Source organism: Megascapheus bottae, chromosome 8 (assembly GCF_031878675.1).
Source record: "Megascapheus bottae isolate mThoBot1 chromosome 8, mThoBot2.hap1, whole genome shotgun sequence".
Lineage (NCBI taxonomy): Eukaryota > Metazoa > Chordata > Mammalia > Rodentia > Geomyidae > Megascapheus > Megascapheus bottae.
The window spans coordinates 32,024,925-32,306,287 of NC_143516.1; the positions used below are offsets into that span (position 1 = coordinate 32,024,925).

The following is a 281,363-nucleotide window of genomic DNA, read 5'->3' on the forward strand; positions in this document are numbered from 1 at the left end:
CTCAAACTAGTAACTGACTCCTTCCTTCTTTCCTTCCTCCTTTCCTCCCTCCCTCTACTCCCCAACCTTCCCCCCCCCCCCCCGGCTGGCAGTCCCAGGGCTTGAACTCAGGGCCTGGGAACTCTTCCGAGCTTTTTTGCTCAAGGCTACTGTTTTACCACTTGGAAACACAGCTCTACTGCTGGTTTTGGAATAGTTAATTGGAGATAAAAGTCGCATCAACTTTTCCTGCCTGGGCTGGCTTGGAACTGCAATCATCAGATCTCATTCTCCTGAGTAGCTACAATTACAACATGAGCCATCAGTGCTTAGCTGAAGGGGTGGTTTTTTTTTTTTTTAATATATGTTTGAAAGAACTCTGTTCAAATGACCCAAGAGTTGCTTTGAGGAGAGGTGCAAGGAGACAGTTTAAGTACAAGTAAGATACCAGAGCTCATAGTCAATGAAGAATTCATAACAAAATAGAAACCCCAGGAGAGTCAACATCTTATTACTTGAGGCCCTTGCTCCATGGCAGATAAAACAAAACTGCAGAAAACCATAGGCACTATTTTCCATATAGTTCTTCCAATATCTTCTTTGAAGAGCTTGCTAAAAGTACCATGAAAGCCACAGCAAAACTCTTATCTCCTGGGTACCAGATTTTGAAGCCAAGAGCAAGGATTAACAACTAGCCATGTGTTTGTAGTTCTTTCCCCAATAACTTAAGGTAAAAGTAATAATATTTTTTAAACCACTGGACAGGACATCATCAAGTCCTATTTGATCTTTCTTAATGTCAGCTTTATAAAAACATACATGGATTGTTTCTTGGAGTGCTGTAGGTCACTGATGCAAACTGGTCATGCAGTAATCTGAGCTGTCCACCAGCAGAGGCTAGCTTTGCTTCCTAAAGGAGCTCTAGGGCCATGAAATTCTACTCACCATAAGGCTTTTTCTAGCTTCAAGCGCAGGAGGCCCTGTCTCAAGGTGGCACCTAACTGTAGCTTTCTGAGATACATAGAGTGAAAAGCTGTCTTGTCTGATGCTGGCATGTCACGCCGGAGAAGCTGCTGTCCTGCCAAATCCCTCCATTGGGGTTTAAGGCTTGCAAAAAGTATGGCTTTGCCCTACACCTTCATCAACCAGGCTGTCACAAATGCCAGGAGGCTCAGCGTGTGGTACAGGGTTCATCTTCAGCTTCTTCCTCACCCCCAGGAGCACCAGAACTGGAGTTACACATCATTTTCTAATTTTCTCTGTCTCCTTTCTGTTTCACCACTTTTCAGTGGTTGTTTTTCTCTTACGGCTCTCAGGGCTCTTCCTTCATTTTTTCTCACCTATGTATAGTCTCCATTGTTATCCAGTCTTCTGATTCAGGGAGATTGACCAAGAAAGTTTCTACTCTACCATCCTGCTACTCTCTCCAGACAGACTCTGCACTTTTCATTCTTAATGCTTAGAGAGAAGTATTGTACAAGACTAGTGTTTTGAATTTTGGAAAGAAAAACAATAGCTCCATATAAAGAACACTTCCAATCTGTCCATCAACTGACTCAGAAGCTGATTGGTTTCAAGTGGTGGTGAGGGGGTGGCAATGCTCAAACAAGAGAATATTCTGCAGGAAATTAACATAGCTTCATGGTCAGGAAATACAGAAACCATAATCAGAGATGTCCCATTTGAGCTGTCGTTAACTAATGTATTTTATAAGGTGAGCTTATATAACTTCAATCCATCATGTGATGGAAATGATATAGGTGGAATCCAACCCGAGCAAGTTCATACAGCACAGGTTAATTCTGCACCCCAGCACAACATGAGTGTTGTACCCCCAGTTCTCCAACACTCTATATCTATGGCTCATGAGATGCTCCCAGCAACCAACTGATAGAGCAGAAGAAGATATATAAGGCCTGCTGCAATTTAATATGTTGCCTCATAAGTGGTATGTAACCACACTGGAAACCATTCACAAGTAAAAGACTGTAGTGTGAAGGGGGGAGCGAAATGGGGAAAAAACATGAGAAGGGGCATTAATGTGTGAGAAGTAATACACCTACCACCTGGTGAATGTAACTGTAACTCCTCCATACATTACAATAAAAAATTTTTTTTAAAGACTGTAATGTGGAGCATGGCACAGAATGCTTGGCATGTAGAGGAAGAATTAGGCTAATGCAAGAAATATATATATATATATATAAAGTAAAATGGAAGGCTATGTATACACACACATGCATGCCATACCAACAAACCATTTTCTCATAGTTCTTCTCCCAATATCATTAGGTTTAAAAAACCTACTTGATATCATCAAATCCTATTGCTAGGATCTTTCCTAATTCAGCCTTGTAAACATATGGATTGTTTCTTATTTCAGAGCCTGGTTTCAGGAATACATACATGCACACACATATATATGTGTATGTGTGTGTATACATATATACATACACACATATATATGCATACACATATATATGTTCTTGTTTAGCTGATTTGTTAGGGAGCTAAAATAGAAAAAATGATGTGGATATGTGTTGGGGGCCTAATAGCCATCTCTGAGGCCTGTTCATCTTTAATAGTGATATCAGCCTGACACAGTTGAGCTCACCAATAGCTTGGATACCTCAAGAAAATAACTTTTATCAACTAAGTATTCATCACGGTTGAAGGAATTTGAAGGTGGAAGCCCTTGGGGGCGAAACAGTTCATGTTTGCTGTACTTTATCTTAAGTACTTTCTGGAGTCTGCAGCTGGACATCACATTAAAAATTTAGCGACAGAGTGGATTTTATAAAAATGTTCTGTCACCAGAAAAATGTTTAAGGGCTAGACTGGAAGAGACCCTTTTGGTGTTCTATGCCACTTAGTGTTTCAGCAGCACGGGTGCTGGACAGTTCCACCACCCTATAGTTTTCCTTTGCTCCAGTTGCAGTTCTGCTTTCCCAACGCACCGCTATCTCCAAAGGCCCCCCAAATTCACTGAGCCCACACTAGATGTGTGTCCTGGGAATTCATTTTCCCCGGAAGCCACCGTCCACCAAACCAGTGATGAAAGTCAGTGGGTAACTGTGCTTTCACTCCGCTCAAGGGATTGCATTCTACAGGGTTCTTCGAAGAGTGTCTCTCAGAACTGCGTTCCAGTGGACCTTAATGATGATCAACTCAGCAATATATTATTTAAGGCCATTCCTCGGTATGCCGTTCACCCGTGGGCTTGTCGAGATCATCTGCCAAATAAACTATTTGCTCCAGTCCCAAATCCATAACACAAACCAACTGGCTTCTATCCAGCTATGGCATTTATAGACAAGGTTGGTATTGTTAATAAAGGAGAAAAAATTAATAATGGTGAAGAAAAAAATAGTAAACGGGTGACTGGAAAAGAATTCTTATTGAAAATCGTTCACCAAGCCTTTAATAAAGGAAATGAATCAAACCCAAAGAAATCTACAACCATATTTAGACTTATTTTGTGCACCATGCTTTGAATGTGTTAGGAAGTGGAAGACAAGGTTGAAGAACAAGCAATATGGTGTTTATTCACACACACACCCTTTGTCCTAAAATGTAAAATAATTCCACGTGTAATACCTAAGAAATAGAAGAAAGGCTCAGGGTCACTTAGTCCCATGTCCCTGTCTCACAGATGAAGAAGAAGGCATGGCACAAGCAAGTGTAGAATATGGAGATTCTGGCACTTTCCCATTATCCTTTCTACCTACACAACCAGGTATGGAATGGGCAACAGCGGTCTAGCACCTCCATGTGCGCCCCAGACAGGAGCATGAACGTTATCTGTGAGAGAATGGAAGGAAGGATCACGACAAGGGCCACCCGTAAATCCTGCTGCACTGCTATCCCTGGGCCGGGTGGGTGTGAGCGCGTGCCACTTATCGGGGCCTCGCACGTGCGAGGAGGCCCGTGGAAGGGCACTGTGGAGCGGGAGGTGATCACCATCACTGGTCGATTTATTTTTATTTTTACTGAAACGAGGCGCACCGCACCCTGACGGTTCAGCGCTCTTCTCCGGAGAGGATGCGCAGGGCTGCGCGGCCCCCGTGCGCCCTCCGCTGGACGCACCCCGCAGCGCCGCCCCGGAGCGGCGGTAGTCGGGGGGGGGGGGGGGGGGGGTTGGAGGAGTGGGGGAGGCGGGGCAGGCGGCGCGGGGCGGAGCTTGGCTTCGGGGAAATGACGTCGCCGTCCGCGCGCGCGCGCGCGTTGCGCGCTCCTCGGACCGCGCGCCCTGGTAACGGTGTCTCCGCGCTCTCGCGTCCTCCTCCATGTCCCCGCCTTCCTCCTCTGCAGCCCGCCCCGTCTCCTCCTCCCTCCGCAGCCCCGGCGGCGGCGGCGGCAGCGGCGGCGGCCGTCTCACAGAGTCCCGGGTACCAGCTGCGAGAGGGACCCGAGGAGCCGCACTGCCCACCCCGTCCGCGTCCGGCGCGGGCTGAACAGCGGGCGGCCGTGGACCCGACCCCCAGGAGCAGCGGCCGTCAGACCCGGGGGTGCGCCCAGCGCGGGTGTCGCCCTGTGCGAGTGGCTGGGGGGGGAGGGAGAGCGGGGTGCGGGCCGCCCCGTCTCTGGAAGGAGGAAAGGGGTGGTGACCCGGGGCTGGCGAGGGGCGACGCGCGTGGGGCCGAGGCTGACGGACGCGGGGTGTCTGGTCGGAAAGCGGCCAAGCGGGCTCTAGCCTCCCAGACACCGTTGTCACACGGGCCTCCTCCCGTGCGAGGGCACAGGTGGCCCGGCTGGGGTCTGTCGGGAAGATGGCGACCCCGGGCATGAGCTGGCAGCAGCACTATTACGGCGGCGGGGCGGCCACCGGGGCGGCCAAATTCGCGCCCACGCCGGCCGCCGCGCAGCTGGCCGGACACTGCATGGACTACAGCCAGGACATGCACCTGAAGATGAGCAAGAAGATCGCGCAGCTCACCAAGGTAAGCGGGGCGCGCGGCGCGGGGCGCACCTGTGCCGGGCCCCGGGGGCGGGGGCGCCGCGGGCTCCTGGGGAAGCCGCAGCCTCGAGACGCTCCCCGCCCCCCATACACCCCCAGCCCCTCCAGACTGAGCCAGGCCCGGCGACGTGGATTCACTTTCCCTGTTGTACTGCAGTTCATCCACTTGACCATTTCCCCAGCATTTTGCCACTGCACTCCAGTACCCTAGGAAATACACAGTACAGTTTTACCTGTGCGACCCAGAATGCTTGGAATTAATCAGTCTGTTATTGGATCCACATGGTTAGTTATAGAGGGAGGATAAACTTTCTTGAGACTACGCTGAGGAATGTGGGAGGGTAAAGCATTCCTGGCGTGCAGTTTTGGGGGTGTTTAATGAGTCATTCCTGATCCACACCAATATATATATATATATAAATATAAAGTATGGCTTTGAGGATGAATCACACTGTGTGTGCATTTAGGTACCAAAAGATAATGGAAGAGCTGAAACCCTGAGGATTTATCCAACTGTAGTTGCAGGATAGTAACAGAGTTTTTTTTCTTCTTCTTCTTTTTCTTCTTCTAATTTGGTTGGTGGTGATTGTAAGGAAGATTTGGTTTCTGTAAAGCCAAAGCAGTTCCGATTGATGATACAGTTCCATTTGGCTCTTAGGCATGGTTTTGCAGTCCTCCCTAAGTGAGAAGTCATTTGTGATGTCTGGAAGGGAGAGGTGACAACCACTCTACTCTTGGTGCTGGCACCTGAGCAGAGGTGGTGGGATGTTGCAGGGGTTTAGTGCTGGGTCACCTCTGAAATTTGAACCAACTCCTGAATTGTGTGTGTGTGTGTATGTATGTGTGTGTGTTATGGTCTTTTTTGAGAGTTCCATGAAGGTACTGGAATTGGAAGAGAGAAAGGCAAGGAAATGGGAAGGAAAAGGTGGTGAGAAGAGGGTAAGAAGCAGCTTTTAGTGAAGAAGTGTTATTGGGAACCCTTAAGAGACAGACAATAACAACAAAAACAACCCTCCTGCTGGTGGCCCAGGCCTGTAATCCTAGTTACTCAGGAGGCTTAAATCTAAGAATCAACCACCATTTGAAGCTATCCTTGGCAGAAAAGTCTGTCAGACACCTATCTCCTATTTTTTTTTTTTTGTGCCAGTTCTGGGCTTGAGCTCAGAGCCTGAGCACTATCCTTGGACTTTCTCAAGGCTAGAGCTCTACCACTTGAGCCTCAGCACCGTTTCCAGCTTTTTTTTTTTTTCTATGTATGTGGTACCAGGGAATTGAACCCGAGTCTTCGTGCATGCTAGTCAAACACTCTACCACTAGGTCAAACTCCGGCCCTCATATTTTAATTTTAATCTTTTATTGTTCTTAAGTAGTTCTACAAAATGGTTTTAATTCAACGTATCACTTGGTCCAGTTAAACAGCAAAAACCTGGAAGTGCAGGTGTGGTTCAGGTATATAGAGCACCAGCTTTGAGTGAAAAAGCCAAGCAGAACACAAGGCCAAGAGTTTAAGCCCCAGTATGGACACACACACACACAAAAGCAAGAAAGAAAAGAATTTTCTAACTTGTTTTGGTTTGTTGTTTTTTAATTGTTTGTGAACACCACTTCAGAGGTTGCTAAGAGGTTCTGGTTTTTACTCTTTCATAACAGAATGTCCTCAGATTTAGAGAAAGTAATGACTGAAAGATCTGATAACTGTGTCATCAGTGTGGGTGAGGGGTGAAGCCAGGCCTCCTGCACTGGCATTTGATCTTCAGAATACTGATTGATGTCCAGCATGAAGCAAGCACATAAATATTTATTCTGGTTTTTCTTTATTCCCTCTGAGTCATCCATTGTTCTTAGATTGTAACCCTTTGAAGCCCTCTGTAAGTAATAGAAACACTCAATAAATTGGTCCTGGGACTGGATAGAGTTTAATAAAACCTATTTCTCTTCAGGAAACTTTTTTTCCTTGCCACACACTTTTAAATTTCCTGTGCTTTTATCAGAAGAAGCAAGTTAGGGTAAGGTTGTCCATTGATAGAGGCAGATAAGACTTTTTCTTTTTCCATTTTCACCACTCTCCACAAGCCTAAACACACTGGCCCTGTACCATGGCCCATCACTGCTGAATGACTGGCCCTAATCACCACTGAGTGTTACTTGGACCCCAATGAGTGTTTGTAGTTACAGTTTCTAAACACTCATTACCCCACCCACAACTGAGAATTTCAGACATGTAATCCCATCTTCTCTGGTTACTCCGTGTAGAGAATTCTCCAGTCTATAAACATCAACAGTAGAGTATCCACAATGGGCTCTCCTGCACATTATAGGGTATTTGGTAATATCTGTGCACTCCTTAGTGGTCTCCAGCTGCATGCCCTGTGTCCAGTAATCAGGAGTGTCAGTTAACCTATCTGTGGAAATTGCCAGATATTCCTGAGTCAGGGCCGGGTGAGGCAGAGGTGTTAAAATTATGCCAGGTAAGAGACAATGATTAAGATTTAATGGAACACCTAGGGCTACCTCATCCCTATCTTTTGAGTTTATATTTACTACAATGAAGCCTAAGAATGAAACACTGTAATAACAGGACTCTTTTGCAGGCAGCCCCCTTTAGTTTCTGTGAAAACATAAGAGATGACTAAATTTAACAGTCCAATACTGTATACACAGTGCCATAAGCAGGATGTCTTGAATTGAGTATGTTGAAAACTCTGTTATCTGCTATCAACCTTTTCACTCATGAAAAGTTTACTAATGGTGAATAGAGCTATAGTTGAGACTTGATAATGGCTTATATTTCAAAATTAGAGATTATAACTATCAGGATTAAACTAGGATCTTGCTTCTTTTGGACAAGTGTCAGTAGAAGCAGCATTATACAGCAGTATAATTACTGAACTGCTCTTGGGAACCTGACACAGCCTCTTGAGTTAAAATCCCACTCCAGAACTTAGTAGTAATGTGCCCTCGAACAAGTCTCCAAACTCAGCTCAGTTCTGGACTTTGGAAAGGATAATTATGGCTGTTTGAAAGATAGATTTGCAGCAGACCATAGTAGGGTCTTTGCTGAGAATACATACATAGTATAGTTACAAAGCTTAAGTAAAATGTAGGTGATATATTTTAAAATCACTCCTCTTCTTTAAATAATCATGCTCTCCTTTCCTCCTCATGGAGATGATGGTAGGGTTAAGACAACCGCTCTACCACTTGAGCCACAACCCTGTTTTTTTTCTATGCTTGTAGTTCTCTTTTCAGCTATTTCAGACATGGTCTTCAGCTTTTAGCTTAGTGTGGCCTCAGGGATTCCTCTAGCCTTCCATGTAACTAGAATAATGGGTATGCTGATACACCTGGCCAAGTGTCAAACCCTGTTCTTTATGCCTCTGTTTTCCAAATGCTGGGATTATAGCCCAGGCTTAAGTTAAAAATGAAGCTTCTCCTTTACCCTGTACTGACCCGATAGCTCTGCCTCTTGTAAGGATGGGAGCCAATAATCTGACCTAACTTATGTGTTCTTCCTCCTTTGTCTTGCCAGGCCTGGTCTCTGATCTCTGTATGGAAGGACAGGGAAAGATGACTGTATTCTAGTCTGTGTCTCTCCCAAAGGGCTCACATCTAGTCCATGGGACCCATCATTCTTCACACAAATTTTTGCAGTGGTCTCAGTTCAACCATCTCTCCTGTTCTCATAGGTATCTTCATCTAGCTTTTTGTCCTTCAGATTTTTCCAAAGTAAATCAAGTGCCAGGTCTTCAAAGTACCTCACAAATGGTCCCCTCAAAGCTTCTGTCCACTCCTCACTATATTTTCCCCCAGCCTTTACTGTGAGTAGGCCTCCTTCACCCTTCCCCAGCTAAGTCCTTGTTATCATAACTCTCCCTCAAGAAATCTCCAAAATTCATCCTGTAATCTCCTCAAACACATCGTACTAGTGTTAGAGGGGTGTGTGTGTATGTGTGTGTGTGTGTGTACTGGTACTTGGACTTGAACTCATGGCCTGAGTACTGTCTCTTCATTGTTTTTGCTCAAGGTTGGTACTCCTCCACTTGAGCCACACCTCCACTTCCCATTTTTTGCTGATTAATTGAACTAACAGCCTCTTTTAATTTGTTTTCCCTGTATGGCTTCAAACCATCATGATCCTCAGATCTCAGCTTCCTGAATAGTTAGGATTATAGGTGCCCTGCTGTTTTGAAATTTTAAAGCAGGTGCTGGTACCTTCTTTGGAATATTCTTTTTAAAAATGTTCGTTGGTTCTCAGTAGAAACTTCTTTGTTAATAACCAGCTCAAGTTAGCTTCTTATCAAATGTCTCTTCACCAGATACACTTTTCATACAGCTCAGCCCACACTCACCTTAGTTGTAACTAGGATGAGTGTCTAAAATGTAGAAAGTAGTTTTATTCTCTGTGCTTAGCATCATTAAGTCTTCTTAGTACTCAATTTATGGCCTTACTTAGATAAGTGAATTGATCAACTATATTCTTAGCAGATATTTCTAAAAGTCTTAAGGTCAATCGTGTGATACTGTCTCTCAAACCAGACTGTGTTGATGTAACACCAGAACAAATTCTGCTTTCATTCCACTAAGTAAAACTGACTCTCGGAGAATTGGCTGGTCTGCTGGCCCAGCCTCTGGTGCTCCACACTGCTCAGCTCTGCCCGCCAGGTGGGTGCCAGCTGAGGTTGGATGTAGCCTAGGGAAGCATTTGGTGGTGTTTGAGTTCAGATCTGGCACACACTGAGTACAGTGTCCTTTCCCTACTTTGCACCTTTGTCATTCTCTTGTGCAGTGGCTTGGTCATAGCTGAGTGGTTTAGATTCAGTTCTGGTATTTCACTAATGGACACAAAAGTATGATATTGGGTTAATTAATAGTCTAGGATCTCCAAAAAGGACTTCTTTTGGTGTGAACAAGGGGACAGTCGATATAACTCTTAGATTCTAACCAGCTTAATCATCTCATAAGCACAAAAGCTGAGGACTTAAAAGCTATTTCATGATTATATATAACCTGTCACTGCCAGAACCTGGACTCAAACCCAGGTCTCTGGATTTGTCAGGCAGCTATATTGGCAGGACTCTGTTCTCTGTATACCTTCTTCCAGATAACAGCTACTCACTAAGATTTCATAGAACTATTGGTTTTTCCCCTGTTTGAACCATATTTTACTGATCGGAATCACAGATTTTTGTTGTCATTGTTGTCACTTTGAAACTAATGTGCTTTCCACTTCACCATAGAAATTTTCTGCATTTAAAGATTTCACATTTTGCAGTCGACTTTCCCCCTTTTTCCCCCAATGTGTTCTTAGATAAATGTCATAATATTTCCATGTTTTTATTAGCAGCTTTAGTAGTGCCAGTTTAAATATATATATAATTATATTGATTTAGAAACTGTCATGCCTAGCTGCAGGCTGGTGGCTCACACCTGTATTCCTTGCTATTCAGGAGGCCAAGATCTGAGGCTTGTGGTTCAAAGCCAGACTGGGAGAAAAGTCTGTGAGACTTTAACCACCAGAAATCTAGAAGTGGCACTGTGGTTCAAAGTGGTAAATGCCAGCCTTGAACAAAACTGCCCAGGGACAATGCCTAGGCCCTGAATTCAGGCCTTACAAATGACCAAAAAAAAAAAAAAAAAGAAAGAAAGAAAAGCAAAAGGAAAGAAACTGCTGTGCTTGGTGTAATTTGTCTTTTTGAGTATTTGCTTTCTTGTGTTGGTTCTTAGAAGCAATTCGGGAAGGTAGCAGGTTGGAAAACTTGTCCTTTTAATTTCTCTCTCTCCCTGGCTGTCTCTTTGTCTCTCTCTCTCTGTCTGTCTCTCAGAGTTGCCAGTATCTTCTAAAATGGTATGGAGGTTAAATGTCCCACAGGAATGTGATGGGAAAACAAGGACTTAGTTGTCAAGAGCAATACACAGGATTTGGATATATTAGACTCAGCTTCTGTGTGCTACTTTATCTACTCTAAAAGAGATGGTATTCTGCTGGGCATGGTGGCTCACGCCTGTAATCCTAGCTACTCTGAGGATAGCGATTCAAAGCCAGCCTGGGCACTAAAGACCAGGAGACTCTTTTTTTCATATATTTTATTGTAATTAATAGAAGGGTTATATTATATTAAACAGATAGAAGGTGCATTACTTCTCATGTCTTGGTCCCTATTTCCCCCTCCCCACTCCCGCCCCTCATCTTGTTTTCCCCCCTTCCCGACCCAATTTCAAATAACCAAATAAGCATATATACAGTATATTAGATAAAAAGGTAAAATACTGTAACAATATGAGATAACCAAGGGACAGCAAAAGAGATGAGAAATAACAGTATATTAAGGACAACAATCACCCATTATATGGCTTTTGTTTCTATATCCTGGAGGTCCTTTCATTTAGTGTCATACTATATAAATACCAGGAGACTCATCTCCAATTAACCACTAGAAAAGGGGAAGTGGGGCTGTAGCTCAAGGGGTAGGGTGGTAACCTTGAGCTGAAGTACTCAGGGATAGTACCCAGGTCTAGAGTTCAAGCCCCATGACCTACCCCCCAAATGATATTCCTCCTGATTTTTAGAATTGCTAATCTGTACATCTCATTTATATTCACCATTTCTGTATTAAAGTCTAGAAAGATTTGAAAGTAAATATTTTGTTCATATGATACTAATATTTAAGTTATAAATACAGCTGGTAGTTTTAATAAACTATTAACATAGCTTTTCCTATTTATACTAAATTATTAGAAAATAAATTACTTTAGCAAACTGAATTAATAATTTCTCATCTTCTAGTATAATGTATTCACTTTAAACACTGTGTGTGTCTGTCAGTTTGGGCCTTGAAATTGGGAAAGACATTCAAACTGTAGCTGAGCTACTTTTGCTCAAAGCTAGTGTTCTTGAACCACAGCTCCACTGGTCCCTGGCTTAAATAAATTATTCATAAATACTTCTAGAATTCCTTTTTATCTCTGGATTATTACTGTGACCATTAGTATGTGTACATTAAATTAGGCCCAGTTTATAAGAATGTCACTGGAGGTGACAAAAGCCATTTAAGAAATGCATAAAGCTTAATTGCAGAAGCAAGAGATTGAGTCAAATGTGGTTATGTTGGGAGGGCAGATAAAGGGATCTCAAGACTGTCCTTAAGATGCTGCTTTAGCTTTAAGTGTAAGTAGAGAAAGAATTGGACAGGGGTAAGAGACAACAGAATTAGGCAGTTATGGGTCAAAATCTTGGTCCTGCTGAACATTATCTCAGGCTTGGGCAGGTGAGCCTGAGCATGATAAGAAAGTCATTGTTTGGTTAATTTCAACTTTTGTCCTAAGGTATGTACCCATCCTTCTTGTTCTTCCTGGAGTTCAACGTAACTGCAGGACAGAGTGGCACTGAAGAAAAACTATAGAGGCAGAAATAGAGCTAGAGAGGACAAAATGGAGTCAGTTAGGCCAGTGATTTAACTAACCCTGTTAAGCCAAACTTACAAATGCTGAATTATTCCTGAGTTAATTTTGTTGATTTTTTTTTATTTGCCATGCCTCCTTTTCTTATAAAATGGCATGCACAATTTGAATACGCCAATTTTAGACACTGGCCTTTTCACTAGAGCAAATTTATTCTAGTGAATGTATGTTCATGTGATCACAGGTATAAGTTGAGAATATCTGAAATGCTGGAGACCAGAAATATCTCATTCTTGTGTATTTGCATATGCATTTTGAGATAGCCATATCTGATTGGATTCATATCTGAACACAAAATTCACTTATGTTTATATGCACCCACAAACATAGTCTAAAGGAAATTTTAGACTTTTTTTTGGTGCATCTGCATATTGACCATGACCTGTCACCTGAGGTCGGGTGTGGGAGGATTTTTCCATTTGGCATCATACTCCAAGTGTCTCAGGTTTGGGAGCAGTTTGCCTTTTTGAATTAGAGATACACAACCTGTATTTGCATTTCTTATTCTGTTCTTCTTCCTTAGGCATATTCTACCGAATCTCATTTCCTTCAAAAAAATTTTCATGATCAAAATACTAGATAGTTTTATCCTTAGATGCTTTGCCTAGTGAAACATATTTTTTAATTTGTGAAGGGAATTGTGTGAGTGTGAGTATATGTGTGTTCAATCATGTGTTCTGAGAGATAAAAGAAGATAGTTGTAACGAGAAGAGAACATAGAGGTCGATGTGTTTAGAAAATCTTCAGTATTTAGAAGACGAAACACATTGTGCTAGGTACTATTGCTTTATTCCTTGTAATTTACTATTTCTATTTTTTTCTGATTTTTCAATAGATGAGAAAATGAAATGGAAATATATTAATCACATAGTATAGCATATCTATCAATGGAGTAAGTAATGAATGCTAAGTGCATGCCTATGACTAACTTACTCTATTTTGATAATTTGGGGTAAAAATTATATATCTATTTTTCTTCAGTAAATAACTATGCTAGCATAGCACTTTGTACATACTTCCCCACCCCCACCCCATGTTTGTGGTACCAAGGAATTGAACCCTGGTCTTCGTGCATGAGAGGCCAGCACTCTACCACTAGGCCAAACACTGGTCCCTTTGCACATACTTTCTAATTAGAGTTTTGATGCCTCAGTTGATATATTCTTGGTTAAAACTTTGGGAATTTATTTGGCTGGGTGGGGTAGGGGAAGGTAGAAGGGTGAAGGGAAATCTTGGTCTTCTGAAACCTGGGCGTTAGTATGTGTGTGGTGCGTACAGATGAGCAATTGAGAGCCACATTCACAAAGCTCAATGGAATGATGCAGCAGTGCCCCTCAGATGGCCAAAGGCGTTCTCCTGAGTCTCATTTTCACCACTGACTACTCTCTGACCTATGATAAACGTTTTAACCTCCGTGTACTCAACTAGGAAGAACAACAAAGCCTACCTTACAGAATAATTACAAAGGCCAAATGAAAGAGAGGCAAGTCCTTTACACCCTTAGACTTTCCACTCTTAGCCTTCTGCTGATGTATTCTCTAACATTCATGCTTAGCTTATTTTCTGTATTTTCCTTTTCTGATGGAGTTGTGTTTTTCATTGTTAGGGACTATAACAATTAAAAGTAGAGGTTTAGTAATAACTAGAGTCCATTCCCATTCACAGAAGTTCATTCCATGTTCCGGGATGCAGTCTAGGCCTACCACAACCTGTTCATCAACATGTTGTGTGCTTCTGTTTGTAATACTTCGTTTAATAATTACTACTGGATGGGCCGGGAGTTTGGCCTAGTGGTTAAAGTGCTTGCCTAGCATGCATGAAGACCCGGGTTCGATTCCTCGGTACCACATACATAGAAAAAAGCCAGAAGTGGTGCTGAGGCTCAAGTGGTAGAGCTCTAGCCTTGAGAAAGTCCAAGGACAGGGCTCAGGCCCTGAGCTCAAGCCCAGGACTGGCAAAAAAAAAAAAAAATTACTACTGGTGCATTACCACTGAAATCACAGTCAAGAGTACCATAATACCTGTCTGCCTGCTTTAGCCAACATACTTTTAGCTTTGGGGGTTATGTACACATTTTATCAAGAAGGTAAATTCATAAATATGGAGTTTTCAAATAAAGAGGATCAACTATGTAAAAACAGAAGCAGATTTTGTATCTGCTGTTTACCGAGCCCTTGCTTTAGCTTGTCAGCTGCTATCATGGACCTCTGTGACTTAAACCACCCTAAACACTGTCACATGAGGGTAACTATAATCATTTCCTTAAACACCCTTTGATGAGAGGGGTGGAAGAGTTTGTGGGGTCAGAAAGACTTGTTTAAGTGCCAACCACATACCCCACCCTACAATTATAGGTTTGAAATAAAATTGCATTAGATCTTTTCCTTCTATATTAACTGAAAATGTTCTGAATCAAATCTGTAATATTGTTGTAGGTCAGAATTGGCAATTCAATTTTAAATTACTTCAGAACATGGAGCAAAAGCTTTAAAATCCTGAGAATGTTTTAGTTAAATAGAGCCTTAATTTTTATTATCATCATTTGCTTAAAATATGTTTCTAGTTACTTTCCCAGAAGAATCTATATTACAGGTGTGAAAGCTGGTTTTGTTAAAAAAAATCTTTTACCAGATAACTAGAGATAACTAAAAATCTTATAGTCTAAGGCTACCATATGTACTTCAATATTTATGTGGTAATCTTATACAACATACAGGAAAATTTTTAAAAAAACTACTTAGATATAGAATGTGTTAGGCAGTCTTACTTTCTCTCCTGAGGTATACTGGCTTGAAGTGACTTAAAACAGTGGAGTTCTATGGTTATTGTTTGTTTTTTGCTTCTTTGTTTTATGGCCCAAAGGTGGTAAGCAGGTGTTCTACTACCAAACTTCATCCCCAGACCTTTCAGAATTTTTAAAAGGAACATATGTGTGTATCTGTTTGTGCTTTCTTGTCACAGTTACCTGGTGCTTTTCAAAAAATACTCATGAAGAAAAGATACCAGGTAAGAGTACTTAGTGTTCCTGAAGGAGTTAGGAAAGTTAGCCACCTAAAAAATAGAAAAATTTGATCTGAAGCCCAGCTCATCACTTTAATATGTAATATTGTTCTCTTTAAGAGTGTGTGTGTGTGTGTGTGTGTGTGTGTGTGTGTGTGTAACCTTCAATTCTGAATCACTTTTGTTAGTTGCTTCCTTTAGTTTCATTTTTTGCTAGTTAAGCTTTGGTAGAGAAAGTTATAGACTATGACAGATGTCTACCATCTAATGTCTGGAACCTATGTGTATGCTATCTTACATTTACAGATGTGATTAAGTTAATTAAGCATTCTGTTTTCTCTTTCTCATTTAGTTTTCTTGCTCAGCTAGCATCCTACCACTTGAGCCATGCCTCTCATCCAGATTTTGCTCTTTACTTTGGAGGTTGTGCATTTTATTGTCTGGTCTAACTTCAAACTTACAACCTTCTTGTCTTGGTCTCCTTGGTGATGAGTAATTTTGAGTCTCACACCTATAATCTTAGCTACTCAAGGGGCTGAGTGATCACAGTTGGAAGCTAGCCTGGGAAGAAAAATCCCCATGAGACTCTCATCTCCTGTTAGTCACTCAATAAACCAGAAGTGGTGTTGTGGCTCAAGTGGTAGAATGCTAGCCTTGAGCACAGAGGCTCAAGGATGGCACCCAGGCTCTGAGTTCAAGCCCTGTAACCAACAACAACAATAAAATGAGCATTCTCCTGACCTTGTGCCTGAAATAGGTCCTTTTCATGCAAAAAACCCTTGTTGGAAGGCTGTTGGAATAATATGATGAGAAATGATGAGGGCTTAAATTAGGATGATGGTGACAGAATGGTTTTTGAAACATTTGTCAGGTCTAGCAGAACCCTGCCACACAATAGGTGTGTAATATAGGTGAGGAATAGTGACAGAGAATAGATAGATATTAATATAAGTTAAGGTAATTTGAAGGAACATTTATTAGTATTTATTGCTGGGTAACTATCTCTATCCCAACATTTAGTAACTTAAAACAAAAATCACTTAGTTTCTGAGAATCAGGCATCTAGGAGTTACTTAGCTAGATGGTTCTGGCTAACAATATCATGGTTCTAATGGTATTGTTTAAGACAATAATCTCTGAAGACTTAACCATGATGGAGGTCTACTGTTGAGTTCCCTTGAATGGCTATTAATAAGAGATTTTTATTTAATTCTTCTCCATATGAGTTTCTCCACAGTAGTTGATCTTACTGGGCAGACTGTAATCTCATTAGAATGCAATCATAAATTAAATGGCATGTCATCATATTTAGTGTGTTCTGTTGGTTTCAAGACCAACAACAGTGTCACAGAATAGTCAATAACACAAATACTTGCAAAGTCCTGTGCAGTTGTAGCTCTCTAGCTTTGAGAAAGCCCAAGGACAGTGCCTGCTTCTCATCTCCATATACTGAGCAACCACTTGAGCCAAGCACCTCTTCTGGCTTTTTTTTGGTTGTTGTATATATATATATATGGTACCGAGGAATTGAACCTGGGTTTTTGTGAGTGGTAGGCAAGCACTCTACCACTAGGCTAAACTCCTGACCCAGCAGAACTGGATTTTAAGAAAGTTGAAGAGCTTTAGGAGAGAATAACTTGGTTAATGTACTATTAGTAACTGTAGGGAAGGGAGGCTAGGATGAAGCTAATAGGTTAAGAGAAGATACAGGGATCTCTGGGAAGATCATTGGTATGTAGGTAGATAATGTCTAGATATTACTGTGCTGAGGCAGGTTGGGTGACAAAGTTGCATAGTAATATGGTCATGCTTACCACGTCCTATGAGATTGAGACTTATTCATAAAGAAACTGACAATAAGAAAGGCTAAATAATGAACTATGGGCCATGTTGCCAGAGGAGTTGGGGTTTGAATCTAGTTTGTCTGATTATAATATTTGTGAGGAGACAGACCCAAATAAATCACTTGCAGGTCTCAGGAGTCATATACACAGTGAATAGATTTTGGGTCTTTGACTGAAAGCCAGACTTCAGTAAGGCATAAAGCAGAAAGAGGGCCCTGAATGTAGGGAATTTGTTTGGTCTCCCATGTTTGGTTTTTTATTTTAAAGCAGGCTAAGGATTCTGAAGACTATAATGGCAGTAGGGGGGATGGTAGTGAGTGGTGGGCAAAACCAGAGATGAAGGTGGATACTAGAATTTAACTTGTAGCCTGCTCTTCACTCATATGGGTAATATAGAATATATAGTTTGGGAATGCAAATTTCATGTACTTAAAGGTTTTTTTTCAAAGAGCATCTAGAATGCACAATAAAATTTAGAAGCAAAAATGTGATGTATTTAAGCAAATTATTTAACCACACTCCTTTTCCAAATTGACTACTAGTTTATTTGCACAAAATTTCTGCAGATTCTGTCCTATATTAAGAATAATAAAAAAAACCCGCCAGTGTTTTTCTACTTACTAGTTATATAGAAGTCTTATTTTAGGTGTGTCACTTTTTTTCATGCTTCAGCTTATATCTGAAAGTGATATTTTATCTAATCTAAATATCTTTTAGACAGCTATGTATGTTAAATATATTTTCTAGAATCATCTCTGAGTCAAGAATCTTTTCACTCAGCAAACATTTTGAGTAACTAGTAAATAGCAGGTTCTGTGGGGAATGGGGTACAAATGAGTTCAGCAGCTTGTCCTGCAGGAGATTTCAACATAACAGATGTACAAGACAGAGAACACTTGAAATTAGACACTGTTTGGCAAACATCCTCATGTTTCGTTCTATCTTGAGTGAAGTTGTTTCCTCTGACAAGCCCAGCTGTTTCTACCACAAGGTGGGCATCAGTGGAACTCACCAATCCTGTTTCTTGTCTATCTGCTTGATGTTTCTTGAGAGGAACATTGCAGCAACAGTAGAAACATCAGGCCATAGCACTGCTGAAACAAGAGAAAATAAAATAATTTTTAACAAATTAAATAGGCCAAAGTATATTATGTATTACTGTGCTAAGCACTTTACATGTATCTTTCATTTACTACCTGAACTATTTATTAGAATCAAATAAATGCTTGTGTCTGTATCTTGAAGTCTTGAAATGTTTTCTTGACATTCTTCTTAGTGGTTTCAAAGGTCTTTTGTTGTTGTTGTTGTTATTGGTTTTGTTAGTCTTGCGGCTTGGACTCCAGGATTGGGAACTGGCCCTGAACATTTTTTGCTCAAGGCAACCATAGTATCACTTCTGGTTTTCTGGTGGTTAATTGGAGATGAGAGTCTCATACACTTTCCTGCCCTTGCTGGCTTTGAACTATAGTCCTTAGATCTCAACTTCCTGAGTGTTAAGATTTATAATTATGAGCCCCTGGCACTGGTTCAAAAGTTTTTGATGTTAGGAATACGGCCAGGTGCCAGTGTCATGCCTGTACTCCTACTCGGGAGGCTGAGACGTAAGGATTGCAATTTGAAACTTACCTGGCAAGTCCATGAGTCTCTTGGTAAACCACTGTTACGTCAGAAGTGGAGCTGTGACTCAAGTAGCAGCACCTAGCCTTGAGCATAGATGCTCAGGGACAGTACCCAAGCTTTGTATTCATTCCTCAAGACCAAGAAGAAAAAAAAGGAATAAATTAAGGTCTTTGATCCATTTTTAATAGTTTGAAGGATTAAGGATCTAGTTTAAGTTTTTATATCTAATTTTGTTGGCACTATTTGCTGAAGAAGCTGTCTTTTCTCTAATTTTTTTAAACATTTTTTCTATGTTTTTGGCATTTTTATTGACAGTCTATCGGTATAGCTGTGTAGGTTTGTTTCTGTGTCCTCTGTTCTGTTCTGTCAGTGTGTCTAGTGATAGCCAGCACTGTACAGTTTTTGTTACTAAGGCTCTGTAATATGTAATGTAATTTGGAATCAGATACTCCTCCAGCATTGCTCTTTTTTAAAATCAGGATTGCTTTTGCTATTTATGGTATTTTCCCCCAGGCTTTTTTTTTTTTTTGCCAGTCCTGGGCTTGAGCTCAGGGCCTTAGCACTGTCCTTGGACTTTCTCAAGGCTAGAGCTCTACCACTTGAGCCTCAGCACCACTTCCGGCTTTTTTCTTTCTATGTATGTGGTACCAAGGAATTGAACCTGGGTCTTCGTGCATGCTAGGCAAGCACTTTACCACTAGGTCAAACTCCCGGTCCCTTTCCCAGGCTTTTATCATAAAACAGATAATGAAATCTGTGGAAGGCTTTTATTGAGATGATAATGTAATTTTTTTAAATCCATGATTCTGTGTATGGGCTTTGTTAACATTACTGATTTCTGTATGTTGAATCATCAGTGTGTCCCTAGTATAAAAGAATTTAATCATAGTGTATGAAAGTGCTGGTAATTCAGGTTGCAAGTGTTTTATTGAGGATTTATATATCTATATTAATCTAGGGCATTCATCCTTTCTTTTTTGTCCCTATGTGGTTTTGAATTCAGGGTAATACTGGCTTCATGGAATGAGTTTGAAAAGTCCGTCTCTATTTTATGGAATCATTAACATTAGATTTTTTTTTAAAGGTTTGGTAAATTTTAACAGTGAATCAAGCTGACCCTGGAATTCTTCTTGACTGGAGAAGTTTTATTACTGTTTCATTCTATGTTGGGAGCCAGAGTGGAATCAAACTGTACCTTGACTTGCATCAGACGATGGCTTTATTGTCTTATTGTTTTCTGGCCCTATTCTATGTAAATGACCTGAGAATTACCATATCAATGTAACACCTGGAGGTTCCCTGGGTCAGGAGGAGGGAAGAAGCAGGAGTGGAAAATAAATGCGGCAGTCTCGGCAGTCTTTACCTGGACTGCGGACATCCCGGACCCGGTGTGTCTGTCTCTCTTCTATTTCTTGCTAGTCCTTGCCCCCGATTTCAGGAACCCCAATCTGCGAACCCTGGTTTGCTGCCGGTTGGCCCCGGCATCTATGGCCTTTCCCAACCAGTCTTCATTTTCTCATGCATGGTATTTTCTTGAAGCAGTAATTCTTTTCATTTTTACAGGGAAAAAATGAAATATCTAAAATTGAAGAATATAGTATAATAAAATAGTAGAAATATCTAAAATAACTTTCTCAAAGCTCAACATTGAATGAACTCTTGTCATCTGACAGTTACATAATTGAAATCTTCTATAAGGGATACAGTTGACTCTGCTGAAAATGGTAAGACCAGAGTATACTTGAGAGCTTTGAGCCTGCTCATTCCATCTTGCCTCATGCGATTTCTATTGGATCCCAGTTTCAAAGCAACGGGTAAATTCTCTACCTATCCTTATCTATGTGCCTTCTTCTCCTGGATACCCACCAGACTTTTGTAATTGCTTTCTAGAACTCATTCCATCCTGAACAAACGTCTCTGCAGCCTCATCTCTTCACAAGAAACTCCATGTCCTTTCTTTTAACTGAGAAGTGGGCTCTCTCCCAGGGATCTACTTTTGTTGCAGCCTCTGCAAATACCACTGCTCATTAACACACATTTCTTCCACCACAGGTCCTGGAGGTACATGTAGCTCCTTCTGTAAATAACATTCTGCAGGTTTAGAGCAGCTTGCAGTTGTGCCTGTGTTTTCATGGCCATGGGACTGGTGTCCATGACCTGTCTGACATCCTACCCTCACAGTTCCTGCTCTCTTCAGATTCTGTGATGTTAATCTTTATAAAAGCTACTCATACACATTTTTCACTAACTCTTTTTGTGTTTTGTCTTTGGCTGGGATTGGGGATTGAACTCACAGGTACTTTACCACTCAAACTATGTCTCCAGCACTTGTGCTGTGCTTATATTTGAATAGGGTCTCATTTTTTTGCTCAGTCTGGCCTGGACTGTGGTCCTTCTGTTTTATGCTTCCTGCTATAACTGAGGTGGCAGTTATCTACCACTATGCCTAGCTTTGTACTGCTGAGATGGAGCCTCACAAACCTTTTTGTTCAGAATGTCCTTAAACCATGTTATATGTTGGTGTAAAAACAAAATCTTGCTGCCATGGCTAGGAAGGCATAGCTAAGTAAGATGAGCATAGAACAGAAATTATCAGGAGAAATTTCAGGAAGGAGCTTCTATTTGTTACTATGATGGTTATGTTTGATTTGTCCTGAATATTTATGGAGAGTCTAACCTTTAAGGAGTAACTAAATTCTTAGAAGCAAAATAATTGTTTTTCTTTGCGAAGAAGTTTTTTCTTCATTATTTTTTTATTCAAAGATTTTATTTACACTGATTTTTTACATCATATTTCAAATGTCAAATTTAACAAAACAAGTATTGAGGAATGGAATCTGTATCTGCAATCACTGGCACATAAATTTAAGAACAATGAAAATTAAGCTGAGTATATGTTATAGATATATATTATCCCTCATCTTATTTTTTCATGTATTTTTATTGTAATTAATAGAAGGGTTACATTATATTCACCAGATAGAAGGTGTATCACTTCATAAACATTGATACCCTTTCTAATGTCTTGGTCCCCATTTCCCTCCTCCCACCCCCACCCCTCATCTTGTTTACCCCCCTTCCCTATCTTATTCAAATAAACAAATATACAATATATCAGATAACAAGGTAAAATACTGTAACAATATGAGATAACCAAGGGACAGCAAAAGAGATGAGAGATAACATAGTGCATTAAGGACAACAATCACTCATTTTATGGCTTTTGTTTCTCATCTTATTTTTGCAGCCTGCTTTTGTTCCCTTTCTGACTGTGATTTCTCTTCCTTTGAGGCCTACTTTTCCCTTTACAGTATGTTTCATTTGGTCTCTGTGGATTATAATCTCAACTGCAAGGATTCAATTCAGACATTGCTGCCTGATTCCTGCTGATAACCACTGGGTTAAGAGTTTCAGACAATTTGTTTGTATCATTGAGAACCAATTACATTCTATTTTCAACATAAAACATTTCACTCATTCTTCATATGGCTTCGTATCACTCCTGATTCATGGAAGTAATTGATTTCGAAAAAATACTTTCACAGTTGCAAATGATCTTTTAAAACTAATAATAGTGGGGATTTTTTGTTTTTGTTTGCTTGCTTTTGTCAGTTGTGGGGCTTGAACTCAGGGCCTGGATGGTGTTCCTGAGCTCTTTTCTCAAGGCTACCACTTGCCACAGCACCACTTCTGGTTTTCTGGTGGTTAACTGAAGATAAGAATCTCACAGACTTTCCTGCCCAGGCTGACTTTGCACCATAATCCTCAGATCTCAGCCTCCGAATAGCTAGGATGACAGATGTGAGACACCAGTGTCCAGCTGAGTGCTGTATGTACTAGTAAGGAAAGGAATGCTGTCAGTTAAACTGTGACATGCATTTGATCATAATGTACACTCTGCTGGAGAAATCTTTCAGTATGAAAAAATGTCTTAGAATCACAGCAGCACGATGGTGGATAAACAAATAGAACAATGTATGTAGGTTCAAAATCTCTTAAAGTTACTGTGAAGACTCATTTCCCAGTTAAATTTCTGTGGCACATTACTCAGCAGAAATATATACTTTAGCTGGCTTCGCTGGTACTCACCCCTCCTCTGTGGAGGTGTGGAACCTCTGCCAGGACCCACATCATTGCTCTTGTATACTCGCCCAGATTGCTGTGCTCACAGATCTCTACACTTCCCTTTCACGTCTTTCTGATTGTTTCAGTCTCTGTCCAGTTCTTTCTACTGAAAATTCCTCAAGCTCCATATAGCATTCTGTATTCTACAGATTGCCACAACAGATATTACCTAAAATTTCTTGTAATTATTTTGTGTGTGGGTTTTTAATTTTTTTGGAGGGGGTCATTCATGGGGCTTGAACTCTCAGCCTGAGTGCTGTCCCTGAGCTTTTCAGCTCAAGGCTAGAGCCCTAGCACTTGAGCCAGAGCCTGCACCACTTCTGGCTTCCTGATGGTTAATTGGAGAAGAGAGTCTCGTAGACTGTTGTGCCTGGGCTGACTTTGAACTGTGATCTCCAGATCTCAGCCTCCTAAGTAGCTAGGATTACCAGTGTGAGCCACTGATGCTGGCTGGTTTTTGTTTTAACAATTCTTCCTATGTAAGATTATTAGTACTCATACTTTTCTAAAATGCATATAAAATACAAAGCACATAGCAAACATTCACAAAAAGTTGTAATGGTATTTTTATTTTCTTAAAATTTGGTAACATAGATCTCATTGCATGTATTCTAAATAATGGCTGTATAGAGCGCCTTGTGTTTTTTGTTTCACATTCAAGTCAAATCTGAGGAAACAGATGCGTGTTATATTACAACATGAGAAAATAAAGCACTAATAGACTTTTAAATATTTTCCAAAATATATTTCCCAACTGTAATTATAAAAGCACTTAGCAAACACGTGTATCTTTAAAATGATTTCCCAAAGCCAACTGGATATTAAAATTATTTTAAAAATCAATGTTTTCGAATGTCCTTGACTTAAATCCAAATGAGATTTTTCCCCTCATTCTTTCTCTCTTAAATTCCCTTGTAAATGTTTCATTTGGACACAGTCTATCACTGGAATTAATTTGATTACATAATGTATGAAAAACAGCTTTTTTCCCCCCTTTCTAATTTAAACCAAAAGAAATTGGACCAAGGGGAAAATAATGGAAGTAATTTATTTTCAGCCAGGGCTGAGTGTATTGTGTATGGTGCAGCATCTGTTCTCATTTACTCACCTTGAATATCGGCTCCTCGGTACAGCTCCACACCAGAGCCTGTTCTTCAGCCATTAGTAGAAAATGAAACATGTGGTTGCATCTGATGTAAGCATGTGCACTAAAAGGGTTTGCGTGTCACTCTGTAAGGAACTGTTAGGATATCTAGTGGGACAGTTGCTTTGTTCCTTCACCTTTCCTCCAGCCTTCTAGGGAGCCTCACCTTCAGCTTATACCCTACACTCAGGAAAAAAAAGGGATAGAAATCCCACAGAGATACATGTGAACACTCAGGCAAGCCCTGGAGGACCTGACCTGCCACACACGAGACCACACCTATTGCAAACAACACTGAATCTTTTTTGTTGTACTATCTACCTACTTCTTAATAGATTTAAACTGAATAGGGCATTATCAGTTTTGTATTGAGGCTGGCAGACATTATTAGTGAAACTAAGAAGGCTGGCAGTAAAGCAGCAGGAAATGGCCATGTAAGAAGGCAGTCATGGAAAATTCAATAATGTGTACATATGATAAAAAATATTCCAATGACAGAGAAAATATGCCAATTTAGAAAATAGCAGTGGCTAGGGAAATTTTTATTGATAGTATTCCTTCAAATATATTTATCTAAAAGCAACAGTCTTCTTGCTAGATACTCAGAAGCACCTACCATTTTTTTTTCAATGTAATGTGAAGTAAATAAATTACCCATCAAGAACATGGGGGAAAACCAGCCCGAATTTGAAATTGGGTGTCAGTGATGAGTGTTATAGTAAACAGATTTGAATTTGCACTCATACTGTACTATTCTAATTTTAGGGTTATTTTTCTAGTTCTGTAAAGAATGTCATTGGTACATTGGTGGCAGTTGTAATTCACTCTGCACATGACTCAATCATAGCATCAGTTCTGCTAATCCATGAATGTGGGAAAGTTTTGCATTTTCTGTGTCTTCTATTTCTGTCTTCAGTGTTTTAAATTGTCATTGTCGATGTTTTCACCTCCTTTAAATTCATCTACAGATTTGGAGGTCTCTTCAGGTTTGTGTGTGTGTGTGTGTGTGTGTGTGTGTGTGTGTGTGTGTGTGTGTGTGTGTAGGGGGAAGGTGTTGACAGGCTCTTCTAAATGGTATTTATTTTCTGATTTCTTTCTCAGCAAATGTATTTGCTGTGTAGAAAAGGTATTGATTTTTGTATGTTAATTCTGTATCCTGCTACTTTGCTGGATTTTTACATCAAGTCTAAGGGCCTTTCATGGCATCCTTATGGTATCATATCATCCACAAATAGTGATTATAGCTTCTCTTCCTCTTTGTATCCCTCTTATTTCTTTCTCTGGCCTTGATTGTCCTGTCTTAAATTGCAAAAGCAATTTAAGTTATTAAGAAGAGTTCACTGTATTGAATAAGCAGTGATAGGTGGGCACCTTAATCTCCTTGATTTCAAAGGAAATGATTGGTTTTTCCCCAGTGTGACACTGGGTATAGATTTGTTATTCCTAGTTTGTATTATAGTTGAGGTGTGATTCTTCTGAACCCAGTTTCTTCAGAACATTTGTCTTAAAAGGATGTTGCGGTATCAAAGGCTTTTTCTGTATTTTTTTGAGATGATTTGATTTTTGTCCTTTTTAATGTGCTATATATGAATTGATTTGCATCGCTAGAATGAAAGCTACTTGATCATGGTGTATGATCTTTGTAATGTATTTTTGAATATGGCTTGCAAGTATTTTATTGAGAATTTTTGTATCAGTCTTCAATATGAGTATAGTTTTTCTTTTCATGTTACGTTCCTATGAGGTTTCGGTATAAGGTTCATGGAATGGATTTGGAAGGATTGTCACCCTTTCTTTTTTTAGTTTGAAGAGTGTAAGTGCCCAGTGGTCTGATAAAGTTCATCAGTGAATTTGTCCAGCTCTAGGCTTTCCTTGTTGGAAGACTGTTACTATAGTTCGTCATTGCTTGTTAGAAACTTTACATTGCATTGCAGAGTATCTTTTTTTTTTTTTTTGTCCAGTCCTGGGGCTTGAACTTGGCATCTGGACACAGCCCCTGAGCCTCTTTGTTCTCAAGGCTAGAGCTCCTACCACTTTGAGCCATAGCACCACTTCCAGTTTTTTTCTGAGTATTTTATTGGAGGTAAGAGTCTCAGGGACTTTTCTGCCCAGGCTGGCTTCAAATCATGATCCTTATCTCTCAGACATCTAAGTAGCTCAGTTTACAGGCATGAGCCATCAGAGCCAGCTTGTACAATATTCTTAAAAGTTAAAATTGCTGGGACTGGGAGTTTGGCCTAGTGGTAGAGTGCTTGCCTAGCATGCACAAGGGTTCAATTCCTCAGTACCACATACATAGAAAAAAGCCGTAAGTGGTGCTAAGGCTCAAGTGGTAGAGCTTTAGCCTTGAGAAAGTCCAAGGACAGTGCTCAGGCCCTGAGCACTGGACTGGCAAAAGAAAGTTAAAATTGCTTACTTTTGAGATATATTTTTATTATTTCATGGTATTATGCTGTATAAATATACTACCAGTTCTTCAGTGATTCCTTTATCTTAGTAGTTATTGCTTATTGGTAGAACATGCAACAATAAAAGTTCCATTAAAGTATTAAACTAAGAAACTAACAGCATATTTTTTACTATTATTGTACCTTATTAATAATGGATTCTTGATTTTTTATTAAAGAATTTATTAACATTGATTTTTACATCATATTTCAAATGACAAACAAGTATTGTAACAAACAAGTATTGTAACAAACAAGTATTTAAGAAGAGACTCTATATACAATCACTGGTACTTAGATTTTAGAACATAATTAAAATTAGGGTGAAGGTTTGTATGTCATAGATACATATTAATCTATGTAATAAAACATTATGTCTATAGAGTCATAAATTTTTATGTCTATGTAGTTGTTTTTATATTTCCAATACCATGTCCATAGCATTGGGTACTCAAATAGAGTCCTCTTGTTGAACATTATAACCCAGGATATGATAAGGACACCTGCTCAGCTATGTTCATCTCTGCACTATTCACAATAGCCAGGCGATGGAAACAATCCAGGTGCCCAGCTGCAGATGAAGGGATACAAAAAATGTGGTACATTCTACATAGCCAACAGGCAAGATAAAATAATGGCATTTGCAGGGAAGTGGATGAATCTAGAGCGAATCATGTTGAGTGAGACAAATCAAGACCAAAGGAACAAAAGGCACATAGTATCCTTAATATGTGGCTGTTAGATCCAAACAGTACAAGAGCGTGTATTCTTGATTTTTAATAACTTTTTCAATGAGTATACTTTATTTCTAATGAGTTAGTTTGCAATGGGACATGATTATACTTGCCAGTGTAAGTATCATTTCAGTCTGCCATAACAAATTACCATAGACTGTGGCTTACCCAGGAACAATTTCTTCCTCACAGTCTAGAAGCTGGGAGAACCATGTCAAGGTTCCAGCTGCCTTTCTTTCTAGTGAGGTCTGTCTTTCTGCCTTGGTATGTCCTCACATGACAAACTCACACCTCATAAGGTGTGATCCCAGAAAGATCCTATCAGTCTCCTCTCTAGTTACCGTCAAACCAGGGCTAGGGATTTAGAATACGAATTTTGGAGGAATAAAGTTCAGTCTAGCTGCTTAGAATGAAAATTGTTTCAGAAATGACTTGATTTTTCTTTTCACATAAGTAGCAATTTAAAAAGTATAATCTATAATAGTTCCATTTTACCTGGGGGAAAGATTATTTCAAAAATCTTAAGAGAAAAGTAAAAGTAGCTTATGTTGAAGTGTGTAAATTATGCATTACTGGCATAAAAATGAAACTGAAATTGCTGAGATGATTTGTTCATATTACATGAATGTTCACAGCGCCAGAAAAATTGTAAATGTCTTATAATGTATTTTATATCTTTAGTGTCTTTTCTAGGTTCTCTATCATTTTCATACATCTTTCCAACAATGTTATCAGTATTCCCTCAACCTAATGAATCATATGTTTGCTAAATTTTAGGAAAGAATGATGATAAATGATAAAGGTACTGGATATTAAGAGCCAGTGTGGTGGTTGTGTTGTGGATAACATATTATAGCAGGCAGGGTCTGATTTGTGGAATTTTTCCATAAATCACTGGCAAGGGGAGGCTTACATGTTGCTTTCCTTCATTTTCGTTCCCCCAAATAAGGAATCTCACCATCCAGTGGCTCCTTTCAAGATAATTTTCAGATCAAAATACTAATCCTGAGACTTAGTTCACTCTTGGGAATCCCTCTAATACCTGTTTTCATACTGTGAGGCAAAGTGAGGATGGGGTGTAGTATGGTGTATACCAGTTTTGCTCTAGGAAACTTGGCTAATTAGCTTGTTTTTTCTTAGTATCTCTTGTTGCAGTGGGATAAAACATCATGTTTTTTGTTATACTTATCCTCAGTGTAATTCAATTACACTTTCCCTCTCTCCAGTCACCAAAATGTGTGTGGGTCTTCTCCTTACCAGTTATCTATTAGACATCAACTAACTACCCTATAATGTAATTCAGTTGTATGACACTTCTTGCCCAGTTATAGTATCAGATGTTCCAAAAGCTGAAAATTCAGTCCCATGAAACTGTGCTCCCTTCAGATGCCATTTGCAAGGAAGAGGTTATTCCTTGTGTTCTTCACCAACTATAATATGTCTTGAGTTCTCAACAACTTCCTCCTTGGGATCAATTCCCCTGCTAGGATGGCTTACCAAACTCAGGCAAACACATTTGCCCATTACTCTAAGAAGATATTGGAAAGAAAACGGATGATGAAGATGAAGATGAGGATAAAGATAAACATAAAGGATAAAGATGAAGAGCCAGGTGAAAGAGATGGTTAGGGCAAAGCCCATAGGAGAAGGCATGCAGAGCTTCCATGCCTTCTGTGATGTGCTGGGCACACACCTTCCATAAGTTCAATAACTAAAACTTCCTCTATTGTTGATTTACATTTTAATGAAGGGTTTATTATGCTGTTGTGACTGATTAAATTTTTGGCCATTGCTGATCAACCCAGACTTTAGCCTTTTCTCTCCTCTTTGGAGGTCAGGAAGGAAGTTGAGATATGGGTATGTCATTGTTGATTTCTTCCTCTGACAATCAGTTCCAGTCCTGAACTTATTCCACCAAAGTTACTTTATTGTAGCTAAGGTTTTTCCTGTCATCAAGAAAGTTCCAAGGGAATCAGGAGGTCTGTGTCAGATAATTAGGAGATATGTGTCTAGAACCAAGAGTAGAGACCAAGTATATATTTCCTATTATTTTATAATATGGAAATTTTGAGTCTTTCCTAGTTGTTGACTATATATTGCATGGAATAGGAATAGGACGCCACCCAGCTTGCTGGGTGGTAGGGATAAGCTACCTTTAAGCTTAAATGCATAGATGAAGAGAGTTTTCCAGGAGACCTGTGTTAAGTACACCATTTGGAATTTGGAACTAGGGTACTCGGTAGTCTGAATAAGCATTTACTCTGTGCACATATTTTCCTGTGGACTTTTCAGGAGGGAGAAAACAGGCACATGTCCAAGCCTTAGGTGACAGTCATGGATATTGCAGTGTTTTGCCATGGAGACCTGACATCCAAGGAATTAATAGGAAGAAAGAGAGTAATAGGATACTTGCTGTGTATAATCATAGGTGGAGAAATCTCAGTGGAATCAACAAAATACAAAATCTAAAATGAAAATAAAACCTGCCCTAAGAACTCTCTGGTTCTAGGAATAGAGCTCTAGGAATGGGGCTTTCTTGAAGACTGAGGGAAATATAAAGGCAGCAGGTAAAACTATAGCATTTAATATATGAACTACAAAAAGTATGAATTGGATTTTGAAAGGAGACTCATAGAAACTAAAGTAAAAAACCATAGTGTACTGAACAGTCCAAGTTAGGTCTAAATTCCTTCAGTGGAACTTGACTTTTTTTTTCTTTTACGCAGTTCCTTGGCTTGTACTAATAGTCTGAATGCTGTCCCTGAGCTTTTTGGTGCAAAGGTAGTGCCTTACCACTGAAGCACAGCTCCATTTCCAGCTCTTTAAATATATATATATATATATATATATATATATATATATATATTGTTGTTGTTGTTGTTGTTCATAGAGCTTGAACTCCGGATCTGGATGCTGTCCCTGAACACCTTTGCTCAAGGCTGGTGCTCTACCACTTTGGCCACAGCACCAGTTCTTGTTTTCTGGTGGCTAATTGGAGATCAGGGTTTTAGCAGGGTGCCTTGGAACCACAATCCTTAGATCTCAGCCTCTTGGGTAGCTAGGACTACAGGCTTGAGCCACCAGCACCCAGCTTTTTGTTGTTGTTGTTGATGTTGTTGTCAAAGATGAGAGTCTCATGGACTTTCTGTCCAGTCAACTTTCCCAGATGTCAGCCTCTCCTCAGTAGTTCTGATTATAGGAATCAATGACCAGTGCCACTTGGAACTTGACTTCTTAAAGTAGAAGAGAAATTTCCATTCCTTTCACTTAGAAATTAGCAGATTTGTTCATTAATGTAAATAAAATAGTAAAACAAAGAAAACAAGACAAACCATAGGAAGTAAGGAAAGGCAATTTCTTTTTATGATATATTTATCTTCTTTCAACCCTTCCAGATAGTATTTCTTTTTCTTATTTTTGTTCTTTCTAGGTGTACAAAGGAATTGGAAGTTAACAAAGCAGTTTATGAATACAATGCAGTGTGTCACCTCTTTCAGCATTCTCACTCATCCCTCCCCTACCTATACCTTCCCTGTCTTCTTAATTTTGTAGTCTGTTCACTGAATTCTTGACTGAATTCTCCATCTTCTCTTCCTTTGACTTTCTAAGGAAATACACTATAAGTTCTCCCTTGAATCTTCCCATATTTCACTTAATACATTTTTCTACACTTACATATCCAACTCTACACCCAATGTATTTACTTATAAGCTTATAACTACATCTGGTTTCCACACATGAAGGAATTTATGCATCTTTGTTTCTATGGGCCAAGGTACTTCACTTAATTTTTTTTATTCTTTCCATTTCTTTACAAATGGTTCAATATTATTCTTTCTGATGGATGAATAAGATTCCAATGTGTATGTATGCCACATTTTCTTGATCCATTCATCCATTGAGGGGCTTTTCAAAGCTTTTAAATATTTAAAGAGGACATTAAACAGATAAAAGAGGGGTTTTTTGTTTGTTTGTGGGAAAGACTTGGGTCTAGGGCTTCTGTTAATGTAAAAGCCTCTCTTATCTTTAAGACACAGAGCATGGAAAAGATGTTTTCTTTCTGGTCCCTTTTATTAGTCACTTAGTCTGGACTTTAGCTAAGTGGCTTCCTTTGTCCATTTTTTTCCCTGTTTCACTTGAGCCACACCATTCTTAATTTTAAATACTTTCTGTATTTTGAGACAGTCTCAAATTATCTATGTAGACTAGACTCAAACTCTCAGTCTTCTTATCCAGCCTCCTATGGGGATTGCAGGAACGTGCCATCATGTTCAGCTAATTTTGGATACTTTAGAATAAGAATTGAAAAGTTTGTGCTAAAATAGTAATTTTCTAAGCAAATGATTGAGTGTGGAATCATTTTCAGTGTTTCATACATAGTATAACCGTTACTAATAGGTATAGGGAAATAGCAACCCAAACAAAACAATTGACTTCATGTTGTAAAAGAATATGGTTTGTTCAGTTCTTCTCCCTTCTTCAAAACCAAACAGGTAATATATGCCTTGAACACCAAAAATGATGAGCATGAATCTTCAATTCAAGCCCTTAAAGACGCTCATGAAGAAGAAATCCAGCAAATTCTTGCAGAAACAAGAGAAAAAATACTACAGTATAAATGCAAAGTAACAGAGGAATCAGACCTTCAGAGAAGGATTCAGGTTCTGGAAGCATCCTTGGAAGATCACATAAAAATGAAGCAGCAAGCTCTGACAGAATTCGAAGCGTATAAGCAGAGAGTGGAGGACATGCAGCTGTGTGCAGAAGCCCAGCATGTCCAGCGCATAGTGACCATGTCCAGAGAGGTCGAGGAGATTAGGAGGAAGTTTGAAGAAAGGTTGCAGAGCTTTGGACAGCTCCAAATACAGTTTGAAAAAGATAAACGATTGGCTTTGGAGGATTTACGAACTGCTCACCGAAGAGAGATGCAAGAGCTGCTGAAATCACAGCAGGACCACAATGCCTGCCTAACCCAAGGGCAGGAGAAGGCTGAGGAGCTGCATAGACTGGAGCTGGAGGCCTTGAACAGAACTCTGGAGGACCTAAGACTTGAAAAGAAAACCATCATCGAGGATTATGAAGACAAGTTGAATAAAGCTCAGTCCTTTTATGAAAGGGAGCTTGATACTTTGAAAAGGTCACAACTTTTCACAGCTGAAAGCCTGAAGGCTAGCAAAGAGAAGGAAGCTGATCTTCGAAAAGAATTTCAGGGACAAGAAGCAATCTTGCGAAAAACCATAGGAAAATTAAAGACTGAGTTGCAGATGGTGCAGGACGAAGCCGGCAGTCTTCTTGATAAATGCCAGAAGCTGCAGATGGCGCTCGCCACGGCAGAGAGCAACATGCAGGTGAGTAAAGAGTAGAACTTTCAACTCCTGGTCTTCCTCACAGTCTCTCCCTTACCACTTTTCTTCTTCTGTGACTTCCTTGCAGCTTTCTCTTCTAAAGATTTTCTTTTTGTGTGTTGACTGCAACCTAGCTGGCTTTATTTTCACCACTTAAATTGTTTGGCTTTTTTTTTTTTGCTCTTTTTGTGAAGAAAAATCAACAAAAGGATCATTTTTATTATCCTGCACCAATTCTGTCAAAATTGCAGATATCAGGTGCCTAAAAAAATATAACTATAAAACTGTACTGATTATTTATGAGAGGATTTTAGTTAAACATCTTATCTATCTTAAACACTTTGGTAAGTGGGTTTAGGAGACTTAAAATATTAGAGCTTAATCATCCCCCCTCTTTTTCTTTTCTTTTCTTTTCTTTTCTCTAGTCTGCCCATTAGGCAATATTTAGATACTGAACAAAATTGATTGCTAAATTTAATAAATGTAAGGCAGAGTGTGGACAAAACTGAAAATCCTCTATAAGTTTTCTTCTGTGGCATGAACAGAATTATAGCTTTAGGGCCTGGAGAGTGATCTAGTAGTAGAGTGCTTGTCTAGCATGCATGAAGCCCTGGGTTTGATTCCTCAGTACCACACACAGAAAAACAGAAGAGGTGCTGTGGCTCAGGAGTGCTAGCCTTGAGAAAGCCCGAGGACAATACCCAGGCCTGTCCCAATCCCAGGACTGGCAAACACAAAACAAAATAGAATTATAGTTTTCTTTTTGGTTGTTCTTATGAGGTATTAGTTTATACTAGAGGGGGTGGGGTCATTTGACTTGTAAAACAATAGGTCATTTGACTTGTAAAACAATAGGTTTTAAGTATCTCTATCATCTACAGATTTAAAACAAATATAAGACAATAAGATTTCTCAGTGAGAGAAAGCTGAGATTTATATTTTTATCAACTTTAAACTTAGTTTAGTATCGTTCTTAATTTTGATCGTGGCTATTTACTCCTTCTTAGGTTCTTCAAAAACAGCTTGATGATGCCAAGGAAGGAGAAATGGCCTTATTAAGCCGGCACAAAGAAGTGGAAAGTGAGCTAGCTGCTGCCAGAGAACGTTTACAACAGCAAGCTTCAGATCTTGTCCTCAAAGCCAGTATGTCTGCCAAAAGTTTCACAGCATACTCAGTGTTCAAGGCAGAATTTGAATATTTAAAAATTTCTTATATTTAAATTTTCTTCCCAACTTTTAAAATTATTTGGAGAAAGAAAATTCTGTTATCTTACTAATTACTCCCAAAGGAGCAAATGATGAGATGACTTCTTTTTGTAAATTGTCAGGGTAAACTATAGAGGGGTTACAGCTACCTTCGTCAGGTAGTGGGTACATTACTTCTTGAACATTAGCACTCCTTACCATGTTTTGGAGGTGGGAAAATAGCATGATGACATATTTTTAACAATATATTTTATAGAAAAAAGTCAAGAATTAGCATGTAAAACCACCTGTACTCCATAAAAAGCAAAAGAAGCAGTCTTTCAAAGAGGCATCCTTTAAGCACACTTCAGACTATTACCATTAGTAGAATTGCATGTAACCTATAGTGTCCCATTTCACAATGCTTGTTGCTAAGGGTGTTCTGGGTTGTCCATTCTGAAGTAACTAACATGCTCGTTAGGCAGTCCTTACTAAAGGACGAAAGAAAGATGATCCGAGTAAAATCTGATGGGACATTGTGTCTGAGTGTTAAATGTGGCTCATAGAACAGCTTGAGGCCCTTGATCAATTCTCATTGGCTCATCAGTCAGTCCTTCCCACAAAGTTTTAGATAACTTGCAGCCTGTACCAGAATCACTAGGGTTGGTGAAACTACAGATGTTGAGATCCACCCTCATATTTTCTGTCTCCTGGGTCTGAGGCCATGCATCGCTGCTCCACCAGGCTTCTTTGAGCACCTCCTGCCTTAAACTATGCTTTCTATTATGAGATCCTGCCCTCCTAGTGCACTTCTGTCTCTTTCTCTGTTGCTGTCTCTCTCTCCCTACTTTTCACGTGAACATATGAGGAGTTGCTTCTACTTTAACTTACACAGCTTGCAAAGTTTAAAAAAAAAAACCAGCATCACCGCTCTGCGAAAGGATTCCCAAATTTATGAAAATTGGGCCAGAAGTGTTCCCCTCGTAAATACTTCCATTTTATAGAATCAGGAAAACACAGAAAAACTTGCATGTGCAGCAGTTTATTTTACTTAGGTATAAAGTCCAATTATGTTATTAAATAAAACTATGTTTCAGGGCAACTGAAGTATAAATTATATATTAAGAACATTTTCTTCTTTGTGGGGTAGGTCACATTGGAATGCTGCAAGCAACTCAAATGACCCAGGAGGTTACAATTAAAGATTTAGAGTCAGAAAAATCCAGGGCCAATGAGAGATTATCGCAGCTTGAAGAAGAAAGAGCTTTTTTGGAAAGCAGAACTCAAAGTATGGATAAAGAGCAAAAGCAGCAGGTTCTGGAGCTGGAAAAGGTAAAAACTAATAGGGCACCACACATCTTTTCCTCCCAAATGTGTGTATACATATATGTACACATATGTGCATATACATACAAATGTATACATACCTATATACAAATACATGTGTACATATATGTATATGTACAGATATATATGTGCATATAAGTTTATTTTTATGTATATATACACACACACATATATAGATCTTGGGGCTTGTACTCAGGGCCTAAGTACTGTCCCTGAGTTTTTTTGCTCAAGGCTAGAGCTCTACCACTTTGAGACACAGCTCTACTTCCAGTTTTCTGCTGGTTAATTGAAGATAAGTATATTAAGAAATTTTCCTGCCTGGTATGGCTTTAAATTGCAATCCTCAGATCTTAGCCTCCTGAGTAGCTGGGATTACAAGCATGAGGCTCTGGCACTCAGCTCACACAGTGAAATATATTTTAACAGGTCTCTTATTATACCTTGTTCCAGTTCATTGCTGACCTGGTGCCCTCTTCTCTTACCAACACTCCAGACTGCCTTTGCCTGAGCTCCCCTACTTGCTCTCCTGGTTGGCATACCACTGCCGGGCTGGTAGATCCCACCTTACTGTTGTACCTGTCACCCACTATCTTTCAATCTTTCCTTCTCTTGGCACTTCACAGTATCTCAGGTCCTGGGCCATGCATTCTTGCTTTGATTCTCCACCGGTCTCTGTTCTCTGAACACTTTTGTTCCAGGGCATCCATTTCATTGCACACTTGCCCAGTAATAGTGGGTGATGGTGGTGGTGGTAGTGGTGGAATCCTTAGATATAGGCCAGCTCTTTCCTTCATCTTGAGTCATATGTTGAACTTTCTACTCTCCTCCATTTAGAGTGTATACTATCACATTAAGTCAAATAATCTTGAACAGAATTGTCGCCCTTAAAAATACTGTATTGAGCTGGGTGTCGATATAATCCGAGGTACTCAGGAGGCTGAGATCTGAGAACCATGGTTTGAAGCCAGCCCAGGCAGGAAAGACTGTGAAACTTTATCTCCAATCAATAATCAGAAAAAGCCAGAAGTGGTGCTGTGGCTCTCAAGTGGTAGAACGCTAGTCTTGAGCTTAGAGAGGCTCAAGGATAGCACCCCGGCCCTGAGTTCAAGCCTCAGGACCAGCCAAAAAAAATAAAATGAAAAATAGTGTATTGATTTTACTTGCTTCAACTTGCAATCATAGTTATTCTTGTTTGTTTCAGTCTTTCTTTATTGGGAATTCTACTATAAGGATTTGCACTTATTCATTTGTTTGTGTTAGTAGAACTCATGAATATTGAGTTTATGTCTTTTATTCTCTAGACTACAATTTACTACTTTCCTGCTTAAATTGTCCTGGATTTGGCTGTTGGACCACCTCCAAACTAGTGTTCTTTTAAAGTGGTATCAACATTTTATGAGTACTTTCTCACTTTTTGACACTTGTATTTTAGGTTTATGGAAACACACGTTTGGTTTTATGGTGCTAAGGAATCAAACCTAGAACTTGGTGCATGCTAGACAAGTGACCAGTGAGTTATGTCGCCAGTCCAGGCCTGGCTAGGTTTTCAGAGTTGGGTTTTTTTTTCTTTTATTTGGGGAGATGGGGGTCCATTAGAGTTTAAACTTAGGACGTGTTAGGCTTTACCACTTGAGCCACACCCCAGTACTTTTTTTAATACTTTACTTTTTTTAGATAGGTTCCTGCACAGCCATGAACCTCAGTCTTTCTGCCTGTACTGATCGCACAGTTGGATTTATAGACATGATTTGCCATGTCCCACTTGTTTGTTGGCATGAGGTCTTACTACCTTTTGCCCACATTAGTTGGAATATTTATTCTCCTAGTAGCTTGGATGTGCACCACCTGGCTGAGCTGCTGGTTATGACTTCTCTTGGCTAGTCTATTGACATATTTTTATTCCACGCTTCCATCTTTATACCCATTAGCAACCTTAAGTTTAGCCACTTGCCGTTGCTTGCCTGGATTGCAGTTACCACCTCCTGCCGTCATTCATCTCAGTAGCCTGCTGCCAACCTGAATGGGTTTTACTTGCTTACATTTCAGTGGTTTCTCAGGTTTGTTTTTGGAATTGAAACCAAAACCTTTGGAATAATATCTTGTCACTTGACTCTTGCCTGTTTCAAGCCCTGTCCCTTGTCCCCCTTGCATCCTGTGCTCTAGTTACACTGTTCAGCTGCACAGACATTGTGTCTCCCCAAACTTCACCAGCTCCACAGTTTTGGAAGGCAGTAACAATGATTATGAATCCAGGCATTGGACAGCAGACCTATGTTTGGCATGCTTGCATTTTTGGTTGTCTTCTGGGCTTGTGAGAATGTAATGAGAGAATGCTGTCATCACCAGATCTGTATCTTCTCTTCCCTGATGGATTTGTATATTCTTTTCACCCCAACTCTTTCTATCTCCACACTTCCTCCCTTGTGCACACATACATACACATACATACATAGAAGACATCCCCTTTCACAGAACTTATGACATTGTATTATGATTGTCTAGATTAATTTCCATCACTTTACTGTGAATGCTTAAAAGGCATATAATTTACACTTAAAATTGTATTGAAAAATATCATTTGACTAGGCAACCATGTCGTATACTGTTAGAAACACAGGAAACGTTTAAGTTTTAAGGTTGCAGCTTTGCTGACCCTGTTTGGTTCTAACTTAATGACTGATAGTCCATTTTATTTCTTGCTTTAAAGTACTTTATTTTGCCTCAATCACCTTGTTACTTTTTGAGAACTCCAATGACCCATTTTTAGTTCAATTAGTTGTACTTATTTATAAGATGTTTATACAGTACTAGCAGTAATGAAAAAGTACTAATGCATGATTTTTTTTGTTTAAGAAAGTGAATGAGGCAAAGATAGCTCAGAAAGAGTATTATGAAATGGAGCTCAAGAACTTGCAGAGTCGACTGGAAGGAGAGGTCAGTCAATTAAACGAGGCCCATTCTAAGACTCTAGAAGAATTAGCCTGGAAGCACCACATGGCAATTGAGGCAGCCCACAACAATGCCATTAGAGACAAGAAGAAACTGCAGATGGTGAGTTAAAGTTGGATTTATCATTGCATTTTAAACCGGCCAGATGGCTGTATCATCCAACCTGACCTGTATTGTGGAGGAATGATTTCCTTCACTTTGATGCTTCTTATAATTATTCTTTTAACTCATAGTTTGCATAGAAACATACTTGAAAGTTCTTAGTTTAGACTGTTGCTTTTTAAGCCATAGAACCAACACTCTTTTTAATTCTGAACTTTTTCTTCTGAAAGCCACAATTTACTGAAGCTACCTGGAAAATGGTGTGTGTGTGTGTGTGTGTGTGTGTACTTCCTCAATTAAATTACTACATGGCCAAAAGTATTACATAATAGAAAAAGCAGAGTATACACAGTGTGAGGCAGATCTAGGCCTTTCACTAGCTGCAACAGCTTAGGCCCCACATGCCATGCCTCTGCCTTCTCATGGATAGAGGGGAAGACCAGATGAGATAAAAGGGCTAAGCACCCAGACATGTGCTAGTTCAGAGTGGTAGGTAGTGTTACTTGCCAGTATTTCTTGTTGATACTATGTACATGAGGTGGTAATGCTTTACATAATTTTTTCCACCTAAGCCTTATGATAGCACTTTGGATTTAATTGATATATCTCTTTTACTAATATTGAGGGGAAAAGCTCAGGCACCCAAAACTTATAATACTCAGGTCTTGAACTCAGGTTTTAAGTCCGATAAATGCAAAGGGATTTAAATACCCCATCATATAAGCATTTGTCAATAATGGATGTGATCCATATGTTTTACACAATAGTACTCTCTGGCTTCCAGAGAACTTTCTTAATGCCTACTCATGACTTGAAGGTTGACATCATTTTCATCATATAGAGGGTAAAATTTTATCCTCATAAAATGTATTTGTGATAATATATGATAAAATATTTGTCAAATGATTTAACAGAGCCAAAAACCTGATAAGTACAAAAGATGGGATGTGTGTTCCTCCTTTGTTGGCACAAATTGAAAAAAGATATTTTAAGGCCTAAAAATCAGAAATTCAGATAAGACTCCCTGCTAGAATGTTATTCTGTCTAAACTTACTATTTATTATGTGTCATGTAACAAAAATTAATGACACATCATTTCTGCGTAGGATGAGTGTAGTTTTCACCATGGCAGCTTCCATTTCCAGGCCAGTGTGTGCTGTGTGGCAAAGGGCACGCTCCTCAGTTCTGGATGTATGCCCATGTCCTCAGGGCTACCTATCAGAGGACCAACTAGTAGTGCTGCTTCTGTAGTTTCTCTCCTAGCTGTCTTTTGTTATTTTTCATTTTTATATCTGGTTTCCCTAGCCTTCTCCTTTATTGGATTATTCAATTTGTAGGTGTCTTCCCTCCATAAAAACCAGCCTCCTACCAGGATAGCTTTTTTCCAGTACCAAATTATCTTTTCCTTCCATATCATTTACCTAAAGATTATATTTTGTGTCATAAGAATATGTTCACAAGAATTGAAGAAGCAAAAAAGACTGCTATCTTTTTATTTTTGTTTTTGTTTTTCCTGTCGGTCCTGGGGCTTGAACTCAGGGCCTGGTTGCTGTCTCTGAACTTTTTCCATCAAGACTGTACTCTATCACTTTGACCCACAGCCCCACTTCCAGCTTTCTGGTAGTTAATTGAAGATCAGAGTCTCACAGACTTCCCACCCTGGACTGGATTCCAACCTGGATCTTCAGCTTTCAGCATCCTGAGTAGTTAGAATTACAGAACATGATTTGAAAAAAAAAATCAGTTAGCCAACAGATTAAGCAGTGACTTGTAGATCTGATCCACAGAGGGATAAGGGTTTAACAGATGCTACTCATGACTTCCCATAGTCTCAAGTTGTTCATTTTACTCTTTCTATTGTTGTTATTGTTGATTATATAGTGTAAACTATCCTTGAGCTCTTTTGCTCCAGGCTAGCACTCTATCATTTTGAGCCACAGCTCAATATTCAGTTTGGGTATAGTTTATTGGAGATAAGAATCTCATGGACTTTTCTGCCTGGGCTGGCTTTGAACCTAGATCCTCAGATCTCAGCCTCTGGAGCAACTAGGATTACAGGCATGAGCCATCAGTGCCCAGCTGGAACTGCTGCCTTTAAAATAGACAAATCAGCCCTTAGCTGATGTCTTGGAACTTGGATTTCAGAACAGTGCCACTTTCCCCCAGAACAAATGTCAGTGTACCTCACCCATAAAGTGAGCAATATGATTTGCACAGCGGAGCATACCTGCTTTCCTGCTGGTAGTCTGCAGGTGTGGTAGAAGCCAGGAAGAAGGTGTGTATGCAAAAGAATCCCCTTCATTAAGAAGAAGAAAAGAAGTAGAGGACAGGGGTAAGACCACCAAAAAGAATAGGACACAGAGTTTCTCTGCAGCCTTTCCAGTAGAATTACAGATATGTTTGTGGGATTTAAGAGTGGTCTGTGTGACTGGGTGCACGGAAGCTTGTGCTGGCCTGAAGATCCATATCCTGTGCCTGTTGCTTTATTGATTTTATTTTCTGTATGTACTTTTTGAATGCTTTTGCTCTAGTAAGTCACAGTATGTACTCACTATACATCATACTACGTATTCCTTGTAAGTCTTGGAGCTTGAGCTTGAGCTTGCTGTGTGGACTCTTGACACAGAGCCCCCATTTACTAATTTCTACATCTTACACTTTTTAATGTCAGTACCGTGGTTTGAATACCAGACCTCAAAAGCTGATTAAGAACTCAGCTTTTAAATCAAAGAAGAAATTCAAAACTTTATTGAATGTAATGACAATCAAGATATATCACAAGATATATCAGCAAAGGCAGTTCTAAAGGGGCAAATTTATCGCACTAGAAGCCCATATTAAAAAGACAGAAGAAGAGCATGTAAATAACCTTAAGAAGAAATTGAGACACCTAAAGGAACAAGAAAAAGTTAATTCCAAAATAACTAGAAGGACAGAAAAACAAAACAAATCAGAAATATCAGAAATTGAAATAAGATCTATTATACATAAAATTGATAAATCAAAAAGTTGGCTCTTTGAAAGAGGCAACAAAATTGACAGACCCCTGGCAAGATTAATCAAGGAAAGGGGAAACTCAAATAAACAAGATTAGAGACCCTATGGGAACAATCACGACCCATATCCAAGAAATTCAGGGCCTATATTCAAAGAATCAGGAAAATCTAGTAGAAATGGATGATTTATTAAATAAATATAGGTTACCCACATTGAACCATGAAGAGGTGAACAAATTGAACAAACCAATTTCATATAATGAAATAGCAGAAGCAATGAGGGAAATGCCAACCAAAAAGAGCCCAAGTCAAGATGGCTTCACTGAAGAATTCTACAAGACTTTTAAAGATGAAGTAATACATATACTCTTGAAACTCTTCCAAGACATAGAAACAGAAGGAGCAATACCAAACTAATTTCATGAAGCTAATATTACACTCATCCCTAAACCAGGGAAAGATCCAACAAAAAAAAGAGAACTATAAACCTCTCTCTCTAATGAACACAGACACAAAACTCCTCAACAAAATACTAGCCAACAGAATCCAGAAACAAATTTTAAAAATTATACACTATGGGCCGGGAGTTTGGCCTAGTAGTTAAAGTGCTTGCCTAGCATGCATGAAGACCCGGGTTCGATTCCTTGGTACCACATATATAGAAAAAGCCGGAAGTGGTGCTGAGGCGCAAGTGGTAGAGTTCTACCCTTGAGAAAGTCCAAGGACAGTGCTCAGGCCCTGAGCTCAAGCCCAGGACTGGCAAAAAAAAAAAAATTATACACTACAATCAAGTAGGCTTCACCCCACAGATGCAAGACTGGTTTAACATGCGCAAATCAATTAATGTAATATATCATATCAATAAAGCTAAGGATAAGAATCATATGATAATTTCTCTGGATGCGGAGAAGGCAAATGACAAAATACAACATCCATTCATGTTGAAAGCATTAGAAAAAATAGGAATAAGAAGTACATTCCTTAAAATAATTAAAGCCATATATGACAAACCTACAACCAGTAAGTTTACTAAATGGAGAAAGACTGGAACTATTTACCTTAAAATCAGGAACTAGACAGGGATGCCCACTCTCTCCATTTCTCTTCAATATAGGGCTGGAACCCTTAACCAGAGCAATAAGGCAAGAGAAGGACCTCAACGGGATCCACATAGGGAAAGAAGAAATTAAACTATCCCTGTTTGCAGATGACATGATCCTCTACCTGAGTGACCCAATAAGCTCCACTCCCAAACTCCTAGAATTAACAAACCACTTTAGCAAAGTGGCAGGATACAAAATTAACCTGCAAAAGTCAGTAGCCTTCTTGTACTCCAACAATACACAGACAGAGGCGAAATCAAGAAAATGATCCCCTTCGCAATAGTCCCCAAAAGAATAAAATACTTAGGAATTAACTTAACCAAAGATGTAAAGGAATTATTTAATGAAAACTACAAAATACCAGGAAATGGAAAGCTCATGCGTAGGGAGAACCAATATAGTGAAAATAGCCATATTGCCCAAATTGATATACAAATTCAATGCAATACCCATCCAAATCCCAAAGACATTCTTTACTGAAATAGGAGATATAATCCAAAGGTTCATATGGAACAAGAAAAGACCTAAAAAAGCCAAAACAATTCTAGGCAAAAAGAGCAATGCAGTGAGGAGGGAAATGGGGCCCATGACATGAGAAAGAGTATCAATATTTGTGAAGTAATGTACCTTCTATCTGGTGAATGTAATGTAACCCTTCTATTAATTATAATAAAAATATATGAAAAAATAAAATAAGTAAAATAAAATTAAAACTGACCAGAAAAAAAGAACAGTGCAGGTGGTATTACAATACCAGATTTCAAACTCTACTATAGAGCCATAATAACAAAAACAGCATGGTATTGGCAACAAAATAGACCAGAAGATCAATGGAACAGAATAGAAGATCCAGAAATAAAACCACATACCTATAGTCAACTTTTATTTGACAAAGGAGCCAAAGATATACAGTGGAACAAACACAGTCTATTCAATTATTGCTGCTGGCAAAACTGGGAAGCCACGAGCAGAAAGCTAAAAATTGACCCTAAGCACTAGCTCAAAATGGATCAAAGACCTCAGTGTCAGACTGGAAACCTTGAAACTGCTACACAATAGAGTTGGAGAGACACTGGAACTCATAGGCACAGGCAAAAGATTCCTGAACAGAATCCCAGGATCACAACAGATTGGAGAGACTCAATAAATGGGACTACCTAAAAATAAAAAGTTTCTGCACAGATAAAAGCATAGCTACTAAAGTAAAAAGACAGCCAACCAAATGGGAAAAGATATTTACCAATAACACATCAGACAAATGATTAATATCCAGTATCTACAGGGAACTTAAGAAACTAATCACTTAACAAACCAATCACTAAATGGGCACGGGAACTGAAGAAAGACTTATGGCAGAAAAGCAGATGAGAAAATGCTCATCATCTATGGTCACAAAGAAAATGCAAATAAAAACAACCCTAAGATACTACCTTACCCCAATAAGAATGGCCAAGATTTTTTTCCTGCTGAAAACATCCTTTTATTGACTTCATTATATTATCTGATTTTCCTCTAGAGTTATTCCTCAAATATAGTGACAAGTATAGGCCCAATTTTAATACTCCACTGTTGTAAATTTACATAAAATGCAGATTAAATTGAATAACAGTAATATGAAAAGTATAGACTATCATTTTCTTTTCTTTTTCTGTTTTTTTTTTGTGTGTTCTGGGTCTTGAACTCAGCCTAGCCACTGTCCCTGAGCTCTTTTTTTTTCAGATATTTTTTATTGTAATTAATAGAAGGGTTACATTATATTCGCCAGGTAGAAGGTGCATTACTTCACATATATTGATACCCTTTCTCATGTCTTGGTCCCCATTTCCCTCCCCTCACCCCCACCCCTCATCTTGTTTTCCCCCCTTCCCTATCTGATTTCAAATAACCAAATACGCATATATTCAATATATCAGATAACAAGGTGAAATATTGTAACAATATGAGATAACCAAGGGACAGCAAGAGATAAAATAGTGCATTAAGGACAACGATCACTCCTTATATGGCTTTTGTTTCTAAATCCTGGAGGTCCTTTCATTCAGTGTCATACTATATGGCCTTATGTATCTAGGTTTTGTTCTATTGTAAATCTCTGCTAGGAGAGTCCAAGGTTTCTACTGATTATGACAAATGAGGGAAGAATGGCCAAGATTTTGAACTCAGACAATGACAGACGCTGGCAGGGTTGTGGAGAAAAAGGAACCCTAATACACTGCTGGTGGGATTGGAAGCAAGTTCAGCCATTCTGGAAAGCAGTGTGGAGGTTTCTTAAAGAACTGAAAATAGACCTGCCCTACGATCCTGCCATGCCACTCCTGGGCATCTATCCTGAACATCATAACCCAGATTATGATAAGGACACCTCAGCTATGTTCATCTCTGTACTATTCACAATAGCCAGATGATGGAAACAATCCAGATGCCCTACTGCACATGAATGGATACAAAAAATGTGGTATATATATATATATATATATATATATATATATATATACACAATGGAATTCTACATAGCCAACAGACAAGATAAAATAATGGCATTCGTAGGGAAGTGAATGAATCTAGAGTCAGTCATGTTGAGTGAGACAAGTCAAGACCAAAGGAACAAAATGCACATAATATCCTTAATATGTAGGTATTAGATCCAAACAATACAAGAGCGAGGACTCATTATTTGTGTACCCAATGCTATGCACATGGTATTGAAAATATAAACACAACTACATGGACATAAAAATTTATGACTATAGGCATAATGTTTTATTACATAGATTAATATGTATCTATGACATACAAACTCTCAGCCTAATTTTAATTATGTTATAAAATCTAAGTACCAGTGATTGTGTATAGAGATTCCCTTCTTGAATAATTGTTTGTTAAATACATGATTTGAAATATGATGTAAAAATATGATGTTAATTATCTTAAATATATCAACAGCTCAAAAAAGTGAATCACTCCAAAACTAATCTCCAAAATAACAACCATCCCATTAAAAGATGGGCTTATAGACACATGAAGAAGTGCTTGACATCTCTGGCCATAAAAGAAATGCAAATCAAAACAACTCTAAGATTCTACCTCACTCCAGTTAGAATGGCCATGATCAAGAAATATGATAACAACAGATGCTGGAGGAGATGTGGCCAGGAGGGATCACTACTACACTGTTGGTGGGAGTGCAAATTCGTTCAACCACTATGGAAAGCATTATGGCAGTTCCTCAAAAGACTAAACATAGAGCTCCCCTATGACCCAGCAATTCCACTACTAGGCATTTACCCAATTGTCCAGAAACAAGGACATAGAAAATCCACTAGCACAACAATGTTCATTCCAGCACTATTTACCATAGCAAAGATAGGGAACCAGCCCAGATGCCCCTCAGTTGATGAGTGGATCAACAAGATGTGGTATGTATACACAATGGAATTCTATGCTGCTGTCAGAAAGAATGACATTGCCCCATTTGTAAGGAAATGGAAAGACTTAGAAAAAAATCATATTAAGCGAAGTAAGCCATACTCAAAGGAACATAGGCTCAATGGTTTCCCTCATTTGTCATAACCAGTAGAAACCTTGGGCTCTCCTAGCAGAGATTTACAATAGAGCAAAGCCTAGATACATAAGGCCATATAGTATGATGCTAAGTGAGAGGACCTCCAGGTTATAGAAACAAAAGCCATATGAGTGATTGTTGTCCTTAATGTACTATGTTATCTCTCATCTCTTTTGCTATCCCTTGGTTATCTCGTATTATTACAGTATTTCACCTTGTTATATACGCGTATATCCTATTTAGGATAGGGATGGGGGAAAACAAGATGAGGGGTAGAGGTAGGGGGAGGGAATGGGGATCAAGACATGAGAAAAGGTATCAATGTTTGTGAAGTTATACACCGTTTATCTGGTGAATATAATGTAACCCTTCAATTAATTATAATGAAAAATATATGTAAAAGATAAATATTAATAAATTCTTTACTAAAAATACAATTGAAAAAGGAATGTTAATAGAGGCAGTTGATAAGAAAATATAGATGAAATGTATAAAAATTAAGATAGGAATACCAGTAAACAAATTATGGTGATTGTTGTGTGTAATTCATCACATATTTATTAAGTGGTTGAAAACTGAAAACAAACTGTAAAAAAAAAAGAACTCAGCTTTTGTTGCTTATACCTGACTCTCTATTACTAAGCCACCTTCAATTCTTATATTTTTTTTCCTGCTAGTTAAGTGGAGGTAAAAGTTTCATGAATTTGTGTGCCAAAGATGTCTTCAAAATAAGATTCTCAGTTTTCAGTCTCTTGAGGAACTAGGATTATAGCCATGAACCTGTAAGTAGTGCCTAACTACTTTTCTGGTTTTTAATGGTCTAGACTAGTTATATAGTCTCATGATTTTAATAGGTTTTAATGGCTATATCATTGGTGATTCAGAATGATGCAATGTTAGCCAGTAGAATTAGGTAAGTTCATTCTTAACTTTGATAGAATTTAAGGACAAAGCTAATTTGATGGCCAAAATAATCAAAATATAAAAAAATACATTTCAGAAGATTATCTTCTGGTTTTTCAGGATGTACAATATGTGTAATTTTATGAAATTTCTTTTCTTTCATAAGGAATTGGAGGAACGATATAGAAAGGAAAAGCTGCATATGGAAGAGGATAAGAATCAACTTCAATTAGAGCTAGAAAGCCTAAAGGACTTACTAGAAGACAAGCTGAATATAGCTCATCAAGAGGCAAGAATCTTTGAACCTATCAGTTAGAATACGCATACAGCACACACACATGTACATACTCATGCAACATACACCATATACACACACACTAACACACATATACATACACATGTGCCATACACACATATACCATACACTACATACACATATTTATTTCTGTGTAACTTATACTGGTAACACTATCTATATAAGTGAACCTTAGTGAAGGTTACATTAAAGTAAAATTAAAGAATCTTTAAAATTAATGAACTTAAATGGTGCTGACTTTTTTGCAAGAATTTGCTTGTAACTCACTTAAGTTAAACATGTACTACCAAAAACAAAAGCAAGGGGAATGTAATTTGTTATTGTTATTGGGAAAAAGCAAAACAATATTGTCACTTTACTGGAAAGGAAACCAGGTATCTTTGCTTTTTTTGTAAAACATCACCTTAGTATTCTAACACTGTGACTCATTTTTAAAAGAAAAATTAGGTTTATGACTTCTAGATATTGGCCTCTGAAGTAAACAAATGAAATATTCTTTAGCCTGGAAAAGAAAAGGCCCAGAATAGGGTAAACACAAATGTTTTAATTTTTTAAAACCTGGAAGTAAAACAATGTGAAGGCCATTTACAATATTTGCTCCTCTTTCCCACTTCTGTCTCAGTTGAGGTTGTTTGCTGGAAGCCCTCCCCACTATCATCCTTCAGTTTCTTCAGGCGCATCCTTCATGGCTTGCAGGGTCATCTCCCTCACACTAGCTCTGGCCTTGACATGTGTCATCTTTCCAGCCCCTCCTACCTTAGCAACTATTACTTCTTATCACTCTGCTTCTGCCCGCAAAAACCAGACCAAAATGTGCACCAAAGTGTGCTAGTACCCCTAGACAGTCTGACAGTTCCCCCTCCTTATCTGAGTTATTTTTAAACCTCTGCCCAGAGAAAGTTCCCTTTGGGAACAAGGAAGCCATAAGGTTTTTATTGATCCTAGCCTAGTCTGGCTTCTGTTGCCCAAGACCCACTGCTAGTTTCATAATTGCATACCTCTTTCAGTAGAACTTGGCTTTCCTAGTTTCTTTGACCCACCTCCATCCATCACAGGCACTTCACTGACCATGTGTATGCCCCACTCCGTCCTCAGGCTTCCTCTTCCACTTCTAAGTGGGTTAAGTATTCTTCCAGCCTACACAGTGTAACTTCACTGACAGTAGTTCTAGGTAATATTGTCTACTTGCTTTTCTTCTAGCTACATCTTCAGTTATGTTTTAGAATCCTGCTAATGTCTTGGTGCCTCTTTAGAATGGCTTCCAACAATGCACGTGGCTCAGCCTTCTGCATGCTCTGCTCTCCCCTCAGTCTGGGATGTCTTTTGGGTGTCTTTTCTCTTGCCCTGCCTTGCTGAGTAGGATCTCTAGAGATGGTAAGCATTGTTATTTTGCTTCCTGATCTGAAAGGAAAGGGTATCAACATTTCCCAGTTAATTAAGATGCTTCCCCAGAGTTTCATTTTGTAAGTGCCCTTTATTATATCAGGGAAATTCCCTAGAAATGAGAGTCTCATTTACAAAAAATAAACAAACAACATGAATAGATGTAGTTTTCTATGCCTATTATGATCATGCTTTTTTTTTTTTTTGGTCAATCATGGAGCTTGAATTCTGGGCCTGGGGTCTGTCCCTGAGCTCTTTAGCTCAAGGCTACCCACCCTACCTCATGAGCCATAGCCCCACTTCCCATTTTCTAATGGTTAATTGGAGATAAGAGTCTCACAGACTTTTGTTCCTGGGCTGGCTTTGAACTGCAATCCTCAGATCTCAACCTCCTAAGAAGCTAGGATTACAAGTGTGAGCCATCAGCGCCCAGCTATAATCATGCTTTTTAAAAATTGCTACTGTGGTACCTTATACTAACCAACTTTCCCATATTCAAATCAACCTTGAATTTCTAAAGTATATTCTAGTTATTATATATATATATTATCCTTTTAATAAAATGCTAGATTCCATTTGCTAATATTTGTAGTAGAATTCTTGAGGCTGAGTTCCAGTAAGGTTGGTTTCTTTGTAGTTTTTCATACTATAATTTCATGATTTTCAAGTCAAAGTTATACTAGCTTCATAAAATCAAGCAGGACACAGGCCATCTGCTTTTTGGAAGAAGTGTATGAGGTTCAAATTATTTTTCAGTGCCAGTTGCATTGTGGTTGGAAACTGTGGTTTATATTAATACGAATTTTGGCTTGTGTTCAACTTAGGTTTGTGACCTAGAACAGGAGAGAAATTAAATTTTCTGAGCACAGTCAGTTTTTGTCATGCAATAGAGACTACATGCCTGTCCATAAAAATCAGGATTAGCCAGGTGCTGATGGCTTATACCTGTATTCCTAGCTACTCTGGAGGTTGAGATCTGAGAATAGCAGTTCAAAGCCAGTCCTGGTAAGAAAGTCCATGAGACTCTTTATAGACAGTTAACCACTAGAAAACCAAAGTGGCTGTGTGGCTCAAGTAGTAGAGTGGTAGCCTTGAACTGAAGAGCTCAGGGGACAGTGCCCAGGCCAAGAGTTCCAGCCCCACTACCAACAAAAAAAAAAAAAAAAAAAAAAAAAAAAAACCACTCAGGATTTATACTAGTTCCTTCAACATTTCTGTGTTTACTCTGACATTATCTTTTTGTCATATTATTTGCTAAAAACTGACATCATGTTGATTTTCTCATCTCCCCTTAGAGTCTGTCAATTTTTGCTTTGTTCAGTTAGTAACATTTCCATAGTTTCATGAGTTCGGAAGCACTTATTAAGTAATGATATTTTCTGGTTGGTGGCAATATTTCAACAAAACGTCACAAAACTCAGACCTGGGGCCTGGAGTTTGGCCTAGTGGGTAAGAGGCTTGCCTAGCATGCACGAAGACCTGGGTTCAATTCCTTGGTACCACATACATAGAAAAAGCCGGAAGTGGTGCTGGTAGTGTTCTAGCCTTGAGAAAGTCCAAGGATGATGCTTAAGCGCTGAGTTTAAGACCCAGGACTTGGGAAAAAAAAAAAAAAAGGAAAACTCAGACCTGTTAGTTTAAGACCACAAGAAAGAAGAAGTGGGTTTTTTTTTGTCGTATAGGTTCATAATGGCCCTGGAAAATAATATTGGAGATTTCAAAACTGTGACATGGGAGATAGTCTTTGAAAGTAGACATAAATTTACCAAATACTGAAATAATGGAAGTTAATATGAATATGAAGAACAATGTTAAGTATAGTCATTGGTAAATAGGTTTCAGTGTCTTGGCAAATGATTATTTCTCTACCTCATCATTATTAAGGTTTTATGCTTTGTTACTTGCCCACCAGTAGAGCTATCACTCCTTCTCTACTAAACATAACAACTAAAAAATGTCTCCATACATTGCCAAATGTTCTTTAGGAGCTGTTGACCCCAGTGACAACTACTATACTTAATTATAAGGTATATATGGGGCTTAACAAAGAAATATAATAGAAAGGAAGTTGAAGACTAATTGTGAGGGGATCTTGTTCAAGGCAAAGATTGTGGGCTTATGGTAATGATAAAATTATATTAAAAAGAGCCACCACGGTATCAATGGTAGTTTAGAAAAAAAAAAAAAAAAAGAATTTCGGTAGAAAGATGGGTGCAGTGGCTCACGCCTGTAATCCTAACTACTCAGGAGACTGAGATCTGAGGATGAGGCTGAAAGCCAGCCCAGGCACTAAAGTGCATGAGACTCTTCTTTCCAATTAAGCACTAGAAAACTGGAAGTGGAGGCGCTATTACTCAAGGGGTAGGGCAGTAGCCTTGAGCTGTAGAGCTCAGGGACAGCACCCAGGCCCGGAGTCCAACTCCCAGGACTAACAAACACACACACACACACACACACACACACACACAATGACTTATGAGGGAAAGGGAGATGGTGATTAGAGATCAATACGTGACTTAAGATTCTGTTACCATAGACCAGCCTTGGGATATGATTTGCAGATTGTAAATTGCATTTTGACTTGGAAGTAAAACTGGGAATGGAAATGATTATTCCAAAGGAAAATTTAAAATACTTTATAAAGTAAATGAGGTATTATTTGGACAGATAATGATGCTGCTGTCAGAAGACAGAAGTTATAGGAAGGAAAGTTTCTTAGAATGACAAGACAATGAATTGTTTGGATATGCTCATTCTGAATGCATCATGAGATAACTTAGAGGAACAGAGTGGAGAGTTGAGGGTTGGAGCTAAAGACTAGGTGGTGCTAGTGAGACTAGAAGTCTGGGTCGTGCCTTTAATTCTCTCAAGCTAATGAGTAGAGTGAGGAAGGGAAGGACAAGCACTGAGTTAACAGAACCAGGGAAAATAACTGAGAAGGAATCAGAGCATAAGAACAAATATTAGTCGATGTCAGAAAGCCGTGAAGACAGCAGATATACAAAAGAAAGTTAATGTCATACAGTGCTTAGAAGTCAAAGTATAAAGCCCCAAAAAAGTACACTAGGATTCCTGAGAATAATTCTACAACTTCAGTGAAAAGATAGATTCTAGCATTCCTAGTTTAATTTGGGTAATATCACTCTGTAGAAAATGTACAATTGATAAGCTTAGGACAAAGAAGATCTTCTAACAAGATACCAAAGTCATAAATCAAAAACACAATATTTGTACTATTAAAGCTAAAATGTTTCCATATCAGAACAACCATAATCAGAATTAAAAGAGAAAAATTGGGATGGAGTTAAGTAGTTGACAAATTGTACAGCCCACTAAGAATTTGTGTCTTTAATATTGTAAGAATGTTTACAAAGTAATAAGAAAAATATAGACACTGACTTTTATGGGGTAAAGAACATGGAAAACAATTTTAGTGTTTGCTATAATTTAAGAACTAGAAATGAAGTGAATTTGATGCCATTACCATTACCACAATGATAAAATTAAGTGAGACCATACAGAGTTGATGAGGATACAGAAATAAACACTTAGAAGTTGCTGAGAGCAACATAAAATTGTATAAATTTCCCAGGAAGAGACTCAGCAGCATGTGTGAGAGCTGTAAATAGGCACTCGGCTTTACTCAACTATTTCAATTTTATATTTTGAACTTAAGCAAATAATTAAAGACTACTGACAAAATTTCAGTACTGTTTACAGAAGAAATTTAGAAACAATTTACATTTCCCAGAACCATCTCCCTAAAAAGGGGGAGTCTTTCCTTGATTCATGTGAAGTGTTCTTTACGCCTCTCTACACTCAGGAGCTGCTTCCACACCTAGGGGAATGTCTGTCTTCTGTTTAGAGCCACAGTGTGGTCTAGCAGTGGCCCTGATAAATTATAAAACTAGAGAAACTGAAGTTATTGGAAGGGAGGGGCCTTTTAGAAGTTAAATATCAACATATTGAGATGTTAATGACATTTTATCTCTTAGTTGCTTCTATTTTTTTCAATAATTGTCTTATTCATTTATTCAGTAAGTATTGATTGGTATTCAGTAATAAAAGACTGTGGTAATGGGTTGTGCCTGTAATATTACCTACTGGGGAGGCAGAAATTAGAGTTCAAGGCCAACTTGGGTAAAAATGTGAGACCTCATGTCAATAATCACTGGATATAATAGTTTATTCCTGTCATTCAGCTATAAAGAAAGCATAAATAGAATCACACTCCATGTTAGCCCCAGCATAAACATATGACTGCATTAAAATAAATGAATAAAGCAAAAGGATTATGGGTGTGGCCCAAATGGAAGAACACTTGCCTAACAAGTAAAAGGCCCTGAGTTCAGAACTTACTAGAGAGTAAGTAAGAGAGAGAGAGAGAGAGAGAGAGAGAGAGAGAGAGAGAGAGGGGGGGGGGGGAGAGCGCTTTCATTGTAATCTCTATATTTGTAAGGAGTACCCAGGTATTATTTTTAAATGACCAAATGTAATTTTTATAGTTTTCATAAGACTTTTTAAAAACTAGTTTAATGGAGCATTTTTCTAGACAGTTTAAAGCATGGCATTCATGGATTTGATGCTCACTATTAGATGGCAGTGATCTGCCCTATAATAAATTTGCTCCTAATTTAAAGAGTATAGAAATGCAACTCTTAAAAGATTTCATGAGACAAGTTTTTTATGGAAACACAAAAATCAACTTATTCTGAAGGCTGTGTGTACCAAGTAGCCAACTGACAGAGTGCACTTGCACTCTTGTGCGCTCTCTTGTGCACTCTTTCTCTCTCCCTCCCCTCTCTCTCTCCCCTCTGTCTCCCTCTCTTTCACTCTCTCCCCCCCCCCCCATTCCTAGAGCTTGAACTCAGGGCCTGGGCATTGTCCTTGACCTTTCTCAAGGCTAGCGCTGTATCACTTGAGCCACAGGATCACTTCCAGCATTTTCTGTGTATATGGTACCAAAAAATTGAACCTAGGGCTTCATGTGTATTAGGCAAGCACTCTACCATTAGGCCACACTCCTAGCCCCAGAGTTATCTGTTTATGGTTAGCAAAAAATAAAAAAAAATAAAAGCAACAACAACCTCCCCCCAAACTGGACTTAAATAGAGAGGACTCCATTTTAGAGGATGAGTTGAGTGCTTCCTCCAAGTTCATGGAGAAAGCACCCCTTCAGTAACAAAACAACTCAGGACAACTTTTAAGAAGCTGTGAAACTGTCACCATGCGACATATGTAAAGTACCCTGTTTCCTTGCAGATTGGCCGCCTCCAAGACCTGGTAAGGAAAAGTGAACAAGGGCTTGGCTCTGCTGAAGGACTCATTGCGAGTCTTCAAGACTCCCAGGAAAGGCTGCAGACTGAGCTTGACATGACTAGAGGCAGGCTAAAGGAGACCAAGGAGGCTCTCTTAAGTGTCGAGGTAATCACATAATGTTATGTAATCTTACAGAATGAAAATATAATTTAGCTATTTTGCCCCAACTTTACTTAGATAACATTGTATATAAGGGTGTGTAAGTTTTTTGAGTTCATGGGACAAAGTACTTCAAACTAGATGGCTTAAAATGAGAGGAATTTATTCTCTTGGAGTTCTTCAACCCAGTTTAAAATCAAATATCAGCAGGGCCCCTCTCTTAACTCTTCATTACAGTTCTCCAGTAGAGTTCTCCATTGCATTTCCCAGCATTCCATAGCCCCAGGCACTCCTCTCTGTGGACCACATAATTTCTGCATTCACATTGTCATCTTGTAAGTTTACTAGTCATATTGAATTAAGTGCTTCCTTTATTGGAGTAACCTCATTTTTACTGAATATATCTTCACTGACCTTGTTTCTAACTAAAGTTACATTCTAAGATGGGGTAAGCCAGGCTGTTAATCCTTCATGAAATCTTTTTAGAGACCATGTTCAACCCCTAATATGTTCAAATACAATATGGACAAATCCTTTTACTGCTGAGACTTGGAACTTACATATATAGAAAATGTGTTTCTCTGTTTTCTACATATTTCCAAAAAGGTAGTGCCTTTCCCTTTCAGGAAACAAGGCAACGTTTTCAGCTGCTTAAATATTTGTAGAAAGATCCCAGGAATGTAGTAACCAAGGGGCCCTTCCTGACATTTTCCTGCAGAGGTGATCTGGGAGTGTTGGTCCTGTTTGAATTACATATCCAATGTTCAGTGCCACTTAGTGTAAAGCCACAGCCCCTCATCTTCACAGTGAAGGATGGGCAGGGGAATAATCAGAGCATTACTGTAATAATCAAATGTGATAGGCCTATTACAGCACAGTGCTCATCAAAATAGAAACAGTAAATGTCAAGCTTTTCAACTTTTTTTGTTTGCCAGTAGAGCTGACAACATTCCAAAGTATGTAAACAAGGACAGTTGTGGATATTTGCACGTTTATACTTTGCATATTATCTAAGGTAGAATTATGTTGATTACTGATTATATTTTTATTTTTGAAATGTGACAGCATAAGCAAGATTATTATGCTTACCTTTCTCTAGTGGCTATGTGATATGATAGTGTTCTGAAATAATAAAAGGTTAAAATTTAGAGTTATTATACTCTACAGTTTGGTAAATTTAAAGTATGTTATGCCAAACATTGTCTATAGTCTCAGTGGTAGCATTCTATATCATATAGCTTAATTGGTGACTAGACTACATTAAAAGAGATTTTCCCTTTGAATAAAAAAGAAAACGTGTGTGTGTGTGTATATTGGTCGTGGGGCTTGAACTCTGGGCCTACGCATTGTTCCTGAGCTCTTCAGCTCAAGACTACTGCCCTACTCCTTGAGCCACAGTGCCACTTCCGGTTTTCTGGTTAATTGAAGATAAGAGTCTCATGGTCTTTAGTGCCCAGGCTGGCTATCCTCAGATCTCAGCCTCCTGAGTAGCTAGGATTACAGGCTTGAGCCACCAAGCCTAGCAGGAAACTTTTTTTAAAACGAAGTGTGGGAATTTGTGTTTGCATTGTGTGAAGAAGAGGGAAGAGATGGTTCTGAGATCAAATCCCTTGCCTGTACATGCCTGGCAAATGTTCTGCCACTAAATTATGCTCCTGTAGCTGAAATACTTCCAGTGATTTTTGAGTAAGTACAGGTTGTGTTACTATAGTACATGTTTTTAGGTCTCTCTCCTTGATGTATCCAAGTTCCTGGCTAAAGGTATTTTGTTCCAGTGTTTATAAAATGTCTCAGTTACTTTATTTCCTTCCCTTCTCTGTCTTGCCATTGTCAGCTTATGGATTTAATTTCCTGAATGTTCTTATCTTAAATTCATTTCTATCAAACAGTAGAAAATATAAGCAACTGTTCATTTAGTAAAGTGCTTTGCATTGAGGAAAAGAAATAGTCTTGGCCAGGTACCAGTGGCTTACATCTGTCATTCTAGCTACTCAGGAGGCTGAGACATGAGGATCAAGGTTCAAAGCCTGCCAGTGCAGGAAAGTTCATGAGAGTATTATCTCCAATTAATCATCAAAAAGTTGAAAGTGGAGCTGTGGCTCAGGGATAGAATGCTAATTCAAGTAAAAAAGTTCAAGCTCCAGTACCAGAGCACACAAGTTATTCTACTCCATTTAATGCTAACTCTGGTAGAAAAAATATTATTCTTACAGGCAGAATATCAGAACAGAACAGTTATCTGAATTTAGTTTTCAACAGTTACTAAAGGCCAAATCATCAGTATTGAATAGAATTTCAATACTGATTTCCTTTTCTCCATTAATTGAATATGCCCCACAAACAGCCACACCATGCTGTCTAACGATCTGCATGGAGGCACTGTGGTTATAGGAAGATGGACTATCGTCTGCTCTCTTCTGCCTGGAACCTTCAGAACAGCCGCTGTGCTGCCAGCAGCCCTTAGTTGCCAGTGTCATCCAAACATGGCTCTAGGAGCAGCTTGATTTATACTAATGTAAGGAAATTTCATATATTCTATCATACTGCCACAACACTAAACACATGGACCATGGACTAAGAGTTACAATATAAGAATAATAAAGCTACATGTTTTGTGTAATCCAGTCAGTGGGATATAAAGAAAATGCTTAAGCTTTGAAGAAATAACAAGTTTTTGAATATGAATACCTGCGTGTATGTATATAGGTAATTCAGTAGTCAATCCCTTATTCAATATACATAGTAAGAAAGGTATTATTTAGATGAATAATCCTGATTTTGAATTATTTAAATAATTTGAAACAGAATAAGCAATAACTAAAGATTATTTAGGCAAGAGCATTTGCAATGAGACATGATATACATTAATGTACATATATTTACTGTCAGATAATCTTAAACAATTCTCACAGAGAACATTATCATTTATTGTGCGATGAGAATTTACAAGTCATACTAAGAGCACTCTGCTTCCTGTAACAATCATTGGTATTCTTTGCTTTTGAAGACAGGTCTTTACTGAAATGTTTTTGTTCTCCAGACTGAGCTGGAACAAGAAAGACACCTGCATGAAGAAACTCTAGCTGCTATGAAAGAAGAAGAGAAGCTCCGAGTGGACAAGGTGGCCCATGATTTAGAGATAAAGTGGACAGAAAATCTTAGGTACAGTTCTGCTCTAATCTTATCCATACAGGCAAGGAGCTTTCCTGTCATATAGCTCATGCTAGCAATATTTTATTTTTATTTTTATTTTTGCCAGTCCTGTGTCTTGAGCTCAGGGCCTGAGCACTATCCTTGGTCTTCCTCAAGGCTAGAGATCTACCACTTGAGCCTCAGCACCACTTCCAGCTTTTCTTTCTCGAGGCTAGAGCTCTACCACTTGAGCCTCAGCACCACTTCCAGCTTTTTGCTATGTATGTGGGGTACCGAGGAATTGAACCCGGGTCTTCATGCATGCTAGGCAAGCACTCTACCACTAGGCCAAACTCCCGGCCCTAACTTTAAGTTTTTTTTTTTTTTTTGCCAGTCGTGGCCTTGAGCTCAGGGCCTGAGCACTGTCCTTGGACTTTTTCAAGGTTAGAGCTCTACCACTTGAGCCTCAGCACCATTTCTGGCTTTTTTCTATGTATGTGGTACTGAGGAATTGAACCCGGGTCTTTGTGCATGCTAGGCAAGCACTCTACCACTAGGCCAAATTCCTGGCCCCACTTCCAGCTTTTCTATATGAATGTGGTACTGAGGAATCAAACCAGCGTCTTCCTGCATGCTAGGCAAGCACTCTACCACTAGGCCAAACTCCAGGCCATAGCAATATTTTTTTAGAAATTGCACATTGATTTATTTTTTCATATATTTTTATTGTAATTAATAGAAGGGTTACATTATATTGGCCAGATAGAAGATGCATTACTTCACATACATTGATACCCTTTCTCATGTCTTGGTCCCCATTTCCCTCCCCCCACTCCCACCCCTCATCTTGTTTTCCTCCCTTCCCTATCCAATTTCAAATAACCAAATATGCATATATCCAATATATCAGATAACAAAGTGAAATACTGTAACAATATGAGATAACCAAGGGACAGCAAAAGAGATGAGAGATAACATGGTACATTAAGGACAACAGTCACTCATATGGCTTTTGTTTCTTTATCCTGGAGTTCCTTACTTTTAGTGTCATACTATTTGGCCTAATGTCTCTAGATTTTGTTCTATTGTAAATCTCTGCTAGGAGAGCCCAAGGTTTCTACTGATTATGACAAATGAGGGAAACCATTGAGTCTATGTTCCTTTGAGTCTGGCTTACTTCACTTAATATGACTTTTTCTAAGTCTTTTCATTTCCTTACAAATGAGGCAATGTCATTCTTTCTGACAGCAGCATAGAATTCCATTGTGTATAAATACCACATCTTGTTGATCCACTCATCAACTGAGGGACATCTGGGTTGGTTCCATATCTTTGCTATGGTAAATAGTGCTTCAATGAACATCGTTGTGCTAGTGGATTTAGTATGTCCTTGTTTCTGGACAATTGGGTAAATGCCAAATAGTGGAATTGTTAGGTCATAGGGGAGCTCTATGTTTAGTCTTTTGAGGAACTGCCATACTGCTTTCCATAGTGGTTGAATGAGTTTGCACTCCCACCAACAGTGTAGTATTGATCCCTCCTGGCCACAGCCCCCTCCAGCATCTGTTGTTATTAGTTTTCTTGGTCCTTGCCATTCTAACTGGAGTGAGGTGGAATCTTAGAGTTGTTTTGATTTGCATTTTTTTATGACCAGAGATGTCGAGCATTTCTTCATGTGTCTATAGGCCATTTTGATTTCTTCTTCAGAGAAGACTCTCTTTAAGTCTTTGGCCCATCTTTTAATGGGATGGTTGTTATTTTGGAGATTAGTTTTGGAGTGATTCAATTTTTTGAGCTGTTGATATATTTTAGATGTGAGGCCTTTGTCTGTTGTATCATAGCAATATTTTAAATAAATGTTTCCCATGATCTGCTATGGAGAGTGTAGTCTTACTTTTTCTAATTTAAAGTCAGATTCACTTTTCTGATTTTCATTTCTTTGCCTATAAAATAGCAAGAGATCTAACCTGAAGTCAGAGGTCTTGTTCTGTTGTCTGTTCTATAATTGATAAGTTGATAAATGAGTTGTCTTGGGTAAGTTACAGTCCTTAAGTATAAATTAACCTATTCTGAGCCATGGGATTTTTAAAAAGATTTATTAATTGTTTTTTGACATCATATTTCAAATGTCAAGTTTAACAAATAAGTATTCAAGAGTAGGATCTCTATATGCAATCACTGGCACATAAATTTCAGAAAAAAAATAAAATTAAGCTGAGACTTTGTATGTCATAGATACATATCGATCTCTAGAGCATTATGTCTGTAGAGTATATATCCCATCATAGATTATATGTCTATGTAGTTATATTTATATCTCTAAGATCATGTCAATGACTTTGAGTACTTGAATATTGAGTCATCGCTCTTGTACTGTTTGGATCTAATATCCATATATCAAGGAGACCATGCACCTTTTGTTCCTTTGGTCTTGACTTATCTCACTCAACATGATTTGTTCTACTTCTCAGAAAATGCCATTATTTTATCTTGTGTGGTGGCTATATGGAATTCCATTGTATATTTGTACCACATTTTTTGTATCCATTCATCTGCAGTGGAGCATTTGGGTTGTTTCGATCGCTTGGCTATTGTGAACAGTACAGAGATGAACATGGCTGAGCAGGTGTCCTTATCATATCCTTGGTTATGACGCTCAGGGTAGATGCCCAGGAGTGGTATGGCAGGATCATAGGGAAGGTCTGTGTTTAATTTTTTTCAGGAACCTCCAAACTGCCTTCCAGAGTGGTTGTACTAGTTTACATTCCCACCAGCAGTGCAGTAGGGTTCCTCTTTTTTCACAACCCCGCTAGCATTTGTTGTCTTCTGAGTTCAGAATATTGGCCGTTCTAATTGGGGTAAGATGGTATCTTAGGGTTGTTTTTATTTGCATTTCCTTTATGACCATGGATGATGAGCATTTTCTCCTATGTTTCTTTGCCGTTTTAACCTCTTCATTTGATAAATCTCTCTTTAGTTCCCTTGCCCATTTAGTGTTTGATTTGTTGGATTTGGGGGGCTTTGGTTTCTTGAGTTTCCTGTAAATGTTGGTATTAAGCATTTGTCTAATGTATTATTGGCAAATATCTTTTCCCATTTGGTTGGCTGTCTTCCTACTTTAGTAGCTACGTCTTTGTCTATGCAGAAACTTTTTATTTTTATGTAGTCCCATTTGTGGAGTCCTTCTCCAATCTGTTGTGACCTTGGGATTCTGTTCAGGAATTTTTTGTCAGTGCCTATGAGTTCCAGTGTCTCTCCTACTGTATCAGGTAGCAGTTTCAAGTTTTCAGGTCTGATATTGAGATCTTTGATCCATTTTGAGTTAATGTTTGTGCATGGCGGCAGGCTGGGATCAATTTTTAGTTTTCTGCATGTGGCTCCCCAGCTTTCCTAGCACCAATAATTGAAGAGGCTGTGTTTATTCCACTGTATATCTCTGGCTCCTTGTTGAATATAAGTTGACTATAGATATGTGGTTTTATTTCTGGATTTTCTATTCTGTCCCATTGATCTTCTGGTCTATTTTTGTGCCAGTAACAAGCTATTTTTGTTATTATCTGAGCCATGGACTTTTTTTTTTTTGCCAGTCCTGGGCTTGGGCTCAGGGCCTGAACACTGTCCTTGGACTTTCTCAAGGCTAGCACTCTACCACTTGAGCCTCAGCACCACTTCTGGCTTTTTTCTATGTATATGGTACTGAGGAATCAAACCTGGGTCTTCGTGCATGCTAAGCAAGCACTCTATCAGTAGGCCAAACTCCCAGCCCCTGAGCCATGGACTTTTGAAGAAGAATATTTAAATGTTCACAAAAAAAAAAACCCAAAAAACCTGTGAACCACTACAGAATAGTCCTTGAGGTAAATAATTCTCTTTACAAAGTAAATGCTGTGTGTTATTGTAGACAAGAGTGTTCCAAACTTCGAGAAGAGTTGAGGATTCAACATGAAGAAGATAAAAAATCAGCAATGTCTCAACTGCTGCAGTTGAAAGAACGAGAGAAAAATATAGCCAGGGATTCATGGCAGAAGAAAGTGGAAGATCTTTTAAACCAGGTAGCTAATAGTCTGCACCTAATTCTCTAGCTTACAAGAACATTACAAAATAGTGCTTGTTAATCTTCTGTATTTTGATATTTTTCTGTAATTTTGTATTTTTGTACATTTAAAAACTGGAGGCTTAGAGACATTCAGGACATGTGGACATGTTGGTATAGAATCTTATGTGTACTCTTACATTTTGAGAATAATTTATAAACATGTAGTTTAGTTTGTGAACTGAATACATAAAAGACCAAAAGGGGAAAGCTAACAATTCTTTGAAAATGTACAATCTTTTTTAAGCTATTAATTACCATTTGAGTGCTAGTTATTAAATGTATCGCTTACTGTAAGTGAAGGTTACTTCTGTCTAAAAGACATATACTTTACCCCTTGGGACATACATAAACAAAAGGCAGTGATATTTCTAGGCCTGTCTTGTGTCACATTCTCTTATTACCAAAACATATATAATTACAATGAAAACAGTTTGCATGTTACTTGTTTGTGTAGCTTCTAAGTTTATAAATCCTTTTCATTCTTCTGCTAAACCAGTAATTAAGTAGAGTTGACTGTATGAATCACTAGTTGATGAGCATGTGCAGAACTTGAGTAAAAAGCAGCTTGTAATTTAGTGCTAGAAATCCACTATTATCTTTCTATTTTGGATCATAGTGAATTTCAAATGAATCGGGATAGGCTTTCCGTAAGATAGTCTTCCAATAATGATTGGGGCCTGACAATTTGTGTTTGATACCTTCATAATAATTTCTCATTTGCTGTTCTTGATGTAGGGTCTCACTCTATGACCAAAGCTGACCTTTAATGAGCAAGAGGCAGCCCTGGCACATATAATGACATGAGGTTTAAATGGTTACGCTTTAGTCAAAGGCAAGATGTGCCCTTAGAATAACCAGTGCATCTATTTGAAATCTTAGACGAATGACATTCCTAATCTTTAACTTATTCTAGCTCAGAAGTTAGAAAGAAAATATTTAATAGAATTACTGACCAACAGAATTGTTTTTAATTTTAATTTTATTCTCCTTGTTTTCATTTCATTTCATTCATAGAATCAAACAGAAAATAGGGAAACAGATCATGTAGGTGTACAACTGGGGAATTAAGTTTGGTTCTATTTTGCAAATGTGAACTTTGAGGCCCATTTTAGCTAATTATAGCCAAGTATATGATACCCTTTTACAAGCCACAAATTTACAGTCTCATAGTAAATATGGATGCTTATATAGTCAGTGACTTTGTATTGTTATTACCATACTCATTTCCATCAACCAATACCATCCATATTTCTGCAGTCTAACTTTCAGTATTTTTAAGTGCTATCTGAAGTAATTGTGATTTTTCTCTGATCCTATCTTATTTTCTTTTTAAGCCCTCAACAGAATCCATTCAAAGATGGATGGGATTGAGAATCCATATCAGAACCTTGTACTTGCCTGAAGCTCTGAATTATAATCCCAGTATCCTATACAAAATCTATTTAAAACTCTTCTAACCTTTACTCATTGCTCAGCTCTGGTCACTTCTGTGATTTTAGATATTTGTTTGAGCTACACCCTCACTTCCTGGTAGCAACTTTTTACCTCAGATTAAGCTACAGTAGTGGAATACTCTAAAAGAAATAATTTATAAGCATTATCTTTGTATAGTTCTTGAGGCTGGACGTGAAGTTCAAGGAGCTAGCATATTTTGTGTCAGGTAGAGTGTATTTATTTGTTCATAGAGAGCTTTCTTAAATGATAGAAGATCAGGAAGGGCTCTTTGGAGTCTCTTTATAAGGGCACTAACCAACATGAAACTTGTCCTTATGACCTAGTCACCAATCACAAGTCTCATTGCCTTGGTTGTTAGGGTGTCAACACTGGAGTTCAGGGGTAGAGGATACACACATTCAGTCCACAGCACTAGAACACCATCTAGTCTTACAGTTGAAATGACATCCACATTAATTAGCCATTTCCAAATCTAAATCTCCAGGCATAAACCCAAGTTTATATATTTTTGGATAACTAACAAGCATCTGAATGAAATATATACTGTCAGCTTCAAAGATATTCTTACTCCCTCGTTTCTCGAACCAGCTTGACCTGTTGGCTTTATTGCTTAACTGTTGCTGCTCATATTTCTGTGAATCTCATTTATTCTATTCATTCAAAATGTTTTCCAATTCTATCAATTTCCTTTGTCTTCTAGTAAACACTTATCCAATGAGCCACTATCATTATGGTCTTTCCATCTTTCCTCCCCAGTTTGGCTTTTCTCAAAGCACTCAGTGGATCTTTTAGTATATAAGGGAGCTCATGCCACCCCCTTGCCTATAATTTCCCCAGAGAATTCCACTAAATGGAGATTATTGGCTGGACTCCTTGTTCTACAAGACCCATACCCCACACTTCTCCACAGATATACTTCTTCTCTACCAACCTGCTTCCACCTCATGGTCTTTATGTTACTTCATCTGTGCTGTATATTATTCTTCCCCTGGCCTTTGCATGGACCCCGTTTAACTGTTACTTTAAATGGTCTTTCTTTACTGTCAACCCAATATTACCTCCAGGCATTTCCTATCACAGCAGCCTTTAAAAAAATCACAATATTGATTATAACCTGTTTTTATTTTTGTCATGATTGTTTTGTTGTCTTTGGTAGCTCTGTAGCTCATTTTGCACTTACAGTATTTTCTGGAATAGGGTAGCACTCTAATAAGTATTATCAAGTGAAAGATTAAACAAAATGACTCTTAATAGTAGCCTCACTACTCAGCAGCATTAACTGTGTCCTTAAGGGTATGCATGTTTGTGTTATATATGGTCTGTTAGCTTCCTTGAGGCCACGCCCTTTGGTTCAGATGTTGCTTTGGTCCACAGATACTTGCAGACAACAACAAACCATAATGTGAATTTAGATTCTAAATGCTCAAATATGTTTTTGTCATAAAGGACCTAAAACATATACTTAGGGAAATGAAACTTGACTCTGATTTGTAGTGTTGTTCTGCTTTTCCAAAAAACCAATTAAAGAACATTGCTTGTTTATTAATAACATATATATTTTTGTCTGATATAATACCTTAGAATGAAAAATAATACCTATTTTATAAGTATAGATTAACTTTTAGTATTAAGATGTTATTTCCCAGAAAATCAGGTAACACTACACCTAAAAGTACCTTACATTTTCTTAAACTCTATAAAAATGTGAAGAAGTTATACTTTTCATTATTATGTAAAGAATATAGTGATGCAAAGGAAAAAAAAATCTGGGCCAGGAGTTTGGCCTAGTGGTAGAGTGCTTGTCTAGCATGCACGAAGATCCAAGTTCGATTCCTCGGTACCACATACATAGAAAAAAGCCAGAAGTGGTGCTGTGGCTCAATTGGTAGAGCCCAGGCCTTGAGAACATCTAGGGACAGTGCTCAGGCTCTGAGCTCATGCCCAGGACTGGCAAAAAAAAAAAAATCTGTGGTGACTAACGTGTAAAATTATCATTTAGACTGAGAAGCTATGAAATGTCTGGAAAGTTTCTTTTTTCACCTAACTTTTCAGCTGTAGCAGCTGTGGCACACTTTACCCCAGAATATCAGTTAGTAAAATTTTATTTTCAAATAAAATTTACCTTTAGTTTGTAACATTCCAAGGAATAATGATACCATTTTAGGAATTCTTAAAATTCACATTAGCAACAAAAATTGAAATTGTATTTTATGAAGGTAAAAAAGTACTAAGGTGGTTAACAATGGAATTGCACTTCTCTCTGTATTTGAAGGGCAGGGATGTAGGTTCTTCCCAATAATATAGCCTGTCTGAAAAATAAACAGGTCATAAAGAATTTTGCCCTGTAAATCTTAAGGAAAGGGAATCAGAAAGCTGAAAGGCATCTCATCTCCTTTTCCCCTCAAGTACAAGACCAGATTTATTCATAAATTTTCAGTTTCAGTGCTTATCCCACATTTATTTCTAACCCAATGTTATGCTAGTCAAGTTTGTATGTGGCAGCCATTTGCTAGTTGTTTATTGGAGAAATACCAGGTGCCATGCTGTGAATTATTATAATGGAGATTTCAGGGAGGGATTTAGTACAATAATATCCTTTCTGAGTCTTTCAATAGCAATCATCACTTTATTGTTGCCATTTTTATTTTCTTTTTTTTTTTGCCAGTCCTGGGCTTGGGCTCACGGCTTGAGCACTGTCCTTGGACTTTCTCAAGGCTAGCACTCTACCACTTGAGCCTCAGCACCACTTCCGGCTTTTTGCTATGTATGTGGTACTGAGGAATCGAACCTGGGTCTTCATGCATGCTAGGCAAGCACTCTACCACTAGGCCAAACTCCCGGCCCGCCATTTTTATTTTCTTCAAGTAGTTTTACAGGGGGGTTTCAGTCAACATACCATATTATGAGTACAGTAGTGATCCTCTTTTAAACTCTGTTTTACATATTTTCTAATCCAGTATTTTGCCTTTGTACATCTGCCAACTCACAAATGTACCAGACAGTTTTACAGATAGCATAGAGAATGTCTTAAATTTCTTTCTAATTTCTTCTTTAAAGTTATTTTGGGCTTTTTCTAGAGCATATTATCATTAATGTTCTGTGTTTTGCCTTCCCCTTTTCTCTGTCTTTTCTTCATAGAGTTGATTTCTTAATGTTTCCCTTTATCCCTGTGATCTTTTTCCTCACAGAGACACTCTCTGGGTGAAGCTTTGCATAAGTCTATCAACAATGTAAGTGAATGCACTTACTGCTTCCACACAAGGGCATGGTACACTTTTGATTTTGCATAAATTTCATTGCTTTAAAGTTTTAACTTACACAAAAATGCGCTTTGGCATTCAATAAGACATGTTTCGTTTATGAGTAGTAATAGCTCCTTTCAGTCACTCATTTGTACATATGCATACATCTACCATATTGTATTCATAAATGCACATTTCATTATAAAGCTAAGCAAGATTTTACATCTTAAACATAAAATGTATTATTTTAATACTAACTTTGAAAGACAAATATTTTTAAGAACTATTTAACTACTTATAAAATATTTTTTGTAAAACTATTTATCATTTAAAAAAGTAGCATCATTTGGTTTTTTGTTTCTTGGGGTTTTTATTGTCAGTCATGGGACTTGAACTCTGGGCCTTGGCAATGTCCCTGAGCTCTTCAGCTCAAGGCTACTTCCCTACCCCTGGAGCCACAACACCACTTCTGGTTTTCTCGTGGTTAATTGGAGATAAAAATCTCAGGCACTTTAGTGCCCATGCTGGTTTTGAACCACAGTCCTCACATCTCAGCTTCTTGAGTAGGATTACAGGCATGTCCACTGCACACAGCTAGAAGTAGCATCATTTTTTATTTAAAAGGATCAGATACTCATGAGATTTAGAACATATTTTATATTTAGTATTATAATTAATAGTTGTAAGACTGGTGTCTACCCAAAGGTTTCCTTCATGTACATCATCTTTTATTTAAAAAAAATAAGTGAATATTAATATAATTCATTTGTTTTTTGGCAGTACCTAAGTTTGAACTCAGCGTTCTGAGCTTGCTACCCTAGTGCTCTACCACTTGAGCCATGCCTCTAGCTCTGCTTTATGCTAGTTATACTGAAATATGGAATATAGTGAACTATTCTGTCTGAGTTGGATTCGAACCACAAATCTCCAGATCACATCCTCCTGAGTAGCTAAGATTACAGGAATGAGGCACTGGTGCTCTTTTTTGCACCACTTCTTTATATTATGAGAGGATGATCAAAAACATAGTCTGCAATACCTCTAAGACATTTAACAAGGGTTATTATGGCTCTTAAATGATGAATTAACTTTTTTTTACTTTACAGATAAGTCAAACTTTATTTAAAACTACATTTTAAGTTAATGTTGCCAAGTATCACAATGAGAAAAATCAAGACCACAAAAGAAAAAAAAACAAATACAGTGTAAACTGATAAAATAACTTTATAGATCTTTTTACAATATGCAAGAAAATTATGTTTTCTGAATTGCCAAGGATGTTTTTCAGAATGGTCAAAATTACACAAGCTTCAGTTTATTTTGCCTAACTGTACTTTTCAGTCACATCAAGTTAGTGGTTTAGGAACCTTTCTCAGTATTTTCGTATATTATACATGAGAATTTACATGTGTCTCTGCTAGGCCTCAGATAGCAATTGTTAATGTTCTTTTATATGTTTGAAAGTTTTAGACCTGTTATTCATTTCTTAGAATTCTATTAGCATGACTTTTATATCCTAACAATAATTCACATGTTGATGGTAGGGGAAATACTTAATTTCTTTAAGAATTTTTAATCTTACAACACAAGCTAAGAGTTGAGCTAATTGGAAAGAAATGATAAGGGGATGGGTGGAGAATAGTGCCTATTATATGAAGTCTGTGCAGTCATTAAATAGAAGAGGGAGAAGAAAGCTCTGCATGGTTCTGGCATCTACAGGTGAAGTGTAAGACTAAGGCTATGCTGGCAACATACAGAGACCACAGCTCAAGTAAAATAAAAATACAAAAAATGAAGAGGGCACATCCAAATACTATGAGTACCCTTGAATGCTATTTTAAAAGAGAGGGGAAAAAATTAAGACGTAAGGGAATGAAATAAACCATTAATCTTTATTTATTAAGAAGTCCGTGGAGTACTCATTTTGAGAATGTTACACTGACTTGGCTCTGTGAACACCCTTCTGTAAACAGCTCCAGGACAAAACTTCCTTGTTACTGACATTTGAAGTAATATGAACGCTGTTGGTGCTAGCGATAGAGTATGTGTCCCCAACAGCAGCTTCATGGTCTCTGTATCAGCTACTTTGTCAAGTATTCTTCTTTTTTGAGGGTGAAGGTGCCATGTGGCCTCCAGGAAACTTTTGTACATAAGACTTGGCCCATTTTCTGTTAGATTATACAGATATATTCTCTACATTTAGAAAACAAGTCATCCACTCATTTACATATGATATACTTTTGTTGTTGTTGTTTTGGTGGGGATATGGGTCTTGAACTCTGGGATTGGGAGCTGTCCCTGAGCTCTTCAGCTCAATGCAACCACCTACCCTTGAGCCAAGCCTCACGTCCCTTTTCTAGAAGTTAATTGGAGATAAGAGTCTCAGGTCCTTTTGTGCCCAGGCTGGCCTTGAGTCTTGATCCTCAGATCTCAGCCTCCCGAGTAGCTCAGATTACAGGCTTAAGCCTTCACCGGCAATGATATGCTTTTTTAAAGCAAAAGAAAACAAATAAGCAATTATCTAAAAACAGACCTAGGTTTATAATCATGCAAAAGTGTATAGGAAGCCAGGCACAGTAGCTCATGCCTATAATCCTAGCTACTCAGGAGGCTGAGATCTCAGGATCAAGGTTCAAAGCCAGCTTAAGTACAAAAGACCATGAGGCTCATCTCCAGTTAACCACCAGAAAACCAGAAATGGCACTGTGGCTCAAAGTGGTAAAGTGCTAGACTTGAGGTGAAAAACTGAGGAACAGAATCCAGGCCCAGAATTCAAGCCCCATGACTGACAAAAAAAAAAAAAAAAAAAAAAAAAACAAATAAATAAATAAAAGTACATACCAAAACATGAACACTGCTTATCCCTTAGGAATGGAGTTTGGCAAGGAAAGTGAGTGAAGGATGTATCTGCTTCCTAGGTGTTGGAGCTGGAACCCAAGGAACCCAAGGTCTCCTGCGGGCTAGGCTAGCACTGTACAACTGTGCTGCTTACCCAGCCAACACACCCCTCTTCATTTATCAGAGCCAGTGAGATTCCTGTCTCCAGTTAGATACCAAAAAGCCAGAGTGGATCTGTGGCTCAAGTGGTAGAGCACTAGTCTTGAATGAGAAAGCTCAGGGACAATTCCCAGGACTGGCATGCACAAGCATGTGGTGTATGCATACACGCACACACATGCATGGAATAGTGTTTAGTCACTATTCCGTTCTATAGTCAGGTGTGAGAACCATGGAAAGTAATTTGCCATGTCAAGGCATGTTTAATTTATGGACAGTTTGTCCTAACTTTCAACACGCTTTCATTTCTATAATAACACTAATGAGGGTGGATAAAACATCAATATTGCATCAAACCCAATGTTTGTAGATAAATTATATAACTAGTGCAATCTCATGCAGACTTCCTATCATATTTATTTTCTTAGACTTTTTGTTTCAGTTTGTATTTGAAAAAATTTCTAAAGCATTGTTGTAGATATACATAATCCTTTGAAAATGCTGCATAGAAAGGAATAAGGCTTTTTTTAACCTTTTTAAAGTAATTTTTAATTTTAATTTTTTGAACATTTTTACAAAATCCTTTGATTGGTATTTCTTTGTTTAGAATCAAGTTACCTGATTGCCCAGTGGCTCACATTTGTAAATTTATACTCAGAAGGCTGAGACACTGAAGCTTGTGGCTCAGAATCATCTTGTGATTGAAAAGCCAAACAAGCAAGTCATCTGAGCAAACATCAGTCCAGAGTTCAAAACCCAGTATTGGTAACAGAGAAGGAAGGGAAGGAAGGGAGGGAGGGAGAGAAGAAGGGAGGGAGGGAGAGAAGAAGGGAGGAAGGGAGAGAAGAAGAGAGGGAGGGAGGGAAGGAGTGAGGGAGGGAGGGAGGAACAGGGGAAAGAAGGAAGAAAAAGAAAAGAAGGAAGGAATGGAAAGGAAATAAAAAGACATAGAAACCGAAGGAAGGAGAGAAAGGGAAGAAGAAAAGCTAATATACCAAAAATTTTTTTTCCAAAGATATTATTTTTCTTTTGGCAATATTAGAGTTTTATCTCAGGGCTTCTCAGTAACTAATCGTCTACTCTATGGCTTGAACCACACCTCCAGCCCCTTCTCCTCTGATTAAGGTAGATCCCTGTGCTGTAAGCCCAGGGGCACTCTCCCACTTTGAGCCACAGCTTTACTTCTGGTTTTCTGTAGTTAGTTGGAGATAAAAGTCCCATAGATGTTCCAGCCTGGTCTGGCTTTGAAACATGATCCTCAGATCTCAGCCTCCCAAATAACTGGGATAACAGGCATTAGCCACCAACCAGCACTCAGCCAGGATTAATGTTTTCCAAAATAAGGATTTGATTCAAAATATATAAAAATATCGAAAAACATTGCAAAATTTTAAGTTGTAACAATGGTATAGCCACTAATATGATGCAATAGTTAATATGAAATAGTATATGTAATTCAAAGCAGCAATTTTTTTTCATGCACTGTCTAACAAATGCCTTTCTAGCTATTGCATTATCCTATACAGAAAATGCTAAGCAAGGCTGCCTAGACATTTTAATGCAGTCTCCTTGTTCTTTTTTGTTGTACATTAATGAAGTTTTATATTATTTATTTTTATAACATTTAACTCAAATGCTTAAATTACAGCTATTAGCTTACTTTACATTGCTTTGCTCATTCTTGATCTTCTGAAATGCAAGGTACTTCTCATGTAGAATAAAGCCTAATTCATCTATTGCAGTTTTACTAATTTGTTTTTTTAAGAAATGAGTTTTGATGCTGTGTTGCATGACTATGGCTGTCTGCCTATAATTCACATTATTAGCTTCAGCATGAATCTGGACAATGTAGATCGCCTTAACATTATTTTGGTATGTTTCCAAAGTTAAAAGTAACTGAAATAAAAACATTTGCATACTCAGTTGCATGATATCTTTCCACATATAGTCTTTATTATTTCTTTAAGTGTATAAACAACATCCTAAGTTGGAAAATACTGTTTTGGAGTACTTTAAGGTAAAGTATATTGCATTATAAAAATATTTAAGTATATTTTATTGAAGCTGGAAAGGTTGAACACATTGTATACTTATTATATTTTTGTGGCTCTTCAGAGACATAATGTTATCATTCCTTATAATTTTATCCTTAAATAGTTAAAGTATGAATCAGCTTATACTCAAATTAATACAATCTGACACAGTTGTGGTCTAATTAACACAGTGGGCTATGGATTACTTCTGTGAAGTTTTAAAGTAGATAATACAGAAAATAAATAGGTATACTGCTGTGAAATAAATGACTTTGCTTTTTCTAACCTAAGTGCACTTAGGGAGCCTGTGTGCAAAGTCAGGAGCCTGTGTGCAAAGTCGGAGGCCACCCATGTTGATACCAGGACAGAAAGACTGGAGAAGAGCATGCTGGGTAGATTTTAGTTCCCACTTTGTTGGCTGCTAAGAAATAATTTTGAGACTATTAGTCTTTACATTTCTAGAAAGAGAATGGCTCTCTTGACCCTACATCAGTTTTCAGAAACATTTTGTTGTCTGTTATTCTTTTATGAGTTAATTCTATTTCTGGGCTGTACTTGATACTCATTTCATCCAATTTTCCTTTGCATAATATGGTAAGCAGTGCCATTGAGTAATTCTTACTTCATAAGTATGATCTTTGCTGTGGCTATGGCTTTTTCATGTAATTTCCACATCTGTGGAGCTAATTTTAACCAGTGTATCATGGTTCTGCTACCATCTAGACTTGTATTAGGGAGTTTCATATTATCTAGAGTAAGTGCCTTGCATTTTCTTCTTATCCCTAAATCTGTGAGATAACTTCTGAAACCTGGAGCTTATGTAGAAATTCATATGTCAATAGGTAGGGTCACTTCTTTGTAACTATGTGATAGTTGACTAAACACTTATGTCAGCTGTTTGATTTCTCACCAATGTTTACCTGCTATCATAAAGGTGTGAACCAGGATGTGATTCTGATCAAGGTATGCTGTGTGCATATATGGATATGTCAATATGTAACCTGGCCCAGTTAATTGGTGCTCAGAAAAGGTAAGGGAGAAAAAAGGATGAGCCAACCTTTACAATTAATCCTGGTTTAAAGACTGGACTAAGCTATTCTATACAAATGACCTGGAGCCTAGATCACTGCAGTCTGTGGCTGATTCTTAATGGTTTTTTATTTTGTTTTGTTTTGTTTTTGTGGGTCATGGGCCTTGAACTCTCCTGGAAGCTGTCCCTGGGCCCTTTAGCTCAAGGCTACCGCCCTATCCTTGAGCGAAGCCCCACTTCCCATTTTCTGGAGGTTAATTGGAGATAAGAGTCAAGAGTCTCAGGTTCTTTTGTGTGCAGGCTGGCTTTGAACCTTGATCTTCAGATCTCAGTCTTCTAAGTAGCTAGGCACCGCGCCTGGCTGATTCTTAATGTTTTAAAGGAATGGACACTTTTTTCTTTTTAAAATCATTCTTGTTTTCTTCCTTTCTTGCTTTACATGCCTGATGACGCCCTACCCATTCTCTTATGTTCCAACATATTTTCTTTGTGAGACATGGAAGATAACCATTAATGAAAAGAAAGTCTTTCCTGTGTGCAAAAACTGATTTTCATATTTCTTCTTTCATTGGCTTTCTTGGCTATAGGAATTGCTTCATTTTTATATAAATACATGAAATGGCATAAGTTGCATATATAATTTATTTTACAATTTTATTAGTTTTTTCCTCAATTTCTCTTATCTTCTGACTTATTTTAGAGTCTGAGTTATGTTACTCACTATAGTCATATAATTTCAGGATTGTGTATGAGTCTATACACAGATCAATTAAATGGATTAATCAATAGGATATATAAACATGTATAAAATATGTCTACATGAATTTTTTATTCTTAGTGAAGATTTCATTTTAATTATATTAAACTATCCAGAAAGACCAACTAAAACTGATATCTGTTTTGAAAAGCAGACATATATAAGGAAAGAAAACTATCTTACATTATTATAAGGTAGTAATTGGAAGATTGGAGAATGTTTCTGACTTTTTTTTTTTTGCCAGTCCTGGGCTTGAGCTCAGGGCCTGAGCACTGTCCTTGGACTTTCTCAAGGCTAGAGCTCTACCAGTTGAGCCTCAGCACCACTTCCAGCTTTTTTCAGTGTGTGTAGTACCAGGGAATGAAAGCCCAGTCTTTGCGCCTGTTAGGCAAGCACTCTACCACTAGGCCAAACTCCCAGCCTGTTTCTGATTTTTTAAAAGCTTAAAAGTTTGCAAGTTTGGGGAATGTGACCTAGTGGTGAAGTGCTTGCCTAGTATGCACAGTGCCCTGGGTTAGATTCCTGGGTACCATATAAACAGAAAAAGCCAGAAGTGGTGCTGTGTCTCAAGTGCTAGCCTTGAGAAAACCCAAGGACAGTGCTCGGGCTTTGAGTTCAAGCACCAGGACTGGCCAAAAAAAGAAAAGAAAAGAAAAGAAAAAATAGTTTGCTAGTTCAGCTGCACAGCAGTGACTCTTGTATATAATCCTAGCTCCTGAGGAGGCTTAGATTGGAGGATCATAGTTTGAAGACAGCTTAGGCAGAAAACACCATGAGATTACAAATAAATGACAACCAAAGCAGCAAAAACCATACTATCCGAGGAAACAAGCTGAGCAAGCACAAATCCCTGGGAGAGAGGAGTCTTCCAAGGAAGACACTGAACTAAGTCGATATTCAAAAATTTCAAAATACAAAAATGAAAATTTACACTAAAATTGTTAAAGAAGGATCCAGGTTTTAAGCTGACAGATTTTTTTAAAGAGTAAGTCTTTTTTTTTTTTTTTGGTGGGGGGTGGTCATGGGACTTGAACTCAGGCTACCACTCTACCCTTGAGCCAAGCCATACTTCCTGTTTTTTTTCTAGAAGTTAACTAGAGATAAGAGTCTCAGGTCCTTTTGTGCTGGCTTTGAACCTTGATCTTCAGATCTCAGCCTCCTGAGTAGCTAGGATTACAGGCATGAGCCACACCACCCGGCTAAAGAATAAGTCTTTTATAAAGTGTTTATTCCTTCCCAAATTTTAGAAAAATATATGGAGAACCATATATAAATAAAATTTCTGCCTTTAGACTTTCGTTGACCATGTATTGTAATGATACCCATTTGAAAAATTCATCAACTGTTTTCTTCATAAGTCCATGTATGGATCTAGGAATATGAGATTGGTCTAAATATCCATATTTACCACATAAATTTATTTTAGGTTCATTGAGTGACAATGTTTCTGATATACTTCTGTAGTAGCGCTAAATTTTAAAAACTTATTTTAAACCTACTATAGAAAGATATATAGCTCTTTATAATATGACTGTGCACCAAAACATGTATCAAACTAACCCATGCTGATGGTCTGGGAATTGAAAAATGTAAGCTATATGTATTCTGAACTTTAATCTTTTTGTTTGCCAATTGAACTGTATTTCCAGGGTTGTCTAACTCTGAATGTAGAACTAACTAGTACAGTCCTATAATAAAAATTAGGATTATAGAAAATTAAGAGAAAGTAAAGCTGTTTTACAAATATTCACTGGTGCTGTTTCTGTTGTGATAGAAAAAATATGACACAAAACTAAGTAATAAGGAGGGAAGTCCTTTACCTGATTCTTATCTTCAGGAAAAAACATTTCCAATAATCTTTTATTAGCAACAAATCAATGTATTTCCTTCATGTGAAGCCAACTGTTGTTTATTCTGAAGTCACCAAAAGAATTGCAGTTTGTTAGTGGGGTTGGTTTTGGTTTTGAGCTTTTCCCCTCATTGGCACAACTGAAATTTGGCACAAATATTTCAATATTTGTGCCAAAAAAATTGAAAGACTGAAATACTGGCACAACTGGAACCTTGATGTATTTTGTATAATCTTGTTATACAAAAAATAAAGTAGCTTCCTTTGGAGCTTTCATGTAAAAAGTACCTGCACTAGTGATGGTTATTTAGAATGTTTATACTTATAACATTGATCCCTGAAAGTATAGTCTTGTGTGCACAATTATCAATAGACTATTTGAGGTATTAGGGGAAAATCTAAGTCTTCTATTCTCAAATAATGTATTATTTACTAAATGCTTATTGCATACTAGGTAGGGAGGCCATTCTACTTGTGTATATGTATAACATACCTAATTTTCCCTCTCAAGTGATGAATTGATATTTATAGTGCCAGAGCAAGGGGTTTTTTTTCTTTTAACGCAGAACCCATAATCTTAACTCTCACTTGACAAATTAGCAGTTTTAACTTTTACCTTCTCCAAATAACTATAACCATATAAATATGTTGGCTTTTATTTTTATTTCATATTATGATTTTTTTCTTCCTTTGCAACGTATTTGTACAATGAATTTCTAAATGTAGGGTGCAAATTCCTGAGTTTACAGATAGCACAACTAAACCATTTTCAAAGAAACTAGAAAATAGAATTAGAAATGGTGATATCTCAATGTTTTATTGTAAAACACTGTAAGTGGAAACCTTCATAAGATGATTATTGTATACAGTATCCTGGAAATGCTTTTCGCCCTGAGCTTGGTTATTTGTGACCCCTGCCTTGCTTTTCCTTTTCCTTGCGTATGTTTCTATGGTGTAGATTTCCTTGCTAAAGCAGAATCTGGAGATGCAGCTTTCCCAGTCGCAGACTTCTTTGCAGCAACTTCAGGCCCAGTTCACACAAGAACGACAGCGACTTACCCAAGAGCTGGAAGACTTAGAGGAACAACACCAACAAAGACAGAAGTCCTTAAAAGAAGCACACATCCTCGCATTTCAGACCATGGAAGAAGAAAAGGAAAAAGAGCAAAGAGTGAGTTTACTATAACTTACATTCACATTTACTCCATGAGTCAAATCATAGTGAACCTTCAGGTTCCTAAGAATTTTTTTTGTTATTCCAAAACATGTTTTATTTAAATATTTTTTCTAGAACATGTCTTCCTGTAGTTGGTCACAGTAATAAAATCATAAACAGTCATTATATCTGATATACAAATTATCTTAAGGCCAACATTTCGTTTCTAATAATAATATCTATACTAATATATTCTCTGGTTGTTATGTAGGTAACTGTGATGAAATAAATTCAGTTTAATTTTTCAACACAATCGCACTGAGCTAATGTCATTGTGATCACTTAATATTGCTGTACTTATTGTCTTACATCAAATTTTAAATTTTTTTCACTTTGAGCCCACAAAGAAGAAATTTTTCCGAAGGGTGTATTTTTACATCTTGATTCATACCTTCACCTATTTTATTCTCCTTAGAGAATAAACCCATGTTTAAAATAGTGAGCATAAGGGGCTAAATATTAATTTTTGAAATAGCATTTAGGGAAAATGACTAAAGAAATACAGTCTTAGGTACAATATATGACATCTGTTTTTCTTAGGAAAATCTGATTTTATAAATTATAGCCAAAGTGAAACAAAAATTGAAAAACAGAAATGCTTTCTCATAGTTTAGAATCTAATGTGAATCACATTTCTCCTCTTCCCCTCCCCCCCACCATATATTTTTATTTTAGCCCTTGGCACAGGTAGTTTCTTCTCTCTGGATAAGCTTTCTAAGCTAATCTCATCAAAGCCTTTAGTTTATTTTTCTAGCTATCTACTCTCAGAGCTTTTCTTCTTCATACAAATTCAGAAGCAAAAAATAACTGGTGGAAATGGCCTCAAAAAATTCATCAAGGTTGAAGTTATAAAAGCCCTCAGTATACTTCTTCAAGTAAAGAGGAAATTGTGTGGAGACAGCATAACGAAGCTTACCAAATGCTGTTAGAAAGGTGGGAGGAAAAGAAGAAACATAGGGATATAATAGAGGTAGTACAGTGTACACATCTATGAAATTATCACAGTAAAGCTCTCTCATACTATTAATAAGTATTAACTAAAAATGAAAAAGATCTTGCCTTAGTAATACCTTTCTCCTCATTCCTAATTGTACACACTGAGGAATTAGTAGTTTGAGGTCTTTTATACCCTTTTAGCAGCTGTAGGAAATGATTTTATTTGAAAACAGCATTAAGCAAAGATCCATACTCAAATGCATCAAAATATCTGAGTCACGCTGATTTTTCTGATGATTCATTCTTCTGGATTAAATACCTTGCATCTAACTTTCTTAAAAATTACCTAAAAAAAAAAAAACAAAAAACACAACAAATCAGAGAAAGGCTGCATAAGTGGGACTGCATTAAACTGTAGAGCTTCTGTATGGCAAAGGACATAGCTAGGAAATTAATTAGGAAGCCTATAGAATGGGAGAAGATCTTCCCTAACCATACAACAGACAAAGGTCTCATATCTAAAATATATCAACAGCTCAAAAAATTGAATCACTCCAAAACTAATCTCCAAAGAAACAACCATCCCTTCAAAAGATGGGCCAAAGACTTAAAGAGAGTCTTCTCTGAAGAAGAAATAAAAATGGCCTATAGACACATGAAGAAATGCTCAACATCTCTGGTCATAAAAGAAATGCAAATCGAAACAACTCTAAGATTCCTCCTCACTCCAGTTAGAATGGCCAGGATCAGGAAAATGAATAATAACAGATGCTGGAGGGGATGTGGCCAGGAGGGATCACTACTACACTGCTGGTGGGAGCGCAAACTCGTCCAACCACTGTGGAAAGCAGTATGGCAGTTCCTCAAAAGACTAAACATAGAGCTTCCCTATGACCCAGCACTACTTGGCATTTACCCAATTATCCAGAGGCAAGGGCATACTAAATCCACTAGCACAATGATGTTATTGCAGCACTATTTACCATAGCAAAGATATGGAACCAACCCAGATGTCCCTCAGTTGATGAGTGGATCAACAATGGAATTCTGTGCTGCAGTCAAACATTGCCCCATTTGTAAGGAAATGGAAAGACTTAGAAAAAGTCATATTGAGTGAAGTAAGCCATACTCAAAGGAACATAGGCTCAACGGTTTCCCTCATTTGTCATAATCAGTAGAAACCTTGGGCTCTCCTAGCAGAGATTTACAATAGAACAAAATCTAGAGACATTAGGCCAAATAGTATGACACTAAGGACCTCCAGGAGAAGGAAAAAAAAACCATATAATGTGTGACTGTTTTCCTTAATGTACTGTGTTATCTTTCATCTCTTTTGCCATCCCTTAGTTATCTCATATTGTTACAATATTTCACCTTGTTATATGATACCTTTTATATGTACTTAATTCATTATTTGAAATTGGATAGTGAAGGGGGGGAACCAAGATAAGCAGGGGGAGGGTGGGAGGGAAATGGGGACCATGTCATGAGAAAGGGTATCAATGTTTGTGAAGTTATGCACCTTCTATATGATGAATATAATGTAGCCCTTCTATTAATCACAATAAAAATTAAAAAATAAATTACAAAATAAAATGTGTAAAAAATTACCTGAAAAAAGCCTTGTAGTTATTAACTGATAACTGGTAGCTTATTTTCTAATTTTTTTCCCTATCTTTGAATTTATCCTTCCATCAAGGCTCTTGAAAATCACTTACAACAAAAACATTCTGCAGAACTTCAGTCACTCAAAGACGCACACAGAGAGTCAATGGAGGGCTTCCGGGTAGAAATGGAACAGGAACTTCAGACTCTTCGGTTTGAATTAGAAGATGAAGGAAAGGCTATGCTTGGTATTTGAGAAAGATTATATTTATTTCAAATGCATTTGTACATTCTTCCATCTTAAAATTCAATATGCAATCATATGGGTTTTAACTATATTTTGAAGCATTCAAGATGAATATTAAAGTGTGCTTAAAGGTTTATTCAAAGCTACTAGAAGAGGAATGAAGGAAGGAGGGATAGGGTGGGTATAATGCAGAGTCCTCTCAGCCTTTTCTTGGACTGTCTGAGAAGCTAGTGTCCAGTCCAGCAGACCACATGGAGCCACGTGTGACCCATTTCTTCAGATTGAAGGATAACATTGGCTTTTCCACTTCAAGATGTTGTTTTCATGGCAAAATTTATATTTTAGTCTACCCTTACCTTGAAGTACATTTTACATGAATTTTGTTGTTGTTGTTGTTTTAACTTAGGAGATGACCCTTTTTATAAGTTGATAAGTAAAATTCTGAAGAAAAACTAGATACATGGTTTAAAATCTGGTTTTGTCTTTATTTGTCACATAATTGAATAATTATTGTATTCCTGCCTACCATCTTGTTTTCCTTCTGTCTGGTTTACTTACAATTCTCCTAATATATTTTTGAGGGAGTACTGGTACCAGGGCTTAAATGTAGCCTCTCAAGCTTTCACTTGGCTTTCTTGCTTATGAGTGGTTCTCTGCCATTTGAGGCACATGTTCAGGCCAGCATTTTGTTGGTTAACTGTATGGAGATGGAGAAGTGTTCTTAATATTTTAATGTATGTTTGTCATTTTTAGCATACAATAGGAACTCAGACCCAAGTGTGAGTATTTGGGCCTGAAAGGAAAAGCCACTTTACCCTGTTTACCTTCGCTATGGCCACCAGGAGTTATAGACTAAGTCTGATAGCTCTCTTGTCTTCCCCAGTAAAAAGGCACTGTGGTAGCTAGCAAGAAAATCAGTTAAGGGTGAACATTTACCAAAAATTTATAAAATACTTAATTATATCTTAGAGACTGCTAAGAAAATGGAATTAAAAATGAATGACTGCTTTGTACAGGGATGATAGTTACAGTAGAGGTGGCCTTTATAAAATGGTTGCCAAAGGGAATAAGTTCCATTGCTCTGGGGGGAAAAGAGCAGAGCATGGAGCCATTGCTATTTAGTCCATTTGAGCATGATTTAAATGCTATATTGTTAAACTAGAGGCATAGGTGGTGAACTGGTAAAGTACTTACCTAGCAAGTGAGACTGGCCACAGTCCCTTACACCACACCCCAAAACAAATAATCAAATAAATACATAAAGGAAAGAAAATACAAGAAATAAGTAAAAGAATACCATTTTGTTGATGAAAGGATTTGGGGAATTCTTTTGAAACTGTTTTGAGATCATTGTAGATTCACATGTGGTTATAGGAAATAATACCAAGAGACTCCCACTTGCCTTTCCCCATTTTTCCCATTGGTAGCTTCTTAAGCTACAGTGCAGTGTCACAACCAGCCTAATGACGTAGACACTGAGAAGATAACATTTTCATTTCATTTCATTTCATTTTATGTCCTTTATAGCCACACTAACTTCTCTCTCTTTTCTGCCTGGAACTCTTGGCAATTGTTCATTTGTTCTGTATTTCTAAAATTTTGAGAATTTACCAATTTACAGCATCTAACCTTACAAACTGATTTTTTCACTCAGCATAATTCTCTGGAGACATTTTCTTCATTGTATGTTTCAATATTTGTTCCTTTTTTGTTACCAAGTAGTGTTCCATGGTTTCAACACACCATAGTTTATTGTCCTTCACCCTAGGTCATCTGCGATTTCAGTTTGGTTATTATTTTCACTAGTTCAAACAGTCTTGAGTACATTTTGTATAAGCATAAGCTTTTACCTCTTTGGGATGAAAAGCCCAGGAGAGCAGTTCCTTGGTAGCTGTGTTTTCTTTTTGTTTTTAAACACCATGAAGCTATTTCTAGAGTGTTCATATCATTTTGCATCCTTGCTAACATTGTGTGAATGGCCCAGTTTCCTCATCAATGTTTAAAGTTGTCTGAGCAGCACTGGTGGCTCACGCTTGTAATCTTAACTACTCAGGTGACTGAGATCTGAGGATCGTGGTTCAAAGCCAGCCCAGGCACTAAAGTCTGTGAGACTCTTATCTCCAGTTAACCACCAGAAAACTGGAAGTGGTGCTCTGGCTCAAGTGATAGAGCTCTAGCCTTGAACTAAAGAGCTCAAGGAGGGGCCGGGAGTTTGGCCTAGTGGTTAAAGTGCTTGCCTAGCATGCATGAAGACCCGGGTTCGATTCCTCGGTACCACATACATAGAAAAAAGCCAGAAGTGGTGCTGAGGCTCAAGTGGTAGAGCTCTAGCCTTGAGAAAGTCCAAGGACAGTGCTCAGGCCCTGAGCTCAAGCCCAGGACTGGCAAAAAAAAGAGCTCAAGGAAAGTGCCTAGGCCCAGAGTTCAAGGCCCATGACCAACAAAAAAATAAAGTTGTCTGAGGTGTTCCGTAGCTTTCACCATTTTTGTTTAAAGTATTAATGATGATTTTGAAATTTGCTAATGTTTTTCCCTTTGCATTTAGCTTCTCTACGCTCAGAACTGAACCATCAACATGCAGCTTCAATCGATTTGTTATGGCATAGTCATCATCAAGAACTGGCAGCTGCTAAGATGGAGTTAGAAAGAAGCATAGACATCAGCAGGAGACAGGTAAGAATATTCTGTTTTGTGATATAATTCCTTGAATATGAATAGCAAGAATGCTCACAATTTTCTGAAAATCATATTCAAATAGCTACCCTTTTTACAAGTTATATTTTCATATATGTTTATTGTAATTAATAGAGTAGTTACAGTTATATTTGCCAGATATTACTTCTCACACATTGATCCCCCTTCTCATGTTTTTGTCCCCATTTCCCTCCCCCCAATCATCTTGTTTTCCCTCCTTCCCTTTCCTATTTCAAATATACAAATAAACTATATACAATATACCAGATTACAAGTTATTTTTTAAATTTATTATAGAGTTCTATTTTTTCAGGGATAAGTAAAGGTAATTTTACATTAGTTATCATAAAATTACATTTTATTTTATCACCCTCTGATGGACTTTTGTGAATTATATTGGGCCTATTGGGCAAATGAACAATGAAATACAGCCAATATTAGCCAATTGTTGGTGGCTTGCACCTGTAACTAGCTACTTGAGAGGGTGAGATATGAGGATCATGGTTTGAAGTCCATGAGACCCTTATTCCAATTCAACCAGCAAAAACAGGAAAAAGTAGAGGTGCAGCTCAAATGGTGGAGCACTAGCCTTGAACAGAGAAAAGCAGCCCTGAGTTCAATCTCCACTATTGGCACAAAGGAAAACACATACATAACTGATATGAAGAAAAAGGGCACTGCAATCTGATAGAACTGTCTACAGTGATGCTTTCAAGCCCTACACTATGGTGGTCAGTAGCAACAGGGTCAAATGTATCTAGTGCAACCATGAAAGTACATTTTTGATTTTATGTCATTTTAATGGCTTTAAACCAGCAGTCATAGCAGATGACACAATAACAGAAGGAGTAGGTTGTGTTTCCCTAGCTAGCACAGCTTCTATTTATATTTTAGATGTTACTCTTTAGCCCAATGTACATTCCTTTAATTAGTTAGTGATCTTAACTGCAGTTATGTCTGGAAGGATGAAGTTTTAGACAGTAGTTTACTTATTAGGCTTCTGATTTCTGCTTTGTTACTTTTCACCTAAGCTGAATGATCAGTCGGTCCAAACATTCTTCATTCAGCACCAAGAGGCTTTAAGTGAGTCACTTCATATCCATGAAAGGTTACTTACTCCCTTTCATGAGGCCTGCACAGGAATTCACCAGTATTAACACCTGCAGGATTTGTAGGAAACAGTGACTTAGGAGAATGGAGGGACTTTATTAGATGATTGTGGAGACACCACTGAGCAGGCAGAAACTGCTTGCTAAGCTCTGGGGTGTGTGTGTGTGTGTGTGTGTGTGTGTGTGTGTGTGTGTGTGTGTGTGTGTGTGTGTGTGAAGAGCTGCCATAGAAGCAGATCCTTTTTAGATTAAGACAGTGGTGCTAGCATTTTACTGCAAGAACATGTAAAACCAAGAAGTTTGAGTTCTAATATTAGCTCTGCCATTACTTATAAATGTCTTTGGACAAATCAGTATATAGGTATTGTTGGCCTCCTTATAAAATGGAGTTAATGTGCTGTTAGGATCCTTTGGGTTCTGTATCAATAGTCCTTAAAGATATGAAAACAGAAGGGGTCATTTTTAAGGCAATATGAAAATGATGACATTTGACATTGTTTGTAAGGCAACATGAAAATGATTTGATATTTAAGTGTGCCATTGCATTACACAAAAAGCAACTATGTAGAAAATGTTTTAGAATGACATATCTTTTCAGAGTAAGGAGCACCTGTGTAGAATCACAGATCTGCAGGAGGAGTTAAGGCACAGAGAGCATCATATCTCCGACTTGGATAAGGAGGTGCAGCACCTTCATGACAACATCAACGCCCTCACCAAAGAACTGGAATTTAAGGGGAAGGAAATCCTCAGAATACGAAGTGAATCCAACCAGCAGATGAGGTAAGCCAGCAGTGACGGGCGTGGCCGAGGGGGATGGACAGCAGATGAGGTAAGCCAGCAGTGATGGGCATGGCCGAGGGGGATGGACAGTGTTGCCTGACAACTGCTGCTGTGATGCTCAGCAAGGTGTGCCTGGTGCTCGGTGACCAGACTGTGTTCTACTAAAGGCTGAAAACCAGTTTTACTCCACTTGATGACTGTGTTATACTCCGTAACGTACAGGAGAAGTTGTATGATGACACGGATGGCTCTGTGTGTAACTTTTAACTTGGGAAGTTGTATATGATTAAAATCTTTTTTAAATGTTAGAAAAGTATTAAAGGAGACAACTGTAATGCAAGCTAGCATATTATAACAACATATGTAGCTAAATTTAGGTTCTTTAGATTGATTTTCCAAATACTATACCCAAAGAGAATCATATCAAATCTTAGTAAAATACAGAAAATTTTGAAAGCTTGACTTCGGAATAACATTTTCTTAACTAAAAATAAATCAAACAGGTTGCATGAACAAGATTTAAACAAGAAACTTGAAAAAGAACTGGATGACTTAACAGCAGACCACCTCAGAGAGAAAAATATCATGCGAGCAGATTTTAATAAGACTAATGAACTACTCAAGAATATAAATGCTGCTTTACAAGTGTCGTAAGTCATATTTCATTAAAGAAAATTCGTATTTGGATAATAAACTGAGGAGCACAGTGTCTGAACCCAGATAAATTGCTGTTTTTAATTTAATAAAAATGATACTTAAGGGGCCGGGAGTTTGGCCTAGTGGTAGAGTGCCTGCTTAGCATGCACGAAGACCCAGGTTCAATGCCTACCGCGGTACCACATACATAGAAAAAGGCAGGAAGTGGTGCTATGGCTCAAGTGGCAGAGTGCCAGCCTTGAGAAAAGCCCAAGAACAGTGCTCAGGCACTGAGCTCAAGCCCAGGACTGGCAAAAAAAAAAAAAAATGATACTTAAGAAAGCAAACGTTGGGGCCAGGAGTTTGGCCTACTAGTAGAGTGCATGCACCTAGTATGCACCAAGACCAGGTTCAATTCCTCGGTACCACATACATAAAAAAAAGCTAGAAGTGGTGCTATGGCTCAAGTGGTAGAGTGCTAGCCTTGAGAAAGCCCAAGGACAGTGCTCAGGCCCTGCGTTCAAGCCCCAGGACTAGCAAAAAAAATATTTTAAAAAAAGCAAATGTAAGTTCTGTATTGCAGATGGTAATTGCAATGTGATATGTTATTTAATTAGGCAAGGCATTTGAACCATTATGTTTTATCATTTACTGCTATACATCCACTAAGATAATTTTGATCTTAAAGAATACTTCCTGCTATAGTGACAGTTCAAATTGTGCTCAAACGTTAAGTAAAAGATCAATAGAAATATTACAATCTTGTGCACACACTAATACCATATATTTACAAACATATTAAGATAGCCTAAAAAACAAAGTGTTTAATGTTAGTAGTTCCTTTTAGGGAGTGGGATTAAGAAGTACTGAGGGTATGGGAAACAAAGACTTTATACACCTTAGGTATTATTATGATTTCTATAAGCCTGTAGTTAATTCTTTTGTGATTTTAAAAATCCATAATGAGCCAGGCATAATACTTCACCCCTATTATTGCAACTACTCACACAGAGATAGGGCGATATGGTTTGAGACTAGTCCAAACAAGACTGTTAGCAAGTTTGTATCTCACAGAACAAGCTTGGCACGTTGGTTCACATCTATCATCCCAACTATGTGAGGATCTGAGGCTTCCCCGGGCAAAAAGCAAGACCCTATTTGATCATTAAAAAATGGATAAGGGGGGCCTTGAGTTTGGCCTAGTGGTAGAGTGCTTGCCTAGCGTGCATGAAGACCTGGGTTCAATTCCTTGGTCCCACATAACATAGATAAAAGCCGGAAGTTGTTCTGAGGCTCAAGACACAGAGAGAGAGTGTGTGTGTGGGGGGAACTGATCCTCTCCTTGCTGTTTCCTTTAAGGTGAGCTACACTTTTTGATGGATTTTCAAATTAGTGGTACTCAGTGAATATGTCATGAATTAATTTTGAGGATTCCCATTCACAAAACTAGTCACTTTCCGAAGCTTTCCTTAAAGTGGTGCAGAAACTTACTGTTTACTTCCCCAATCATAGTGAGACTTTGGTTTTGCTGCTATGAGTGCCAGTGTGGACTCAGGTTTTTACCATGTACAAATTCTTTGAGATAGTCCCATTCTCTTTGCAGAAATGAAACAAAAATCAACCTCAGCTTCTTAACTCCCCCTTCTCACAGACTCCATCGTCAGTGGGTAGAGCCTGAAATCTTGGCTTCCTTCTTTATACTCCGGGAGAACAAGCTCACACAAAGAGCAGCTTCTTTTTGTCTATCTATCTCATTAGGAACATTACGAAAAGTAAAGATTGTGTCTTTTTGTCCTTTATATGATTTTGTACATTAAGAATTTTGAATAGATAGTAAACAATAATTTAGTTTTTTATATGTGTTAATTATTGAAGAATTAGTATTACTGAGAAGGAAAAGATTTTATCTGCTTTTCTAGACCTAGTATTTATCTTAAACTATACTACAAGTTTATGTTAATCATTTGCTTTGGTGGTTGGTTGTAGGGCTTGAACTCAGAGTCTGTCTCCCTGGCCTTGCTGTTTTTTGTTTCTGTGGGGGTTTTTGTTTTGTTTTATTTTTTGCTGAAGGCTAGCACTTTACCACTTTGAGCCACATTTCTGCTTCTGGTATTCTAGTGACTAATTGGAAATAAGAGTCTCACAGCCTTTCCTTCTGGGCTGGCCTCAAACTGAGATCCTCAAATCTCAGCCTCCTGTGTAGCTAGGATTAAAAGTGTGAGACACCAGCACCCAGCATTGTTTGACTTTTAACTTGTTCATTAGGTTATTTGCATAAACTTTGTGTGAGGTAGTGAAATACAACCCTGTTGTCACAAATCAGAATATGAGCTCATAACTGGAAAAGAAGCTCAACATTAAAATGTTTCATAGCTCCATTTCCTTTACTTCATACAATAGAAAAATTGGATGTGACAGTCTTCTCTCGTCTTTATAAAATGGATTATTGATAATAATAATAATAATAGTAATGCAGGTATGCTAATAATATAGTTTAGCTCTCAATGCACTGATCATCACTTATTTTCCATAAAACACATGAGTAGAACCAGAACTTGAAAATGCTTTTACACAGTTTTGTAGGCCTGTGAAGCTCATGAACTCTGGGCCAACCTGCATATCCTCAAGGGGATGAAATCAGGGCATCTGCTCCCACTGAGGATCCAGCAGCAATGTCAAGGAGTTGTTTTTTGTATTATTTTTCTTTCTGTTCAGGCTTTGCACTATTGTTAATGGGAGTCTATATTTTGAATAAAAGGCTGAATAGATTTGTGTAGTCTTTGGAAAAAAGTGTTTCCCCAACCTTAATGATTTTTCTATAATTTTCTTTTTGCCATTCCTGGGGCTTATACTCAGGGCCTGGGCACTGTCATTTGGATTTCTCAAGGCTAGAGCTCTACCACTTGAGCCAGAGCACCACTTCCAGCTTTTTCTATCTATGTGTGTTGTACTGAGGAATCAAACCCAGGTCTTCGTGCATCCTAGGCAAACACTCTACCACTAGGCCAAACTCCTGGTCTGTTATTTTTTTTTAATATAGACAGATATTCTTGATATTTTTTAAAAAGGTGATATTCAGGTTTATAGTTGTATACGTCAGATAAAGAGTGCAATTCATTTTGAACAGTTACCCCTTCCCTTGCCCTCTCCCAGTTTTTCCTCCCTTTCCCACCCACAAGTTGTATGGCTCATTTTTGGTGATTATCGCTGCTGCTTTCATTCGCCCTTTGTCCCATCATTTCTGTGCCCCCTTTATCCTCCTAAAGAACAAAAAACACATGAACAAGACAAAAGGAAAAGGAAACAACAGCAGCAAAGAAAACCCAAACTCTAGTTTCCATTTTCTGGAGCTCATTTCAAGAAATGTTATTTTATATGAGCAGAGGTACATGGCTGTGGGCTTTATGATCCTCTCCTAAGAATATCCTCATTTGGGTTTCACTCTATGGGAATTCCTGATTGACTCATTTTAACATAAAAAGTTAACAGGAAAACTTGATGTTGTAATATCAGCATAATAGAAAGCATCACTTTTAGAAGAAAAGTCACTTCCCTATTCTGGGTAGAAGTTAAAAACTATAATTGTATAAATGTAAATTCTGTGAAAATAAAACCAGATCCTAGTTTGCATTGATACACAGCATTTTCTGTAACGTTGTAAAACAGGATAAACAGCATACATTATGAAGGCCTTTTTAGATCATAGTTCCACAAGTATGACAAAAAAGATTCAAGAAAAGCAGACTTAGTAATGGATCACACTCATGATCTTGAGAAGCAGCAGAGTGTAGGGGGCTACCAGGAAACTGAAGAAAGGGAACTTGTCTAGTTGTATTACTTATTTGTTCTCTCCTTTAATGCTTTCCCATGTGCATTTATAGATGGTTTCTGGTGGGTTTTTTCTTCTCATATCCTGTTATCATTTAATATTAAAATGTGGGTGGTGTACAGGTGTGAGGAGGATGATTATGTCGTTAAAGAATGTTTAAACTAAGTTAAAAATACACACTAGAATTTGGGTTCAGGGAGGAGCCTTACTATGAGTCAGAGGGTATTCTGTACTAGAATCAGTTTACCTGCTTTCTTGTTTTCTGCAACGAAAAGAAACAGTGCTTTTTGAATGACAGTGATTTGTTAGGCAGTTACCTCCCTCTATGATAGCTTTATATATCTGCTGCAGCTGGCAACCCCAGAATTTTGGAAGGAAAAGTGCTCTAGTGACATCTTGTGGCCACTCTAGCTTGCATCCCAAATATGTTTTTCCTTGACCATATACTAAGCATCAATCTTCTTAAACCCTTGCCCATAAAATGTGTCTGAAGAAATCCTTCATATTGTAATAAAATATGCAATAACCTTAAGATGGATTCTGAGAATCCGTTATTTTTTACTCCATCTGAATTTCTACACGAAAGGGAAATAAAGATAGTAAAACTTTAATGATTAGCTTGGCAGTGAAGCTGGCATTCCAATTCCCCTGCATGCCACATTAGAACTGCCATCAAATGGCCAGGCGCACCTTTCATTGGGACTGAGTTAGCAATGGGGTTAACAGTGAAATGAACAGTGATTCTAGGACCCTTCTGGGATTTGGCAGAATCAGGGAAAGTGGGAGTGGGAGGGGAAATGAGATACCACTGATTTCTAAATGATTGTTCATCTGAAAGCTACTCAGTATTTGTCAAGTAAGTAAATGTTTCTGTGAATCTTCATTAACCACCATTTTTAAGAGCTTAATTTTGGACCTTTACATTCTAAACCCAATACAAATTTAAATGTTTCAAGTAGATAATTAGAATTATTAAAATTATCTAATAATTATGTAATAATTATTTCAGTTATTAAATTCAACTTCTAAGTCTGAAAGTATATTTTTCCATAAAAACTAAGCCAACAGTTTTATCTTGCACTCTTTTTTTTTCTTGTGGGTTATGGGGGTCTTGCATTATTTTCTATCTTCGACTGTGTATGGTACACTGTACTAAACTGCTAGACTGGGCAGGACCCACCTCTGGTCAAAAAAGTGGCTTCTGTTTTAAAGTAGCATTTTGTTGTGTTGCCATCTCTTGCTACCCAGGGAATGGTAGGCTTACAAAGAAGCTTTATTTTTCTCTTAGCTGATGAACCTTTTTCACTTTATATATGTCAGCAAAAACAATTTTTTTTTCAACTGTACTTTCCACAAACTAGGAAAGAATGTTGTCATACATGTGTGTCAAAAGACACATCTATCTGTATCTCTGTATCTTTTCCTCTGTATTTCTTTTTGTCCCCTTTACATATGTTACTAGGCCTTATACCCTCACACAATGTCGTATTTATTCTAACCACTTTGGTAGGAAGCTACATCTCTGGCATGGACCCTGGGTCATAGCATTAGTTTCGTGGCATTGAGCATACCGTTTCTTTTACAAAGCATACTTGCCCTTACCTCCAAGTAGTCTTGAATGACTTAAAATGGGCGAATTCTTCAAATCACTTAGTATCATGTAACCCCTTGCAAAGCCTTTAACATAATTCGGTAGTCTTCAGGCACTCATTTAAATGTCATGTTTTAAATTTGTGTGTGGGAGAAAGAGTATAACCAGGCTCGTCATTTATCATAAAAGAATTCTGTCTGACTCATCCCAATGAGTTGAAAGTTTTTGTGTTTTTAGCCTAGAAGAAATGGAAGAAAAGTATCTGAGGAGAGAATCAAAGCCAGAAGACGTGCAGCTGATTGCAGAGCTGAAGACCATGCTCACAGAAAGAGACCAGGTCATCAAGAAACTCATTGTAAGACATTTTGGTTTGGGTATAATTATGTAGTTATCAAGAGACTGTTGATCGGGAAAACATGGAAAATATTTTTAAGCAATACAAAAATGGAAATGGAAAGAATAGAATAGATCAGAAGTTTATTCAAATATTCATGAGAATACAAAGTATTAAAGTAATTTTTATATGGCATCAGGGTAAGAAAGTCGTGCCTCGTTGTCATCAATATCTTTAAAAAATTGTAGTCTTATTTGATACATTGAATGTTGAATTTTCCATCTCTCCTCAGCAGTTTAGAAATTGAGATGTGTACATGCAACCATACTGGTCACATGTATTTCCTCAAAGGTCAAAGAGACATCTATAGAAAACAGTTCTGTGAGTGAAAGTGTGGCTCAAGCAGTAGAGCACTAGAGGAAGCTTCAGCAATGGGATAAAAAATAACAAGATCAACAAAGAGCTCCAAAGAGAGTGAAGGAAGGATGAAAGTGTCCAAAAAGAAACATACTGTCCATAACCCTCTCCGAACATCACCTTTACAGTAACTTTTTATTTGAAAAAGAAACAAACTTCCAAGTACATTAAAGACTGACATACAAACCAGTTCAAGGTGGCCATTGCCTGTAATCCTAGCTACTCAGGAGGCTGAGATCTGAGGATCACGGTTCAAAGCCAGCCCGGGCACTAAAGACCTTAAGACTCTTATCTCCAGTTAACCACCAGAAAACGGGAAGTGGCGCTGTGGCTCCAGGGGTAGGGCTGTAGTCTTGAGCTGAAGAGCTCAGGGACATAGAATTGTTTCTTGGATATGACACCCAAAGCACAAGTAACCAAAAGAAATGCAGGCAGAGGATTTCAACATTTATGGTTCAAAGAATACTGTCACCATTTATAAGGAAACAGAAAAATTTGTGTGTTGGGGGGAGTTACATTAAGGGAAGAATGCCAGACCCAGAAAAACACAAGTTGCTTAGTTTCCCCCTCATTTACAATACCTAGAATGTGCCTATATATCAATTAAGTAAACACGTGGGCTGGTATGTGAGTGGTTACAAATGAATTAACTAAAGTACAAGAAACTCTAGGAAGAACTCAAATAGTATAATTCTTTAGAAAGACTAAGTCACGGCCCCTCACAGGAGGGGAATGTGGCTGAAAAGGGAAAGGAGTAGACAAATGAATAGTCTAGAATTCATTGTTTATTCCACAAAATAAAAGAGGGGGAAAAATTAAAAAAAACAACAACAACAAAAACAGTTCTGTGGTCTAGCCTGAGAAGCTTCATGCTGTCTCTTGAGGATTCAGTGGTGCTGATATGTTAAGGGCTCAGAAATGAAACTACAGACTTAAAAATAAACACATTGCCTTTACTAAAGCCAGTATTTCCTAAAAATGTAATTTTTTAATTCAGAAAATATTTCTATCTCTAAAATTTGTGTCTGGTGAATATTTTTAGTGTCATTTATAATAAAGAAAAAATTTTATAGTAAAGCTAGGAATACAATACTCACTCATTGAGTCCTAGCTGAAAACTCTGGATATTAGCATACAAAGAGCGAAACAGTTGACATTTATTTATAAAGTCCTTCAAAGAAACATTTCTCTTAGAATTTAGACAAGTCTGCCTGTTTTCTAAAATTGGATATTTCCACTGACAGCAAGAGAAGTCAGTGTCCAGAAGTAGACCGCAGAACAGGTTCCGCTGCCAACCTCCACCAGCTAAGTTCTCTCAAGTGTTATCCCCATGCACAGAGGCCTAATAGTGGTCAAAGTGACAGCAGTAGACTCAGAAAATTACACTCTTCCTCATACATAAGATAGCCAGGTGCCAGTGGTTCATACAGTACTCCTAGCTATTTAAGAGGCCAAGTCTTGACTCAGGTTAAAGCCAGACAAAACAAAACAAAACAAAAAAGAAAGGATTCTATTCCCATTTAATGAGCAAAAGACAAACTAGAAGGAGACATGGCTCCATGGCTCAAGTGGTGGAAAGTACCAGACATATCAAGAAAGCAAAGCAAAAGCTTAATGGCCATGAGCTCAAACCCCAGTACTGGCCAAAATAAAAGCAAGTGAATTAAATTTATAACTGTATGTATTATATCTATGGTCCATAAATGGCTACTCATACTCCAGTTCTTACTGAAGGGCTGTTTACTTATACAATTGTGTTTTATCTTTACAACATGCAGGTATTAGACTTCAGAGAAAAACTTAACTTTGCAAAGCAACACATCTACTCAGGGCAAGGAGTGTAGCAAAGGATTATTTTATACTCTTCATACAATACCCTCATTCCTGGTCCATGAGGTGCCTGTGCTGAGATTAAGGATACGATTAGTGGTTAAGAGGAGATGAATAATCTAGTTCTGCTTGACTCCACGAGCGTCTGGTTCTACTAATGCACGCCCTTGCTCTACCCAAGCTGCTCTATCTGCTATGGCCTTCCCACAGTTCAGGGTTCAGTTATTGTCATTTGTTTTTCATGAATCAACAACAAAGGTTTTATCTCTGTATGGCCAATTCACTTTTTTCTGTTGCCCTTGCTCTAATGCCTTGATAGCTCAAGGGATAAAGTAAGACCAAGTCAAATCCATCTCCAGGAACTGAAAAATAGTGATAAGTCATAGTAGTGTCATCATCTTCGTGCACAGAAACTAGCTAAAAGTGAATACAAGTTGTACCTGATCTACATCCATCCTTATCTCTGTAAGGCAGGGTAGGGCCTTAAAGGAAAAGTGTTAAAGGGTAGGTTTGAGTACCAGAGCATAGGGTTCAAAAGGTGTTGGAAATTTAGCTACCCAGCAAGCTTTGAGGCTCTGGAAATCATGTCTAGAAGTTTTTGAACTGAGTATATAAACCATCAAGTTTTCTATTAAACTGAATTAAATAGCATTTATGCAGTTAAGTTTGTAAATATTCAATAGAAAATGTTGAAAGATGTTTATAATTCTTTTGCATAGGAGGATAATAAATTTTATCAGCTGGAATTAGTCAATCGAGAAACTAACTTCAACAAAGTATTTAATTCAAGTCCTACTGTTGGTGTTATTAATCCCTTGGCTAAGGTATGTGCTCTAGACATTATAAAAGAGGAATATACTTAAAAACTTTTTTAAAAATGTGGTGAACTATTTGGAGCAGTGTAGGATAAATCTCCAAAAAGTGTTTTCTTAAATGTAATAACCTAGCATTAAAATTGATATGTTCCTTGTTTTCTTTCAAAATGATCTTTTTTTCTGTTGATTTATATTTTATAAAGCCTTTATTAATATTGTAAAATATTGGGTCTGCCTTTTCGGTTTTTATATTTCTAGAGAAAACCAGTAACTTTAGTTAATTCATAGGCATTTCCTTAAGGATGTCACAATTCCTGGTGGGATCTGGAAAATACTCCAGCCTCAGATACCTAGCAGCTACTCCCTTGCCCAGGGATTACTGTCTTGATGGAACTCATGTGAATATTAGTTTTGTTGCCTAGCCATTTCAGAAAAAAAAAAGTCTTAAGTCCCTTATGTCTGCTCTTAAAATTAGAATTGTGGCCTACCTTGATGCCCTACTGCCCTCTCAGAGCAAATAGAAGAGCCTTGAAATAGAATACTATATCTTATACATTGTTTTACCTCAGGGCTCCAATCATAGTGCTTTAGGAAGAATAGGTATATTCAGTAAATACCAAACTGTAAAATTTTCTTACATTATCTTTTTTTTTTTCATCTGTTATGGTACTTTAACTCAAGGCCTGGATGCTGTCCTTCAGCTCTTTCCCTCAACGATAGCACTCTTCCAGTTTAAGCCACAGCACCATTTCAGGTTTTCTAGCAGTTAATTGGAGATAGAGTCTCACAGCCTTTCCTCCCCAGGCTGGTTTTGAACTGCAGTACTCAGACCTCAGCCTCCTGAGTTAGCAGCTAAGATTACAGGTGTGAGCCCTCAGGTCCCAGCTATAGTCCCCGCAAGCTATTCTGTGCATATATCAAATAATGAATAAATAACAAAGCCAGTATATGTTGATTTCATTGAGATTGTAAATCTTCAGGGGAGAAAGCAATAAAATAAAGTTAGTAGTGTTCAAACCATTTTTAAATCCTGCTAATTTCTACTAGGTGCTTACCCAGACATGTTGCTTTCCAAACATACAAAACTTAGGAACACTAAAGGAAAGAGCTGTCTTTCTTAAGTGCTACAAACTTTGAATGTTTTGTTAAATAGAATATTTTGTAAACGAGAATGACTAAAGAGGTATATTGCAGTATCTTCAGAACTGCCTGGCACAGAACTGCCTGAATAAGTAATTGACTAGTGAATGAATAGAATTCATTTTGTTTTTAATTGATAATTTAGAATGAAATCAGCTTTAAACTATAAACAAGACGAGTCCCATTGAAATAAGATAAATTACAAATATTTTTCATTTATTTTGTTATAAATTCATGACTGAAACTTTATCAGTGATACTTTTGATTTCTTAAATAAGTAGGTGCCCTCTGATGATAGAATAAGAAAACTTTAAAAATGCAGTTTTGTAAGAAAAGAACTTCCCAAATATTTTTGACACCTAACAATGACTTCAGTCTTCACAACTAGTTCAGCAAAAGGTATTACTCACTATTCCTTTCTTTCTGTGGTAATGCTAAAATAGGTTCCTTTTCAGAGACCATGAGACATAGAACATGACCGAGAAGGAAATATCTAGAGCTGAGATCATTGAGCTGTTAATGAACAAAAACTTCTACACATATTTGTTCAAATTCCAGATTTAATTTTACCAGAAGAAAGTCATAAGTTTCTAGTATATGACTAATTATTGAAATGTGAGAAAATTGGCCGAGTGTGGTAGCTTACACCTGTAATCCTAGCTACTTAGGAGGTGGAGATCTGAGGATCAAGGTTCAAAGCCAGCCCAGGCACAAAAGGACCTGAGACTCTTATCTCCAATTAACCTCTAGAAAATGGGAAGTGGGGCTTGGCTCAAGGGTAAGGCAGTAACTTTGAGCTGAAGAGCTCAGGGACAAGGCCCAGGCCAAGTTCAAGCCCAGTGACCTAAAAAAAAAAGAAATGCTTTGAGACTGAATCTAGTGGTTTAAAGTTGATAGGTTTTAACAGTCTGCAAGTAATTGTATTCCTTCTTTTAAAATGTCTGTTCCTTTTTAAAGACCAATTACAATATTTTTAATATTGACTAATTTTATTTTGTTTTTTCTTAAATCAGGAGCCAATTATTCAGCCAACTTATTGATAAATTTAGACTTCATATATAGCTTTTTTTCTCTCTTCAGAAAGATACCACAGCAAATTCAAAACCACATTATTTCTTTAAATCAACTTTAGGCCTTAAAATAAGAATATGAGATTGTTCCAAACTACATTGCCAACATTGTCTCATTCCTTTTTTTTCCCTAGGCAAGAACTGCCTCCCTTTGACAGATGGTTAAAGTTCACGGACCTCTGTTTTAAAATTATGTTTAACTTTACTCCTTTTCCTAATCTCAGCCTGAGTCCATTTAACCATGTGCATCTCACAGGGTCTACTCTTCCTGTCCTCTTGCCCCATTTCCTCCCACTCTTCTCCTTTCCCTTTGGTACTCACCCACTCCTTGCCACCTGGTTGGTTTTTCTCCCGGTAGCATGTCTGTCTGTGAGGCTTCCATGTGGATACACACTTTCAAGGATCCCCAGACCACTTTGGGTAACACTGGTTCATTCTACCATCATGATTTAACACAATGCTCCTAAGATTTTTTTTTTTTGGTGCAAAATTTCTAGCTTCTATTATTCCTCCCTTCTTTGTTTGTCCTTATGCAGGGACAATCCTTACATGTATTATTTTTAATGCAGCAAAAGAAGAAGAATGATAAAGCATCAACAAACAGGTTTGTGAGTGTTCCCAATCTAAGTGCTCTGGAATCCGGTGTTGTGGGCAATGGACACCCTAACCGCCTGGACCCCATTCCTAATTCTCCAGTCCACGACATTGAGCTCAACAGCAGCAAACCTCTTCCTCAGCCAGTGCCACCCAAAGAGCCCAAGACATTTTTGAGGTGAGCCCTGTCTCACCAATAGCTTGTTCTTTTTATAACTTGAGAATTTCACCTTCTCACATTACGTAAATCCACTACTGAGAGAGAAAACCTGAGAAATATTCTTGTGAAATACTTGCATAATATCAGGCCACCTCTTTAGAGAACATCTTCTTGAGTCTGTTCAGAGATTTCCCCCCCCCCCCCAAATTTCTTATCAGTGAGTTTTCTAAGTGCAGGAACAGCTGCTTCATGATTAGCATTGTTGCCAAATTTTGTTATTGCAGAACTTTAATTTTTATTTGTTAAATACTTTTGATTTCCGTCTTTATAATATCTTTTTGGTTAAAAAAAAGTCTGGTTTACCAGGCTTATTAAATAGGCCTATTTTGTTAAGTTATAAGCTCTGGAATCTTAATGGTTTACATAAGCAAAAATAAATTTAGAAAAAAAGTAATTTTAAAATTTGTATCTCGATTTTCTATTATGTCAGCGTTGACAAAATATATTAACAAATGAATTTGGAATGAAATTCAGTGATTTAACCAACCAATCATTACAGTTAGAAAGTTGATTTATGTAAACTTTTCTACTACTGACTTTATTTTGCTGCTTTGAAGTTTCTTCTTATTTTTTACTAAATTTCAGCAATGCCACTCACACAGGTCACACCTATAGAGTTTAGTTTTGTTATTCTACTAGGTGATTGATAACAGAGTTAACAGGCTAACAGTAAAAGATAGAGTTAAAAATAGTCAAATAGATTTGTGACTGTCTCCTGCTAAAATCTTTGTGTTGCTTATTTCCCTTCACCCCATGCATGGGTTCTGTTCAGGTATCAGTAAGGTGCATGTGCATGAGCTCCAGAAACATGACTACTGGAATTTCCATTACATTGTTGCCTGCCTTGTCATTTTCCCCAGACACGGTAGGGATTCTTTTGTTTTCTTAAGTAGTCCAAAGAATCTTTAGTTAAGAGTTAAGTGTAAGTTACACAAGTTGGAAAATACAAGCCAAATTGGATTTTTAAGGTACTTTTCATGGAGTATCAATTATGGAATTATGAAATGAATGTTTAATTGTGCAAATAGTAAAAAAAAACCCACTATACTATATTTCAGGACATATAGGTGAGGAATAAAATCTTGTATCTGATTCTGAAACTTTAAGTAAAAGGGTAGAAGCATTGGAAGAGAGGAACATGGTTGCCTCTTTCACACCATTTTCCTGGGAATACTTTATTTAAAGAAAGTGACATTATTTTTCTTAGTAGCTTGCTTTCTTGGAGTGGGGGTGTTGGATTCTAATGTCTAAACGGAGAGGTGGAGGCTCCCTAGCAGACTTCAGTGAGCCGCTGGCACCACTTGTAGTAACTTACACTGACGTGTTGTGTGCCTCCCTGTTACTTTGCAAAACCACTTCCCACTAGGTCACCCATCTCTCTTTATGAATTCAGCCCTCCCCAGAATGAAGCATCCCCAGCGGCCTCTCCAGACCCCCAGCGCCAGGAGTGGTTTGCCCGGTACTTCACCTTCTGAAAGGGCGGTGCTGCAGCTCTGTGTGGACTGACTGGAGCATGACTGTACACAATCCATTCTGAGGACACGCCTTCCTGAGCAAAACACTGTGAATGAGAAAGTGTGTGTCTCTCCAATTTGATAAAGCACTGTATTTCCTGAGATTATACATATATATATATATATTCGGATCACTCTATAAGGTACTCTATAATGTGTGTAATTATAACAATTATTTTTATTTGAGATGGAAATCTTTAACCTTTTTAATTACTGCATAATAAATTTTGTTAAATGAAACAATGTCCTCTTTGTTATGACAGCTTTAATTTTTAAATTGTGTGTGTGTGTGTGTGTGTGTGTGTGTGTGTGTGTATTATTGGGATTGTCGCTGAGAGCCTTGCATCTGCCAGGATCTACCACTTGAAGTATCCCCCCATCCTTGGTGGCTTTATCTGTCTTTCCATTAGGGTCTCTCATTTTTTCATTTCACCTATCTATGACTCCCGCATGGCTGGAATTACAGGAGCATATTGTTAGCCTTACCTTATGATTGAGATGGGCTCTCACTAGCTTTTTTTGAAAATGACAATCTTGCCAAGGGCTATCTACAAATTCAATGCAATACCCATCAATATCCCAATGTCATTCTTTAAAGAAATAGAAGAGGCAATTCAGAATTTCATATGGAATAAGAAAAGATCCCATATAGCAAAAACAATTCATAGCAGAAAGAACAGTGCAGGAGGAATTTCCATACCAAACTTTAGACTCTATTACAGAGCTATAGTGACCAACACAGCTTGGTACTGGCACTAGAACAGACCTGAAGACCAATGGAATAGAACTGTAGACCCAGAAATCAACCCACAGACCTATGGCCACCTAATCTTTGACAAGGGAGCCAAAAAAATAGAATGGAAGAAAGATAGCCTCTTCAACAAGTGGTGCTGGCAGAACTGATTAAGTACCTGCAGAAAACTAAAGTTGGATCCTTTTTGTCACCCTGTACCAGGATTAACCCCAAATGGATCAAAGACTTCGAGGTAAAAGAAGATACACTGAAAACTTTACAAGAAGAAATACGAGATACACTAGGTCTCCTTGGCACCGTTCGAAACTTTCTTAATAAAGACCCAGAAACACAACAAATCAAAGACAGTTTGTGTTGCTTCTCTGGGGAGCAACTCAGGAACAGGGAGGGACACACAGGGTCAGCCTGTAGTCCCCCTGAGCCGAGCGAGATGGTAAGTATCGGTGACCCAGCCCTCCCCCAATTACCGGGGAAGAAAAAACCACCCTGAGTCAGGAGCAGTGTTAACCATGAAAGCACATCAGATCTCTCCGCTGATCTCTGCTGATCTGATCTGATGATCTGTTGATCTCTCTTTATTGTGTCAGACAATTAGTTATATACTGTTGGGGTAAGAGAAGGTGGGAACTGGGAAGCTAGCCAATAGGAAGAGGGCCACCTTGCTACCACTAAGGGTCTGGGGGTGACTTTCAGGTACTGGGCAGGACCAGTGCAGGAAAGCGTGCGAGACCTGCGCTGCTTCGAGACCCTCGAAGCTGCAGGAGGCTCAATTGAGTCACATACACAGAGATGCCTTAAGAGAGGTATGCAAGGAGTGACTGTCTGGCCAAAGCCCTTTAATTGCTGCTGAGCCAGAATCAGGCCTCAGAGATGGAGGTCAGGCCCCAACAAGTTTGTATAAGTGGGACTGCATTAAACTGCAGAGCTTCTATATGGCAAGGGATATAGCTAGCAAGCCAGATTGACTTTTAACCAAAGCCTGCCCAATCTCCACTTCTCAAGTAGTTGGGATTACAGGTGTGTACCACTATTCCAGGACCGTTTTTGGTTTTTTGTTCTTTTTTTTTTTTTTTTTTTTGGTGGATCATGGGTCTTGAACTCAGCCTGGGTGTCCGTGTCCTTCCTGAGCTCTTCAGCTCCAGGCTACCACCCTACTCGTGAACCAAGCCCCACTTCCCATTTTCTAGAGGTTAATTGAAGATAAGAGTCTCAGGTTCTTTTGTGTCCCGTCTGGCTTTGAACCTTGATCCTCAGATCTCAGCCTCCTGAGTAACTAGGATTACAGGTGTGAGCCACAGCGCCTGGCCTTATTCCAGGACCATTTTTTTTTTTTTGCCAGTCCTGGGCTTGAGCTCAGGGACCTGAACACTGTCTGTGGACTTTCTCAAGACTAGAGCTCTGCCACTTGAGCCTCAGCACCACTTCCAGCTTTTTTCTATGTATGTGGTACCGAGGAATCAAACCCGGGTCTTCATGCATGCTAGGCAAGCACTCTACCACTAAGCCAAACTCCCGGCCTATTCTAGGACTTTTTAAGTACCTTTATATGCTAGGTAAAACTTGTCTACAAATGATATCTAATCATTTGACTTTAATAATTGTAACAAGATACAGAGATAAATGTTATAATCCATTAACATCTTCTATTATCATGTATAATTTTAACAAAATAGTGTACATTTACAAAACTAGACTAAAAGAACTTATGTATATTGTGGACTTTCAGATATATAAAATGTTGCCCATTTACATGATTTTTTATTTTTTTAATCTGATGAGATCTACAATGTTGTAATACAGTTAGAATGCAGAGTTAATTTTAAGCTTTATGGCTAAAAATTATTATGTGAAAAGATACCCAAATTCTGTTTCACCACGTTTTAGAAAGGAGTTTGTTAGCTATTTAAGTGAACAGTCTAGTACTGACACTGAACATTTGCTTAACACCCCCCCCCAAAGGTCATATTGTTCAACCTTTGATTTCTTTAAGCTTTCATCTGTTTTAGCTGAAAGTTTTATTCTGGGGCCTAAAAAAATGATGCATTCATTTCTAAGAATCCTAAATGTAGGTGATTCAATAATGTAATTTTCTTTCTTCCCTTCCTCCCCTCACAAGATAGGGTCTCTATATAGCCCAAGTTGGCCTTGAACTCTCCAACTTCCTGTGTCAGTCTCTTAAGTGCTGTGATCACAGGCTAATAATGTACCCATTGTGAGGAATGTGGTGAATGGGATCAATGCCACTATAATGCATCACCTCTGAATGATTACAATAACCTTAGAGACCAGCTTTTAAAAATGGTGCCTGTGCATCAGGCCCAGTGCTAAGGAGCACTGTAGAGGTTTGCTCACTCAGTGTCACAAAATGCTCAAGGGACAAATCATCCCATATGTGTTTGCATGGTTTATAGCTTGTTTTTTTATCTCAAAAAATTTCTATGAAGTGTTTATTTTGAAATTTTTTCAAGTAAGAAATTAACATTTCTAAGGCAATGGGCCATGTTCATTTCAGAAATGGATTGTAGTTATAGCACATATCCTTGGCCCTAGTGCATACTTAACCACCTGACACACTTTGTTAACCCAGTATGAGTTATTAGTACTTGTGCCACCAGCAGCTCCTGCAGATACTGGCATACAAACGATGGATAGACAGCTGTCCTCCCTAAGCTAGCTGCAGGTGTGCTGATTCTCCACAGCCTCATGCAGGATGAGTGTCAGGAGAGCTGCAAAGGAGATCTATGCAGGAGGTGGTAGGGGTAGAGAAGGAAGTAGTTTGCTGAGATACGTTCAGGAACGCTTGACCTACAATCAGTGGTAATATACTGTCAGTAGATGATGAGGAGAAGGAAGTACCCAGAGAGACAGACCAGGGGCAGAAACCATTCCAGGCAAAGCTGAAGTAAGAGTGGATGGCTAAATCCATGGAACCACTTGCAGTCCTGTTGGCCACTGTGGAAGGAACGTGTTGGGTAAGAGAAGGCATCTTGAGGGCGGTCATCTCTTGAGCTTCTACCTTGACTGAGACACTTGTTTTTATCCCTGTGACAACTTAGATGAAACATACATTCTCCAGCTATACACAATCACAATCACAACTAACTGGCAAGGACTGAAACCTGTTTGATCTTTTATTCAACACTTCCTATTTCCTAGTGTTTAACTGGAGATAATTTCCTAGACTATGTTTGAACTTCAGTCCTCAGATCTCAGCCTCCTAAGTAGCTAGGATTACAGCCATGGGCCACCAGCATCCAGCTGCCAAATACATTTTAAGTTACAAAGAAATATATATCCCTAAAATCTTAAAAGATAGACAAAACCATTGAGACAGTCCATTTCTTGCAATCAGTCCTTGACTGAACTTGCTCCTTCAGAGGAAACTCCTTTTCTGAAGCTCCCTGGCATGGCTCTGCCACCACCAACCATTACCTTTACTACTGTGACAGAGTAATAAAACCATACTTTCTATCCTGGCTTCCTAAAAGATAATGTGAAATTGCTTATTAAAAATCAAATTCAGGGTCAGGATCTGGTGGCTCACATCTACAATCCTAGTTAACTCAGGAAACTGAGGTCAGATGATCAGATTTTGAACCCACCTGGGCTAAATAGTCTCCTGGAGGCTCTTATCTCCAATTCACCACCAGAAAACCAGAAGTGGGGTTGTGGTTCAAAGCAGTAGTACATTAGCCTTGAGCAAAGAAGCTCAAGAACAGCGCCCACGCTGAGTTCAAGTGTCAGGACTGACTCCCTCCCCCCACAAAAAAAATAATTTGGGAAAAGTTATAAATTGCTAGAGGTAAGGAAGTAGTATTCTTAGAAAACAAAGTACATATAGCTGAGAAATGTAAATGTGATTGTCAGTTAATCATGATAAATTACGTTTATATTTAAACCTGTCCACATAATTGGAGTTAATCTATCTTCAGCTTCTTAAATGCAAGGAGTAGATAGCTGGGCTTAATTAGGATTAAGGTACATAAGGGTGGGAGGGCTCAAGATGTTTTCAGAGATCAGGATTAACGTTCTTTGGAGGTTTTTGTTTGTTTGTTTGTTTGATTATGCAGGTCTCAGTCTAGCAACGTTCTAGATCTTTTTTATTTTTTATTTTTAAATAATTTATTAACGTTGATTTTTACATCATATTTTAAATGACAAGTTTAACATACAAGTGTTCAAGGAAGGACAATCACTGGGACTTAGTATTTAGAACTTAATCGCAATTAGGCTAAGGGTTTGTATGTCATAGAAACATATTAATTTATGAAATAAAACATTATGTCTATAGAGTCACAGGTTTTTATGTCTATATAGTTATGTTTGTATTTCCATTACCATGTCCATAGCTTTGGGTATGCAGTTATTGAGTCCTTGCTCTTGTACTCTTTGGATTTAATAGCCACATATTAAGGATACCATGCGCCTTTTGATCCTTAGGTCTTGACTTGTCTCACTCAACATGATTCGCTCTAGATTCTTCCACTTCCCTGCAAATGCCATTATTTTATCTTGTCTGTTGACTATGTAGAATTCCATTGTGTATATATATACCACATTTTCTGTATCCATTCATCTGCAGTAGGGCATCTGGATTGTTTCCATTGCCTGGCTATTGTGAACAGTGCAGAGATGAACATAGCTGAGCAGGTGTCCTTATAATATCTTGGGTCATGATGTTCAGGATAGATGCCCAGAAGTGGTATGGCAGGATCGTAGGGAAGGTCAATTTTCAGTTCTTTAAGAAACCTCCACACTGCTTTCCAGAGTGGCTGAACTAGTTTGCATTCCCACCAGCAGTGCAGTAGGGTTCCTTTTTCTCCACAACCCTGCCAGCAACTGTCATTGTCTGAGTTCAAAATCTTGGCCATTCTTGTTGGGGTAAGGTGGTATCTTAGGGTTGTTTTTATTTGCATTTCCTTTATGACCATAGATGATGAACATTTTCTCATATGCTTTTCTACCATTTTAATCTCTTCTTCTGATAATTCTCTCTTTAGTTCCCAAGGCTAGTACTCCAGTGTTACACCACTTTATCCACACCTCCACTTCTAGCTTTTTGGTAGTTAATTGACTGATTGTCCAGTGGCTAGATTAGAATCCCAGGCTTGAGCCACAAACACCCCTTCCTCATAGATGCACAACAGACATTCCTTGAACTGCCTTACTTTAATGTCAAGCTGATTTTTATACATATCTCTTGATGTTTTGTTCTTATTTTATTCTGTCACTTTTTATTGCTTGTTATATGTAGAATTATTGTTTCCTTTACCCTGTATCTATTCCACATCTCAAATATTAAGCTCCTTATTTGAAGCTTTCCCTAAATTCCCTAATTTTAAATCTAATTTGCACATTTTAAATCTAGAGTGAAACAGAGGCTTAGGGGAGAATGGCATCTGTGGCACTACACTGGAGCTAGAATTCGAAGATGGGGCCTTACATCATGGAGCTGCACCTGATTTGCTCTGCTGTGCTTTTCATCGTGTGGTAGAGAGTACAGTTTGCTGAGTGTAGCTATGTTTCAATGACTGTAATAATATAATTTACTTTAATTAGCAGTCAAAATCGACTTGAAATCACCAAATAACCCAGCTTAGAAATAAATTTCTACATAGATCAAATGACTTGATAAATGTATGAAGACGCTTATGCTGAATGAAGGACAATCTTTTCAACAAATGGTGCTGAGAAAACTTTGCAAAAGAATGGAGTTGACCCTTAGCCTTATACTACATATTAAAATTAGCTCATAATGGATCAAAAATTTAAATGGAACAACTACAAGTGTAAAACACTTAGAAGAAAGTATGGGATAAAACCTTTATGACTTGAACTTTGCTCCTCGTTTCTTGAACATTACTCCAAAACACAGGCAATAGGCAACAGATAAATTTGGATTCCATAAAAAGTTTAAACTCTTGGGCACCAAAGGGCACTATCAACAGGATAAAAAGACAATAAAAAAAAAAGTGGCAGAACATATTTTGCAAAGGGCTAAGCATTCAGAATAATCACGAATTCCTAAAACTTAGCAAAGAGTAAAAAGCAAATGAGTGCAGGGAATTTGGCCTAGTGGTTAAAGTGCTTGCCTAGCATGCATGAAGACCCGGGTTCGATTCCTCGGCACCACATGCATAGAAAAAAGCCAGAAATGGTGCTGAGGCTCAAGCGGTAGAGCTCTAGCCTTGAGAAAGTCCAAGGACAGTGCTCAGGCCCTGAGCTCTCAAGCCCAGGACTGGAAAAAAAAAATGAGCAAATGACTCAGACACTTCTCCAAAGATGTTAAAATGGCCAACAACAATGAAAAGATGTTTAACTTTACTAGTTAATACAGAGATGTAAGTTATAGAATGGCTGTAATATTAAAAAAATGTAAACTTATAAGTGTTGACAAGAATGCCAAATTGGAGCCATTGTGAATGTGCATGAAATAGTGAAGCCATTGTGTAAAAGTTTGTCAGTTCTTCAAAGAGCAACATAAATGACTATATGATCCAGGAAGTCCATTCTACATACATGTACAAAATTAAACTTGAAAATGGAAACTTGGGGCAAATACTTGTATACCAATGTGCTTAGTAGTGTTTTTTCATAATAGCAGTAAGGTAGAAACAACCCCAAACATCAATTGATGAATGAAGAAGCAAAATGTGAATACACACAATAGAAAATTGACCAGCATTGCTGGGAAAGTATCATTCAGGCTTGTAATTCTAGCTAGGCAAGAGGCTCAGACCAGGGGATCACTGTTCAAAGCTCAGTGAGGCAGTCTGTGACACTATCTTGAATTAATCAGAAAAATGTCAGATCCGGGCATGGCTCAAATGGTACAGCATCAACTGTGAGCAAGTTAGCCAACAGAGCATGGGTCCCTGAGTTCAAGCCCTAACACACACACACACACACACTATTCTCCTTCAGGGGAAGAAATTCTGAGATGTGTTTAAAACCCCTCACGATGTGGTTAAAACCCCTTAAAAGCACTTGCTAAATGAAATAAGCCCACAAAAAGGACAAACTGTGTGACTCTAATTATATGAAACTACCTAGAATAGAAGAGGTAAATTCAGGAAATGGAAAGTAAATGTTACTAGAAGCCAAAGAAAGGGCACAATGGAATGATTGATGGGTATAGAGTTTCTATGCAGAAAGGTTTTTATTGATTTTTTTTCTAATCCTGGAGATGACAGTGAAGTTACACAAGATGGTCAGTGAACTTAATGTTCCTGAATGGTATACTTTACAAGAGGTTAAAATGGTGCATTTCATGTACATTTTACCACACTAACAAAAGGACTAGGTAGCAGAGACCTATCTCCATGATTGCATTGTCTTCTGAGTAAACATAATACTTATATTAGAGATGACTGTATATTAATAAGGGATAATATTTTCTATTTTATTCCATTTGCTTTTTATCTTTATACAATTTTCTATAAGTATGTTTATACTTTGGTATAAGTTTAGGTCTCATGTTTAAACATTTATTACAGGTGGTAAATAATGAGGTAAGATGACCTCTCACACATGAAGAATTTCACAATCAACTAAAGTAGTCTTAAGCATTTATACTTCCCATTTCTGCTTTTTGGGACTTCTTCATTAAATGAGATTCTACTGCCACCTGCTGAGAATTCTAGTTGCTTCCACTGTGAAGTCTTTTCCATGCCCTCATGCTGAATTAAGACATCTCTTCCCAGGAGTTCTCCGTTACAAATGGTCATTCAACAAACATCTCGAGTCTCCGGCATAATTTAAAGTGGTTGGAATAATTTTTTTTTTAAATCCCAAGTGTTCCTATAGCATCATTATGAAGCACAGATGAGAAGCAGAGGAGCTAGACAATATATTGACACAATGAATGGTAGAAAAATGCTAACTCCTTGAGCAAAATGAAATGGTAGGACAGGAGTTCAGAGACTGAGAATGGTGGAGCATGATGCAGTATTGATTAGCATGGCAGCTCAGCCTCACTAAAGGATGATAAAGATTTGTTTTCTGTTTTTCCTAGTCGTGTGCAAGTAAATTACCATGTAATTATCTTTTGGCTTTTCCTTCAGGTCCAATGCTTGATTCCTACATATTACTGAAGGAATTTAGTGAAATAGGTCTAGATAGGAAGGAAACTGACACCCTATGTATGTGTTAATATCTGTGTGCACAGGTGTGAAAAAGTCTAAATGGCCAATTTATGTTTTAGTTCAAATACACCATACATATACACAGCTTCATCCCCAAAGAATTAAAAAGCAACTACAATTGAACAGAGTGAAGATATCTAATAAAAATTATAGTCTTCCTGGGTGCCTGCAGTTTCAGCTACTCAAAAGGCTGAGATCTGAGGACCACAGTTTGTGTTTTATTATTGTTGTTACTAATTCTCTAAATTCTCTATTTTTTATTATCTTTAAGTAGTTGTACAATTGAACATGTCAGTTGATATAAAATCAATCCTTTGGATAGTAAGTTTGGGAAATAGAAAAAACTGTCCTAGCCTTGAATTCTATAAGGAATTACCTGAGACATTTAGATGAAGTCATGGTCAGGATTCTTGATAATTTTTCTAACAAGAAAATTGGGTGAGATGACCTCCTCAAGGTGATTTGTGAAGTAACCATTGATAAGGGGAAATTACAACATTTAAGAATAACTCAATTGTAAGAAATTGTGTAGGAACACTAAAAAAAGCTCTCTCTAGTCTCACTTGACCCAAGAATAGAAATTAAATGAAGTTAAAGAAGTCCCTTGGACATTTTTCAGTAATACAACATAGCCTAGCTAGGCTTTTGGCTAGTAAAGCAAGTTTATAATCTAAGTCACTAATTTTTTTTTTTTTTTTGCCAGTCCTGGGCTTGAGCTCAGGGCCTGAGCACTGTCCTTGGACTTTCTCAAGGCTAGAGCTCTACCACTTGAGCCTCAGCATCACTTCCGGCTTTTTTTCTATGTATGTGGTACCGAGGAATCGAACCCTGGTATTCATGCATGCTAGGCAAGCACTTTAACCACTAGGCCAAACTCCCAGCCCTAATTTTGTTTTTTATCTGTGACACAAAATCAAATTCCTTGGAGAGGTTAGAACTAAATCAAATTATGGAATCCTAATCTATTATGACTATCTCATCACAAACAAAATGAGAGTTTCACTTAGGAAGACACCTATAACTGAATTCATTTTAGTTTCTAAATTTCACTCTTTGGTCAATTTCCAGAGCAAAGTTCCACATCATAAAATCCAGCAGACATAATTTTGATTGGGACCTTTCAGAACAGATGTTGGTCACCCACTATGGGCAAACAGCTTTAGCCATGCATTCCAAAAGCATCAGTGCAATCACCAGTTCATGATGCCTTCATGTATGATTTAATTGTAAGATGTCTCTTCAGGAAAATTAAAACTCAATTTGCTATGTGGGAAATACTATAAACCATTTTAATATTGTGGAAAAGCCACTGAGTTCCTTTTATTTAATAACTCCATTGAATATTATATATCAATTGTGGTTCCAACTATGTTTGAAGCTGATGTTAGCCATTTTTCCTCAGCTAATCATTTAACATAGGGCCGCGGCTGTTTTTAAAGATCACTATCAGATCACTGGTAGAGGATTTGCCCCGCATGTGTAAGGCATTGGCTCAATCGTAAGCAAGCTTACGATCCAAGTCACTAGTCCTGTTTTTTATCTGTGATACAAAATCAAATTCCTTGGAGAGGACAGAACTAAATCAAATTATGGAATCCTAATCTATTATGACCATCTCTGGCTATTTCATTGCAAACAAAATGAGAGTTTTACTCAGAAAGACACCTCTAACTGCACGTGGCTATCTTCTCTCACGGTCTCATGACTTCTCTTTACAGTGTATTTGTACTCAACATTGACTTTTTTTTTTAAAGATACCATCCTAATGGATGAGAGGCCACCCCAACGACCATATTTTTAACTCAATTACTTGTTATAAAGATGTTATTTAGAAGGAAGGTTCTGGGGCTTAGGAATTCTCGCTATCTTCTTCTTTTAAGGGAACACAATTCAGTCCACACACCACCTGAGCCAGGAAACAACTGATGACTGACGTCAGTGGGAAGCTGTGAGCAAAGAAAAGCGCTTTAAACAAGTGCTGATACCCATAGGCAAAACAGTGACCTAAAAAGCATAGAACTTACCTCTAATTAGATCACACAACTTATAAAACATAAAAACAAAATCTCTAGCTTTTACCAGAAAACACAGGAGGAGAGCTTTTGTGTTTTGGGGTTAGGCACAGTTCTTAAAACACAAACCCCAAGGCTGCATGCCAGCACAGCCAGCTTGGTGCCAGGCGCCCGGGCGAAGCCCCGCCCCTTCCTCTACGCCCCGCCCTCCCGTCTCCAGTCCCCGCCCCTCTTTGCATCCCGCCCAGCTCCGCCCTCCGCGGGCGACTCGCGGCGCCGAGCTGGGCGCGCGCCCGCCGGCCCGCCCGCTGGCGTCTCCACCCGGAAGAACCACCTAGGCAGGAGGAAAGTTGGGTCGATGGAGCGCGGGCCTGAGCGGGCCGGGCCGGACTTGGGCGCGAGGCAGGCCTGACGGAGGCCGCGCGCCCCCGTGCGATCGCGCGCACGCCCCGCCCCCGCCGGCTCCGCGCGTCCCCAGGCCGCGTCGGCGACCCCACCGCGAGGCCCGGGGGCCTCCCGCGCTCTCCGGTGACTTCAGACCCTGCGTGTCGGCCCGAGAGTGACAGCCGCCACCGCGTTTCCCAGGTGACGATTCTTTTTTTTTTGGCCTACTGCAGTTAGTTCCAAGTCTTGTCCACGTCCTTTTTTTTTCCAAGTTCAAAAACTACTCAGCTTCGCGATTTGCTGCGTGAAGCAGCAGCCGGAGAGCAAAGCCTTGGACGAGTCCGACCCGCGGAGGTGTTGCGGGGCGAGGCCTGTTAGCCGAGGACCGGTGGGTTAAGAAAAAAAAAGAAAGTTCGGAAGCACGCCTCCGGGAGCGCGCCGACTCCGCATTCTCCGGGAGGCCGAGCGGTGGCTGCGGCGCGAGGCGGCGCCGGGCCGCCGGGCTGGGCGCGCTCGCCCCGCCCTCGGGGGCGTGGCCGCTCGTCGTGGGGGCGTGGCTTGTGGAAGGGGCGGGGCCACCAATTCTCCCGGAGATTTGGTGTACCTACAGGAGTCAATAAAGCCAAATGATTTCATTTTGACCCCAAATTCTCCGGGAAAGGAAAGAGAAGTTGAGGTGTGTGCAAAGACCTTGCTCAAAACAGTAAGTGCCTCAAATCAGTTGCCTGCATGAACATGGATTAGCAAGAAGTTTGACTAGTAGGGGGCAGATGTGGAAAACGAAGGCTCTTTCCAAATAGCCTGAACAATATAAAAGTGCAGGTGTGACTAAGCCGAAATATCATCTGACCTTAATTTACATCTTAAATTCTGCAGCTGCCCTCTCTTCCTGGTGTCTATGGAGCCCTTTTTCCAAAATGTTCAATGAACATAAGATCTGGGAGATTCTCCCTGAGCCCCTCTCAGGAGCCCAGTGTTTTTTGTTATTTGGTTGTTTAAGCAAAACTACATTGTGGGAATCTGTGTGCTCATTATTTCCCAAATGCTGTTTCTGCTTCATATTAACAGAATTTAAATTATCTAACAATAGTTAGTAGTGATTATGATTTACTCACAGTTGTTTTTTTTTGTCCACTTCTTTTTTGGCAATATTAGGGATTTGAACTCTGAGCTTCACTCTTGAGCTCAGCCTTTTAAGTTTCAGATTGATTTTTAAGTAGGGTCTGAATTTTTCCTTGGGCCCTGCCTTGGACTGTGACCCTTCTAATTAGACTTCCTGCATTGCTGGACTAACCCGTATACACTGCTAGGCCAAGCTTATTTGTTGAACTGAGATCTTGTTAACTTTCTGCTCAGCTGCCTCCACTTGCTACCCTCCAGATCTCTACCTCCTGTGTAGTGAGCTAGCTACCTTTCAATGCCCTACTTTCCCTCGTTCTCTTTGGGCATATTACTTTTATATTCTTACTCTCATTCTGGCCTTTGAAGTTATAAGAATTCTTGGCCTAACTGTGTTATATCCTTAAATTTTTCACATATTGCAACATAATAGATTCTCAGAGCAGGCAAAATATTTCTAGTAGCATAAATTACATATACTTAGGATGCTAACCCTATGAACTTCATAAGTCTTCATATTTGTTTAAGCTTAATTTGATAAGTGCTAAGCGAAATAAGTCAAATTTAAAGACAACTTTTCCTGTGGTGCCTAATCTGTTTCCCAAGCAGGTAAGAGTTTTTACATTTGTTATTGTCCTGTGTAGTTAACTTACCATCTCTTTTGAATGTAATTCCTCTCTCCTTTGAAGGTGCTCTTTAAATTTGACTTATTTATTCAGCTTTACTGAAGCCTATAACTTTTTCTAGAGAGAAAAAAATTAGGAAACACATTAATCTTCATATATACACTGCTGAAGTGAACTATAATTCAACTTACACCTGGCTGTCATGCTAACTAACAATGGAGAATATTTGTGGATGAGGATGTGTGTAATTAAAAAGAATGATATACTATTGTCTGAATAAAACCTAGAGCTAACTTTCTTAAGAAGAACTCTACTGGGAATATGGTAAGCAAAAGAAAGACTTGTGTTTAGGATTTTATTTTTGAGCCAGGCACGGTGGCTCATGCCTTTAATCCTAGTTACTCAGGAGGTTGAGATCTGAGGATCATGGTTCAGAGCCAGCCTGGGCACTAAAGACCATGAGACTCTTACTCCAATTAACCATTAGAATACCGGAAGTGGTGTTGTGACTCAAGGGGTAGGGTAGTAGCCTTGAGCTGAAGAGCTCAGCGATAGCACCGAGCCCAGAGTTCAAGTCCCACAACCGACCAAAACAAAAAAAAATTATTTTTTTGTTTTTTTAATTGTAATTGATACAAGGGTTACAGTTATATTCACCAGATAGAAGGTGCATACTTCACAAACATTTATACCCCTTCTCATGTTTTTGTCCCCATTTCCTTCCCCCACCCCCCTCCTCTTCTCTTGTTTCCCCCCTTCCCTTTCCTATTTCAAATAAACAAATAATTGTATATACAATATACCAGATAACAAGGTAAGATACTGTAACAATAACCAAGGGACAACAAAAGAGATGAGAAAAAACATAGTACATTAAGAACAACAATCACACATTATATGGCTCTTGTTTCCATATCCCGTAGGTCCTTTCATTTAGCCTCATCCTATATATATCTAGGTTTTGAGCTATTGTAATTCTGTGCTAGCAGAGTCCACGCTTTGTACTAATTATTACAAATAAGGGAAACCATTGAGCATATGTTCCTTTGGGTCTGGCTTACTTCACTTAATATGATTTTTTTCAAGTCTATTTCCTTGCAAATGGGATGATGTTGTTCTTTGTGATGGCAGCATAGAATTCCATTGTGTTTAAATACCACATCTTGTTGATCCAATCATCTACTGAGGGGATTTTTAGTTTTGAGAGCAAGTGTGGGGGGAGGGTGGAAAGAGGCAGAGGGAATTTTTTGACTTAAATTTAACTTTTCTCATTTTTAAACTACATATTTTATATGACTAACAGATAATTCAGATGTGTAAGTTCAGATATTGCTTTATGATTATAGTGTTAACTCAAGTTCTGATGATTTATAACTAATTGGCCTTGTTAAATTTTATGTTAATCCTAAATATTAAAGGAATAATATCTTTATTTTTCTTTAGTGATCTAGATTCAAGATGAATAGCGATCAAGTTAACCTGGTGGGTCAAGTGTTCGAGTCTTACGTTTCAGAGTACCATAAGAACGATATTCTTCTGATCTTGAAGGAAAGAGATGAAGATGCTCATTATCCAGTTGTGGTTAATGCCATGACCCTTTTTGAGACCAACATGGAAATTGGAGAATACTTCAATGTATTTCCCAATGAAGTCTTAACTATTTTTAATAGTGCACTCCAGAGATCAGCCTTGACAATATTCCAGTCCCTTTCTCAAACTGAGGATGTCTCTATGAAGCCGAATCTTCATGCCAGGGTATCAGGTAAGTCTCTTAAGGATGTTGCTCTCGTGTCATTTTCTAGAACCAGTTAAAGCTCCAAGTACTGTTGAGATAGTTGATACTTACACTTAAAATATAGATACTATGTATGCCTGCATGTCTCTTTTTTGAGATTACAGTGATTATCTTTTGGGATGCTTGTCTTGTGGACAGTTGGCAGGGAGATGTGTGGAAAACAGTATTTCTGAATCTATATTTCTATGTGTATGTAAAATTGTTATTAGCTTTTGTAACTACAAAAATTAGGAAAGTGGTGGATTTTGTCCAGTGACCTTCAAAACATTCTAGGAAATTGATTAATTTATGTATTAAGATTATTATTGGGCTAGCTACCTATTAGGAACTCACTATTTTTGTTGTATGTGTGACAGATTTAGCAGGTTAGTTTTAATCTGCAGTAGAACAAATAGCAACTTGTGAAGACAAACTTGTGTCTTTGAGTTCCTACCACCAAATCTTTGGTTTTTGCCTTTTGATTTTTGTTTTCAAAATGATGATGATGATTACTTTGCCCGTACTGGGCCTTAAAATCTTGGCCTGGGCACTGTCCCTGAGCCTCTTTGTGCTCAAGGCTAGCTTTCTACCACTTGAGCCACAGCACTACTTGACAGCTCTTTTGAGTAGTTTATTGGAGATAAGAAGCTCATGGGGACTTTTCTGCCGGGGTTGGCTTCAAAGTGCAGTCCTCACATCTCAGCATCCTGAGTAGTTAGGACTATGGACATAAGCCAACAGCAGCTAGCTTTCTAAATGATTATTAACAGGTAGATGGAAATGAAGAGCCAGTTGTAAGAATTTTAAGAAAAAGAAGCCCTACAGTGTAACAGTTCATTCTAGGAAATTATTTCTTGGAAGACAGTACTGGATCATGAAAGAAAAACTGAATTTAAAAGATAACTATTTAAGCCAGTTGTGGCTCACGCCAGTAGTCCTAGCTACTAAGGAGTCTGAGATCTGCGGATCACCATTCAAAGCCAGCCTGGGCACTAAAGTCCAAGAGATCTTATCCATAGTTAACCACCAGAAAACCGGAAGTGACATTGTGACTCCAGGAGTAGGGAGGTAGCCTTGAGCTGAAGAGCTCAGAGACAGCACCCAGGCCCAGAGTTCAAGTCCCATGATCCTCCTCTTCCCCACCCCCCCAAAAAAATGGTAACTGTTTAGAGTTGCTTCTCTGGTTTGGGAAACTTAAGTACTTATTGCTTGTGTGTGCCTGCCTTCCTCTTATACTTGCTTTACATCAGAATAATAAATGATTACTTTCTTTTAAGCACACGATACTTTTGTATTCAGAGGAAAGAAGTGAGGAAAGAATGGAGGAAAGAGATTGATTACTTTATCTCACTAAACCTCAGTTTCTTCTTCACATGCAGACTCACCTCTAGACTCCCTACAAAGCCCCAAACCTACTAAAAAATACTTTAAAGGTGTCATCATTGTATAAATGAATGAAGACTGGTACATTTTCTTGTTATTTTAATTAATTAATTAATTAATTTTTGTCAGTTAGGGCTTGAATTCAGGGCTGGATGCTGTCCCTTAGCCTCTCTGTGCTCAAGGCTAGTGTTCTACCACTTGAGCCACAGTGCCACTTCTGGTCTTTTCCGTTTATGTGGCACTGAGGAATGGATGCTTCATGGATGACTAGGCAAGCTCTACCATGAAGCCATATTCCCAGCCCTTCATTTTATTTTTTTGAGAAATATTTGGTAATATGAAATGCAGTCATAATTAAATTCAAAACCATACATTTCTTTCATTAAAAAAAGGAAAGAAAAGAAAATGGAGCATTTAACCAAGCACAGTACTGTTTGCTTATAATCCCAGTTTTGTATACGTAGGAGGATTAGGGTCTAAGGCTGCTCTGGGCAAATAGCATTAGATCCAATCCAAAAAATAAATAAATAAATAAAAACCAGTGTCCAAGGACAGCTCCCAGGCCCAGAGTTCAAGCCTCAGGACTGGCAAAAAAATCATGGCATGGCTCAAGTTGTAGAGTATGTAGAGTGTGCACCATTTACCTTACAGTACATTTGAGGATAGGTGCCTGTAAGCAACAAGAATATTTACATTATTCCAAAACAGTTAAGAGTCACTAGAGTAGAACTACTTAGAAGGAACTAAATGTTTGAAAAATGGCCAGATATTTCACATAAATGAAAAAAGTAGCTTTTGTATTTATATTTCCTACTCTAAAATTTTTTGAGATCATTATGCCTACTAAGATTATCATGCTTCAGAGCACTAAATAAACTCTAGAAATAGTGAGGATTGTTAAATGAGTCTTAACTCTGAAATGGTATTTAGGGAACAGTTCTAGTTTCTCCTATGTTTAGATACCTTCCCAAGCTATTTAAATATTAAAATTATCTCCTAAATGACCCTATCCATTTCACATAAATTTAGCCTGAAAAACGAAATCGTATAATATGTTGCTGCCTTAGGAATACTCATTCTATGAACATGGTATATATAGGAAATTGCTAGACTCAGGGCAAATGAAAAACAACATGATTTTGGTCTAAAGGAGCTGAAGACTCAGGAGACAGTTCTCTGGTTAAATAGTTACCAGATGGCATCTGTATGCCCCTGGGTATATGGACTTGGACATGTTAAACAGCTGTGGAGAAGCTTGGTAGCAGACTGTGCGCATGCATCACTCAAGACACATGTTAGCCCTATTAGCTCACAGAACAGGGTGTAAATTCTCCTGGGGGTCATCACTGGACCTGTCTAGAAGGACAAGTAAGGCCAGCAAAGGATGCAAGCATACCAGTCAGTGTGAATAACATGTGAAAAAACTGAGGGCTAGAAATAGTCTGGTTTGGGTATGTTGCAACTCCCTCTTGGCCTTCTGATGAGGCAATTATTAAAACCCCAAGATAGTTCTGTTGTTCACTTTCCATATGAAAATAAAAGTTTCTGGTCTATTTTTCTAGGAAATACATTGACTTGTATTCTCTCAATTGTATTTCTGATTTTATCTTCAAGAATGTCCTCACTCTCTCTCTTCCTCTTCCTCTCTCTCTCTCTCTCTCTCTCTCTCTCTCTCTCTCTCTCTCTCTCTCTCTCTCCCCCTCTCTCCCCCTCCCTCCCTCTCTCCCTCTCTCCCTCTCTCTCTCTCCCTCCCTCTCTCTCCCTCCCTCTCTCCCTCCCCCCTCTCTCCCTCTGTCTCTCTCCTGTTGGTTCTGGGGTTTGAACTCGGCCTTGGTGCTGTCCCCAAGTTCTTTTGTTTAAGGCTAATGCTCTACCATTTTGAGCCATAGCTCTACTTCCAGTTTTCTGGTGGTTTATTGCAGATAACTCTCAGGAACTTGGCTTTAGACTGTGATCCTCAGATCTCAGCTTGCTGAGTAGCTAGGATTACAGGCGTAAGCCACCAGCACCCTGCTTTGGGGATTTTTAGTAGCTACATCTTAACTGGTTTTCTCAATGGTTCACTTGAAGAGTGTTACAAGGCACAATGAAAAAGAAAAAATAATAACACCTTCATGTTATTTATAGCAGTGATTTGCAGACATTAATGGGCATCAAAATTATCTGGAAGGATTTTAAAACTGATGACTGGGCCTACCCTAGAGTTTTTAATTGAGAAGGTCAGGCACAAGACCTAGGAATTTGCATGGTCATTGCTTTCAGATGTTGCTTATCCAGGGACTATATTCTGAAAGTCACAGACCTAAAGTTGTAGATTGGATCTATCTCTAGCACAGATACAGATGTCCCAAAAATTTATTTCTTCTTTTATATTTTTCTTTTAATATTTCTTTACCTTTTTCTTTCATAAAATTTTAAACTTCATGTTTTAATGAGTCATTCCCTCAATATTTGGGAAAAAAAGAGAAATAAATTTGTTTTCTGACATCACCAACTGTCAGGTTCATGCAGGTTATAATACCAAATCACAAAACCATTGAAATGATTCTTCAGTGTCAAAATGTGGCACAATCTGAATAATGTGAGCAACGAACAGAGCCATTGAAAAATAGGCAAAATATGTTTTCAGTGTTGAAAGCACAGAAAAAGAGATGATCAGGGAAGATGTTAGCAGTGACTTTCTGGCGTATCCACACATCATCGCTGGGTGTATGGAGAGTTTCCGCAAGCCAAAGGAAGAAATTCAGATGCGAATGTACATGGATAACCTACCATGCTAGATTAATGTAGCCCAACATCTTAGACTCTCTCCAGACTTCCCATACTACACTGTGGTAATTATTATTATTGTTAGGCTTCAGAATGGATATACTGGCAAGGAGAAAACTTGCTAACTATAGAACATTCAGGTATTTATAATACCTAATATGGTTATTTCCCATGAGTTTAGCAAATCTGACAGACCAGTCTTTAGTGTTCACTGTTGCCAGATTTTTATGCCACTAAATTCTGGGGACAATAGGCCATGGAATGTAAACCAGCAAAACAAATGCCACCTGATAAATCTGTTAGGAGGCATTCTTTAATCACAGTTAGCATCTCCCCCTTCTGGTATTGCCTCACAGGTACCTCAAAATGGCTTTGCTGCCTAAAATCTTAACTTGGGACTTTGTAGTTGCTTGCTTTTGTTATTGCATTTTTTTACTTGTTTCATTTCATTTATTTATTTATTTTTTATGGGTCATGAGTATTGAACTCAGCCTGGGCTCTCTACCTGAGCTCTTCACTCAAGGCTACCACCCTACCTTAGAGCTAAGCCCCACTTCCTGTTTTCTAGAGGTTAATTGGAGATAAGAGTCTCAGGTCCTTTTGTGCCTGAGCTGGCTTGGAACCTCAGTCCTCAGATCTCAGCCTCCTGAGTAGCTAGGATTACAGGCAAGAACCACTATGCTCACTCATTTTATTTATTTTTTGTTGATGTTTGTTGTTTTCTGATTGGGTTTTGCTAAGTACCCAACTTGGCCTTACACTCTGGATCTTCCCACCACCTCCTGAGTGCTGAGATTACAGGAGGTGCTACCGTGATTTAGCACAGCTACTTGCCTTTCTAATGCCAAAAATACCATCTTTATAAGAGGTAAAGTGATACTGTAGACAAACTTACAGATTAAGTCAAGACTTGAAAACACTATCGTATTTATGTATTCTAACTGGAACACACTAGCCTAGCACTGTGGAACTGTTTGGTCATCTTGCTACCTGCCCTTTATCACTCTGCTTTGTGATTGAATCATCAGTTGATCTTATGTGTCAAGCAGCAACATTATTTTTGTTAGATGTGATTATAATTATATCCTGTATTTATAACCTACTGAGATAATCGTCCTATAATAATCTATTTCTTTTTTTTGTTGTATCCTGGTTACTAATATTTTGTCTGTTTGCTTTCCATGAGAGAATCTTGTTTATAGTTTTATAGTCCAGGCTGACCTTGAATTCAATATTCTCAGACTGTGTGTGTGTTGTGTGTGTGTGTGTGTGTGTGTGTGTGTGTGTGTGTGTGTGTGAGTGTGTGTGTGTGTGAGAGAGAGAGAGAGAGAGAGAGAGAGAGAGAGAGAGAGAGAGAGAAACAAGAGAAAGAGAGAGACGCTGGTGCCCCTGACTCACTAACTTGGCCACCTTCTGTGTAGCCACATAATTGAATCTTTAATTCTGATTTATGGAGACACAGGAATGTGGTGCATACCTGCAATCCACCTGTTTCCTTTCCATTCCTGGCTTTAGATATGTGTTTTTAAAAGAGTCCATTGATAGTTGTTATTTATAATCTTTCATTTTTTTAAATTGGGTCAATAGCCAGATTTTTTTTAAGTAAAACACAAGAATTTTTTACAAAATTTCTTCCCACAAAAATATTCCATGGAATAAGTCAATGATGTTTTCCCATCAGGCTTGCCCATCTGTCCCGAACTAGTGAGAGAACACATCCCTAAAACCAAGGACGTGGGGCATTTCTTATCTGTCACTGGAACAGTGATTCGGACAAGTGTGGTGAAGGTCCTGGAGTTTGAGCGGGACTACATGTGCAACAAATGCAAGCACGTATTTGTGGTCAAAGCTGACTTTGAGCAGTATTACACCTTCTGCCGGCCCTCTTCATGTCCCAGCTTGGAGAACTGCAATTCCTCAAAATTCACTTGCCTCTCAGACTTGTCTTCATCTACACCAGCCAGGTGTAGAGATTACCAGGAAATAAAAATTCAAGAACAAGTAAGTGATCAGATAAATGAGAAAATAACAAATTTGAGTAGGTTGTTCTCTGTGGTCATATTGCTATATTAGGAAATATGGAGTCTGTGCATGGATACAAATGAGCTTGTGTTGTCATTTTGTAGAAAATCAAAGCTTGAAACTCCTGTGCATATACTAAAATATAGTTTATAGAAACCATAATCACTATTTTATATAGAACATTGACAAGAAGATTGCAGAATGACTTAATGATGTTAAAATTAAAATGACAAGAATTCTGTGGTAACTGTTCTTAAACTAAATGATAAAAGTAGGCTTAACTGGTTAAGCATTGTTAAAAGCACTATTTGGAATTTAGGTTCAGTTTTATTTGTTGTGCCAGATGAAGCATTTATGTAAATACTTTTTTTTTTTTTTGGTTGGTCATGGGACTTGAACTCTGATCCTGGGCATTGTTCCTGAGCTCTTCAGCTCGAGCCTACCACCCATCATATTTTATTGTATGATAATGCCAGAAATATGGGAACCGTAATTGTAAGTACTAGTAAATTTCTAGATACTTAGCCAGCCTGTTGAGTAAGTGTTTTCTTTTCCTTGCTAGGTTCAAAGGCTATCTGTTGGAAGTATTCCACGATCTATGAAAGTGATCCTAGAAGATGACTTAGTAGACAGTTGCAAATCTGGTAAGAATGGATCTTTTCTTACCCTGTGGAGATCAATCTTTCTATGATGTTCATGCTGGGCTTGAACTTCTGGGCTCAAATGACTCTCCCCGTTAGGCCTCTAGAATAGCTAGGACTGTAGTGAAAGTTACCTTGCAAGAATGAACTTCTAAAGCTGGATACTAGTGGCTTACTCATGTAATCTCAGCTACTCAGGAGGCTGAGATCTGAGAATCATGGTTCAAAGCCAGCTCGGGCAGGAAAGTCCGTGAGACTCCTATTACCAATTAATTACCAAGAAGCCAACAGCTGAACTGGCTGAAGTGGTAGAGCACAGCCTTGAACAACAACAACAACAAGAACAACAAATGCTCAGGGACAGTGCCCAGGCCATAGACACACACACTCAAACTTACGTTGGCCTGTGTAGAAAGTCCTAAGTACAGATTAGAAAAAAGCCACTTTTAATTTTTCCCCAAGATCACTAGCAAGGGAATGTAGAGGATTAATTAACTTTGTGAGTAAACTGGTATGCAGGTGGAAAATCTTAAGAGCTGGGCTAAAGCTTAGTGATTTGGCTCTGCTGGTTATTTCATAAACAGCTGGATTTGTCCATGGTCACTTAGAATTAGGTGACAGAACTAGGACAGGAATGCATATTCACTAACTTTGGATTCAGGTTCTTTTCTTTTTCTTTCTTTTTTTGGGGGGTGGGGGTGGTTTATGGGGCTTGAACTCTGGGCCTGGGCATTGTCTCTGAGCTCTTCAGCTCAAGGCTACCTCCCTATCCCTGGGCCTGGGTGTTGTCCCTGAGCTCTTCAGCTCAAGGCTACTGCCCCCTACCCCTTGAGTCACATCCCCACTTCTGTTTTCTGGTGGTTAATTGTAGATACAATTTCAGGACTTTAGTGCCCAGGCTGGATTTGAAGGGTGATTCTCAGATCTCAGCCTTCTGAGTAGCTAGGATTACAGGCATGAGCCACCATGCCCAGACTCTGGGTTCTTTTCTGTGTGCCACAGCATAACAGCAATTAATAAAAAAACAAAAAACATCAGGAGGCTGAGATCTGAGGATCAAGGTTCAAAGCCAGCCCGGGCACAAAAGAACCTGGTACTCTTATCTCTAATTAACCTCTAGAAAACGGGTAATGGGGCTGGGTTCAAGGGTAGGGCCGTAGCCTTGAGCTGAAGAGCTCAGGGACAATATCCAGGCCCTGGGAGTAGGATGGTATCCCTTGAGTTGAATTGCTTAGGGACAGCACCCAGGCCCAATGACCAAAGAAAACCAGCTATTGTAATGGCCTTATAAAAATGCCATTCAAAGAATACTTGAGTAAATGAAAGCATATGAATTAGGATTTTAAAATAAACTAGGCACTATGCAAATACAGGCAAGGAGTAGTACAACAGTAGCCGGTACTTGTTAAAAGTCAGCATTTTCTTGATATGGAATGAAGTAATTTCCATGTATTATATGACATAATTCTCATTATCTATTCCCTTTTCCTAGGAAGGTTGTGTAATTTGTTCAAGGTCACATAGCTAATGGGAATAGAATTGGGATTTAAATCTAAATTGATGAGTTATTGTTTTTAGCCACTCTTCAATGAGGTGCATTTTCCACATAATCACTATTATTTTAGCATTCTACAAATAAGTTCTATATCTAAAGTTCTTCAGTTAAATAATGTGGAAACTATCACCTATTAGAATTATACTAGACTGTTGGAAATATTTAAGTTCAAAGATGTTCTAGTCATTTGGGGGTGAACATTATCATAAATGATTTTATTCCAAATGAGTTTTGAAAAAAATCTTGGCAGCATGTGTAAAATACCTATTTAATGTGTTTGTCAGCATTTACTGTGAAGTTGCTTTCAGCTGGAAATGTGTCTTCTATGCACTGACTCTACCAGTTTCATGCATTTAGTATTTACAGAATACTTTTCTTCAGGAAATCAAAATTTCAGCAGAGAACACATTACACATTGAAATTCAGCAAACAACAGAAAATTGGCACAGTCTTGGTCATAAAGAATTTAGCAGTTAATCTTTAGACTGTTGTGCAAAGTGTAAATATCAGGATTGGGTATGAGGCCTGTCCAACAGCCTACATTCAGTATGACTGAAATATGAAAAGATTGTGTTTTGTTTTTGGCCTCCTTTGTTCCATTACTGAAGTACAGAATAGCAAACATTTACATATATTTGTTAGCTTATATATTACACTATATCTAATTAGAAGCACAGATATCATATGTGAATGTGCAGATAAATTACCCAGACTTTTTTTGGTTGTTGTTTTGTTTTGTTTTTTAGGAAAGTATACAAGTCTAATATTTCAACTGCTACTGATGGGAAATATTCTCTAGGTAGGAAGTAACCACTAAAAAGGAGCAACCTGGGTGATTCTTGTGTTTTCAGAAAGATATAGAGGAGGTATCCATTGATTTCTTAGTTTATTTCTTTAGTTCATTTAAAAAGAAAAAAAAAGGAAAAGCAGTGAAGAAAATAAAAAATGGACGTGTGAGAAACTAAAGAAGATGCCTAGCATACAAGAGTGTCTCTTTTCCTAATATCAAGTTGATTATAGATTCACCTTGGGGCTGTAATTCCCACATCTCTTCTCAAAGTGAGAGTAGTTACACTCTGAGATGATGTGAATGTCACCAACATAACAATGTGGGTGACAATCTACCAGAAAACTATTCCCAACGAAGAGCAATAATTTGATGTGTTTTACCACATCAATTACAAAAACCAAAAATATTGACTTCATCTTTAACTCTGCAGATTAGAAGTGTCTGTTTAAAAAAAAATCATTGAGAATTTGGTGTGTTCTTCTGCCCCCAGCTTGCTGGGGAATTGCTTTCTTGATGAGCACATACACTCCAAACCCTACTGTGGGAATTCTCATTTCTGGACTTGGGTTGCATGAGTCTGTGCTCAGCACACATAATCTACTATTGGACTCAAGTGGATGAATTTTCCCAGGTGATGACATCACTGTCTGTGGAGTTGTAATGCAACGCTGGAAGCCCTTTCAGCAAGATGTGCGGTGTGAGGTGGAGATAGTCCTGAAAGCCAACTATGTGCAAGTAAACAATGAGCAGTCTTCAGGTATTGTCATGGATGAGGAAGTTCAAAAGGAATTTGAAGACTTTTGGGAATACTATAAGAATGACCCTTTTGCAGGTTTGTGTTTAGGACATAAAGCTCATAATTATTAATGGCAACACAATTTAGCTAAATATGCTGTTTGTGGGGCCAGGAGTTTGACATAGTGGTTTGACCTAGCATGCATGAAGACCCAGGTTCAATTCCTTGGTACCACATATATAGAAAAAAGCCAGAAATGGTGCTGTGGCTCAAGTGGTAGAGCTCTAGCCTTGAGAAAGCCCAAGGACAGTGCTCAGGCCCTGAGTTCAAGCCCTGGGATTGGCAAACAAGAAAATATGCTGTTTGTGATTTGCAAACCATCTTATCTGCTATGTAACTCACAGCTGAGTTCAAAGCATTAGGATCTATCCATAATCTTCTTTTGAAGTTCTTTTCTGACTTGCAGACTTATTCTTAAGAAAACTTCCTGGAACTTTTTTTTTTTTCATTTCTTTTAAACATCTGTTATACTGCAAAAAAAAAAAAAAAAAGACATAGATTTCTCTTCCTTGCTTGTTCTTAAAAAAAAAAAAAGATAAAACTCATCCTATTGTGAAACCTCATCAAATCAAATGGTTTTTTTTTTTTTTGGGGGGGGGGGGTGGTTGCCAGTCATGAACTCAGGGCCTGGGCACTGTCCTTAGGCTTTTCTCAAGGCAAGCGCTCTAGCTTTTTCTATGTATGTGGTCCTGAGGAATTGAAACCAGGGCTCTGTACATGCTAGGCAAGCACTCTTCCTGTAGGCCATGCTCTTGGCCTCATGAAATATATTTTTGATAACAATTCCCTATTTTAACTGAAGACTTTAAAGCATGGTATAGAGTTTTTAACTCTCATTTCATGCATGGGGGGGCAGGAAATGTTTTTTTATTCTGCATTTCTCCCTCTTTTAACCGTTTTACTAAAATAAATCCTTACCAGAACTTAAGAAAAAAAGCAGGATGTAAATAGCAAAGAGAAGAGTGAATATACAGAGCAGCAAAGAGAAAAGTGAATATACAGAGCTTTGTCAATTTTGACTGTGTGCCTAAAGTGTAATTACAATATACCATCACTGTGTCTGGGTTCACAGAGCAGTTTTTATTATTGAAATGCCCTGTATGTATAAAACAACTGAATTGTATTCTCATTCTTCTTTGAATGCATCTCCAAGAAAAATAATATACTATTTCCATTTCAAATGTACTCTCATGCTGAATCATAAAATAAGGCTATTTGCCTAAATATGGACATTTGTTTTTATTTTGAGATGCTTTTTCACCTGTGTCTACTATGTAGATATGTGTATATGTGTGTATATACATGTTTATATATATATAAGCTGAAAGTTCTTTACACTGTAACTTTATTAACTAACCACAAGAATGCTGTACATATTGTGTGTGTGTGTGTGTGTGTGTGTGTGTGTGTGTGTGTGTCTGCCTGCCTTCCTGCCTGCCTGCGTGCGCTGGTACTAGGGCCTGAACTCAGAGCCTTAGGCTCACTTAGCTTTTTTTGGTTCATGGCTGATGCTTGATACTGTGAGTATTCAACTAGGATAAGCCAAGGGGCTTTATTCTGATCTGCACTGCCCTCAAGGATCTCTGACCTTAGAGCCTAACTTCTGGAAAGAACAACAAATATAAGAACTGGTTCTTTTGGGTCATCTGAACCTGTGTGGGGTGACTCAGTTATTGAAGAAGCTGCTTTTTTTTCCCCCTTATTTTTCTTGTCTTATATTTGTCAGTATATTACATACTATTTTCTTTAGTTTATGGTTTCTCATCTTCCTCTTCATTCATTCCTGTCCTGTAGTCAAAGAATTTAAAACACTAAGAGGGAAAAAAGTGAAAGACATATCTAATTTATTAGCTGTAAGCAAAGCTGGGTGCAATATCATATCCTTTTTGAGGGCTCCGGACATCTTTCTTTCCTTTTTTCTGGTCCTGGGGCTTTAAAACTAAGGGCCATGAGCTTTTATGCTCAAGATGAGTGCTGTACCACTTGAGCCACATCTCCACTTTGGCTTTTTTGATAGTTAATTGAAGATAGAGTCCCACGGGCTTTCCTTTCCTCAGATTTCCACCTCCTGAATAGCTAGGGTTACAGGTGAGCCAATGGCATCCAGCTTCCAGACATGTTTTTAAAGGGCAGAGAAATATGTCATACTTAATTCAAGTGACGCCCTTCCACAAAACACATTTCAAAAGAGGGCAGGTCACAAAATGTCTATTAGGTTACATGTATACAAATTCAGCAGCATTTTTCATTGAGGAAACTGAAGGCCAAGATGCAAGACCATAGGCACATTAATGACATGTAAGGAACCAGAAATTTGGAAAGGAGCCAGGATGGAGCTCACTTCAGTGCACTCTCTTCCGTGGTACAGCCACAGAAATTTGTACTGTCATGATCCAAGGACTTGCTTTTCAACTTTGACGGCATATTTACTATAGTGTCTTTCTCTTTTTCTTTTGCTTTTTTGATACAACAGTTGTCCTAACTTCATAATGTTTATTGATTAGTTGAGGAAATCTTGAGAACAGAACTAAGCACAAGTAATATAAAACAAAGCTAATTAATAAGTTCTCACTGTTCGGCAGGTAATTTGTCATGGGCCCTACAGAATCATGTCGGTGCCATTTATTTTACCATAAGGAAATGGTAGCAAACAAAGTTAAAAAACTTACCCAAGAACAGACCATAGAAAATAATGGCCTTCTGGGATTTGCCTTCAGGCATGATACCAGAATCTGTGTCCTTTGCTATTGGGATGAGTCTTGCTAGCAAGTTAATTACAGTCTACCTTTTCTCAACAAAACTGACTCTTCAGGCTTGCATGGTTTTGTTTGTTTTTTCATGTGCTAGTGGGACTTATTCCCTTAATACATAGAGCCTTGCCTGTCTAGTATCTGCTCTCAGCTCTCGTTTTCTTTCCATTCTTTCCTTAACTTTTTTTTTTTGCAAGGTTGGGTCTAAGCTTAGAGATTTAATAATGCTCAGCCTACATGAGGTTTATGTTCAATCCCTAGCATCAAAAAAGCCAATCTTGATTTATTACAAAAAAAAGTGTTTGTGTATGGAGCTAACACAATCAAGGCCTGTCAGAATCTTGTAGATTACACTACTGACTTAGTCAAATACCTGACCGATGGGATAGACAGTGCCTCAGACTTGATGCTTTGATAGTTCTGGAAACAGAACTTAAAATATTGATGTTTATTTAAAGAAGAATTCAAGATCTCCAGCTTGGATTGCAGGAGTTATATTTTGCAGTTTTTCTTTTTGAGATGCTGAGTTGAACCAAATGCCTTGTACAATGCTAGATGAGGGCTCTAGCACCAAGGGATACCCCAACTCCTTTTTGTTTTAGTCAGGGGTCCCATTGCTACCTATGTCTTCTTGCCCCTGCCTCCTGTATAGCTATATAGGCATGTCCCACCATGCTCAACTCTGCAGTGATCTTAATTCTCTCATTAGATTTCCTAACAGCTGGAATAAATGCTGAATTAGATTTTACTTTCAGGGTAGATTCTTTTTAATTAACACAAATTTATTGTTTTTATTTAGGTGTTGTACAGAGGGATTATAATTCCACAGGGTAGATTTTTTTTTTTCACTTCCTTCCCTTCTACTTTTGGAGAAAAATCATTTCCTCTCACAAGACCCTTCCTCTCTGATGATACTTAACCAGTAGGTTATTACAATCTGATTCATGTTCAAGACTGAACATTTTCCTTGTAATCAGACAGTGGGTAATTTTACTCTACATAGAAAATATGACATTATTCTAAGCAACAATGTGGCCTAATGGGTAAAGGGGAAAAGGGTATTCCTGTTTGTGTTCCCTCTGACATATGATGAATTTATAGACATATAATCAGGTGGTATCCAGGAGTAGAAAGCACTTTGCACTCATGGCATAGGACCTAAGCACAGTAAGCTGAGCATGGCGGTACACTCCTGGGATCCCAGCACTTAAGGAGCATCATGAATCCAAGGCCAGTCTGGCCACCTATCCTTTCTCAAAAAAGGCAAAATCAGAATAACAAAAATAGAGGCTAAACAAAGACATTTACTATCTTTAGCTATTTGGACCTGGGCCTCTTGATCACTTTAGAACAGTGGAAAGAATATACATATAGGAAGATGGTCAGTTAGGATAGGAAGAGAAATATTAATAAGGTTTCTTGAAAATCGTCGTCGACTTCTGACCTTTGTCTATTGCAGGAAGGAATGAAATCCTGGCCAGCTTGTGCCCACAAGTGTTTGGGATGTATCTAGTAAAGCTTGCTGTGGCTATGGTGCTGGCTGGTGGGATTCAGAGGACAGATGCTGCAGGAACAAGGGTCAGGGGTGAGTACCACTGAAAGCTTTTGAGAAGTATGAACATGCAAGGAGAAGGCTAGACATTCTCTCTCCTTACCAAAAACTGCTTGTTGAATTTTATTTTCTAAATGTAGTCATTTAAAACTGTCTCACTTAAGCCTAACACTTGTGTCTGTCAGTATCTACTTTCTCTAATTCCAGATATAATCATTAAGCTTGTCAATAGCTATATACTTCTGCTATTGCCTATAAGAAAGGCACAAAATAACGTTTTTTATTTAATTTCTGTGTTAAATTTTTAGTTGGATCTCTTGATCACTAAGAGGAAAAGGTTAGAAATAGTGTATTTCAATGACTCTAAGTCAGTCTCTCCATTTGGGATTATCAGAATATTTCTTTGTCTGATAATGCCAGTTAGCCAGTCATCTGCATGCTGGTTCCCTTCTGCTGGTGGGTACATGTGCCATCTGAATGAGATGCTGGTATAGATCACACAGTCACGTAAAGATTGCCAAAATGTAATTATATCTGGATGGCAGAAAGCTCTTTTGCAGCTTAACTAGTCTGAATGTCTTCTCTATGGTCGATATTAAGCAAAGTGTAATCCAAAAGAACTAAATGGGCATAATTTTAAATCAAGCTTAGCAAGGATCTAAAACCATGCAGTGTAATACAAAACACTATAAGATACACGTTTTTTTGATCGCCTGTTATTTGGAAGGTAATACACTAAATGTTGAACTTAATGTGGATTTCCTATAAATATATTTAGAAAATACTTGAGGAATACTTAAGAAATTTAGTCAGTTTGATAGTATCATAGAATTGTATTTCCATTCATGTTACATTTGAAAAATAAGAGTACTTAAATCATTCTAAGATACTTAACTAAGCTAATAAAATTTTAATAAAGTAAAAATGTTTTGTTACATTTTTAAATGATCTAGTAAGTATAAAAGAAGCATTTATAAAGTCTCCAGCACTTCCAAGTACCTAAATAAAAATAGAATAAAACCTTAACATGACTTGCATGGAAAGCTTTAATCACAGTAGTTTAGTATTTAAAAAATAAAAATCGAATAAAAAATAAAAATCAAATCAGAAACCTTATATGCCAAGACTTTTAAAATGTTAAACAGGGGTTAAACATCTAGAAATAGCACACAATTTATTAATAGAATATATATTTGAAATATGTCCTATTCAGTAAAGTTAAGCTTTGACAGTTAACTCCTTCTTTGAATGGCCTTACATAAAAATATACATCAAAACACTAGAAAAATGTGTTGGCAGTCCATGTGAACTATTTTCTTTTAGATTAATTATAATTATTCATAGCTCCACTCAGATTTAAAACTTCACATATTTTATTTTTCTAGGTGAATCTCATCTTTTATTGGTTGGGGATCCTGGTACAGGGAAATCTCAATTCCTCAAATATGCCGCAAAAATTACACCAAGATCTGTACTGACCACAGGAATTGGATCTACTAGTGCAGGTACTTTATATGATTTCAAGTAATTTAACATTACTATAGAAGCTAACAAATGTTTTTTTTTTCCTTATGAGAAAGCACCTATAAAAGGATTAATTCCTTGCTAAGTTTTAAAGTTACTGCCAGATAATGAAGGAAGTATACATTACTTTTGAAGCTCTAGAAATTTTTTTGAAAACTATCCTTAACTTCCTTATGTACCTTAATTTGAACAGTGCTAGGGTTTCTCTCCTTGTCTACTGATTACCTTTATATACTTACACAGTAAAATGTTATACCTCATCTGGCATTTTATGAAAACCCAAGCAAACATAATATCAACATAAATTGGAAAAAGTTCACTTTGCAAAAGTAAATAGATGGCATGGAATGTAAGGCCTTTTCATGACCCTAAATCTCACTGCAATGGTAGCCCCTACTGAAATCCCATAGACTTGAGATTGTCTGTATTTAGAAAGCACACTTTTCATATGTTAGGAGCTTCATTCAAACTTGTAAATTTTTCATAAGGAAACAGAATGTAAAAGCTTGATTACAGAACTTTGTGGCTCAAGTGGCAGAACATCACCATTTGATCATAGAACCTGAGGTGTGGCTCATGTGGCAGACTGAGTATCAAAGTTTGATTATAGAACGAGGGTCATTGCTTAAGGCAGATAGAATGTCAAGGTTTGATTACAGAACTGTGACTCAAGTGGTGTAGAGTACTTGCCCAGTAACTGTGATTTGATAAGTTGATTTAGGGAAAATATATTCGGCTGTTTTGTATTGTTTGACTGTTTTGTATTGTTAAACAGTTTCGATGCACTCTACCACTAGGCCACGCTCCTAGCCCCATATTTCTTATGTTCTTCTACAGCTAAATCTTTGGTTTGACACCTTTCATAAGTTACTTGCTGCTTAATAAGGGAGCCTCACTTCTTTGGCTTATATTCAAAATTTTTTATGAGAAGCTTGTACCTTAAAGTCTATTATACAGTAAGAAAATGTCACACTAATAGTCGTTTGTAAGTTAAAAGGCTACAAAATGTAACTAAAAAGTTAATAAATGTTGACAACAAAGAATTTGTGTATTGAGTGGGTAAAGTTAAGGATACTAGAAGTAGTAAACAACATAAATAAAGAACAAAGTGCATTTTTACAATCTTAATACCTCAATGCTCTAAGAGTTTGTATAAAATGATATAGCAACAAATGAAGATTTCCCAAGTCATTTTAACATGCAAATTTTACTAATTACAAAGAATATCAAGAAAAAGTCTAAACCATCTTATGAGCTACTAATAATTTCAGACTATTTGAGAAGCTTTATGAAGAACTGGGTGCTGACTCAGTGTAAATTGATTAATGTTAAGGACTTTTTTAAAAAATTGACAAGATCATAATCTAGAAATGAAAAAAGATTGTGTTAATGGCACTGTTAACAGAATTATGAAAAATGTATTAAGAGCATTTTGCCTTTTTTGGTGTGCAGCTCATAATCCAAATAAGAGAGAAAGACTGGGAAATACCAATTTTACAACTGTAGAAAATTTGTTGCTGCTACTCACCCACTGAGATCAGTGACCTTTTAAACTCTTAACTCATTAGGGAGGCAAACTGCATACAGTGGGATGCACAAGAGTTGGTTTTCATTATATTTCTAAATGTAAATATACATTTACATTATGCCATCAGTTTTAAAGCTTTGAAAATTGCTGCTACATTTTCTTGGTAAAGGTAGTAACTACAAATCCTAAAAGTGTGGGATAAAGCAACAAAGAAACCTAAAGTTTTGAATGGGTATATGCATGTACGTTTATTCAGATTTCTGGAAAATTTTTGGAGTTTAAATGGTACCTTGACTCTCAACCTATTCACTTATCTCTTCTGTCCATGTTTGTATTCTATACACATAGCTATTTACCATGATCAAAAGAAGACAGTTCTGGGCGGGGGTGTGGCCTAGTGGTAGAGTGCTCACCTAGCATGCAGGGAGCCCTGGGTTTGATTTCTCTGTACCACTTACACAGAAAAAGCTCAAGTGCTGCTGTGGCTGAAGTGGCAGAGCACTAGCCTTGAGCAAAAAAAAGTGTCCAAGGACAGGGCCCAGGCTCTGAGTTCAAGTCTCAGGACTAGCAAAAAAAAAAAAAGTTCTAAGCCTTGCAGGTATAATTCAGATATAATGTATATAAATGAGGCTAAATGGGAAGGAAAAAATTCTACATGTGGGGTTATTTTTGTTCTTAATCTGTTTTGATTTTTATTTTTAAATTACCTTGCAAAACAAAGTTTAAGATAATACAGTGTTATGTCCAAATTCATTTTTATAAATTGACATCAAAACCTAATTGTTTTGATATCACTACAAAATTATCTTTTACTTATAATTTAAACTCAGCAGTAAATAGCTTTATTTGGTGATTCAGCTTATGTTTTACTCCTACTAAAGCACATATATCTTGTTCCTTCTATATTAACCACTGAGCTTTTCATTGGAAAGTATTTTATTTTCATTTTAATATTTTTAACATTTTCTTTTAATTGCAACTAGACAAGATTTTTCTACATATAGTTTTAACAGTCTGAAGTATTTTATTTTTTAAACTTGAACTAGTTAACGGACAATAGTCTAATAATCTGGAGTATTAAATTTTTAAGTTTAACATTCAGCAAAACTTTGCTTCACAAAGTTTAGAATGACAGAAAATATATACACCTCAAGTATGTATTTAGACAAATGCCCTTTTATTTCCTCAAAATAAATGCATTTAAAAAGTGCAGTATAAAAGTTTTAGATATGAAGGCACTGCAAAAACTACATCATAGGCTATCTTGCTTAGTAGCAAGAGCTAAACGAAAATATGCGACCCTTAATTTAATGGAGCTTAAGAATATTTGAGGAAGAACCTAGCTCTCATCAAAGAAAAATACCTTTTGGCCCACTTAGTTATTCCTTCCCAAGACTGCTTTTCAAAAACTTATCTGGAAAAACTATCTGGAAAAACTATCTAGAATATGTCAAGTAGAAATATGCTTGGTGGTATTCTTCATGAATGTCACAAGTGTGGAGAAGAATACTACAGGTATAGGAGAGGAAAAAAAACAAAAAACCTATTTCCAAAAATGAAATTACTACAAACAGTCATGTATTATGATTGAAGCTAACTATGGCTTTCTAAAGCTACTGTTTTTAAATAAATAATGCCAATAACACATGATATACCAAAACGATTTTTGAAGTTCATAATGCTTTTACAGACTTCAAGAACAGATTAGAGCCATTATAATCTCCTGTTCTTAAATTTAGGGGATTTAGTATTTGCTCTTAACATGTTGAAATTACTGTATAATAATAATTTGTACTTCAGATGCTCTGTAATAAAAAACTGAAACAGCCAGAGGACCTTATAAACAATTAGCTACAACTGTTATTAGAAAACATCAAATTCTGTCCAGTATTATATGAACAATAACCACCACAAATGTGCCTGGCCTAGGACAAACAAATCCTTAATTTTTTGTACCATATATAGTTGGTTTAAAAGACCTATTTCTTTCATAAAAGAATGAAATTTTGCCCCTTAAAACCACATTGCATGTCTTCAAAGCATCTGTTCTTCAAAAGGCCAGTAAAATAATGGTCCAAATATTATTGTCAAAGAGGCTAAGACATCTGCATAATCTGTTCTAGTGGTTATTTTTCTGTTTATAAGAGCTTTGATTACATATAAAGGAGAAGAAAATAATATATATGCTTTAATCAGATTCTTTCAGAACAAATAAAATAACACATTAGAGAAAAACTTACTTAAAAATAGTTGTATTTATATTCCACAATTTGTTCAAATACTGGTTTTCTTATAAACTGGTTTTCATCTGAACTTTCTACAGGATGTTTTACAACAGATTCTTCACATTGTGTCTTGACTATGTACTTACGGAATTTCAGGGAAATCGTTCTGTGGTTTTAATAGCTTAATGTGTACTAAAGGGATGGCAGGTGGGGTCACATGCAGTCCATGTGGGATTCTAACATGACACTTAGTGAGTTTTCTGACGTGGACCACCCCTTAGAGGCCGAGGGTAACGCATCTGCTGACAGAAGTGACTGGAGATTTGGATTACTGCTCTCCGCATCTTCCAGTTTTTCTGTGTTATCTTCCCAATTAATGTGAAATCTTGTGACCCTGGGATTAGATGCCAAGATGTTCCTTTGAAGCTAGGCGAAGGAAAGATATAAATGGAAAAATTAGCTCATCGTATGCACATAGAAGTTTAACAAGACAGTTAAGTGATTTATTAGTTCATATACAAAAGTACATCCATGTGAAGTACTTTACACATAACTAATGAGCAAGGTCTGAAGCCTTATTTAGCAAATAAATTTTAGCAGAGTAGAGATAAAACAAGTATATCTGAAGCAAGTCCCAGATCTTTCAATATCCACTAAATATCTAACCTCCCTATTTTTGCTTCTTAAAATAGAGACAAGAAGCCTTTTCCTTTAGCATCAGGGGTTGCTTTATTTAAACTAGTATGCTATTTAGACAGATGTGCTTTCAAGGAAAATGAAGAACTTCCCCCAATTATTAGTGGCTTTATAACTTCTAAATATTATGGCTTGTTCTTAGAAGGAGCATTTTAGTTTCCTCATTTTTCTACTATACAAGGTGGCATACATGTAGCTGATACACTGGATTAATGGAAGCATGCACAAACAGGATGAAGACATTACAGCCTTACGATGGAGAGGGAGAACATTGTAATCTACTTCCACATAACTAACTGTTCCTGGACAGTAGGACAAAGTGTCATGCTCGCAACCTCATTTACTCAACACACACAAAATCACTACTACCAAACGGTTAGAAGATCACAGTGGAAAATGATAAAACACTAACATCTCAATTCTATCTTTGAGAATACTGAACTTGATTTTAGCTTCTCAGAATTTAACCTGCTCTTCATCAGAACATTTTAAGACCTTTAGTTTATCCTCTAAATAGAAAAATGCATATTAGGTATTCAGAGATAACTTCATATGAAACACAAACATAAATTAGTTCTCACAATTTTGGGAAGACCAGGAAAGATAATTTTTTTTACTTATAGAATCTTTACAATAGATTATGAAATTCCATGTCCTAAAAGTTTAGATGAAATTCTGTGATGTATGGAGAGCCATAAACAAAGCCTGACTTTTACATGAAGAACTTCCATTTCTCTAGGAGTGGGGAGTATCTGGCCCCTAGAAAGTATTAAGGTCTATGAAATCATTTGGCACATGATGGGACAAACATGTTTCTTGGTAGCTGCCTGTGTCAAGGTATCTGTCCAAAATTAATTACTTCTGACTCCTGTGGAGGTGGCATTTAAGGTCATTCATAGTAATGGAAGAATGATTAGTCTGCCCAGATGGCAAATTTGAAACAACATAGTACAAGTACTATAAAAGAAACAGTAAGAACATTACCTTAGAAAAGTCTGGCTTTACTGGTGGATTTTCCCTTAATTCTGTCTCAGTATATTCATTATTTACATAGTAGCCAACTCTAATAAATTCTTGACCTCGATAGGTGCAAGTAATTAGCACAACAGTTACACCTACTGCATCTGCATCTGGAATCAGTCCTGGATTAGGTGCATCAGCCTAAAATATTTAAAAAGAAAACAAATTTAACAAAAAAACTGTTAATGGCAGTTAACAGTTGGGAATTTCCATTATCCTGCATGTCACTGTTCATACAGCAACGAAAACTTGGAAATCATATTGGGAGGCCAAATGCTTTTATTTAGAGGTTAGCAGGTAACTAGAAAATACTGTACATTTCTCCACATTAGTCCTAAGTACATGTAATCACTTCACTTGCAGAGGGAAACTCTCCTTGTGGTATATGGCGGTTCACAAGACTGCACTGTTCGAAGCCTTTTTAAAAAAAAATGTTTAATGGGGCCGGGAGTTTGGCCTAGTGGTTAAAGTGCTTGCCTAGCATGCACAAAGACCTGGGTTCGATTCCTTGGTACCACATATATAGAAAAAGCCGGAAGTGGCTCAAGTTGTAGAGTTCTAGCCTTGAGAAAGTCCAAGGACAGTGCTCAGGCCCTGAGCTCAAGCCCAGGATTGGCAAGAAAAAAAATGTTTAATCACATCAAGTCTTACACTTTGTTGATTTTTCACACAATGTCTCAAATTTTTTTTCCCAACTTGGTCTGGAAAATAACCCTCCAACTTCTGTGTCCCACATAGGTAGAATGACTGATATTGCCCCTATACCTGGCCCCTCCCTTTCTCCTTCTCTTTTCTTTCCTTCCTTCTTGCTTTCCTTTTTTGTCAGTCCTTGGGCTTGAACTCAGGGCCTGGGTACTGTCCCTGAGCTTCTTTTGCTCAAGGCTAGCACTCGACCACTAAGCCAAATTCCCATCCGCAGCTTTTTTTTTAATTGAGATAGAATTTCATTAACTTTTTTGCCTTAGCTAGTCTTGAACCTACATCCTCCTGACCGTTTACATTCCAAATAGCTGGAATTATAGGCATGAACCACTTCTGCTAGCCCCAGAAGCAAGTATTTATTTTACTAATTCTAATCTTCTACTCAGAAGATATATACTCAACTAGTCCCCAAAGACATTCTAATACTAAAATAAATAATACAAAGCCGGCAGTGGGGATTAGGAATGTAGCTCGGTGATAGAATGTGTCCAAACACACTTTACAATAGAATGTAAAAAGGTATTCAGCAGCAGATTTTTGAAAAAGTAATTCTCTGTTGTAATCAGTTACTTTGCTAGACACTAAAATACAGTGTTTGATTCAAACTATATTAGTGGAAATTAAATGAAGGTAAGAGTCTTTCAGCATCTTAGCATTACGGTTACCCAGATACTATAACTGGTAAGCATGTTAGTCTATGTCTTAGCTTGGCTGAAAGAGGTTAAGTAATGTTTACTGTAGTAAATACTAGTGGCATACCTAGTCAACTAGGCTAAAAGTTTCATCACCTTCAATTTACTTGTTTTCCACATGCAGTATTCCTTGTTTTCCACATGTATGTAGTATTCCTTAACATATCTTGTCTCATATGAAAACACTGCAAAAACTTTCTAACGCCTCACCATCTCCCTCTAGCCAATTATTTTCACTGCCAGAGCATCAGTACCTAAACAGATCTTTTCCTATCCCTTTGCCTAGTGTTAAATCCTCAGATGTTTATTCCCACTGTGAAGGTATAAGACTGTCAGCTGATTTACTCCCACAATTTGTCTACAACCAACATTGCTGTTTGCTTATCCTAAAACTCTATACCTCTCTCATCACTGTTCAAGGGATATGAGCTACACAGTGTTCTAATGAGCTCACAATGTGCTGATAACCTTTCATACCTATGTGTTTATTACAATGACTTCTTAGCCTAAAATGTCCTTTCCTTACATTGTGAGAGTTCATCTTTTGTCCCCTAAGGATAAGGAGAGAGCATATAGTATCAAAATACTTTCATCTACATGCATTAACAATAAAACCTAGTATTTTGTATAACTGTATACTTTTTAAAAGAGAAAAATTACTGCTCAGAACAGCTGACAGAAGTAGATAAGCATGCAAAATTGGCAGCCAAGAAAATAAAGTGAATACATAAGAAGGATGGCATGGAATACTAAGAAAAGTAGTACCTGAAAAACTCAGACAGGGATTAAGCACAATAGCTTTGGGATTACCAATTATATTTTAGAAACAAAAATACTTTAAGACTTTACCCAGGGCAAGGAGCTCAGTTTAGCTCATTTTTATAATCTTATGTTTGGTGCAGCCACGAGCATGTAGTGTTTTGAAATTCACTTATTACGCAGCTTCTGTTCTGGGTGGGAGGGGGTGGTCTCTTTGGCAGGGCACCAGGATGTAGACTCTAAGCCTTTCCTGGAAATGGTGTTATTTATCCTAGAGTTCCTGCGCATCCCCTTCCAGAGGTTAGGTTACTAACTCTAGAGTTCTGAAAGGAGTTCTCAAAGTACTTAGTAGTGGGAGGCGATGGGCCACACAGATAAGACTGAGAACTCTTCCCCATACTGCTTCCCACCAACCAGGAAACTGGTTCTAATCATGTTTGTGTTTGAAAATCTGTTTGTCAAAGGTGTCAGCCTGAGGAAATTTGAGGAGGGAAGACTTGTAATCCTCAGTGAAAAGGTGCCTCCCTCCATCTCTTCCTGATCATACTCAATTATGAAAATTATGAGAAATAAAAGGCTAAACATTTAACTTAAGTTTTCCTTCTTTTCCCCATACTGTGTACATAGTAACTGTACCTATCAAAGAAATATTTTTCAATGAGATTCTTATTCCTGAAGTGAAAAAGCCTACAACAGAAATCCTAGAGCCGTTTTCTAACAAAATAAGCACAAAAGATTCCTAAGAGCTCATTTCAAAACTAAGGCATTTATCTTTAAGTGCTTATGGTACATAAAAGACCTTTCACTGCCTATCAGCCCAAGTTTCTTGCATTACATCATGAATTATCCTCAGTGTAGTATGGGTTCTCCAGGCTTATGGGTCAAAAAGCTAAAGTATCTAGTTTTAATTCCAAGTCTACAGACATAATTAGATTTGTCAGTGATGGACCAACTGCTTTATTCCTCATAGCAAACTTGTGAGGTAGGATACTGCTTGCATTTTGTGGATGAGTGGGGTGACAAAGGGAGAGTAAGGAGCTTGTCTAAAGTCACTCATAGCTAATACACAGGCATCTGGTCTGACCAGGAGCTTCCTCTAGAGGACAGGACATGCTCTTACTCCTGCCTTTCACATGTGCTGTGCTCACACAACTCAGGTTAAGATGACTTTTAACTAGTATGTGAGAGGGAGGGAGCCTTTTAATTATTTTTCTGAGTTTTTCTCCACCAGTTGTTTAAATACACTGAATTTTTTCTCCATTTTCAATTAAGCGCACTTAAAGCTACAAGACCAAAATTTTTTCAGGAAATGAGAAGGAAAAGTAACATTTTTAGAGCTGACTGAGCTTCCAAGTCTTTTGCCCATTTCTAATTGGATGAAAGACTGTAATCATCTAAAATGGATTCTGTCTGAAGTGAAAAAAGAGGTTAAAAACAGAAATAAATGAGATTTTCTTTTCTGGATTAAACTTTAGGTAGAAATACTTGTATCAAAACCTGTGGTTTAAAAAAAGAACTGTGGTTTTTTTAAATTATAGTTACTTTTACAATATATTTCCCTGGAAAAGGAATAGATAATTGAATACCAAGTTGTTTTACACATCAATTTAACATGCATTAGAAGAAGTACTACTGCCCAGAGAAAACGATGTCTGAGTTCTTGATACATAGCCAAATATCAGTGGTATCTGAGGATATAATTAACAGAATTTTCCCTCACACATAACTAATGGAGTAATTGATTAATTTAGTTCTCTGTACAGTATTTTAGATTTAAATTTAAGTCAGATCCAAGATCACACATCCATATCTACTAACATGGCTGTAAATCTAGCTCAGGGTGCTGATGATGCTGAATGAAATGGTTGCTATTATATTCCTAGTAGCTGAAATTATAAACTGAAAAATGTGTATTTCTATCTAGTGCAGTTACTTTGACTATTAATGCATATTACTAAATGGCTTATCAGTTGAATCCATGCTGTAAGCTAATGGATACATACATATTGAAAGTCTGTTCCACAGGAAAGCCCAAAATTAAACACCATGTATACCATACTATAGTTTAATGTTTCAGTGCATGCTGTACATTTCTCATGCTAACATTGCTCAGCACAGAATACTAAGAAGTGAAACATAGAAACAGATTAAAAATTAAAGTCCTTGAAGCAGACTGATTTAACACAAAATAAATAAGAACCATGGAATAATATAGTCTACTTCAGAAATTCTTTTTTACGTACAGATGACTCTTACCTGAAACACAAACATATGCCTTCCTGCAGGAACAGGGCCCACTAAAACAGAGTCTAAAACTTGATCATATTCTTCACTTTCTGCAGAGCCCACATAGATTATTTTCCATTCCAAATCTAGGGTTAAAAACCAAAACATATTTCATATCAGTAATTGCATTACCAGAGGATGAAGTCCTTTTTAATATTCACTCAACTATTTACTGGTTGCTGAATGGCCTTTCAGAGGAAAATACACACACACACACACACACACACACACACACACACACACTCAGCAAGACACTGAAATGTTCCTTATAAAATTCTTACCAGAGTTCATTGCATACCAGAATACCTCAAAATGCTCTTTTGTCACACACTTGTCACTGTACAGTGCTCCTCACAAATAAATTGTGTCCAAAATCTTAGGAAACATTATGAACTTTGCCTTGAGGATTTGTAAGCATCTGAGAACACGTACATCAGTAAAGAACACCAGGAACTTTAATCCTACACTCGGTCTATTTATTTGGCTATGCAGTCTTTCTGCCCCTTTTTGTATGACATCTGTTATAAGGGAAGAGTTGAGCTGTGAAATTCAAGTCAGTGGAGTCCAAAGTGGAAAAATCATTAGCACATCTCCACTGCAGCTCAGAAGAACTTTAGCTCTTCAACTAAAAAGTTGTTACATTATCATCACTCCTCTTGGCTGATAAGGTAAAGTGAAGCAGCATTATTATGGTTAATAAGTAGCTACTACTGATGTATATTACTAAGGACACCATCTGCAATTAAAGGACGTAGTGGGGTTTGTTTTCCTTTGCTGTCATATGTTCTTTAAACTGGAAGAGGAAACCAAAGGAGCTTCTACACTTCTTGATATGCATGCAGAATATAAACAGTGGAGATGGGCACAAGGACAAGACATACTCAAATACAACATAGGACTTTATGTGTAATTAAATCCAGCAGATTTCTTGGGCATATTTTACAGTGTATTCTGTGGAGGACCAGTAGAGTAACACCACTGATCTTTAAAGAAGTCATCTTAAGGCAAGGAAAACAACATTACAATTACAAATCATCTCTGTGACACCTCAGCCTCGTAGTATATGTATCTTGCCACTTGGAATCCTTGCACTCAGACTTCTCTGTCTCTACTCCTATCTCTCTGCAAAGCCAGGTAGTTTCACTTACGTAGAATCTGTAGTCAGTGGTATTTTAATGTAACTAGTACATATCTTTGTTACTTAAATTCATAAGTAATATAGGTGCTACTTATCCATACAATTTTATAAACTACAATTTGTTAAATTGACAACTCCTTGAAGTTTATACATTCTCTGAAAGTCAGTAGAGGGCCTATATGTTATCTCTTGGATCACTTACATTTCTAGCCTTTAGTATATTTTGGGTGCAAGATTCTGCATCTGAGCTCACAAGATCACCTATCTGTTGATGGAGGTAGGAAGCAAACAATATTAAGTATAGTGATAGAAAACAATATTAAGTATAGTGATAGGTCACAGAGATAGTTACATTGTTGGTATGTCTGAGGAAACAAGCAAGGAGGCTAGAACTGAAGTAGAATGGAAACTGGAGAAAGTAACCAACTGCAAGATATGGAATTTGAGGCATGGTCAGGTCATGTAAGTTTGTAAGGACCTTGGCTCGTTTACCCTGGGCCACATGAAAGGCCAATGAAATTTGGCTTCACGCAGTGAATTTGAGGCATGGCCAGATCATGCAAGTTTGTAAGGACCTTGGCTTTTTTACCCTGGCCACGAGAGGCCAATGAAATTTGGCTTAATGCAGTGTTGGGAATCAAACCTGGAGTGCTTTAGGCATGAAAGGCAATTGTTCCACCATTGAGCTACAGTCCCAACCTTTAAGGGTTTTGAGCAGAGAAGCAATGAATATCTAACTTCCATTTTAAAGGATCATTTTAACTGGATGGACATGGGCAAAGGAACAGAATGTTTCAATAGAGGAGACAAAAATTATAATGACTTAGGTCATGTGCTGCCATGGGGATGGGATGGGAAACAGTTGCCTTCTGGATAAACTCTAGGGATCTGGAGCAGCTTGTTTGTGACAGGGAGGTAAGAGAGGAAGACAATGCGAACTTTACATGTTCGGCTGTCTTCTAGATGTTTAAGTAGAAATACTGAATAGATTTACACAAATTTGAAATTGGCCATGGTATAGAAGGAATAGGCCTTGGGGGGTTTTTTTTTGTTTATTTTTGCCAGTCCTGGGGCTTGAACTCAGGACCTGAGCACTATCCTTGGACTTTCTCAAGGCTAGAGCTCTACCACTTGAGCCATAACACCACTTCCAGCTTTTTTTTTTCCTATGTGGTACTGAGGAATCGAACCCGGGTCTCCGTGTATGCTAGGCAAGCATTCTACCACTAGGCCAAACTCCCAGCCCCAGGCCTTAGGTGTTACAAAGTGTATGTCAGACTGAGAACTGTGACTCAAAGGTTGGCATAAAATTTAGTTCATTTTACATGTACTTGTGTATGTGTATTAAATATCGTATATATGTTTATATGCACCCATTTTAAATGTGATCTCCTAATGGTATAACTTCTAAGTTGAGATTTGTGGTTTATCACAAACATAGCCATGATCTATAAACCTATTTCTATGAAATACCTACCATGTGTCGGGCACTGCTCTTTTGACTTTATACTTTCTTTAAATCTCAAAGCTTTACTATATAGGTGTAATTATGCACACATAGTATATACTGTATATTATATACATTATATAAACAATATTCTTGGAGGTGATTTGAAACAACTTACAAAGTAAAGAATCAGCTATGCTTGGACGTGCCCTCTCTGGCTCTCAATAGTGGATAAGTAGAAGGCATGGATTAGCCCATAGGTAATGGAGAGTTAGTTAGATCAGCTAGTCTTTAAGGAATACAACAGCAACTCAAGGAACACCTGTACATTGACGCTTGTAATAGCTACTTAAATTAGCAGTTTATTTTTAATCTTGGTTTCATTCACCAACATTTTTCATTTTAAAGAAGAATAAGGTCAGCAGCCTGTGTACAGACTATTATTTGAAAAAAGTTGTCTTATTTAAAAAGTTAAGTAATTGTAATGTACCCACTACCTGATGAATTTAACTGTAATTCCACTATATGTCACCCCACAGTGACATATATGAAGCCCTGGGTTCAATTCCTTGGTGCCACATACACAGAAGAAGTCAGAAGTGGAGCTGTGGTTCAAATGGCCTTGAGCAAAAAGGACTGGCCAAAAAAAAAAAAAAAAGTTAATTGTTTCATTTAATCATGGTAATCCTAGCCCAGAGTATCTCCCTTGTGCTTGAGTGAGGGAGTTCACCAAGGAAATTTTAAGTTAGTTACACAATTGGGAAGACCTGGGGTGTAGTAGACAGCATGTAGTCTTTGGAATCAAAACAAGTTTCAAAATATAAAGCACTATCTAAATTCTGGTGCACTGTAAATACACAACCATTAGTAGCTATACTTATTAAAATATATAAACTTCAGATGCCAGGACAGTCAATCAAACTTACACACTTTTTTTTTTTTTTGCGCCAGTCCTGGGCTTGAGCTCAGGGCCTGAGCACTGTCCTTGGACTTTCTCAAGACTAGAGCTCTACCACTTGAGCCTCAGTACCACTCCTGGCTTTTTTCTATGTATGAGGTACCAAGGAATCCAACCTCCGTCTTCGTGCGTGCTAGGCAAGCACTCTACCACTAGGCCAAACTCCCGGCCCCAATCATGACCATTTTTAAGGTGTTCTATTCTCTGCAATTCACTATACATTAGAAACCTCTGAATTAATAGCAAATACTGCTTAAATCTTCTGAACCAAAGCTACAAAGCAGCTCTTAAAGACAATAAAAATATTAGGGCATATAGACACTTAATGTAGGAAAAAAGACAGTTCAGGTGTAGCTTGGTAGAAAACTTGTGTAAACACAATTATTCTATAGTTTAACTTCAAGAGCAGATTTTTTTAAAAAAACACTACAGTATGGAAGTGTGGAACCTGTAAAAGGGGATTTTTGCTAGGTAAACTCAGACTCCTCAAAGCACACAGCCTCTAGGTGGAGTGCACAGATATGGCACCTTTTTCAAAGATTCCTTTGCAGCTTTGGAATGACTCAGCTGGAATATTTTAAAAGAATGGTGCCCTAGATGTGAGGTATACCAGTGAAAGTAGGTGTATTCTTAACCTCAGTGATAGACTGAGCTGGGTTCTGAAAGGATCCCAGTTCCAGAGTTTGGCTTCCATGAATAGCGGGTTTTAAATATCCAATGTAAACAGTTCTAATCATCTCTTCCTAGTTCAGAGTTGACTCCTAAAATGGAAAGACCAATTGAGAAATACCTGTTAACTCGAAGAACTTCTAATGTCTTAAACACTATAGAATGAATTTAAATGTACTGGTCAATATTTTTTCTTAACTGGCAGTTAAGAAAACTTCCTGACCATTGATAATGGCCTGGTAGTTGATCATACAGCAGTACTATTGGTAAAGTGATCAAATGGCTTCCATGTAATATGAAAAATACCCTTAATTTTTTATTATTGGTGGCCTATTTGGAAATTACTCTATATTGAGTTATCCAAAATATGCCCCAGATACAAAATGCATGTGCATTTATCACATATATAAATAAGTATTAAAACAAAACACATTAAAGTGTAAACTGTGTTTAACAGAGTGGGGGAAGAACAGTGGACTGTTAACATCTGTACAACTTTTTGGTGAGCATACATTGGTTTATAATTAAACCTAACCTTCTTCGTGAAGCACATTGAAAATATTTTTTTCAGTAAGTACTTTTAATGCCTCTTGTCAAACACATTTGCAAGTTCAAAAGCTGTCTATTTAACTATAAAATGAACACTGAAGTTATTTTCCTCAAATGTTGAGATCGAAGTGCTGAACTATTTTAAGTAGATCTAAGAAAAGCAAAATAAAAACGGTCAAGACGTAGCTTTCTGGAGCTTAGTGTATTTCTGCACGCATTTAAAATATCATCGAACAGCAGCAGGGGAAAGAGAGAGTGTGTGTGTGTGAGGGTGAGTGTGAGTGTGAGTGTGCGTGCGTGCGTGGTATCTGGCGTTATTTTAATGAGGCATCCGCACCTTCCTGAGTTTCTTGGGGCTGTGACGGAGAAGCGGAGAGATGAAGTCGTGGAGATGTTTCAGTATCATCTCCTTTTGCCCCGGGGTTGAGCGAAACTTCCGGGCTCGGCCAGGGTTCTCGCCCCGGCGAGATTTCCGTCCCGGAGCGGGAGCCCGCGCCGCGGCGGAGCCTGCGCGCCAGCATCCCCGGGCGGGCGCCAGCATCCCCGGAGCCCCGGCGGCGGGCGGGGAGCCCCGGCGGCCCCCCGGGAGCCGCGGCCGGCGCCCAGGGGCCGAGCCTGCGCCCGCCTTCCCCGCTGGTTGGTTCGGGGCGCCAGAAACGAGCGCGAGGACGGCTCCGGCTCCACGGCACGGCCGAGCCCCGGGAGTCCCGCGCCTCCCCGCAAGCTGGGCAGGCGGGCGGGCCGGGACTCGGGGTGGGCCGGCGGGGCCCGGGCTCGACCCCTCCCCGCGGCGGGGCAGAGCCGGCGTCGTGACGCCGGGGTCGCCAGCCCAATTCTCCACCCGGGTAAGATGGCTCCGCTCCGAACTCGCCCGCGAGACCACACGCACACCCGGCCCGGCCTCCCCCGCCGGGGCCGCCGAGGGGTCGCCGAGGCCGCGGGGCGGGCGCACGGGCAGCCCGGCACGACCCCCGCCGGCGACCACGCGAGCGGCCGGTCCCGCGAACCGCCGCCCGCCCGCCCCGCCAGACAAAGCTGACAACATGGCTACCTCCGCCGAACAAGTTGCTCGCAAGTTGAGCCCCGGGCGGGCGCCGGGGACCGCGGCCGGACCCGCGCGCGCCGCGGCGGCCGGCGTCCATCAACTTCAAGTTTCCCTCCGCGGAGCCGCCCGCACCCGCCGGCGCCGCGGCCGGTCGGCCGCCCGCGCGACGCCGGGCCCGGGAAACTTTCAACGTCTGCAGCCGCAACTGACAGCCCGGGCCGGGGCGGGCGGCCGGGCGGCGGGACTCACCTTCAGACAGGTCCTCGATGCACTCGAAAGTGATCTCGAACTGGAACGGGTTGTAGAAAGGAGAAGGGTTATCCAGCACCACTACATTGTTCACCTGAACCTTTGCCATATTTTGAAAAAAACACAAACAATGGGGACGGGGGCTGGTTGCGGCACAATAAAGTCCAGCGCGCGGCCGCTCCCGGAGCGCAGACCCCCGGCCCCGGCGCCGGCCCGACGTCCTGCAGCGGCGACTTGAGAAACTTTTTTGTTTTTCCTCTTTTTATTTACACGGGAGCACTCTACAGTGTTTTGCAGCTTTCCGATTCCACTAAACTACAGCCCATTCTGCTCTGATAAACTAGCAGCGTTGCCCGCGATTGGCTGCACCCGAGCTCCGACCCTCCTCCTTCCAGCGAGGGCCGCGGCGGCGAGCAAGATGGGCTCCCGCGCCCGGAATGGACTCGGAAACTTTCACTGCGGCTCCACCTGCTGGTGTGGACCAGGACAAAGGCGGAGAACAAAGTGAGTGGAATACGGGCTGGGAGGCCCGCGCGGAGGCCGCCGGCGGCGGCGGGCGGCGGAGGGGCGGCGCAGGCCCCGCCCCCCGGCCCGGCGGCTCCCGCGCCGCACGTCGGGCGTGGCCGCGGCGGGGACGGGGAGGGGCGTGGCCTGGGGGCGTGGCCGCGGCCAGAGGAGGGAGAGAGAGAGCCCGCCCCTGCTAGGCTGGCTGTGGGATTTTTTTTTTTTTTTTTGGTTTTCATTTCCTCCCCCCACCACCACCACCTTGGACGCTCTTTTTGCATCAGTGCAACGGCTCTGTTAGCTCTGCTGAATTTAGCAGATAAGATTCGGTTGTCTGCACTCGATTAGGTTCAGCTGTCTAGTAGTATTGAGAGGAGCGAGAGAAGGGTTTGTTGCAGTGGAAATAAATTACATTTTATAGACCCGTGTCAGCTCCAAAGGCGCAAAGCCATTTTGGAAATCGAGTTCTTGGCCGGTATCTACGGTTAGGCACGATAGCGCCGCTAGTTAAGTATAAAATGAAGGGTCCACACATCTTGCTTGGGAAAAAAAAAAATCTAAATAGGCCATCTTTGGGCTGCACCTGGGTTTTCTTCCCACCCCAGATCTACAAAGTAATAGAATTAGAAAAAATAAATAAGAGATGTGATCAGTTATACCAGGTTTCTGCCATTTGGGGAACGTAGCAGGAAGATGAAAAGGAGAAAAGAGCCAGAGGATAACAAATTCAGTAGACTGGAAAAGGGGAGAACACAAAGGCATACCAAGACATTTCATCTTCAAAAGAAACGTGTAGCAAGCCAGTAGTACATAAAAATCGGTAGCCAAGCAAATTCTGAGGAACCTTTTCTTGCCTGTCACCAGTGGAAGTCTCAACTGAGGAAATGTCCACTGGTTTCAGCTGCATGACTACCATTGTTGGGGAAAGAGGAAGTTTTTTTTACTCGGGATCCTAAGAATGGTTAAAGGTTCATTTTGCTACCTGTGATTCATTTTTTTAAGTGCTTTAAATAAAGCCACTAAACTGGACTAAATATAATTCAGAATGAAAATTACTCTTCAGTGCAAGACTTGATTGAAGAATTTTCTCCTACTATAGTTGCCAGAATTGTGATTAGTCATTCTTTGGGCATTGTTAATATTTAAGTAGATTTCTTTGATGAGGTGCTGCTCATCTGATGGTCATTTGAAGTCTGGGGAAATGCTGATCTCAGGATTTCCCACATTTAAGAAAATTGTAGAAATGAGGGAGTCCTTCATTATCAGTGTATGAAACAGGCAAGGCCTGCAGGACTTCAAGCCAGTTGTTTGTGCACATTAGAGTAGTGTCATACTATGAGGAGAGAAACATTACTGTGGCTCAAAAACAATTCACATTCTTTGCTTGTATTACTGCTGGTCTTTCCATTAACTAAGATGATTGCTATAGGCTTTTAAAACATGCTAGGTATGAAAGATAGATGAACTACGCTCATTAAGAACTTTTTACCATTTGTCCATAGGTGTGTTACAATGAGTCCTATAAAACTATTGTGTCATTTGCACATATTATCTGGTGGGGCAGAAATCTTCCTCAGAATTCACTGGAAGCTGCAACAATTAGCTCATATTGCTCTAGGTTTATCTATCTTATACTGTTCCTCAAAAATGTCAAAGACTGGCTAGGAGTTTGGCCTAGTGGTAGAGTGCTTGCCTAGCATGTACTAAGACCCGGGTTCGATTCCTTGGTACCACATACATAGAAAAAGCCAGAAATGGTGCTGTGGCTCAAGTGACGGAGTGCTAGCCTTGAGGAAAAGCCAAGGACAATACTCAGGCCCTGAGTTCAAGCCCCAGGACTGGCAAAAAAAAAAAAAATGTCAAAGACTTTTGAGCACTTTTTCCAATGTCATCTCACCATGGAAAATACTTTCAAAAAGCACAAGAAAAATGAATCCTCATATGTGCCCTGATAATGCTTTCAAAATTAAAAGAGATTGTAAAAGCATATTTCTGGTTTCTAAAACAATCTATAGAGAATCAGTTGCCAAGCAGCTTTTTTGTTAAGTCCCAAACAGAAAAGCATACTGTAACAGATGTGAATGCCTTCATTTAATAGATACCCAAAGGGTCTCACTTGAAGCTTAGAGTACTATGTGAAATGAAATCTCTAAATTACTTCTCCCTGCAGTTTCCTTGAGGAAGGGTACCTGAAGATTGTTGGTCTTTGGGGGATGAGTAATGCCTAAACTAGTATCCAGGGTAAAAAATAAATGACTCTAGTTTGCTGTTGCTGTAACTCATGCCCAAAATTCATATATTGAAGCACTAACATTTAGAACCTAAGAATGTGACTGTATTTGGAAAAAGGGTCTTTAAAAATGTGATTAAGCTAAATAAGATCATGAGCTTGTATCCTAATGGTCTCACTGGTATCCTCCTGAAGAGAAAATAGAGGCATGCATAGTAACACCAGGCACACGTGCAGAGGAAAAATCCCTATGAGGACACAAAGAAGGCAGCCATTTGCAACCAAAGAGAGAGGTCTCCGAAGAAATAAACCCAATCTGTCAGTTCCTTGATCATGTACTTCTAACCTATTGTACTTTGAGAAAATAATCTTCTGTTGTTTAAGCCATTATATCTATAGTATTTTGTTATGGTAGCCCCAGCTATTTGACCTTTGTTTTCCCCGTTGATAATGAAGCTTATTTGAAGGTCTAAGTTTATTTTATACTAATATCAATCACTTATTAAGTGGTATGAAAAGCAGTGGTCCTCTGGCCAGGCCAGTGAGAGCAGAAGGTAGTACTGTGCTGTGACTGTTCTTCAGAGGAAGTATCCATTTCTGAACATACAACTTGAATGTGGAAGAGAAAAAAGATGCAGCTAGTTTTCAAGTATTCAAGACTCCCCCCTAGAGTGCTTTTAGAATCTGAAATGTGAAGTAAAATTGAGGTCACCCACAAAACAAAATAAAAAAGTAAAATATGTTGAATTAAAATGTATTGGAACTAGGAAATAATTAGTTTCCATTCCTGCCTGCTGTTCAAGTTAAATAGGAATGAAAGAGTAACTTTTTTCTCTTTTTGTTCAGATTTTCACTCAGGAAAGTTATATCAGCACTGTATTGTCTTTGAGTCATTTGTATTATTGATTTTTAATGTTAATTTTGAGCCCATGAATCAATTACATAGTTACCCTCTTTGTAGTTTTACATAAGTTATCTCCTCTCATCCCTCATGCTAGTGCCAAACATGGTTGTTGTTGTTTTTAAATATAATTTTATTATTTTTTGTTGTTGATGTGGTACTAAGGAATTGAACCCAAGCTTCATGCATGCTAGGCATGTACTCTGACACTAAGCCACATTCCCAGCCCCTGGCCGTGTCTTTTAAAAATTAAAGTATTCTCATGTAGTGCTTGGGTTTTTTTTGTTGCTATGTTTTAGTTTGTTTTTGTTTGGGGTTTCTTGTTGATGTTTTGCAGTGATTGGGATTTGACACAGAGCCTCACAGTTGATAGTCCATGCTGCCACTATTCTGTAACCCTAGGCCAGCTTTGTTCTGATGAGGTCTTTATTAGTTCTAAAGGTTTCTTTTACATTTTAGTAAAAGTATGTACAAAATTAATCATATTTTTAAATAAAAATTCCTATAAAGAAAAGAATGTAGAAATTTGCCAGAGTTTATAGGTATTTGAATAAAAATGTTAGGTGCAGTGTTAAAAGATGTTCTTTACTCTTTCTGAAGAATTTTTATGTAGCCTATACTTTGGGGCCGCTCAGTATCTTAGTATGGTGGGATGAGCTGTTATTTTTCCCTATAACAGATGGATACTGGTACCCAGAAAGCCATTTGGTTAGTTGCTGTTCTAATATCTCTCTCTGCTCACCATGTCAGGAGAAATTCAAAGTGGTCTTTTATGTGAACAAATACAGATGAGTATAATGGGTATAATGGCAGACACTGTGATAATGACTTCATTAATGAACTCTTGAGGACAAAGCTCTGTTAATAAGATTGTCTTAGGCACACACTGAGAGTGAGATGAAACCCAGCCAAGGCTGAGCTGGGGACTCCTCCCATGGAGATAGTATGGAGAGCAGCTTCCCATTGCAAAGGGGAGGATTTGAAAGGGCAGGGATCGAAATATATTTTGGAACACATCCTTATATGTTTTATAAGGTTTCCAGGTCTGCTACATAAAATGAATCCCCTCCCATTTTCTGTTCTACTTTATTAAAAAAATCATACTGCTGTGTGGTCCTTGACATCCACCATGCAGTTACAGGTTTGTTGAAGATATATGATCTGTTATCCTCAATTTGCTACTACAGCTCAACACCTGTTGGTTAGCTGCAAACTATGTCATTCAGCTTTTTGAAGCACCATAATTATGTTTATTGTCAACAATTTGTTGGGATTAATATATTGTTTTTCACTAGAAGAATATAAGTGGAAATATCTGTTACCCATTTTCTCATGTCTTCTTTGTCCTCTTAAATCAAGCTTATCAGTCTTCATTGTAGTCCATCTTCTTTTAGCTTTTACATTGTATTCATCTGTTCTCTAGCCCATTGCCTCTCCCATGCATTAGATGGCCTCCTCTTTGCTTGATACCAGCGGGAAAATAATGATCAATAGAGCACTCAATTCTGTAAAACATCTCTAGGCAAAACCACTGCTTGCATAAAGCCACTGCTCAGCAAAGCAGCTTTTTCTAGTTGGTTACTATAGAGACAAATGACATTAGATGGAGTTATGCTTAGCTAAAGCTAGGCAGGTAGGCTTTGTGAGATTGGAGGCCTTAGATGCAGTCATTAGAAAAGACCAAAAACCAGGAAGGGAAGCAAGGGAGTAGATCTCAAAAAGGAGCTAATAGGTAATTAGATGGTGAATGTTTGGTAGCATTTGTTTGCTGATCATCCCCCCCACCCAGACTAGCTTTCAAAGAATCTATCCCCAAGTACCCTCTGGCATGATGAGAAAGTAATATGTTTCAAATAACAGTTTTATTGAGATACAGTCCACATAATGTATGATTCACTTTTTTTTAAATGTCTGCATCAATCAGTTTTTAGGACAAGAGTTGTACAGTCATCATCACAATCAATTTTAGAATACTTTCATCATATCAAAAAGGTATTTGGGGCAAGATGTAGTAACACATGCCTGTAGTCAAGGAAGACTGAGGCAAGAGGGCGGAGAGTTCAAGACCAATCTTAGGTACACAGAAAGACTCTTACCATCTAGGGTTTGAGTTCATATTTTCAGCTGCTTAAAGAATGAAAGGGCAGGAAAGAAGTAAAAGCTGATTGAGCAGGTTTATTTAAAAGCAAAAGAAGTGGCGAACTGGACTCCTGTACAAGGAAAGAGTCTAGGAGGTAGGCACTGATAGTATGTCTTTGCTTCCTCTCCCTGTATCTAGCCTTGCCTCCTCCCCCTTTGGGAATGCTCCTTGTTCCATCGGTGGAAGGTTGGGCATGCGTCACAGTGAATCATTTAATTGGTTCCCCCTTCAACCCCTGAGGGGTGTGTGCTTCTTGCTCAGTCACTCCTCCCATGTGTTTTGCTGTTATTGCTGTCTGTCTGTAGAGTTACCCATGATGAATGGTTCACGGAAATCTAATGTGATTGTGACCAGCATCATTCAAACATGGCTTCTTCATTCATGTTTTAGCATTTATTGGTACTGCATTGCTTTGTTTTACTAAGCAATCATCCATTAAACATAATTTTCTTAAAATTTCTCTGACAGCAATTATTTGGGCTTTTCTACTTCATGACCGTTTTGAATAATGTTGCAGTGAACATTTGTGTACAAAATTTTGTTTTTTGCTTAGGAATGGTATTACTGGATTATGTCCTCTTGAGGGGTAACCAGACTTTTCTACTGCATTAGACATTCCTACCAGCATTAGAGGAGTGTCTTCTCCCCCCTCCTCCCACCATCAACACTTGTTCTAAGGTCCTTGAATAGCCATACTGTGTGTGTAAAGTAATATCACAGTTTGATTTGTATTTTGGTTGAAGACATTGCATATCTTCCACTTGTTTATTGGTCGTTTGTATATGTTCTGAAAAGTATTTATTTAGATTTTTTTCACCGTGTATGTATGTGTACATGTACCAGTACTAGGACTTAGAGCTTTTTTACTGAAGGCTGACACTACCATATGATCAACATTTCCACGTCTAGCTTCTTTTTGCTGGTTAACTGGCAATAAAAATGTTATAGACTTTTCTGCCTGGGCTGGATTCAATATATAATCATCGAATCTCAGCCACCTGAATAGCTAGGAGTAGCTAGATTACAGGTGTGAGACACCAACACCCACTTCCTCCATTCTTTTCATTAATTAATTAATTTATTTATTTATTTTGGTCAGTTGTGGGGCTTACACTCTGGGCCTGGCTGCTGTCCCTGAGCTCTTCAGTTTAAGGCTAGTGCTCTGCTCCTTGAACCACAGTTCCACTTCTAGTTTTCTGGTGGTTAGAGATAAGAGTCTTGGGGATTTTCATGTTGGGCTGGCTTTGAACCTCGATCCTCACAGGTTACAGGAGTGAGCCACCTGCAACCAGCTACCTCTATTATTTTAATTGATTTTTTAAATTCTGGAGTTTTACTTTTTATATCTTCTAGATCAAGTCTCTCATCAAATACATGGTTTGGAATTTTTTTTCTCTCATTCCATGAACTACCATTGAATGTTCTAAGGTAAAATCCATCTCACCACAAACCTGTTAATATTGGTGTAGCCTGCTTTATCTATTTTGGCTTGAATTTTTATGTGATTTCTGAAAACAATTGCCTGGTGCAAGATCAAAAAGGTTGACATCTGTGTTTTGTTCTAAGGATATTATGTTTGTATCATATTACATTTAGGTATTTAATCCAGTTTTAATTAGTTCTTCTATCCAATGTGAAGTAGGAGGTCCAAATGCATAATTTTGCATGGGGCGTTCCCACACAGCATCTGTTGAAAATAATTTACTCCTAGTGAATAGGCTTGGAATTCTTAGCAAAAGATTAATCTGTCCTAAGGATATAAGTGCATTCCTGAGCAATTTTTTTCATTGATCTATATTCTTAATCATTATCACACTGCTTGATTATTGTTGCTTTGTAGAAATTTTTGAAAGTGGAAATGTGAATTCTCTACATTTGTTCTTTCAAGATAGGCTATTTAGGATCCCTTATATTTGCCTGTGAGTCTTTAGATCATCTTGTTAGTTCTGTACAGAAGCCCTGAGATTTTGAATCTATAGAAACACTTGGGGGATTTCTGCCTCTTAGTCAAATGATCTTCCAGTCTGTGAACATGGGCTACCTTTTCCCTTTTGGTCCATGGAGTCAACCGTTAACTTTTTATCGGTATCGTAAATTTAACAATTTAACCCTGTCATTTTGGCTCTTGTTTAAAATTTATTTTTAGTGAAGTAATTGTGCAAAAAGATTTTTGCTAAAAAAAAAAAAGATTTTTGTTAGTCCTGTGGCTTGAACTCTGGGCCTGGGTGCTATCCTTGAGCTTTTCCACTCAACACTAGTACCAGAAACTCCACTTGTAATTTTCTGGTGGTTCTTTGGAAATAAGATTCTCATGGACTTTCCTTCCCAAACTAGCTTTGAACGGTAATTCTCAGGTCTCAGCCTCCTAAGTAGCTAACATTACAGGTGTAAGCCACCAGTGCCTAGCAACAATTTATTCTTAAGCATTTACTTTTTTTTTTTTTTTTGCTAATCCTGGGGCTTGAACTCATGGCTTAGGCACTGTCCTTGAGCTTCCTCAAGGCTAGCACTATACCACTTGAGCCACAGTACCACTTCTGGCTTTTTCTATGTATGTGGTACTGAGGAATCAAACCCAGGGATTTGTGCATACTAGGCAAGCACTCCACCACTAGGCCACACTCCCAGCCCCAAGCATTTATTTTTTGATACTATAATAGCTAGAAATGTTTCCTTAATTATATACTTGGATTTATTTGCATGTGTGTAAACATACTTTTTATTGTATTTTATTGATGGGGTGATGTATAGAGGGTTTACAGTTACATTTTTCAGGTAATGGGTACATTACTTCTTGAACATTGTTAACCCTTCCCTTGTTTTTCTCCCACTTTCCCTCCCTCCACCCTAAACATGCTTCTTATTGAACTCTTTGGTCTTACTGACTTCATTCATTAGTCTTATAAAATTGTTGCCTAGAATTTTCTTTTCTCTCTCTCTCTCTCTCTCTCTCTCTCTCTCTCTCCCTCTCCCTCTCCCTCTCCCTCTCCCTCCCTCCCTCCCTCCCTCCCTCCCTCCCTCCCTCCCTCCCTCCCTCTCTCTCTCTCTCTCTCTCTCTCTCTCTCTCTCTCTCTCTCTCTCTCTCTCTCTCTCTCTCCACAAGATGGTATCTCTCTATACACAAGATGGTATCACCTGCCAAAAAAAAAAAAGTTCTCTAGAAATAGAAATGTTTTGCTTCTTCCATTTTAAAAGTGCTCATTGTATATTTTGGGCCCAAATGCCTTGTCTAGAATCACTGAGTACCGTGTTGAATAGACACAGTGGTAGCAGACATCCCAGCCTTATTTCTGATTATAGTGGAAAGATGGTCGTAAAGGATTAAGAAAGATTAAAGAAGGATTGTGATGGCTTTGTAGATGCTCCTTTTTTTTTCCTGCTTCAATTGTTCTTATGAAGTTGTGTTAAGTTTTATCAAGTGTTTTTCCTATATCAGTTAAAATGCTCATGTACTTTTTGTCTCACAGTCTAAAAATCTGATGCTATTGCATGGACTGACTTTCAGATGTGCCTTTGGAGAAAATCATCTGATAATAATATGTAATCCTTTTGTATATGTATATATTGGTTTCTACTTCCAATATTTTGTCCAGAAATTTGGCATCTATATGCAAAAAAAGATACTAGTTTTAGTCTCCTGCATATTTAGTATTCTAGCAATGTCACATACTTAACATTCTGGTGATGTCTCTGTCTGACTTTAGTATGTACAACGCTAAAAATTCTGACCTCATGAATTTAAGAGTACAACTCCATAGAATGAATTTAGAAATGTTTTTTTTTTTCGTTTCAAGAAGTATTTATGAAGAGTTGGCATTTTATTCTTTACATGTTGGATAGAATTTATCATGAAACTGTGTGTGTCTCTTTTGATTATTATTCAACTCTTTATAACTATTCAAATTTTCTTTTGTATTTTTGTCAGTTTTAGTGGTTTGTGTCTTTCTAAGGAATTTGCTAGTTTCATAGGTTACCTAATGAATTGATATACAATGGTTCATAATATTTTCTTAAAGTCAATGATAATGTCTCATCTTTGATTCTTTTTTTTTTTTTTTTTTTTTTTGCCAGTCCTGGGCTTGAGCTCAGGGCCTGAGCACTGTCCTTGGACTTTCTCAAGGCTAGAGCTCTACCACTTGAGCCTCAGCACCACTTCCGGCTTTTTTCTATATATGTGGTACCGAGGAATCGAACCCGGGTCTTCATGCATGCTAGACAAGCACTTGAACCACTGGGCCAAACTCCCGGCCCCTCATCTTTGATTCTTAAGTCTACTAATTTTATTATTGTTTTTCACTTAATCTACCTAAAAGTTTACAAACTTTTAGGTTCCTTTATCTATTGTTTTTCTCTCTTCCAAGTTCATTAGTTTCTGTCCTTATCTTTATTTTTTAAAATTTATTTTATTGTCAGGGTGATGTACAGAAGGGTTACAGTTACATTTGTGTGGTAGAGTACATTACTCTTTTTTTTTTTTTTGGCCAGTTCTGGGCTTGAGATCAGGGCCTGAGCACTGTCCTTGGACTTTCTCAAGGCTAGAGCTCTTCCACTTGAGCCTCAGCACCACTTCTGGCTTTTTTTCTATGTATGTGGTACCGAGGAATTGAACCCAGGTCTTTGTGCATGCTAGGCAAGCACTCTACTACTAGGCCAAACTCCAGGCCCCAGTCCTTATCTTTATTATTGTTTTTCATTTGCTTACTTTGAGTTGAGTTTGCTTTTTTTCCAGTGTCTTAAAGTAGAAGCTCAGATTATTGATTTGAGATCTTCCTATTATATACACTTTGAACTATAAATTACATTCTAAGCATTGTGTAATCTGCATCCCACAAGTTATGGTATATCTTTCATCTAAAAATACTATAAATTTGTATCTGATTTATTCTTTGACCCACTGATAATTTAGAGATGTTTTGTTTCATTTCCGTTTGTGAAATATCTATACTTACTGCTCTTGGTTTATAATTTAACTTCACAGGCATTAACGAACACTTTTTTAAAAAAATTCAATGATTTTACATTTTTCCAGAGTCTCTTTATTAGCACATCTTTTGGTCTAACCTTAAAAATGCTTGGGCACTTAAGAAGCCCAAGAAAGTCTTGTGGGAAGTCTTGTGTTTTATTTGTTGATCTGCCTAGTTGTCTTTCCCTTTTTGTTTGATACTTTCATCATTATGAATTTTTTCAGCATAGACTTTTTTTCTTTGATAATGTAGATACACAACTTTCTTTTTTTTTTTTTTTTTTTGCCAGACCTGGGCTTTGAACTCAGGGCCTGAGCACTGTCCTTGGGCTTTCTCAAGGCTAGAGTTCTACCACTTGAGCCACAGCACCACTGCCAGCCCTTTTTGAGTAGTTTATTGAAGATGAGAACCTCATGGATTTTTCTGCCCAGGTTGGCTTTGAACCATGATCTTCAGATCTTAGCCTCTTGAGTAGCTAGGATTACAGGCATGAGTCACCAGTGCCCAGATACTTTAGACCTTTTAATTACATTCTCCAATCCATTCCCATTTAACATTATTGATATGATTGGATTAAATCTGTGTGTGTGTGTGTGTGTGTGTGTGTGTGTGTGTGTGTGTGTGTACGCATGCTGGTCCTGGAACTAAACAGATATTTTTAACAGAGCTTTTTAACTTCATTTCAATAAGATACAAAAGTGTTTCCCCTATATAGTTCTATAAACTTTCCCTTTTAATGTTATAATTTGATGTTGAAATTATTATACATATTCCAGAAATATATTTCAAGTGAAGCAATATGTTGTTATAGTTAATTCCTTATGTAATTATATGCTTTTTATGCATACAAGATAAGAAAGAAGTGCAAACATGTTTATGTAGAACTTCTTAGTTAATTTGTGGGAAGTGATGGATTTTAAGCACAGGGCCTTGCAAATACCATGTGCTATACTACAGTCCCAGCTCCCATTACATGAACTTTCTTATTTGCTGCATTTCTTGGTAGAGATTTACATTATCATCTAGAGCCATTACCCAGTGTAGCTTTTCCCCGTCTACCTTTTCTTTGCTGTTTTGACCAAATACAGTAGATTTATGTTTGTTTTAGACCCAACAGTACAGTTTCATGCATGTTGTTTTACATAATTGCTTTTAAATCATCCTAGAAATTAAATGTGCCCTTAAATTTTTTCCTAGTTACATAATTACCTTTGCCTATACTAGTCCTTCTTTCTTTTATATTTGAATTGCCCTCTGTGTGACTTGCTTTCAGCAAGAAGAACTTTCTTGAATATCATTTTAAAAATATTTTTATAGGGCCGGGAATGTAGCCTAGCAGTAGAGTGTTCACCTAGCATGCACAAAGCCCTGGGTTCGATTCTTTGCTACCATATACTCAGAAAAAGCTGGAAGTAGCACTGTGGCTCAAGTGAATGCTAGCCTTGAGCAAAAAGTGTTCAAGGACAATGCTCAGGTGCTGAGTTCAGTCCCCAGGACTGGCAAAATGTGTGTGTGTGTGTGAGTGTGTGTGTGTGTGAGTGTGTGTGTGTGTGTATTATTTAGTAGTTGTATAAAGGAGTTGGTATTCAACGAAACAGTTTATGAATGCAGTGCATCTTGGTCAATGTCACTCCTTCCAACATTCTCACCCACCCCTTCCTTTACTTTTTATATTCTTTTAGGATATGTATTGAATTTTTTAGGCATTTAACAAAGCAGATTATGCATAAATAATTCTTGATCTGTGTCATCCCTTCAACATTTTCACCCCTTTCAACGTACCCCTTCCCTTATTTTATTTAATTTTGTGGCATACACATTCATGACTACCTTGATTTGGGTCAGTCATAGGGCTTGAACTCAGGGCCTGAGCATTACTGTCCCTGAGCTTTTTTTTTCCTCAAGACTAGTACTCTACCACTTGAGCCATAGCATCACTTCTGGTTTTTTCAGAATAGTTTATTAGAGATGAGAGTCTCCAGGACTTTTCTGCCCCGTTGGCTTGCCGCCCCCCCCCTCCAGCACTTGGAATATAAGTGCTCCTGGCTCTTTCCCACCAGTTCTTCTGAGATATCAGTTCTTATTCCTTTATTTTTAAATTTAATTCTTATTTTCAATTAACATGTAATTTTTTTCTTAAGGTATATAATATATATTGTATTATATATTCAGTCGTATATGGTATATTGTATTTGATGAATAATGATCAAATCAGGAATATTCTATTACTTTAAGCATTTATCATTTCTTTGTTGTAGGGGCATTTAAATATACTAGTTGCTTGGAAATATATAGAAGATTATAACAATACAACATATAACACTAGATTGCTAGAATTTGTTCTCTTAAGATTTTTTTTTCCTTTCCATAGCTACAATTACTTCCTAGATATTAAGTAGAACATTTTGCTTATTCACACATGTTGGTTCTCAGGGTTGGCTGAGTATGGAGAGGTATTTTTCATCAAATTTGGCTTTTCCTTTTCCTTTCTTTCTTTTTCTTTTTTTTTGGTCATGGGGCTTGATCTCTGGGCCTGGGTCCTGAGCTCTTGGACTCAAAGTTAGCACTCTACCCCTTAAGCCACAGTGTCACTTCCTGTTTACTGGTGGTTAATTGGAGATAAGAGTCTCAGGTCCTCTTGTGCCTGGGCTGGCTTTGAACTGTGATCCTCAGATCTAGATCTCTGTCTCCTGAGTGGCTAGGATTGCAGACATAAGCCACCGGCCCCTGACTTTCGAGCATTTTTCTTATTCTCTTACTAGCCTTCTAACTCCATTATGTATGTATTGGTCTCTTGAAAGGCTACATCTCTTTAATTATCTATATATTCATTCCTTGTTCTGGCTTTGCCTTTTTTTTATTGCATAATTTTTACTGCTGTATTTTGAAGTTTGCTGACTGTGGGTTTTTTTCTACAGATAAACCATCTCATTACATTAGCTTGTTATTGTACACTTCAAATCCAGAACTTGCACTTAATTTCTAAGTCATTTTAATTCTTGGTGATATTTCCTATTTATTGAGACATTACTACCATACTTTACTTAGTGTCCTTGTTTTTTTATAATTCTGTTTTCTTTTGTTTTATTGTTTCCAGTGCTGGGGACTGAACAAACCCAAGTCCTTAAGCTTATGAACCAGTCATTCTACCACTGTACCTGTGTGCTTCTGTAGTTCTTTTTATTTTTTTTTTATTTTGCCAGTCCTGAGGCTTGAACTCAGGGCCTGGGTACTGTCCTTGGACACTTTTTGCTCAAGGCTAATGCTGTGCCACTTGAGCCATAGTGCCACTTCCAGCTTTTTTAAGTATGTGGTACCGAGGAATCGAACCTAGGGCTGCATGCATGCCAGGCGAGCACTCTACCACTAGGCCAAACTCCTGCCACCCGCTTCTGTAGTTCTTTCAGCATATTTAAAATGGCCATGTTGAAATTTTTGTCTATTAAATCTGACATTGTCTCTCAGAGAGAGTATCTGTATATCCTGTCTGGATGTGAACCACATTTTCCTGTTTCTTTGTGCATCTTATGATTCTTTTGTTATGCTTGGTATTCTAATTAGTTTATTGTTTTAGTTCTTTACAATGCACTTTCCCTTTTTAAAGGAGGTTATTTAGTTGATGTTGTTGTTTATTGGTTTAATAACATAGCTAAGCACAAAACAAAGTAAAGTCTCTATCCCTTCCCAATGAGATGCTTCTGGTATTAGAGGAAACAACCTTTTGTTATGCAAATAATAACCCTAGAATAATATTTTTCTTTTTCTTTTCTTTTTTTTAAATTTTTTATTTTTTTATTGTAATTAGTAAAAGGGTTACATGATATTTGCCAGATAGAAGGTGCATTAATTCACATACATTGATACCCTTTCACATGTCTTGGTACCCGTTTCCCTCCCCCCCCACACCCCCCACCCGTCTTGGTTTTCCCCCCTTCCCTATTAAATTTCAAATATCCAAATACAAATAAATTCAATATATCAGATAACAAAGTGAGATACTATACCAATATGAGATAACCAAGGGACAGCAAAGGAGATGAGAGACAACATAGTACATTAAGGACAACAATCATTCATTATATGGCTTTTGTTTCAGTATCCTGGAGGTCCTTTCAATTAGCTTCACATTATATGTCCTTATGTATCAAGATTTTGCTCTATTGCAAATCTCTGCTAGTAGAGCCCAAGGTTTCTACTGATTATGACGAATGAGGGAAACCATTGAGCCTAAGTTCCTTTGAGTCTGGCTTACTTCACTTAATATGATTTTTTCTAAGTCTTTCCATTTCCTAACAAATGGGTCGATGTCATTTTTTCTGACAGCAGCATAGAATTCCATTGTGTACAACTACCACAACTTGTTGATCCACTCATCAACTGAGGGACATCTAGGTTGGTTCCATGACTTTGCTATGGTGACTAATACTGCAATGAACATTGTTGTGCTAGTGGATTTAGTATGCCCTAGATTTTGGATGGTTGGGTAAATGCCAAGTAGTGGAATTGCTGGGTCATAGGGGAGTTCTATGTTTAGCCTTTTGAGGCACTGCCACACTGCTTTCCATAGTGGTTGAACGAGTTTGCACTCCCACCAACAGTGTAGTAGTGATCCCTCCTGGCCACATCCCCTCCAGCATCTGTTGTCATTTGTTTTCCTAATCCTGGCCATTCTAGCAAGACTATGTATCCCAGGCTGGCCTTGAATTCACTTTCCCTCTGCCTTAGCCTCCTGAATACTGAGATTACAAGCCTGGCGGCAAGCTTTAAATGTTTTTTTTTTTTTTCAATAAATGTTTTCTTCATTTACTGTATGCCCTTAGAAGAATTTCCAGAGACTGTAAGCAGTTGGACCATTTCAATAATTCCCATCAGTTATGCTGACTTCACTGAGGAGCTTGTTCCTCGAGCTCCCCTTGTTGCCATTACAGAAACGGAACCCCTCAGTGATTTTCTAGCCTTCCTTTCACCATTCAGTTGTTCTAAGTGCAGCTGTATACCAGGAGCTACTGGTGCCAACAGGCTTCCTTTCATGTTTTTAAGGAACTTTTGTTAGGGACTACTTTTTCCATTTCTTTTTAGAGGAAATGTAATATTTATATAGTAGTTTCAACCTATGAACTCAGTGACTTACATGACAGTATAAACAAACATCCTGTCAACAATAACAAAAGCCCTTGTTTTCCTTTGTTTGTTGAAGTCTCAGAATACTTAATTGGACGATCTCAGTTTTGTCCTATAAAGAACCAAATATTTGGGGGCTGGGAGTTTGGCCTAGTGGATAGAGTGCTTGCCTACCATGCACAAAGACCCAAATTTGATTCCTCAGTACCACATACATGCGGGAAATGGTACTGTGGCTCAAGTGGTAGAGAAAGCCCAAGGACAGTACTCAGGCCCTGAGTTCAAGACCAGAAGAAGAAGAAGAGGAAGAAGAATCAAATATTTTTCATGTATTATAGCCTTTTCTGACTATTAGATTTCTTAAAGGATTTCTATGTAATTTTCTGCCCATTGAGGGTTCTAACCAGGAAACTTAAAGAGAAATGTTAACAAGGAAGGAAATATCATTGCTATCCCTTTCAGGGAGGGACAGAATTGAAAGGAATAGAGCTCCAGAGAATTGGGAGGTATAATTAAACCCTATTCTACAACTAGATTTAATTCTTAATCAGCACAGTATTTGACACATTATTCTTTCTTCTTTAATGTATATTTGGTTATTAGTAGTAAGTAGTTGCTGAATTGCAGACTACAAGAATGCTCTACAAGTAGACCAATGAAGTGGGCTTCATCCACTGCTCCCTGGATTCTTACTTTTTTCTTTAAAAACCAAAAGTTTAAAAGTAAAGTCATCTTGCCAGGCATGGTGGCTCACACCTATAGTCCTAGCTACTCAGGAGCCTGAGATCTGAGGATCACAGTTCAAAGCCAGCTTGGGTATTAAAGTCCATGAGACTCTTATTTCCAATTAACCACTAGAAAATAGGAAGCGGTGCTATGGCTCCATGGGTAGGGTAATAGCCTTGAGCTGAAGAGCTTAGAGACAGCACCCAGGCTCAGAGTTCAAGCCCCATGACTGACAAAAAGAAAAGTAAAGTTATCTTAAATATAAACATTTAAGTTGCTAAATTTATTAATGCTGTATTTTAAACATTAGAAATAGTATTTCTTTTCTTCTTGCCTCTCACAAGGTAAGAGTTGAACTTTTCTTCCTTCATCTCCTGATTTTTTTCACTGCCTCCACAGATTCCTGTTCTTGTCAAGATGTAATATGGTTGGAATTATCCAATATATAACCATTTCGTTGCTTCTCAATTTTAACAGATGTTTTTTTTGGAATTCTGAATAAAATTTCTGTAAACATTTGTGGGCAAATTTTTATGTAAATATAATTTTTCACATCATTTAAGTAACTAAATTGGGTTAAAGGAGGTTATTTGCTTTGTAAAATATTTTTTTGCTTTTGTAAAATTTTTGTAAAATGGTGTCTTCCAAAGTGATTGTTCTAGTTTCTGCATTCATAGCAGCAAATAATGACAATTCCTTTTGCTTGCCATTTTTTAGCACTTGATATTGTCAGTAATTTAGATTTCTACCATTTTAACATTGGTGATTGTCATATTATTTTAGTTTGAAATTTGCTAGTTTTATTTAATGTTTAGCATCTTTTCCTGTTCATGCTTATTACCTGTGTGTCTTCATCAATGAGGTTTTTGCCTAGCTTAGTATTAGTATAGTAGTAGCTTCAATAAATGAGTTGGGTCATGCTCCCTATTCCATGTATTTGAAAAATTTTGTGTAGAACTGGCATTAGGGCCAGGAATTAGTCCTTGTGATAGAATACTTGCTCAGCATGCACAGTGACCCAGGTTTGATTCATTGGTACCATATACATAGAAAAAAAAGCTGGAAATGGTGTCCTTTTGAAAGCCAAAGGACAGGGCTCAGGCCCTGAGTTCATGCCCCAGAACTGGCAAAAAAAAAGAATTGGCATTAGTACTTCCTCAGATATTTGGTAGAATTCATCCTGAAGCCACCTAAGTCTGAAATGCTTTCATGTGACACAGTTTACTTGTTTCCTTAGGTCTGACTGTTACTGCTGTTAAAGACTCAGGAGAATGGAATTTAGAGGCTGGAGCCTTAGTACTTGCAGACTCAGGTCTTTGCTGTATTGATGAGTTTAATAGCCTCAAAGAGCATGATAGAACCAGTATCCATGAAGCCATGGAGCAACAAACCATAAGTGTTGCTAAAGCTGGGTAAGTGTTACTTTCCTTTAAAATCCATGGAAATACTGAAACTATTCAATTCATCATTAGAAGACCATGGCAAAAGTGTTGAACCTTTCAGAGATTGTTAGTTATCACTGCAAGATATTCATAAAAATGTTTCCTTACTAGAATGTAGAGGCATATGAGGAAATAAAAGTGAATTACTACAGAAAAGAAGAGGAAAAATAAAGTATAAATATAAATTGAATTAACTAATGGGAGGAGTTTATGAGCTTTTAATGCAGAATTCAACTTAATATATGTGGGAACTTAGAACTCATTGTTTATATTTAAGTTATTGGGTTTCTTTTTGTAATTTAGCCATAATATTGATTTTTGATGTTTTGATATGTTACCTATGTTTTGTACCATATCTACAGAAAATAATTGAAGAAGTGTTTATGTGTAATAATTTTTAAGAATGCAGATGGAGAGGATCAGGAGTTTGGCCTAATGGGAGAGTACTTGCCTAGCATGCATGAAGACCCGGGTTCGATTCCTCAGTACCACATACATAGAAAAAGCCAGTAGTGGTGCTGTGGCTCAAGTGGCAGATTGCTAGCCTTGAGCAAAAAGTGTCCAAGGACAGTGCTCAGCCTCTGAGTTCAAGCCCCCGGACTGGCAAAAAAATAAATAAAAAGAATACAGATGTAGAAATACAATTAGACTTGTTCAGCATCCTTTAATGTCAGAGAATATAATGTGGTTGGAATCAACCAGTATATTGGGCAAGGACGTGTATTTAAAATCAGTACAAGAGAGACTTTCTAGTGGCAAGAGCTGCCTACGTATCAGGTCGGTTTCCTTTGTGATTTTAAAGATCGTCAAGTCTAAAGTTGAAATATACTTATATAAGGTAACAATGGGTGCTTTAAGATAACATTTAAGGTATCTCCTGTGAGTTAAAGTAAATTAGGAACTGGACCATAAACTTAACAACAGCTAATTTAACTGCACTCTAGTCAGTTGTGGAATATGTACATAAAATATGATTTTGCAGTCTACCATGGCATTTTGGGTATGATCTATGCTAGACGTGGAACAATTTCAGGAAACAACATCAAGAGCCCGCTCCCTGCTTCTTTTAGTTCTGACAAGGATGCATTGGGCATAGACAGAATTGCCATAATAATTAAAGAGTCTAGAGCCCACTTGACTATATTGACATTTCAGCTCCAGAGCTTACTAGCTGGGCATACTATTGAATTTCTCTGTACTACTGTAACTGCTGTTTTACTGAACATGATTTGGGGAGTGGAGTGTAAGTTTGTTCACATTCACAGTGGATGTCAACAGCAGCTGTGTTACTGCATTGTCACCATAGCTTCAGAAGTTTATTCACCTCTGAACCTGCTCTCTCATTATTGTGACTCACATACTTCCTTTGTTATTGATTCTTTATTTGGGGAATCTTTTTTAGACCCAGCCTGCTTTAGTTGTTGAAGTCTCCTTCAATGACTTCAAATACTTTCGCCATTTCAAATACCTTCAAGAGAGCCCCAGTTAGGTACTATCATTCCTATTAAAAGATTTGTACAACAGCTCCTAGGCTTCTAGCCAGTCTATGTTCTTGGGTCAGGTGCCAGACTCTAGTCTAGTCAGCTGTTCCACAGAAGGGATTATGAGCTTAAGTGCTTCCTGAGCAGCACAATGTGGCCTGACCAGAACTGTAATGAAGACAAGAGTCATAAGGAATGCACCAAAAGATGGGTGTTGTGAAGTGAGGTAGATTTGTCAGTGCTTGGCAACAACAGTTCAGACACACAGAATCAGTCTTGGTACGTGTTTTGTTTTGTTCTTAAATGAGGTAAAGTCCTGATGTTTAAGTAGACTTAAGAGACAGATCAAAAAAAAAAAAAAAAGGTGGCAAGATTTTAAAGGTAGGTGAAGTCTCATGTAGCTAGTGAGTGAGACATAGACTCCTCCCCATTTGCCAATTCAGACTTTTCTTCTCCTGGGAAGTAACACAAAGGGGATATCTAAGGACAGGAATCATTCCTAAGCTACCATCACTCATATGTTCTAGGCCCTAATCTCTTGGACCATGGAAGATTTTCTTTTGTCTAATTTAATTTAATTTAATTTTAATGTGTGGAGGAATTACAGTTATATTTGCCAGATAGAAGGTACATTACTTCTCACACATTAATGTTTAGTCCCCATTTTCCTTCCCCTACCCGGAAGGTTTTCTTTTAGACATTTGTAACATCATTTCTAAAACTGTTAAAGGTACTTGCTCTCACTGTCCTTTCTTTTTCCTCTGTCATGTCTCCAGTGACTACAGATGTTGGTTTATGAAATGGTTTGATTTGAATTATAATTTCCCTAGGGATATTCGTGTGACCCCCCCCCCCACTGTGTCAGAATGGCTACTGGACTCTTAAGAGCATTTCTGAAACTTTTAAAAAAATATATCTGACTCTATAGACATAATGTTTTATTATATAGGTTAATATGTATCTATGACATACAAACCCTCAGCCTAATTTTAATTATGTTCTAAAATCTAAGTACCAATGATTTTATATAGAGATTTCCCTTCTCGAATACTTGTTTGTTAAATACATCATTTGAAATATGATGTAAAAATCAATGTTAATAAATTCTTTAATGAAAAAATCATTCTTGCCAGGTGCTGGTAGCTCACACCTGTAATCCTTAGAAGGATTAGCTATTTAGAAGGCTGAGATCTGATGATCACAGTTTGAAGCCAGCCCAGGCAAGAAAGTATGTGAGACTCTTATCTCCAACCAAAAACACCAAAAAAGCTGCAAGTAGAGATGTGTGGCTCAAGTGATAGAGTACTAGCTTTGAGCACAAATGCTCAGGGGCATGCCTAGAGTTCAAGCCCCAGGGCTAGCATACACCCACACCATTCTATATGCACTATAGAAAATGGCTTTTCTTTTTCCATGTAAGAATGTTGTACATAATTGTTCCATTTGACTGTTTATTTCTTACATTGCTTTTTCAGTTGAGATTAACTGCCATACAGTGTTTTTCCTGGTTAGTATATCGTATCCCTAGACCTACCAGTCAGTAAGTAAGCAACTAGGAGAAATCATTGTGTTTTCCTTAGTGTAAAGGCATATTATTATCAGAAGACTGAAAAAAATGAATGATATTCAGATGCCTACAGTGTACTACAATGTAAATCATGTCAGTAACCAAAATATAGGTAATATTGAGTCAATACATGTTTGAGAAGACCGATACTTTTAATTTTGTAGTCCTTTAATTATGTCATTTAATTTAATCTAGGAACTTTTTTTTCTGCTGGTCCTGGGACTTGAACTCTGAGCCTGGGCACTGTCCCTGAGCTTCTTTCACTCAAGAAGAGGCTTGAGCCACAGTACCACTTCTGGCTTTTTTGAGTAGTTTATTGGAGATAAGAGGCTCAGAGACTTTCCTGCCTCACTGGCTTCAAACCAGAATCTTCAGATCTCAGCCTCCTGAGTATAAAAATAATGGGGTAGCCTAAACTGATAATGTTTAGCTTACTCAGCATCAGTGGCATACCCTTATAATCCTGGCTACTCAGGAGGTTGAGATCAGTGAATGATGGTTTGAAGTCAGTCCAAAACTGTTAATGGCTAAAGATGTAGAATGCTAGCCAGGAGCAAAATATGCCAACTGAGGTTGTGAGGCCCTGGTACTAACTAGAACCAAAAAAGAAAAAGTTTCTCTAATCACCTTTTCCATCCACATAAATACATATCATTCTTCTTCCCTCTGCAACCCTTATGCTTATATAACTTACCATATGCTCCCTTAAACAACACCTTATAGCTCATGAATTGAAAATTCCCAAAGAAAATTATCTATGTTTATTTAATTATATATGTCTCATAGCAGTTAGCAGTAATGTGCTCATTTGTAGAAGCATGCGATTTATAGAACAATTGGTTCTATCCAATTGGTTCATTTCATTGTACCTTGTTTGAACTTATTAGTTGTAATCTCCCTATATCATGCCATGTTATATTTCCACAGGAGTCTCTCTAGATTTTCTAGGTACAGGTGCAGCCCCCTTTTTTTTTTTTTGTATTTGATCCACATAGCCAGTAAGTTTCACCATCTCTCTCTCTCCCTCTCCACAGCCTTGTATGCAAGCTGAACACAAGGACCACTATCCTGGCAGCAACTAACCCCAAGGGTCAGTATGACCCCCATGAGTCTGTGTCTGTGAACATTGCCCTCGGCAGCCCACTCTTAAGTCGATTTGACCTGATCCTGGTCTTGCTTGATACCAAGAATGAAGACTGGGATCGCATAATTTCCTCTTTTATATTGGAAAATAAAGGTACGTAAAGACAGATCATTCACGGTGGCAAGCTAAGATTAGACCTACCTAAAGGAGGTTTCCCATGAAGATAACTAAATATTAAAGATGCCTGCCTAACAAGCAATAGAGAGATTCTTAGCAGAATTGCTTACTAGGCCCTAGAATAATGGTGAGTGCCAGAATAATGAGCATAAGGGGCTTTCTCCTCTTGCCATGGTAAAGTGGTAATTGTAAGCATATCCTCTGTGATGAATCGGGTGTCCCTGTGATATCAACTGTGATGAATTGGGGTATCCTTGTGATACTAACTACTACTCAGCTCTTGTACACAAAGGAAGCTGCCCTGAAATATGAAGCACAAATCTCTTGATGTGACCTTCTGTTCAAATTATATTTACCCAAGTACTCTTTATTACTATAAATTGTGCCAGGATAATTCAGAATAATTTTAACCTCTGCTGAAGCTTACTTCCATTAAGCTTAGAAGCTAAGACAGCTTATTTTAAAACAGAGTGCTATTGGACCCTGGAAGATCATGCCTATACTTCTAGCTACTCATGGAGGCTGAGATCTGACAATCAAATTTTGAAATGAGCCTTAGCAACAGTGTCCATGAGACATATATCTCGTTAACCACCAACAAGCTGGAAGTGAAGCCGCAGTTCTGGTGGCAACATGGCAGCCTCTTGAGCAAAAAAACTGAGGCCCTAAGTTCAAACACAGACACAAAATCAAGCAAACAAAACAAAACAAAAACTGTACTATTCAGAGTAAATGTAGTCTCACACACACACACACACACACACACACACACACACAAAAGTGCAAGAACTTTCTTCAGTCCCTCATAATAGTATGTTTACCTGTTCTTTTACTGATCCAACACCTGATATATGTAGGTTACCCAAGCAAATCAGAGAACCTCTGGAGCATGGAGAAGATGAAAACCTACTTCTGCCTCATTAGGAATCTCCAGCCCACACTGTCCGATGAGGGGAACCAAGTTCTTCTCCGGTACTATCAGATGCAAAGGCAGAGTGATTCCCGGAATGCTGCCCGGACAACCATCCGCTTGTTGGAAAGCTTGATCCGATTAGCAGAAGGTTTGTTTGAATAAACGAAGGGTGCTTTTATTGAATGTCTACTGTATGCACAGCATGAGGGTCAGCACCAAGGATTATTCTTATTCATAGATAAGTGAATTAAGGTCCTGAATTCTGAGCACAGTTAGAGGGGTTGAGTCAAAAATATAACGTCCTTCCTTAGTGACATCTCTGTATCTCCCATAATTAAAGATATTATTAATTTAGAAAGCTCTCTCTGATGTTTTATTTCTCAGTACCAGCTATGTGTGCATTTTTCAGTGGGATAGTTTACTGATTTGTTGTTGTTCTTTTGCCAATCCTGGGGCGTGAACTCAAAGCCTGGGCATTGTCCCTGAGCTTCTTTCACTTAAGGCTTACACTCTACCACTTGAGTCACAGCACCACTTCTGTCTTTTTCTGTTTATGTGGCACTGAGGAATCAAAACCAGTGCCTCATGTATCCTAGGTAAGCAGACTACCACTAAGCCACATTTCCAGACTGGGATAGTTTATTATTTAGAGTTGTTTTCCATTAGCACTTGTTGTTTTTCTAAGTAATTCCCAGTTGTGATACATATTGTATATATATATATATTGTGATATAACTACCAATGTAAGTCCCATCTCTAAAACATAATGTTTACATGCACACATATAGCCAATGAGGATCTCAAACCCTTTTTGCCTAATACTTGCTTTTAACATTTGACTATTTTTACTTCTAAAAAGAATTTCACATGAGGTAAAAGCATCATATAAGCTTAATAAAAGGTACTATGAAACAAATGGAGCTCACTGTTTTTCAAGGACTTATAGTTAGTATTAGGGTAAGACACCTGCGTAATCTGGCTTGCTAGTTTAGTAGCTTTGAGACACTTACAAATCATAGATAAAAAGAAGTGACAGAGATGAGAAATGAGTTTTAATTTTGTGTATTTCAATAATAGATTAAAAAGTAATAGAAGTTGCTGAATATTAAATATGTTTATATGACCCTTCTCTGCTGAACTCCAAAACTACATTTTATATGAATATATAAAATTACATAAGCTATGTAGAAGAAACATCAGGCCTGTTATTAAGGAAACAATTGTGAAGCCAATTGAATGTAGACGTTTATGCTTGTTCTAGTGAAACTAACTTGTGATTAGTAACTAATTCATAAAATGTAATTTTGAGGGAGTAGTACATAAAAAATTACATTTATTGCCTCAAATATTCCTTTAAGAAATGTGTCTTTTCCCTTAGCTCATGCCCGCCTGATGTTTCGCAATACTGTGACCCTGGAAGACGCTATTACAGTGGTATCAGTAATGGAGTCCTCTATGCAGGTAAGGCTGTCTTCATGTCCCTTTCTCAGCCCTTAACTGGGACAGTAGCACATGCCTGTCATTCTAATTATGTAAGAGACTGAGATCAGGAGGATCATCATGGCAAGCCAGCCTAGGCAAAAAAAAAAAAAAAAAAAAACTACACAAGACTGAATCTCAACAGAAAGAAACTGTAACTATGGTGCACATCTGTCATTCCAGCTACCACAGGAGCTTAAGGTAGATTGCAGTCCAGGCAGACACCTGGACAGGAAGTAAGACCTTGTCTCAGAAATAACCAGGACCAAAAAGAGAAAGGGACTGGAAGTGTGGCTTAGCTGTAGAGTTCCTGCCAAATAAACACAATGCCCTAAATTGAAATCCCTGTACCACCACCACTGAAAGAAATCCAAGTTATTAAAATGGCCATATTCTAACCTAATGCTTCCTAAAAAAAATATCCAAAAATAATTATTTATAAGAAGAGAAGAAATGTCATAGAGATCTTTCCTCTATTATTGCCATTGCTTTTGCCCTTGGTGAAAAGGTCTCAGCCCTTTCTTTCCTCTGGTATGTCATGTTCTCTTTAGTGACAGTGTGGCTTCAAGGAGAAATGACTACCAACCGGAAGTGGTAGCGACAATTGTTGGATGTTATAAAGGGTTTCTGACTGATTCTCAGGATGAGGGTGTGTAGTGACTGGCCGTGGCTACCTCGGTTCAGGAGTCCCTACTATGTCTCACCCTAGGAAGGCTGGCCTGTTGTCTTTCCCCAGTGTTTTCTCTCCTCAGGGAGGTGCTCTGCTAGGAGGCGTGAATGCTCTCCATACTTCATTTCCTGAAAACCCACAAGCACAGTACCAGAGGCAGTGTGAACTCATTCTGGAAAAGTTGGAACTTCAGAATCTCTTAAGTGAAGAGCTTCAAAGACTTGAAAGGTGAGGAGGAAACCCAGTAAGGGAATAGATTAGAAGGGGTGACATTAACTAAGATTCATTATACTTGTAAATTGACATGTTGAATTGAAACCTCTTTTACAACTGCTTAAAAAAATAAAAAATAGAAATAAGTAAAAAAAAATCGCAAAGTAAAATAAAGTAAATGTAAACTAAGTAGAAAAATCCATCTGTCCTATCTGTGGGGCCTTGTTTCAGTTATTTGTGGCTCTATAATCAACCATTGCAAAACTCAGTGGCTTACAGACCACACACCATTATAATGCTCACTTTTCCAAGAGGCCAAAACTCAGACTGGCTCAGATATGATGGCTTGCCTTTGCTCCACATTGTGTTGGCTGCGGCAACAACTCAGGAATTACAGAACAGTGTTGGACAACTTAGCTTTGTTATGTGTTGTAAAAATGTAGATAAAAGCTGGGCACTGATAGGACATGCCTGTAATCATAGCTACTCTAGAGGCTGAGATCTGTGGGTAGTAGTTCAGAACAACCCCAGGCAGCAGAGTTAGTGAGACTCTTTCCCCAGCTAACCACCAGAAAACCAGAAGTGGAGCTATAGTTCAAAGTGGAAGAGTACTAGACTTGAACAAAAGACCTCAAGAACAGTGTTCATGCCCTGAGTTCAAGCACCACAACCAACCAGTCCCCCCCCCCCAAAAAAAGCAATGTGAATCTTAGACACAGGGAGAAATGTGTTGTATAAGTTAGTAAGAACATACTCTTTACCAAAAGAACTTTGACAACTACAACTGCTTTGCAGAGAGCTACAAGTCTCTTGTACATTTCACATGAGAGATAAACTGAGTATTTTACATTGATCTTCAGAAAAAAAATCTTAAATAAATTGAATGGACTTTGAATGAAATCTAATAATGTAGACTAACTTGCAGTTTCATTTTCTTTCTTTCTTTTTTTTTTTTTTTTTTTTTTTTGTCAATGCTAGGACTTGAACTCTGGGCCTGGGTGCTGTCCCCGAGCTCTTCAGCTCAAGGTTACTGCCCTACCCCTGGAGCCATAGCACCACTTCTGGTTTTCTGGTGGTTAATTAGAGATAAGAGTCTCACAAACTTTAGTGGCTGGGCTCGCTTTGAACCTCGATCCTCAGATCTCAGCCTCCTCAGTGGCTAGGATTATAGGCATGATCCACCATACCTGGCTCCAGTTTCATTTTCTTTGTTATTTCAGTTTTAAGTTGAATTAAAATGCTCATCCTTTTTACAAAAGGATAATTTTCTTCTGCTCTTTGAGACTGTATTGGATATTATATATATATTATATATATGTTTATTTGAATTAGGGAACGGAAGGGGAACAAGAAATGATGAGACAAAGGAAAAAGGGTATCCAATGAACACTGATAATCACAAGACAATTTGCTGGAAATGAACTTTACAACTTGGGAATGGGGTTGTGGGGGAAAGTAGGAGAAAAATGAGAGGGGTAACTTTGAGAAAAACCTTACATTTGCAAATGTAACCCCTGATAATAAAATTAAATTAAAAGAAAGATGAGAAACACTAAATGTGTAACCAGTTTACCAAACAAATAAAGAAGACTTAGAAACCCCAGAACTTGGCTGGGAGTTTGGCCTAGCATTAGAGTGCTTGCCTAGCATGCATGAAGACCTGGGTTCAATTCCTCCATACCATATACATAGAAAAAAGCTGGAAGTAGTGCTGAGGCTCAAGTGGTAGAGTTCTAGCCTTGAAAAAAATCGAAAGACAGTGCTCAGGCCCTGAACTCAAGCCCAGGACCAGCCAAAAGAAAGAAAGAAAGAAAGAAAGAAAGAAAGAAAGAAAGAAAGAAAGAAAGAAAGAAAGAAAGAAAGAAAGAAAGAAAGAAAGAAAGAAAGAAAGAAAGAAAGAAAGAAAGAAAGAGAGAGAGAGAGAGAGAGAGAGAGAAAGAAAGAAAGAGAAAGAAAGAAAGAAGGAAAGAAAGAAGGAAAGAAAGAAGGAAAGAAAGAAAGAAAGAAAGAAAGAAAGAAAGAAAGAAAGAAAGAAAGAGAGAGGAAACGAAACCCCAGAACTTGCCTCCAGAGATTCTTTTTTTTCCCCCCAGCACTGAGAACCAAACTCAGGGTCTTGCAGCTTGCCAGGCAAGGGCTCTTCCACTGAGCTTAGCTGAGCTTAATCCCCAACCCTTGCCTCTGATGTTTGAATAGAATAAAATGTTAGGGACTAATTTGGTCTTAACCTGTGAAATCTTTGGTCATTCTGAGTAGCATCCTATGGCTTTTAAATGCCCTACTCTTGTTCAGGAAGAAATGATTTGAACTCCAGTAAAACTCCATACAGTAAGTTGTGTCCAGGCCCAATAGGTATACTTGATATTAACTTGGAATTAGGTTGGACTCCACCCTTTCAAATGGCCTCTAGGAAACAAAAGGAAAGATTAAAGCAGATTCTTTCTCTTAATTACATATTTTCCTTATGTGTCTCCACCTCAGGTTACAGAATGAGAATGTGCACCAACCCCAGCCACAGGCAGTAGAGGGAGAAACTGTGCCAGGGTCCTCAGGAAATGATGCAAAGGAAGAACCAAAAACTTCAACACAGCAGGAACTAAATTGTGGTGTCCATGCCTTCCCTGCTATCAGCAGTCCTGGGGGAAACCCTTCTGCAGACCCTCTAGTCTGTACGGGGCCAAATAGATCAACAAACAGGAAACTTCCAGCCGAGCCCAGAGAGAGTAGAGGTGGTGGTTTTGACCCATTGAACTTAATGGGAACCCCCCAGATTGAACAGAAAAGCATTAGTCTTGTGCCTCCTGCTCCCAAAACACCTGAGGAGAATATGTTGTTAAAAACCTCTAGCATATCTAGAGAAAAGAGTAAGCCATTAAAAAGGAGCAAATTAGAAGCTGGGCAGCTTCTATCACCAGGAGGCACAGATACTCCACTGAGGCCATCCTGTGTCAAAGGTAAACAGGCAAAAAGAGGAACTCTAGTGTCTGAAAAGACAAGTCATACTGCCGGGCCAGAATCAGTACAGACTCTTCATGTCCCCAGCCGACTGCACAATCTTCGAAAGAAAGAGGCCCAGGGGTCATATACAAGTACTCCCAGAGCAAATTCAAAGCCCACTGTGCCTTCCCCTCTTCAAGCCATTTGCGAACTTGAACCAGAACAAACATCAGAAATGTCCCCCCAAAAGAGACCAAAATCTCTTCTTCAGGATGAAGAGTCTAAATTTGAAAGTGCTGAGACTCTAACTCCTCCACTGGCCAAACTGGCAAAATTTACTTTCAAACGGAAGTCAAAACTAATCTACTCCCCTGAAGACCACAGCCACATGTCTCCTGGCACAACTGAAACAGCAGCTCATGGTCCTGAAACTCCCCGACACAAAACAAGCAAAGAAGCAGCCTTGCCCATGAAAGGTCCAGAAAAGTTGACATCACATTCAGGAAATAGGAGCTCCAATCCGCAGAAGTATAAAACAAAGGAGCTGTCGTGGCAGCCTCCAGAGAAAGATGGATCAAGAGAAAAAAGGGAATGTGGGGCTGAAAAGAAGGTTATTCAGCCTGAATTGGAGCTTAGGAACAAGACTCCGAGTTCTCATCTTTCTTGTGAGAATAACAGAAAGGAAGAGGTTTCATGCAGTAATAAAGGCAGCAAGATTCATGCTGGCACATTAGCCAGATTGGCAAGCTTCTCCTTTACTTCACCGGAATCTAAATCAGAAAGGGAGAACTGGGCTGAAAGAGGCCCGAGCCCTCTAGCTACAACCACAGCTCTAGTGCTCGGCAGTAAAAGGAGCTCTTTTCAGCTACAGGGCCCCCCCGAGAAAATGAATGTTTCCAAAAGTTCTCTCTTCGCTCTTTCAGAACTGGATGATGATGAAGCATTAGATTTTGATTGGGATGAAGAGATGAAAAAAAAGCCATGATATGTGAAGCTTTCTGGTCAAATTTCTTCACCTCAACCAAGTGCCTTGAGAATATTGTGGCGTTTATGAACATACATACCACACTTCATACTGAGGACCATCCCAAATACCAACTCCCCATCAGCTTTTATATCTTTAGAACTGTGAAAGTATATAATGAATTTAGGTCAGTGTGATCCCATTAATGTGCTTAATTTTGCAGCTTTAGTACTTATACTCTTAAAGCTGTGTCTGTTCTTTCTGTCCATTTTTTCAATAGGGAAGGGGGTTCTTTTCTAAGTCACTTTTGTTCATCAATAAATAATGCCAAGAACATAGACCATATAAGACCAACAGGTGGATGAGTTCTTCTTGTTTTTTTTTCTTCTATTTTCCACCTGGTATGTGCTAAGTATAATATTAACTGTCATTTGGAGTGATTTGCCAAAACCATGTGATTTCCCTAATAGTACTTCTGTGTTTCTTCTCGTGTGCTAGATTAATGCTGTTCTGACTTTGAAAGGCATCTTTACAAGTTCATGATCTGGCAATGAGTCAAATAACTTTCTGGAGTTCTGATCTTTTGAATTCCCCCCCTCAACATTTTATGCTTCTGCTTCTTTCTTGCTCCTGGGGACCTTGCTTTAACACAACATAAATCATGCAATTAGGGAGAGAAAGAGCTATCATTTCAATCATGTGTCATGTGAGATCCATCCAAGTGGTTATATAGGAATTTGGTCCTGCCAACCTATGATGTATTTGATTTTAAAACTAAGCAGGTTATTTGGTAGGAATAGATAACTCAAACTCTACATGCTATTAAAATTCTTAAATTCTTAGGACTATATCATTACAAACTCAAACTTCACATGCTATTAAAATTTTTAAACTCTTAGAACTCCCATCATTACAGACTTTGTCTTTGGAATTATGTTTGTAGCATAATGCACAATTCTCAGAATTATATGTACTTTGTTTAATGTTCACTTTGTGAGTTGTATATATAGCTCAAGTGGTAAAGATAAGAAAAAACACTTTCTGAAATTCATACAGAGAAACAAAAATTTGTGAAACTACTTTGAGTATGTAAGCATTAATTCCAAAATTTACAAATTTCTGAAAAATCTTTAAGAGCAAATTTAGTATGCATAAACCTTTTAACGTCTTTAAATACCTAAAGCAGCTGACAAAACACCTACATACACAGTTATTAAAGAATATATTGTTGCATGTTCACTTAATCGTATTCTAAAACTTCAAGACTATGAGTCTAGTTTAGAACTTTCCAATGTATTTTTACTGAATTTCTAATCTTCCAGTATTTTTTTTCTTTCTTATATTTCAGGGGTGTGTGTGTGTGTGTGTGTGTGTGTGTGTGTGTGTGTGTTAAAATTAGAATTAAAGAAAAAGGGTCTAGATTCTTGGCCAGTGTTCTCTTTCTCTTGGTGTAACCATGGCGTGATCATATAGATGAGGTGGCTGACTTTTTTATGTTAGACTTTTAAGGTTCTTTCTTATATTTGGGTTCCCTGCCTATATACCTTGATTTCTTTGAAAGTGGTATTTTTTGAAGTAATAATGTATTTGTCTTTTGTGGCTGACAGTACCTATTGGCTTGTTACCAAGGTGTTTTGATTTATTGTTAGTGTCATTTAAACTTTCTATCTTTATTGAGATTCTCAGTTCTCTTTTGTGGTTACATTATCTAGTTAGGACATTATATGGTTCATATTTTGAAGTATGGTACCTAATTGTCTCTTTCTTGGTGATTGTAGCTGTCTTGTCCCTGGCTACTACATATGCCCATCATGCATCATATTATTTCTGTTATTTCAACTTTAGTACAGGAAGCACCATTTCTTTGTTCTTTGTTGCCTAAATAGAAACTGCTGTTTATTAAATATTACAAACAGATAAAATAATTTGTAGAAAAATACTCAATATAAAAACTCCCCCACTTAGTAAAAATTTAAATTTCTGTCACAGTTTGATTTTTGTGTTAGGATTACCTGTGTTTATTGTTGATGCTCAAAGTGTCAGAGCTTGGTCAATGGAAAATTCCTTCATGTGCTCTCCAGTGTTCTTTTAGCAGCTTGATTATTTCTAAAAGCCCTTGTTGTATTTGAAACACTAAAATCTTCAGACCTTTTTCATTTTTTTTTCTTTCACCAAGTCACAGAATCAAGCATCCTCAAGTAGCTCTATATTCTTATAGATCAGTGGTCTTTGAGGCTGAATTCTAGATATCAGGAAAGTGCATGAGCATCACTAGTGGACAAAGTTTCTATCTCTGCTGTTAGGTCAGAGTTTTAGAGCTGCAGAAGGCTTTAATATCTTGAGGTTATATTTTGACCTGATATCATCTTATATGATTTCACAACTAAAACTTAATCTTACATGGTCTTTGATATGTGTAACATGCATGTAGTTAAGGGAAATGTACAATCCAAAACATTTCTGTCAATAAAAGGTGTAAAGAATAACTTATTTCTTAGTTGACTTGCCAAAATATTGTATTTTAAGTCATTGGTCTCCTAAAATGATTTTACTATATAATTATTTAAATGCAATAAAAGCTAGACTTAATTTTGTCTGACAGACAATTCGATAAAATTTAAATTCCATAACTTCGTAAAACAATTTTCTGACAATAAAACAATCTTCAATGTATATGTGCTGTTCTAAAATTTATGAGGCAGGGCCGGGAGTGCTTGCCTAGCATGCACGAAGGCCCAGGTTCTATTCCTCGGTACCACATAGAAAAAAGCTGGAAGTGTTGCTGAGTCTCAAGTGGTAGAGTTCTAGCCTTGAGAAGGTCCAAGGACAGTGCTCAGACCCTGAGCTCAAGCCCAGGACTGGGAAAATAAAATAAAATTTCTGAGGGGAAGGAATTTTTGCTGGTAATATCTGTCTTACAAAAATATAGGCAATACCAAAGTATTATTCTGACATTGTTAAGTCTTTGTCTTTATTTGATTGTATTTTGCCATTTCCCAAAGGCATACTGAACTTTAATTGACACGTTTTAATTCTAACAAATTGATATACTCTTCATGGGTACTTGATTTCTTTTCCCTCTGGTGGTCTACCTGCCTAAGTGGTGGACCTGCTGGAAGGCTAATGCTTGGGCTCACTGGTACCTAGAGCTCCCCTTTAGCCAGTTCACTATTGTGGATGTTTCAGGTTCTGGAAATCAAGTCACTAGATACTGGCCAGGACTGGGTGAGTCTTTGAGGTACAGCTTATCCCACAGCCCAGTTCCAAGTTAATTGCTTTCCAGTGTGTGAAATGAGACCAATGCATGTCTCCTACGTGCTCAGACTACCATCTGCAGTGTCTGCTTTCTTTGTTGCTACCATGGCTGCTCACCATGGCATTTGGCCCAGCTAGGACGGGAGATGAGGTGTGAATGGTTACCTGGCACATAGTGGCTTGGGCCGTGGATGATAACAGTCTTCTTTCACTCTGGAGAAAAGCCAGAGTCCTCATAATAATGATACCTTAAAATGTACCTGTTTGGTCATTTTTTTTTCTTTTGCTAGTCCTGGGGCATGAACTCAGGGCCTAGCACTATCCTTGGGCTTTCCTCAAAGCTGCTGCTCTACCACTTGAGCCACAGCACTACATCCAGCTTTTCTATGTATGTGGTACTGAAGAATCGAAGGGCAATCTTCATGTATACTAGGCAAGCACTCTACAACTAGGCCAAACTCCCATTGGGGTCATTTTCTAACTCTTGAAAATCTTACATCAAGACAGACAAGACACAGCTTCAGGGCCTGTTTGCTTGCTGTTCTGTGTGGAATGCTCTTTAATAAATTATCAAGGAATCACACCCTCACATTCATTAGTACTGTAAACATCCCCTACTGGAAGCTACAAAGCATTCCTCCACTTAATGGCATTTCTGTCACCTAACTTCACATTTACTCATTTGTTTTATTGTCTGTGTCACAGGTGCTAACCAGTGGTGAAGGAAGTCTAAAGTGTCTGGTAGAGGAAAGACAAAGTCAGCTGCCAAGATGGCACTGAGACACACATAGTATTGGACAACAACAGTCACTGTCCCTGCTACGTAATGGAGTTAGGACACTCTAATGAGGTCTTCCAGGATCTACTTTATAAGATTTAGACAAATGAATTACATGGAGATTTGAAAATTACTTCTTTGGCTTCTTTAGGTCTTTAAGGGTTGAAATTAAATTTTGCCATTTACCCTGAGATGTTTATGTATTTGGTAGTCTTAACTGAAGGATGAGGTGCTTTAGAGCTTTTCCCCAGTATGAGAGCTCCTGCTCACAAGACAAGGAAGCAATGTGAGCATGTAGCTGTTCAGACAAGTACTGTCCATTTCACTTAGACATTCAAAGACAAGGGCATGACTACTAGATGGCTGCCTGAACCATGTAGACCCACTACGAGGTAGTAATTGCTCAGGAGTTCATTCTACCTGTCCTACCCATATCTGCTCTACCAGAAACCATGTGTCCCACCATGCTGGCCTTCATTATTAGCCCAGATTGGCTTCCCAAAATGCCAGCCTGTTTTCCTTCCCCAGGAAAATAGCTGCCATGTAAAATCTATTGGAGAAAGATGGGCTGGTCACTTTAATACACACTTGCCGAGGTGTTGTTGAGCAGTCTCTCTTGGTTTTTCTCTTGAGCCCAATAACTGGTTCAGTTTCAGAAGCTGGTCTTAGAATTTGGTATCTTTTCCAGAGACCATATTGATCAGAGCATCCAGCTCACCTGATTTTTTGTCCCCAGTCCAGATTTTCTGCTTCAGAAAGCCTGAGCTGGAACCTGACAGGTGGCTTTCCCAACAGCTCCCCAAGTGATGTTGAGAACCAAGCTTTAAGAATTCCTGGGATACACAGAGCAATATGTTGACCACCTCTCATTTTTTTCCTGTGAGAGTGCTGGGCATTTCTATAGCTCTCCACGAGTCAGCTTCCCTGCCTGCCACTCTGACTTGACTCCTAGTTGAGATATTTGGTCTCACTTTGTTTCTGACAACTTTGTCATCTGGTTTCTGTTATTTTGGGAGCTTGTTTTTCCACGTTAATCAATTATGGGTTTTATACTGTCCCATACCCAGAATGACTGGGGTATGATATTGGGCAAAGACTGAGGCTGAGGAAAATGCAGCTAGAACCTGTCAGCTGCCTAGACTGTCAGCAGTGGGAGGCAATGTGTGCATCCATCAATTGTAAGTGGAAAAGAGGCGCAGTGCATCTCAGCACTCACCATATACTTGACAGCATCTGAGCAGGGCCAAGATGGGTGAGAGGCACTCAAGAGGCACTGCTCTCCACACAAATCTAAGGTAAACAGAAAAAGAAAACTCAGTAATCCAGGAGTATATTTTTTGTTTGTTAGTTTTGTTTTGAGGAATTCTGGAGTTCAAACTCATCATTTTATACTTGCTAAGCATGACCTCTACTACTTATGTCACACTCCCAGCCCTTTTTGCTTTTGTTATTTTTCAAACAGGGTCTCATATTTGTGACTGGGTCAACCTGGACTCTGTTCCTTCTATCTTGTATTTATACTTTTACCATAGCTGGGATGACAGATATATAAGCTTTTTATTGGTTGAGATGGAATGTTTTGTTTAGGCTGACCTTGAACTTTGATCTCCCTATCTACCTCTAAAGTAGGTGGGCTTGAACCAGGAGGGTAGCTTAGTGGTAGAGTGCTCACCTAGCATGCATGAAGCCCTGAGTTTGATTCCTTGGTACCCCATACACAAAAAAAGCCAGAAATGGTGCTGGGCCTCAAGTGGCAGAGCAGCAGCCTTGAGCAAAAAGTGTCCAAGGACAGTGCCCATGATCACTAATGTCATGCCTGCCATTAGGGAGGGAGTGATGTGGGACTTAGGGAAAGCACCAGACCGAAACAGGAGGCATTATTTTTGTTAAGAACAATTTTGAGGTGTATGTAAAAATATTTCCTTACTTGATTTTATCAGATATGAGTGATACATGTAGTGTGTTTTATTGTACTAACCACAGCTAATTTGGTTGGGATTATAATGAAGAATTTTCAAAAATGTTCAATTCATCCATCGAAATGTGTATAGTATCCAGGCGCTGGTGGCTCATGCCTGTACTCCTAGCTACCCAGGAAGATCTAAGGATCATGATTCAAAGCCAGCCTAGGCAGGAAAGTCTGTGAGACTCATCTCCACTCTTCAATTGACCACCCAAAAACTGGAAGTGGTACTGTGACTCTTAAGTGGTAGAGTGCTATCCTTGAACAAAAGAGCTTAGAGACAATGACCAGGCCCTGAGTTAAAGCTCCTTGATCAACAGCAACCAAAAATTATCTGTTATAGATGGGTTTAGAATTCCAGAACCAAATATTGACCAGAAAACCTTGGTACAAGGGAAAACTGAGGCTGCCTACCTTGGGGATGCTGGGCTCACAGCTATTTCAGCATATGAAGGTGGTACTTTCGGGACAGCGGTTTTGTACTTGCTATGGGGAGAAGGTAGGGCTGCAGCTGCCAAGCACTAGCTCTCACCAGTCCCCATCTCACCCCATGTTTTTGCACTGATCTATAATTCTTAGATTCATTTTTTATAGTTGTTGATGGCTGTGGTTTGCTTTGGTCTTTTAGCCAGTAAAGAAAACCTGGGAATCTCAATCAGGTTAGAATCTCTGGTTAAAGGCAACTCTCGGGCCAGGAGTTTGGCCGAGTGGTAGAGTGCTTGCCTAGCATGCACAAAGACCTGTGTTCAATTCCTCAGTACCACATACATAGAAAAAATCCGGAAGTTGTGCTGAGGCTCAAGTGGTAGAGCTCTAGCCTTGAGAAAGTCCAAGGACAGTGCTCAGGCCCTGAGTTCAAGCCCAGGACTTGCAAAAAAAAAAAAAAAGACATCTCTCATGTTCTATAGGAAAATGAGGTTGAATCTCACCACAGAACAGAGAAATCTCAAGTTATCAGATCTTCAATGTGATTTCAAAGCAAAAATCTTGGCTCCAGAAACTCTTAATAGTTCATTCCAGTGAATTATGTCTGGTTGTCTCTTCACCTCTCTGCAGCAAGAACAGTTGAGTGCATGAGGAGGGGGTGATAATGGGTTGCTGCCTTGTGATGTGTAAGGGCTGCTATCCTCCAGGGCATGAAGAGTTGTGAGGAGAGTGCAGGGCTGTGAGGATGTACAGGGTAAGGAAGGGACTACAGTGAGTGCCTCCTGTGAGTTAGGCATCGTATTAGATATAGTGTGTGTGTGTGTGTGTGTGTGTGTGTGTGTGTGTGTGTGTTAGGCTTATACTATATTGAAGTAATAGTACATATCTGTCACAACTCTTTTATACCCCTGATTTATAGATGAAAACAGCGTCCAAGGGCTATGTTAATTTTTCAAGGTTATACAGAACAAACAGGTGATGGTAAAGCTAGAATTGGTTAGTCCCCCAACTAGTACTCTATGAACTATATCCCCAAAATGCCATGTCATAGTGGACATGATGGAGTGGTCAAGCCACAGGGATGCTTAGGTCATCTCCCATCCAGCCACCATTCACTTCCAGAAGAAAAATGTAGGGCAACTCTCTTCTTTTGTGTGTGTGTGTGTGTGTGTGTTTATTGTAATTAGTAAAAGGGTTACATGATATTTGCCAGATAGAAGGTGCATTAATTCACATACATTGATACCCTTTCACATGTCTTGGTCCCCATTTCTCTCCCCCCCCCACAACCCCCACCCGTCTTGGTTTTCCCCCCTTCTGGCAACTCTCTTCTTATGGTCACTAGCCAGGTATATGTAGGTCTGAGGCTGGTTCTCCATCTGCATACCACCCTTCACAGCAGCTCGTGTAGTCCAAAGAGGCAAGTCCTTTTTTGCCTTGGACTTACTTTAGAATTTAAGAAGCAATGTGACAAGAGTGCAGAACAGCGGCCCCTGGAATTGCTCGACATCCAGAGAATGGAGGGATGTTCCTGGAAAATGGCCAGGTAGGCCTTACAAAAGATTCTTTTTAAAATTTTCCATCAAATGTGTTCAAATAATGTTTTCTGAGAGAACTTTTCATCACTAAAAATATTTCAGAAGCTATGTTTTGGATCCCCAGCCCACAGAGCGTTTTATTTGTCTGTTTTCTGCCTTTGCTTGCTTTGAACAATGATGGCTTCAAGGAGAGAATGGATAGCCCTGGAAACCGAAATCTAGGTCAGCCTGTCCTTTCTGGCTTCATACCACTAGGGGGCATGAAGTCCCTGGTAGAGAAACTGGGAGGGCTGGGACACAAAGCAAGGAAGCTTGTGAGCTTCTAGTTCTCATGACATGAAATGAAAACATTACTTCTGAATGCAGTCTCATTTGGATGCTTGTGGAAGACCGTGGTTCACAGTGAAATGGGCCGGGGGAGCTGGTGGCACTTCCAGAAGCATGTTGTTTGATCAGTGTGGAAACGGTACTCTATTTTCTGAACATTTAAGTGCAAGGCTGTAAGGCCAAGTTTAGATTCACTTTGAAATCAATATATAATAATGTGACCCCTTGGGAGGGGTTTTGCATGCTGTCACATTCCAGATCATAAGGTGGAGGGATGTCTTCACTGTCAGGGTCAGGGAGATGGGGGTGGGGGTGGGGAGTAGATTTAACAAAAAAGTAATTCACATGAGTTAAGTGTCAGTGACATGCCAGGCACTGAATGGGAATACTGGATTTGTCTCCAGGGATTACACGGTCCTCACTAGAATATAATATTCAAGGGGCCATTGCATCAGTCTTGTCATAGCCCCAGACAGTGCCTGGCATGGAATGGTTACTTCTTAAATACTTTGTTTGTACTGAATAATCCCAAAGGAGATAGTAGGCAATTTTGTCCATGTTTGGAAGAAGTTCTGGCAGGCCAAAGCTAATAAGTAGCAGGTTTCATCCATTGACCAGCCCACACTCTTTCCATCTACTCTGCAGGAAGGCTCAATTATGTACCCTCAATATATGTATGTGTGTATTGCTTATGTAAGAGGCTGTGATTTTTTTTTTTACGTTTCTAATGAACTAAATCCCTCCACCTGGATGAGAGCAAAGGCCAAAACAGATCTGTTACGATGTATGGAGCACTAAGAGGTTTGGAGTTGCTGGAATCACTGTGTACCTGGTGAAGAATAAGCAGTGGTCTTGATGTCAGGGAAAAATAGGCTTTTGTACATGGTTAGAAATAGCTGCCTAGAAGAATGGGAGATGGTATGGAGCAGGGGTGATAAGAAAGAGTCAGTGGGCCCAAGAAAGGCTGGTGATCATGACTGTCTGTGTCAATCTATTACTAGAGATCTCCAGAAATTTGCTTAGGTATCTGTGTTTTCCAGTTGAGGACATTGGTTCAGAGTTAGGGTTGTTCTCTGGAAATGAGACTAGGCATTTATAAATTTGGAACTGCAAACCTGGGACAAGACTTTCTCAGGAAGAACTAGGCTCACAACGGAAAAGTGCCTTTGGGATAAGAGGTAGCAGGATGCATTGTTGACTGGTGACTGCAGTCTGTGACGTATGGCAACAGCTCACTGTACGTTATAACACAAGGATCATTTTAAAGGTTGAGTAGAAAAGAAAACTGGGACTGTAACAGAAAATTCAGAAGTGGATGTTTCAGTTCACCTCACCATGAGTTCCAAAACATTGTTCCCTTTTGTATGGTGTGTTCACACACCATTTCTCCTCAGAGAAAAATGCGCAAACCCTATTGAAGCATGTGAAATTATTATAGATGTGAATTATTATGGAGAGCTTTTTTTTTGCCAGTCCTGGGCTTGAGCTCAGAGCCTGAGCACTGTCCTTGGACTTTCTCAAGGCGAGAGCTGTACCACTTGAGTCTTAGCACCACTTCCAGCTTTTTTCTATGTATGTGGTACCAAGGAATCGAACCTGGCCTTCATGCATGCTAGGCAAGCACTCTACCAATAGGCCAAACTCCCAGCCCAAAAGCTTTTTATATAAGGATGATAGTGATGATGATGATGATCTTATTTTGATGATCTTCACAAAGGCCTTCCTTGGTAGACATCAGTTTGAACCCATCTTACAGATCTGCGGTCTCATGAATGCCGTGGAAGGAGCCGAGGTGTGATTCTATATGCTCCTTGCCATCAGACATGGTGCCCTAATTATAAATTCCACTATCCCTCCTAGGGAGTTCTCACCTTCTATTTTTTTTTTTGCTAGTTGTGCGGCTTGAACTCAGGGCCTGAGCACTGTCTTTGGACTTTTTTTTTCTTAAGGCTAGAGTTCTACCCTTGAGCCACAGCACCACTTCTAGCTTTTTTCTATATATGTGGTGCCGAGGAATCAAACCTGGGTCTTCGTGCATGCTAGGCAAGCACTTCACCAGTAGGCCAAACTCCCAGCCCCTCACCTTCTATTTCTAGACTTTTTTCTCAAAGAAAACATATGATGGGTCCCTAATCCCCAATAAGTCAAAATGTCACTATTTAAGCATCTTTACCAAGTTAATTAAGTCAAAGTGAGGTCATTAGGTGGCCTGAGATATAGTACGACTGGTACTCTTTTAAAGAAGAGGTTTGGAGACAGACACGTGCCAAGGGGACCATTTATAAACTGGAGAGAGAGGCCTGGGATCTTTCTCCCACAAAGAACCAACAATGCTGACATGCTCTCAGACTTCTAGTCTCAAAACCTGTTAGAAAATGAACTTCTGTTCTTTAAGCGTCTTCTCAGCAATATTTTACTATAGCAGCCCTGACATACTCATAGATTCAGTAGAGAAAGGATCAAGGAAAGGATGAAGTTAAAAAGACATTAGTCCCTTCAATGAATTCCTCTCACTAAAAACAGAACATGTGAGAATGTGTGCATTTCATTAGATAAGTGAGGCTTAATTTGATCACATTTTAAAATAAATCATCAGAATTCAGTTCTGCAAAGGGAGTAAAATTAATAGGAAAAGCTTCAAAGTAAATTGAAAGAGTACCCATGAAGTTGTATCACAAAGAAAGGATAGCTTAATTAAGGCCACAGTGTGTTTGTTAATTAGCTGCCTTCCTCTCCACCAAGCCTACCAAAGGAAGTCATAAACAATTATGGGGCATGGATTTATTGATGGAGAGGTGAAGTAAGCTGAGCACTAAGCACACTCTTTCCTTAGAGAGCATCAGTACTTTCATTAATAATGAATTCCGTCTTTCCTCATGTCTTCTGACTTTCTTACTAATACTGGACTTATTCATGTGAAACATGAGGCTTCTAGTAATCAATTGAAAGGCTCTTAGAAAGTGTGATAGTATATTCCAGGCCAAAGCCACTTTTTAGCATATATTTTTTCCTGAGAAATTTCAACTACCATATTTAGTATTGAGAGCAAGGTAGCATAGTGCTGGCTCTGAGGCTTCTTTTTATTTATGACTCTAGAAGTACTCATAGCCTGAGGTCATTAGAAACACATCATTTGAAATATGATGTAAAAATCAATGTTAATAAATTCTTTAATTACAAAAAGCAATCGGGGGGACCAGGAACGTGGCCTAGTGGTAGAGTGTTTGCCTACCATGCATGAAGCCGTAGGTTCAATTCCTTGGTATCCACATACATAGAAAAAACCAGAAGTGGTACTGTGGCCCAAGTGGTAGAGTGCTAAACTTGAGAAAGCTCAAGGGCAGTGCCCATACCCTGAATTCAAGCCCCACAATTGGCAAAAAATAAATGAATAAATAAATAAAGGCAAGTCACAGGCAAAGTTGAATTACTTTAAGATTTATATGACTATTGGTAAATTTAAAGGGAACTCAAATTTTGACCTGCTTGCCACATTTTCAGTTATTCTGTGCTTTACAAAACCATATGTTCCATGTTTGGAAAAGTTCAAAATCAGGAAGCTTACTTAAATGTTTCATTTTTAACAAAAAATTGTCTCATTTTTTTCGACCTGAGGGAGCTCCTGTTCTCATTTTCCCAACTTTATTTATTTTTTTTTTTTAGTTTAGTGGAGCCTACCATTCTGAATTCACTAATAAAAGGTTAACATGATGACTCACCATCTTTGTAAAACACCATCACTAGAGAAGAACACTAACAGATGAAAAATACAAGTTCATGTAAGTAACCACATGAAAAAATTGATTGATCCAGATTTGGAAAGGAAAGGAAATTAGATAACTGTTAAGAGACAATATACAGTAGTTGGCACTCATTCATAAATGAATGGGGCAAAAAGGAGGGGGAAGGCAGAAGCCAAAGAAACAAAAACACAGGCAGGAAATAAAAAGAGACAAGTAGAGAAGTAATACCAAGAAAAAAAAAAGCTGAAAAAGATGTATCCAGATCCAGAGACAGATGGCTGAAAGACAGTCTGTGGTCATACCATCCCGAGAACATCTGTTCTCAGAGCTAAAAAGCACTGGTCCTGATTAGTACTTGAATGGATGAAGGAAATACACAACGATATCAATGGCATATACATAAACCTCCATTGTTCATGACATCCCATACTTTGTCTTTAAGATACCTTTGCCTTAAAAGCTAGGTCATATTGTTCACACCAAAATCAAAATCATCAAAATTGCATGCGTCAGAAATAAATCTTGTTCTATAAGCCACTGAGCGACACAGAGTGCAAGTATTTTGGGATAATAGATGGGCTGTCCTGCCAGTGAAGCCACAGCACAGCTAGGCAAAGCCAGTCAGTGGTGAGGCTTACAATGGTGGGATTCACACTAGTCAATGCAGTGACCAGCCTCTGGCTGCAGCTGTGGCTTGACCTCCTATAGAAGTGACCAGACACTGATGGTCAGTAGATTCAAAACTACAAATCCCAGCTCTTCTCTCTCTTTAGCCTATCGGAGGATAGACTTTTGGTCTCCTTGCTGCTCTTCAGTGCACCCCCAGAAAACAGGAATGCATGATCAAATAGACAGGGACAAATGATTAAGTAGAGATAGATATAAAGAAGATGTAATAATGTAAAGCTCATAGAGTAAAGAAGGATTTACATATTTCTTGCCCTTCACTGGGCTTTTTTGTGTTACCACAGAGACTTGTATCAACCCAATTAGCCCAGGTACAAGTAAGTTTGTATTCTCTCCACTCTGGTGCCCTCTCCCTATTCCTCCCATGTTTTCTGCTCTTTATGCATCTTCACACCGTTACACATGTCTTCTCAATTGTAATTTTCATTAACTCAACACTAATGACAGGTTAAACAAACATTAAGCTATTGAACTCTGGTATATTTCAGAATATGTTTGCTCTGGGCATTTTTATGAAGGATCTAATGGATAAAAAGTTCTACTGAGAAAATAGAGTATTACTTCTGACAATGAGGGTGAATTTTTCAATGCATGTTTGTTTTCAAATCTTCTTTGCTCCAAGGCTTCCCCAGCCAAAGGTTGATGAATTCTGGGAACCCAGAAGAGCATAAAAATTTAGAGGCTGCTCTGTCATCCACTCTTGGGCCACAGAGAATTTCACAGGCATATACGCAGCAGCAGTAGGCTCCAGGCAATGGAAAATGAAAGTGAGTTATGATTTTTCTGTCTTTTCATTCGACTTTTCCTCAAAGGCTCTTCCCCTTTCAAGAATTATCGAAGTACTTTCCTTTGAAAGTTTACACTGCAAGAGATCGAAGTCTTATTTCCTAGAACTACAGGCTGGATGACAGCTATCCCTCAAATAAGCCCCCATGGAGAAGACTTGGAGACCTGAGCTCCCAACTCAGGTTTCCAGTGGATGCATATTAAACCCCACACACTGGAAGCTGAGGTCATGATTTCACTCTCAAGTGTCAGCTCATTTTCTACTTCCTGCCATTATTCTCTTACATCATGCAAAATCCAAATGCCTTTTAGCCTATTTCCTAAGACAGATCTCTAGTCATCTGTGCAAAAAAAATGCTATTAATGCATCTGCTTTTAAGATGAGATGAAAATAGCTTTGAGTGATAGTACTATTCACTTAGGGAGAGGAATTTAGGCAAACTAGTGATGTTTTCTCTATCATGATTCCAATTGGTCTTGAAATGAAATTTTAGCCCATTGGCAAGGAAACAAGTTAGGGAGACTTTTCCTAGTTAAGAAAAAGAAATAAGCAGTTTTGCTTTTGTGAGGCTAAAATGCTTTTGGAGTCCAAATTCTTCAGAAATATTATTATTAAAATGATTGCTGTTTTCTTCTGAAACCTTATTCACATAGCTGAATAGTATGAGGTGTGGTGGGTGGAACATCAAGCTTGCTGCCAGATAAATACAAGTAGGAATTCTGCCTCTCCCACCGAGCTCTATGATAATAGCCAACTTCCTTAACACCTCTGAGCTGGTTCATGTCTATGGCAAGGAACAGAAATTCAAGATCGAAGAGGGGTTAGTGAGTAGAGGTACTCATCACATGGTAGACCTGGGAGAGCCCAGTGCTCTGGCCAGATGCTTGCTCTGAAGGACACAGGAAGGCATGGTGACAACCAGGATGCTCACATGGCCTGGAAGAGAGCCACATTACTCTCACATCCTCTTGGCCTTACCAAGCCTCAGCTATGCTTCCCCCAAATCTATGTCAAATGATGACTCCAAAGAAATGACCAGAACTATGAAGGTCTGAGGGCTCCCCCCTCCCCCATCTGAAAGTTTAAAATGAGCCAGATACCATGTGTGATGCCAGAAGAAAATTGGCTATTCTTTACTCCTGTCCAGAGACAATGAACTTTATTTCCCACAGCACCACAGGTGGCATGGGTTCCTATTTGTGGGTAAGCTGCAACTTCCATATGGATGCTATGCACACGATGCATTTATGTCACAGCTGAGGAATCTTGAGCCTAGGAATAAGTGGGCTGCTACCAAAACTGTCTATCCTTTGTCCTAAAAGGAGATACTATCCTTATTATTCTTGCTTAGAAACAAATCTGCCCTCTGCCCAGAGACAGGCTCTGGCTTCCAAAGTTATTTTGTGCACAAATATGCTTGAGAAGACAATAAGGTAAGAGCTGTCACCAGACAGCTCTCATCCCCCAACAAATAAGACAGATTTCAAAAGAAGACATGTGAGTAGGTGAGATGTCTCAAAGATTTATTTATTTAATCAAAAGGTTGATAGCTTCTCATCAAATCTTCTTGCTCTCATTTCTGCCTCTAACGTTGTTTTCTTCCTGTAGTTTCCAATCAGCACAGAGATGGGTCTTTAGATTAGGAAGTTTTTCCTCTATTAGTGAAAAGGATGGACATCAAAAGCTTGGGCTTTTGTAAGATTGAAACATTACTTATCTCCACATCCAAGAAAGTTCATGAGCCCTACAGTGCTGAAGCCCAATTGAATGCAGTTGTCAGCCCAACTCTTCATTCATTCATTCATTCAGTATTCTACATATCCTGAGTTCACAAAGTGTTGTTGGTTCTCCTAAAAATGTCTCCAATCTGTACACCATCTCTTACATGTAGCTGATCCATCTGAAATTTTTTGCTTTTTGTTTTTGCTGTTGTACCCTGAGAGGTAAAAATCTAACCAGAGTGTTCTCATGTTTGGAAGAGTCAGCCATGCTGCTTTACCATGCTCTTATACTTAGTTCTCAGTTCCAACACACACACACACACACACACACACACACACACACACACACACACACACACACACCAAGAAAACTCATTCCCTGCAAATCTTCCCATTTGCCCCAAATTCAGTGTCCTTTGATCATCTGTAGGTCCTGACCAAGAGAAGCCTCTCAAATGTGGGTTTTCAGCACATGTAGGGCCTCCTACTGCGTTCATGAACTCTCAGTGACTCCTTGCCAGCTGTAGAAGCCTCAGGAGAATCAGCAGGGTATCCATCCTTGTGAGGAACAAGTCAGGGAATTGTGATCTCACTGGGATTTGTGCAGGCCCTGAACTGCTGCTGCTGCTTCTCTTCCCCTTCCCCCTCCTCCTCCCCCTCCCCCACTCCCTCCTCTTCCTCCTCTTTCTCCTCTTCCTCCTCCTTTTCCTCCTCCTCCTCCTCCTTGCAGCAGGCTGATGGTTGGGAAGCTCAACTGCTATGGAATGTCTCCCCTCAGCTCACCGATTCCCAGGAAGGAGAATTGTGCTCTGTGGCTTCTTGTGGGATCTGCCAGTTCTGGCAGCAAGAGAATAGACAATAGAGCTCTCTGTATCACAGTAGTAAAGGAGAGGGAAAGGACTGCCAGTTAAATGATCACATTTGAGATCTTCAGTAGCCTGAGGCATCCCAAGAATCACTTAATAGATGACTACAGTTTTTTTTTTCAGAGCTTAAATTAACTTTCAAATAGCTAAATGCTAAGAGAATATATCCTTTAATTAGAAAGAGACACCTAGCCTTTTCTGTTCCCATAAAGCTCTGGTAGTATATGGGATGTGTGTGTGTGTGTGTGTGTGTGTGTGTGTGTGTGTTAACATTTTTGCATACATTTTGCAATGTTGAAAACTACAGAAACTACAAGCTTTATGTCTACTATTGCACAATAGGAAAATTCTTGTTAAATATTTATTTCCTTTTGGGGGAGTGTGTCATGATTTTTTATTCTGCAAATATAACTGTGCTTAAATATTTTAATATCAGTACTCAGCACAGTGCCTCACACATATTTACTAAATTTAAAAAAAACAGATTTTATGACTCTGTATCTTCGGGAGTAGATATGAATACACAGAAAAAAAGCTTTTAGTAAATATTCCCTAAATATATATTGACAAAACAAAATTCCAATGCCACCTGCACTTCTTCAGACACAGTCTAGCAGGAATCTCACTTGTCAGCAGAACAAATATGTGCCTCTGCCCTGAAGTCCCTTATTATACAAATCTGCCTGCCTGGCACATTCACAGAAGATTGTCTTTACTAACCACAAGTAGCTATATCATAAATAACTGAAGCAGTATTATAATCATCAAAGAACAAAGTGCATTTGTGCAAGCCAGTTGTCTATAATCAGCTCAATTCCCTATATATCCAATATTTGATAAACTGTCTCAGGTCTCTGAATTGTTTAAATAAACTAATAATACTTGATACCACTCTGTGCAGCCTTCAGCTCTGCTGTGGGAATGAAAATTTTCTGTCTTTTGGCTCCACTGTTTTTCTTAAGGTGTCATACTGAGAGCACAAGCCAAAAATCGGGAGCCAATTAATTTTGGATTTCATTTGCACCTGTCTCTTTGGTGATATTAAAAAGAGGTGCCTTCTTCCCTGTTCCCACTTGTATACCACAGTGTCCTCAGCCTTCCCTCCCTGCTTCCTTTACTCAGACCCCATGATACAACTCTTACCTCTTCGTGATGCACCTCACATGGCTAATCCTGAACTGGAAGATGGCTGTAACTGATCAGGATGGAGGTGAAGTGGCACAAAATGCCAAGTAAGACACAGCAGGAGTTTTCCTCTGGGAGGCAGAGGAGGGAAAGCTATGATGTTGATGCAGTGATCATTATTTTCCTCTGTATTGTTAAAGGGATCTTAGTTGCCCCCACAGACTGGAGAGACCCAAGAAACATTTTTGTCCTCTTAAAAAATTAAATGTATCTTTTTTGTTATCTTTAAATAGCTGCCCAAAGGAGTTTTGATTCAACATGTCAATTATGCATACACAGTATCCTGGCCAATATCATCCCCTTCCATCACGCTCTGCCCATCCATCCCAACCTTACCCATCTCCTCAAGTTTCCTTAATCTGTTTACATGTACATTGAGTATTTTGACTGTATTCACCATCTTTACTTTCTCCATTTATCTGTCCTTTTCTCCTGAAATCCTCAGACAAGACAGCTTTCAGCTTCCTGATATTCATTTTGTTAATCTGTCTGCCAATTGTTCAAAAATGTTACACCCAAAGAGTCCACTCCTGCATAAAACTTACATATACTTAGTCATTTTGATTGTATATAATACATTCATATGGCCCTAAATTTGTTTTCAAAGGCAGAAATGTCCTGGATCTTTGTTTATCCACTTTGTTTTCCCCTCCAATATTTAAAAAATAATTGTTTTGATCTATAATTCACATGTTACAAGTTTCACCGATTTTCAATATACATTGCAATGATTTTTTAGGAAACTGCTGCATTTTCTAACAATCACTTCAATGCAATTTGGGAACATTTTTATCGCCTGAATATGATCCCTCATCCCTATTCTTTCTCCTAGCCGCAGAAAACCATTAATCTACTTTCTAGCTATGTAGAGTTGCCTTTTCGTGGTCATATTAAACAAATGGAACCACATACCCCAGTAGTTTTGACATTGCTTCTTATCTCCCATGAGTCATTCCAGATCTAGCCTGAGCACTGTGAAAAAAACAGATCCACCAGACCCATGTTAACACAGCTAGCAAATGAGAGCTCTGACTCAAAACCAGGTCATATGATTCCACATTCCTTCCACCCCTTTCCTGCTTTCTTTGTTTGAATACATTTTTAATGTTGTATGGAAAATGTAGTGATGACTATTTGGAAAAAGCCCCAGAGATTACTGGGCTTCTGTCACTTACAGCAAGCTAGTGCTCATCTGGACACTTGGATTCTTCAGCCACCAGAGGGTGCCCCAAAAACCTATTCCTGAATTGCTTGTCACACAGGGGAATAAAAATGTAAGTTATCACCACTATATCCTGAAGAAAAAAATTTTTTAGTAAAACCTTTCTTCTCTAGTTAATTGCAGATAACAATAGAGAATAAAAAACTGGAACTGGCTCTGTTGTACATTGAAAGTTTAATTTTAATCTTCTCAAAAATAAATTTAGGAATGATAAAATGTAGGCATAAAATGATAAGGAGTTCTTTAATTATGACACGGTAAGTGTAAATCAAAATATTAAGTTAACTGCTAGTCTTATTCTTTTTAACATGACTAAATCGCTTTTTAAAGAAAGACGAAAAGGGGACCAGGAGTTTGGCCTAGTGGTAGAGTGCTTGCCTAGCATACATGAAGACCCAGGTTCAATTCCTCGGTACCACATACATAGAGAAAAGCCAGAAATGGTGCTGAGGCTCAAATGATAGAGTTCTAACGTTGAGAAAATCCAAGGACAGTGCTCGGGCCCTGAGCTTAAGCCCAGGATTGGCAAAAAAAAAAAAAAAAAAGAAAGAAAGAAAGACAGAAAGAAAAAGAAGAAACGTTGAACTCAGAGTCTGGGTGGTGTCCCTGAGCTTTTTTGTTCAAAGTTAGTGCTTTACCACTTGAGCCACACTTGCACTTTTGGTATTTTCTGGTGTTTGATTGGCATCTCATGGACTTTCCTGTTTGGGCTGGTTTCATACTGCAGTTCTCAGATCTCAGCCTTCTGAGTAGCTAGGATTCCAGATGTGAGCAACCAGCACTCTGCTCTTTCTTTCTGTTTTTATTAGCATATATTAATAGTAAAAGGGGATTCACGTTATATTTTCATAGCTACATACAAGGTACCTTGCAGATTCTATCCCTCTATAGTATTTTCTTAGCTCTCCCTCTCATCTATTGATTCCTCTGCATTGATTCTGACACATTGTCGGAACATATTTTAAAATTAAGTTGCCCAAATACAGTATGCTTAACTAGAATTACCTGGGTAATAATTCAGTGTTATAATCCGAATCTGGATTGTCTTCAAAGGTTTATGTGTAAATGTCTGACCCTCATGTTGACGATACTGGGAGGCAGCGCTAATGGTAGATTTTAGGTCATTGGAAGAAGAGGGCTGCCCTGAGAGGGTATTGTAAGATATCAGTCTTTTCCTCACTCCTACTTTGCTTCCCAGTTTCCATGAGGTGAGCAATTTGCTCCACCATGCCCTACTCCTCCCCAAAGGCAATGACATCCAAGAGAGAGAATGGAGAGGAGAAAGAAACTGAAAGAATGGGAAGGGAAGAGAATCTCTGTCTTCCACCCTCACCCTTAGCCCCCAGTAACCACACACTGCCACTTTTTAAGCATATTCATTTAGTGTGTCCTGGTGTAGGAAAGTTCTCATACATAAGGAAAAGTGAGTCTTGTGTGGAAGCTGGTAAAACTCTCTAGACTTGTTGCAATGAAACACATAAATCTGTTTACCTTTTCCTAAGGAGATGTGGAACGCCCCTGTATGCACTAAGTGACCTCCAATCCCACGAGCATTCACCCAGCATGATGAACTCCCACGGGAAGGTCAGCACGATTGGATAAAGTGAAAAAGTCAAGGAATTCTCCAAAAGCCCAGAAGGACTTCAGGCAAAGGAAGCAGGTATGGGGCTGTGCTCATAACCAGAATCTTTATGTTCATCATCATCTAAACTCCAAACATCTTTCTACAGTTGGAAACTGAACTACTGTCTAGTAGGGAGTGAGTGTGTCCCTCCTCATTTGTATCTTGAAACTCCTTCCTCATTGTACCAGTGTTGGGATGAGAAGCCTGGCAGGGAGTGCTTGGGTCATAGAGCCAGAGCCCTCCTGACTGAGGAAGGTCTTTCTCGTGAGAATGAGTTCATTATTGTCAGGTCAGTCCCTTTTTCTGGCTTCCTCATGAGATGGCTTCCTTCCCTCTTTCTGCCATGAGTTGAAGTTATATGAGGCTATCACCAAATTTAGCTCAATCTAAGCCTTGTTACCTTCCCCAACTAGGAGTGAAAATAAACATTTTATCTTTGCAAATCACCCAGCCTCAGCTATTTTGTTAGGAAATTGAACTTTCTTTTCTTGTGGGGCTTGGGGCTTGAACTTAGAGGCCTGGGTGCTGTCTCTGAGTTCTGTTCAAGGCTAGTGTTCTACCACTTTGAGCCATAGCTCTACTTCTGGTTTTCTGGTGGTTACTTGGATATAAGAGTTTTATGGGGGCCGGGAGTTTGGCCTAGTGGTTAAAGTGCTTGCCTAGCATGCATGAAGACCCGGGTTCGATTCCTCGGTACCACATACATAGAAAAAAAAGTCAGAAGTGGTGCTGAGGCTCAAGTGGTAGAGCTCTAGCCTTGAGAAAGTCCAAGGACAGTGCTCAGGCCCTGAGCTCAAGCCCAGGACTGGCAAAAAAAAAAAAAAAAGAGTTTTATGGTATATTGTATATACATTTTTGTTCGTTTGAAATAGGAAAGGGAAGTGGGGAAAACGATGAGTGGGAGGGCGTGCAGGGAGGGAAATGGGGACAGAAACATGAGAAGGGGTATCAATGTGTGAGAAGTAAGGCACCTACTACCTGGCAAATGTAACTGTAACCCATCTATATATTACCCCGACAATAAATCATAAAAAGAAATTTTAAAAAAGAGTCTCGCAGACTTTTCTGCCCTAGCTGGCATTGACTGGGATCAATGCCTGCTGAGAAGCTAGAGTTACAGGGGTGAGCCACTAGCACCCAGCTAGCAGTTGAACTTTAAGAAAAGCTGAATCTCCAATAAGAGTCTCAGATGGCTAAATTAGGGCTAAATTCAGAGTACACTGTGCTATCCATTTGATGAGGGGGAGTCATGCAGAAATTCTATATCTTTGAAATAAACTTTGTGTTCCTTGAATGTTGTTTTGTTTTTATTTTTTATTTTTTTGCCAATCCTGGTGTTTGAACTCAGGGCCTAGGAACTGTCCTTGGACACTTTTTTGCTCAAGGCTAGCGCTCTGCCACTTGAGCCAGAGCATCACTTCCAGCTTTTTCTGTATATGTGGTTCTGAGGAATCAAACCCAGGACTTTATGCATGTGGGGCAAGCACTCTACCACTAGGCTACGCTCCTGGCCCAAGGTGAACTTTTTTTTTTAAGTACATTTTGGTTACTACAATAGAAAATGGATGAAGACGCTACCAAAATGACATTATTTTTACATTTTGAAACACCTATTTCGTTGTCCTTTGAATAAAGTTCAATCTCAATTGATAGCCCGTATTGAAAAATACATCCATGAAAGGTGTTAATGATAATAATCTATCTTTAATTTGGAGAGAATATTTCATATCTTTTAACAGTCTTAGGCACTTACCCAAACTGGCTTCTTTCCAGGACCTGGTTTTTCTAAAAAGCACATGGATTTGGTTGTGAAAAAAGTACTTCACTCACAAGCTTTCTAGGTTCCTCTCCCCCGAGGCATTTTGCTAATGTGTACCAGAACACTTCCTAAAGGAGAAAGAAAAGAAAGAAGAAGAAGAAAGAAATTCTTTGTAGAGAGGCGTCTGCCTCTGGGCACTTCCAGCGCCACTGTGTCCTGTTAATCTGCAACCTAGTTAAGAGAACAGGAAATAACTTTTACTATGTGTTCCATAATGACAGCCTGCATTCACTTGAACACTCACGGAGATAATAACTAAGCTGAATTCTTTCTGAAAGTAATCTTACTTGCTCAATAAGACTACCAGTAAGGTAAGGATCATTTTATGATTATTATTTATATTGAGGAAACTGAAGCTTAAAGGCAGTTAACCACTAGTCCTGAATCACACAGTAAATGAGTGATAAGCCAGAATCTGAATTCAGGTAGTCTGACTTGAGAGGCTATGCTAAATTAAACCATACTAATTAGATATACTAATTACATATATATATATATATATATACTTTATAGAGGATATTTCTCACCTATATTTTACAAATAAGAAAACTGGTTTTAGAATAGTTCATTGTTCCACCGTTGCAGCTATTACATGGTGAAGCTGAGCCATTAGCCCTTGTTCTTTCCATTAAACACGTGGCCTATGACGCGTTCCCTATCCCCACCACCATTTAAAACAGAACTGATGCACAATAAGTGGAGTTGAGTGGCATTTTATCACTTTCCCCAACCTTTCCTTCCAGTGGCAGATGGGTTTTTGCATATGTTTTCTGTGCACAACCCCATCCCCCTAACAAGTCTTTTGAAAAGGCATTTTACACAAATGAGATCATCAAGATTCCTTTGCTGAAAGGTATAAAACTATGTAACACACATTGCAAGATTTGCTTGCTCGCTCTCTGTTACTAATAAGACCCACCAACCAACAGATGTTCAGGGGCCTGAGGAAAGAACAGAAAATATGTGATAATAAATTACAGGAGTTCTGTGAATGCCTAAGGGCTCTTACTAGTCAGCATTTGATGTTTCTCTCAGGAAAAGCAACTTGGGTAATATGCACTCTATCATTTAGGACACAACTTTGCTTTAACATTTGATAAAATTCTTGAAAATTTAAACTTATGACTCAATCTTCTCTTCAGAGTTTTCTTTTCTTCAGATTTTAAAGTTATAACCCAACCTTCTCTCCAGAATTGGTCTTCTCTCCAATATATATGAGTATGTAATACACTGTATGGTAATTTACATATATACATATATAGAGAGTTATAAATTTATACATATATTAATGTGTGTATATATATCTCCTATATATATATTATACATTTTAGAATATTCTTGTGACTATTAAAAGAAAATGATTATGTTGATCATCTCAAAATGACAATGCTCCAATGGCTCAAGCCTATATATAATCTGAATAACTCCAGAAGCTGAGCCTTGAGGATCACAGTTTGAAGTCAGCCTGAGTAGAAAAAGTCTGTTATACATTTAACTCCAATTAACCAGCAAAAAAAAAAGTCAGAAATGAAATGAAGGTGTGGTAGTGTGGCAGCCTTGAGTGGATAAATCTAAGAGACAGTGATTAGGCCCTGAGTTTAAGTCCCAGTACCAGCACATATGCACACACAAAAAATGACAATTATCATCGGGCATGGTAGCTCATGCCTGTAATCCTAACTACTCAGGATGCTGAGATCTGAGGATCGATATTCAAAGCCACCTGGGCAATAAAAAGTCTGTGAGACTCTTATCTCCAATTAGCCATCAGATAAGCAGAAGTGGCATTGTGGCTCAAGGGGGCTCTAGGGGTGGTGGCCTTGAGCTGAAGAGCTCAGGGACAACACCCAGGCCCAGAGTTCAAGTTCCACCACTGACAAAAAAAAATGACAATTATTTCCAGAAGCTGGTCAGCTAATAAGGAAAACTGTATACTATACTACCTTTTTTTGTTTTTGGTCAGTCATGGGACTTGAACTCTGGGCCTGGGCACTGTCCCAGAGCTACCCTACCCCTTGAGCTACAGTTCCACTTCCCATTTTCTAGTGATTAATTGGAGATAAGAGTTTTATGTTCTTTAGTGTCCCGCTGGCTTTGAACCTTGATCCTCAGATCTCAGCCTCCTGAGTAGCTAGGATTACAGGTGTGAGCCACTCCACCCTGTTGTACTATCATTTTTTAAAATACCCTATCTGAATAATTTTTGTTTTGTTTTGTTTTTTTGTCAGTCCTGGGGCTTGAACTCAGAGCCTAAGTACTATCCTTGGGCTTTCTCAAGGCTAGAACTCTACCACTTGAGCCACAGCACCACTTCCAGTTTTTTCTATGTATGTGGTACCAAGAAATTGAACTCGGGTCTTTGTGCATGCTAGGCAAACACTCTACCACTAGGCCAAACTCCCAGCCTACCTGAGTAATTTTTATTGGTTTACATATTTATTTGAGACTGTATAGCTAGGCTCCTCTCAATCTCATCATCTTCCTGCCTTAGCCTCTTCAGTGCTGAGATTACATGTGTGCACTACCACTCCAGGCACTGCTGGCAGTACTCATTGAAATGAGCAACTATTTGGTAATATAAACAATTGATATTAATAAGCTTACATGTAGACTTGGAGATGCTCTTCCGGTGAGACCAGAGTTATATATCTTACATACTACTTCAAAAACTTTAAAGCACATTGATGTATGGAAGGAACTTCACAGCATTCATTTGGTATTTAAATTAGGCCAAGAAGAGGAAGTTGAGCAAGCCATTTGACCACTGGTCTAGATTGGAAAAGATAGTCATAGGCACACCGCCCAGCAAAGCCTGAAGCTCAACTTCCCTTTCTCCCTCTCCCTCTCCCTCTCCTTCTCCCTCTCCCTCTCCCTCTCTTTCTCTCTCTCTCCCCTCCCCCTCTCTTTCCATCAGGAAGATAAAGATGCCTCACTGGAAACTTAGAACTAAGTGGGGCAGAGAGGACTTTCTTTCAAGAAAGAGTAGGTAGACAGTACTAAAACCATGTTCTTATCAGAAGCTGCTGTAAGAAGATGCCTTCTTCCATCACATGTCACCTATACCAGCCATTCTCAGTTGCCATCTGAAAGTTTCCAGTGTACTCATTCAGGGACCAGGACATGGCTAGATTTGGGTGAGAAATTGCTCCCACCATCAAGCTGAAGCTTGTGTGACAATACACATGCATTGCTTCTTTGCACTGCATTTCTTTTCCTACTTTAACAGCCCTCTGTGGACCCCATAGCTCGTTTAGACTCTTGTATCTGTGCTTTAACAGCAAAGTGCCAAAGTGCACTCTCTCTCTGAAGCTGCCCTGTCCTAGCTGACCGTCTACCCTGCAGGTAGGAATACCTTCATAGTGGCTACCTGGAAATCGTCCCACATAGGAAGAGAACCAAAGGTTAACTTTCATGAGAACACAAATGGCCAGTGGTAGAAAAGCAAGCCTAGGAGGTCACGCTGCTGAAATAGATCATGGGAACACCAAGTCAAAAGTTGGAAATATCGGAGATCAAAGACTCACGAGAGACCCAGAGGGACCAGGATAAGTGAGTGCCCAAAGCTACACTGCCAGAAAGTAAAGGGGATGTTGGGCCAGCAACTGTAGGATGTGGGGGCTGAGTAGAGCGTCTGAAAGCTGGGAGCAGGGAGGGTGAGGGGCTGTGGAGCCAGGGGCCAAGGCTCGAGATCCACTAGTTCTCATCGCATTCAATGCTGCTCATCAAAATGCCTGTGTTCCTTCTGACACACCTTTTCAAAATGCCTGTGTTCCTTCTGACACACCTTTCCGGCAGAACCGCCATTTTCTTTAGCTTCTGTGTGTCACAGTGTCTTACTCCTCAGTCTATCCTAGCTTATCATTCACCTTCCACGTCTTCCTTTGATTATCTCTACATCCTAGTTTTGTCTTCACTTTTTCTTCATAGAGTTTCCTTCCTTGGCAGACTTCTTGCAGTCTTTATTTACTACTGTATGATGGCCCTGTAAGAGTTATCTCCAACTTTATGGAGCAACTATTGTGCTCCCTCAGTCTCCCTTCTTATTTGTCTAATCAACAGTGTTGTCCTATCCTGTATATACACATCTAGGATACTGTATTCCAAAGTGGACCACACATTGGTCTCATAATAATCACCAAAATTCTCTAAGTTAAAAGAAATTACATTAGATGTCAGTGTAACGTGATTCTAGCTTCTTGAGAGGGACAGGTAGGTCTGAGGTTCAAGGCCACCCTTGGGAGGAAGAAAGTTCATGAAACCTCATGATAACCAATAAGATTACTTCCAGAAGTGTAAATAGAAGAACTGTGATCCAGAGTGGCAGGGAGGAAATATAAGATCCCATTTCAATAATAACAAGAGAAAGAGTAGAGCTGTAGCTCACTCAAGTGGTAATATGTCTGTCTAGCAGAGCAAAGCTGTGAGTTCAAACTCCAGTACCACAAATCAACAATAAAGACACGTTACAGTGAATTTTGTAGCAAACCTCTCAACGTGTATACATATGTGGTTCATTGGGAAAGCAAGCACGTTCTAAAAAGTTTCATGCACACCTGTTTCAGGATATCTACCAGCCACTTAGGCAGGGAACAGTCCTTCATTCAATTCCATCTTTTATTACTGACTGGGCATGTCCTGTGTTCTGTGGTCAATTCCTTCAGATGCCCCAACCTCCCTCTCTCCCTCCCTCCCTGGGAGGTCCTGGGACTTGAACTCAGGGTCTGAGCTCTATTCTTGTTTTCTCATGGCTATGGCCCTACCATTTGAGCCACAGCACCACTTCCAGCTTTTTCTGTGTATGTGGCAACCAAGGAATCAAACCTAGGGCTTCATGCATGCTAGGCCAAACTCCCAGCCCCCAGCCTTTCTTTCTAATTTCATTCCCAATAGTGTACTCTCATCTACCTCCCACCTCACACCAAGGCACTTCAGTCAGTTCCAGTACATATTGTGTACCATTCCAAAAACTTAAGGCAATGTGGAGGTCAATGAAAGAGGACTCCAGAGCACAGTGCTTCCAACGAACTTATGTACAACCAAGGAGAGAAGGTGCAGAACCATGGCTTCTACATAGCATCCACATTTTTCCCTGAGACTGTTATTACTGTATATAACAAAATTGACTTGCAGATGTAATTCCTTTAGGACCCTTTGAGAAGGTAAGTTTACCCAAGATGAGGTGGATAGGTAGGATATAACCTTTTGGAAAAGGAAGCAGCAGGATCTGATTCAGAGGAAGAATTGTCATGATTAGATAATTTGATAAGGGGACAGAAACAAAAGAACCAGGCAGCCTCAGAAGCTGGAGAAGGCAGAGCAGCAGTTATTGGTTTTGGACTTCTGACCTTCCAACTTTTAATAAACTTGTGATTTTCTTTTTCTTTCTTTTTTTTTGTAGCTGCTAAATTGATAGTAATTTGTTACAGCTTCAATAGGAAACTAAGACATAAATAAGAAAGAGAAAAGAAATTTTACTATCTATCCTGGTCACTCACCAGCCTAATGAAATCTCTGCAAGGATATTATAAAAATTCTTCAACATTCTTCAAGGTCAACATATTGAAAGTCTGGTTTTTACCCCTGCGTCTGACCTTCTTTCAAAGTTCCCTGGAGAAATGACATCACCACTGAGCCCTCTGTATATGCCAGACACATGAACTCTCCACACACACATGAACTGGCCACTCCAGGTTCCATAAAGCCGAGATTTTTTTTTACAACAATGTCATATGGCTGCTACTCAAAACAAATTCACAGTCATCAAGTTTTCTCTCCCTGTAGTTTTAAAGCTAAAATTTTCATTAATGAAACCATCACAGATTATGTCCAAATTCCAAGTACAGTGTGTGTGTGTGTGTGTGTGTGTGTGTGTGTGTGTGTGTGTGTGCACTCAGGGCCTGTAATCAATCCTAGCTACTCAGGAGGCTGAGATCTAAGGATTGTGGTTCAAAGCCAACCTGGGCAGGAAGGTGCCTCAGACTCTTATTTCTAATTAACTCCCAGTAAACCTGAAGTGAAGCTATGGCTCAAAGTGGTGGCATGCTAGCCTAGAGCAAAAGAGCTCAGGGATAGCACTCACGCCCTGAGTTCAAGTCCCAAAACTGACAAAAACAAACAAACAAACAAGTCAGTATGTAGTTGCTATTTCTAGAAAAAGGAAGGGATCTGTGGAGGGGCGATACTAAAGATGGGGTGGGTTTTAGTGACATTAATTGCTGGAACAAACATGGTTTTAAATGTAATCAGGGGCTGGGATGTAGCTCAGTGGCAAAACGCTTGCCTACAAGAGCAACATCCTGGGTTTGATCCCTAGTATCAAAAAAGAAAGGATAAAAAAATGTAATAGCTAATAATAAAATCAAGGTTAATGGAAGACTTGGTCTTTGAGATAAAGTAGAAGAGCTTTAGTTTTTAGCAGCAGTGATGAGAAGGATACATTCAATGAAGTAAATATAAGGGAGAAAACAACAGTTCCATTAGTCACTTCAAGTGCTGTGGGGGAAGTTCTGCTCAGGGTAGGGAAAGCGTTAACTGTCAGGGCAGCTCTAGTGTCTGCAACACAGTTGTTGTCCTATAAGTTTATACTGAATAAATTGTGAATGAGGATAAAAATAATTGGAGTAAGCACTCTTGGTCATGTGCTAGGAAGTAAACAATGGAAGAATATAAGAAGAAAGAACTACTTGGATAGCCTTGTGGTTTCAAATAAGGTTAGGTAGCATGAATTCATTGCAATAAATCCAACTGGAAATTTACCAGTTCTAGAGAAGAAGAAAATGATAGATGGGAAGAAAAGGACTGTTCTAGTGGATTATTAGTAAAAACATCATTGAAATATCACAGGTCCACATTAGCTAAGGAGGGAAATGAAGTAAAGAGGGAAATGAACCTAGCCTGGGAGAAACAGAGAAGGCCTAAGAAAGTAAACTTTCTCCCTCTGGAGTTTCTCTCTACTGGCTCATTCCCATCACCATAGAAACTCACAGCAAATTCAAAACCACTTTTTTTTTTAAGTGAAAGTGATAGGAAAGTTTATTAGGAAACAAATGCACTTTCAATGGATCAAAAGCAGGCCATCTCTAGGGAGAGAATAATAAGGACTTTTCTCCCTGTACACATGTTTATTGACGAGCTTAGAGATTTAAGGTAGTACCTAGAACTAGTGCATAGACAGAAGTTGGGAGAGGTTTACTGAACTACATTTGGGGCATGCTTTACTCAGTCAGATTTGTAAATGATGTTAAAGATACATTGTTTCTGAAAGTGCTCATTGATTCTAAACCTATCATTAATCCTTAAATGGATGGAGTAACCAAAGAAAAAACAAACAAACAAAAACCCCTTAGTTGGCCTTATAGTCTGTGAGTCAAAACTCTACTCTTGGCCTCTGTTTCTATTTTTTTTTAAATCGTATTTTATTGTCTGAGTAATGTATAGATGGGTTTCAGTTACATTCATCAGGTAATAGGTGCATTACTTCTTGAACCTTGATATTCTTCTGGACTTCTGTTTCTTTGTCAGCTATTATTACCCTATTTCTCTACTTTGTCACAGATAACCTAGAAAAGTTGTTGTTGTTGTATTTACTTGTCTTCTTTAACTGCCATTCCATTCTCCCCTAAAGCCAGCCAAATAAGGCCTCTCTTGTTGGCAACTGGGCTGAAACTATTCTGATCAAGATTACCAGTAACCTCTAGTGAGTTGAATACACTGCTAAGTTCTCAGTTCTTACATTTTTCAGATCTATTAGCATTAAGTTCCTCAAACTCAATAAAATTTTGTCACTTGGAGGAATGGGGCAATAATCAGGAAAGCAACTCCTTTCACAATAGCCTCAAGGAAAATAAAGTACCTAGGAATTAGCTTAACTAAAAAATGTAAAGGACCTTTTTGATGAAAACTTTAAAACCCTAAAAAAGGAAATTAAAGCAGAACTAAGGAAATGGAAAAACCTCCCATGCTCCTGGATTGGAAGAATCAACATTGTGAAAATGACAATCTTACCAAAGGCTATATACAAATTCAACGCAATACCCATCAATATCCCAATGGCATTCTTTAAAGAAATAGAAGAGGCAATCCAAAATTTCATATGGAATAATAACAGACCCCGTATAGCAAAAACACTTCTTAGCAGAAAGAACAGCGCTGGAGGAATTTCAATTCCAAACTTTAGACTCTATTACAGGGCTATAATTATCAAAACAGCTTGGTACTGGCACAAGAACAGGCCTGAAGACCAATGGAATAGAACTGAGGACCCAGATAATAAACCACAGACCTATGGCCACCTAATCTTTGACAAGGGAGCCAAAAAAATAGAATGGAAGAAAGACAGCCTCTTCAACAAGTTGTGCTGGCAGAACTGGTTAAGCACCTGCAGAAAACTAAAGTTGGATCCTTCTTTGTCACCCTGCACTAGAATTAACTCCAAATGGATCAAAGACCTGGAGGTAAAAGCTGACACACTGAAAACTTTACAGGAAGGAATAGGAGATACACTAGGCCTCCTTGGCACAGGTCGAAATTTTCTTAATAAGAACCAAGAATCACAACAAATCAGAGAAAGGCTGGATAAGTGGGACTGCATTAAACTGCAGAGCTTTTGTATGGCAAAGGACATAGCTAGTAAATTAAATAGGAAGCCTACAGAGTGGGAGAAGATCTTCACCAACCAAACAAAGGACAAAGGCCTCATATCTAAAATATATCAACAACTCAAAAAACTGAATCACTCCAAAACTAAAAGTCACAACCATCCCATTAAAAAATGGGCCAAAGACTTAAAGAGAGTCTTCTCTGAAGAAGAAACAAAAATGGCCTATAGACACATGAAGAAATGCTCAACATCTCTGGTCATAAAAGAAACGCAAATCAAAACAACTCTAAGATTCCACCTCACTCCAGTTAGAATGGCCAGGATCAAAAAAACTAATAACAACAGATGCTGGAGGGGATGTGGCCAGGAGGGATCACTTCTACACTGTTGATGGGAGTGCAAACTCGTTCAACCACTATGGAAAGCAGTATGGCAGTGCCTCAAAAGGCTAAACATAGAACTCCCCTATGACCCAGCAATTCCACGACTTGGCATTTACCCAACCATCCAAAATCTAGGGCATACTAAATCCACTAGCACAACAATGTTCATTGCAGCACTATTCACCATAGCAAAGTCATGGAACCAACCTAGATGTCCCTCAGTTGATGAGTGGATCAACAAGATGTGGTATTTGTACACAATGGAATTCTTTGCTGCTGTCAGAAAAAATGACATTGACCCATTTGTTAGGAAATGGAAAGACTTAGAAAAAAATCATATTAAGTGAAGTAAGCCAGACTCAAAGGAACTTAGGCTCAATGGTTTCCCTCATTTGTCATAACCAGTAGAAACCTTGGGCTCTACTAGCAGAGATCTGCAATAGAGCAAAACCTTGATATATAAGGCCATATAGTATGAAGCTAATTGAAAGGACCTCCAGGATACTGAAACAAAAGCCATATAATGAATGATTGTTGTCCTTAATGTACTATGTTATCTTTCATCTCCTTTGCTGTCTCTTGGGTATCTCATATTGTTACAGTATCTCACTTTGTTATCTGATATATTGAATTTATTTGTATTTGGTTATTTGAAATTTGATAGGGAAGGGGGGAAAACCAAGACGGGGGTTGGGTGGTGGGTGGGGGGGAGGGTAATGGGTACCAAGACATGTGAAAGGGTATCAATGTATGTGAATTAATGCACCTTCTATCTGGCAAATATCATGTAACCCTTTTATTAATTACAATAAAAAAATTATAAAAAAATTTTTGTCACTTGGATTTTAGGACAACGTCGTATTTTTTTTCTCATATATCCTTGTTCTTTTCCCCTCTTTTTCTGGTTCCTCTTCTCTCTCATCTGGACAGTCCTGCGGCTAACTTTTCTCCCTTTCCATTCTTCATTATCTTACTCAGTTCTGTAGCATCTATACCCTCCAAGTACATACAGAGAGAAGAACTCTCTCCTGAGATTCAGGCTCATACATGCATCCCCAACTAACATAATTGGTATTTCAAACTCAGGTTGGTTCAGCATAGAATTTCTGATTGTTCCACCTTGTCTTTATCTCATATCTTTCTTAACCCATAGGCTTGCACTTCTGGGCAGATGGCAACTCATTCCTTCCATGTGTTCAAGGCAAATGTTAGTGTCAGTCTCTCATATTGTTCGCCTTTTTTCCTTTCTCTGACATTCCATATCCAGTCAGTTGGTGCCTTATGATGCCTTTAAAAATATGTCTAGAATTCAACCAGTCCTCACTTCATTGCCTCTGCTCTAAGCCAGCACATTTCATCTAGATCAAAAAATGGAGGAGACAGAATAATTTGGTAGCAAGTTTTCTGATTTATGCCTTTTGGTTTCCTATCAATTCCTTCAACTCAGTTTATTCCTAATATGGCAGTCCAAGTGGTTCTTTTAGAAGGAAATCATACCCTGACATTTGTCTGCCCATAAACCTCTAATAATTTCCCGTCACACTCAATCAAATTAAGTTCCTCCAATTGCCTACCAGGTTCTTCTCCACGCTGTTTCTCGAGGTTTTAGTGGAGCTCATCTTGTCCATTCTTTGGCTCAGTTTTTCCTTTGCTGTCCACTGTATGCTTTGCACTTTCCATTTATTCCCATTACTGACTTGAAGCCTTTGCAGGGTTCCTCGTGGCTGTAAATGTTCTGTTCCAAGATTCCACAAAACTGAATCTTACATGTCACTCATGTCTGTACTGGAATGTCCCTGTTCAATTTAGAAAGCATATCAATGGTATGCTACTGAATGATTATCAGCTGTCTACCGTCAGGAGGATTTTATTTTGGGGGCGGGGGTCATAGGGCTTGAACTCAGCCTGGGCACCGTCCCTGAGCTCTTCAGCTCAGGTCCTACGTTGAGCCAAGCTCCACTTCCCATTTTCTGGAGGTTAATTGGAAATAAGAGTCTTAAGTCCTTTTGTGCCAAGGCTGGCTTTGAACCTTGATCCTCAGATCTCAGCTTCCTGAGTAGCTAGGATTATGGCCATCAGGAGGATCTCTTTTTTTCATATATTTTTTATTGTAATTAATAGAAGGGTTACATTATATTCATCAGATAGAAGATGCATTACTTCACAAACATTGATACCCTTTCTCATCTTTTGGTCCCCATTTCCCTCCCCCCACCCCTGCCCCTCAACTTGTTTTCTCCCCTTCCCTATCCAATTTCAAATAACCAAAAACAGATATATATATATAATATATCAGATAACAAGGTAAAATACTGTAACACTATGAGATAACCAAGGGATCTCAAAAGAGATTAGAAATAACATAGTACATTAAGAACAATAATCACTCATTATATGGCGTTTGTTTCTATATCCTGGAGGTCCTTTCATTTAGCATCATACTTTATGGCCTTATGTATCTAGGTTTTGTCCTATTGTAAATCTCTGGTAGGAGAGCCCAAGGTTTCTACTGATTATGACAAATGAGGGAAAGCATTGAGCCTATGTTCCTTTGAGTCTGGCTTACTTCACTTAATATGATTTTTTCTAAGTCTTTCCATTTCCTTACAAAGGGGGCGATGTTTTTTCTGACAGCAGCAAAGAATTCCATTGTGTACAAATACCACATCTTGTTGATCCATTCATCAACTGAGGGACATCTGGGTTGGTTCCATATCTTTGCTATGGTGAATAATGCTGCCATGAACATTGTTGTGCTAGTAGATTTAGTATGTCCTTGTTTCTGGATGGTTGGGTAAATGCCAAGTAGTGGAATTGCTAGGTCATAGGGGAGCTCTATGTTTAGTCTTTTGAGGAACTGCCATACTGCTTTCCATAGTGGTTGAACGAGTTTGCACTCCCACCAACAGTGTAGTAGTGATCCCCACTGGTCACATCCCCTCCAGCATCTGTTGTTATTAGTTTTCTTGATCCTGGCCATTCTAACTGGAGTGAGGTGGAATCTTATTTCTTCTTCAGAGAAGACTCCATCAGGAGGATCTTAATCTATACTTTGTGACATTTGCCAAGGTCAACAGTGTCAATATTCAGCAATTTCAGGAAATATCAACAAATCAAGATTGTTGCATGTGCGGATCTGGAAGAGATAAAACAAGTAGCCCTTAGCCACTGATTGTAATACTTCCCTCTCAATTGACCAATATCTCTTTATTTTTTCTGGACACAAATCACTTTACACATAGTATCATGTGATTTGTTATTAGATCTATTTTTTATACTTACTTCTTTCCTATCATACTCCCAAAGACTTTGATCTGTTTGTAAGAACACTGGCTAGTGCAGATGTAGTCATTATATGAATGAACCAATTTCTCTTTGACAGTTATATGATATATACAGAGTAGCAATGAGTGACTAGGAGACTAAAGAGGGCTATGGTCCATTATCAAGATATAGGGAGATAAGAAAAATGTGGCTGTACTGAAGAATGCCTGAAGTGAGGTGAAGTGAGATGGCTGCCCTCAGATCAAAAAACACTGCTGCTGTGGAATTCTGAGCAGCTATTACCATGAAGCACCTGTGGGAACTAATTCTTCCCTTAATAGTAATGTTGGAGAACATGATTAGAACCTTCAGGAATTTCTGAAGTTGAATATTGGTTGTTTGTTTTGAAATCCTATTTTTAACTTAACATTATCTCAGAATACATCATTATTACCAATCTTGCTAAAAAGAATAACATGTATTGAAAGGAAAAAAAGAGAATTTATTCTCCAAAGAGAAGGAATTTTTAACAAGCTTGGGAAATTCACTGAAGTCACTTTGTGTGAATCGTCTTCCCTGAAGGCTTTCTTTTATTCAGTGTGACACATTGTTCACATCTTGATTCACGATTTGAACATCTGGATATTTTCTTCCCGTGTAAATGTCCTCTGTGTGATCTTTCGTCACTGTGACAAATACCTGATGGAAACAATAAAAAAAAGGAAGGAAGACTTTTTTGGCTCCTGATTTCAGAGGTTTCAGTCCATAGTAGCTGGACTCCATTGCTCATGGAAAGTGTCATGCTAACCTTACAACAGCTAGAAACAGGCAAACAGGAAGAGGCATACCCAAATGACCGACTTCCTCCAACAACGCTCCATCTCCTAATAGTTCTGCCACTTCCAAAATACTACCCAATTATGAGTACATCCTTAGACTCCTGATTCAATCACTTCTCCACACCCTGCCTGTAAATGCTGCTGCCTTGGGAACTAACTCTTTACTCCACGAACTTGTGGGGGGATACCTGATATCCAAACCCTTTTCACTTAAGATTTAACAATTCCATACATATTGAAACTGGTGAAAGTTTTTTTCCCCATTCTATCACAGAAGTCTGTTCCTTCTCCATTCATTACTACTGTTAGTGATTATGTTGTTCATATTATTTCAAAGCCTTCCTACTAAATGCCCTGTCTTTCTGAAATGCAATGTTGCATTGTCCTCACACTTGGATATAATCAGCTTATACTCATACTTGCCTTGATCTGAGAGTTATTTGGTATATTAGCAGCAGTCTCAAGTGTTTATAAGTACATTTGTGGTAGAAGTTATTCTCACATAATCCCATTTCTCCAAACAATGTCTTTCATAGATGTCATACATGTTACGTGCTATTTGATATTTCTGCTAACATGTTGAACTTACTGTTCAGGGAAAATAGGAAGTAATACTTACTTAATAATTACTATCCACTGTGAATTTCCAAAATCAGAAATGCAAGGAAGACCAGAAATATGTAAGTGCTGATTCCTAGTGTTTATAAATGAGGGCAAACCACTTTTTTTCCCCCCAGAAGCTCAGTGAATTCTAGATCTGGAAAATCAATCTCCATAGCTGCTTATTTTGGCAGCAATGGCACGCAGAGTGTAGGCCATGGTGGTGCAGCTGACATCAGCAGTGTGGCTCCTGAGAATTTCCTCCTCCACTCAGTTTTCCTCGCTCAGGGATGGCTCTTGGCAGGGAGTACTCTTTTCATCCATGAGGCGTTATCCATGAGGCCTGGATTATTCTCCATCCTTTACCCTGATGGAGCTTTCCTCATAGATATAGCTCTCTGTGGCTTGCTGCCCACCTCATATGTTCCTGCCCTATTGGTCTTCCTGGTATCTTAGCTGCCCAACAAGCATCTCTGAGCTGATTCCATGCTGTCCTGGCTCACCACCACCACAGAACTTGTCCCCAATAGAGGACATGCAGCACAGGCCACTGGATCAATCCAAACTAGGCCTCTCAGGCCTTTTCTTCGAAAAAGCCTTAAAGGCCTTACTTTATTCATTAAATCATTCAACAAATAGTTATTAGATGACTTCACTTGGGCCTCTGCTCTCATGAAGTTCACTACTAACAAGCCAAAAATGAAAAAGTAAGCTTTAATGAATACAGAATGTATGGCAAGGGGCGGGTTAGAGCAGAGGTGGAGGAGGTGCTCTTTCAGAGAACATGAAGGGTGGTTAGAAGCACTAGAATTGTGTCCTCACATTGAAATGCAGCCTATACTGGAAGCCAAGATCATAGCATCTTCCTGTATGAAATCCTACTGTATACGGTCATCACTTCATTCATGGAAGAAATGATGAGAGTCAAGTTGGTAAGTTCAGAGGAACCAAAAGAAGCATTCTTTTCCAAGGGGAATCCCCCAAAGCTTCAGCTGAGGTCTTCTGATGACTTTTTAGTCTCACCATTTTCATCTAGTGAGGCAAAGCTCATGAAGCTCCAGCTCTGCCATCTGTCTTTGCAGGAACAGAAGAATGTGTGTGGTGTTAGTCCTGCTCAGGGCCCCTGGCTATCCTCTCACAGACCAGACACCAGTGTGCTTTATCTCACTTGATTTTGTTCGTGCTCAGAAACAGGAGACAGGATATGCACTAGATCCAGAACAACTTGTCCAGAGTTTGACCTGTGACCCTTGAGCTTGTCCTGGGCATTAAGCTCTATACCAAGGAGGATAAGAACAAGTCAATATTATTTATTAGGTTCTCTTCCATGCTTGGAAGCAGGAGAGGAAAAAAACCCCCAGAGAGTAGAAGGGAGCCCACTTATATTAAAGCTGTGCTTGGGAGAGGCATAACAGGTCCCCTCAGTTCTGTCATCTCCACACTCCTTTGTGTTTCTGCAAGCTTTCTATAGCTCCAGCTGCCTCCTGCTGCCAGCATCTGTGTCTCTGAGCCATCTAAAGGCTTTGTTTACAGATCTCTCAGCAATCTGGAAAGCCTGGGGAATTAACACTTCTCAGGAGCAGCCCTTAGTCAATGGCTTCCAAAAACTGATAGATTAAGAGAAAAACAAAAAGTAGTTCCATTGCTCCTTGATGGTGTAAATCTGAGGTTTATTCATCTTTTCCCAAATTTTCCTGAGAGGTTAACCTTCATTTACTCACAGGGACAGTGGCTCATTCCCATATTCTGCATTACTCTGCCTTCTTCCCACCCCTGTAGAATTTCCTGTGTATCTTAAAGTTCCTACACTGAGATTCTTGGCTCTGACACTGCTTTCCTCAGAAGCCAAAAAAAAAAAAAAAAAAAAAAAAAAAGAAATGACTTAGATCCTGGAGAAACTTACATATAAAAATCAGTTTCCAAACCAATTCTGGATGGGGAGTCCAGCTATTTCCTTTCAGCAGGTATAAATCCTTATTCACAAGTATTCATGACTACTGACTAAAAGCCTAGATTCAAGAGGCAGGAAACAGGTGTTTGGGAAAGGAAGAAATTGATTTTTTTAAGAGATAGAATCATATCTTTAAGAAGTGCTTTCGGAAAGGATTTGTTTCATGTTAGGACATTCTGTGAAATCAAAATCATATTTCTGGCCACAATATTTAATTCTGGCTTGAAGATTTTCTGTCCCATGAGTGTCCTGTTATTGACTGCCCCATGATTCTTGGCAGGGCTTAGAGGTAAGACGTATCATCTCAGTATGACCTGTTCAGGACAGGGTCTAAAGAAAGATTAAATGCATGCCTCTCTCTCTCTCTCTCTCTCTCTCTCTCTCTCTCTCTCTCTCTCTCTCTCTCTCTCTCTCTCTCTCTTCCTCCCTCTCTCTCAATTCCTCTTTCTCCCCCATCCCCTCTTTTGTTGTTTGTGGGACTTGAATTCTGGATCTGGGCACTGTCCCTGAGCTCTTGAGCTCAAGGCTACCGCCCTACCCCTTGAGCCACAGTGCCATGTCTGGTTTTCTGGTGGTTTATTGGAGATAAGAGTCTCACGAACTTTTTAGTGCCAGGGCTGGCTTTGAATTGCCATCCTCATATCTCAGCCTCCTGAGTAGCTAGGATTATAGCTGAGAGCCACCATTGCCTAGCATTGGAGTACTCTTTTCTAATCTATGTCACTTAAAGAGAATGGAAGGGGGGCCAGGAATTTGTCCTAGTGGTAGAGTGCTTGCTTAGGAAGACCTGGGTTCAATTCCTCGGTACCACATAACAGAAAAAGCCAGAAATGGTGCTGTGGCTCAGGTGGCAGAGTGCTAACCTGAGGAAAAAGCCCAAGGACAGTGCTCAGGCCCTGAGTTCAGGCCCCAGGACTGGGGGGAAAAAAAGAGAATGGAAGGACCTGGTGCTTCTATTACATTTATTCTAAGGAGGAACTATTTCCTCATGGCTTGAGTTTATTCCAATTTTTTCCTGGGTGTTGATAGAAAGGATTTATAGCATGATGCATATTTGTTAAAAATGTTTATAATGCAAAGCAAAATTGAAAAAAGACATTATACTGGGCATAGATGGCTTACTCGTATTAATATGCTTCCCAATAATCTCTTTCATTGTCTTTTTTTTTTCCAGTCCTGGGCTTAAGCTCAGGGCCTGAGCACTGTCCTTGGACTTTCTCAAGGCTAGAGCTCTACCACTTGAGCCTCAGCACCACTTCTGGCTTTTTTCTATGTATGTGGTACAGAGGAATCGAACCTGGGTCTTCATGCATGCTAGGCAAGCACCCAACTACTAGGCCAAACTCCCGGCCCTTCTTTCATTGTCTTTTACTTCTAGAAAGCGGTTAATACAAATGTGAATGAACTATGTGTAGTAGAATGCAGTTGCTTAATGCTTTTCTTTTTGTGATGTGCAGGAGGGTCTTGTGCTTGCCTGTATCTGTGTGGTAGTTTTCATTCCCCGTGGAACTAGCTGTACTATCCTATGGGTGCCATTAATAATTAATGAGTTTTAAAGATCTTGTAATTATGTTCATTTCACAAGAGCACAGGAGACATCATTTTCCCTTTTATAATTGCCCTTTAACAATGGCATATTTATTATTATTATTTTTGCCAGTTCTGGGCCTTGAACTCAGGGCCTGAGCCCTTGGGCTTTCTCAAGGGTAGAGCTCTACCACTTGAGTCACAGCACCATTTCTGGCTTTTTTCTATGTATACGTGGTACCAAGGATTCAAACCTGGGTCTTTGTGGATGTTAGGCAAGCACTCTACTACAAAGCCAAACTCCCGGCCCCAACAATGGCAAAGTCAGGCATGGGTGGCTCATGACTGGAATCCTAGCTACTAGGGAAGCTGAGATCTGAGGATTGCAGTTTGAAGCCAGCTTTGGCACAAAAGTCCAGGAGACTCAGAGATTCTTATCTCCAATCACCTTTTCAGAAAAAACTGGAAATGGCGCTGTGGTTCAAGTCATAGCGTGGTAGCCTTGAGTACTACGAGGCTCAGGGATAGTGCCTCAACCCTGAGTTTAAGCCCCAGGACTGGCAAAAAAAAAAAAAAAAAAAAGCAGGAGAGAAGGAAGCAGATTGTGGAATCAAACTTGATGAGAGGAAGCATCTTATCTGTGAATGGTTAGGGAGTTCAGAGCTGGGGGACCAGCTTTAGAGCGAAGGCTGCCAGACTCTCTGGAAAAGCTGTCTGATAGAGGGTTCAGCACATAGAACTTGGAACCAAGCCGAGACAGATCCAACTTCCCACTCCACATTGTGTTAAGTTTATGGCTTTGAACTAAACTCATAATCCTAATGAGCATGCGTTTACTCACTTGTAAAGCAGCACTATTTTAAGGAAGTCAAAGAATTAAATGCATTGGTGGTGTTTTAACCATCACAGTGACTACATGTAAGTGGTAACAAGGTATAGTAACTAAATCACTGAGAATTTTTCAGAATGTGACAAGAATCAGAGTGGCTGAAAGTAACATGAAAAGACATGCTGGCCAAGAGGGTGTAGGAGAAGCTGTGGGGTCTGGTGGGGGTGCATTTGGGCAGGGTAAATAGAAGCCACCGGTTACCCGTGGAGAAGCCTTGGCTTTCCTCACTGTAGAGAAGCCAGTGCTGAGGTTTCTTTTTTTCTTTTCTTAAAGTTCTCATTGTCTTTAAGACTTTTAATTCAGGCAGAGAAGCCACGTGGAACCGAAATGTGAGAGATAAGAGTATACACACCAAACTGAAATGCTTTCTGGTTGGTCAGGAAAAGCAAAGCAATGGACCGTGTTCCTAAACCCAAGTGTACAAGGTGTGAAGTTAGGAGACTGATCAGGCTCCATTTTCATCCACCAACAAGATGTGAGACCAGCACAAGTCTTCATCTGTGTTAAACTGTAATTTCCTAAGGCTTAGAGATGAATAACACACACACACACACACACACACACACACACACACACATTCTGCACATTTCAGTAAGAGGCAGCCAAAAGGCAAATTGTATTTGCCAGGGGTAGCAGCAGCTGGATCAACAGCTGAATTCTATAGCCAGAGTCAGGCATGCAGGCTCTGCTTCTTCTCTCGTTGGGGCTTAGAGAAAGCACAGATGTCCACAACAGACAAAGTCTGAAAAGACAAGCAGAATACTGGGCAAAATGGTCTGGAGTCCCCAGAACAGCTCTGCTATTTCTCTGGTGGTTCTCATGAGTTTTTTCTTTTGCCCTTTTTCTTTTATTTATAGCACAATTGAAGTATAAAAGATACTATACTGGGAGTGGGTGGTGGGTGGGGGGAGGGTAATGGGTACCAAGACATGTAAAAGGGTATCAATGTATGTGAATTAATGCACCTTCTATCTGGCAAATATCATGTAACCCTTTTATTAATTACAATAAAAATATATTAAAAAAATAAAATAAAATATGATGTAAAAATAAAAAAAAGATACTATACTATTTAGCAGAGGCAAACCTTCCTTTTTGTGCTGTTATTCTGGGGATTGGAAAAGGTAGGTAGGTCTAACTCATCATAAAAGAGCCTAGCTGTTGGGGCCGGGAGTTTGGCCTAGTGGTAGAATGCTTGCCTAGCATGCATGAAGACCCCGGTTCGATTCCTCGGTACCACATACATAGCAAAAAGCCGGAAGTGGTGCTGAGGCTCAAGTGGTAGACTGCTAGCCTTGAGAAAGTCCAAGGACAGTGCTCAAGCCCTGAGCTCAAGCCCAGGACCGGCAAAAAAAAAAAAAGAGCCTAGCTGCTCTGGATTTAAACTGTTCCATTAGATGCAAATGCTGAACCTTTTGCATTTTGAAGAAATTTAATTTTATTGTCAAGGTGGTATGCAGAGGGGTTATATGAATATATTTCTTGTAGAAAACTGAATATTTCTGTTCTTTGCAGGGTAGTAACGTTTTTGAAAGGTAAGAGGACCTCAGAGCTTCAAGCAGAGATCTCATTGGCCTTTTCATCCCCAACAATATTACCCTTGTTCTCTTCTAGTTAGCAGGGAGCTCTGCCAGGACCCACAGCTAAAACATAGCTGGTGGGCTATGCTCCATTCTCTTGGTTAGAGTCCCAACTCTCCTTTGAGGACTAGGCTTGAATTTACTATTGCTAGTTATGTGTAACCCTCTCAATCCTCATGTTCTTCATTTGGCCTTTGGCTTAAATGGTCTAAGGCACATTTTTGCACAGAAGCCACCTCACTGTTTATACATGACCATCTGGTCAGTTACCTCTCAGTGACCTGCTGTCCACCTCAGGTGCTTGCAGTACTGTCTGGACTCTTTCCATATCACTGAGGGACTTGGGAACAGGAGTCTACTATCCACCTAGCCTCAGTGTCCTAGGCTTGCTTGAGGCCATCCTGTGTTTCTTCTTCCAGAATTCTAACCAGCCAGTGTGCCATCAGAGCCCTCTCATTCAGCTTCCTTTTCCTTAGAAGCACCCACACTTTCCTTTCTTCTTCTCTCATCTTCTCTGAGCAGTCTTTCACAGCCTGCTCAGGCTGACATAGAGTTATTGACTCCTTTTTGTGTGTTCCATGCTGTGTGTGTGTGTGTGTGTGTGTGTGTGTGTGTGTGTGTGTGTTCACCAGTCTTGGGACTTGAAGTAAATGCCTAGGTGCAGTTCCTGAGATGTTTTACATCAGCCTCTTCATCTAGGCTTTGAAGTTCAGTGAGAGCAAGTGGGAAAAAAATGTCTCCCTATCTGTCTCATGTCAGCCAGCAATGTCAGGTACTGGCTGACAGCCAAGAAATTTCCCTTCTTCCAAAAACATCCCCCCAAAAATTGGGAGTTCTGTGTGTTGAGAAGTCAGTGCATGCTTCCCCAGCTTTCCTTTTTGTACTAGGCAGGCAGAGGCAGCCTTTGACTTGTGTGTGTGTGTGTGTGTGTGTGTGTGTGTGTGTGTGTGTGTGTGTGTGTGTTTGCAGCTTCTCTTGTGTCATGTCCTTCTTCCTAGAAAAGCAAGAGATGCCACCTTATTTTCAAAGGAGCTCTACTCTCAGAGCCTGCCAGGCTGAACTGTTAACAGGGAGTCATGAGACAACCAAAAACCAGAGGATTTTTAGAACCAAACCATATTCATGAATCACACATGCATCACTGCATGCATCAACTTGGCCATCAGAATGCCTAGGTGTCTCCTCATGGCAGACACCAGGCTGTCATCTGAGACATAGAGCACAGAAGCGCTGTTCCTTGTCTTCATGAGCTCTGAGATCAATTGATCAGCGATTTCCAACTTCAGAATCTCTGAAGACAGCTTAAAAAAGTGTGTCCCCACCCTTTGGAGGATTTTCTCAGTGATATCACTATTTGGTTATGCTTCCTGGAACAGTTCTGGTTGCAGGACTGAGAGCATCAGAGTTGACATCATTGCACCGTACCAGCTCCTGCTGTCCTGAGCCAGGAGCTCCATCAACTAGAATAAAAACAGCTGGACTTGGCTAGGGATGAAGTATGAAGTCAGTAACATGGTAACAACCCAATAGTTTTCCAGCAAAATGAACTCTGAGTGCTTGCTGCCAAGCTCTCAGAAGCAAAAGGTCAAGCCCCTTTTTCTAAGTACTTGAGGAACAAAGAGCTCTGGGGCTATAGAATATTATCTACATTGGCATTTGCTTTTCTATCAGATAGGTTTCTGTTGACTGACACAAAGATGTTTATTTCAGTCTTTTTATTCTTTCACGGTTATACAAGAATCTTTCTCAGCCACCAAAGTTTACACAGGCATAAAGATTAAAAAATTATTTTAGGGCATAAAGGTAATGCTATGAATGACACACTTAGGATATAAACTTCAGTCTGTAATAATGGATGGGGAAGGCGGCTGAAAGCTTTTAAACAAAGCATCCTAATGTAGTTGGCTCTTCAGTCACAGTAGCTATGCACTGTTAATCACCACAAACACTGACTTGGGAAACACTGAATAATTGCTCCCACGTAAGGCGAGGTTCTTGCGAGTCTCTAGATCAGTCAGTCGGTGGATACTCAGTCTTCTTTTGTCTTCTGTTTCTATTCAGAGACGCCTTATTGAATATACATGTTAATTCAGTAACATGGAATCCATCATCAATGGCACTGTAAATCCTGCCCCCAAAGTAGTCCATGTAACAATACAGGTTCTCTGTGAAGCACATCACATTATTCCTGGGGATATCAGACTGCATCATAGCATTATTCTTAAGCAATGAAATTAACCAAGAGCAAAAAGCAAGACAAAACATATTAAATAGATGATGAAAAACATACTTTTTGCAGCCTGAGAAATCCTGAACCAGGACTGGGTGTTACTTTGCTTCACATCAGCTGGGAATGTGCTCTTTGGATAATTCAAAAATATTCAGAGATCCACCTGGATCTGCAACGGACCGTGAACACGCAGGGAGTGCTGCTGTTGGAGGTACGAATGAACATTAGTGTGCAGGCCCCGTTTGCCAGGGCAGCATTGATGAGTAATACAAATCAACTGCATAACCTTTCTTCTAAAGAAAATGACAAGACAACCTGAATGGATTTCTATTTTGCCAGCTGCTGCAGCTCTAAAATGCTTCCAGTACTTCCCTTCTGCATGCTCTTACTTATCTTTGCGTTCATAGGGATGAACATGGCGAAGGGGTGGACCACCAGCTTGGCGTACTAAATGTAGGAGGAATATAGAAGTTTCCTTTCTATCTTTCCACAACAGAATCTTCAAAGAATTTGACCACATGTCTGCTCAGTGTATTTTCTATTGGCATTAAAGTTCTATTTCTTCTTCATTGAAATTGGCAGCCTAGATTATTCTGTGGTTCTTTTTTCTTTTCATTGTTTTCAGAGTGATCAATGGTGCTTTTTACTTAAAATACTCATACCCTAAAACAAAAAATATATATAATATAATATATAAATAAGAAGTGGTTTATATAATATATACATAATAAATGGATTACAAATAATATATAATAGTGTATATTAATATGAAATGCTTTTCCAATTACTTCAGCCTAGATTGCTCAAGTCACTTGAAGAGAACCCTAGAGAATTTGTGTCTTTTAAGAAGAAAATGATGGAGTGAATGAATGAATGAATGAATGAGTGAGAGAAGAAACAGAATAAGAAAGAAACAAATGTAATGTCACTTGGAAGGCCATAATGACAGCCCACAGTTGGTACAGGGTACTAAGATAAAGATGAATATTAGTGATTGATTTCAAATTAGCCAGCATTTTCTCTATTGTCTGCAGCTGATGCTATAAGGGATATGGATTCTCCAGAGATTACTGGCGTTTGGGTGCTTGAAATTCATCCAAGCACCGTACAAGAGTAAAGCCCTTCTTCTGTTCAGTTTCATGAGAATGTTGTTAGCATTCTAATTGTGTTTGTTCACTCCAGTGATGATACAGATTTTTTGCCCAGACTTCTTTCCATCTGGTTGTTTTAGAATCATAAACAAACTGCTGCAGAAGTAATTTTTAAGCCCAAATTCTCATTTGCTATTCTGTTGTATGTAGGAGAACATTTGAATGGAATTTATTTTTTGAAATAATTTCTGAATGAAATTAGCTAATAATGGTGTACATTAATTATTTGGGAATGTGTGTGTGAATATAAATATCTGCATCTGTCTGTATGCATGTTCATGTATGTTTGCATTCATATAAACATATCCTCTAGCCTTTTGCCCTTGAGTTGACCCTGTCATTTCTGTTGTTGTTGCTATTGTGTCATACATTCTTTTAGACTCTCATAGACTTAGGGCTTGGCCTATGACTTTGGCGTGTGGGAAGTAGGTGATATGACAGGAAATGGGTTTGTTTTTGTAACTGTCAGGAAGGAAAGCATTGTGTAAATGTGTTCTGGAAAACTCAGTGAACTTTCATGGAGCTAGGGAACACCCATTCTACTGTCTGTCTGCCCTCTGTATGTGTGTGTGTGTGTGTGTGTGTGTATAGATATGGGTATGGGTATGTGTGTGCATGTGTGTGGGTGCATGTGTGCTGAAGGAGGTGAGTGTGTGATGGTAGGGTTGTCCAAAGTCCTAGGGTTGTCCTAGGGAATGAGTGTGAGCAAGTCAGCCAAATCCCTGCTGGGTCTGGGCTCTGTGAAGCAACTGGAGACAGTCACTTCATATCAGTTCCTGATTAGCTGAGAGTTGTGCAAGCACAACTGAACAGGCTGGGGAGGTCACTTTCAGTCCCGTTTTAGCTCCTAAAATACTACAGAGGAAGATGGAGTGGACGGTAAAAAGGAAGAGAAAGGAGGAAGATTATTCTCCCCTAGAGAAAAGTACTAAGAGAAGCATAGTCCTGAGTTTGTTTTGAATGTGGATGCTATATCAATGAGGAAAAAGATGTTTCTAAAGGCATGTGCATCAGTAGTTCTTAATTCATGAGGCTTGGAAGGGCTTATTGCCTATCTGTTCTGGAGCCTGGCTCCATCAAGTACTCTCTTTTGAAATCTTCAGCTTTAAAAAAGAAAAATTTCAGGGCTCTTTTCTCTAGAAGTCAGCACATGAATACATGCAGGAATGCACACAAAGCTTTTGGTTAAAGAAAAAACTTCCATTTCTATGTGTGCTACTTGTGTCAGATATATCATTGCGCCTTTTCAGATGAGTCACTCATAGTGAGACCGAAGGAGGAACCCTAACTTACATTTTCAGCAATCACCTCTTCCCTAACTTTTTAGCTCAAATATCTCCTGGTTACATTTTCTGGGTGTCCTATTACTATCTCAGTATCAGCATTTTGAGGCATGCACATCCTTGATCCAGCTACCCTGGAAGCAGAGGTAGGAGGATGAAGATATAAGGCTGATCTGGGGCAAAGATAGCATGGGAAAGCAAAAGGAAAAGGAGGGTGACTCAAGTGGTACAATGCTTGCAAGTGTAAGGCAAATCTTATCTACCCATCTGATATAATTTACATCCCATCACTGTTCACTGAATCACCAAACCTAGTATAATAGGGTTCCTAATGTCAGCCCCACTGGGATTTAGGCATGTCTTAAACCAAGGCAACTAGACCAGGGTCTGTTCACATAAGGATTGCAGGTACTCATGGAAAAGGCCTCCTCTCCAGGAGAAGTGGGTGTGCAGGTCAGATTGTCTTGGAACTGCTGCCTTGAAGCCTTTCCAAACTTTAAAACCTTTTCTCCCTCCCCATGGTTGGTTGCCTGCCCATTTGCCCTCAGATCTACTCCTCACCTGTTCTCTCATTCACTGTGCATCTCAGGAAAGCAGCTTTCCTTGCCAGCTGACTTTCAGATGGGCTTGGCATTAGCAAGCACTACTGGAAGCCTGGTACAGGAAGCAAGGGAGACGTCATGGATTTCTTTCTGTCTTGTTCCACATCGGATGGCATCTTCCCAAGACAGCCATCACTTGATCACCTCAGCCAGGCTTGAATCCAGGCTTTAGGTGTCTAGAGTTGGATAATGTAGAGGCACAGCTAATGTAGCACATGGTGTAGCATGGCTCTGATCCCTGTCCTTTGTTCTCATCTCTTCATTGCCAGTGCTACTTTCACATGCACTTCCTGGCTTCCTGGATTGCTTTTCTGACCCAAAATAATGTACCAAAAGCTCTAATGGTAGATTTAGTATGTCTTGTTTTATTGATCTAGTATTGATCAATTTTATATCTTTTATTGACTTAAGCATCTTAATAGGAACCATCTTGTTTTGTTCATCTTTGGTTTAGTACCCACCCATCAGAGATGATTAGCTACTACTAAGTAAATAGATGAATGGATGGATGTGGGGGGTCGGTGCAGGATACGTGTTTTTCTGAGGGTCCCCATAGTCCTTATATAATATCTTACACCGATTTTGAATTCATTAGTATTATATGATTAACTTAAAGTTTGATTCCAAGATAGTGCTCATTAGACTACTACAGAAAACCGAAATAAAAGCCAGATTGCTGGTCATGTTGCCAGCATTTTTGTATGTCAAGAGTATCCCCAATTTGGATGAAGTTTATGGATGGCTCAGAGGTAGATTCTGACAAACATGGAGAAGCCAGATTGGAAGGGTAAGTAGCTGCCAGGGTTCCAGCAGGACAAATAGCACATCAGCCAAGAATCTCTGTCTATCAGATGTCGATTTAAAATTCTCTTCATTTATGAGATCCACTACTATTATCTCACACTTAATATTGGTCCACCTAAATATGTACTGAACATTGGGCATTCAGTAAGTAGAAGGTCTGAAAATATTTGCTCTATTTTCCTGAGCAAGTCATTTACTTTCTTAGCTATTTATTCATTGGCAGACTAGGAGTGGAAATACCACACTGCCTATATCACCAGATTGTGGTGAGAGTTGAATGAAACGAGATAGGTCCAGAGCTTTGTAAACTATAAATTATTATACAAATGTGAGTTATTGTAATTACAGCTCATATTGTTTCTTACTTTCTTACTTCCTCTTGTGGTTGTGGTTGAGAAGGAAGTGAGATTATAATTTGAGAGAGACATTTGCAAATTCAGTTATATCTTTGAAGTTGCCTGTTCAAATAATTCTTTAACTTACACTAACCTCAAAAGCTATTTTTATTTAATGAAATTTCAAAATGTTTTAGTTATAAATAAATTTCTATCTATGTAGAACCGAACCTTCATTTTTGTCATTTTAGCAGTCTCAGTTAAAGGCCCTGAAATATATCTTAAGTCTTGTTTTATATTTATTTATTTACTTACTTATTTACTTATTTTGCCAGTCCTGGGGCTTGAACTCAGGGCTTGAACACTGTCCATGGGCTTTCTTAAGGCTAGAGCTTTACCACTTGAACTATAGCACCATTTCCGGCTTTTTCTATATATGTGGTACCAAGGAATCAAACCCGGGTCTTTGTGCATGCTAGGCAAGCACTCTACCACTAGGCCAAATTCCTGCCCCCCCCCACTCCCCCCTTTTTTAAGTAAGAATTTTGCCTTGTAGCCCAGGCTGGCTTTGAAGTCTGGAGTCTCTTACTTTAGTCTTCCAAATGCTGAGATTGTACGTTTACGCTACCATGTCTGTCTTGTTTTCCTTAATTACAAACAGACCCTTGGTTTATAGAGAAACTGAAGATGCAATAGGAAATACTTCAGTCTTTGTGTGTGTATAGACATACACTTATGCCTACACACGCACACACACACACACACACACATACACACACACACATACACACACGCAGATTACTCTTTATCTCATTGGAAACTGCGTTTCATTTTTAGTTTAACATTTCTCCGCGTTTAGTTTTTCCTTTTCAATTGGTATTGTATTTATCTAGCCAAATATGTGAGATGTTATTTAAATTATAACTTGGCATGGAGAGAATAATGTCCCCCAAATATATCAAGTTCTAATCCCTGGAATGTGTAAATGTTAGCTTACATGGAACAAAAGGTTTTTATAGATGTAATTAAGGATTTTTGTCCCAGCCAGAAGGTTCTACATGTAATCATTAGTTACAGAGAGAGGCAGAGGCAGAGGGCAGTTTATCTCACAGAAGTGAAGGGAACAGGACCCCAGAAGCAAATGCTCTCACTTCTTCTGGGAAAGCTTTATTTTGTGTTTGGCTAGTCTCCAAAGAAGCTCTCCTCTCAAAGCGCTGGTTGTGTGTTTCACAATTCTGGACGATACTTGTGTGCAAGGTGAAATATGGAGTCTCCCTACTCATGGTCACCTTTCACCTCTGTGATTGATCACCCTTCGCTCCTATTGACTTAGGCTTCAAGACCTCCCAATGGCACCTCCCATATAGAATCGGAACACTTCATGCCACATAGAGAGGATGCAGAGCCACAATTCTATTGTTTTTTTGTTGTTGTTTAGGTTTTTTTTTGCTGTTCCTGGGTTTGAGCTCAGGGCCTGAGCACTGTCCTCAGACTTTCTCAAGGCTAGAGCTTTACCACTTGAGCCGTAGAGCCACTTCAGCTTTTTCTGTGTATGTGATACTGAGGAATTAAACCCGGGTCTTCATGCATGTTAGGCAAGCCCTCTACCACTAGGCCAAACTCCCAGCCCCACAATTCTATTCTTAAATTAAACCACTGTGTTTGTTACACTAGATTAGCTAGATCAGAGAACAGGCAGTGTGGACCCATGGGGAAACCCTTCCTAAGCAGAGAGAAAGGCTACAGGAACTTACACTGAGAGTACAAACAGCCCAGGAAGTCAATTAAGTTGGAATGGAATGCAAGTTGAAATCAGGGACAGACAACATAAGACCCTTGTATCTCCTTTAGGACTTGAGATTCTGTTTGTAAGCTCAGTCAGTGCACTGTTTTAAGCACAGAAGTGACATTAGGTGACTTCTGTGTTAAAAAAAAAAAAAAGAACACCAACAACAAAAAACATCCTGGATGGTGTGAAGAGAGAACACAAACAAGGGTGGAGTCTAATTTAGAAGCTATCACAATATATCAGGCAAAATAACGAATAGCTCCTTAGACTAGGGTAGGAATGGTAAAAGTGCTAAGTATATTATTCTAAAATACATATTATTAGTAGTATTTGTTTATTTTTATTTTTACTTTTGCCAGTCCTGGAGCTTAAACTCCAGGTTTGGTCAAGGCTAATTCTCTACCACTTGAGCCACAGTGCCACTTCCAGCTTTTTTTTTTTTTTTTTTTTTTTTTGCTAGTCCTGGGCCTTGAATTCTGTCCTAGCCACTGTCCTTGGGCTTTTTCCTCAAGGCCAGCTCTCTGCCGCTTGAGCCATAACACCTTTTCTAACTTTCCTATGTATGTGATACTAAGGAATTGAACCCAGGTCTTTGTGCATGCTAGGCAAACCACTAGGCCAAACTCCTAGCCTAGCTTTTTCTGTTTATGTGATACTGACAAACTGAACCCAGGGCTTATGCATGCTAGGCAAGCACCTTACCACTAAGCCATATTCCCAGCCCTACTTATTGTTTTACAGTGTAGATGCTCAGGTGTGCTGATACATAGATGGGTTAGAAAAAAAAGATACTTAAGAAAGGTGATTATAAAAGGAAAGGGGATTCATATAGGAATTAGAAAATCATACATGTCAATCTGGAGGCTGCATGGGAAGTGGACTTAGATTTCCTTTGCTTCCAAGCTTCACAGGACCACCTAGTTGCATGACTGCACTAAATTTTATTTTAGCCTACACCAGATCAGGATGTACTCGGCATTTCATCTCTCCTGTGTTTTATCTGTATCATGTCCTTCTGTAGTAACAGTGCACATTACTTTGCCCTTTAGGCAGTTTGGAGAGAGATTCAGTGTCAGCAGAAGATAGTGATCTCCAAGTGACTTACTTCAATTATCTTCTCTTTCAAAAACACTCAGAAAAAGAGAACATGAGAACAGGGATGTAGAATCAATGTAGCAGACATGCATTGTAATTGGAGAAAGGATGGTGGTCACGGTCATTGGAAGGAGAAATCTCAAGTCTGGGGCTGCAAGGGCTGCAGGTAGAATGTACCAGTGACTTTCTACAGCGGAAGAACAATCAGGATGAGCTTGTTTTCCTTTCACTCTGAAATCGTCTCTTGTTTGGGAGTCCTGTGAGCTGCCAGGAGGAAATAGTTATAAAAAATATCCTCAATGAAATTGTCATAGTTTTCAAGATCTGATTACAAATTAGATCTGTGCCTGGTTGTACTTATAGAAAAATATGGAAGATGTTACGTTAATCCCTGCCCAAACCCATACAAATGATTTGCCATAGGAAACCCTTCTTCATATACAGGGGAAAATATTCATAGCCATTTCAAACTTTCTGAAGGTCACTCAATGCCAAACTCCAGGGATCTTTTGTGTTTTTACAATATTTGATGCAAGGATGTTTCCTAAATGGGCAGACATTGAAACTGGAGCAAGATGGCCAAGAAATTGCAAAATACATTGTGCTAGAGACTATAAAACATGACAAAGAAGGAAGTACACAAGGCTGAACCTGGGATTTAGTTTTAGGGAGGAGGACACACTGTTGGTCTTCCTCTGAACTCCAGTGGAAGCGGGCGAGGGGGTGGGAGATGAGCAGGTTGAAAGGGCTGACATCCATCAAGACCCACGATATTCAAAACCTGCATTGTTAAATGGCAACTCCTTTGCACAACTTTTTAAAGATAATAATAACAACTAAAGATAATAATAATAATAAATTACTTTAAAGAAAAAAGAAGGAAATGCATTTTAAACCAGGTGAACAACAGATTAAATGCATGTTCAAGCCAGCAATACTTTCTTAGTCAAGCACTCAGCTGGTGAATTGTATCTAATAGCAAATTTAAAATGAAAATTAGGATGATGAAAGGGTATCAATGTATGTGAATTAATGCACCTTCTATCTGGCAAATATCATGTAACCCTTTTACTAATTACAATAAAAAAAAAGAAAATTAGGATGATTCGAATCCCAGAATTAGATTTTGTTTAAACAGGCTTCTGAGAAAGAGAAAATACGATCAAAATATGTATACTGAGGTGGGAGCTAGTGGCTCACATCTGTAATCCTAGCTACTCAGGAGGCTGAAATGTGAGGATGAGGATCCCAATTCTGTGGCAGCCAGGGCAGGAAAGTCCAAGAGACTCTTATCCCAATAAACTACTCAGAACAAGTTGTAAGTGGCATTATGGCTCATGTGGTAGAGCACTAGCTTTGTGTACAAAGAAGCTCAGGGACAGGGCCCAGGCCCTGAGTTCAAGCCCCAGGACATGCAAAATCAACAAAGAAAAGTGTATATTTTATGTAATCAAGAATCATAAGATACTCTGTGCTTCTATCTAGGTTTGTTTTTTAACAACATTACTGAAACCAAAGTCATCGTTTCAAAATTTAAGTGCATCTGAGAGTAACCATGTTATTGTCATCATCTTTATTAACATTCATTTCTAGTATACAGCCATAGCAAGAATTTGGTGTGGAGGTTTTACTCACTTCAGACACTCAGAGGCCCAAGCTAACGGAGAACACTCACTGTCCTAGTACAGTCATCGAGGCCAGAGAAAGATCTAAAATACCCTCCAGTGCAAGGTACATTTCTGTGCAATAATCACACATGCCCCTGAACAAAACTGACAAAAATTGCCTGGCCTCCTGAAGATGACTTTCTAGTGAGGAAGTCTTGAGCTAGGTCTTAAAGTATGGCTTTACATAATTGTAGTCTCTTTCATGAAAAGAGATTGGAGTTTTTTTTCCTTTTGATCACATGAAACCAGAGAGTATCAAGATTTGTATTTTAAAAAAGGCAATATTACTTCAATAATATAATCTACTTAACTGCTATGTAGTTGAGGATTGTTTTTAAAAACCACATCACATGGCTAAAAATTGTTTGGAATATGGAATTTGTATGGGTATTTTCAATCAATAAATTAAATAATTTACAAATAATATTCTAATTACTATCTCCTACTATGTTCAGGTTTCGTGTGTGTGTGTGTGTGTGTGTGTGTGTGTGTGTCTGTGTGTCTGTGTGTGTGTATCTGTGTGTCTGTGTGTACACATGCATGTAAGTACCCTACTAGAGATCAAATCCAAGTTCTCTACCACTTAACTAAATCTCCAACTTTTGGGTGGGGCCGGGGGCAGGTTTGCCGTTACTAGGGCTTGACTTCAGGACGTTGGCTTCATGCTTTTACTTGGCTTGTTTTACTTGGCTCTATCACTAGAGCCCCTGCTTCAGCTCCTCATCCATGGTAGTTTTAAAAACAGAACTTCATTCCACTTGAAGTGCTTTTGCAAGTGAGATATTTTGAGTACTGTTTATTATGAGCAACTGTGATCTATTTCACATTACTGAGGACTTTAATATGCTGTAGAATCCTTAAAACTTTACTTTTTTTAGCCCATGTTGTTAACTTTGGAAATAATTTTTCTAAAGCAAAATAAAAATTAACTTGTAACTAGTTTTGCACAGATAAAATTATTAGGTTTGCATAGCAAAGATATGGAACCAACCCGGATGCCCCTCAGCTGATGAGTGGATCAACAAGTTGTGGTATTTATACACAATGGAATTCTATGCTGCTGTCAGAAAGAATGACATCGCCCCATTTGTTAGGAAATGGAAAGACTTAGAAAAAATCATATTAAGTGAAGTAAGCCAGACTCAAAGGAACATAGGCTCAATGGTTTCCCTTATTTGTCATAATCAGTAGAAACCTTGGGCTGTACTAGCAGAGATTTACAATAGAGCAAAACCTTGATACATAAGGCCATATAGGATGACGCTAAATGAAAGGATCTCCAGGATATAGAAACAAAAGCCATATAATGAGTGGTTGTTGTTCTTAATGTACTATGTTATTTCTCATCTCTTTTGCTGTCCCTTGGTTATCTTATATTGTTACAGTATTTTACCTTGTTATCTGATATATTGTATATATGCTTATTTGGTTATTTGGGAAGGGGAGAAAACAAGATGAGGGGTGGGGGTGGGGGGAGAGAAATGGGGACCAAGACATGAGAAAGGGTATCAATGTTTGTGAAGTAAGACATCTTCTATCTGGTGAATATAATGTAACCCTTCTATTAATTACAATAAAATATGAAAAAATTGTTAGGTTTGATATAGTTAAAATTCCTACTTAGCATATATGAGAGAAAGAAAATAAGCAAAATAAAATCAAATACTCATATTGGATAAAAAAATTGGTAATTTTTTTAACCTAATAAATGTTGATAAGGCCTTCACTTAACTTTAGACCTGAGTCCATGGAAAATTCATTGTTAAAAGTATCATCAAGCTGGATGCTCGTGGTTCACATTCGTAATCCTAGCTGTGAAGAAGTTGAAAGCTGAGGATCTATAGTCTAAGCTATCTTGGGCAGAAAAGCCCATAAGGTTCTTATTTCCATTTAATGAGCAAAAAAGACAGACATAGAGGAATGATAGAGAGCCAGCTTTCTTTCCCTTCTTTCTTTCTTTCTTTCTTTCTTTCTTTCTTTCTTTCTTTCTTTCTTTCTTTCTTTTTCGCCAGTCCTGGGTCTTGAACTCAGGGCCTGAGCACTGTCCTTGGACTTTTTCCTCAAGGCTAGCACTCTGTTAGCATCATTTGTGTTTTTTTTTTTTCTATGTATGTGGTACCGAGGAATCGAACCCAGGTCTTCATGCATGCTAGGCAAGTACTCTACCACTAGGCCAAACTCCCAGCCCTGAGAAATAGCTTTCTATGGTGGAAAAGCCAATTGAGTACTCAAGGCCCTGAGTTCAAGCCCCAGTACTTGGAGCAAAAACAAAATGAAACAAAAATCAAGCAATAATTTAGTGACTAGAGAATACAGAGAAATGCTATCATTCAGATTACATGATGTCTATTTGTGAAGAGGAGATGACATGATCTTGCAAATATTTCAAAAAAGATTTCTAGATTTATTGAAAAAAAAAGATTATATCTCAGACTAAGATAGTTACTTTAAAAATAATTTTAAAAACTGGCTGAAGGATTGGCTCTAGCCAATCCCCCAAGTGATAGAGTGCCTGAGTTCAAACCCAAGTTATTAAATAACAACAATAATAAGCTAAATATCAATTGTGCGGGAGGCTATGTAGAAATTTCATCTCTTGTGGACTGTTGATGAGAATGCACTGTTAGGGGAAATTGTATCCTATGACCTAGTCATTCACTTCTGGGTTTGGGCCAAAAAAGAACTGAAAACAGAGCCAAAATGTATTTCTTTACCTGTGTTCATAGCAGCATTATTCACAGTATCCAAATGATGGAACAAGTATCCACTAATACAGGAATAGATACAAAAGCTGTGGTATGTATGTAGACTAGAATATTATTCACCCTTAAAAAGGAAGGAAATCCTGACACGAGCTTGAATAGGAATGCTCTGAAGGACATTAAATGAAATAAACCAGATAAAAAAAAAAACAACAGAGGCAAAACTTAGGTAATTTTTGCTGAAGTTTTTGATGGATCCATTCAGTTCATTAGACCACTCTTTTCTTTCTACTATTGTATGTGCTTGTTTTTACCAATAAACTTAAATGCCTTCTGAAAATCCCCAGCACTATAAAGAAACTCAGTCAAAAAAGGGCAATTATTATTGTATTATATAGAGCACCTGGAGTAGTCAGGTTTATAAAGATGAACAGTAGAATAGTGGATATTAGGGAGTGGATGTGGAAAGAAAAGGAAAGATGATATTTTTCTGGGTAAGAGTTTCAATTTTACATGATGAGAGGAGTTCTGGAATGGCTGGCAGTTGTCCAACAATGTGAATGCATTTGATCCTACTGTATTACTTAAAATTGTTAAGATAGTAAGCTTTATGATATGTGTGTTTTTTCCACAATTAAAATACATACATATAAACACACACAGACACACAAATAAAAACATCAAAAATTTCAAACTTCCTGACTTTGTAAAGTCAGCAGCCATGCATTTTCTCTGCAAGACAAGGCATCTGATTTTATATTTTGCTCAGACAGTAATTCTTTATTGTAAATGCCTACACATTCTCTGCTGTCTAAACCTCATGTGTCTGCTGGCTGCTACATTCCAAGAATTCCTGTCCTAATTAACATTTCACTCTAATAAGATGTTCTGACTTCTAAAGTGTTGATCCATCAGTTGTTGACATATCTTGGGAGACAGCCAGGCATAACCCAGTTGGCCACTGTGAGACAGGCAACCTGAGAAAGCAGATGAGAAACAGACACTGGGAAACAGGGTTCAAGAAAACATGTGATTAGCAGAATAGCAGAGCAGACAACTTGGTAGCTCACCACTAAGCATGGAGGTTGTTCATCACAATACTTCAGGGGCTGGGTTTTGGCAGGTGATAATATCACATGATAAAACCAGAACTTGGGCAAACAGAACGCATTGTCAAGGAACGTGAGCAATTGGAGGTAAGGAGAATGTTCTCTGATGAGAGATTGACAAAAGCATCGCAGTGCTGGGAGCCTTGGTGACTGGGGAATTCTGCAGGTTGGAAAAGCAAAATTCTTAGCATTGAGAATTTCGTTACCAAGTCTTTACATGGAACTTTACAACCAAGTAACTGAGCTTGACTTGTCTCCCTTTTGATAGCCTAGGATATTCTGTCCCTTACGAGATAGCCATTTCCATCTGTAAACTTAAATCTCCCATGAGCATCTCACACAGTAATTTGAGGGGCTGGGACATGATCGCGTTCGGGGGGCACTCTTTGGCCTACCCTAAGATCTTTCTTTGGAAATGGTTGGTATTTTTGAGAAAGCTGTTAGGGGAGAAGAGAAAGGAAGGAGAACAAGCAGCACTGAGGTATGATAATGAGAAGAACCAGAGAAGCTCACAGCTGCATTGTATGCATTAGAGACCTGATAGCCCTCCTAGCCTAGTTCACCCCCCAAGAATTTAAATATCTTCTGTTTGGTGGATTTTCATTATGTGGTTTTCAAGTTACAATGGCAAGAATGAGTCCTGAGATCAATCAAAATAAAAAGACAGAAAGAGAGGGGAGTGGGGGGAAAGGAGATGGAGAGAGGATGAAGGACGAGAAAGAAGAAGAGGAAGAAGAGAAAGAGGAAAAAGGAATGAAGAGAGGAGAAGAAGGGAGAAAAACAGTATGGGGATAAAGACTCTCAGTTGCATGCTGTGCATTTTCTCTCATAAGTGTGTACTGGCTCCTGGTGCCGTCTGGGTGTCTCCAGTGAGACAGTCTGGGTTGGAAGCTCCCCCTATGGCTGCAGATGTTTGCCTGGAGAGGTTTTCCCTGCAGATGAGCTCTCATCTACATTGAGAAAGGTGAATCTGCTCACCCATGTGGAAAACTGGAAAGGAAGAAAGAGAAGGAAGCTGGAGATAAGCATCGATGAGGAAGAGATAGAGTTCAAGGAGAGGAAGAGAAAGTAAAAGGAAAGGAAGAACACTAGTCCTCTTTAACAAGAACAAGAGGATTAAATTCAAACAAGTTCAATCAGAAAGGTAAACTGGTTGATAGAATGAAGGGAAGAAAACACAAACCCCAAACAGTCATGCACTACTGTCATTGTATGCACTAAAACCAACTCAGAGTTTGTTGCAGGTGCCTGTGGCAAGAGTGTGTGCGCCCAGTGGAACACCTAGGATGTGCTGAGTCCAGAAGTTGTCGTTCCTAGCTGCTGAGTGCTGCAGTCATGATCTGAGTGCTGGGTGTGGAGGTGGATGACAGCCCCGTTGGGCTCATCAGCAATGCATGTACAATGGCCATTGAACACTGTTAACTGCAGATCAGGTTGTGACAGTAGGAATGCGGTCTCAGAAGAGTTCACAAAACAGTCCAGGATTATTAAGTGGCAGGGCTGTGACTCCATGCGGCTTCTGAGCCATCTTAGGGCTCTTCACCATGACAGAGACTTGTGTTCTTTGAAAGTAAACTTTGTGGACAGACTGACCCATCTAATCCTTCAGGGAAATTTTTTGTATCCATTTATGCCTGGGGCCTGCATGGCCCCAAGCCACACCATGTCCCTATCCTGAGGCTTAGACAAATAACACTGTCTAGCATTGATTTTTCAACATACAGAGCAAATCCATGGCCTAGGAACTCATACTTAGGTGGCCCATTAGGGTATAGAAAGGAGAGCCACCTGCAACTTGCCTTAGACTCCAGGTGATTTGCTATGTTTGTGTCTGATTGGTTAATCAGTAGGCTGAACCATCCCAGAAGAATCAGGACATGGGACCTTCAGAAAAGAGTGAGATGATGTCCTGAAAAACCAATCTCTAGGGTGATGTTAGGAGTATTTGAAATTTCATTTTAAATTAAATTAGCTAGGTATGAATGTATTACTAATTCCAGAATACCTTCTTAACATGCTGATTACATCCTACTAAGTAAGGCAATTATTATTTCTGTTATGATTTGGATGTAAAGTGTCCTTCCTAGAGGCTTATGTATTGGAAGCTTGATTCTTGGCTGTTGGCACTATTTGGTAGTGGAACCTAGCTAAAGGACTGAGCTCAGTTGGAATGAGTATCTTGCCCCTGGACTTCTGCTCCCTGAAAAACACTCTCCGTCCATCAGGAGGCGAAAAGTCTGTACCATATATTCCCGCTGTCACCAGGTTCTGCTCAAAGGTATAGGGCCAAGAACCGTGGTCCAAACACTCTGAAAACATGAAAAACAAATCTTGTTTTCCTCTTAAGTTGCTTATATAAAGTATTTTGGTTACAGTGACGAGAAAATTTCCTAGTACAATTGCCTACCATTTTTGAATACTCACAATGATACTTAATCTGTTTTGGGACAGTTGTATTAGCATACATTAATTGATTGCAACATTTCTACACATGCATACAATCTATCAACCATATTCCTTCCCACATTCTCCCTTATATCATAGTTAATCTTGACCATCAATTTGATCGGGTGGAGAAACACCTAGCCATTTATAAAGCCTACATCTGGGTGTGTCTGAGAGGGTTTTTCTTTTCCAAGAGACAATTAGCTAAGGTGGGAAGACCCACTCTAAATGTGGGGAGCACCATGCTAAGTGGAATAAAGGAGGAAGCAAGCAAAAGCTTGCTAGCACACATATTCTCCTCAGTGCTTCCTGACTGCCATGAGGTGATCACACGCCTTCCACCACCCGACCTCCCCTTCCACTCTGGTGCTCTGCCTTGCTACACGTGCAGGAACATGGAGGCAAGCTCCTGTGGACTCAGATCTCCGAAACACTCAGAAAAAAGTCTTTTCCCCTTAAGGTGTTTATATCAGGCATTTTGTCAGAACTTCAAAAATTAGCACCATGGGCACTCTACCACTTTCTTATATACATTGCTTGATTTTCTTCTCCTGGCCCTGTTTTTGGGAATATTATTTCATTTAATGAAGGATGTTTAAGCAATTCTGTAGTAACACGCAGATCACACAGTGAGATTCAACCCCAGCTCGGTCTGACTTGAAAGCCTGTGCATTTATATCTCAGAGGGTGTTGGCTAATGCTTTTAGAAGCACATAGACCACACTGAAGCCAAGTGAGGAGGATTGAGAGCTATGTAGCCTGGGCTACATATTCTAGTGTCTTTTTTATGCATACTCTTACTGGACAGCTGCACTCTTCCATGAGGAAAATATTAGTATTTAGATATCTTCCACGTGGAAGATTTTAGTTCAAAAGATACTAGTATTTCCTTCAGACTTACTTTCATTTCTAAAGGCACTTCAGGGGTTTACACATGATAGCTCTTGAAAACTAATGTGTATGTTGAGGTTTCCACTAGTGAGGTATAAGTTCAGCGGAGAAATTTTTTTTTTTAAAAATGGAGAAATGTAAGGCGTTCCGGCAGACATTGTGAAAAAACAACCGAGGACATGTCTTGACATGGAAAGGATGGGATAGGGAAGGTGAAACTATTCAAAGTCAATCCTGATGAACTGAATGAATCTAGTTATTTTCTTTTTGCCAGTCCTGGGCTTGAACTCAGGGCCTGAGCACTGTCCTTGGACTTTCTCAAGGCTAGAGCTCTACCACTTGAGCCACAGCACCACTTTTGGCTTTTTTTCTATGTATGTACTGAGGAATCGAACCCAGGTCATCGTGCATGCTAAGCATTTTTTAAAATGCAGTGTGAATAAGCTAACAGTGCTGTTTTTCTTTGGTCACATTGTGACATATTCACTGGTTTACTTCCTAGATGTACATCACGAGCAGTAATTGTTTTTTCTCTGACACGCATCTGCAAGTCCACACAGAATCTAGTAACAGCTCACGTTTTTAATGCTCAGTGTCCAAAAAATGATGATATAAAGGACATGGATTTATTTAGCAGCTGGTGAACTTTGAAGCAAGGCAGATGGTGGAGGTGATGGTGCTGCAGGAAGTGCTTCCCCCAGTTAGCAAGACTGTCAAAATGTGCTCCTTGGCTGTAGGAGGGGAGGGAGGAGACATGCTTTTTTTGTTGGTGTCTGTAATATAGCATATGCTTCATGCTTTCTTTGTAGGAGATGTAGGTCAAGGATCAACATGATTTTTCAGAAGTGCATTTTTGTGACTATTATAAATGAGGAAACAGCTTCATGATAGAAAAAGCACAACACTTTTTTCTTGCAATTAATAGAACAGTTACATTATATTCGCCAGATAGAAGGTGCATTACTTAACAATCATTGCTACCCCTTCTCATGTTTTTATCCCCATGTCCCTCCTCCCTCCCCTCATCTTGTTTTCCCCCTTCCCTATCCTATTTCAAATAAACATATATACAATATATCAGATAACAAGGTAAGATACTATAACAATATGAGACTAACCAAGGGACAACAAAAGAGATGAGAAATGACATAGTACATTAAGAACAACTGTCACACCTTATATAGCTCTTGTTTCTATATCTTGGAGGACCTTTCATTTAGCCTCATCGTATATGGCCTTATGCATCTAGGTTTTGCACTATTGTAAGCCTCTGCTAGGAGAGGCCAAGGTTTATACTGATTATAACAAATGAGGGAAACCATTGAGCCTATGTTCCTTTGAGTCTGGCTTACTTTATTTAATATGATTTTTTTTCTAAGTCTTCCCATTTCCTTACAAATGGGGCAATGTCATTCCTTCTGAAAGCAGCATAGAATTCCTTTGTGTATAAATACCACATCTTGTTGAGGTATCTTAAGGTGCATCTGGGTTGGTTCCATATCTTTGCTATGGTAAATAGTGCTGCAATGAACATTGTTGTGCTAGTGGATTTAGTATGTCCTTGTTTCTGGATCATTGGGTAAATGCCAAGTAGTGGAATTGCTGGGTCATAGGGGAGCTCTATGTTTAGTCTTTTGAGGAACTGCCATACTGCTTTCCATAGTGGTCAAACGAGTTTACACTCCCACCAACAGTGTGTAGTGATCCCTGCTGGCCACATCCCCTCCAGCATCTGTTGTTATTAGTTTTCTTGATTATGGCTAATCTAACTGGAGTGAGGCGGAATCTCAGAGTTGTTTTGATTTGCATTTTTTTTATGGCCAGAGGTGTGGAGCATTTCTTCATGTGTCTATAGGCCATTCTTATTTCTTCTTCAGAGAAGACTCTCTTTAAGTCTTTGGTCCATCTTTTAATGGGATGGTTGTTTCTTTGGAGATAAGTTTTGGAGTGATTCAATTTTTTGAGCTGTTGACATATTTTAGATATGAAGCCTTTGACCATTGTACGGTTAGTGAAGATCTTCTCCCACTCTGTGGTCTTTGTATTTAGCTTTCTAGCTATGTCCTTTGCCACACAGAAGCTCAAGCACAATACTTTTTTTTGCAACAGATTCTGCATTTATTTTATTTAACATTGTAACTCCCTCTCTAGAGGAATTTGGCCTTAAGTTTAGCTTTAGTTTGACTGATTGCCACCCACCATTAAATGTAGCCCAAATCAGGTTTCTTTTTTTTTGTCTGTCCGGCTTATAAACTCTTAACGAGATCATAGTTTCTATTGCCAATGACTCCCTTTTCTGCCAGCCTCCTCTGCTTTCATCCTTGCTAAACTTTCTATCATTCAGTTTAAAAACATGGCCAAGTTCTCTATTCCTTGCTCAGAGCCATGCATCGTCTCCACTGCATTGATTCTAAGTAGATTGAACTTAAGCATTGTATTCCGACATAGAAATAACTTGATTGGTTTCCTGTTTCTAGCTGTGGCTTTATTCAAATCATCCTGGCCATCAGGTATTTGACAAAGTTAAAGCAGGGTAATCAGGCAAATATTCTGTCCGTTTTGTTGATCTCACTGCCTGTGGTGGCCATCTAACCCCTTCCTGTTCTTTCCATTGACGGTCTTCTACTTCTGAGATAACCACAGATATCCATCTACTGTTTTCTACTCATAGATGTCACTTCCCCACTCCCACCTCTGCTCAAAGTTGTCCTTTGTTATGAAGTTTCCCTAGAGTGTCCTGACTCTCCACACCATCATTAATTCCTTAGGCACTGAATTGTGCCATACAACCAAAAGTGAAAATGAAACATTTACTTGTAATTCGGGCTGCATTGCATTTCTCTCTAGTCTATAAATTGTTCAGACTTCTTCTGTTCCAAGGTGAAGAAGTCTCCATTTTGACACAGCAGAGTCAGAGTTCTCATTATGCTATAAAAATGACATAACCTAGTTCAAAGCATATTGTGAACTCAGTTGTCTCATATCAAATTTATAGACGAAATCAAGGAAATTGATATATCAGTGGTATTTTCGAGTTTTTCTCACTGCACTGGTTTTCTTTCCCAGTTGTAACAGGTTTTGTCTCTGCTAGATTATCAAGACAAATCTTTCAAAACCACCTTAGATGGTCCTTACACAGAGAAGTTTCTTCTAGCAGTTGCACACTGCAGAGCCAACTTTGGAAAGCACTATCTCTTCCTTCCAAACTCTGCAACCAGAAGGTCTTTTCTCATGCAGTTTAACCTGGGCATTTCTGGGTGGATTTTGTCAGTTCACTCACAACGTGACATCATCTGTGAGAAGAATTCTCTGTAAGGAAACCATGATTCTAAAAGGTTGAGTTTAGTAATAGTGCTTTCCCTTTTTCTACAGTTAAGGTATCTGTTAAGCTATTCAACTGAAGTGTGTGTGTGTGTGTGTGTGTGTGTGTGTGTGTGTGTGTGTGTGTAGTCTTGGGGTTTGAACTTAGGGCATGGGTGCTGTCCCTACCACTTGAGCGTCATCTCTACTTCTGGCTTTAGATGTGTGTGGGGAATAGTTTATTGAGATGAGTCTCACAAACTCTCTTGCCTGGGCTGGTTTCAAACAGTGGTGTTCAGATCTCAGTCTCCTAAGTAGCTAGGATGACAGGCATGAGCATTAACAGGCAGGAATGTTTTTTTTTTTTTCAAAAATAGTTACTGTTTCTGCGTTAGTCATATATATGAATCTATCCTCACAATAATCTTGAGATATGTTTCATTATCTTCTTATTGCCGACAATGCAACCAAAGCTCAGCTAACGCTGGGTATTTTGTTTTAGAGGAGCTGAGAGGAGTAGCCATGTAGGAAGTTTGATTATCTTTCCATGCATGCTGCAATGACTGATTTCGTGGTTGGAGTATTAATAAGGATTACCCAGGGTTTTAGCGAAAAGAAATCACTCTAGTCATTTTTTTGTCTCTTAGTAGTCAAAGCCTTGGAATTCAAGCTTGTACAATGGTGGCTCTATAACCACACCCTGACAAATGGGGCTGCAACTTGGGCTGCCATGAACCCATGGAGAAAAGCCTGTCAATGTGTGACTTAAGTGACTAGTGAGCAATCTTCATTCTTACAAATCAGGTTATGCAGCAGCCAGGTGCTAATTCACTTTAGTTCTGAAGTGTTTCCTGACTGGCTGCACATGCACTGTGGTTTGACACAGAGGCACTCAGGTTGCCGCTGATGAATATGCATGATGGGCTGGTGTTCTTGCCATTTGAGCCTAACTCCCCCACACATGCCCATTTCCTGCCTACCACTTGAAGACGCTTCTTGAGGAGAATTGAAAAAAGTGAGTTGTTTCTCCAATTCTGGAGCCTTTTAATTGTTTCCCCACCCCTACACTGAAAAGATGATGACAAATGGCACCCTGATTTATTTTTACTCACCGTGAGTCATTTTGCTAGTCTTATTTTATAAATAATATTTTCTACATCTTCCTTAAAAGCAGATGGGAAAGTTCATGGAAACTCACCCTCTGGGACAGAGGAAAAGTATGTGGATCTGGTTTGGTAGGATGAAGTCTTGATAAGCAGCCCTGCCAAAGGAAATGAACAGATGGCAAATGGTACTCACAAAACAGCATTTAAAGCCGGGTTTTCTTTGTTTCCAGAGTGGTTGTTTGTTATTCTGCTCTTACTGTGAACTCTGTGTACTCCTGAGAAGGCAAGAACAAGTGGGAAACGCTTTCCTAGTATTCATAAAGCAAACCAGTGGATCTGGAGGCCTTGTATAGTTGGGAGCTTACACCCATGTTCTTGGTAATTGTTGTTACATGTGGTCTTTGAGAGAGGAAGTGGGGGAGGGGAATGGAGCCCTGAGTCTTGTGTAAGCCAAGAGGCAGAGAGAGCTCCAGAAACCCACGTGGTAAACAGCCTGCACTGGGAAATGCCAGCATGTGTTTCTCCCCAATTTGGCATATAGACACAACTCTTGTTTGACATACTTTATGCAGCAGACAGGGAGTTGCAGGGGTGTTTTCTCTGTTCAAACAGTAATGAATGAGGGAACAGGCAAATGGAGGTTGCTATGCAGTTGTTTTGTTGTTGATACATGAGCAATGCCAGGCTGAGGAAATTTCATTATTCTGTGGAAGTCCTGTCTTTCCATAAAAGAATCTACACACAAAAAAGTGTTTTTCTTACAGAGTTACAGAGAAAGAGTAACTTGTAGGTAGGCTTCTCTTGTTTCTCTATGGCTGGGATTCCCTCTGAGATGTTACTCATAGAGTCTAGCTTATCATAAATCATTGAATCCTTTCTTCCTTTTTTCCTTCTTTCCTTCGTTCCTTCGTTCCTTCCTTCCTTCCCTCCCTCCCTCCTTCCCTCCCTCCCCCCTCCCCTTCCTCCACTCCCCCCATCCCCCGCACCTCCTTCCTTCTCTTCTTTCTTCTTTTGGTGGTACTGAGGTTTTAAAGCCAGGCCATTGCATTCATTTGACTGATTTTCTACTGCTGAGCCATGGCTCCAGCCCTCTTTTTTTTAGGATAGGTTCTCACTTTCTGTCAGGCACACTTGGACTTGGACTTGCCTATTTTAGGTTTCTTGTAGTTGCTGGGAGCATGAGTGGGCTACCACATCCTCCACCTTTTCTCTTGACACAGAGTCTTAAGGAATTCTCAGCTCTTGCTTGCCTGGAATAGATTTTTCCAATGCCAGCCTCTCGCGCAGCTTAGCAGGCATCACTGTGCCCAGATAAAGGTTGAGAGGGATGGTATGAATTTTCCTGCCTCGTCTGGCCTAGAATCAAGATCCTCCCATTCTCAGCCTCCCAAAGGAGGGTCACAAGAGGGAGCCAGCCATAAAGTGCCAGCTTCTAGTGAGCTGTCTCTTTTGTTTCTAATGTTAATCATACTTTTTTTTCCTATGAAGCATTCATACTTTTGAAATTGCCCAGAACTATTATTTTTGGCATTTGAAGACCATTATTTAAGATGTGATGGTTTGACTTCATCATTAAATACTGAAATAATGGGGTCAATGTGAGGTATCACGATTTGTCTTCTACTTCAAAGTGATGGAGGGAAGGAAGCAAAGGAAGGAGGAAAGAGGAGGCAGAGGAAGAAAAAGGGAAATGCAAGGAAAAAAGATGGGAAGAAAAAGTTATTCATGAGAGGCTTAACTAGGTGGGATCACAGACTAAAATCATTTATCTGAGCTAAACTTAAAAAAAATTAAGTTCTGATTTTGTTGATTCAACAAATGCCATTCAAGAGTGCTTAATTCCTTAGTAAGAGATGAACAAAACAGCACCTGGCTACCACTGATTAACGAATACTCACTTCCGTTGTCAGATGATTTTGCATCTCCTATCCTGCCCCTAGTGCCGTTTAAAACTTGAGTGCCTATGCTTTTAGGAGCACGCGTTTGTTTCCTGACTAATTTATGGGATATGTTTACCCATGTGCCTTTACTATCCAGCTTTCCTGGGTGACACCCATTAATGCAAGATTTTAGAAGCCTGCTTTGTTACGGTCATAGAACTCACAGCTCCTCCCAACCATAGCATCATGAGCCACAATTTTTGTTCTTTTATCTGTCTCCTCAGCTCATGGGTGCCTTGAGGACAGGTTCTAGGTCTCTGAAGCCATGGCAACATAGTCATAACTTTGTATCTATAGGAAGAAATCAAGGTTGCCAAAAATATCTTTGTTTACATCTACTGATATTTTTAAAGACTCTATTTTTGTGGAATTGGATTCTAAGAGTCGGCTGGCTGGCTGAAGTCTATATATATTTTAATTTTCATAATTTTTTGTTTGCTTTCCAACAAGAGCTGAAGCAATTCTTTGTCCCATATTCTCACCAGTAACAGGTTTTGTTTTTAAAGTAGTTGCCAGTTTAATAGCTGTAAAGATTTTTTTTAATATTTGTTTTTCTGGCTGTTAATGAGCTTCCTGTCCTCCTGTGAATTAACTTTTATATATTTAACCCACTTTGACACAATTTGTGTATATGTGTGTCTATATGTCTGTGTATCCATAAACATGCACACATACATAAATCTGTATGTATATAATCCTAAAGTATAAAGCTCATTGTATCTAAAACTTCCACTTCTAGGCAATATTTTGTGAAATGGTATTGGAATAATACTCATGGTAGAGTTGCATTATCTGTTCTAGAGACCTCCGTGTTCTGGATACATGCAAGTTGCCGTTTAGATGAACTCACTCAAAGATGGGGATTTGCCAGCCAATGAAAGGCAAGGGAACTGAGTTATGAGACTTGATACTAGGATGGTAGAAATGATGGGTTAGAGAGCCCAGCTGGGTAGGGACAAAGGTGAAGAAAGGGGGAGTCTAGTACAGAAAGAAGGAAAGGCCTAGATGTATGAAGACAAAGTCCTAATGGGATGTATGGAGAGTGGGTGGAGGAGGAAAAGAATATGATGGGAAAGAAAAATGCTTTTCTAGGGCCAGGAGTTTGACCTTGTAGTAGGGTGCTTGGCTAGCATGCTCGAAAACCTGGGTTCAATTTCTTGGTACCACATACATAGAAAAAAGCTGGAAGTGGCGCTGCGGCTCAAGTGATAGAACTCTAGCCTTGACAAAGTCCAAGGACAGTGCCCAGGCCCTGAATTCAAGCCCGGGACTGGCAAAAAATAAAAACACTTCTAAAAAATTAGAAAGAAAAATGCTTTTCTAGAAGTGTCAGAAGTCAAGCAGTCCCAAGAGATAAAGGGATGGCTGAGGTTGTAGATGGCTTAATTCACAGAGGGGCTATTCCCTTTGAAAGCTCAGTTAAGGGGACTCTTGGGTATTGGTTATGTTGTCACTCTGGTTTCAGATAGAGTAACCTGTTTTCTGGCTAGGTGCCACTGTTTTTAGTGACTGGATGAGCTAGGAGAATCTAGGCCATATTGATAAAATATGATGGAAGGAAAAAAAAAGGAAATAAATGTGTAGGAATGTGGGAGTATGTATGTGGGAGTATGTGGGAGGAATGTAATACAATGTGGTCATGTTGACATGTTGCCTGGCACCTCAAGTTGGAAAGAAGAAATTTCAATGAGATGTGAATGTAGGATTGTGATTTTTTTGGTATAATTCGGTTGTTTTTATGTATGTAGTATATAAAAATAAAAGTTTCAAGAAATTGGAATCCATGTTTCATGAATTGAGCTTACCCTTAGACTAAAGCTGAAAGACCAAATTAGGACTATCTGAATTCCCTAGTAGATCTCATATGTGAAAGGGTCTTGATTCTAGAAGGCAAAGTGGAATAGCGTGCCAATTCTAGTTCTGGTTAGGCATTCTTAGAATACCTGGGAGTAGATTTTGGTCTCCTAGGTATTTTGCTTTCAGACTATCACCAGAACTGACCAAATAAAGCTCTTTGAGTTTTCCTACATAAACATATTTCATGCATTGTAACTTGCATGGTGGTAGAAATACCTGAATTTCACCTGTGGCACTTTGCTTCCTAATGGATTTTACCTTCCACATAAAGAAAAGTTCTGTGTCATGTCTTGAAAAAATGAAATAAAAATACCCCCTTTGTGTAAGCAGCTATATTCCATGTTTATAGCCATGGTTAAACATAAGGCAATTTATTGACATATTTGTTGCTTGCAGGACCTAAGACCTCCTTTCAGAAAGCTGCAGGGAGCAGCTGGGGCACATGTGAACTTGTATCCATGAAACGCTGTGTTACCCCCAGCAAAGCAAATCTCAACACCACCCAATTAGCACAGTACAGCACCAAGAGCAACAATGTGGGAGCCAGCTTAGCAGGGAAACCTCCCAGGCATTGCATAAATGCACAGGACAGAGAAAGAATTCACACCAGGCAGGCAAATTATTTATGGTATTGCAAGGGTGAAACGGAGATTTTTTTCAAATCTCCTGGTGTCTGTTACTCTGTCCTAGTGTTTGGACATATGGAGTTACCATTCCCATTAAACGACTGGGACATGTCAGAAGACTTGGAATCCCTTAAGAACATGTTGTAAGAAATAGTGTCGCATCCTCCAATTAGGCCTTCTGCACAAGTACCATCCCACATCCATTTCTGGAAAAGGGATGAGAGTTGGGAAACTACTTAACAAATTCTCAGTGTTGTTTTGGTCTTTGGTTTTGCGCAAACCACCCTCACTCTGTCATTAGCAGCTTCCTCTCAATTCAAAGAGATAAAGGTCTAGAAGAAGGGCTTGTTAGCTAACTTGATCCTTGATGGAAGTCTTACTTAAGGAGGGCTGGGATTGGTTTAGAGCGAAAACCCTTCTTGAGCCCACCATGCTATGCTTTGTAGCTAAACTTCAAACATTTTTCTCTTTCATTAATCCTTTGGCAGAAATTATATATCATCCTCTTGTTCATAATATCATAAGCTCAAAGGGATGTTTTGTGCTTTTGTTCTGTTATCTCACAGAGGCAAATGAGCAATAAAACAGACAACCAAAATCTAGTAAGAGGAGGTAGGTATGGGAGAGTGTCCATCCTTGAGTTATAATCAGTGGCACCTTCATTTTCATTTAGAAATCATTTGGTGTCATGGTGTGTGTGTGTGTGTGTGTGTGTGTGTGTGTGTGTGTAAGTGGAAGAAACAGTCAAGAGTAAAAAAGGGTGTGTGTGGGGGGGGGGGGGGAAATGATGTGGTTGCTTAGCAACATGGAAGCTTCCAGCTGATGTTCTGAATTGAACAGAGGAAAATAAGACAGCAGGGAATAACTGAATGGGGAAAAAAATGAAAGGGAGGAAAGCAGATGTGATGAGTGAGGTTAAGCGGAAATGGAAAATAAAACAGAGGAAAGCATGAAAATGGATGTGCTGGGTGCTTAAAACATACATCTCTGTGGTTTAGGACTATGAATACGATATAATTGGGGAAAACAAGGGAAATAAAACTGAAAATAGTCAGAAGTGTATGAAACTATCTGCAGTGGACATTGCTAGGCGAACAGTGGGATAGAATGGACCAGTGTCATTAATTCACCACTTGAAGCTAGGCTTTTTCATGGTATCTGAGGCCATACCAAGGTGGGCCAGAGGACTAGTGGCCAAAATAAACACCACACCACACAATGTGGTTAGGCTGCTCACAGAATAAAGCAGAAGGTAGAACATATCCAGGAATCTTTTAGTAATGGTTTTAGACTAGCCATGACCCTTTAGAGTGACCCTAAAATAACTGAAGGGTTTTTAATAGTACGTAGCCTGACCCAGATGAGAAGGCCCAGGGGAATTGGATGCATTTTAGGCCAAAGCCCTTTTAATTCCATCTTTGTTTCCCCCAATTTATTGTAATGTCAAAACCCAGAGTAGGTCAGTACATATTTCTTCCTTTTTTAAAAACAATTTGAAGTTCATTGTCAGGGTGATGTACAGAAGGGTTTCAGTTACCTTACATATGTAAGGTAGTGAGACTTTTCTTCTCAAACATTGTTATCCCCTCCCATGTTTTCTTCCATAGTACATTCTTAGAGAAAGCTATGCCTTGACATTTTCCTTGTGCCCTTTACGAGGTAGTTACATGATACCTTTTAGGCATTGCTCTGCTTATTTATATTACATGGGAGGCACAGCTCTCTTCTATATTTATCGCTTAAAAGGGCAGCCAAGCTCTCTGGCCCATCCTCCACAGTTTTTGATCATTCATGTATATCAATAAAAACAATTCTGAGTATGTGCTCAGCACATGAACATGTTGAGTCATAAATTATATATGTGAAGTAGCCAAAGAACTATGGGTTATTAGAATTTAATGTATGTGCAAAGAATGATGAAAGTGAGATTTGGCTGGTTCAGGCTCCCTCATGGGCTCAAGATTCCAAAGAACTTCTAAAACCTCCACCACAGATATTCTGTAACACTGTCTATCATGGCAAGCTGCAAGTCTAGCTTTTTAAGAGGTAAGGAAGTAGTCTCCATACACACTGCACCATACACTAGGTAAAACTGTATGGAACTATGTTCTTTCTCCTTATGAATGGAAGTCCCAGTTTTATGCAGTATCAAGTCTAGGACATACCTCAGAGGTAAATCTGCACTCGCTGTGCACCGTGCTAATTTCTTACCCCTTGCTGTTAGAATTATTCAGGAGGTCAATTTGAAAGCCCATTTGAGCATATCATTTCCATCATTGAAGCTGAGAGTACAAAGATTCCATGACTACAGGTGGATAGTTTTTCTCCTATGGACCGAAACAGGAAAATTTGCTCTGGTGGTCACCTCAACAATCATTTGATGTTTCCACTTGAGACCCAAGCTAGCAGAGAGGACAGAACAAAAGATTTGAGGCCAAACAAGGCCAGAGCCTACATGTACTGTTGCCAGAGCCTACCACTCCTCTACAGTTCTTATGCTATCTCTTCAGGCCGGTTTCATATGAGCTCAATTTTTTTGTCAGGAGTGAGGCTTGAACTCAGGGCCTAAGCACTGTCCCTTGGCTTTTTTGTTCAAGTTTATCGCTATATCCACTTTGAGCCACGAAGCCATTTCTGGTTTTAGTGTGATTAATTGGAGATAAATAAGAATCTCACAGACTTTCCTGCCTGGGTTGGTTTTGAACCATGATCCTCAGATCTCTTCCTCATGAGTAGTTAGGATTACAGATGAGAGTCACTGACATCCATCTGGGTCATTTATTTATTTTGTATAGCTAAAATAATCTGTCTGGTTGGTGTTTTAGCTGTATGTCTGAGAGGTCTAGTCTTAGTACTGTCACCGGAAGGAATGATACTGAGAACAGTTTTCCCAGGCAAGTCATTTTTCTCCATTCTCCATGTAAATATCCAATTTTTCTAGTATCATTTGTGTAGAGGGTGTCTTTTGTCCTCCAATGTGTGTTTTTGTTATGCCCGTGGAAAAATCAGTTGGCTATAGTTATGTGGGTTTATTTCTAGAAGCCCTATTCTATTTCATTGGCCTCCATGTCTGGATTTGTGCCGACCTCGTGCTGTTTTTGTTACTATACCTCTTGCCTAGCACTTTTTGGCTCATGATGGCTCAACCACCTTTTCGTTATTCTGTACTGAAACTTGAACTCAGGTACTCTCCACTTGAGCCACACCTGCACCACCTTTTGTGTTGGTTATTTTCAGCATAAGCTTTGAAATATGCTCAGGTGAGCCTGGGCTGTGATTCTCCTGCTTGTGCATCGGCATGTTGTTGGGGAATGACAGATGTGACATGTGTGTGTGCCAGTGAACTCAGCCTTTGTGTTCCCATAGCTGAAATAACAGGCATTCGCCACTATGTTTAAGCCATTAGCTGAGATAAGAGTTTCCTGAACTTTTACTATGCCCATGCTTACTTTGAACTGTGATCCCCTAATGTTGGCTTCCCATGTAGTTAAGATTACAGGCTTGAGCTACACTCCTGGCTCCAACCATTCTTATGAGGAAACATAATCAACATGACTGCCTTAGACTCATTCATTCATTCATTCATTCACTTGTTAAGATACAGATGCATTCAGCCTTTTCTATAGTATAAAGGCACATGGGAAAACTGAAGTTCTAGTTATAAGAGAAAAGGATGGCTATAAAAGTGACAACCAATGTAACAAAATGATTATTGGCCTATTTTTTTTGAGCTTGCATGTCTACTTCTCAAACCTCCTGTCACCATCCTCTAGCATTCTTCTTTCCACTTTCATACCAATATAACTAAGCCATTAGGCACTATCTATCACTCTATCTCTTTCCAGGAAACAAAAATCAGATGATCTGTTCCTCAGAGTCTTACACACAGAAAGAATTTTCTTTCTCTACCTTTACATTGGACTGAATGGAATGAGGTCAGATTAGGGCTCTCTGCCAAATGTACTTTTTCATGATGTCAATTTATTACACTAAGCTACATATAAACTGTGCTAGCCTTTCTTTTTCTTACCTGGTGATTAGAGAAATGTTTGTACTGTGTTAGTAGTTGCACAGGGTCACTAAGGCTTGACTAGGGAAACTGGGAAAGATGAGCCTTCAGCATGTGAAACTTGAGCTTGCAGGACTTGCTCAGATGCACTCACTCATATACTATTTCCACTTGAATGTGTCTGACTTTATGGTTGGGCAGATCAGATAACATCCAGTTTGTGCTGAGGAGCTTATATTTCACAGTCACCTGGTTTCTCTCAGGTTCCACTGGCAAGCCAAGTGCTATTCCTCCAGAAAAGAATGGCTACTCATGGAAAAAAAAGGCTAACTGTGCTGTAAATACTAGTGTGTTTGCTGTGAACCTTGTACTCCTAGAATACACTGGAATTGAAAACAAATCATCTACAAAAGCAGAAAAGGCCCAATGTAGCATATGCAGTACTGAGCAAAAAAAGAGCAATGCTGGAGGTATTGCACGACTTCACTTCAATTTTTTGGTTACCACAGAACCATAGTAACTAGCACTGGAACAGACATAAACACAAATGGAACAAAATAGAAGACAAGAAATAAAACCACGTAACTGTAGCTATTTGATTTCTGAGAGAGAAGCCAAAAGCTTATGGTGGAGAAAAGACAAGTGCTTCAACAAACTGCTGGGAGAGCTGGTTATCTGGATGCAGAAGAGTAAAACTACAGCCTATCTTACACCTGCACAAAAATCAACTCCAAGTGGATCAGAGATCTTAGTACATGCCCCAAATCCTGAAAACTACTACCGTAAAACATATGAGAAAAACTGGAAGATACAGACATAGTTATTTATTTTTCTACATAGCCAAGCAAATAGGAGCAAAGAATGGATGAATGGGCCTGTATCAAATAAAAGGGTTTCTGTCTATCAAAAGAAACAATTATCAGAATCAAGAGACAGCCCTCAGAAAGGAGGGGAATCTTGCCAGCTATTCAGTGGACAAAGGATGTAGAATGTACGGAGCTTCTCTGAAATATCAACAAGAAATATTGCTTCTCCCATGACCTGTCACCACCATATACCCACAAATCAGTGTGTACAAATAGAAGCTAGACCCCCATGGTTGCTTCTATTAATCTGATTTAAAATTATTTGTTTTTCATCATTGTAACTGTGACCCCTGATAAATTAAAAATTTAGTGACTTAAAATTAGGGATGCCTTACCAGAGAATACAGTGGTCCATTGAATTAGAAAGTAAAAATGCCATTTAACATGCTTTTTTAAAAAAAAAATTACCCAGTAAACAGAAACAAGTGCTTTAGGTTATTGTCTTGAAATCTGACTATCTATAGAGAGTAATAATGATTAGGGGAAAGAAAGAATATGAATGGGACAAAGAGAGTTTCTTGAGACATCTTTCATATTACTATGTTAAGCATGTTAACTATATCACATTCTTTAGGACAGTGTCTTAATTTTGTAATTTGTCTCCTCATTGCCTGTTTCTGATTAATAGGCGTATGGTAAGCCATGAATATAAAAGCTTTATTTCTTATTTCATGTAAGGAAAAACAACAACAGTTTTATAACAGTTGAGACCACAGAAGCGAAAACAAAATGATGAATACTTTCTTTCTCATCCTCCTGCAACTTGGGTCTCTTCTCTAGATTCAAATACTAGACTTTGAAGGTGAAATATTAAGATCACAGTGTAAGGCCAATTCAGCCAAGAAATTAGTGAGACCCTAGCTCAGAAAACAAACCAAAGCTAGCCTCGATCCTATGATCCTTGCTATGAGGGAGGCAGATTGGGTTATTGCAATGTGAGGTAGCCCAGGGCAGAAACATTGTCAAAATTCAGACTGAACCAATGGCTGAGTGAAGTGGCACACTCCTATCATCCCAGCTAAGACAGAAGCACAAAGATAGGCCATGGTAGTATGGGCCTGTCATTTCAGACATGCAGAAAAGCACCATCACAGTTTAGGGTCGCCCAAACATGAAAGAAGACTCTTTCAAAAACTAACCAAGACAGGGAACGGGAGTTTGGCCTAGTGGTAGAGTGCTTGCGTAGCATGCACGAAGACCCAGGTTTGATTCCTCGGTACCACATACATAGAAAAAAAAAGCCAGAAATGATGCTGTGGCTCAAGTGGTAGAGCCCTAGCCTTGAGAAAATCCAGGGACAGTGCTCAGGCCCTGAGCCCAAGCCCAGGACTGGCAAAAAACAAAACCAAACAAACTAACCAAGACAGAAGGTACTGGCAGGGAAGGATGCCTGCATGGCAAGTATGATGCCCTGAATTCAAATCCCAGTACACTCACGAGAAACGGGCTAAGACTGGTATAGCACATGTTTCCTTGTCCTAGCTTCACAGCAGGTGGTGGGAGGATCATACACTGAGGATGGTCTATGCAAAAGCACGAGTCCTGACTGAAAAACCAACGAAAGCAAAGAGGGATAGGGCTTCTAGTTAATAAGGATATAGTAAGCCTATTAATTGGGTTCAAACAGCCCCCCCCCCGCAAAAAACCCCACAAAAACCAAGAAACCTTAGACTTTGACCTGGGAACTAATTTTGCCAAAAAGAGAAAAGAGTAACAGTAACAATGATGGTGAAAAAGTCCAGTTTCTAAGGTTCTCCAGTGATGTCCAAGGTGTAGGGCCAGCCACACTGACTGTCAAGATGTGCTATCTAACACCAAGTGGTATCAGAAGCGAGGTCCACACAGGCCTGTTTAGTGTTGCTTTTTCATCACCATGACCAAAAGGCCCACGGAGAGCCACTTGGAGGAGGAGTTTTGGGTTGGCTCATGTTTTCAGAGGCTGTCATGACAAGGAAGATTTAGTGGAGAAAAATAGTTCATCTTATGGTAACAAGGAAGCTAAGCAAAGGAAGAATAGTGTGTCCGTGTTGTGCGAGACAATCTCCTGTTTCTGACCTCTATCCTGATCAGCATTGCTTTCACTTGGTGTACTGTGGGTGAATGGTTGGACCTAACTTATCCCAGGACTGGGCTTTTGGCCCCAAACTCTGGTTTCGGTGCTTTACCCTTCCTTGTACCTGTTTTAGACAAACAAACTTACTTTTTAGAGATTTAATTTTTTTTTTACTATTGTACTAACATTGCTTATGAACTATATGTAGTAAGAATTCACTGTTTTCCCATCCAGCCTGGAAAGGGTTCTTTGCTTTCCTTCCACTCCATCTCAACAGTTGCGATCCCAAGAATCTCTCCTTTAGACCCTTTCATTATTTGTTAGGCCAGTCTTAATCTGGAATAAGAATTGAAATAGCCCAACTTCACATGGCTTACCATGTGCCGGGTGTGTCTGTGAGTGTGAGGACGCAGCTTGGACAAAGTCTGAGAGTTAGTGGCAATTTCTTTCTAATGATTTCTGTCCTTGCATGCCAGCAAGTCCCAGATGCTCCCTCCTGTCGATCTATCTACATTTTGTATCATTTCCTCCCCACTGGTCTCGCTTGCTGCCATCTGTACCCTGAAAGTGTCGTAGCAAATCTAAACAGATGTATTGAAGAACTTGGGCAGACATCTGATTTGATGCTTTCATGTAATTGATGTAATAAATACATGCCTTCTTTCATGGAATAAAATTCAAAATTTCAATGTAGTAAGTGGGGAAAGAACTTTTTGGTACGGAAAATTGTAGGATGGTTTTGTGTGTGTGTGTGTGTGTGTGTGTGTGTGTGTGTGTGTGTGTGTGTGTGTGTAAACTCAGGACTTTGAGTATTGCTAGGAAAGTATTTCTTTACCAAATCCAAGGTGGTTCTTTCAAGTCCCAATTCTTAGCTCTGAACACTGTCCTTGGAAATTATCTTAGTAATCATATCACCTGCTTGCCCTGGGGCTCACAGAGCAGTGCCCCATTTCCACTGCTTTTTCTCATCTAGGAGAACATGTTTCTTTTTCCTATGCCATTTTGTTTAATGAAGACACACTTAATGCCCAAATTGAGTTTTGCTAAATGTTAGAAAATAAAAGAACAACAAGTTCTCAAACAGGTGAATGAAGCTAAGTAATCTAACATGTTTTACCACCTAATCCTACTCAATTTTTATCCTGTTACAAGGAATCTTTCCTCTCTCTTGACACCTATTTCTGTTAAGCCCAATTTGAAAGATTGAGGCTCATCATCATTCACCCAGAAAGGGATGGGTGTTTCCATTCATCTCACAGTTGCTACAACATCTTCCCTCCTCTCCAGATAATCAATCTGAAACCAATCACAAACTTCAAGAAGGAGAAAAGACATCTCTAAAGGGTGGGGGGAGCGAAATGGGGACCAAGACATGAGAAAGGGTATCAAGGTTTGTGAAGTAATCTAACTTCTATCTGGTGAATATAAATGTAACCCTTCTATTAATTACAATAAAAAATATATGGGAAAAAAAGACATTTCTAGGACCTGGACCAACACTACCAGTTCTACCTTAAGTCATCATCAGACCTCTGCGGAAGCCTGCGCAAGCAGAACTAAAGTTATTTCAAACTTATTTAAGAAAAATATATAACTCTTTGACTAATATGTCTGAAAAGACAGATTTTGTGTGCTTTAGGCATGGCTGGACAAAAAGCCAAATGACACCATATGTCCTTTTTCATTTGTCAGAACTTCTTTTTCCTTTCCTTTTTTTATTGTAATTAATAAAAGTGTTACATGATATTTGCCAGATAGAAGGTACAATAATTCACGTACATTGATACCCTTTCACATGTCTTGGTACCCATTACCCTACCCCCCACCCCCCCACCCGTCTTGGTTTTCCTCCCTTCCCTATCAAATTTCAAATAACCAAATACAAATAAATTCAATATATCTTTTTCCTTTCCTTTTTGTCCTCCCTTTCTTCCTATCTCTCTTTTATGCCAACTTTTCCTCTTTTTCATTTTTTCACTTTTTTCCTTTGTTTTCTTAGAAATTGTGAGAGATTATTATTATTATTATTATTATTATTACTGATATTACCAGTCCTGGGGCTTAAACTCAGGGCTTGAGCATTGGACTTTTCTCAAGGCTAGAGCTCTACCACTTGAGCCACAGCACCACTTCCAGCTTTTTTCTATGTATTTGGTACCAAAAAATTGAACCTCTATCTTCATGCATGCTAGGCAAGCACTCTTACCTAGCCAAGCTCCCAGCCAAAGCATTTATTCTTTTGGGTATAAAGGCACATAAGAATATTATAGTTAGATGTACTTTTATTCTCAAAAATCATTGTATACTCATAATGATAAAAAAGATAAATTGCCTAAAGTATTTAAATTTTACTCCAGTAATATTTTTGTATATGCTTAATTATAAACGTAGAACATACATCTTCTAAGTTTGTGGACCCTTAGTGACCTTGGTGTGGCCTGTGGCTTTACCTCTACCCCCAATCATTCCCCTTGTTCTAGGGAGCAAAACACTGTTGACCTTCAAGGGTCACCCAATGGCCCACTTAGGAAGTAGGTTCTCTCTCTCTCTCTCTCTCTCTCTCTCTCTCTCTCTCTCTCTCTCTCTCTCTCTCTCTCTCTCTCTTTGCTCTACTACTTGGCCTATGCCTCTAGCCTGGCTTTTACTGGTTACATTTGGAGGTGGGATTTCAAGCACTTTTCCATCTGTGCTTATTTCAAACCTAGACCCTCCAGATCTCAGCCTCCTAATTAGCTAGGATTATAGGAGTGAGCCATTGTGGCTGTAAATAATATGTATATCTTTTAAAGTGCTGTACTATAATTGCTCCATTAATCTATCTTTAATCTTGTCCTTCCTTCCTTGTTATCTGGTATATTGGATATATGCATATTTGGTTATTTGAAATTGGATAGGGAAGGGGGGAAAACAAGATGAGGGGTGGGGGTGGGGAAAGGGAAATGGGGACCAAGACATGAGAAATGGTATCAATGTATGCGAAGTAATGCATCTTCTATCAGGTGAATGTAATGTAACCCTTCTATTACAATAAAAAATATATGGAAGAAAAAAAAAGAAATGATCCCTGAAAGTACAGTCTTTCTTTCTCTTAGAATCTCAAAAACCAAAAGAAAGTTAAAGTTAAAATTAAATTTCCCCTTCAGGAGAAAAAAATGACATGTTCTTTGTTGTTTTAATTTTCCTTTCACATGGAAAAATACAATATTAGAAATAATTGGCTGGGTAACAATCTCTATTGTCAGAGTTATTTCTTGTTTACAACGATTCAGGAAAATAAGAATTTAAATTCTGTTCTTATTTAGCTTAAAGGAAATGAGGATTGCACATCAATAATGCCCTGTTCTGTGAGATTGTGTGGTTGCAGGTTGCTATTATTCCAGTCATACAGTAGGTACTGATATACAGGAAGGATGATGAGAAGAGGCTGGTCAGCTTTGCTGGCAGGAGCTGTGCAGGAAGAAACAACGCCAAACTTTCATTTCCTGCAAGACACTCACTCCTTAGGAGAGTTCTCAGAGGCTTTACAGTATCTATAAGCTTTAACCTGCCTATTGTTAAGCCACAATAACAAAAACTGACACAATAAAGAGCAGAAGCACTGTATAAATGAAGGGTTTTTTTTTTTTTTTAAAGCCGGGATCTCAGGGAAATGTATTGAGCAGAAAGGGTTTTATGTTTTGATTTTGAATCACTGCTTTAAAACAATAGGCTGCCATAGAAAAGGGTGTGAGTTTGTTTCAGTTTAGTTTCCACTTCCTGTGTAAGGCATTGGGGATGGATGTTCAGTACAGATATGAAGTCATTTGGAAAAGCCAAACCAAAAGAAAATGTTATTAGGAAAAACGAAACATAAATTTTCCATGTAATGTTTTGAAAGGAAAGTCAGTTTGGAAAGATGAAACGGCAATTCAATAAAGTAGGCGGCTTTGGTTCTTGCATCTAATCTCCCTCCAAAAAAAAGAGCTAAGCCTTGAGAAAGATCTCCTAACATGAGCAGGCAATGAATGTAAACAAATGCCTCCTGACTACACAAGCTGACATGCCCTGAGAAATAGCCGATTCAGCTCTAGATGTTTACACAATTGATCATGATCGTGAATCCTGCCCTTTAATTAACTCCTATATGCTTTATAAAACTCGATAGCAAGACATCCCACGTACAGGTGTGACTTGAGTCTTATTTCACTATAGAAAACCTGAGGGACCTTGATCTATCACAAGAGACTGACCAAAATTCACGATTCTTGTTAAATCACACCCCACATGATGTTCAGCTGATTTATACCATGACTACTGGAGCTGGAACCAAAAGGAAGATGGGTGACAGGCTACTGTCGGGAAGATTACTCTTTCCTCACTCCTCCTTAGTCTCCTTGCAATGTAGCCAGTAGAAGACAAAAAACCATTTTCATATAGAAGTGTTTACAGTTGATATAGTTCACATAAACATTCAAAGAGGAGAAGGAAAACTACCAGTCTGGCATGAATAAGATTAGAGTCTCCCACAGACATGGATTTGGAAGTTTTCCCCTCCAAAAAAGAAAAGCTGCCTGATGAAAGACATAAGTTATCACATCCAAGCTCTAAACACATTGCCATCTTGGATCTGTGAACTCTAAAAATAACATCTTAGTACTAAGTATTTCTTATTCAACCATAAAACTTTTGAGCAAGCTGGAAATGTCTATCTGAGAGAGACAGACACAGGCTTTTACTCTGTTTTGAACTTTTCGAATATAAATTGATTGAAACTTAACTCTACTTGAAGCACACACTAAGGAAAGGTGTATAATAGAGCAGTGACAGACGCACTAATGTTCTAGGTAGTTGTTGGACGCCGAATCATTTGTTTCTTGACTCCATGATGATGTACTTCATAGTTACAACATTTTTTATTAGTTACTTGGTAAGTAAAGATGAGGAAGATTATAGTTCTGGGTAAATCCAAGCAAAAAGTTTCTACGACCCCCATCTCAACAGAAAAACACTGGCATGCACCTGAAATCTCAGCTGTGGTACATAGCATAAATACAGTAACAGCCCAGGCTGTCCTGAGGCAAAAAGTGAAACATAATAATAATAATAATAATAATAATAATAATAATAATATGCCCAAGCAAAAAGGGCTGCAAACATAGCTTAATAAGTAAAATACCTGAAACACAGTTCCCCTCCCCAAATGATTCTTTATGGTCTTTTGATGTTGTTGGTCCTGGGACTTGAAATCAGGGCCCCGGTACTGTCCCTGAGTCTCTTTGTGCTCAAGGCTAACGTTCCACCCCCTGAGCCACAGTGCCCCTTCTGACTTTTTCTGAGTAGTTCATTGGAGTTAAGAGTCTCACACTTGCCTGCCAGGGCTAGCTTTGAACTGGGATCCTCAGATCTCAGCCTCTTAAGTAGCTAGGATTATAGGTGTGAACCATCAGTGCCCAGCTATTTTTATAATCTTTATGGGGAGACTGACATTTTACCCACCTGCATCTCTTCATTCCCAGTGCAAATTCAGTGTATAAAAACCATAGATGGAAAATAAGTAATAAAAGGAGATTATGAACTCGTAAACATGTATTTATTTATTGCTAAGACAGGGTGATACGATGTAGCACAAGTCAGCCTGAAGTTTACAACAGTTCTGTCTCAGTCTTCCACATGCTGAAGTTCTAGTGTGCGTCCTGACAGGCAGCTGTAAACATGTATCTATAAACTGCTGTGATTATGAAATGTAGCACCTAATTTGATTATATTATTTTATGATAATTAGCTTGAAAGAATTAGCTGTTTGGTTTTTTAATATCTACAACCTTCTAGAGCCAATATACTCTGTATTTTTTATTTTGAAACAATTTTATTTATTTATTTTTATTATAATTAATAGAAGGGTTACATTATATTCACCAGATAGAAGGTGCATTATTCACAAACATTGATACCCTTTCTCATATTTTGGTCCCAATTTCCCTCCCATCCTCCCCCTGCTCATCTTGATTTCCCCCTTCCCTATCCAATTTCAAATAACCAATTAAGCACATATAAAATATATATATCAGATAACAAGGTGAAATATTGTAACAATATGAGATAACCAAGGGACAGCAAAAGAGATGAGAGATAGCATAGTACATTAAGGAAAACAATCACTAATTACAAGGCTTTTGTTTCTATATCCTGGAGGTCATTTCATTTAGCAGCATCCTATATGGCCTTATGTGTCTAGGTTTTGTTCTATTGTAAATCTGATTATGACAAATGAGGTAAACCATTGAGCCTATGTTGCTTTGAGTTTGGCTTACTTCACTTAATATGATTTTTTCTAAGTCTTTCCATTTCCTCACAAATGGGGTGATGTTGTTCTTTCTGACAGCAGCATAGAATTCCATTGTGTATAAATACCACATCTTGTTGATCCACTCATCATCTGAGGGACATCTGAGTTGGTTCCATATCTTTGCTATGGTAAATAGTGCTACAATGAACATTGTTGTGCTAGTGGATTTAGTCTGACCTTGTTTCTGGGCAATTGAGTAAATGCCAAGTAGTGGAATTGCTGGGTCATAGGGGAGCTCTATGTTTAGTCTTTTGAGGAACTGCCATACTGCTTTCCATAGTGGTTGAATGAGTTTGCATTCCCACCAACAGTGTAGTAGTGATCCCTCCTGGCCACATCCCCTCCAGCATCGGTTGTTATTAGTTTTCTTGAAACTGGCCATTCTAACTGGAGATACTCTGTATTTTTCTTGATTGTTTTTCTAAGAATAATGATTTTGAAATGGATACTAATATAGGTTAGAGCTTACTAAAGCAGAATAGTGTTGTTTAAGTGCAATACTTTAATGATGTGAAAAATGGAATTACTATAGGGAGAAATATTGTGATGAGAAATAGTCATAGTAAAATTATTATTGAAGTAAAACAAATATATATTTTAAAAGTATGATACATTATATTTAAAAAATCTATCTGAGATATTCTTAGAACTCTATCCCCAAATATGCCAGTGTCATGGAAGAAAATTTTCAAGGGAGTGCAGTGTACTCTTAATACAATACTAGCCAAGCTAATATGGCACACACTTATAATTTTAGCTGATCAAAAGGCTGAGATCTGAGGATCCTAACTAGAAGCTAGTCAGCTGGGCAAGGAAAGTCTGTAAAGGTCTTATATGCAACTAATCACCAAAAGACTGGAAGGGGAGCTGTGACTCAAGTGGTACAGTGCTTAGCCTTGAGCAAAAATGCTTAAGAACAGAGCCCAAGCCCTTAGTTCAAGCCTCAGAACTGGCACCAACAAATAAAAAATACAAAGTAAAAACAATAAAGAACCACTATTTCCTAGGCACAATGATTCACATCTGTAAACTGGAGACTAGGGTGGGAGAGTTGACAGTCTGAGGCCATTTGAAGCTGTATAGTAAGACTCTTTCAAAAATTATTTTTTTTTCTGGTACTGGTTCCGTTGCTTGAATGGGCCAGGCCATTGTCCCAGGCTATTTTGTCTGGGATGGCTTTGAACTGCCATCCTCAGATCTCAGTCTCCTAAGCTGCTAGAAGTATAGTAAAAATTCTTTTTTGTTGTTGTTGGCAGCCTGGGCACTGTCCCTGGCCTCTTCAGCTCAATGTTACCATGCTGCCCCTTGAACCACAGCACCACTTCCGGTTTTCTGGTGGATAATTGGAAATAAGAATCTCAAGGTCTTCAACACCTGGGCTTGCTTTGAACTACGATCCTTAGATCTCAAACTCCTGAGAGGCTAGGATTACAAGTGTGAGCCACTGCACCCAGCTAGGTATAAATTCTTTAAAAACAAACAAGCAAACAGACAAGAAAGGAAGGAAAGAATGAGAGAGAAAAACAAAGGAAGGAAGAGAGAAAGAGAGGAAGGGAAAGAAAAAAGAAAGGAAAATGAATTGAGGAAAGAAAGGAAGCAAGAAGGAATAAAAGAAGGGAAGAAAGAAAAGAAAAGGGAGGGAAGAAAAGCGGGAAAAGAAAGGAAAAGGAAAGGAAAAAATGAAGGAAGAAGGAAAGAGAGAAAGAAAAAAGGAGGAGAAAAGGAGGGAAGGATAGAGGGATGGAGGAAAGAAGGGGAAAAAAACAAAAATTACAGAAGTATAAGCATTGCATGACAGAAAGAACCACCATGGATATTTTGAAATCTGGACAATATTAATGTTAGATCTGATGATTATGAATTGTGAACACACTGGATTTCTTCTCATTCCAATCTCTGGTAATTAGTATTCTAACTCTTCTTCTTTGCTTCTCAACTCCTCTCTCCATCCCTCACATTCTAGAGAGGAGTCAGAGCATCTCAGCACAATATACGCTACATAAAAGCACAACACAGTTCAAAAAGAATCCGGCTCTGTTTATTGTAATTGTCTTTTCTTTTGACATGTGAAAACCCACATCTTTTAATTTTAACATTGGCTGTATTCAGTGTTTAAAGGTCAAAAATTGTACTTTTCTATGTTGAATTACTGGGGAGATGCTGGCAGCCAAGAGTAAGCGCTCTGTGGATTGGACTCAGAAACGTTTGTAGACTGTCAACCAAGTATTCATTTCTCAAAGCAAATGTCATTTGCACAATAGTTTTGTTGTGGATTCAGAACCAAGTTCCTTCTAACAATAGCACAGCAGTAAACTCTTCCTCTCCAAGCCCTTTGCTCTGGACTTCTGGTTTTAGTTAGGCATTTGAGAAGTCATTTAATACTGCTTTTATTAGCTCTGTTGCATCCCAAGTTCTTACAGGAACTCAGCTGATGGATGTAAGTTATTTTCCTGCCTACCTCTGATGATTACTTAGCTCAGAGGATACATATCGATTCCACAGTCCTATCTAGTATCGGATACACAAATCAAAATGCTACTCGAGTTTAGTTATTGCAGGGGAAGGAGGGTAGAACCCCGAAGGATTATTTCTTAGATTTTTCATTTCTATGTTTTGTAAAGATTTTATAGACATTACTTTAAGAATGATATAAACAAAAAAAGGAAGAGAAGAAAGAAAAAGAGGGAGGGAAGGAGGGAAGGGAGGAAAGGAGGAAAGGAAGGAAGGAGGGAGGGAGAGAGGGAGAGAGGGAGGGGAAGGAAAACTTGCGTGCGTGCGTGCGTGCGTGCGTGCGTGTGTGTGTGTGTGTGTGTGTGTGTGTGCATGCACGCGTGCCAGTGAAATTTCTGGTCTACTGATATACCATACAGTACAGAAAGAATTTTATTTATTAGACTTATATGAATATTCTCTTTTATAAGAGTAAGAATGTTACCCGCAGCTTTCTCACACAGAACTCCACTGCAATTTGAAAAATCTGATTTTGAAAGGTATAAAAGAGAAGCAATTTGATGAGCTGCAACCTGCATCAAGCCCTAATTTGTGTTCAGTTTGGTGACTCCATGATTTAAATGGAAACTAAGCATCTCTCCAATGGGCTGGTAGTACCCAGCTGTCCCTCTCACACTGACGCAATCTTCCTCATCCCTGGAGGCACTTGATCTTGACACCCTCATACTAGTACTGGGTAAGAAGAAACCTGAGACACCATATGACTAAGACAGGGTAGACTGATGTTATTTTTTTCATTTTTGTACAGGAACAAAAGTAAATAAGGAATTACAGTGAAGATAGCCACAGCCACATACCTCTTGTATAGCCTAATAACTTTATGTTAAATAAGTCCATTTTTAGTTTCTATCATTTTTAAACCCCTAACTTTAACCATATCCCTCCCTCCCTCCCTCTCTTCCTTCCTTCCTTCCAGAGATCTTAGGCTTGACGCAAAGAAAACATTTTGGTACCACTGATCAAGACAGAAAATTCAGAAGAAAATCAGGGTCATCAATGAATATGGAAGTTCATTTTTCACATGTGGAGTTTAAAGTAAACCTTGGCACATAGCTGAATAAAAGAAGGTGAAGGCCAAAGATACAGGTTTAACAGCCATCAGTATATCTGTGGTAAATGCATTTGTGGGAGTGACCTCTGAGAGTCACTGCTCTGCTCCGAAATAATTTTAGTCTCAATATTGCTTTCTAAAACACTTTCGCACTCTGCCATATGGTATGATATGCTGGACAATTATTAAGGCAGTGGTAGGATTTCTTGTACATTGCCACTCCCTCATCATCCCCCCCACAAGCAACATTTTAGTTCTCTTTGGGAAAGCTATTATTATCCTCTCCTTTCTTGCCTTCCCTCCTACCTATATTTTTTGCCTCTAACTCATGCTCATCTACTTCAAGCTTTTCTTTTTCTTTCTTCCTTTTTAACCAAATGTAAAACTTGAAATTTAAAGAGATTAAATGATTTTCTCAATACCATGTTCCTGATGGTGAGATCCAGATTTCTAGGACACTGGCTCATTGCTATACTGCAGTAGAACAAGACAGTTCTGCAACAAATCTCAAGCTAACATATTTCTCAAGCTCCAACAGATACATGACAAAAAATGCCCAATATCCTTATCATAGAGAAACGCAAATTAAAACCACAGTGAGATATCATCAACCAGTTCACATTTCCTTACTTTTTAGAAAAAGTAATGCTATGAAATGTGGGTGAGGATATGGGGTTAAGACAAGCCTGTTAGTGGGGGGGGGTGTAATGTGTTATAGTCGTTGTGGAAAACAGTCTAGAAGTTATCAAGTATACTAAAAATCAAATTCTGGTATGATCCAGCAATCCTTCTTTTATGTTTATGTCCAAAAGTTAACTTAAATCTATTTGTTGACATGATATCTGCCATCTATGTTTATTGGAACATTATTCACAATAACCAACTTAGGCCTAAATGTTGTGTCAGTGAATGAATAGATGGATGAATGCATAAGTGAAGAAAAAGTAATATGTGTACATGATGCAAAGTATCATATATAGAAGGAAATTCTGTCATTCACTATAATATGAATGAATCTGGGAGACATTACCCAAAGTAAAATGAACTTGGCAGAGAAAGGCAATGTATATATGAATACACTATCTAAAAAAAGGTGAGGGCCGGGAGTTTGGCCTAGTCTTAGAGTGCTCGCCTAGCATGCAGGAAGACCGGGGTTCAATTCCTCGGTACCACATACATAGAAAAAAAAAAAAGCTGGAAGTGGTGTTGAGGCTCAAGTGGTAGAGCTTAGAGCTCTAGCCTTGAGAAAGTCCAAGGATAGTGTTCAGGCCCGAGCTCAAGCCCAAGACTGGCAAAAAAAAAAAAAAAAAAAAAAAAAGGTGAAACTAATTGAAACAAAGAATAGAATAATGGCTAAGGGAGATGGAAAAGAGGTTGGAGAAATAAAAAATGTTGATCAAAGGATACAAAGTTGGTTAGACAGGAAGAACAAGTTTTTAGTGATTTATTCATGAAGCATGATGTTTATAGTGAATAATACATACTTCAAAATTCCAGAATACAAAACTGGATGCTTTTACTAAACAAAAAATATGAATAAGTGAAGTGACAGATATGTTAGTTATCTTGATTTATTCATTGCAAAATACATACATAGATCAAAGAACATATTGTACTGTAAATACAATTATCAATTAAAAATAAAAAAATTCAATATGTCTAAATTATAATAACAAAATATTAATAAAATGAGAAAACCTTTTAATCCATTAACTTCAAAAAATTAGTTTCTCATTATTCTATCCTTTCTTAAAAAAAAATAAAACACTTTTTGTTTGTTTTGCCAGTTGTGGAGCTTGAACTCAGGGCCTGAGCACTGTCCTTGGACTTTTCTCAAGGCTAGAGTTCTACCACTTAATCCACAGCACCACTTTCAGCTTTTTTCTATGTATGTGGTACCAAGGAATGGAACCTGGGTCTTCATGCATGCTAGGCAAGCACACTACCACTAGGCCAAACTCCCGGCCCCAAAACAACTCTTTCGAGGGGATAACATCCAAAAGAAAGAAATGTACTCACCAAGACATGAGAAAAGGTATCAATGTTTGTGAAGTAATGCACCTTCTATCTGGTGAATATAACCCTTCTATTAATTACAATAAAAATATATGAAAAATTTTAAAAAACTAAAATAAATAAATGTACTCATTACCTGACTTATGAAATGGTAAACTCCTCTGTATATCACCTTAACGAAAACATTTAAATTATAACAATTAAGAATACTTTTTATTGGCTATCCTAGATATAGTCATAATGCATCATGTTTTCTTCCATTGTACTCATCCTTTTATATTTTTTCTCAGAATTCTGAAACTTTTATTGTCTTCCAATCCATTGACTTAATTTTCAGAATTTTCCGATTTTGCTTATATTTCCCATCTGTTTTAACTTTTAGAAATCATATTCCCTATTTCTAATGCAATCTCTTCTTTCTTTCTTTCCTTCTTTTTTTTTTTTGTGGGTCATGGGGCTTGAACTCAGCCTCAGCTACTTATCCTACCCTTGAGCCAAGCCCCACTTCCCGTTTTCTAGAGTTTAATCAGAGATAAGAGTCTCAGGTCCTTTTGTGCCTGGACTGGCTTTGAACCTTGATCCTCAGATTGCCTGGCTGCAATCTTTTCTTGTATCAGATTGTTCCCATTTTAAAATGTAATGTTGCTTGTGTAAACATTTTAAGAGAAAATGAACATAGTATAAAGTTTCCTCTCTTACGTGCATAATTCAGTGGTTTTCATATGTTCAGAACTGTGCAACTAGCACCACAAGCTATTTCTATACCATTTTCATCACCCTTGAAAGAAACCCCAGACTCATTAGCTATTACTTCTGTTCTCCTCACTCCTCAACTCTGGCATTCATCAACCTTTGTTCCCATGTATTTGCTTAGATACATGGCACGTTGCAGAATAATTAAATATGTAGTATTTTGTGTCTGACGTATAAGGTTTTCAAAATTAATCTATATTGTGGCATGCATTATACATGTAATACTTGACCCTTTTATTGCTTGAATAATATATTCTTGTATGAGTATGCTGCATTTGTTTATTCATTCATGAGTTAACCAATTTTTATGTTTTTTGTTATTATGAACAATACTGGTTTGCACATTTGTGTAAATGCTATTTTGCAAACATGTCTTAATTTCTCTTGAGTAAATAGCTAAGAATAGCTGGGTCATAGGGTAACTCTATGTTTAGCATTTTGTGGAATGGCCAAAGTGTTTTCCAGAGTGATGTACCTTTGTATAACCCTAATAGGAAATTTATGAGTGTTCTAATAGTTCTACATTCAAATTAATACTTTTCACTGTGAATTTTTAAATGACTTCTACTGGATGGGAAGTATCTCACTAGGACTCTGATTTGCATTCAAGTGACAAATAATTTGAGCATCTCTTCATATGTTTATTTTCCACATGTAAATTTTCTTTGAGACAATGTGTATCCAGATCATTCTTAAACTGGATTTATCTACAAATCTCTTATCTCGTGATTTGCAAATATTCTTTTTTTTCTGAAAATGTTTAATTTCTACAATTTGTTGTTTCTTTATGATTTGCGCTTTTAGTATCACATTCAAAAATTAGCTGCCTAATCTGAGGTCACACTCATGGTATCCATTTTATTGTTTTAGCTCTTACAGTTAGATTTTGTTACAGTTTGCATATGGTGCAATATATTGCCATGTATTTTTTTTGCCAGTCCTGGGCTTGAGCTCAGGGCCTGAGCACTGGTCCCTTGGGCTTTCCTCAAGGCTAGTGTTCTACCCTGAGCCACCGTACCACTTCGGCTTTTCCTGTGTATGTGGTACTGAGGAATCGAACCAGGGTCTTCGTGCATGCTTGGCAGGCACTCTACCACTAGGCCAAACTCCTGGCCCTGTCATGTATTTTTTTTAATCTTGTTGAAACCTCGGTATTTTTTCATTACCTGGTATCGAGAAGTTTTTTGAGTTTAATTTTTTATTTTGCTATTTATAATAGCCAGGTATAATAAGTGAAATAATTTCTTTTCCTTCCCCAAATCAGATAAATGTATATACAAGAAACAGTGTACCCAAATCAAAAACAGTGAAAACAGGGGTAAACCAAAGGGGGAAAGAATGAAAGAAAAAAGAAAATAACTTCCTACAGTACATTGAAAACAACAATAAAGAAAGAACACTTTTGTTTCCATATCTCAGAGTTCATTTTGATTGGCATCATTTTATATTTTGATGTGACAAAGGACAAAGGGTGAACCAAGCACAGTGATATTCCCATTATGTTGGAAATGAACTTTCGCCTTGATGGGGGTGGATAGGGAGGGAAGGGGAAAGTGGGGGGGGGGAATGAAGGAGGGGGAACCAGTGTTTGACAAGAAATGTACTCATGACCTTACGTATGTAACTGAAACCCATCTGTATCTTGACAATAAAATTAATTCTTTTGAAACAGGCTTTTAATTTAGAAGATGCCCTGCTCTTTTATCTTTACAATCGCCATGTGTATGGACAATGTATATGGTTCATTTCAGGACTACTAAAGGGTCCTGTACAAATATTAAATCCTGTCAAATGGGTATGGAAAAATGTAAAGATTTGCCACCGTTACTATAATCAGTTAGAATTCTATGTGTTTGTGAGAGGGGAAAGAGTTGCAGCCAGATGTGCAAAAGCCAAAACTTGACCAAGCATATTTAAAGCTTTGCTACACTGAACTAACTGTTGTAACTCTAACTTTGTTCTGTATCATCTCCTGCAAACCCCACATCTACATGGAATGATGAGTTTACTTCATGAGATAAATATAGGAATAAGGCTGTAAATGTCTGTCTCCAGAAGTAAAATCTGGATCAGCTGGGATTTCATGTAAACCTTTAGTAACAGAAGAGAAACACAGAATTCTCCCTTAGCAAACAATATTTTGTTCAAGGAGTGACCACCATGTGTGGAAAAAAGAAGCAAGTTTCTAATAAAAAATATTTACACACTGGGGGCTGTTTTTATTTTTTAAAAAACTAGGTAATATTTCCAGGAGGAAGTGTGCAGTTTGTTTCCCTGTTGTTTTTCTATTGTCCCCGGATTTCATCTAATAAAGAATCAAATGGAAGGAAGGGAAAGGGGTGGGAAAGGAAGGTCTGCCAGAGATGGAAGAACGATATGAAGTAGAGCCTTTCAAGCTGACTTTTGTTCTTCAGGTTTCCCTAATCATTGTTGACAGTGGTTGGCTCAGTCCTCAAAAGCAGATTGGAACTGGTAAGCAAGTGAGAAGCACCAGAGGACAGTTTGTTTTGAGAGAAGGGAACAGCTGTTCCTGTTGAGTCCCCAGCACAAACGGAGTCTCTCTCCTAGATGCTATTGCTTACTTCTCTGTCTGTGTCCTGTTGATGATTCTAATTCTGTAAGTCAGTTTAACCAGATCTTGTATTTTTTAAGCAATGCTTCATAGCAATGACACTGTTACGCATGCCCTGTCTGAGTCTGAAAGTGTCTTGGACATTTCGTGTTTCCAGTGTGTTTACTTCTGCCAATTAGCTCTACTGGCAAGAAACCTGACTCTTGCGGATGATACTATCTTAGAGGAATGTAGGGCTAGGCTCCAGGGTAGATTTTCTGAGAATAAATGAAGTGACCACATATAATAAAGCCAGATAATTAGCAGCCATCTAACACTGAAAAGGGCAATAATTTAGATACACTTTAAAAATAGAAACACAGGGAAAATATCATTATATTTCCTATCTTCATATTCTTGTGCTCTTTATTTTAGCCTTGAACAGATAGTTCCCCCAATTTCCAATTCTGAACTCACCTTTAACTTAAGAAACACTTCACCCAGCTCCACATAACTTGTACTTTTATTAGTAGAAATTGACTGAGAAAAGCTATATGAACAAAAACACATTGCCATGAATTCTGTAATGCTTTTTTAAAAACTAAAGTTGTACTTATTAAACCAAAGGTATTTATAAGCCATTGAGGAAAAAGGATAAGCATCCGTGCAAGCCATCTTATTCAGGGAACATATAAACATGTTTGATGGATTATGAGGTCTCCTGTAATATTCTTACTATTTTGTTCAAACAGGACATAATATAATGCCCAAGATCCTGGGTTAAAAATTGGGGAAGGTCTATTTTATCACCTGTAAGTCCTTGATGATCTCCCAACTTTAAGATAATTTTACATTTTACTAAAATTAAGTACAGGGCCGAAGAGGAGCTATACTTTTTTTTTTTTTTTTGTGGGTCATAGGGTTTGAACTTTGGGTCTGGGCACTCTCTGTGAGCTCTTCAGCTCAAGGCTACCACCCTACCCTTTGCACCTCAGCCCCACTTCCTGTTTTCTAGAGGTTAATTATAGATAAGAGTCTCAGGTTCTTTAGTACCCGGGCTGGCTTTGAACCTCGATCCTCAGATTTCAGCCTGCTAAGTAGCTAGGATTACAGGCATGAGCCAATGTGCCTGGCTCTGGAGCTATACTTCTTTAATCAATTCACCAGATGGTTGTATGGATCAGATTAGATAAGTAGCATGCAGTCTTATAAATAATGGTGGTTAGCCACTCAACATTTGCGTAGTGTCTATCCATTTGGCATGTGTAAACTCCAAGCTCTCCATAATCGCAGCGGGTCGCAGCTGGGAAGATTGGTACACTGGACAAGGCTGGGAGAGGTGACTTGTGTTTAGATTTATTTTTCTGTCATTAGCCAGTGGCTCATACTAGCTGCTCAGAAAACAGAGATCTAGAAGATTACAATTTGAAGCCAGCGCACGCAGAAAAATTCACAACTCCATCTCTAATATAATGTGCAAAAAGCAAGGATGGAGATGTGGCTTAAGCGGTAGAGTACCAGCATAACAAATGTGAAGCACCAACTTCAAACCCTAGGACCTCCACAAATGTGCCACCCCATAAACATTTATGTCTACTGTTTTTATGAATCATCTAATCTTGGTCTTTCGTGAGTAAGAACTGGACCGAAGTCTCAGGGGTTTCACTGTTTGCAGAGGAGCTCTTTTCTTTTACACTAACTGAAATTGGATTGCACAAATTCAACATATAAACCATATATAAATTTATATATATGTATATATATACATGTATATAAACAATTTCCCATGGGGTTTAAAGTGTACATGAGGCCCTCGAAATACAATTGGAAACTGCTGATGTCAATTATGTTTGAGATCCAGCTGTATACGAGGATATCTAATTATTAAATTTAAACAAGAGATGCTCCTGCTCAAACAATGCTAACTGTTATCAATACAGGGTATTTCTTCACATGGTCCTGTCCAGTCAGAACTTGGAGTTGAAAGGAATCAGAAAAACTTTTATTTCCTCAAGGAATAGTTGCATCAAGCAATGGTGACCAATTTAATGCCCTTCTTCATACTAGTAAGGCGTCTCTCTCTCTTTCTTTCTCTCTCTCTCTCTCTCTCTCTCTCTCTCTCTCTCTCTCTCTCTCTCTCTCTCTCTCTCTCTCTCTCTCTCTCTCTCTCTCTCTCTCACTCATTGGGCCAGGAAATCTAGGATCTACAGCATTGTCCTCCATAGACCAAAACTGGAAATCACATTTTCCAAGAATCTTATCCTCTAAGTTGCCTTTTATGTCCCTCACTCAGTCGATTGATTTCCACATTCTGTCAGGATGCTTCTCCTCCATACATTCAGAATAGAAACTACAGTGTCTCCGGGTGAGAACTTTTTAGGTAGGCCATCAGATGTCGACTGCTCCTTGTAGAATCCCTGCCAGGAGTCTCCAGGCTTTACTTGTCCAGTTCCCATGTCCACTGCCTTTGGAGGTCCAAGTTGCTCTCCGATGTCATAGGAGAGAAAGCCATTTCTCTTTCCCCAAAAGAATGATTTCCAAATATTTATTTCATTCACTGATTTAAAATATGACTCCCTATAGCCTTAATATCATCAAACACATATCTGTCTGACAAGGGGTTTCTATTAGAGTGTGATCCAGATTGTAAGGTTTACGGCTACTCAAGAACCAGCCTAGGGCTGAAAGATTCATCTTTGCTCAGTGTCAAACAATGGATACACAGAGACAATTGCCCTTGGATGACTGACTGACTAAAGGAACTGGCGATTAGGTTAAAAGAGAAAGACCTAATTTCAGTATCGTTTTTGAAGGGAGCCATTATAAAGTTATAATTCAGTGTGTCCCTTCATTTATCTTGTGTGTTAATACTAGACACCAACAGGGCTGCTGAATTTGGGGCTTTTAGAAATTTTGTTTCAAAACTATACTGCATTTATATCCAAGGTACAGAATGCACTGTCATCTATATCTGCCCCCCACCCTCTGTGTACCCCTGTTTGCACCTGTGGAAAGAACTGAGGGGACCAGAATCTTGAGGCTGATATAGAACAGCCACGAGTCTCATCTCGAACAGTTCCTAGAATCCTAGAAATTGACTATCTGAGCTCTAATTCTGGTCTTCCTACTTGTTAGCTATGTGGCCCTTGAGCAAGCCACCATACATTGACATATAAAATGACTGAGTTAATGCTCCACAGCTCTTAGAGCCAGGCTTGATATATGTATATATATATATATATATATATTCAATAAGTATTGATTCTTATGTGTTCATTCTGGTATTGTGGAATCTAAATTTTGAGTGAGGCAAGCCAAGGTTTTAATTCAGGCTCTGGTTTTTCTCTACTTTTTTCTAAGCTTGTTTGGTCTTGAGTAAAATGTAGATAATAACATAGTCATGGAACAAAATGGTATTTAAACTATTGCAGACTATCGTGTTCTGATTTCTGGTAAGTTTAGGAAAACATCTTTGAGTCTACTTTAAATAAAATGAGCATTTTGGAGCCAACATGGTAGCAAGGACCACTAGTTCCAATGACTAGGCAGGCTGAGCCGATAGGAATGTTGATCCCAGATGATCCCCGAACAGCCTGAGTAGGTCAAGTAGGCTCATCTACAGGGAGAAGAAAAAGAAAATGAAAAAGAAGAAGGAAAAACCCCTAAGGTCAAGTATGTATGTAGCTTATCTAAAAAAAAAAAAGATGGGTCTGGGAATGTAACTTTACGGTAGAGCACACACACAATTCTCACCACAGGGCAAAAATAGGAAGGAAGGAAGGAAATAACGAAGGAAACAAGGAAAGAAATGTGAACAACTTTGGAAGAAGTGAAGTTCAACAAAGTAGTCAAGAGACTGGGGGTGCTGCTGGGCAGACAGTCTTTGTATCCAATGTGAAGTTGTCTATTATACACCATCTGAGTGGACCTTCTCTTCGCTTTTCCCCTACATTAAATATTTGCTTGTTACACAAGCAGTCATATGTGAATGATGCTTTGGGGACTGAACAAAGTGGGGTGATGCAATGCAAGGTCATATTAGGAGCTGATGCTGCCAGTGAGGAATCAAGCACAGGGAGGTGAAGGTGGAGAATCTGACTGACCTGTGCAGAAAAACAAACAGAATATGAAGCAACACTCAAGTTTGGAAGCATAGAAGTGGAAGATTTCTTGCCAGCATGTGAGATGGGATGAGCAACTTGTACTTTGCCATGATCTTTAAAAAAAAATTATCTTTGGGGATAGGAGCTTGGCCTAGAAGTAAAGTGCTTGCTTAGTATGCATGAAGATCTGGGTTCAATTCCTCAATACCACATACATAGAAAAAAGCCAGAAGTGGTGCTGTGGCTCAAATAGTAGAGCTCTGGCCTTGAGAAAGCCAAAGACAGTGCTCAGCTCCTGAGTTCAAGCCCAGGAATTGGCAAAAAGTTATCTTCAAGTAGTTGTACAAAGTAGGTTCACTTTGCAATGATCTTAAAAAGAATGAAAAACCGGAGTTCATTGATGAACCTGTGTACTCTGCCATTTGAGTTACAGAGCAGGATTCTTATAACAACGTGAGTGATACAAACTCCTCGCACAGAGTAATCATTTGATAAGTAACATCATTCATCTATTATTCAAAGAAATATTTATCTTACCCAGGCAAGCTGGGTAAAGAGCAGCTGGTACACGTGGGAGCAGCGGAGCTTGCCGAAGCAGAGGCTTCCCTGGCCGCCTTGGTTCTTCCTTCGTTGGCTCTTTCTGCAAACCTTCACCAGCCACCAGCCTTTCTGAACTAGAAAATATACTTGAAGGAACCTCCTATAATTCCAGGAGAGCAGGGCTGGCTCTGTAAGGGAGCACAGACAGACTTCTATGGTGGTACAAGATTGTTTTCTTAAACTGTGTTCAAGAGTGCTTGCAGATTGAATGATCACTAAATTTATTTTATTAGTCAGCTTGCTTAAGGGAAGAGTGACAAGCAGTGTTCTAAAAACATGCAGTTATTTCACTCAAGGTCTATTTCCCAGTAAGTGATCACCAAGATAGCTGGAGCACAAAAATAGGTAATGGCTTTGTTTTCCCAAGACATAGCCATTGGGATTGTTTTTATATGAAAATAATTGAAGCCAGAAACACCACTCATAATTATGATTTGTGTTGCTATGATTTACAAGACATTGTCTTGTGAGATTATTGCAACCATAAAAGCATTAAAAATCATTTTCTGAGAAAATCAGAAGACAACAAATAAAAATAAATATGACACGAAGTGCTATTTCCTGAGAACATGCATGGTTTTCTATTTTGTAGTTTATATGCTCTCTTTCCTTGCTCCAAGGCTCCTTCTTTTAACCTGCCTTGCCAACCTTTAAATCCACTCATGACCTCTCTTTACAAAGCTTTCACAAAGTCTCCCTTTCCTTTGCTTCCCACTTCCTACACTGAGTTTTGCATTATCCACAATCTTACATGGAATTCCTTATCTCTCTTAAATTCTAGTTTATCTCCATATGTGTCTTACTATTTCCAAAAGATGTTTTGTATTGTGCAATAATTTTACATTACTCCAACAATGTTGCAAATAATGTCATGTACACTGAGTGTTTCTCCTGACTTTTTCAGTGCCTCCTTCTCATTGATTTAATCTTAGAGAACATAAATTTTCACATTTTGATTTATTTTGAGTAATATTTACATCTGAATCATTACTAAAGCTACAGTATAGCCCTCAAAAAATATTCAAGACTGGAAAGCACTATTTCTCTGTAAAGTTAGGATTATTTGTTATATTTTATGATTGCAAGTTATCAGAATTATAAGAAACTCTTCAATTGTTTTCAGCATTCCATATACAGTACAGGTTCTTTAGTGTTTGTGTTTCTGTGAGTATATACATGTATAGTTCAATATTTTTGATATATTTTCTTTAGGATAATATCCCAAAGGGAAAATTACTGAAATAAAATGTATAATCACATTCGTGGATTTAAATGGCGCACATTGTCAAATTGCTCCCAAGAGTTGAATCGATTTATATCACCAGAAGAATTGAAAGTGCCAGTTTCTCCAAATCTTTACCAGGGTTATTTCCTAATTTATTTGATTTTTATATAAATGAGATAGATAACATTAGGCTATTTCTTTCATATTTTAGTCTGAATTATTTTAAGCCATAGGAAAGTATGCTCAAGAAAAATATATAACCCAAATCTGAACAAATCTTATCAAATCTGAACAAATTTCCCTATTTTTTCTTTAGTAAAAGTATTAATATATTTTGAAGTGTTTTGAATATTTTATTTTCAATTCCACTCTCCCTCTTTCTCTACAGAGACAACTAATATGGTATCTGTCATTCTTCTTCATTCTCACTGTTAAGTGTTTTCATTGTTACATCTTTGATTATTAATAACGTTTTTCTCCATAACACACTTAATATTAAAGTATTGAGGTTCTAGGCTCGAGTAGCATTGTTTGAATTCCTGTTCTGCCACACACTAACCATGTTACTCTTGGTTTTCTCATGTATACAATGAGGATAACAGTTCCTACTATTTGTCATGATGAGAGATTAGGTATACATAAAATTCTTGGCACAGTGTTCAATACTTGATAATACTTTTATTTTTTCTACTTTCTTATGTGAATTGGATGAGATTATCTAAATTTATGAAGTGCTTTTAAACATGATCATAGTTATTCATTGCAATGGTTATATGAAATAGTACTGTAGATCTCATTTAATGCCAGCAGTAAGCCAGCAGTGCACAGAGCTGTACCCAAACCCAAGATTTTGGTGCTAGCATTTAAGCACATTTATTTCTTCACAGGTCCATTAACTTGAAAACTTAAAAAAAAATCATTTTGTAATCTGTGAGTTAATATCAATATTGTGCTTTAACATAGACATGATAGGTCGATTCCAACTTCTCTCATAATTATTTTCTTTGTTTATTTTTTTTGGATAGTAGCTATAAGACTTTACTGAGTCTGTGAAATAAGTAATCTCTTGAAGTCAGTAAGTAAATTACCACTAGTAATATGGATACTTAGACTGTTAAAACATTGGCCTTTCATTAAGTTACTTTTCTTTTCTTTTTTTTTAGCCTAAGACTAAGTAAAAATAAGACTAAGTAAAAATCTTAAGCAATTTCTCCACCTAAATTTTATCTTAAAAATTTTAACTAAATTAGCCTCATGATGATTCAGAATATTTATTAATATTAAGGTAAGTACTCTGGAGTCTGGCCTAGAGGTAGAGTGTTTGCCTAGCATACATGAAGACCTGGGTTGATTCCTCAATACCACATACATAGAAAAAGCTGGAAATGGTGTCATGGCTCAAGTGGTAGAGTGCAAGCCTTGAGGAAAGCCCAAGGGCAGTGCTTAGGCCCTGAGTTCAAGTCCTTAGACTGGCCCCCCAAAAATAAAGTTATGGTTAGAGTTTTTTCATTTATAAAATCTAACTATAAAAGAAAACTAACGAATCTAACCAGAATGTATTTATAAGCCTTATAACAGAATATGTTTTTTTATGTGTTGCTTTGTCAATGCATAAATAAATGCATTTTAGCCTGGTGCCAGTGACTCACCTGGTAATCCCAACTAGTCTGGAGGTTGAAATCTGTACAGAGATAGTTCAAGGTCAGCCATAGAAGAAAATCTTTGAAATTCTGTATTTAAAATAACCAGTGAAAAACCAAGCTGGAGGTGTGGCTCAGGCGGTAGAGTACCAGGTAGGCAAGTGTGAAACTTTGATTTAAAATTCTAGGACTGGCAAAACCAAACAGACAAAATAAAAGCTCTATAATCTACTCTTCTTTTTTTTTTTTTTTGGCCAGTCCTGGGCTTGAGCTCCGGGACTGAGCTCTGTCCTTGGGATTTCTCAAGGCTAGAGCTCTACCACTTGAGCCTCAGCACCATTTCTGGCTTTTTTCTATGTATGTGGTACCAAGGAATCGAACCCAGGTCTTTGTGCATGCTAGGCAAGTACTCTACTACTAGGCCAAACTCTCGGCCCTCTACTCTTTCATTAACTAATAGAACATATCAGTAACACTAGTTTTGTGGATGTAAATATTCATCTGTAAGAAAATCTGAAGATGACATTATATGGTAATTACATTTTACTTGGTTTATCAATATTCATTTTTTACTTGAATATTTTGACATCTCTCATGCAAAGTGACATTTTCTTTATCATATCTAAGGAACCAGATGCAGAAGAGCTGGAGTAGGAGCTAATGAGGCAGTTGAAGACATTCCCATAGCCCCCAGACATGGAATTAGGTGCTCTTGAAGGGACTTGTGTGCAGAGTACATCCTTAGACTGAGAAAAAGGCTGAGTTGTGGACACATGAGCATGCAAAGGCCATACTATAATAAGTGCTGAACTGTTTCTAAGAGACATTTACCATAAATCCTACAAGCTCAAATCTAGGCCTTCTAAAAGGAAGAAACCCTGGAGTTTAGGTAAGAAATGACACTGGGCCCCTCACTTGGCAACCTGCCATTTTACCCAGCCACTCCCTAAAGCAGCACACTGGCCTTTTGCCAGTATGTGAAAAGAATCAAGACATATGAGCTTCATGGAGGCTCTTCTTTTAAGTCTCTTTTAGCTGACACCTTCTCTAAAGAGAAAGCCACCTCAACAGCCTCTAACATTTCTTTGTGAGCAGTGATTTTACTGGCAAGTGCAGGTAAAAAGACACACATAGAGCAAATCCTTATAAAGACATCCATTGCAACCTCTGGACGTAAAGGCCAGAGAAAGACTGCAGTGCTAGGTGCCAGCATCTGTGAACAGGTAGGTATTTAAAGGGTGGTGGTTGCCTGTGCTGCAGAAACACAGAGACACACAATTTTCTGCTGACTCAACTCCTTTCCTCTAAGACATTTTGAGCCATCTGTTCTAAAAGTTAGTGTGTAGGAAGATGAAATTCTTTTAAAAACATTAATGTGATACAATCTCCAATCAAAACTGAAGCAAATGCAGCACTGCTCTTCTATGCTTTAATTTTTATGGAAAACAGCTTCCAGGGGTTAGGACTGTAGCAGGTTCCCGAGCTGCTAAAATGTACAGAGGCCATTTTAGGGTAAGCTAGGGTGGATTAGGTGTTCCAGTCTGCACTGCTCTCCTAAGCCTGCCATGATCTGAAACTTAGATCTTGGGCTTGGGCCAAGGCCAGATTGACCTTCAAGAGAGAGCAAAGAAGGCAACTTCATCCAGACAACTAGAGAGGCAAATTCTCTTGATCCTGTTTACTTCTCCATTCTCCTCCAGTGTCGACCAAACGCTCCAGCCTCCCATCCTTCAGTGCCCATACAGCTCTTTCCTGCTGAAATCCCATACCACTGCAAGATTATGGGATTCGTGCTAATGTTCCTGACTTTTGGTTTGAGTTGAAAACGGAAACTTTCAAATGCCTGTCATAGTACACATAACTTGCCCAACATTTTTTTAATCCTTTTTTCACACATTTTTATTGTAATTAATAGAAGGGTTACATGATATTTGCCAGATAGATGGTGCATTAATTCCCATACATTGAACCCAACATTTTTTTTAAAGGTTAAACCTTGCCCCATAGCTACATTAGAAGATTAAATGTATGGGGGAAAGCATCTAATTAATCAATTAATGTAAAGGCTAATTAACATCAAGATTTTCGAGAATGCTCCATCAACAGAGTTTCATATAATGCTACATGCTTCTTATATATAGATAGATCTTTTGTAATCTCTTTTATTTTGTTAACATCTACAGTGTCTGTGTGAGTGTGAATTAATTCTACAGGCTTTGTTCATTGCTAATGCCTCCCATTCTCAACAAGCACTTATGATAATGAATGCAGTTTGTTCTCACATGGCCTTTTGTGTTTCCATTCTGTAGTTTTACAATTATGATTCAAGGTGAAAAGAGCTTTAAGAAAACCCTAATCTCAATTGCTATAATGAAGGTATAAACTGATCATTCTACTAGGTTTAACAATTTTTTCTTCAAATCTCATATAAGTGTGGGTGGGGTATGGGAGGGAGGGAAGATGTTCTTTCTGAATTCACTTTCAGGACTAAATTAAAAACAAATTTCCAAAATAAGCAAGAAAATATTAGAGCTAAGAAATGCCTTTGTAATGGCTCTAATCAAGAGGGGGAAAAGGTGAATTTTAATTTAGTCTAAGTAGGTCCAAATAGAGGAGAATCCACATTTCCTCCCTAATTCTCATTTTCAAAAATATATTGGTACAATCTAATATCGAACTTTTGAGGTATAAGTGAATAAAATGTCATCTTATAATGCTTTTTGATTTTCTTATATTTATCTGAGTATTGATTGATTATATTGCTTATTCCTAACTTTCATATTAACATATATTTCTAGTTAAGGTAGATTTATAATCATAACAATGCCATAATGACTATATTATTTTAAAGTTCATTTGTTTAATATTGATTTGGTGCTATTGGGATTTGAACTGAGCATGTCGGGCCTTGCTGGCTAGGCAGGCACTCTATCACTTGAACTATGCTCCCAAATCTCATTCCTCTCACCCTACTCTTAAGTCACAATCCACTGAGTAGCTAAGATAGAGGCCTGAGCTACCATTTACTTAGTTTTAAATACAGACACCAGATTTTTTAGACTGAATTTATGTCAGGTTAAAATGCCTTCAACACTTAGCATATTGTTGATTAAAGCAATTAAGGATTATGCACAATATAGGAGAGTGTAAGGAATGCAATATAAAACAAATATAACTCAAGTTAAAATAAGCTTATAAACTCTACCTTATTGATATATTTGTATGTTTATACAACAGAGAAACAAATAAAGGGTTATACTTAAACTTTTACACTTGACTTCAGTTTTATTTTTCCTGGTCTATTAAGTTCTTCACAAGTAATATTAATTTTCTTTTTATATATTATTTTTACAACCAGAAAAAAAACAGAGATAGGCCTAAAATTGTAGCTAGAATTCTTTTGGTTGTCTGAATTATAAACTTGTTAAAATACCAGATCTCAATGGATATTTTAGTAAAAGGATGTGTCACCAGATGGAGGTGAGGTTTAATGAGGCTTCCTTTTAAATATAGGAACTCTTCACTTAGGGTCCTTGACTTTGATTGCAGAATTTCTGGACAAGTCAGGATGGTAAGAAAACTTGGCAGAGCTTTATTGAGTAAATAAACAGGCAATCACACAAATAGACCAAAAGCAACCTAGCAGAAGGGCAAGGGCACACTTACAGAGGGTAGGTGATCTCATAGGGAGATAGACACAGAGAAGCACACAGCTTCTCTTGGGATCTGGGGGGTGTTTATAGGATAAAGGCAGTGGGGGGGGGGGTCTGGCTTCAATGTTATGCAAAGATAGGTGCTTTGTCTTTGCTCTAATTACACCTGGTGTTACTTAGAGTTTCCAAGAAAGAATGCATCCTGCCATAAAACAGATGCTTATCTGAGAGCTGATTCAAGGTGAAAAAAGGAGCTACCCTGTTATCTGTATTTTGGGTAGGTAGCTTAAGTTTTCTCAAGCAGGCATACATTCTGTCAGTTAGCTTTTAAGTTGGGTAAGATATGCGTCCCTCAGGAAGAAATGCATTCTATTGTCTCTGAAGCAAAGATAGCACTTCTAAAACCATATTTTTGAGTTGCCTTTACCAGGCTTCAGTTTCCTTAAGTTATCCTGCTTTGGGATGTACTGCTTAAATTAGCTAAAATCTCTCTAGGGATTATTTTGGTGATGTTAGCTCTATTTACAGCTCAGAGATCACTATAGTCTTTTATTGCCTAGGAAATACTTTGAAAACTCTCTGGAAAGAATACTTGACCATAGTTAACAGGGTCTATTGAATTGAATGCTCCTTTACTTCCTGCAAAAAAACTTTTTACCATGAAAAACTGTCTTACTGATTTTAGAAGTTATTTGAGCAATAAAGTTGAAACCAATTAATTACTCTTAATTAACTAATTAAAATTCTGTTGACCTCAATCAACTCAGTAAGTTTTACAAGTACCTAATTTGCTCCTGAAAGTACTTTGGATAGTAGCAGGCTTTCCTAATTGGGGCAGCAGTTGCCAGGCCCAGTCAACTCACAAGTCTGAGAACCTTCTTCCTTGGGGGTTTATATCGGCTTAAGTAGTGTTCTGAGTCCATTTGAATCTGTAAATCCTTCTAATTTTGCCTTTTTCTGTTCAAAATTTAGGACACTTGTAATTCATCCTTCAGCTGCCTGTCCCTGTACCATAAGCTGTCTTTCTGGCAACTCATTTTTGGTATACTATCATGTCAGACATAGTTTGATTATGCTCTATAGACATTCCAAAACCCAACTCCTTTATTCTCTATTCCACAGACTGTGTCCGTTGGGTTCTCCAAGAAGCAGATGCTAAAATGGAATGAAGAGTAAAAAGCTCATTGGTGGTAACCTCTGGGCAAGGACAGGAGCAGAAGCCAGGACTGGAAAGGCTCAGATCACAATCACAAGGTCAGTTCAGTGGTGGGTGGGAACAAAGATCAACCACCAGAAGGGCTCTCATGAGAAAGAATAATCCTGAATTAACTGGGGACAAGGACAGTTGAGTGAAGCAGATGGGGTGGGTAGGTTTACCTGGAGGCTGTCAGCCAGCCTCTCTTCTTACAGTGTGACAAGATTTTTCTGAGAGGGAAATCAGGAGGCATTCTTTCATTGTTGTCTCACAGATTCATTTTTCCACTGCTCCACCTCTAAAATAGTCAACATCCTGCTTTCTCACCTTAAGGTCATTTCTTTCCTACATTTACTACCCTACTCTCATTATATTTGTTCTTTGATCGTACAACTTCCACACCCTTTTTTCCTTTACCTTCTCACAACGCTTCAGCATTCTTTTGGTTTCACTGCTTATTCCATGTAGGCAAGACTGAGAACCCCATTATTGGAGTGATTTTTCAGCCAACATCTTTAAACAACTTGCCTCCTTCCTCGCCATGCCTACACTGCAAAACCCTGTTCTCTATCTGCTTTTTTTTTGCCCTACACTCCCAACTATTGGTTCCAATGTAAGAAAGACACTGGGCACCATAGGTTTAATATCAAAGTTTCCAATCTTGGCTGAACTCTAGACATTACACATCTAAAGAAAGTATTTAATTATAGGTACTTTCTTCTACGATGGAATCTGAAGAGAAATCTTATAACTTTCATTTACAACATGTTGAAGGGAATCGTGATGGAGGAAAAACAAGGTCTTGGATTCATGGAGATCAGATTGAATGGCAGCTCTTTCTTTCCTATATGCTTACCTAACACCTCTGGATCTGAAGTGGAATTAATAGTAACTGTGAGAGATTATTATTATCATTATTATTATTGCCAGTCCTTAGGGCCTGAGCACTCACTGTCTGTGGGCTTTCCTCAAGGCTAGAACTTTACCACTTGAGCCATAGCACCACTTCTGGCCTTTTCTGTGTTATGTGATACTGAAGAATCAAACCCAGGGCTTTATGCATGCTAGGCAAGCATTCTACTAGTAAGCACTGTACCACTAGGCCATGCTCCTGGCCCAAAGGATGATTGTTTTGAGGATGACATGAAAGTGTAAAGCTGGCTTACTGAGAACTCTCAAATAACTGAAAATATATTGGATGAAGTATTTTCTCTCCAATAACAACTACCAATTATACTGAGATCCTCATTTTATAAATACAGAGAATAATTCGATTGAATTGCGTAACCTTTTAGACACTTTTAGTTATTAAGAGTTCCCTTCTCCACTAGAGCAAATTTTAGAGAGGAGGCTTGTGTGTATGTCTGTGTGTCATGAAGAAAAGATCTGCTTTCTGCTTTCTTTCATCCCTCCCACTTACCCACGAGGACCCAAGTCAGGCAGAAAAGAATTTATCTTCTTATGCAAGCACTGTCAAGGATGCTGTCTCCTTTCTTCTCATAAGCTTGGTACAAAACCAGCTGGTAACTGCAAGTTCCACCAACAAAGGTGTCAGTACAAGCAGTTCCAGTAAACATCGGGAGTTTCTGAGGATACTAGAAATATTGGCTGTATTCCAGTCTTCACACTGCCATCCCCTCTCCCAAGCCCTGCTTCAGTGTTCCAGATCTCATCTACTTCTGCACTGGCATTGCAATCCAGCTCTAAAGCAAAGATATAGGTGGAGTTTCTGTCTCTATATTCTGGAAATTAAACATGAGATGAAACACCCTTGGCTCTCTTAGCCTAGCTGAAGCAGGCAGCCATCTCTCCCTAATTTTCCTTTCTTTAATTCCAAGGCACTGCTGAGGCCACCAGACCCAGTAGCTAAGTAGACATTCATATGGGAGCTGCCAAGAAATCATAATTGAAGAATCTAGGAGTCTACTACCTTGGACTCAAAGAATTTAGTAAATATTTCTCAACACAGTACTATTTTACCGTAATTCCTACTACCATTAGTAACCCTAAAGGAAGGATCAGGTAAAGATAGCAAGCTATGCTCTAAGTCTTTGACATGCTTATAAACATGTTATGTAACTGACCTAGCCTATACAATTAATTGCATTTTTTTCTGGTTGAGATATAACAATTCCATTTGTTGAGTGTATGCTTGTATTACCAAACATGTATACATGAGCACTATCGTAAGTAGTTTGCAAAAATGAATTCATTTAATTCCCATAACATCTCTATGAGGTAAATATAGTCACAATCATGATTACTGATGAGGGAACCAAGGCAGGCTAAGCAAGCTACATACCTTTTAGTCAAGATGATGGAACTGAATTTTATGAGCCATGAATCCAAGCATCATCAACAGAAAGAGTGTTTGTACTTTATTTATTTATTATGAATGATTATATTTGGGATTATAACAACCCATAATAAATTGGCTAAAATCATTTTTCTTATTTAGAAAGAATGCAAATCATTGTTCTTGGAACATTCATGTTACACCAGAATTACAATAGTTAGATTTTTAATTTTTAGCATGAATCCATAAATTGGCCATCACTTTAAAAATGATTTCAACATTCTTTCGTTGTCTTAATTTCTCTAAATATTATTTTGTTTTGATATCTTATATTGTATAAATATAAAACTTGCCTAAGGTTTTCCCAGTTTATGAATGAGATTTTCTTTTATCTTCAGTTCTCTAGTTGTTTGTCCAATCTGAAAAATCTGAGTCAGAAATACAATGAGATCTTAATCGGTCCAGAGATCTATACCCAAACTCAAGATTTATGAATGTAACATTTATTTTCTTTTTAAGACAATGTCTATTTTGAATGCAACATTTGAAATGAAAAGTTTAGTATAGTTTGAAACTAAATTTGGTGGATTTTTTTTTCTAGTTTTTCAATGTTGGGATTTGAGGTTAGAGATTGTCTTGCAATAAGTGGTAACATTACCACTTGGGCTATGTTCTCACCTTCTCCCTGTCTTTTTTTTTTTTTAAACTGTAGTTTATTATTCAAGCAGGGTCTCAAGATTTTGCTTGGGCTGGCCCTGGACACTATTCTATCTTTACCTTGGCATTGCTGGGATTACAGAAGTGAACCACCATCTCCAGGCCAAATGCTGTGATTTCAACATTCTTTTACTTCCTTTTGAGCTAGTTTATGTCCTTGAAATGTTCCCTGCTTTATCAACTGGTAGAGTGCTTGCATAGCTATGGAAAGACCTTCAGTCCAAACACCATTATTTTTAAAATAATTCCCTCCCCAAACATTTAAGCGCTTAAATTATATTTTAACAACCATGGTTATATATTTAGATATAGACATACATATATATACATTATATATATATGCACATCATTATTGTTTTCATTATTATGTGTTACCAAAATTGAGGTAATACTTTCACCATCATTTTTGGAGTAAAGGGACTGGTACTGAGGTGTGAACTTAGGGCCTAATAGCTTGCTAGCTATGAGCTCCATCACCAAGCCACCCCTCTGGCAAAAATAACAATTGCTGATTATAAAATTCTCCTTGTGGCATTAGCATAGTGTCAAAACAAAACAAACTATTCCACTTCACAATATCAGTATCTTGGGAATGGTTAGGTAGCATTTAGGTTAGCTTGTGTGAAAAATATTAATAAAAGTTCTGAGAACCATGGGTCACCCCATGTATTTATTATTGATATATCATAGATGCTAGAAACCTATCAGTTCCATATACATTCAGAATTGAAAAGAATGGATAGTTACAGCTTGCTAAACCTAAAGCATACCCTCCTCTAGCATTTCATTCTTTTAACCACATTATGCTCTGTCTTTCCAAATTTGATTAGTATAAACTCAATTTTATCTTTGGTGACAACTGCCAATAGGACCACATGTTTTTACTATCTAGTCTTACTTTGCTGTAGGTATTGAAGTATATTACATGGTATCAGCTTCATGTCTTTTGTATGTTATGTATAATGACTTTCACATGGATAAAATCAGGTAGAAAATCCGAGTAAACAATTATCTCTAAATACTATATCCAATTGAGTGGAAATAGGCAGTTTTGAAAATGAGTGTATTTAAAATTCACCGAACAAATCTGCACTGTATGAAATATACAGTTCTGAGAACTGTACTGAAAAAGTTTGTTGTTTACTAAATATATACAATTTGAGACTATGATAACTGTAGAAACATATGTACTTGACATTGCTCTTTCAGGAACTTTCTTTTGGAATTAATAAAAACACATCTGGGTTGGGCACGGTGGCTCATGCTTGTAATCCTATCTATTCAGGAGGCTGAGGTCTGAGGATCAAGGTTCAAAGCCACCCTGGACACTAAAATCCACGAAACTCTTCAATTAACCGCTAGAAAACCGGAAGTGGTGCTGTGGATCAAGGGGTAGGGCAATAGCCTTGAGCTGAAGAGCTCAGGAACAATGCCCAGACCCAGAGTTCAAGTCCTATGACCAACAAAAAACAAAAAACATCCGGGCCATAAGTTTGGCCTAGTGGTAGAGTGCTTGCCTAGCATGCAGGAAGACCAGGGTTCAATTCCTTGGCACCACATACATAGGAAAAGCCTGAAGTGGTGCTGTGGCTCAAGTGGGAGAAGGCCTAAGGACAAGGCTCAGGCTCTGAGCTCAAGCCCAGGACTGGCCAAACAATAACCAAAACCAAACCCCCCCCCAAAAACCCTGCTCTATTATAGTGTTATATTAAGTGAGCTAGGACATACTTAAATGAGGAAGAGGAACCAATTCCATTTTTTTTCATGTTTTAGCAACTTTTTTTTTTTTTTTGACTTGAACTCTGGGCCTGGGCGTTGTCCCTGAGCTCTTCAGCTCAAGGTTGCGACCTTACCCCTTGAGCCACAGCGCCACTTCCTCACCAACTTTTTATAATCAGAAGCAGATGACCGTTGGCCAACATTGCATGATTTGTAGAAATAACTAGTTTAGAGAATAACTATGTGTGGGAGCTCAAGTGCAATCCAATAAACTGCAACACAGATATGGTGCCAGAATATACACCTCTAAGAGTTTCAAGCCAGATTTTCTAACTAGAGTGCCTTTAATGAAAAAAAAAAGATATACATAGGAGGCCTCTGTGACCCTATTACTTCCAGAATCAGAAAAGGTATAT

The 281,363-nt window shown here is 38.7% G+C and overlaps 3 protein-coding genes across 9 annotated transcripts; 2 read left to right on the forward strand and 1 right to left on the reverse strand.

The window, feature by feature from the left end:
* Positions 1–4,561: 4,561 nt before the first annotated feature.
* Fam184a (family with sequence similarity 184 member A) lies at positions 4,562–97,311 on the forward strand. Of its 6 annotated transcripts, XR_016536477.1 has the most exons (19): positions 4,562–4,919; positions 31,802–32,656; positions 33,661–33,796; positions 34,989–35,170; positions 38,039–38,236; positions 46,967–47,089; positions 53,762–53,923; positions 56,958–57,079; positions 60,951–61,101; positions 75,467–75,679; positions 78,360–78,513; positions 81,058–81,185; positions 82,914–83,098; positions 83,602–83,748; positions 89,392–89,509; positions 92,455–92,559; positions 95,330–95,532; positions 96,347–96,439; positions 96,968–97,048. XR_016536477.1 is itself a non-coding variant. In XM_090338210.1 (18 exons), exons 1-18 carry the CDS (start codon positions 4,749–4,751, stop codon positions 97,047–97,049), a joined length of 3,435 nt encoding a protein of 1,144 aa, XP_090194336.1. In that variant the 5' UTR covers positions 4,562–4,748; the 3' UTR covers positions 97,050–97,311. The 6 variants fall into 6 exon arrangements, 5 of the variants coding, with proteins under 5 accessions (XP_090194336.1, XP_090194337.1, XP_090194338.1 ...); XM_090338210.1 differs by lacking the exon at positions 96,347–96,439 and having other exon boundaries at positions 96,968–97,311; XM_090338211.1 differs by having other exon boundaries at positions 96,347–97,057.
* Positions 97,312–108,309: 10,998 nt separating this feature from the next.
* On the forward strand, positions 108,310–175,670 carry Mcm9 (minichromosome maintenance 9 homologous recombination repair factor). 2 transcript variants are annotated; one of them, XM_090338215.1, is made up of 13 exons: positions 108,310–108,583; positions 111,571–111,889; positions 117,735–118,054; positions 118,638–118,719; positions 121,693–121,893; positions 126,067–126,192; positions 127,545–127,664; positions 161,470–161,644; positions 165,757–165,959; positions 166,841–167,044; positions 168,275–168,357; positions 169,128–169,273; positions 171,740–175,670. In XM_090338215.1, the coding sequence occupies exons 2-13, from the start codon at positions 111,586–111,588 to the stop codon at positions 173,178–173,180; spliced, it is 3,405 nt and encodes a 1,134-aa protein (XP_090194341.1). In that variant the 5' UTR covers positions 108,310–108,583; positions 111,571–111,585; the 3' UTR covers positions 173,181–175,670. The 2 variants fall into 2 exon arrangements, with proteins under 2 accessions (XP_090194341.1, XP_090194342.1); XM_090338216.1 differs by having other exon boundaries at positions 121,693–121,818.
* Positions 131,597–144,129, reverse strand: Asf1a (anti-silencing function 1A histone chaperone). The gene is made up of 4 exons (XM_090338218.1): positions 143,647–144,129; positions 137,562–137,677; positions 133,117–133,293; positions 131,597–131,862 (listed from the first exon to the last, which is right to left on the reverse strand). Exons 1-4 carry the CDS (start codon positions 143,753–143,755, stop codon positions 131,650–131,652), a joined length of 615 nt encoding a protein of 204 aa, XP_090194344.1. The 5' UTR covers positions 143,756–144,129; the 3' UTR covers positions 131,597–131,649.
* Positions 175,671–281,363: the final 105,693 nt, after the last annotated feature.

Bases quoted from the DNA above. Each gene is read 5' to 3' on its own strand.
- Fam184a (XM_090338210.1), top strand. From the start codon at position 4,749: ATGGCGACCCCGGGCATGAGCTGGCAGCAGCACTATTACGGCGGCGGG. The intron at 33,797-34,988 runs GTATGTCTGCCA...TTTGTGGGGTAG, and splicing joins AGATCTTGTCCTCAAAGCCA to GTCACATTGGAATGCTGCAA. The intron at 92,560-95,329 runs GTATGTGCTCTA...TTTTTAATGCAG, and splicing joins TTATTAATCCCTTGGCTAAG to CAAAAGAAGAAGAATGATAA.
- Mcm9 (XM_090338215.1), top strand. From the start codon at position 111,586: ATGAATAGCGATCAAGTTAACCTGGTGGGTCAAGTGTTCGAGTCTTAC. The intron at 111,890-117,734 runs GTAAGTCTCTTA...TTTTCCCATCAG, and splicing joins TCTTCATGCCAGGGTATCAG to GCTTGCCCATCTGTCCCGAA. The intron at 168,358-169,127 runs GTAAGGCTGTCT...TTCTCTCCTCAG, and splicing joins TAATGGAGTCCTCTATGCAG to GGAGGTGCTCTGCTAGGAGG.
- Asf1a (XM_090338218.1), bottom strand. From the start codon at position 143,755: ATGGCAAAGGTTCAGGTGAACAATGTAGTGGTGCTGGATAACCCTTCT. The intron at 133,294-137,561 runs GTAAGAGTCATC...TAAATATTTTAG, and splicing joins GGCATATGTTTGTGTTTCAG to GCTGATGCACCTAATCCAGG. The intron at 131,863-133,116 runs GTAATGTTCTTA...TCCTTCGCCTAG, and splicing joins TAAAGCCAGACTTTTCTAAG to CTTCAAAGGAACATCTTGGC.